General features: G+C 38.1%; 3 protein-coding genes across 4 annotated transcripts; all 3 read right to left on the bottom strand.

Annotated features, from left to right (window-relative positions):
• Positions 1–83,650: 83,650 nt before the first annotated feature.
• Positions 83,651–104,111, bottom strand: LOC118810849 (von Willebrand factor A domain-containing protein 7-like). The gene is given in 17 exon segments (XM_036574944.1): positions 83,651–84,847; positions 84,849–84,908; positions 85,227–85,523; positions 87,748–88,016; positions 88,106–88,198; positions 88,350–88,502; positions 88,927–89,059; positions 90,190–90,408; positions 90,802–90,918; positions 91,926–92,038; positions 94,200–94,369; positions 96,552–96,738; positions 97,645–97,767; positions 101,830–101,923; positions 103,348–103,620; positions 103,728–103,936; positions 104,053–104,111. Coding segments are annotated over 16 exon segments (2,925 nt in total). The 5' UTR covers positions 103,929–103,936; positions 104,053–104,111; the 3' UTR covers positions 83,651–84,424.
• A 5,703-nt stretch (positions 104,112–109,814) lies between these two features.
• On the bottom strand, positions 109,815–163,542 carry frem3 (Fras1 related extracellular matrix 3). Its single transcript, XM_036574943.1, has 24 exons — positions 158,260–163,542; positions 157,977–158,066; positions 137,173–137,319; positions 135,117–135,347; positions 134,827–134,952; positions 133,333–133,584; positions 127,681–127,830; positions 127,325–127,534; positions 126,578–126,775; positions 126,053–126,217; positions 124,611–124,793; positions 124,273–124,403; positions 122,162–122,320; positions 121,639–121,942; positions 120,826–120,957; positions 120,115–120,446; positions 118,329–118,521; positions 117,778–117,882; positions 116,111–116,238; positions 115,353–115,487; positions 113,943–114,069; positions 113,444–113,631; positions 113,109–113,255; positions 109,815–111,687 (listed from the first exon to the last, which is right to left on the bottom strand). The coding sequence occupies exons 1-24, from the start codon at positions 163,286–163,288 to the stop codon at positions 111,136–111,138; spliced, it is 9,414 nt and encodes a 3,137-aa protein (XP_036430836.1). The 5' UTR covers positions 163,289–163,542; the 3' UTR covers positions 109,815–111,135.
• Positions 163,543–174,559: 11,017 nt separating this feature from the next.
• si:dkey-27h10.2 (flocculation protein FLO11) lies at positions 174,560–213,350 on the bottom strand. Of its 2 annotated transcripts, none has more exons than XM_036574941.1 (11): positions 213,236–213,350; positions 212,859–213,029; positions 212,091–212,165; positions 207,254–207,379; positions 206,469–206,504; positions 206,267–206,346; positions 205,466–205,556; positions 205,286–205,375; positions 197,699–197,896; positions 197,398–197,489; positions 174,560–176,554 (listed from the first exon to the last, which is right to left on the bottom strand). In XM_036574941.1, exons 1-10 carry the CDS (start codon positions 213,270–213,272, stop codon positions 197,437–197,439), a joined length of 957 nt encoding a protein of 318 aa, XP_036430834.1. In that variant the 5' UTR covers positions 213,273–213,350; the 3' UTR covers positions 174,560–176,554; positions 197,398–197,436. The 2 variants fall into 2 exon arrangements, with proteins under 2 accessions (XP_036430834.1, XP_036430835.1); XM_036574942.1 differs by having other exon boundaries at positions 205,466–205,553.
• Positions 213,351–236,768: the final 23,418 nt, after the last annotated feature.

The following is a 236,768-nucleotide window of genomic DNA, read 5'->3' as shown; positions in this document are numbered from 1 at the left end:
TGTTTATCCGCACATATTTACAAATTTTGTGTTTCACACAAAATGTAACAATGGCAACAGACTTTATAGTTTTTTTTCAACAATTTATTTATTTTTAATAAGCATCTTCAAAAGATGGAGAAATGTTTCCTCCCTCTCTCGCGTATCCCTATCTCTCCTTTCCTGTAGTATGGCATCCGGGGAATTTTCGATTAACACTGCGTATTCAGACACCTAAACTATTCTCTCGTACTGTTTTCACGTACTATATAGTATGGAATTGTGCCATTTCAGACGCAACCGTTGTAAAATACAGGACATACACCTATAAGTGAACTCTGTATTACTGCACTGCGTCATGACGAATCCTTGTGCTGTTAATGGAATAAGCTTTGAATCAAATGCTGCTCGCATGGACCGCCGAGTGTAATGATGAAGTAAGAACCTGTTTTTGTTTAAACCGAGGGGCTTACAATTTATTCTCTTAGTTAATTAAATTAAATTAGACTATGCTGGTCCGATAGCTAACAGTAATAATTCCAACTCCATAATGAATATCACAGGCTTCATTTTAAATACTTACGGTGTGATTCACAGTAAAACTGCAATATAGTTTAAAGTATGTCACTTGAACGGCTTACACGCTTCAAATGTATATGTTTCAGTCAGAAAGCGCATCAAACCCAGGCTGAATTTGTGATTTTTTCATAGGGAAGGGTGTTCTGGCTTATTGCTTTAATATACCACTGTTATTATGAAAAATATAGAAAAATAAACATGTGTTTCCATTATGCATCTGTTACTCTTTTCAAAAATGTGCTATATACAACGGGCCCTTTTCACAAAGAGTTGTGATTACTTTCGGTTTAAGCATTAGCAGGGTAAAACGTACGTCCGCTCAATATAACTACTGCAGAAGCGATGACAAAATGTTATAGTAGTGTACTATAATGCTCAAACACTGAGCTACAACAGCTATATTTTAGTTTTCCTGCACTGTTGTGACAAACAGCAAGAATAAGAAGTGGATGGAAGCACTGATTTAACTTTAAACAGAGCTAAAATGTGTGGGGTAGCCTTGTTTTTACTGCAGTCTGCTGCAGCTGCTCACATCAAGCAGTATCTGTGTCTTTGTACAACATGCCAGCGATTTCTGTAATATTTCAACAGAAAGAAGAACTTTTATATGTAGCATAAACTTGATTGACTCTTGATGGAAGCTATTGCTAACTAGATTACCCGGCTAACATAAAGCAGCTTTCTGCATCACTAGTTAATTTTGTACTCATCTTTAAAAAGCTAATGCAGAAAATAAACTGTCAACGAAATAATTCTTACATGATCAGCTTGGTACAAACAGCTAACGTTAGCTGGCACATTATGTCAGAAACCTTACATGGCTATTTCCAGATCACAAACAGCTAGCTAGCTATGTCAGAAAATGGAAATCAAAATGTCACAGCATAACCGCAATGCTAAGATACAAGTTAGCTAGGAGTCGTGTTTTTGATTGAGCCGTGAAAGGTGGATGTTTTCCGAAGTACTTCTTCAAAAATTGCCATGAAACTAAAAGAATTATGCTATTTGGCAGGTCACTAACATAGCTAGCCAGCCAACTTTAAAGTTTGCTATTCATATGAAGTTGGTGCTCCTTAAACTGCTAATGGTAGACTAACGCAAGAGCACCGTATTCCGTACACCACTTCTGTATTTTCCACGTTTCAGTAGATATTTCGGAAGTACCCGAAGTCACACAGGCTATAATGATTATCATTATCAATTGTTTTAAAGAAAAAACTGTCCTTTGTCTAATCAGACTGGAGCGTCAGTATTTCAAACACCTCTTGGCAAACAAGCAACGGTATTTGGTACACCGCATCTTTTTCCACATGTGGTGATGTTTTTTTGCAGAACTTTGTCTCCGGTAAGTAAAATTACAGTTTGATACTACTTTTATATGTTGTACAATAAAATTACATCTTGTCCTCTTGTAGGGAAAAAAGTTGTATTTAATTTTTTTTCCTTCAGTTTAGTTAATAAGATAAGTGGATGTGTCATGTGTGCTCAAATTACCTCAGTTAGCTTCATGCTCTCAGAGAGTGAAATTTATTGTAATCACATGTCAAATATTAATAACAATTTTCAGTAAACATAGATTACTTGTAATTTAACGTTTTAAATGTTAACATGTTTTCCCAAAATAAATATTCATAAACATTAACTTAAAAACAAACTAAAAAAAACCACTAACTTTTAATATGACGTAACTGGGCTTAAAATCTTAAAACTATTTACAACAACATGAATTTAACTTGTATTGAGACTTAACAGCATTAAATGTTATAAACCTATGTATAAAATTAATTAATAATCAGCATTTATTATTTCATTCAATAACATTTGTACAAAGAACATTTGGGGCAGTACCAAGCACCCTGTGGCACCTCCTGAAGGTCCACACAAACATTGTGGAACCACAGCCGACAAGAGCTGCATTCAACCCATTCATCCACCTCTACATCAGAATCAGGTGGGACCACACTGTGGCAGAAGGCACACTGTCCACCTTCCATGTCTATGATGATGCTAGAACTGGGGCCTCCCTCCTGTGCCTTCTCAGTCCTACTTTTTTTTTCTCCCCAGTCATCTTTTCCTTCCTCACCCTCCTCTTTTTCTCTTTCTCTTTTTCTTTAGCCTGCTTCTGCTGCATCAGAGTGTAAAATTCATCACTTGTGATGACACGGGCAGGCACAGGCAGGTGACGATACACACCTCCACTGCGTTCAAACCGAGGAGGGACCAGAATATGGACCAAGCCAGGAGGAATCATCCCTGCTTCCACCAAGGGGTTTGAAGGAGGCATCTGGTGGCATGTTGGGCAAGGCAGCAGGGATGGACTAGCTGAGCTGGCCACTGGAGTGGCCGCTGAGGTTGCCCCTGCGGTGGCAGCTGATGTGGCCGCTGAGGTTGCCCCTGTGGTAGCAGCCAATGTGGCCGCTGGAGTGGCCGCTGAGGTTGTCCATGCGGTGGCAGCCGATATGGCCACTGAGGTTGCCCCCGTGGTGGCAGCCGATGTGGCTGCTGAGGTTGCCCCCATGGTGGCTGCAGGGCTTCCTGGAACAGTTTTAACCAGCTGGGTCTCATCAATTACCTGTGGACAAAGAGGGAATATACCAGCTTTCTTGAACCCACCCTGGATGTTCTCTGGTGTGGCAGCCTTTGGGTAGCAGTACTTTAGCACCTGTGAGAACTGTTTCTTCCCCACCACAATGTCACCCCGCACTAAACCCATGCTGGTGGCCAATTTTGTGACATGGTGCTTTAGGGGGCCAAAGACACAAAGACAATGTCCAGGGGTTGCAGAACGTGTGTTGTGTGTGCAGGGAGACACACAAGCTCAATGTTGTTTTCCCTGCAAAAAGTGATGGCCTCAAAAGACAAGTGGGTCTCGTGTTGGTCCATGACCACCACCAGGGGCCTCTCTGAAGGAGCATGTTTGACAAAGTGGCCCAGCCACTTCAGAAAGAGCTCAGAATCCATGTAGCCCTTATGTGAAGCTCCACATGCCCCTCCAGTGCATATGCCCCTCCAGTGCATATGCAGTGCTGGGGAGGCAGCGGGGGTAAATACTGAATGGAGGGATGCTCACCCCCGCTGCACTCACACAGCAGTGCACAGTGATGTGCTCCCTTGTTGTCTGTTGCTTACGATAAATATGCTACCTCCCCTTGGGGCAAAGGACCCTCTCTCTGGACCTTGGCTTGTCCCCAAACCCTGTCTCATCACAGTTAAAGAGAAGGTGTGGCTTCTCCTTCAGGCTATGCTGTACGTAGAGAGGTTCAAAGATGGCAAAAAACCCTCTATAGCCCCAGGGGTTGCCCCATGGACACGGCCTCGGTCCAGGGAGTCGGGTGTCCTCATGGACAGGTCTGAGTGACAAGTTCGAAACCTAAGCCACCAGCCTCGAAACCTAAGCCAACTAAGCCATGTTTTGCCATCCATAGGATGTAACGAACCAAGGCCTCCTCTTCATCGACCGTAATGGCGCGGTTAGGGTGGGGTGCCTGCACTACAGTCTTCAACTTTGTAGTTGTCCTGCAAAGTTGTATGGGAACCCCATATTTTTTGCAGTTGCCCTCAAACTGCTCCCTGCCTTCACCTCCTCTAATGCTCTCAAAAGGGTCTCCCTAGTATATAGCTTTTTCTGTCCTGACATGCTTGTGTTCCTTAAAAATAAAAAAATCATGTTACTCATTGTGTGGTGTTAATACTGTAACAGTTAAGTTAACTTACAAGGTAACAGTTAATGTTATATTCCTACAAAGCTGAAAAGTTTAATGTCAATTGGACTTATTTTCATTAATGAGTTGTCTATGGATGAAATTTCAAATAATAATAATAAGAATATAATGTTGTTATTATTATTATTATTATTATTATTATTATTATTATTATTATATGTATCTCATCCTAAATATCATATGTAACATTTTCACAATGATTAATAGTAAATTAAGTTATGATGATGATGATAATAATAATAATAATAATAATAATAATAATAATAAATTATTATTAATAATAGTAGTAGTAGTAGTAGTATTATAATCATAAAAAATATTATAATTATTATCATTATTATAGCTTGATTCAACATGAATTATTGTGAAAATATTACATATGATTTTAACTCTAAGTGCTAACACTAACGTTACAGGTAATATTAGTGTTAGCCTGTCAATAATCAACATGATTTAAATTGTTATGACGTGCAATGTCATTAGTATGTACACTGAATAAGGCTGCAGCACAAAAACTCTGGTGTGCAGTGAGCATGATGTGGGGCTGGAATTGTCTGGTTTTAAATGTAAGTTACAAACTCTGATAATTCAGCATTAAAATACTACAAGGTATGGTGTTACTTAGAGGTTTAACATTCATTCTTGGGTTAAAAGTGACATTAACAGGGGTAAAACATACATAACCTAAGTCTTTAAAATGTTCCCCACCCCTTAGCGTTCGCATCACTAACCCTTCCCCACCCGCCATTTGCACGGTATGCAGGTGGTTCCTCGCTACCTACCAGGAGTTGGAGCCAAAACACAACGTGGGTGGTCACACAAACAGTTTTTATGGAAAGAGGAATGAATGACAATGAGACCAGGTTATATGTAGCACATGACCTGGAAGTATTTTATTGTTTAAATCGCGGGAAAAGTTCAACTGTACGGAATACTGAAGTGTACAGGATACGGTGCTCTTACGTTAGCCAATTAGCGACTGTAGCCTGCTAGCCTACCATAATTGAAAAGAGAGTTTAAACGCGGTCTGTCAAATAGACTTCACATGTAAAAGTTCTGGTTTGCGTTTATGTTACAGAAGTCGCTGGCATGCTGTAAATGTGCCACAGAACCTGCTCCACGTTAGCCAGCTGGTGCCAGCAGCTAATGAAAACTAGCTTTCTTGTTTGGAAACACAGCTACAGTTAGAAATGGCTTCTAGCGTAGCTAGCTACATCTAAACAACGTCTACCAAATTCATACTACATATGGCTACAAGTTCGTCTTTCTTTTAAAAACAGAAATATTACAGAAATCGCTGGCATGTTGTACAAAGATAAAGAGACTTTGATGTGACGCAGCTGCAGTAAGCAGGGCTACATCACACATACAACATTTTAACTCTGTTTATATTTAAATCAGTGCTTCCATCCACTTCCTGTCCTCACTATTTGTCATGACAGTGCACGAAAACTAACATATGTCTGTTGTAGCTCAATATTTGAGCATTACTGTACGCTACCGGAGAACTTGCAGAGAGGAGAATTACCACTCTGCAATGTCTTCCGGTTTTCTCAAACGCTAGAGGGCGCTCCTGAGTGAGTCCAAAATGAATGGGTTGATATGGAGCATGTGAGCAAAATCATAGTTTATAAATGCTTAAATATTTCTAATGTAAAAGAATGCATTCGGTTCCACAGAACACGAACAGCATTAAACATTTTAACACCGCTGTTAGATTTTTAAGAGCTTTTAAACTCGTTATAGGAGTTCAAAAAAGCGCCTAATGTATGTTCATGACGTCAGTGAGAGTGAACAGCCAATGAGCTGCTCCGCTCGCCAATCAATCATCACCCTCTAGCAGTAATGACCACCTCCTGCTGCCCAAAACCGGTTTGCTGTAGAAAAAAGGAAATATATAGGTAAGATCTCTTTGTTTTTTTTTTAGCAAAATACATCCTTCTACTTTCTAAAATTAAAGGAAAGTTCTGGGAAAGTGATTAGAAACTATTTTAACTTCGTTTTTAGCCTTGAGCGCCATTTACTCCCATTCATTTAGGACTCACTCGCGGGCGCCCTCTGCTGTTTGGCAGTCATGTTTTTGATATAACGGGGAGAATAGGAAGTGGCCAGCTACCTCATAAACCGGCTCTGACGCTACTAAAACATTTTGTCATTGCTTCTGCAGTAGTTGTATGGAGCAGAAATTAGTTTTACCCTGCTAACGCTAAAACCGGAAGTAATTGCGACTCTTTGTGAAAAGGGCCCATTCTGTTCAGCTGGAAAGTACAGATATTTTTTTCGCCAGCAGATTTTGCTATATGTCAAGCAGCCGTAGAGTCTTCAGTGAATTCTATTAAACCGTTTGAGAAAAGCCAATGAAGAGCAATTTTGGCCAACATAAAAACATTTTTCTTACTTTTACAGGTGAATTGGTAAAGTAATGCATACACGTACTGGATTATATTTATTTCAATGCAGAAATAATGTTTAATTTGGTGCTGAGCACACTTATTTGCAGTAAACCTTTTTGGTTTTAAGAGTAAGGAGTTGTTTCTCAGGAGCGTTGTGTGATTCTGTTAATACTGTGGTGTCAGGCTCATCTGTACTGTTTAGGAATTAGAAAGGGGTACAAGTTGATTTTAGGCTATTTGGTCCATTTATTACACCTTCTTTTGCAGGGACTCTTATTCTGGAGGGCTGTACGTTCATAGACGAGTGCTAGTTTAGAACTGCATTCTCCACTTTTCTTTTGTATGCCGTTCTGAGTTTTTCAGTAAAGCTGAGTTCTGTACTCGATCTTCAACTTGTCTGAGTTCTTTGGAAACTTCAGAATATGAATATCTCTGTGAAATTAATTAGCAGTTCTGTCCATTTTACAGATGTTGGTACATGCAAGTGCTTATGTAAGCCTCATATGTCAAGAGACTGTAATGGATTTAATCTCAGTATTCTGAGTATTTGTGACTTTTGTTTCCACCATTTTGAGTAAAGATCAAACTCCTGCTGGGGTGATTGGGAGCAGCAGTGAACAGAAGCAGGTGGTGAGAGAGAAAAAAATATTTACAATTTCTGAAATTCATTTAAATGATATGAGGATTTTTCATGCAACATATTAACAGAAGAATTACAGGAAGAAATCTGCCTTATCAAGATGTATAGTAAATATATCCTGATGTAGTGGGAGCCACTTAATTTACCTATTTCCCACTTACACCATAAATACAACTTACTTTTAGCTTCATCTAAGGATGGGTTTTCCTGTAGCCAGTGATCAATTAATCAGATTGTGATAATTACACACACAACCAAACAAGTGAGAACTATTATAATGGGTCATATATTAGGAAAAAGGTAAATAGGCAGTAAATTCTAGATTCATAGGTATGCAGAGAGGAAATAGAGACATGAGATTCACCGGATGAACATACTGTAGTTAGAGAAAACTCAGTAATAGTTATTTAAAGGGGTTTGAGCAGTACACAGAATGGAACATAAACCTAGAGTAAAGACTGATTTAGGTAGCCTTACAACCTTGAAGCTTCAGGAGGAGAGCCACAGGCCTGTGTACTAGTAAGAAGAGTGTCCTTGGGTCACGGCATGATTCCCAGGGACGTCACCCCAGAAACACCACAAAGACCAACCTGAACAAATGAGCATGGTGAACCTCAGCTGGCTTATTCCGGCCTCCTGTGAGGGTCGCAGGCTCTTCCAGTTCTTCAGCAGTGGCTGGTGACGTCAGGCTACAGTTTCACACCGGGCTGCTCGAAAATTCTGTAATGGCTTGCAGGTCAGCGCTGGTTTACTACTGTCCGTAATTCTTAACCCATGCTCATTGATTTCGTAATGCCCCAATGAAGATCTATTAACTGACGTCTAAAACGTCAAATACAGGTTCTTACTTATCTGATGATAATCAAAATGAAAAGTGCCAACCAGAGCTCATCACGGGTAACTCAATGTCACAGTTACCATGAGTTAAACCAAAGGTTGTAAAATTTCCAAAAGAGTCTGCTTCAACATAAATCTTCAAATACTTTGAACCTCAAATTGTTAGTCAAAATGGGAAAGTCTGTCAGAACCCTGAAAACATAACACCAGTTTCTCAAAACTGATCACAGCCCTCTAACATATGAAAGTGATGTAGAAGATCAGATAGATGTTGCTCCAAATAATGATGAAAGAGAGAATGAACAAAATAATGTCCCTGAAAATAATGTCTAAGATGAAGGGAAGTAACATAATGTCCCACAAAATAAACACCAAAGAGTGTTGGTGTGGGGTATCTGTGTCTAAAAGAGATGTAGTCTTTTTTGGTGCTTTATTGTTGTTGAACCTAATTCCCCCTCAGATCTGGTTGGGGAAACCAGGGTGGATGTCCCTGTATGACTACTGTAAACCTCTACTTTTTCATCAATGAAAGTTCTGTCAGTTGCCAGACTTTGCCTTATATATGGTGATGAGAGCCACAAGAAGTGGAATAACGCCAGCATTGGAGTCCCAAACGCTAACGAGAGCCTGGGAAGCTCTCATTAAGGGCAGCATGAGCTCTGACCTGGGATTACTTGGATCGTGAAAAGCAGAAAATGCAACCAACTTCTAAGACTGAACTTCGGAAGTTTTAAAAAAAGTTCTGAGTCGCACCCATTCATGATTTTCTCACGCAGCCGAGACATCGCTAGAGTTAAAAAGAGTGATGCCTCAACCAAGTTAGCGCTGATGTAGCCTACTGGTTAAACTAGGCATGTACTTTTAAGATATCATAGTAAACCAACAGTCATAAGTGTAAAATGTGTAAGCAGTAATATAAGCGTTCCTTAAAAGATGGGAGCTACAGGCCTCAGTGCGACTGTCCCGACTGCACTGCCAGTACTTACACCACTGCTTATTACAAAGACTGAGTCATGATGCAAAATCATATGTACATTTTTTATTCGTGAATAAGTTGTAGTAGGAAAGTAAAATGAAATTACTAGATGATCGTATAAATTTAAGGGTACTAGATTAAGAATATTAAAATAAAAGAATAAATTTAAGAGTAATAAAAAGGTACTAAATTAAGGGTAAAACATAAGGGTATTAAATGAATGGTACTAAATTAAGGGCACTTAAAGAAGAGTACAAAATTGAGGGTTATAAGAGAACAAAATGAAAGGTAATAAATTAAGGGAAATAAAATAAGTGTATTTAAAAGCAGACTCTTCAAATAAAAAAACAAAAAAACAACAACAACAAAAAAACAACGGGTTGGTGGGGGTCACTGTAGCCAGGGAAATGCTGCAGTATGTCATGAAGAGAGGGTCTGCTTCGAGAACGCTCCTCCAGGCAGCTCCTCAACAGATCCTCACACTCTACAGAGACACAGACACACCATTAGTCGGAACTGTGTGTTTGTGTGAGAGATTTAAATTTTGCCTAAGAATATGTAAAAATATATTTGGCACATCGTTTATAATATACATTTCTACACTGTGTGAGTTAATATTGTATATAAAATAACAAAAATGTTAATATTGCAAGTGATTCTAAACTGATTCTAAATTGATTCTAAATTAAAGAGTTGTGTGTCTTCATTGATGACTGTATGTGAAAACACACACACACACACACACACACACACACACACACACAATGTAACCAGGTGTGCTTACACACATTAAACATTGTCCAGCTCAGGTCAGGTACTAGCAGTGGAGGCGTGGTCCCACCAGGCACAAGCAGTGTTCATGTGAGCTTCAATGGTGGGTGGCGGAGGGAGCAGAAGGCGCACTGTGGGCCGGTTTCGCCACGAGGAGCCGTGGCGGCAAGGACAGCATTGAGGGTACTGAAATCAGAGAACTAAATTAAGGTTGCTTAATTAATATTGTTAATTAAGAGTAACAAATTAAGGGTAATAAAATGAAGGTATTAAAAGAAGTTTCATCAAAATAAATCAGCAGGTTGGTGGGGGGTCACTGTAGCCAGGGGTGCTGCAGTATGTCTTGGAGAGAGGGTCTGCTTTGAGACCGCTTGTCCAAACAGCTCCTCAACAGATCCTCACACTCTGCAGAGACACAGAGACACCATTGGTCAGAACTGTGTGTTTGTATGAGAGAGAGACAGAGAGAGAGAATTTCTGGACACACAGTTAATTGGGTTCTTTGTGGGTGAAGGTACTTCTACTTGTGCATTTTTAATGTTCTGTTATATACAAAGATAATGTGACTTCACATTACAAGTTCAGAATCACTAACATGTTGTAAACTACATATTAAATGACATTTTATAGATGCTGTAGACGAGAGGGGGAAAAACCTAACGTGGGTTAAAAAAATTGACACCTGTAATACTTTAATTAAATTTTAGGAGTTTGTAACAAAGCACCATTTTCATACATGTAAATAACTCACAGCGAGAGCGAGTGAGACTAAAGTACAGCCTCCACACAGCAGGGTAAGTTGCAACACAGTGTCAGTAAGTAAACAATGAAAGGAGTCCATAACTTCTCAATAACAATAATTTTGTTTTTCACTGTTTTATATACAGAAATACAAAAAATGTACTGTAATTTCGAATTATGATGAATGGATAGGAATTTTATTATAACTTAATTCTCTGCTCTGTTCTTCATTCTGGACATATTTAACATTTCTACATTGTTTTACAGGCTCCTAGTGTCCTAATAATTATTTGAAACCAGTGAAGATGTACATGACAGGCATATTAGAATCATTCTGTACAACAAAATAGATTTTATATTATTGAAACATTGATTCTCAGACTTCTCAAGCATAGTGTAAATAATAAAATAGTATAAAATGGTTCTAATATGTAAGTCCTGTGTAGCTTCACTGATTTGAAATAATTAGTAGCAAAATGTAACTGAAGAAAGTGTGGATGTGTTCAGAATGATGAACAGAGCTGTAGATGATTTTAAAATGACTGAGAAAGCTGTAGAACATCTAGCATGAAGTCAAATTCATATCGACATTATTGCATATTTGAAAAGTGGTGAACAGAAAATTACGGTATATTACTTATTATTAAATAATTTCTTGTTCACATAATTCTTAAAATATGAAATAAAACATCTACACATATCTTTTAGTTAATAGTTTTTAAGATTTAAATTCATACTGTGTGGGTTCCTATAATGTATAAAATAATAAAAAATATTATTAAAAGTGATTTCAAGTTTTTAAATGGTTTTGTATCTTTGTAGATGGATGTATGTGAACACACACACAGACGTTTAGACAATAACTGCACAGTGAAGACTCTCTGCAGACGACTGTGTGTCCACACTCACCTTGGGAGAGTTGGTATTGTATGTCGGGCTCCTCACTAATTATTTCTTCGGAGGTGTAGAAGGGGAGCTGTCCAGTCAGCATGAAGAACAGCACAACTCCAATCTGCCACACTGTACAGGGCTCAGCCTGGTAGGACCTCTCCAGGAACCACTCAGGAGGAGTGTAATCAGGCGTTCCTTTAAAATACAACAATGACAGTGAGTGGACACGTGTGGACTTTACTATAAACACTACTGTTCAAAAATTCACAATCAACCTCTTCAGTAATACAGGAGCCATAAAGGCTTCACCGGAGTATATAAAGGTTAAGAATAAAAGGCTTCGTTAGAATTTATAAGAGTTTTTTGTAGTATATAAAATCAATTATATATAGTAAGTCTAATATGATAACCCTGTGTAGTTTTACGTTTCACATAATTAGTAGTAAGCTGTAAAAACGTTTAAAATTCTAATAATACCCGTCTAAAAGTGGTGATCAAAGCTCAAGGCAGATAAAGTGACAGAACATTGTTGTAAATAGAAAATGACAGCATATTATTTTCACCACTTTATTTTATCACAGAATACTTCAAATATTGAATAAATCAAAATCCTGTTGAAGAGACTAATATATAATGTTTAAATATATGTTGTATGATTTAGGTTGTTATTGTTTATAAAATAACAAATTACTAATACAAAAAATTGTAATTTTAAAAACTAGTGTATCTTGAAATTCATCAGCACTCCTCAACATTCAAACCTTTTAGTTGTTTAAACACAATTTTATATGCGGTTTAACAGGTCAGGAATGAAAACTGTCAAATCATTATGTAGAGAAAACCTGCTCTTCAAACCAAAGAAGGTAGTTTGATGAACATGAAGCTGAGTGTTAAAATAAAGTGTTGTCAGTGTTCACTGTGAATACATACCGTAATAGCTGGTGTAGGGGTCTTCCTGCAAGAAGTCGCCACAGCCGAAGTCCAGAATGCGCACGTGCAGACCCTCAGGGTCTGTCTGAATCAGAATGTTGTCTGGCTTAATGTCTCGGTGCAGGACCTCTTTAGAGTGAACGTCGATCATGCCCTCCACTAGCTGCCTCAGGATTACCTACAGTATTAAAGAGGATGGAGTTAATACAATAAAAGCAGCACATTCTTGTTAGAAGGTCATCAAAAAATTCATAGCTTGATTCAGTTCAATATGCTTGGATGCCAGACTTGCTTATGAGGTTTCTGACACTGTATAACAAACTGCTATCTGTAAAAATAGACGAAAAGTACAAACAGTAGGAGGAGCCATTGTGAATTTTGCCTGCAGTCTTGTTCACTTTCATAGATAACAGTATGTTACACAGTGTCAGAAACCACTTTGTATGTATGTAATGTTGGAGGCAGAATGGAAGTGCATGTTCTCATTATTAAAGTTCAAGATAACCAAAGCAATATAAACAAGTAGAAATAATACTGATATTTTTTAAATAATAATGCTGATATTTTTAAATTAAAGCCAGGCTCAGTAGGGAGTGTCTTTCAGGAGCATCGTCTCTCACCTTGGCTTCCTCTTCCAGTAGGTAACCTCCACTGTCATAGACGTAGTCTATCAGGTCCTTGGAGGGCACCGGCCGCTCCATCACCATCACCAGCTCGTCCTGCAGCTCGCACCAGTCCAGCAGCGCCACGGAAGCGCCTTGTGTCTGTCCGGTAACGGTCTCGCCTTCCCCCACCATTGACAACAGCACCACTTCCAGTGGGTATTCTTTCTGTTCTCCATCCACAATCTATAACAGAGCAATTATTGCACATAGTCCTCCTTCAGACCTCAACAAAACTTCTGTCTTGTAGATCCACCTTGCAGGTGTTCAGTTTGAGACTATTACAGTTTAGTGTGGAATTTCTTATCATGTTATGTAATATTCTGCAGGTCAGCACTGAATCCCTCAGTGGTTTCACAATATTGTTTCCTTGTGTCTACTGATGTGATATCAATACCCAGCATGCATTACTCAAATATGTCATACAGCCTTTGGGAATCTTCCCACAGCAATAAAAATATTTAAATAAATAAAGCTGTAATATTCGACTTCTTAGCAATATTGTCACATATATGAATTCCTTCTGCATTAACTCATATAACTCATACAGCCTGCCCACCAAAGTCCACCCCAATATATTAGTTTTCCAAACTTTCATCCCACCTTCAAGAAATGTCATCAGAAGGGAGTTTTCTAGTCTTTAAACCAAAAGATCTCACTCTCGAGACTATTGTGTTGCTCCTATAGTAGGTAAGCAGACATGTTCACAACCAGTGTGTGAAATACCCCCTGCTATTTGGGGGGTCCCTTGTTGACTTGCGACTCCAGCGTTAGCTGGCTGCTATCTCATTCGCCATAGTAACACTGGTTCTAGCTTTAATGGCCACAAAATGTTTGATTTAACAATTCTTCATTTGGAAAGGCAGTTTTAGTTTGGTAATGTGGTAGGTTTTTTGTGTGTGTGTGTGTGTGTGTGTGTACGCTCACCACATTGGTGTGTTGCACCTTGTTTTTGGGGATGTGTTTAATAGCCACCTGCAAGATAAAAAAGACTGGATTAAACACATTACCGTTATGTGGTGAATGCTTTTGAATCATTAACTAAACACTATTTTTACTGTCACAGTATTAAAGTGGTCTTTGTTTTCTTCTCTTAGTTTTGTTAAACAGGGTTAGTTTATCTCACAAGCAGCCACTCTATACAACAGCTGCAGAAGTTGTAGAAGTGTGTGTGTGTTAGTTACAGGTAGCAGGTCGTCTCTGCGGTAGCCGGCGTACACTGAGCCGTATCCTCCTTCACCCAGACGGTCCTGCTGGACATACTTGCGATCCAGCTCCTCTGCAGGGACAGTAGAGAGTTCACTGATCAACGGATGCACTGTGTGTGTATGTGTGTGTGTGTGTGTATGGTTCTAATGTCATGTTACACACCCCTCAATATTCCGTCATCGTCAATTTCTTCGTCCCCGCTGTCACTGTTGTCACTCTGTGACTCGTGGTCACTCTGTGACTCCTCAAGGTCACGATCTGTCTCGCTCTGTCCTTCGGACGAAACATCGTCACTGGACACAAACCGTGATGACTCACAAGAGCTCTGCTGCCCTTCCTCACCATCTGCAGTTGTTGTTAAAACTTGCTGCTCTTCTTTTTCTGTCTCCTCCACCTCCACTCTCTGTCTCTTTCTTTGGGACGGCCCGCTGCTGCTCTTCTTCCTCTTTCCTCTCGGGCCGAGGCAGGTGCAGTCATGACCGCTGTTGTTAGGTCTCTGGTCCACTTGGGGCTCGGTGTCGTCTGAATTTGCCCCTGCAGAGCAAAAAGATCTGAAAACCTGCCTTCACACATTATGGCTTCTACATTCAACACATATTAAACGCCCAAGAAAAACATTTAGGATTCAGTCATAGGCTGCACGGCTCCTTATTGGGCATTTAATGCACTGTTTGATTGTAAAAGCAATAGTTTTGTGACCTATGCAGTACACTATATACAGCAGAGGGGTAATTTGAGTTTTTAGCCCTAGCACTTCATGAGCTCTAGTTATGGCAAAACTGGCTCTTAACTTTAAAGCTTGAATCTGCCTTTTGGCTTTCTATCTCATTCTTGTATTAAAACTGCTTAAAATGAAGTTTTTACAATGCTTTTTTTTTTGGTTAAATTGTCTCACAGCTGTAAAACATGAGCACATTTAGGCTCCTGACTTATAACAGAGTAAAATCTGATTCATGACTCCTCATTTCTTAAATTTACCTCTTCATTATAAAGTTTAAACCACTGAAAATAAAATAAATATTTCAGAACTCTTCCATTCTTTAGTGAATCATCCAACTACATAAACATTGCTATGCTTCATCTTCTGTAATAAGTTTTTTAATTATTGTAGAAAGTTCATTACTGAGAATTTTTTAAAGTAATTATTGTGTGAGATAAAAACTCTTCAGGCAAAACTCACTCTTTGTTTTCCTGGAACGCAGAAAATACACAGACATGGTCCTTACAAAGGTGCTTCAACACGTAGAATCAAATTTCACAGGTGAAAGTCAGTCAAATAAGACACTGAATGAGAAAAGTGTTGTTAGATTCACTGCTGCTGTGTTCTATATGCAAATTTGGGAATGATGCTATAAAGGAATGGAATGATGTCATAATGGACATTGCAGAGGTTCTGGTTCTATGGTTGCCATGGAGAGAGCGACTAACCCAGCCAAGATCCATTCTAGTCCATGTAATTACTCAATAAAAAGCCTTAGGATTTAATAAACATGGGATTTTAAGAGGGTAACAGTAAAAATAGCTAGAAATGGATTCATTCAAACCAAAAAAAAATGGATCTCATTTTATAAACTATTCAAGAGGATTAGTTTCCACAGTAAAAAAAGTCAATCTTTAGATATTTTCAATGATCATGTTATGATGTGTTTAAACTGACTTGGACTTTAGATTAAAATCCTTTTGAGTGACTCTGTAACTTTATTATGTTTATTTTTATCAAAACAAAACATTGGCCTTTTCATTTTGGCACTAATAATCATAACACTATCAAAACGTTACCAAATAATTTAGTAGTGACAGTTTTTACTGACGCTGAGCAGAATTCACAAACACTAGCCATTACATGACTACACAATAAAAATAAAAGTGTTACTTTAACACCTACAGAGTTTAATTTAACTCCATTTCAGATAACATTTGGTCCCACAGAAGTGTTCAAGTTACTCTATAGACAGTGTCAACCTTTCAGAGTAAATTCTACTAAAAACAGTGTTGAAATTAACACCAAAAATGTGTAAAAATATTTAACACTGTGGTTTAATCACACTTTTCAGAGTTCATTTAACTCAAAACTAAAAAACTGTCACTCTTACGTGTAATTGTATTTAACCCTGATGCAGTTGCATTTAATGATTTTTTGTCTCTACAATGTTATTTTTAAATCTCAATTGCATGATACAGTGTTACTGAATTACTGTAATGTAATTACTGTCAAAAGCAAAATAACAACAAAATAGCAAACAAACACAATAACACAAGATGACAGTACCAGCATTTATTGTAAAGGTAATAACACTAACAAACATGAACAAAACATGACCAATCCTGCTGCCCATGCTCATCTTGCATCTATAATGGTGAGATCAATACATCAATGTCAAATGACAAATCACATGCTCACCAGAGAAAGCAATACGCGACAACAAATAGAGCTGTGTCATTCGTTCCATAGGACATTTGTATGTCAAAAGGCCTATGATAATGCAGGTTGTCAACATGAAAGAAAACAAAACCATGTTTTGACCTGGTCACTTCATATGCATGGAAATGTTCTTAAAAGCTACAGTAACTAAAGGCACAGTGAGCAGCAATAGTTTTCCATGTATTATCAGAACAGAATCAATCTGATAAAACAGAGGCATTTCAGATTCAACTTTGCCACAGATAACCAGGTGTGGGCGGTAAATAAACCCATGATATTTAGCCCAACGCACCTTCATAACCTGAGTGCTACTGGGCGCCTGCACTGCTATAGCAATTCCAGAACCTCCTTTTACCATGTTCAAAGACACCATTTTCCCTGGACCAATGTCTAAGCGACTAAAAGTTGCTGAAGATCGCCAACTGTACGCCATATGATTTTGATATTTTTTTGCCAATGTTTTGGTAATATTTTTAAATGATTTTAGTTGTTTTTTGAAAAAATTATGTTTGCCTTCATACCACAAACACCAACTATGAAGTACAGGTTCAATTGTCTGGATGCAGCAGGGATAATGGATAAGAAAATGGTGCCTTGGTAAAAGTTTTTTTTCTGGGGAAACAACTGCTTGAACAGTTTATGGTGTTCCACAATCAAATGCTTTAAATAAACACACAGACCTTGGGATAACATGGGAGAGAATATAATATTAACTATCTGAAGTAATAAAAGAAGTAGGTCCCAGTGTTGGTCAGTAGAAGTTACCAAATCTCCAAAGACAAGAGGAACATTCCTCAGTAGGCACCATGACTGAACTGCATTCAGTCCCAGATCATTAGATCCTTCACTTAAACACACAGCCGCTGGTCTATTGTTTCTCTCCATGAATCCATAATCAAAACTTTGTATTCTTAAATGTAATTCTCCTAATGTCACATGTTTTTCCTTCAAATACTCAAATAATAACTTCAATTCGTACTGGGCCACCCCTTCTAACACATCATGCATCACATCAACCGAGAAGTTCTCAGTTGTGTGAAAATACTGCAATGAGTTTAATAAACATGAACTTTTCACACCAAAAACGTAAGGAAGAGATGGATTCCTAATCATTTCTTGACAGTGAGCTGTGGGGATTTCTTTGGTGCGCAACACTATCTTGGAACAATCTTCAGAGAATTCTGTCTGAAAGTCATCTTTTTCTGCTAAACAAAACCTACAGCAGTACCTTGCGCTGAAAGACTCTACCAGACCAAACAAACTATGTAAAGCCAGATTATCACCAGTAACCTGTACCACACTGCCACGTACACGACCACCATATAAAGGAATCTCAATACCATCACTCTCCAACACTTCAATATCTCAAACAACAGGAGCAAGAATTTCACTAAAACCATACTGTTTAAGATCTTGAACATGAAATAAGGCACACAGGTGTATATTAGCACCCAATTTATTGCAACCTCAAAATCAGCACAGAACATCTGGATCTGTATAGTGTGCCTTTCTGTTGAGAACAGAGGGTGACTCTTTATTAAAGATCCATCACAGTCTTGAATTGCTGGTACCTGTGCTTTGCAACATTTCTGCAACATACTGACTTTTAAATGTTGACTGCAATGTAGAAAGAATTGGAACATACATGAATTTGTCTTGAACAACCACCTGATCATAAGTTCCAGTCTTTTTGTTTCGTCTTGTGTCAAATCTTGAGCCAATTACACATTCAACTGGTTCTACAGTTTCCCACTTGTCTGTTAAAAATTTTGATTGCTTGTATTCAGAATTTAAAACAGTGAAAGGATTCTCCAACTCCTCAAAACATTCTTCAACCTTCCTGCACATTTTGGTTTGTCTTTCATCACAAAACACATGCTTAATGACAGGTTCTTTAGCATGCTGATGAAGATCTTGGACAATATCCTCCATGGACATCACAACAGAATTCACTACACTTTGACCTACACCTGCTGCCTTTAGATCAGCAATTACAGACGCACAACTATTCACAATGTCTGGCAAAGACAGCTCTGACTCAGACGCTACATTTTCAGTTGACACTTCAACATGCGTGGCATTACAAGTACTGAGTTGATGAACTGTAACATGAGCAAAGTGAGTAGGGTCTGACTGCAGAACAGGAGGCAGCAGTTCCAGGGCCGCAGTTTCAGGACCGCAATTCCAGGACCCAATGTTTTCGCGGCAATGCTCCCTAGCGAAGTGGACATAAGGACCGCATTTAACACGTGGAAAAGATGGATGATGACAGTCGGAGTGTGAGTACAGAACGTGAATCAGGCTTTATGTAATTAACGTTAAAACGTTCTGGTGTTTTGAATTAGACAGCAAAGTTAACGTTAACTAGCAAACTATATAGGCAAGGCACTATACGCAGTTATCTGTTAGCTTATGATAGATTGCTTCAAAACCGTAGCGCCGTTTTGGCAAGCCTAGCTAGCCAGGTATCATATACTAATTATTACCGTAATGGTTATGATAATGAACTACCCAGCACATTAATTAGAACTCAAAAGACGATAAAAGAATGTCTGTATAATATATGTCTGTCCACTGCATTAAATCAGCGTAGCTTTTTGTCTTCATTGAAAATACTTAATACTTACTGTTCTACCATTTTAATTAAGTTCAGTAATCTTACTAATTACACTGTCCTGACTGTCTGTTTACCCCACTATACGTGGTGTTCATTCTTAATAGTCATTATGTCAAAAGGTGTTTACAGACCTATGTACAAAGACTTGCTGTCCTGTATTCTGTATTGGTATAACCGTATACATAAAAAATATTGTTAAAAAATGATCCTTTTTCCTTTGGTAGGCCATCATATATGGCCTAGCTGTGCTGAAGAATTCATCCTTGCAGCAGGCTGAGCAGGTCTTCCTCTGGGCTCCAGTTTATCAGCACAGGTAAGAGTAGAGAATGTAATTGTTTTTACATAATGCCATAAAATATTGGTCAATGCTTTAAATTAAAAAGTTGTAATGTCAATTAATTTTTAAAAGTTATTTCTGTTAAGCGAGCAGTAGTTATGTTGTCTTTTTACTATTTCAATGAAGTGGAGGAATTCAACAGAGTGATAGATAAACAATTGAAGAAAGAAGGGAGACCATTCCATTGGTTGGTACTGTTGTAACCTAATTCACAAAGTGGGGTTTGAGTGTTGAAATTGAAACATCAAATGTCAATAACATTAGGTTTTCTCGCATCTCTCTCTCTTGCAGGAGTCGTTGAGAAACCATCCCAGTTTTAAATGTCCCTTTTTAACCCGTTTGCTTTTTGTGTGTGTGTGTGTGATTGAGGGGGATTACATCTTACTTGTTGAATCTTATTGGTTGTTATTGTTGATAATATTAAATAAATATTATGGCACCAAAGCCTTTCTTGTGTCTCAAATATGTGGTTGAGATTTAGTGACTGTAAAAGCAATATGTGCATTTGATTGTATCTTTATTTTTACACAGTTACACAAAATGCAACTCTAGTAAACAAGTTTAATTCTGAGAAAGTAGTATTTGGATGGAATAAGCTTCTAAAACTGTAAGTTAGATAAAGTAGTAGTATTTGGGTGGAATAAGCTTCTAAAACTGTAAGTTAGATAAAGTAGCAGTATTTGGGTGGAATAAGCCTCTAAAACTGTAAGTTAGATAAAGTAGTAGTATTTGGGTGGAATAAGCTTCTAAAACTGTAAGTTAGATAAAGTAGCAGTATTTGGATGGAATAAGCCTCTAAAATTGTAAGTTAGATAAAGTAGTAGTATTTGGGTGGAATAAGCTTCTAAAACTGTAAGTTAGATAAAGTAGTAGTATTTGGATGGAATAAGCCTCTAAAATTGTAAGTTAGATAAAGTAGTAGTATTTGGGTGGAATAAGCTTTTAAAACTAAAAGTTAAAGTTGTAATATTCAGTAGTTAGGTAGACAGGAAGGAGCATTGGTCATCCACTTCGCTAGGGGGCAGTGTCGCAAAAACATATGGTCGTGGAATTGTGGTCCTGAAACTGCGGCCTCCTGTTCTGCAGGAATATAGTATAGAGCAAAGCAGACACGTTGTCTGGTTAGGTGCCAACTGCCATTCATGTAATTCACCCTGCACTTCTCATTATGCAGCTAGCTACTTAACCAGCTATCCCTATCTAAAATCGCTCCACCTTCTGTGAACATGGCAAATTTACTCATGGCTCAACAAAGTTGATGCTGGCTCATATTTCAAAGCCATGAGTTAAGCTATGTTAAACAAACCCATCATGCAGTCAGCGAACTAGCTAGCTAGCTACACTAACGTTACCCATTTACCTAGCTACCATACTAACGTTACCATTATGCAAGCCTCTATTGCTAATTTTGGTCACGTTAGCTATCGAGCTAACGTTGTTTCAAGTATTTAGTTACACATTCTGTGTAAATATGCAGTTTTCAGCTCAAACAGGAGAATCTAAATTCATCTAAATTATGATAGCCCGCTAAGTTATCTGAACTGTTGCCCAAGTTTTAATGTTAACTTGCAAGCAATCTAGCTAGCTCACTAGCAAGCTAACTTAGCTAGCTAGCTAACGGAAAGTTGTACCGCCACATTGGAGCTCGACAACATAAGACCTACACTGACCTCAATTAACATCAATACGACGCTAAAATTATGTCAAGTTGAATAAAAATTGCTGTTTACAACACAGTAAGGTTAACTTACTTGCCAGACAGTGTCAGCACTTTGAAGCAGTTTTCCAAAATGATCCATCAGCCAGCATAGACGACCATAGCACAGCATAGTGGCGCGTATTTATCACTCTGTAGAGTAGAATTTTCACTGCATGTCTGCAGAATTTTACACTTTCTTTCAACTCCACCATTAGAGCGCCTTTACTTTCCAGTGTTAAAAATGCTCACTGTGGGTTAAAATAAGTCAACTGTGAAATATTAACACCCAGTTTTATACTGTGTAAGAAGCACAGCTTTAAACAGTTGTACAAACATAAAATCATATTTTTTTTATTAAAAAAAGTTGACCAAACTGCCAGAGGTGCGGACATGAATCATGTGACTTGAACTAGAGTCCAACTTGAGTCACGAATTTGATGACTTTAGACTCGACTCGAGAAAATCAAGAAAGACTTGCAACTCGACTTTGACTTGAACACCAGTGACTCGGACTCTGGCTCAGACTTGAGCTTCATGACTCAGAAAGACTCAGAAAGATTCAAAGTGGAAGAAATGTGGAGAGCCTGACAGCTACATAGTCGATTATTTTTAATGTGTATGGATTCATTTCTGCTGTAAATTGAATAAACAGCAACCTCGTCAAATGTCTGTTACTGTGCTTATTCTCAGCTTATTTTATATCAGAAGTCAAGAGAAGTGTTAGAGCTCAAGTTCACCTCCATAAGCTGGAAACACGCGAAACATCAACAGCATCAATGCACCCTCGATCAGCATTTAAACTCTTACTGGAGAAACGCACCGATTTTAACAGCTTCTGCGGGTAAAACACGCAAAACATTCAACCCGAGGCTGAAGCTAACTTTTTATTCGCCAGCTTCATGTTGGAATTTGCCGTTCCACCTTAAATGGTGCAGCAGTTACATTTCGGTGCCTGAAAGCTGCAGCATTTAAGGTGGAACGGAAATTCAAATAAGAATCTGGCAAAAAGTCAACTTAAGCGTCGTACGTTCACCATCATTTTGCTCTTTTCTATAAACTTTGTTCAGCTGGGTCGTTTTGGTTTCTGTTGTCGTCTAAATTTTGTATTTTAGTTAAAGGGTAAAATAATAATAATAAAAACTTAATATACAGCCATACACTGCTAACGTACTGTTACCATTATTCAGTGTTGTGGCCTTAAATTAGCTGAAGAATGCAGACTGACTTGTGTAGGACTCGAAGATTAGGACTACTCACTTGGGACTCAACTTAAGTCTCGCCTGTTCTGACTCGGGACATGAATCGAGACTCGACATTTCCTTGTCGTGGGACTTGACTTGTGACCAGTATGAAGACTTGAGACTTACTTGCTATTTGCAACTTAGTGACTTGTTCCCACCTCTGCTAACTGCAGAAAATCTGTGTTTCAGTAGTGACAATTCTCAATGTTCCACACTGATTTACAGAAATTGGGACACATTTACTTCAAAAGAATGGGATCGAACTGCTCACCATGTGGCCATGAGGGACAGGGATACAGTCTCACTTCCTGCTCTAAAATGCAGGGGTGTGGCTAAAATTAGGCTCCACCTATGGACTAAAACTCTTTGTGTTTCAGTATTGATATGAAAACGTGGGACAGAATTTTCTAAATAAACTTTTTCTGTTTAAAATTTAAACTTAATTAATCTTTCAACTTCACTTTAAAAAATATATAAGTATTATTTTCACAAGTTGAAATTGGAGTTTTGGGGTTTGAGACAGCCACCTCCCATTAGACAGTACCCTATAAGTGATGATTTTGTATACAACCTCTCCAAAAAGGCTGGGACGCTGTGCAAAATGTAAATTAAAACAGAATGTAATGATGTGCAAATCATTTAAACACTATGTTACATTGAACATAGTACAAAGACAACATATAAAATTTTGAAACTGAGGAAATTTATTGTTTTTGTAAAAAATATATGCCCATTTTGAATTTGATGCCAGCAACAGGTTCTAAAAAAGTCCAGACAGGAGTATGTTTACCACTGGGTTGCATTACCTCTTCTTTTATGGACACTCTTGAGGCGTTTGGGAACTGAGGAGACCAAATTGCTGTAGTTTTGAAAGTAAAATGAAAAAAAAAAAATCTTTTCTTGGTTGTTAAAGGATTTCAGCTGTTCAACAATGTATGCTTTGTCATATTTTTCATTTCATATTGCGCCAAATGTTTTCAGTGGGTGACAGGTCTGGCCAGTTTAGCACCTGGACTCTTTAACTGCAGAGCCATGCTGTTTGGCATTGTCCTGCTGAAATGAACAAGGCCTTCCCTGAAAACCTCCAGTTTTTATGGATCCTGTTTGTATATGATTTATCTATGCATGATAGAGTTTTAACTTATGTTAAACATTCGAAGTGTTCCTGAGCCCATGCAGTGATTTCCACTATAGAATGTGTCTGTTTTTAACGCAGTGCCACCTGAGTGCCCGAAGATCACAGCCATCCAATATTGGTTTTCAGACTTGTCCTCTGCACACAGAGATTTATCCAGATTCTCTGAATCTTTTAATGATATTATGTACCTTAGATGATGAAATCTAAAGGTTATTTTCTATTTTATGTTGAGAAATGTTATTCCTGAATTTTTGCACTATTTACCAGCACAGTCTTTCACAGGGTGGTGAACTGCTGCCCATCTTCACTTCTGAAACACTCAGCCTCTCTGGTATGTTCTGCCAGTTATCAGCGTCCCAACCTTTTTGTAAACGTGTTCTAGATCACCTAGTGTATAGATCACCTAGCAATTCGAAGAATGATTAAAATGTACTTGCTCTGTTGTTGGTCTTCCTTAACAAATGCATGTAAGTCAATGAAACTGAGTCAGTTGTGTTCTTTCAATGAAATTAAGCAAGATATCAGATTTACTTCATAAGTGTTTGTTTGTCAGTGTCTCTCTCCTTTTTCTCCTGGCATCATCTATCTGCATATTCCTTTCCCTGTTTTACTCACTCTCTTTGTGCTGTCTTCCCCCCTGACCTACCTTTCCTTTGGTGTGCCTCTTCCTTATACTCCACACTTAACTACCCAGCCACAACGGGCCTCATTCACCAATATCTTTCACCACTATTCTTGAGAAAAGTCCTAAGTCTACATCAGACTCATGATGTGCTCTTAAACTGCAGACTTGATTTTTTTCTAATAATTAGTTTAGTGGTTGTAAGGTTACATATAGAAGTAAATTATTCTTATTTTTTTTTATTGCATTTTAATTCAAGTATCTAAAAAATGGACATACTTCATGTCCACATAATGAGTAAACCTAATGGAAGGACAGTTCATATATAGTGTGAAAAGTTCAAAATTGTTGAGTGAAACTCTGTGAATGAGAAAACAGCCCAGCAATGTATCTTTTAAACAGGATAATGTTTTCTAAGTAAGGATTGCTATTGAATACATACTTTTCTTCAAAATTCCCCAAGCATGGAAACATCAGGCTCAATCTTGTTCACTATTGGACAGTCACTGTAAAAAATCTGCAGCGTAGATATTTAGTGTCTATAGTTTATAGACAAGATTTAGCCTAATTTTGGCTACCATGGAGGTCACTCCTTAATCCACTTTTTCTATGACCACTGTGTTTCGAGATTACATCTAAAATATCCGGTTAGGGGACAGAAGCGTTGTTCGTTACTGTTTTTAGTGAAGTCAGAGAATGTGTGTTTACTTTTTAAGCTACTTTTTGTCCGATTAAATGTCTCTAAGACTCTGTGATAACATGCAGTTTTCAGCTGCCAGTACAGCTGAGTGAAAATGAAATTACAGCAAGAACAGCAATGTTACAAGCATAAAAAGCACAGAGCTTCAGCAGACGTGTGAGTGTGGCTTCATAATGACTCATTGTTAGTATTGAAATCTGCCCATAAAATTCAAGCAGATGATGAACTGCCAGTAAAAACATCAGTGTTTGCTCCTAACAGACTCACTTTAACTAATTTACACATTATATTCTCTGTATAACTGGATTCTGCCCTCACTGAGCAGGTCAACAGACATGTAACTGGCAAACAGGCTAATACTACAGTAATAAAACAGACGTCGAGTTCAAGACTTTAAATGAAGAGTTACTTAAAAAGTGAGGCATACAAAGTAAAGAATGTTCCTGGCATGTCTGTTAAAAGCTAAAAAAATGTCTGTATTTAAACTACAGCAGCTAGAGTGATGCTAACAGCTAGCTACCATGGTTAAAATACAAGGAGCATTATCGAAGCGCTCGATTAAAAACAGATTTCTATGTTGAAATGATTACATTGGCATTAATAATTGCTGTAGTCTATAAATAGGAATCCCTGACGACAGCATTTCTCTCATGTAGGTTCAGGTTTCTGTACACAGATCAATTAAGCTACAAACATCGGCACACAAGCATTCAAGCATCCCAACAATAAAGATTACTGATATTTTTATTCATTCCCACATTTCTATGTTAGGATGTTATAAGCATTTCACATATTGTTTGTTTTTACGCTTCACCAGAACCTCCATCCATAAGTCACACAAAGCATCATGGGCTGCAGGTATAGCATGCAGAACACACACATCCTCAGATGCACTACATCCACCCAGAGCCATGTAGAGAGAGAGTTGCGTCAACTCTGTTCACTCCAATGGACCACTTTTTCCCAGCAATGGCGGATCATGGAGCCTCTCAATAGTTCCCGGAAGTTAGCAGCAAATACTAGCAGCGCGGCCGAGTTGCAGCAGAATAGACCAGTTGTGATGCACTTTTAAAGGGTAAGACATTTAAAGAATCAGTTTGTATATAATAAACACATCTGAATTAAATTAACATGTATATTAAAGCATGTCAGTGGATTATCCCCAATTAAATTAGTAGATTTAGGGAACATTAACAGATAACAGATCAGGCTAGGATACTGAGTAAAGTTAGCAACCTATAATGTTAACCATAAACATCCTAGTAATTGTAAAATCCCTGCTCTTATCATTTTATCCACCATTGTTGAAGCTTAGAAAAAGGCTTCTAAACGTGATTTTTTAACGGGGTGGGTGGGAGTTAAATATTAGTTAAATATAACACTGGGGCAGAGCTTGTAGAGTTGTGGTAGAGGAGGTAAAATGAGAATATCATTATCCATTTTGGAGTACGAGCTAAGTTACACAATAAAACGAAAGCTATTTTCGTGATACATCACTATTGATATGGATTTAGAGAGCATATTGGAGACTTTAAAGAGTAAACAAATATAAGACTTATGGATTGAGTGTTTGCAGGCTGTGATTCTGTTGACTGTTATCTGTACATTATGTTGCGGTTTAGTTGATTTTGGATTAATGGCAAGAACCACGGGGGGATTCAACTCAGCCTAGAGACTCCCTACAATAAGACAGCACCCCCACCCTGCACCCTGAGTCTCAGCTCCCTGGGTTTTGCAATTCTTTACCTGTTCCTTATTTTTAATAAATAAAACATTAAGCTTCCCAGTGGTGTGGCTTTTCTTTGTGAAACGTATGTAATGTCACGTTGTTGTTGTAATCTTTTGTGATGGTCAGTAATTTACTAATTGCTCCTGCTGACTTGAGCCAGCAGTTTTTTCTTCTCTCCGTGTCAGTGGAGAAACCAAACATTTTCACTCCTTTCTCTGAGCGATTGAAGCATCTCCATGCAGCAGAGCAAACCATGGTGGGGACTATATGCAAGGACGACATGGAGAAAAGGCCACAGACAAACTGCCTGCCAGGCTATTCATGTTTGAGTTCGTTATGGCTTTATTTAATGAATCCATCGCAGTAAATATGTGCCAAGTAGTGACATGTAGTAAAAAGACAAGATACATAAAATATGTTTATATGTATACAAACAAATATAAATAGATGTGTTTATTAGGTCCTGTCCTGTCTGGATGTGATGTGTTTTAATCTATGCTTTTTAATAGCAGATTTTTGCATATGCAAGCCAAACAAATTTCTTTAGCTCCTTCTCCTTCTGTCCTTTTGGAAAGTCATAGAGTTTACAGACGTCATCAAGATTATCTCTGCCTTGGGATTACTGAAACAACCATTAATTAAAGATGTGTTAATGTTAGAAAATTAATCTGATCTCAATTTTGAAACATTCCCCTCCCTCTAAGTATATCAGTAAACATTAGGATATGACTCATCTTAACTAGCATACAAGTTTAAGAACATAATATCTATTATACTCAAAACTCCACGCAATAAACAACGACAACACACATTGAAACCATGTTCACATTAACCCAACATGTCAACAAGGCAGGTAAAGACAGCTGTTTAAACCTCAAATAGTAGCGAATTTGACTTTAAAAAATATCATATTGTTGTAACTACACACACACTTTGGTTTTCTATATAAATATTGTAAATCAGTGCATTTATTGACTGCTAAATACCAAAAGACGCAGTTCTGTCGCTGAGTGTTTACGGGTTTAAATTGCCCGCAAAGAACTTCCTGGAACTATCTGAAGTCTACGTGAATCACGTGACCATCAAGCACTTTGAACTTCCGTTGACGCGACTCTCTCTCTACACGGCTCTGCATCCACCCTCTTACCTTTTGTGTCCATGAGATTTGCATCAACAGTGACTGCATTTTAAAGACTAGCATAACGTCTGAGTTATTTATATCATCTATTATTGGCCACAGGGTATATTATCTGCTATGTTTTCTTACAAAGGAAAATCACTCTATGGCTCATTTGGTTGTGTATAGCGGGAAGCCGGTATCGTCATCATCGTCATGTATTACTAACCATCCTATCATTCACGGCCCCTGAGGGATGTTGATAGTGTTTCTGCTTGATGGAAAGAAAACCCTTCAGCCCCAGCAGCCCTTTTGTGGATAAAACTGGACAATCCCAGTTTGTAAAGACTCAAAAATTACACATCAGAAAATTTAATTTCCTTTGTAACAGATTCAAGAAACTGTTTGAGTGAAAATATACACCCTAACATGTTTATCTGCACATATTTACAAATTTTGTGTTTAACACAAAATGTAATAATGGCAAAAGACTTTATAGTTCATTTTCAACAATTTATTTATTTTTAATAAGCATCTCCAAAAGACGGAGAAACTTGTCCTCTCACTCTCGCGCATCCCTATCTCCCCCTTTTTTTTACGTACTATATAGTATGGAATTGTGCCATTTCGGACGCAGCCATTGTAAAATACAGGACATACACCTATAAGTGAACTCTGTATTACTGCGCCACGTCACTGAAAACTTATTTTCTTAGTTAATTAGCTACCTTAGATTAGACTATGCTGGTCTGATAGCTAACAGGCTAAAATATAGCTAAGACCCTAAACAACTCCATCATTAATATCACAGGCTTTAATTCAAGTACTTACGATGTAAAACTGCAATATAAGAGTTTAAAATATGTCACTTGAACGGCTCACACACTTCAAATGTCCGTATTTCAGTCAGAAGTCGTATCAAACCCAGGGTGAATTCGAAACGTCTTACATACTCTCTAAATAGTGTGCTAGCTATGGAGGTTTTGAAGTTCTAGCTTCTAGAGTCAAATAGTGCACTATTTGTCGAGTATGGATGTGGATGAATCCCAGAAGACTATTTTTAATGACTTATTGTTCAGCAATATTATGCGCTGTTGGGATACAGGAGCCAGTATTTAAATTCCTACTTAGTGCACTATGTAGGGAGCAGGGAGCCATTTGAGATTCAGCCCCAGCACGAGAAGAGGCGCACCGTTGGTTTGGTGCTGTGTAAGACTTGAGGTGGTAATTTGGTGACCAAAAAGTATTTATAAAGTGATTTTTTTGCATCAAACTGTGCTATGTTCATTATTATATGACAAAAAGGTAAAAAAAAAGTTTATGAAATGACCGCAGTAGACAGTGATGGGCGACCAAACCTTCTTCTGTGCATTCAGCAGTCTATGGTTGCTCGGCAACGATATCATACGCTAAAGGAACTAACGCTACATTTCTTGGTGGAATACTTGTTTATGTTGATCATTATTAATACGAACTTAAATAATTTTCTGAAAAAAAATGTGTTTTATCATATTTTATCATATTTTTTGTTGGCCGTTGTTTTAATAAAGCAATAAGCTATTTGAGGCCGTGCGTTACTGTGATTTTATTACAGGGAAGGGTGTTCTGGCTTATTGCTTTAATGTACCACTGTTATTATGAAAAATATATACCACCCTTAGAAAAATAAACATGTGTTTCAATTATACATCTGTTATTCTTTTCAACAATGTGTTATATACAACATTTTTAGTAATGGAAAAAGCATTTTGGAATGAAACTCTTCAACTGTTCAGCTGGAAATTACTTTTTCTGAAAATGATTTTTTTTCGCCAGTAGATGGCACTATTTTGCTATATGTCAAGCAGCCGTAGAATCTTGAGTGAATTCTATTAAACCGTTCAAGAAAAGCCAATGAAAAGCAAATTTGGGCCAACATAAAAACATTTTTCTTGGTTTTACAGGTGAATTGGTAAAGTAATGCATACACGTACTGGATTATATTTATTTCAATGCAGAAATAATGTTTAATTTGGTGCTGAGCACACTTATTTGCAGTAAACCTTTTTGGTTTTAAGAGTAAGGAGTTGTTGTTTCTCAGGAGCGTTGTGTGATACTGTGGTGTCAGGCTCGTCTGTACTGTTTAGAAATTAGAAAGGGGTACAAGTTGATTTTAGGCCATTTGGTCCATTTATTACACCTTCTTTTGCAGGGACTCTTATTCTGGAGGGCTGTACGTTCATAGACGAGTGCTAGTTTAGAACTGCATTCTCCACTTTTCTTTTGTATGCCGTTCTGAGTTTTTCAGTAAAGCTGAGTTCTGTACTCGATCTTCAACTTGTCTGAGTTCTTTGGAAACTCCAGAATATGAATATCTGATGTGAAATTAATTAGCAGTTCTGTCCATTTTACAGATGTTTGTAGAACAACAGAACCAGTATGTATTGGCTCCTCTTCATTTTCAGTGTGATACACTGACATATTTACTTACCCTGATTCTTTTGGTTATATTGTGTAAAAGTCATAAGATGATAATAAATTATTTTTTATATACCTATGAATTTTGTCCTGTTTTTGTATGAACCACATTGTTCTTATCACTCATAACTGTTCTTGTTAGGGCAAAAGAATCACTGTCATTTTGATAAGTAATGATTAACCCCTTGCCCTGCGATGGACTGGCGACCTGTCCAGGGTGTATCCTGCCTTCCGCCCAATGACCACTGGGATAGGCTCCAGCTCCCACTGCGACCCAGAAGGATAAGCGGCTTAGAAAATGTCTGTGTGTGTGTGTGTGTGTGCGTGATTAACCCCTACTATTTTGCTTGCTTTTAATCAGTCATAAAGTCAGAATAAATAACCACCTTACTTTAGGGGGCACAAACATGAATTCATCATAAATAATCAATAATGCTTTCTTCTATAATGAACTGAGACATGCTGTGCACAGTGTTGTATTGTCCTCACTCTGACACACCTCAGCCAGCACAACAGGAGCTTGTAAATTAGCAAATCAGTTCAATCAGGTGTACTAGATGAGGGAAAGCACAAAATTGTGCATAGTGTGGGGTCCCCAGGACTGGAGTTGGCAACCCCTGAATTCAGGATTCTTATGACTCTCATGCCTTCATCTAAGAAAAAGACACTGTCCATATCAATTATTTAATTTTTCAGTTCAGTGATAAATGTAGGATAATCCATTCCCTCATGAGGCACCGTGTGTCAACATGAGTTAAAAGTGTCATATTTTTAACATGAAGGATGAATTAAAACTATGAGGACTAGAGGCAAAAAGATATCAGTTTCATTTTATTAAATAAACAGACACTACGTAGGTAAACAGACAAGGTAACATAAGAAATGAAAAATAATAATCTCAACACCCGACAGATAAAGACACAAGTAAACACAAGGGCTACTTACACAGCAAAATGAAGCAGATGGGCAAGATGATGAGAGGATGGAGCTACAGAAAAACAACTACATTTGACAGACACAATAGACCAGAGCACTGTGTCTCAGGGGGATCTTGTGACAACAAAATGTCTAATTAACACTTTAATTTCTGATAAATTCAGATGTTGAAGAAAGTCTTTATTACCTTCATCTTCATTCATTAGTACATACATTAGTTAATGCTGAGTAATTTATTCATGTGGTTGTTAAGAAATGACTTATATAATTTGATCCTGATTAATGACTCATTACTTTCAGATTATTTATTCATTAGTGAATACCTTAATTACAGGCAGATCATCTACCCTTAATATAATGTGTTACTGTGTTTTTTAATGAGTCTTTTCTTAGAAAACATGATCCTGTTTAAAAGCTATATTACTGGTCTGTTTTGTCATTTACAGAGATTTACTGGAAGATTTTGAACTTTTCTCACTGTATATGAACTGACTAAGACCTTCCATTTAGTTTAGTCATCATGTGGACACGAAGAATGTTTATTTTTTGGATACTTGTATCCAAAAAAAAAATAGTGATTGAAAAATTGTTTCATCTCTGAATAGAAAGAACAGAGAAAAACAGTCTTTTTCATGCAAAAAGTATTACACTACAATGCAGCTTGATCTGTAGTCAGTTTATAAGACTCTGACGTAACTGTTCAGAATTTGAGGCTAGAGCTCAGACTCTGCACACAGACCTTCATGTTTGCGGGTATTCACAGAATTGGCCTCTGCTCTAAAGAAGGTACGTTCCTCAGACCATTTAGAACTCCAGAAGGTGGAATAATATAAAAAAAATCTCTTGCATTTTAAAATCTACATTTACCGCTTTTAGCCAACAGTTAAAGAATATCATCAACAATCATTTGCACATTCTACAAAGTGATGGTCAATCATCAGATCTTTTCAGACCCCCTCCCCCATGTCTTTTCTAGAGGGAAAAATGTAAGACACACATTGGTACATGCAAGTGCTTATGTAAGCCTCATATGTCAAGAGACTGTAATGGATTTAATCTCAGTATTCTGAGTATTTGTGACTTTTGTTTCCACCATTTTGAGTAAAGATCAAACTCCTGCTGGAGTGATTGGGAGCAGCAGTGAACAGAAGCAGGTGGTGAGAGAGAAAAAAATATTTACAATTTCTGAAATTCATTTAAATGATATGAGGATTTTTCATGCAACATATTAACAGAAGAATTACAGGAAGAAATCTGCCTTATCAAGATGTATAGTAAATGTATTCTGATGTAGTGGGAGCCACTTAATTTACCTATTTCCCACTTACACCATAAACACAACTTACTTTTAGCTTCATCTAAGGATGGGTTTTCCTGTAGCCAGTGATCAGTTAATCAGATTGTGATAATTACACACACAACCAAACAAGTGAGAACTATAATAATGGGTCATATATTAGGAAAAAGGTAAATAGGCAGTAAATTCTAGATTTATAGGTATGCAGAGAGGAAATAGAGACATGAGATTCACCGGATGAACATACTGTAGTTAGAGAAAACTCAGTAATAGTTATTTAAAGGGGTTTGAGCAGTACACAGAATGGAACATAAACCTAGTGTAAAGACTGATTTAGGTAGCCTTACAACCTTGAAGCTTCAGGAGGAGAGCCACGGGCCTGTGTACTAGTAAGACGAGGGTCCTTGGGTCACGGCAGAATTCCCAGGGATGTCACCCCAGAAACACCACAAAGACCAGCCTGAACAAATGAGCATGGTGAACCTGAGCTGGCTTATTCCGGCCTCCCGTGAGGGTCGCAGGCTCTTCCAGTTCTTCAGCAGTGGCTGGTGACGTCAGGCTACAGTTTCACACCGGGCTGCTGATCGAAAATTCTGTAATGGCTTGCAGGTCAGCGCTGGTTTACTACTGTCCGTAATTCTTAACCCATGCTCATTGATTTCGTAATGCCCCAATGAAGATCTATTAACTGACGTCTAAAACGTCAAATACAGGTTCTTACTTATCTGATGATAATCAAAATGAAAAAAGTGCCAACCAGAGCTCATCACAGGTAACTCAATGTGACAGTTACCATGAGTTAAACCAAAGGCTGTAAAATTTCCAAAAGAGTCTGCTTCAACACAAATCTTCAAATACTTTGAACCTCAAATTGTTAGTCAAAATGGGAAAGTCTGTCAGAACCCTGAAAACATAACACCAGTTTCTCAAAACTGATCACAGCCCTCTAACATATGAAAGTGATGTAGAAGATCAGATAGATGTTGCTCCAAATAATGATTAAAGAGAGAATGAACAAAATAATGTCCCTGAAAATAATGTCTAAGATGAAGGGAAGTAACATAATGTCCCACAAAATAAACACCAAAGAGTGAGTGTATAATAGAAGGGGTGGGCTGGGGTGGGGTATCTGTGTCTAAAAGAGATGTAGTCTCTGTAGTTTTGGTGCTTTATTGTTGTTGAACCTAATTCCCCCTCAGATCTGGTTGAGGAAACCAGGGTGGATGTCCCTGTATGACTACTGTAATGAAACAATGAAAGTTCTGTCAGTTGCCAGACTTTGCCTTATATATGGTGATGAGAGCCACAAGAAGTGGAATAACGCCAGCATTGGAGTCCCAAACGCTAACGAGAGCCTGGGAAGCTCTCATTAAGGGCAGCATGAGCTCTGACCTGGGATTACTTGGATCGTGAAAAGCAGAAAATGCAACCAACTTCTAAGACTGAACTTCGGAAGTTTTTTAAAAAGTTCTGAGTCGCACCCATTCATGATTTTCTCATGCAGCCAAGACATCGCTAGAGTTAAAAAGAGTGATGCCTCAACCAAGTTAGCGCTGATGTAGCCTACTGGTTAAACTAGGCATGTACTTTTAAGCTATCATAGTAAACCAACAGTCATAAGTGTAAAATGTGTAAGCAGTAATATAAGCATTCCTTAAAAGATGGGAGCTACAGGCCTCAGTGCGACTGTCCCGACTGCACTGCCAGTACTTACACCACTGCTTATTACAAAGACTGAGTCATGATGTAAAATCATATGTACATTTTTTATTCGTGAATAAGTTGTAGTAGGAAAGTAAAATGAAATTACTAGATTGATTGTACTAAATTTAAGGGTACTAGATTAAGAATATTAAAATAAAAGAATAAATTTAAGAGTAATAAAAAGGTACTAAATTAAGGGTAAAACATAAGGGTACTAAATTAATCGTCCTAAAATAAAAGTACTAAATGAAGAGAACCAAACTAAGGGTAATCAGGTAAAAGAGAAAACGTAAGGGTAATTAATTAGGGGAACTAAACTAAGGGTACTAAATGAATGGTCCCAAAATAAAAGTACTAAATTAAGGGCACTTAAAGAAGAGTACAAAATTGAGGGTAATAAGTTAAGAGAACAAAATGAAAGGTAATAAATTAAGGGAAATAAAATAAGGGTATTAAAAGCAGACTCTTCAAATAAAAAAAACAAAAAAACAACAACAACAAAAAAAAACAACGGGTTGGTGGGGGTCACTGTAGCCAGGGAAATGCTGCAGTATGTCGTGAAGAGAGGGTCTGCTTTGAGAACGCTCCTCCAGGCAGCTCCTCAACAGATCCTCACACTCTACTGAGACACAGACACACCATTAGTCGGAACTGTGTGTTTGTGTGAGAGATTTAAATTTTGCCTAAGAATATGTAAAAATATATTTGATACATCGTTTATAATATACATTTCTACACTGTGTGAGTTAATACTGTATATAAAATAACAAAAATGTTAATATTGTAAGTGATTCTAAACTGATTCTAAATTGATTCTAAATTAAAGAGTTGTGTGTCTTCATTGATGACTGTATGTGAAAACACACACAACACACACACACACAATGTATCCAGGCGTGCTTACACACATTAAACATTGTCCAGCTCAGGTCAGGTACTAGCAGTGGAGGCGTGGTCCCACCAGGCACAAGCAGTGTTCATGTGAGCTTCAATGGTGGGTGGCGGAGGGAGCGGAAGGCGCACTGTGGGCCGGTTTCGCCATGAGGAGCCGTGGCGGCAAGGACAGCATTGAGGGTACTGAAATCAGAGAACTAAATTAAGGTTGCTTAATTAATATTGTTAATTAAGAGTAACAAATTAAGGGTAATAAAATGAAGGTATTAAAAGAAGTTTCATCAAAATAAATCAGCAGGTTGGTGGGGGGTCACTGTAGCCAGGGGTGCTGCAGTATGTCTTGGAGAGAGGGTCTGCTTTGAGACCGCTTGTCCAAACAGCTCCTCAACAGATCCTCACACTCTGCAGAGACACAGAGACATGGTTGGTCAGAACTGTGTGTTTGTATGAGAGAGAGACAGAGAGAGAGAATTTCTGGACACACAGTTAATTGGTTCTTTGTGGGTGAAGGTACTTCTACTTGTGCATTTTTAATGTCCTGTTATATACAAAGATAATGTGACTTCACATTACAAGTTCAGAATCACTAACATGTTGTAAACTACATATTAAATGACATTTTATAGATGCTGTAGACGAGAGGGGGCAAAACCTAACGTGGGTTAAAAAAATTCACACCTGTAATATTTTAATTAAATTTTAGGAGTTTGTAACAAAGCACCATTTTGATACATGTAAATAACTCACAGCGAGAGCGAGTGAGACTAAAGTACAGACTCCACACAGCAGGGTAAGTTGCAACACAGTGTCAGTAAGTAAACAATGAGAGGAGTCCATAACTTCTCAATAACAATAATTTTGTCTTTCACTGTTTTATATACAGAAATACAAAAAATGTACTGTAATTTCGAATTATGATGAATGGATAGGAATTTTATTATAACTTAATTCTCTGCTCTGTTCTTCATTCTGGACATATTTAACATTTCTACATTGTTTTACAGCCTCCTAGTGTCCTAATAATTATTTGAAACCAGTGAAGATGTACATGACAGGCATATTAGAATCATTCTGTACAACAAAATGTTTATTTTTAATTTTATTAATTTTATTAGATTTTATATTATTGAAACATTTATTCTCAGACTTTTGAAGCATAGTGTAAATGTATAAAATGGTTCTAATATTTAAGTCCTGTGTAGCTTCACTGATTTGAAATAATTAGTAGCAAAATGTAACTGAAGAAAGTGTGGATGTGTCCAGAATGATGAACAGAGCTGTAGATGATTCTAAAATGACTGAGAAAGCTGTAGAACATCTAGTATGAATTCAAATTCACATCCAGATTAATGCATATTTGAAAAGTGGTGAACAGAAAATTACAGTATATTATTTATTATGAAATAATTTCTTGTTCACATAATTCTTAAAATATGAAATAAAACATCTAAACATATCTTTTAGTGAAGAGTTTATAAGATCTAAATTCACACTGTGTGAGTTCCTATAATGTATAAAATAATACAAAAATATTATTGCAAGTGATTTCAAATTTTTTAAATGGTTTTGTATCTTTGTAGATGGATGTATTTGAACACACACACATACGTTTAGACAATAACTGCACAGTGAAGACTCTGCAGATGACTATGTGTCCACACTCACCTTGGGAGAGTTGGTATTGTATGTCGGGCTCCTCGCTAATTATTTCTTCGGAGGTGTTGAAGGGGAGCTGTCCAGTCAGCATGACGAACAGCACAACTCCAATCTGCCACACTGTACACGGCTCAGCCTGGTAGGACCTCTCCAGGAACCACTCAGGAGGAGTGTAATCAGGCGTTCCCTTTAAAATACAACAATGACAGTGAGTGGACACGTGTGGACTTTACTATAAACACTACTGTTTCAAAATTCACAATCAACCTTTTCAGTAATACAGGAGCCATAAAGGCTTCACTGGAGTATATAAAGGTTCTTGGAGAATAAAAGGCTTCGTTAGAATTTATAAGAGTTTTTTGTAGTATATAAAATCAATTATATATAGTAAGTCTAATATGATAACGCTGTGTAGTTTTACGTTTCACATAATTAGTAGTAAGCTGTAAAAACGTTTAAAATTCTAATAATACCCGTCTAAAAGTGGTGATCAAAGCTCAAGGCAGATAAAGTGACAGAACATTGTTGTAAATAGAAGATGACAGCATATTATTTTCATCACTTTATTTTATCACAGAATACTTCAAATATTGAATAAATCAAAAATCCTGTTGAAGAGACTAATATATAATGTTTAAATATATGTTGTATGATTTAGGTTGTTATTGTTTATAAAATAACAAATTACTAATACAAAAAATTGTAATTTTAAAAACTAGTGTATCTTGAAATTCATCAGCACTCCTCAACATTCAAACCTTTTAGTTGTTTAAACACAATTTTATATGCGGTTTAACAGGTCAGGAATGAAAACTGTCAAATCATTATGTAGAGAAAACCTGCTCTTCAAACCAAAGAAGGTAGTTTGATGAACATGAAGCTGAGTGTTAAAATAAAGTGTTGTCAGTGTTCACTGTGAATACATACCGTAATAGCTAGTGTAGGGGTCTTCCTGCAAGAAGTCGCCACAGCCGAAGTCCAGAATGCGCACGTGCAGACCCTCAGGGTCCGTCTGTACCAGAATGTTGTCTGGCTTAATGTCTCGGTGCAGGACCTCTTTAGAGTGAATGTCAATCATGCCCTCCACTAGCTGCCTCAGGATTACCTACAGTATTAAAGAGGATGGAGTTAATACAATAAAAGCAGCACATTCTTGTTAGAAGGTCATCAAAAAATTCATAGCTTGATTCAGTTCGATATGCTTGGATGCCAGACTTGCTTATGAGGTTTCTGACACTGTATAACAAACTGCTATCTGTAAAAATAGACAAAAGTACAAACAGTAGGAGGAGCCATTGTGAATTTTGCCTGTAGTCTTGTTCACTTTCATAGATAACAGTATGTTACACAGTGTCAGAAACCACTTTGTATGTATGTAATGTTGGAGGCAGAATGGAAGTGCATGTTCTCATTATTAAAGTTCAAGATAACTGAAGCAATATAACTACAAATAGAAGTAATACTGATTTTTTAAAAATAATAATACTGATATTTTTAAATTAAAGCCAGGCTCAGTAGGGAGTGTCTTTCAGGAGCATCATCTCTCACCTTGGCTTCCTCTTCCAGTAGGTAACCTCCACTGTCATAGACGTAGTCTATCAGGTCCTTGGAGGGCACCGGCCGCTCCATCACCATCACCAGCTCGTCCTGCAGCTCGCACCAGTCCAGCAGCGCCACGGAAGCGCCTTGTGTCTGTCCGGTAACGGTCTCGCCTTCCCCCACCATTGACAACAGCACCACTTCCAGTGGGTATTCTTTCTGTTCTCCATCCACAATCTATAACAGAGCACATTATTGCACATAGTCCTCCTTCAGACCTCAACAAAACTTCTGTCTTGTAGATCCACCTTGCAGGTGTTCAGTTTGAGACTTTTACAGTTTAGTGTGGAATTTCTTATCATGTTATGTAATATTCTGCAGTTCAGCACTGAATCCCTCAGTGGTTTCACAATATTGTTTCCTTGTGTCTACTGATGTGATATCAATACCCAGCATGCATTACTCAAATATGTCATACAGCCTTTGGGAATCTTCCCACAGCAATAAAAATATTTAAATAATAAATAAAGCTGTAATATTTGACTTCTTAGCAATATTGTCACATATATGAATTCCTTCTGCATTAACTCATATAACTCATACAGCCTGCCCACCAAAGTCCACCCCAATATATTAGTTTTCCAAACTTTCATCCCACCTTCAAGAAATGTCATCAGAAGGGAGTTTTCTAGTCTTTAAACCAAAAGATCTCACTCTCGAGACTATTGTGTTGCTCCTATAGTAGGTAAGCAGACATGTTCACAACCAGTGTGTGAAATACCCCCTGCTATTTGGGGGATCCTCTGTTGACTTGCAACTCCAGCGCTAGCTGGCTGCTATCTCATTCGCCATAGTAACACTGGTTCTAGCTTTAATGGCCACAAAATGTTTGGTTTAACAATTCTTCATTTGGAGAGGCTGTTTTAGTTTGGTAATGTGGTAGTTTTTTTGTGTGTATGTGTGTGTGTGAGAGCTTACCACATTGGTGTGTTGCACCTTGTTTTTGGGGATGTGTTTAATAGCCACCTGCAAGATAAAAAAAGACCGGATTAAACACATTACCGTTATGTGGTGAATGCTTTTGAATCAGTACAATTTTTACTGTCACAGTATTAAAGTGGTCTTTGTTTTCTTCTCTTAGTTTTGTTAAGCAGGTTAGTTTATCTCACAAGCAGCCACTCTATACAACAGCTACAGTTGTAGAAGTGTGTGTGTGTTAGTTACAGGTAGCAGGTCGTCTCTGCGGTAGCCGGCGTACACTGAGCCGTATCCCCCTTCACCCAGACGGTCCTGTTGGACATACTTGCGATCCAGCTCCTCTGCAGGGACAGTAGAGAGTTCACTGATCAATGGATGCACTGTGTGTGTGTGTGTGTGTGTGTGTGCGCGCGTGCGTGTATGTGGTTCTAATGTCATTTTACACACCTCTCAATATTCTGTCATCAAGTTCTTCATCCCCACTGTCACTGTTGTCACTCTGTGACTCGTGGTCACTCTGTGACTCCTCGAGTTCACGATCTGTCTCGCTCTGTCCTTCGGACGAAACATCATCACTGGACACAAACCGTGATGACTCACAAGAGCTCTGCTGCCCTTCCTTTCCATCTGCAGTTGTTGTTAAAATCTGCTGCTCTTCTTTTTCTGTCTCCTCCGCCTCCACTCTCTGTCTCTTTCTTTGGGACGGCCCGCTGCTGCTCTTCTTCCTCTTTCCTCTCGGGCCGAGGCAGGTGCAGTCATGACCGCTGTTGTTAGGTCTCTGGTCCACTTGGGGCTCGGTGTCGTCTGAATTTGCCCCTGCAGAGCAAAAAGATCTGAAAACCTGCCTTCACACATTATGGCTTCTACATTCAAAACGTATTAAACGCCCAAGAAAAACATTTAGGATTCAGTCATAGGCTGCACGGCTCCTTACTGGGCATTTAATGCACTGTTTGATTGCGATGAAAACCAACAGTTTTGTGACCTATGCAGTACACTATATACAGTAAAGGGGCCATTTGAGTTTTAGCCCTAGCAGTCCATGAGCTCTAGTTATGGCAAAATTGGCTCTTAACTATAGAGCTTGAATCTGCCTTTTGCTTTCTATCTCGTTCTTGTATTAAAACTGCTTAAAATGAAGTTTTTACAATGCTTTTTTTTTGTTTGTCTCACAGCTATAAAACATGAGCACATTTAGGCTCCTGACTTATAACAGAATAAAATCTGATTCATGACTCATCATTTCTTAAATTTACCTCTTCATTATAAAGTTTAAACCACTTAAAATAAAATAAATATTTCAGAGCTCTTCCATTCTTTAGTGAATCATCCAACTACATAAACATTGCTATGCTTCCTCTTCTGTAATAAGTTTTTTAATTATTGTAGAAAGTTCATTACTGAGATTTTTTTTTTTAGTAATTATTGTCTGAGATAAAAACCCTTCAGGCAAAACTCACTCTTTGTTTTCCTGGAACGCAGAAAATACACAGACATGGTCCTTACAAAGGTGCTTCAACACGTAGAATCAATTTTCACAGGTGAAAGTCAGTCAAATAAGACACTGAATGAGAAAAGTGTTGTTAGATTCACTGCTGCTGTGTTCTATATGCAAATTTGGGAATGACGCTATAATGGAATGGAATGACGTCATAATGGACATTGCAGAGGATGGCTCCAGTTCTGGTTCTATGGTTGCCATGGAGAGAGCGACTAACCCAGCCAAGATCCATTCTAGTCCATGTAATTACTCAAAAAAAAGCCTTAGGATATAATAAACATGGGATTTTAAGAGGGTAGCAGTAAAAATAGCTAGAAATGGATTCATTCAAACCAAAGAAAAAAAAAATGGATCTCATTTTATAAACTATTCAAGAGGATTAGTTTCCACAGTAAAAAAAAGTCAATCTTTAGATATTTGTAATGATCATGTTATGATGTGTTTAAACTGACTTGGACTTTAGATTAAAATCCTTTTGAGTGACTCTGTAACTTTATTATGTTTATTTTTATCAAAACAAAACATTGACTTTTTCATTTTGGCACTAATAATCATAACACTATCAAAACGTTACCAAATAATTTAGTAGTGACAGTTTTTACTGATCCTGAGCAGAATTCAAAAACACTAGCCATTACATGACTACACAATAAAAATAAAAGTGTTACTTTAACACCTACAGAGTTTAATTTAACTCCACTTCAGATAAGATTTGGTCCCACAGAAGTGTTCAAGTTACTCTATAGACAGTGTCAACCTTTCAGAGTAAATTCTACTAAAAACAGTGTTGAAATTAACACCAAAGTGTGTAAAAATATTTAACACTGTGGTTTAATTACACTTTTCAGAGTTCATTTAACTCAAAACTAAAAAACTGTCACTCTTACGTGTAATTGTATTTAACCCTGATGCAGCTGCATTTAATGATTTTTTGTCTCTACAATGTTATTTTTAAATCTCAATTGCATGATACAGTGTTACTGAATTACTGTAATGTAATTACTGTCAAAAGCAAACAAACACAATAACAAGATGACAGTACCAGCATTTATTGTAAAGGTAATAACAAACATGAACAAAACGGCCAATCCTGCTGCCCATGCTCATCTTGCATCTATAATGGTGAGATCAATACATCAATGTCAAATGACAAATCACATGCTCACCAGAGAAAGCAATACGCGACAACAAATAGAGCTGTGTCATTCGGTCCATAGGACATTTGTATGTCAAAAGGCCTATGATAATGCAGGTTGTCAACATGAAAGAAAACAAAACGATGTTTTGACCTGGTCACTTCATATGCATGGAAATGTTCTTAAAAGCTACAGTAACTAAAGGCACAGTGAGCAGCAATAGTTTTCCATGTATTATCAGAACAGAATCAATCTGATAAAACAGAGGCATTTCAGATTCAACTTTGCCACAACCAGGTGTGGGCGGTAAATAAATCCATGATATTTAGCCCAACGCACCTTCATAACCTGAGTGCTACTGGGCACCTGCACTGCTATAGCAATTCCAGAACCTCCTTTTACCATGTTCAAAGACACCATTTTCCCTGGACCAATGTCTAAGCGACTAAAAGTTGCTGAAGATCGCCAACTGTACGCCATATGATTCTGATGTTTTTTGCCAATGTGTTGGTAATATTTTTAAATGATTTTAGTTGTTTTTTGACAAAATTATGTTTACCGCAAACACCAACTATGAAGTACAGGTCCAACTGTCTGGATGCAGCAGGGATAATGGATAAGAAAATGGTGCCTTGGTAAAAGTTTTTTTCTGGGGAAACAACTGCTTGAACAGTTTATGGTGTTCCACAATCAAATGCTTTAAATAAACACACAGACCTTGGGATAACATGGGAGAGAATATAATATTAACTATCTGAAAAAATAAAAGAAGTAGGTCCCAGTGTTGGTCAGCAGAAGTTACCAAATCTCCAAAGACAAGAGGAACATTCCTCAGTAGGCACCATGACTGAACTGCATTCAGTCCCAGATCATTAGATCCTTCACTTAAACACACAGCCACTGGTCTATTGTTTCTCTCCATGAATCCATAATCAAAACTTTGTATTCTTAAATGTAATTCTCCTAATGTCACATGTTTTTCCTTCAAATACTCAAATAATAACTTCAATTCGTACTGGGCCACCCCTTCTAACACATCATGCATCACATCAACCGAGAAGTTCTCAGTTGTGTGAAAATACTGCAATGAGTTTAATAAACATGAACTTTTCACACCAAAAACCTAAGGAAGAGATGGATTCCTAATCATTTCTTGACAGTGAGCTGTGGGGATTTCTTTGGTGCGCAACACTATCTTGGAACAATCTTCAGAGAATTCTGTCTGAAAGTCATCTTTTTCTGCTAAACAAAACCTACAGCAGTACCTTGTGCTGAAAGACTCTACCAGACCAAACAAACTATGTAAAGCCAGATTATCACCAGTAACTTGTACCACACTGCCACGTACACGACCACCATATAAAGGAATCTCAATACCATAACTCTCCAACACTTCAATATCTCAAACAACAGGAGCAAGAATTTCACTAAAATCATACTGTTTAAGATCTTGAACATGAAATAAGGCACACAGGTGTATATTAGCACCCAATTTATGAATACCTCACTTGGAACCCAGAGGGTTTGCAATCTCAAAATCAGCATAGAACATCTGGATCTGTATAGTGTGCCTTTCTGTTGAGAACAAAGGGTGACTCTTTATTAAAGATCCATCACAAATATCTCTGAGTCTTGAACTGCTGGTACCTGTGCTTTGGAACATTTCTGCAACATACTGACTTTTAAATGTTGACTGCAATGTAGAAAGAATTGGAACATACATGAATTTGTCTTGAACAACCACCTGATCATAAGCTCCAGTCTTTTTGTTTCGTCTTGTGTCAAATCTTGAGCCAATTACACATTCAACTGGTTCTACAGTTTCCCACTTGTCTGTTAAAAATTTTGATTGCTTGTATTCAGAATTTAAAACAGTGAAAGGATTCTCCAACTCCTCAAAACATTCTTCAACCTTCCTGCACATTTTGGTTTGTCTTTCATCACAAAACACATGCTTAATGACAGGTTCTTTAGCATGCTGATGAAGATCTTGGACAATATCCTCCATGGACATCACAACAGAATTCACTACACTTTGACCTACACCTGCTGCCTTTAGATCAGCAATTACAGACGCACAACTATTTACAATGTCTGGCAAAGACAGCTCTGACTTAGACGCTACATTTTCAGTTGACAATTCAACATTACAAGTATTGAGGGTATTCTAAGGATTTGAAAAAAATCACAATCTTCTACAGTATCCAGTGAACTGCTTACATGGTACTTGTTAAGATGCTTTCTAAAACCAGAAAAGCTACCAAAAGAACTTGAACACCCCACTTGACCACATTTAAGATGAAGTGTCCTCTCTGAACATGAATTACCTCAAGGTGCTTGACGAGGCTGTTTGGACTTCCACGGTCACTTTTGCACAGGAAACACCTCATAGTTTCACCTCAACAGTTCTTCATTAACGCACCATTCTTGCTCTTAACTCTGCAACTCTGGGAGTCTCCTTTGTTTCCCCCATGTCAATGTTGTAGATAGTTGTTTGCACAAAAGTGAAGATGTTGTTCAGGCAAAAACTGTATGACGTACCAAAGACGAAATGGGCCTTAAAGAGTTTGTCCAAAGCTCCCACTGAACCTGTCGCCTTGCATGGAAGTGCATGTTTGTCAATCACAACGACGTAGGAGTGAATGCTGCTCTTTGTAGATCCCAGGGGAAGAGGGTAGGGCTGACTGCTTTGGGTGATGCTATCTAGATGCTGCTGCACACTGAGCATGAGATGGAGGTGATGAAATATAGATTTCAGACAACTGTTCAACATACCTTTTGAAATCTGATGAACTGATCTACTGCTTGAGACGCAGATATCTTTCCTGGCCTCTTTTGGCCTTGTGCAGATAGTGGTAGCAGATGTAGCAGCAGCAAGATAGCAGACATGTCACTGTCCCAGCCTACTTAACAGTAAACAAACGTTAAGTTGACGTAATACCACAATTACATTCAACTGAGAACTTACACCATTACCAAAATGCATATTGTGCATCTACATAAAACAGTAATGACAAGATAAAACAGTACTCATACAATTCTCAACTTCAACAGCTGACTCAGCATTGCGCATCAAATCCAAGAGTTCTGTGGTGGGTACAAGTCCATGGCTTTCCTCCATCACCTTTCTTTTAAAAGTTGTTGGCCACCTCTCCAGGAATTTGTTCTTTGTGACCTTGCCAAACATAAGTCTGAAGTCTTGTTCTATCTTCAATGCAACAAACAGACATGACAAAGAAAAAAAAAAACACCATTCTCTTGAGTGATACCTGAGGCAGTATTGGGTATTTTGGTGGTGTAGTGATTTAAAATGAAATACCAGTCCTGATGTGTCCAGAAATTGTAGGAAGACCAAAAAGACATCTGCTGATTTGTCTGCATCATTGACCATTGCTTGGCGATAAATGAAGGTAGCTTTCATCTTCGCACGGACAGTGTCTTCATCAGCAGAGTATCTCAAAACAGCAATGGCTGCTTCCACGTCCTCGTCAGTTGGCACATCATCACTGGTGAAGGGTTGTCGTACATGGCCTGGCCCACCAACTTAAGACAAAAGACAATTTGATAGCCTCCTGTCTGCACAATTCACAGCTCACGATATCATTATTATATTAATCAGTAATATGTAACTGATAAGTGAACTTACCTGTGGGTGATTTGCTTCCTGAGGCACCTCTTTCCTCTGCAGTTTTTCTTTGTATGGTCTGCAATTGCCATGCCAAGTATCCAGACCCACTCTCTGGATCGTAGTAATGTTCCTACACAATTACATATAAACATATACAAATACATTATATAAACATTCCAAAGAGTGAATACGGGCATAATGTTGAAATGACACTTTTACTTACATATCCATGTTGTGAATATAGGTCTTCAGGATAAGGAAACAATGCAACTATCCCCTGTGCATACATCACCCTGACACTTTTCGGGGGGATGTCCTAGGGAAGGTATTTGAATTCAATGATGGTACAAGCATACTTATTTGGCATAAAACAACACACAATTAAAATAATTACTAACTGTAAAATACTAGCAATATTTCTTTGCATCCTAATCATATGCTTAATGCTTACCCATGTGTTTCCATCATCTCAGCAGCAAGGATGTTAATCATGTCTTCTGGTGGCATCTGTCAGAGTTTTTGTTTTTTTCATACTCTTGCATAATCCATTCACCACCAGGTTTTGATGTTAGGATTTTTTCAATCAACTTTAAGTGGAGTAAAATTATGCTTTCAGTGATTTTAAAAATCATATGTAAGAAGTAAAATTGAAAAAATTAGCTCAAGAACACTCCCCACCATATGAAACTACATTCAGATTAGGCTACTACCTACCGCTTTTGCCTCACAGTTTATTCAGCATGGCCTTTTAGGTTGGCTTCGTTCACCAGTAGCTACTTCTTCGTGAGCGTCACACACAGTTAAGTTCAGAGTGAAGGTGTCATCAGATCTTACAGAGGATGACGATGATTGAGGGGCACCAATGCATTATGAAATTTGTACAAAACAGAAACATTATATCACATAGAGCTGTTATATTTATGAGGATTTTTTAGAAAGCAAAGATGTAAAAACCACATGTTCAATCCATGTGAATAAAATCTTTAGTATTTTAAATGGTTTCATACTAACCCAACCTTTCAGCTTAATAATAGTCTGAATGATTACCAAGTTCTTCACTGCATAGAGTGACCCTGAAGGTTCCAGGTGACTCCTTTGCAATTTCTTCAAAAACCTCCGAGTCAACTTCTGTGTCAGACTGGTCATAAACCTTGATGTCCGGCTGTCTTCCTTCTTAAGGAGCACTGGTAAAAAAGCAAGTTGCAGAAATAATGTGTTCTGGTCATTTAGTGGAGCATGTCTACGGTATATCAGTTTAGGTCCACAACTTCACCTTGCAAGCATTAAACATATCCTATTCCAAAGTTTGGATTACTGTGCATTTCCTTCCCCAAACAATCAAGGCTCCACAATTATTTCAGTCAGCCTCATGTATTCACAAAATACTGATGAAAAATATGCAAGGCATAACCCATCTTAATTTGATTTTATAATGTTTTTTTTTGAAGATAGAAAACTCATAGCAAAAAACGATAGACTCAATTAATTCTCATGAGTTGGAAAATCATGGTAAACCAAACTTTGTAATACTGCTTTAAGCTAATGTACGCACCTTCTTTCAAGAAAGCATCGAATGACCGCTCAGACAGCTTAACATACTTTTGCTCTTCCCCAAACTGAACTCGCAGCAACATGCTGCATCTGTTTATTATTATTAACGCAATCAAACCAACTAAAGTTACCTCAGCTTTTCTCAGTACTGCTCTGCAAAGCAGAGACATCACAGTATTGTACAACGTTAGACAGTTTAGTGCTGGACGTCTAGAATAGGCTAAACTGGTTGAATGTCAGTTATTCTCTGAAGGTGCAATTTGGTGAACTGTAAACATGAGCGAAGCAGACACGTTGTCTGGTTAGGTGCCAACTGCCATTCATGTAATTCACCCTGCACTTCTCATAATGCAGCTAGCTACTTAACCAGCTATCCCTATCTAAAATCGCTCCACCTTCTGTGAACACGGCAAATTTACTCATGGCTCAACAAAGTTGATGCTGGCTCATATTTCAAAGCCATGAGTTAAGCTATGTTAAACAAACCCATCATACAGCCAGCGAACTAGCTAGCTAGCTACACTAACGTTACCCATTTACCTAGCTACCATACTAACATTACCATTATGCAAGCCTCTTTAGGGTTGAGACGCTAGCAACATAGCTAATCACGTTAGCTTAAAAATAGCTAAACATTCATCTTCCATGACCTGCCTTTTCCGTTCTCGCAACCTTTTTACTAGTACAGATTTCCTTAAAACAAACTATGGTTAACTCACATATTCTTCATTAAATATAACGTTAGCGATACTGAGGAAGTCACAATAGTAGCTAGCTAGCATGCTAAATGGGTGTAATGAAAGCCTCAGTTCAGGGTTGAGACGCTAGCTAACAACATAGCTAATAACGTTGGCTAAAATTTGTATATGGCTAATTTTGGTCACGTTAGCTATCGAGCTAACGTTGTTTCAAGTATTTAGTTACACATTCTGTGTAAATATGCAGTTTTCAGCTCAAACAGGAGAATCTAAATTCATCTAAATTATGATAGCCCGCTAAATTATCTGAACTGTTGCCCAAGTTTTAATGTTAACTTGCAAGCAATCTAGCTAGGTTAGCTCACTAGCTAGCTAACTTAGCTAGCTAGCTAACGGAAAGTTGTACCGCCACATTGGAGCTCGACAACATAAGACCTACACTGACCTCAATTAACATCAATACGACGCTAAAATTATGTCAAGTTGAATAAAAATTGCTGTTTACAACACAGTAAGGTTAATTTACTTGCCAGACAGTGTCAGCACTTTGAAGCAGTTTTCCAAAATGATCCATCAGCCAGCATAGACGACCATAGCACAGCATAGTGGCGCGTATTTATCACTCTGTAGAGTAGAATTTTCACTGCATGTCTGCAGAATTTTACACTTTCTTTCAACTCCACCATTAGAGCGCCTTTACTTTCCAGTGTTAAAAATGCTCACTGTGGGTTAAAATAAGTCAACTGTGAAACATTAACACCCAGTTTTTACTGTGTAAGAAGCACAGCTTTAAACAGTTGTACAAACATAAAATCATATTTTTTTATTAAAAAAAGTTGACCAAACTGCCAGAGGTGCGGACATGAATCATATGACTTGAACTAGAGTCCAACTTGAGTCACGAATTTGATGACTTTAGACTCGACTCGAGAAAATCAAGAAAGACTTGCAACTCGACTTTGACTTGAACACCAGTGACTCGGACTCTGGCTCAGATTTGAGCTTCATGACTCAGAAAGACTCAGAAAGATTCAAAGTGGAAGAAATGTGGAGAGCCTGACAGCTACATATTCGATTATTTTTAATGTGTATGGATTCATTTCTGCTGTAAATTGAATAAACAGCAACCTCGTCAAATGTCTGTTACTGTGCTTATTCTCAGCTTATTTTATATCAGAAGTCAAGAGAAGTGTTAGAGCTCAAGTTCACCTCCATAAGCTGGAAACACGCGAGACATCAACAGCATCAATGCACCCTCGATCAGCATTTAAACTCTTACTGGAGAAACGCACAGATTTTAACAGCTTCTGCAGGTAAAACACGCAAAACATTCAACCGATGGATGGAGAAAATGTGGCACCACAGGGACATCGCCATGGTCACAACAACCCAACAAAACACAAGAAGAAAATTTTATTAGGAAGGCTACTTAGATGTCTAAAACAATTTTTAAAAAGCGAGAAACATCTAGCAGGTACTAGCCACTCCTTACAACTGAAAACAATCCCCCCTTATTCTGCATACAGTGGTGTGAAAAAGTGTTTGCCCTCTTCCTGATTTCTTATTCTTTTGCATGTTTGTCACACTTAAATGTTTCAGATCACCAAACAAATTTAAATATTAGACAAAGATAACACAAGTAAACACAAAATGCAGTTTATAAATAAAGGTCTTTATTATTAAGGGAAAAAGAAATCCAAACCTACAGGGCCCTGTGTGAAAAACATAAATTAAAACATAACCATTAAAACATAAATGAACTGTGGTTTATCACTTCTTTGGAAATTGTAAAGATGTAAATCTGATTACTGCCTCACCTGTTCTCAAATCAAGAAATAACTTAAATAGGACCTGCCTGACAAAGTGAAGTACACTATAAGGTCCTAAAAAGCTAGACATAATGCTGTGATCCAAAGAAATTCAGGAACAAATGAGAAACAAAGTAATTGAGATCTATCAGTCTGGAAAATGTTATAAAGCCATTTCTAAAGCTTTGGGACTCCAGCGAACCACAGTGAGAGCCATTATCCACAAATGGCGAAAACATGGAACAGTGGTGAACGTTCCCAGGAGTGGCCGGCCAACCAAAATTACCCCAAGAGCGCAGCGACGACTCATCCTAGAGGTCACAAAAGACCACACAAAAACATCCAAAGAACTGCAGGCCTCACTTGCCTCAGTTAAGGTCATGGTTCATGACTCCACCATAAGAAAGAGACTGGAGTCTCTTAGAGTTCCAAAACGAAAACCACTGCTGAGCAAGAAGAACATAAATGCTCGTCTCAGTTTTGCCAGAAAACATCTTGATGATCCCCAAGACTTTTGGGAGAATGCTCTGTGGACTGAAGAGACAAAAGTTGAACTTTTTGGAAGGTATATGTCCCATTACATCTGGCGTAGAAGTAACACAGCATTTCAGAAAAGAAACATTATATCAACAGTAAAATATGGTGGTGGTAGTGTGATGGTCTGGGGCTGTTTTGCTGCTTCAGGACCTGGAAGACTTGCTGTGGTAAATGGAACCATGAATTCTGCTGTCTACCAAAAAAACCTGAAGGAGAATGTCAGTCTGTTCCATCTGTTCATGACCTCAAGCTGAAGCGCACTTCGGTTCTGCAGCAGGACAATGATCCAAAACACACCAGCAAGTCCACCTCTGAATGGCTTAAGAAAAACAAAATTAAGACTTGAGTGGCTTAGTCAAAGTCCTGACCTGAATCTGATTGAGATGCTGTGGAAAGATGAGTGGGCCAAAACTCCTCCGCAGTGCTGTAAAAGACTCATTGCCAGTTATCGCAAATGATTGATTGCAGTTGCTGCTGCTAAGGGTGGCCCAACTAGTTATTAGGTTTAGGGGGCAATCACTTTTTCACACAGGGCCCTGTAGGTGTAGATTTCTTTTTCCCTTAATAATAAAGATCTTCATTTATTAACTGCATTATGTGTTTACTTGTGTTATCTTTGTCTAATATTTAAATTTGTTTGGTGATCTGAAACATTTAAGTGTGACAAACATGCAAAAGAATAAGAAATCAGGAAGGGGCAAACACTTTTTCACACCACTGTATGTCTGGATTAAGGGGCAAAGCAGAAACATCAAAGCAATAAATCATCTGTTAAGACAAAAGTTTTTGGCCTGAATTGTAAAGAATACATTTGATGACAACAACAACAACACAGCTCATCAACTAAAGAACATGATGCCTGCTGTAAAGTGTGGTGCTGGGTGTTTTACGTTTAGGGGCTGCTGCTCTTCAGTTGAGTCAGGAACTCTAGTCAAGATAGGTGTCATACTGACAACCTCAAAATATCAAGATATACTGGCACAAAACCTGCTTGCCTCAGTCAAAAAGCTTAAGATAAAGAGCAATTTCCCATTCCAACATTACTGATAATGATCCAAAGCACTCATCCAAGTCCACCAAGGAATGTTTCAAAAAGGAAGATCAGTGTCTTAGAAAGGCCAAGTCAGAGTCCAGATTTCAACCCCATAGAAAACCTGTGAAATTTGCTAAATCAGTCTGTGTATGGATCACCTAGCAATTGGAAGAACCACTAAAACCAACAGAGCAATTTCATTTTTTTATCATCTTTTGCTCATTTTACTTAACAAATGCATGTAAGTCAGCTGAGTTCTTTCAATGAAATGAAGTGTGGTCAGATTTACTTCATAAGTTTCCCTTTGGGGGCAGCACGGTGCCGCAGTGGGTAGCACTGTCGCCTCACAGCAAGAAGGGCGTGGGTTAGATTCTCTGGCTGGGTGACCAGGGTCCTTTCTGTGAGGAGTTTGCATGTTCTCCCTGTATCTGAGTGGGTTTCCTCCCACAATCCAAAGACATGCAGTCAGGCCAACTCAATACGCTAAATAGCCCCCAGGTTTGAATGTATATGTCTGTCTGTCTACCCTGCGATGGACTGGCGACCTGTCCAGGGTGTTTCCTGCCTTCTGCCCAATGACTTCTGGGATAGGCTGCAGCTCCCCCCACGACCCAGAAGGATAAACGGTTTGGAAGATGTGTGTATGTGTGTGTGTGTGTGTGTGTTTGTTTGGTCAGTGTAATCTTGTGAGTAAAACTCTATGTCTCTCCTCTTTGTCTCCTGGCATCATCTATCTGCATATTCCTTTACCTGTTTTACTCACTCTCTTTGTGCTGTCTTTCCCCCACCATACCTTTCCTTTGGTGTGCCTCTTTCTTATACTCCACACTTAACTACCTAGCCACAACGGGCCTTATTTACCAATATCTCTCACCACTATTCTTGAGGAAGGTCCTAAGAAAAAGTCTACATCACATTCATGACGTGTTTGTTACATGCCCCAGGGTGTGTGAGGCGGGGCAACAGTTATGTTCCTGTGTGACAGTGTAACCCACCTATAAAGTGGCTTTATTTTATTGTTATTATTTCGTATTATATTATTATTGTCTCTTTTGTTTGTACAGATTCTCTCCACAAACTGTTTTGCAGTTCCTTAAGCTGAACCACAGCGCCCTCTCTAGGTCATGTGTTATGCAGTTTAGCGTCAAGAGAGTAGAAAGGTCCGATGGCTGCTCGTAAAGACTCACGTCCAGCACGATTATGTTCACTCTGTTCTTCAGCAGGCCTACTCATTGTGTCTGAAAATCGTATTATTCTTCATATTAGAGAGAGAGTCAGAGAGAGAGAGGAGCCATTTCGTCAAACTGCCACCGTCCATTGCACAACTGGATTTGCCTTCTGCTCCAGCGTGGTTCCTTACCTCCAAAGGGACTTCAGCTAGCATACACTTCCACAGTAAGACTGTTCGATACCACAAACTAATTGAGGACACAAATTCGAACTGAACAAACTTGGTCCATTCTAAACCAAGGAGCTTAAGCTGCAGCATGTGAATGGCCATTCATACAGCTGTTGTTTATATTCGTATTGCCACGTTTTGTGTGTAGTAGTACTGTTTGGTACATTGTTGGTAACAGGTTCAGGTTGACCTGTTATTATTGATCTTTTAATAATAACAACTTTGCACAATTCATTCTGTTGTCTTGTGTGCTATTGTGCAAATTAGGACTTTTCCCCATCAGCCGTCAAAGAAATACCAAAGCCAAAGTTATTTATTGTGTCTTTAATTTAATTTCTTTTGGTGAGTACGAACCCGGGACGCTGCCTAATTAACCAGTAGTGATCCTAGACCCTGAAGAATCATTTTCTAGTAGCTTGCTACCTATGGTTAATTATACTGGGTTACAACAGGATATAAAAGAAGGAGACGGTGAAACAGTGCGCTCGTTCAGGTTTTTTTGCCCACCGGGGGTGGGTCAACCCCGCGGGTATCCGCCCCTATTTCAGCCGTTCCTCAATGCCATTGGTTCGCGCTCAGTGAGCCAAGTATGGATCTGATTGGTTGTAAGACCGTTACGTCAGACATCTGAGGCGCGCTTGAAATCTGGAACCGAGTCGACAGAGGAGAAAGAAAAGCAGTTGTTAACAGAGACTTGAGGGCTGTATTCATAACTGCAATACTGAGAGAGAAAAGGTAAGTTTTGTTTAATTTAAAGTCCGTTGCTCTAAATGTCACGTGGTAAGAAACTTAGAAAATGTCTAATTACATTACATTACAGCTGTGTGCTAGTTAAGTCATATAAGCTACCTAACTAGCTGTGTAATGTGCGTTTTGTTTATAAATTAACAGTATTGCTGAATACTTGACTGCATTATCATATTTCTTTTTGTAGTATGACTCTTTGGCTCCAGTATACCCAAAATGCAAAATGTTTGAGTCTTAAATGCAGTTAGCAAGCAAACTTGTTTTGTAATACTCACAGAGCAGCAGCATTAGTTCGATATACCCTGATAGCAAGAGGATAGTGAAGGCAAACCTGGCGTGTTTTGGCAGCCCACCGGTGGTTCGAGGGTGGACCAGCAGTGGCAAACAGTCAGTGGGGTGCCGACCTTATCAAGCCAGCAGACAGATAAATGATATCTAGGTAGTTTAGTCTGAACATTAATGAAGATTGTTGTCTTAGACTGTAAACTGTAACTGCTGCCAAAAGAGGGTGTATTTTGGTTAACAGTCTTCAGATGGTAAACTGTAACTGCTGATTTTCTCCTCCATTTTCAAATTCTGCGTTCCAGATAAATACAGCCAAATGGTTAAACTTTTCAGAGAAGCATTAGATATAATGAAATGGTCACTCTTCTTAGAGCAGCATTAGATACAGTAAAGTGGACACTACTCTGAGAGCAGCATTAAATGCAGTAAAGTGGTCTCTACTCTCAGAGCAGCATTGAATACACTGAAGTGGTCTCTACTCTCAGAGCAGCCTTAGATATAGCGGACTCGTCAACATTCTCATAGCAGGATCACACAGTTGACTGGTCACTGTTCTCAGAGCAGCATTAGATACACTGAAATGGTCACTACTCTCAGAGCAGCATTAGATACAGAGAAACGGTCACTACTCTCAGAGCAGCATTAGATAAGTAAACTGGTCACTCCTCTTAGAGCAGCATTAGATACAGTAAAGTGGACACTACTCTGAGAGCAGCATTAAATACAGTAAAGTGGTCTCTACTCTCAGAGCAGCATTGAATACACTGAAGTGGTCTCTACTCTCAGAGCAGCCTTAGATATAGCGGACTCGTCAACATTCTCATAGCAGGATCACACAGTTGACTGGTCACTGTTCTCAGAGCAGCATTAGATACACAAATGGTTACTACTTTCAGAGCAGCATTAGATACACTGAAATGGTCACTACTTTCAGAGAAGCATTAGGTACTGAAGAGTGGTCACTAATCTCAGCAGCATTAAATACAGTTAAGTGGTCAGTACTTTCAGAGCAGCATTGGGTACAGAAGAGTGGCCACTTATGTCAGCAGCATTAAATACAGTGAAGTGGTCAGTACTCTCAGAGCAGGATCACACAGTTGACTAGTCACTACTCTCAGAGCAGCATTAGATACAGAGAAACGGTCACTACTCTCAGAGCAGCATTAGATAAGTAAACTGGTCACTACTCTCAGAGCAGCATTAGATACAGTAAACTGGTCACTACTCTCAGAGCAGCATTAGATACAGTAAACTGGTCTCTACTCTCAGAGCAGCCTTAGATACAGAGAAATGGTCACTGCTCTCAGAGCAGCATTAGATACACTGAAATGGTCACTACTTTCAGAGCAGCATTAGGTACAGAAGAGTGGTCACTAATTTCAGCAGCATTAAAGACAGTTAAGTGGTCAGTACTCTCAGCAGGATCACATAGCTGACTGGTCACTACTCTCAGAGCAGCATTGGATGCACAGAAGTGGTCACTACTCTCAGAGGAGCATTAGATACAGCGAAGTTGTTACTACTCTCTGAGCAGCATTAGATGCAGAGAAATGGTCACTACTCTCAGAGCAGCATTAGATACACTGAAATGGTCACTGCTCTCAGAGCAGCATTAGGTACGGAAGAGTGGTCACTAATCTCAGCAGCTTTAAATACAGTTAAGTGGTCAGTACTCTCAGAGCAGCATTAGGTACAGAAGAGTGGTCACTAATGTCAGCAGCATTAAATACAGTGAAGTGGTCACTATTCTCAGAGCAGCATTAGATACAGAGAAATGGTCACTACTCTCAGAGGAGCATTAGATACAGTAAACAGGTCAGTACTTTCAGAGCAGCATTAGATGCAGAGAAATGGTCATTACTCTCAGCAGCATTAGATGCAGAGAAATGGTCACTACTCTCAGAGCAGCATTACATACAGTAAACTGGTCACTACTCTCAGAGCAGCATTAGATAAGTAAACTGGTCACTACTTTCAGAGCAGCATTAGATGCAGAGAAATGGTCACTACTCTCAGAGCAGCATTAGATACAGAGAAATGGTCACTACTCTCAGAGCAGCATTAGATGCAGAGAACTGGTCACTACTCTCAGAGCAGCATTAGATACAGTAAACTGGTCACTACTTTCAGAGCAGCATTAGATGCAGAGAAATGGTCATTACTCTCAGAGCAGCATTAGATGCAGAGAAATGGTCACTACTCTCAGAACAGCATTAGATGCAGAGAAATGGTCACTACTCTCAGAGCAGCATTAGATACAGTAAACTGGTCACTACTCTCAGAGCAGCATTAGATGCAGAGAAATGGTCACTACTCTCAGAGCAGCATTAGATACAGTAAACTGGTCATTACTCTCAGAGCAGCATTAGATGCAGAGAAATGGTCACTACTCTCAGAGCAGCCTTAGATAAAGTGAAGTAGTCAGTACACTCAGAGCAGCATCAAATATAGTGAACTGGTCACTAATCTCATAGCAACATACAGTATGTACACTCACCTTGTTTCTACACTCACTGTCCATTTTATCAGCTCCACTGACCATATAGGAGCACTCTGTAGTTCTACAAGGAAGAGTATTAAATGAAGTGCCAAGGGGTGTAAATATAGTGAACTAGTTACTCTTCCCAGCAGAATTAGATGGCAAAAGAGCATTTGAGAAAACTGATATAAAAAGATGTTTATCTGGGAATAGAGATGAAACGATATTAAACATTTCATATCACGATTATCATGACCAGAATTATCACGATTATCGATATTATCGCGATATTGTTCAAAAGCGTTGAAAAGTAAAATAAATAAATAAATAAATAAACACAAACTGAAATTCGTTTCACCATTACTATTATTATTATTATTACTGTTGTAAATTATTATTATTATTACTGCTGTAATTATTATTATTATTATTATTATTATTATTATTAATTACAATAATTAGGGATTTCCCTGCATAGAGAATTAAATCTCCACCAACTCTGAGGTGGGTCTTAATGGAAAATTATTACTTCTAAGAAGTGCTGCACTCGGGGGATTTCTGTCCGAACTGCAACTGCAGCATTATTGTGCCGTTGTGGCGCTGTACCCCTAATCAATACAGTGCACCAGGAAAAACAGCCAAAATCACAGAAGAACTGCATTTCCACGCTGTGAGCTGCAGACAGTGTAGAACTCACACAGTGTGTCTTCACCTGTTGAGCTGCTTCTCTAAAAGCATTTTAAAACTAAAACATAACTTAAAATTAACATGCATCTGAGCTGCGGCAGAAACACTCCTAAAGTTTAATCTCTGAAACTCTGCTTTTCCCAAAAGCGGCACAGCGTTTACTCGCGCGAGGTCCCATCTCAAAGCACACTATCTTCCCTATGTAGTGCACTTCGTAGATCATGAAATAGCAAATCCTTCACCCAAAGAGTGCAGGAAATGTTTGACTAAGTCATCTATAATCAACATTAACAACAGGTTACTAATTCCCTATTTAAAACTCAACCGCTTGTTAATGATGATCGTGTTTGTTTGAACAGTAGCGCACTACGTAGGGGACACAGTGATTTGAGACAGTGTTATTCTCTTCTCAGAAAGTAAACACTGCAAGCGAGAAAGGGGAGCTGTGCAGATTGAACTTTTGCAGCGCCTCGTTCCAGAGCTTGTGTGACTGTTAATTCAGAGCTCATTTTGGAGACACTGCTCCACAGAAATATGTGTTAAAGGCTTTAGTTTCGATTCACAGTTGATTCACCGATTGTTTTTCTTTTTTTTTTTGATGCTAAAAGCTTCATTTTATATTATTAACGAACCATAAGCATAAGTTAAACCACACAGACCATGACATTCCTTCTATTCCTTCCTAAGTCCCCACAGACTTCTCCATTAAAGTTAACCTTGCATTCTCTAAAAAGTAGCGGGTGGTGGTCGCAAAGATGACTCGTAAGGTTTGATGTGTTGCCCCCTTTCGCCGCTATTTTCTTTCGGCCTGTTCTGCAGACAGGGTGGTCATCTTCAATTAACTCTCCTTCTGTATTCTTATAAAACCCAAAATATGATCAAACGTCAGACTTGGTCTTCTTAGAAGGCTGAAATATCTCCGAATCTCTGTCACTACATTCCGCCATGTTCTCTCTTCTCTCCCACAGAGCTGCGTCTGAGAGATGATTCTGCCTTTGTTTGACTCTGTAAAGCGAGTTTTTCACACTGCGGTAATCGACCGCAGTTTTAACGGTACTTTAAAGTTCAAACGGTACTACTAACCGTCATTAATTTTACCGCGGTTTACCGTGAAACCGGTTACCGTTTCATCTCTATCTGGGAAGTAATTGTTTGATTGTTCAGAGAAATGACTAACATAACCATAAGTACAAATAAACTTTTTTTCTGGTGTATTAATTTCCAACGCTCTCCTCAAGAAAGTCCAGTGTTTACAGTAACCATCCAGTAACTAGTTTATCTAGTCATTTCTTCATTAAAGGGTCCAATGCATGGAAAACTGAATTTTACTCACTGGTTTTAAAAACGTTTCAAATCGTGATTATGAATAAAATCAAGTGTGGAATTGAACAAATTCATGCAATGACTGGAGTGCGCAGATGAGTCAAAACCCAGACCATTGTTTTTCTAGCTGTATTCCTCTACTCAACATGTCAGTAACACATTGTGACTGCTGACTGCTATATTTATTTATTGGTATTTGTTGTTATGTTAATTGTTTTACTGGCACAAACACATTGTTGAGGTTTTTATAAAATGATTTTTGTGACTGCCTAAATCTTTGCACAGTTCTGTACTGAACCGGTCAGTACCTTCAGATCAGTGTTAGATATTATAGTGATAGTTACTAATCTGTGCGCAGCTTTAGATGTTCTAAGTGTTTGGTTTAGTAACTAGTCTCAGAACAGTATTGGCTATAATTTACTGATTACTACCATCACTCTTGCATTTGAGTAAACTCAAATGGTGTACTGTAACTGCTGGCAGTTGAGATGTACAGTACTGTGCAAAGATCTTAGCCAATCATGAAAACTACTTTTCTCCGCAGGAAGTGTAAGTGATCTATAGTTAATAAAGAATATGTATAAATATTAAGTCTAGCCCTGCTGATGTTGATCAGATCCTTCACGTTCTTTAATATTTTGATTATATATCTACAGGCAGAAGACAATCAAGGCTGTGTTTCCTCATTCAGCTGTGCTATCATGCTGGTTCCATGTGCTTCAGGTAAACATAATTAAATATAAGTTTGATTTAATATAATTTGTGATTCATTTTGGAAAAATTAAGTGTTTAATAATGTTGTAATTTATCAAAATACAGAATGTGGTATTAATGGTAATATGCAGTAAAACATATAGCACGGGAAAAGATGTTTTAGTAGCTCACAATGGGGTGAGAGAGTTTGTTGTATTTTGGTACTTGAGGAGGGTTATGGGTCAAGGTTCAGTGGGTACATATGATAAAATGCGTTTTTATGATGTCATGTTGTTGCAGGCTGTACACCGGTGGCTCATTAGGCATGATGGAGGTCACTTGAACACTTCAGCTAGAAACATGGTCATTAAAGGCATGGTGTCCTTGAAGCAATGCATGAGTGTAAGTGATATACAGTTAATAAAGAATATGTATAAATACTAAGTCTAACCCTGCTGATGTTGATCAGATCCTTCACGCTCTTGAATATTTTGATTATATATCTACAGGCAGAAGAGTTCCAGAAACTGTCAGAGGACCTGCTTGCAGGAATTGAAGCAGAAACACAAAGCACTCAAGTCAGCGAATACCTTCAAAACAACTGGCTGACAAATGCAGAAATGAGGTCAAATTTTGGTCGCTCATTTTACGACCACCAAAGTGAAATGAACAATGTGGTCGAGAGGTAAAATTATTTCAATTAGCCTTGCATACTTACATTAGACATTATAAATGTAATTAATATTTGTACACTGATTTTTCTTTTAATTTTTTTGTGTGCAGGGATGTAAGATTTTTCCTAGGACTGAAGTATGGTTTCTTCCGTGGCTATTCCAACAAAAGAGTTGATGATCTTCTCCATTTGCTGAACGACTAAGTTGTGCCATACTATCAGTAAGCATCAAATCTTTGAGCAAAACATTTATGTATATATATGTGTGTGTGTGTGTGTGTGTGTGTGTGTGTGTGTGTGTGTGTGTGTATATACCCACACACACACACTATATTTCCAAAAGTATTCACTTACCCATCCAAATCATTGAATTCAGATGTCCCAATCACTTCCATGGCCACAGGTGTATAAAACCAAAGCACCTAGGCATGCTGCTTCTACAAACATTTGTGAAAAAATGGGTCGCTCTCAGGAGCTCAGTGAATTCCAGCGTGGTACCGTGATAGGATGCCACCTGTGCAACAAGTCCAGTCGTGAAATTTCCTCACTACTAAATATTCCACAGTCAACTGTCAGTGGTATTATAACAAAGTGGAAGCGATTGGGAACGACAACAACTCAGCCATGAAGTGATAGACCATGTAAACTGCTGAGGCGCATAGTGTGCAGAGGTCGCCAACTTTCTGCTGAGTCAATCGCTACAGACCTCCAAACTCCATGTGGCCTTCAGATTATCTCAAGAACAGCATAGAGAACTTAATGGAATGGGTTTCCATGGCCGAGCAGCTGCATTCAAGCCTTACATCACCAAGCGCAATGCAAAGTGTCGAATGCAGTGGTGTAAAGCGCCGGCACTGGACTCTAGAGCAGTGGAGACGTGTTCTCTGGAGTGACGAATCACGCTTCTCCGTCTGGCAATCCGATGGATGAGTCTGGGTTTAGCGGTTGCCAGGAGACGGTACTTGTCTGACTGCATTGTGCCAAGTGTAAAGTTTGGTGGAGGGGGGATTTATGGTGTGGGGTTGTTTTTCAGGAGTTGGGCTCGGCCCCTTAGTTCCAGTGAAAGGAACTCTTAATGCTTCAGCAGACCAAGAGATTTTATTTTATTTTCATGCTCCCAACTTTGTGGGAACAGTTCGGGGATGGACCCTTCCTGTTCCAACGTGACTGTGCACCAGTGCACAATGCAAGGTCCATAAAGACATGGATGAGCGAGTTTGGTGTGGAAGAACTTGACTGGCCTGCACAGAGTCCTCACCTCAACCCGACAGGACACCTTTGGGATGAATTAGAGCTGAGACTGCGAGCCAGGCCTTCTCGTCCAACCTCAGTGTCTGACCTCACAAATGCGCTTCTGGAAGAATGGTCAACAATTCCCATAAACACACCCCTAAACCTTGTGGAAAGCCTTCCCAGAAGAGTTGAAGCTGTTATAGCTGCAAAGGGTGGGCCGACATCATATTAAAGCCTATGGATTTAGAATGGGATGTCACTGAAGTTTATATATATATATATATATATATATATATATATATATATATATATATATATATATATATATATGTAATATATAGTGTGTGTGTGTGTGTATATAATAGGGGTGGGAATCTCTAGGTATTCAGAGGGCTGCGATGCATCTTTTTTTTCTGTACATGATTTCTATTTTCTTACTGTCTGAGGACTTGGTAGTTTTAAAACAAAGTATTTGTAATGATCCATAATGCATTTATGTCCAATGTCTTTTATTAATAAAACAAATAGAAGTGATGTGGCAAGTGAACTAGAAGGCTCTCATTCACTGCTCTTGTTTGGAGACGCTGCTGCCACTCATCCATGATAAAATGCGCTGTTATGGTGAAATAAGATCCAGTGGTAATGGATGACCATGTGGCACATTAGCTGTCCTACCTGTTTTCTTTATAACTTTATAATTTTCTTTATAACTTTATAATCGTGATTTTATAACTTCGGTAGAGACGGAGAATTTTATATATATATATATATATATATATATATTTATATATAAATAAATGTCTATTCCATTGAAGGTTTTTTTGCATGTTTCACAAGAACAGGCACAACAAATCTCAATTTACCCAGTTTTTACAATAGCTCGGAAACAAGTTTAAACCTTTGGTGTTTTTATCAAAAAGGCATTTGGGAGATCTTCAGGCTGCTGGCAGAATAATTCCAAACTCTCTTCAGGATGTGTCCGAAGCTGCACAGAGGATGAAATCCAATGGACTTGGCCGAAGTGCGACCTACAACTCTGAAGGCCAGTTCAGTATTCCCTCAGAGACAATTCCTGGTCATATGTTTTATGTTAACTTGGTTTACATGACATGTGAATGTAAATATGCTTCCAGAGGTAATGTGTGTAAACATTTAGAGTTTGCAAAGATGATTTTAGCTGAAAATGCAATAGAGATCGAGGACATACACCAACGGGTAGCAGATGAACTCTGGGCTGCCCAAGATTACAGTGTGCATAATAACTCTGTTATAGTAGACAGTGGTACTCAGCTGGGCATTGTTAATATGGAGACAGAAAAATGCTCTTGCCTGACAAATAGCTTGGGAGAGATGCGTGCGCGCCTGAAGGTGTTCTGGAACGTAACACGAAACTCTCAGGATGAAGAGTCAAATTCACCTGAGCAATTGGGACCAAATAATTACACAAATTCAATGGCAATTCAGGCACACACCCTACAACAGCATCCATCAAAGTGGTGTATAAAGAAACTGGTTACTGATTTAAGCATATGGTGTAACGGCACAGACTATAAGCCATCACTTGAAATGTTTTCAGCTGTTAAGCATGCTCATCACATAATATTTGGGAAATACACTACAGTTTCAGGAAAAGAAAAATTGAGAGACTCCATCATTGCCGCAAATCTATTGAGTTGTCTAGAAAGAGGGCTTTGAATGTGCATAACTACCATCTTGCAAAGTCTGGTAAAAGTCTTCTTTACACCTGCCGTCCAGACTCGACCTTCAAAAAGAAACGAGCCAAGCCTCCCAGCAGCCGTGCAAAGTCAATGAGAGATGTCTATACAAAAGAGAGAGACTACTAACTAGCATTAATTGCTTATGGCAAATTATTTAATGGTGATATGTAAATATCTTCCTAGTATAAAATTTCAGTATGAAATGACAAGAAGTTGTGTTTTGTAATTGCTTGAGAGAAGGGGGAATAATGACTTCCAAGTGTGCTGCTCTTGTAAACATTTTAATTTTCAAAATAGGAACACAGTACACTGCCTTTGTCGTTGTTTATATTTACATGACAAACTCCTCTGGTTACTTCTGGAACAAAGCTAATGCAAGAAAAAAGTAAAATGTAAAATGAAAATGTATTAAAGAACTATTGAGCAGAAATGCCTTTATTAAAGAGTCATTCTGAATGTCTGAATGGTACTTCCTTGGAACTGCATGTCCTTATACACACTTATAACCCACTTACACACTTATAACCATTCAGAGCACATTAGCTTTCTAGTTGTTCTGTGAGCTGCCGTATTACGTGTCTCAAGTATGCCTCCAGGATTTGGACAGTGACCTCAAATGTCTTTGGACCCAGTCCATGAGTCACTATGTCATACCTACTCATAAATGGAGCTAAGGCCTTTGTAGTTTGTCCCAAGAACTCCCTGTGTGGGGAAAAGTAGAGTAATATATTAAAACCATGAGCTGGTAATAGCGCAAAAATGTAATATCACAATACTTCAAAAAGTTTACATGATATGTCTTTGCTGAAACAAACATAGTACCATGTTTTAAGATATTAAAAAATATGAATACATTGATTTGTTTTCAACATTTCACACACTGTGCTGCACTTAATTCAAATTAACAGGACCGATTCTGCTCTCTGTGTAATAAAGCATGGGACATGCTCCCATAACATTTATGACCTCCTTGTTTCTACACTCATTGTCCATTTTATCAGCTCCACTTACTATATAGGTGCACTTTGTAGTTCTACAATTACAGACTGTAGTCCATCTGTTTCTCTGCTTACTTTGTTAGTCCCCTTTTACCCTGTTCTTCAGTGGTCAGGACCCCCACAGAGCAGGTACTATTTGGGTGGTGGATCATTCTCAGCACTGCAGTAACACTGATGTGGTGGTGGTGTGTTAGTGTGTGTTGCGCTGGTCTGAGTGAATCAGACACAGCAGTGCTGCTGGAGACTACAGCCTGTAACTGTAGAACTACAAAGTGCACCTATATAGTAAGTGGAGCTGATAAAATGGACATGGTCATAATGTTATGCCTGATCGCTGTATATATTCTATATGCCCATGAAAACAATGATGTAATCATCATAATAATTAATACTCGTGTTACCAACCCTAACCATGAGTAAGGAAAAGAGTGCCCATTCACTGTTTGTTTCTGTGAACTGACACAGTAGGCACTAAAAATAAGTTTAACTTATTTAATTCAAATGTACAGTGCTGTGAAAAAGGAAAAAGTAACTGCCCCATCTTGACTTCCCCCATATTTGTCACACAACAGTTTAGGATCCTCATACAAAATGCAATATAAATCTCAAGTTTGTCATTTCAATTACTGAAGGAAAAGAGTTTTGCAACACCTATCATTTGTTTAAAAGTTTTAAGTGGTTAATTACTTTTTCCCCCCACACAGGGTCAGACAGTGTTACCACTTTTTTTGTTCAATAAGTGAAATGACCAGTTGATCAGACTGAATTTTGTGTTTGGTTAGGTTGCTTTTGTCTTATTAAATTGTTCGAGGAGCTGAAGCACAATTATACACATAAAAAAATAAATTGCACATAAATAGTAGAAATCATGAGGGGGCAAATGTATCATACAAACAGTGTCTAAAACATTAGACTTACACATTAGATATTATATTTGTAAGGAGAAAACTACGTTTCAAAACAGTTTTTCCCTCATTCGCATACCCTCATTTTAACTAAATGATGTTTACTTATGTCTGCTGTTGTTGAGTAGTAAATTGTTCTAATTGCTGTTATCTAAACTAGCTTTACTTTGTTCGAAATGACAAGTGCACCTAAACATTTTGATATTTAATGTTAATAATGGTAAAATGCTGCAAGTACCAACGCCCTGCAAGTACCTCTCCGCCATGGATTTTAAAAATGTTTTAGGCCAAAACCCTCAAATAATTATTGTATAACAATGGCTGAGGCATTAGGCAATGTATTGGTAACCGTTTTGTCTAAGAATTTTCTGTGAGAGAGCTTTTAGAGCTGGATGTCTGGTTACAGTCACTACCGCTGTGAACAATTCTTTCACATCAAACCACTCTGAATGTCTGTTTACATCTTAATCATTTAATTATGCAGAAAATTTTAATCTTTTAATCTGAGGGTCATTTTACTACAGTGACAATTACTGTATACAGTTTCATACACAAAACAAATTTTTACAAACCGTAAAGACTTTGCTCTCAGCAATTCCATTGTCTTGTCTTGGGAGGACCTCTGAGCTTTAGCAGCCGACTTGAAATCAATATGCCTACTAGCAAGCTTTCCTAGGTCCACTGCTAGGTCGTTTGTCCAAAATTACTGAAAAGTGGTTGTCTTGTTGCAAAATGTATCCTTATTTTAGTGCTAAACATTCAATATATCAACAAGCTAAAGTACAGTCAAAAATGTACATTAAAGGGGAATACCATTGATTTTTCAATCTCTCTATAATTCAGTAGTTAAAGAGTAACTACACTCCACTATTTTTGGCTAACTCCACCCCTGGTTCATCTGTGCAAAATGCTCAAAAATGGGAGGATGATGTTCAAGTTTGGAGGTGGGGCTGTGAGGGACACCGGGCGGGCTAGGCTGCTGTGTTTTTATAGTTAACATTAGTTACCAGAAAATATGGTGAGAGACAGAATCAAATGGCACTTTTGCAACTTTGAGGTCTTACAAAGCTGATGATTTTTCTCTACTACCATGCCCATCTTCGACGAGGGAAGGTGTTTCTGATCAGGCAGTTTGTCTTGAGCCTTAACAGTATCAGCCACTGACTCAAGCCACCAAATAGTTAACAGAGTGGCAGGAAAGTGATTAGCAGCAAGCGGTAGAGGAATCCTAACAGTAGGACATTCCCTAAAGCTGTGACAGCTTCTAATTATCTGTTCAGCAGATCCATATTCGATATAACAAAGAAAACAGTTCAAGAAAGACTGTACAGGCAAAAGGTTGACAAAATCAGTAACAATGGCCATCTAATGTTGGCCTTTCCTGAACCGTTTCGCTTTCCATAGTTCTAGTGTTGCCACTGATTTCTGTTCAGTGAGTCGCGCCCGAGAGTTTGAGTTGTGAAGGGAAATGTGAATAGGATGCAACATCGGCAGCTTTATGGAGACTTGCATGAAACCTCTTGCAAGAAATCGGTCCTTCAGTTTACCTACTCATACGTTAAACGTTATCAGTAAATGTGCTAATCATAACATCTTTATTACAAACTAAGCTTAGATTAACTGTGTTATTTCCAGTTGTTACAGACATCTGGAATATCAAAGCCTTCTGAGGCAGTGCTGGGGGTATTTAGCTTAGCACGTGAGTGTGGTTCTCTCCTCGCTCTCAGCTCCTATGCTTTCAGATTTATGAGTGTCGCACAAATAGGGCGTCATCAGGGGGCGGTAACATTGGTTGACTGATTTGCATATTGTGATGTGTAATCCGCGCCTATAGCAGAGTTGAACCAGAGGCACACTGCAGAGATGGAACTGACCACAATAAAAGTTATTTTTACAGTTTCAAGCAAGGGTCGTATTTTTTTCAGATTTCTAGAGCAGTGCAATTCTGCTGTTAAAAATATAAAAAAGTCTTAAGGTGTAGTTACTTTTTAAGATGTGAGCAAAGTCATTCAGAGTGGTTTGGTGTGAAGTGCTCCATTCTAGAGAAACTTACGTCAGGATTGTTCACATAGGAACCAGACTTCCACCTCTAAAAGCTCCCTCACAGAAAGTTTTTAGATGAAATGGTTATGAATTCACTGCCTGATGTCTGAGACATTGTTTTATGATAGTTTTGAGATTTTGGCCTTAAAATCCATACAAGGTGGATACATGCAGGGTGTTGTGAGGCAAAATAGTCCCATCAACATTCCACATACAAACGCAGAAGAGTTTCAGTGGTAGGTTTTGAATAATAAATAAAATGTATATGCTATATTTGCACTGTATACATTGTGATCCTTGGTTCCAATCACATCTGGCAAGTCAAATCAGAGTAGGGAAATTTCTGTACAATGAACCATTTCACATCAAAACACTCAATGACTTTTTTACATTTTAACAATTCTTTTTTTTTTTTTTTACTTTCTGTTAATTTTGAACACACAGAAGTGAGACAGGTCACGGGAGGAGGGATTATGCCTACAGCTGTCAGTTCCCTCTTCAGTGATTCCTTATTGGATTTCACAGTCCAAAGATAAGATATAAGCCCATTTAAGCACAGAAACTCTGGGGGACCAATGCGACGTTTAACTTCTTCCAAGTTGACATGATACCTATAAGTGACATGAAAAGATGAATTTAGTGGAACATGACAAATCATCAAAATGAGGATAGAATAAAAATTATTATACCTTCTTTTTTCTCTGAAATTACTTGACTTCAGAAGGGATTCCACCAGGAAGACTTTTTCTGCAGATGAAGTACCAACTGGTGCATCTCCATCTATACTGGACTAATTGTAAAATTTTATTAACAATAAGCTGAATCAGAATTAGGCCAACAAATACAATACCTTTGTCTGGGCAAAAATGCATTGTTCACTGTATCAGCAGTATGTTCGCAAATTAAAATCTATTAAAATAATATATAAAAAATATATTTGAAAATGTGTTTTTAAAAATTAGAGTTAAAAAACATACCTTAGCTTGTGGTTCCTGTGCAGTCCCTGGATGTTCAGCACCTTTCCCCACATCCTGACTGGAGGGGACCTGAGAAGAATCATCATGGTAAGAATTGTGAAAATAGGAAATGTATTCCCTATTTTATAACATACAGTCCTGCTCTTAGGGTATGCGGTTCTGAGGGTAGTGCACATTCAAATATGTTATCTTGCTCTGAGAGTAGTGCCCACTTCACTATATCTGATGCTGATCTGAGAGTAGTGCCCACTTCACTATATCTGATGCTGATCTGAGAGTAGCGCCCATGTCACTGTATCTAGTGCTGGTCTGAGAGTAATGATCACTTCACTGTATCTAATGCTGCTCTGAGAGTAGTGACCACGTCACTGTATCTGATGCTGTAACCATGTCACTGTATCTGATGCTGCTCTGAGAGTAGTAACCACATCACTGTATCTGATGCTGCTCTGAGAGTAATGACAACTTTACTGTATCTAAACCAACTGACAAACATTTAGGTTAATATCTGCATACTATATGCACACTCTGTTTTGCCCCCAGTTCACATGGTAATAGTTTATAATGTTTAACTGATGTCCATATGGAATAGTATTCCAGGATAATTAGGTGCATATGTGCATAACTTGGGCTTTAAATCATAAACTTGCATGTGAAGAACATACCTCAGCTTGTGGTTCCTGTGCAGTCCCTGGATGTCCAGCACCTTTCCCCACATCCTGACTGGGGGGGGCCTGAGGAAAATTATCATGGTAAGAATGGTGAAAATAGGAAATGTATCCTCTATAACACACAGTCTTGCTATGAAGATATCAGCAAGCTGCATTATCCTGCGCAGTTCTGAGTGTAACGACCAGTCAATTATCCTGCTCTAAGAGTACTGCCCACTTCATTATAGTAGAGATAATTTTACTGTATCTGATGCTGCTCTGAGAGTAGTAACCATTTTACTGTATCTGATGCTGCTCTGAGAGTAGTAACAACTTTACTGTATCTGATGCTGGTCTGAGAGTAGTAACAACTTTACTGTATCTGAACAGACTGATAAACATTTAGGTTAATATCTGCATACTATATGCACACTCTGTTTTGCCCTCAGTGCACATGCTAGTAGTTCATAATGTTTAACTGATGTCCATGTGGAATAGTATTCCAGGATAATTAGGTGCATATATGCATAACTTAGGCTTTAAATCATAAACTTGCATGTGAAGAACATACCTCAACTTGTGGTTCCTGTGCAGTCCCTGGATGTTCAGCACCTTTCCCCACATCCTGACTGGAGGGGACCTGAGAAAAATGATCATGGTAAGAACTGCGAAAATAGGAAATAGGATACCCGCGGGGTTGACCCGCCCCTGGGTTGCTGTTGAGGGCAAAAAACCCGAACGAGCAAACAGTGCCTTTGTGTTCAAGCTCCCAGTTGCATTTTTTTCTTTTATCGAATACAATCTTTAACTAAGGCTTTGGTCTTTCATTTGTCCTTTGTGTGATTTCACAGCTTAGCTCTTCATATAAAAGTACACAGAGACACCATGTATGAATACGCAATAGAAACTCATTCTAGTTCTTCACATAGAAGTACAGTTAGACATGTCTAATATTCATGTAAATAGTCAAAAATATGACAAATAATAATAATCATTACAATTAGCTTATCTACACACATACATGTATGTGTGAACTCTTACATTATCAATTACTCTAATATACAAATGCACTGATGCATTAAACAGACTTAAAGCTGTCTCAGTATAACTTCACATACACACTCTCAGCTTATTGTGGATCCTTAAGCTCTGTTCAGCATTCTGCTCACAATACTATTCCTATTGCATTAGCTCTGTTCTGCTGTGGCTGCACTACATTCATTGGACTCGACCAAAATACTGAACCCAAACAGATCTAAATGTAAAATCCAAAAGTAAACATCATCAAAATGACTAAAATTGCTTCTTTTTCCATAACCAGGCAAGCATTACATCAACGAAGGCAAACTTCCAGTATAAACTAGTTTACAGCTGCAAGTCAGTCAGTAAATGCTAACAGTGACTTTCTGAGGCTCACTGAACAAGGCCAAATGGCTAAATGCTAGAGGAGCTCAAAGCTTGTCTACAGGAGCCAACAGGCTAACGGCAGCAGAGGCTATGGCTTATTTATAACAGCCAACTGGCTAAAGCTAGCGGAGGTTAAAGCTAGTGGAGGCTATAGCTTATTTGTAAGAGCCAACAGGCTAAAGCTAGCGGAGGTTAAAGCTAGTGGAGGCTATAGCTTATTTGTAAGAGCCAACAGGCTAAAGCTAGCGGTGATTAAAGCTAGTGGAGGCAATAACTTATTTATAAGGGCAAACAGGCTAAAGCTAGCAGTAGTTAATGGTAGTGGAGGCTATAGTTTGCCCACACGAGCTAACAGGCTAAAGCTAGCGGAGCGACACTTTGTTTATAAGGGCAAACAGACTTGAGTTATTAGAGATTTTGGCTCTTACTCCTCTTTAGCGGTAGCGATATAATCTTTATAGTCTCTTAGGAATTACCAATTTATTCTCTTCAACAGTGCATGGAACAATCACAAACTATTAAAGGTTAAATGTTTTAAAACTTAAGAAAAAAGAACAAGTAGACAACGAGCGTCCGCCATTTTACAATACTTGGATGGCACGTAACTTACTTCACAAAATCATACCATCATTGGCACAAATTCAGTGTTTCTCACCATTAATCGAACTCTTCCCATCATAGGTCCTTATTAACTTATCATATAGTGCTTATGTGAACTTATTTCATTCCCCTACCTGTGTGACAGGATATATAAAGAAGGAGACGGTGAAACAGTGGAAATTGCATTTCAGAGTTTTTTCTGGCCTGCTTAAAGCCACGAACTGGCGCCTGCCACTGCTACAGCACCCCCTAATGGCAGGGATTATTCTTACCCATGCATTAACTCAGAGAAATGTTATGTCAAATAAAAGAAAACACATACACAGATATAAAAAATATTACCATGAATATGAATACACCTACAGGGTGTCACATGTTGCAGACTTGTTTGCATCTTTGTGCTCTTATGTGTGCGTAGATTCTGTCAGTAATAACTCATTACTTTCTGATTATTTATTCATTAGTAAATGGCTTAATTATAAACTCAATGTAGTGTGTTACTGTGGTTTTAATGACAGTCTGTTCTTAGACAACATGATCCTCCCTGTATAGAAAGGACACAGAGAAAAACAGTCTTCTTGCAAAAAGTATTACACTAAAATGCAGCTTGATCTGTAGTCAGTTTATAAGACTCCAAAATATATGTTCAGATTTTTTGAGCCTAGAGCTCAGACTCTGTACACTGATCTTCACATTTGTGGCTATTCACAGAATTGGCCTCTGCTCTAAAGAAGGTACATTCCTCAGACCATTTAGAACTCCAGAAGGTAGAAAAATAAAAATAATTTCTCTTGCATTTTAAAATCTACATTTACCGCTTTTAGCCAACAGTTTAAGAATATCATCAACAATCATTGAACATTCTACGAAGTGATGGTCAGTTATCAGATCTTTTCATAGACCCTCCCCGTGTCTTTTCTAGAGGGAAAAATGTAAGACACACATTGGTACATGCAACTGCATATGTGTGCCTCATATGTCAAGAGACTGTAATGGATTTAATCTCAGTGTTACGGAGGATTTTTCACCATTTTGAGAAAAGATCAAACTCCTGCTGGGGTGATTGGGAGCAGCAGTGAACTGAAGCAGGTGGTGAGAGAGAAAAAAATAATGATTAATTTCTGAAACTCATTTAAATGAATAGTGATTTTCTCATGAAACATACTAACAGAAGAATTACAGGCAAAAATCTGCCTTATCAAGATGTATAGTAAATGTATTCTGATGTAGTGGGAGCCACTTAATTCACCTTTTTCCCACTTACACCATAAACACAACTTACTTTTAGCTTCATCTCAGGTTAGGGTATTCCTGCAGCCAGTGATCAATTAATTGGATTGTGATAATTACACACACAACCAAACAGGTGACAACTATAATAAAAGTTCATTAATTAAGAAAAAGGTAAATAGGTACAAAATTCTAGATTTATAGGTATGCAGAGAGAAAATAGAGACATGAGATTCAACGGATGAATATACTGTAGTTTGCTGAAAGTCAGTAATAGCAGTTTGAGCAGTACAATGAATGGGATATAAATCTAGTGTAAAGACTGATCTAGGTTTGAATTAAAAGGGGGACAGAGTAACAGCACCGAAAACTGAATCATACAGCTGCAGGAGTGAGAGAGCCTTACAACCTTAAAGCTTGAGAAGGAGAGCCACGGGCCTGTGTACTAGTAAGACGAGTGTCCTTGGGTCACGGCAGGATTCCCAGGGAGGTCACCCCAGAAATATCACAAAGACTGGCCTGAACGAATGAGCACGGTGGACCTCAGCTGGCTTATTTCGGCCTCTCGTGAGGATGGCGGACTCTTCCAGTTCTTCAGCAGTGGCTGGTGACGTCAGGCTGCAGTTTCACACCAGGCTGCTGAAGGAAACTTCTGTAATGGCTTGCAGGTCAGCACTGGTTTACTACAGTCTGTAATTCTTAACCCATGCTCACTGAAGATCAGATAGATGTTGCTCCAAATAATGATGAAAGAGAGAATGAACAAAATAATGTCCCTGAAAATAATGTCCAAAAAGAAGGGAAGTAAAATAATTTAAAATGATTTATTGTTGTTCACCAAGACCAGCAAACGTTTCCATAAATTCTGTGATAATGCACTGAACCTAATTCCCCCTCGGATCTGGCTGGGGAAACCAGGGTGGATGCCCTTGTGTGACTACTGTAAACCTCTACTTTTACATCAATACAAGTCCTGTTAGTTGCCAGACTTTACCTTACTATATGGTGATGAGAGCCACAAAAGCTGGCATGACGGCAGCATCTGAGCCACAAATGCTAACGAGACCCATGGGAAGCTCTCATTAAGGGCAGCATCAGCTCTGACCTGGGATTACTTGGATCGTGAAAAGCAGAAAATGCAACAAACTTTCTAAGACTGAACTTGGAAGTGTTAAAAAAAGTTCTGAGTCGCACCCATTCATGATTTTCTCACGCAGCCAAGACATCGCTAGAGTTAAAAAGAGTGATGCCTCAACCAAGTTAGCGCTGACGTAGCCTACTGGTTAAACTAGGCATGTACTTTTAAGCTATCATAGTAAACCATAAGACATAAGTGTAAAATAGTGTAGGCAGCAACATAAGCATTCCTTAAAAAATGGGAGCTACAGGCCTCATTGCGACTGTCCCGACTGCACTGCCAGTATTTACACCACTGCTCATTATAAAGACTGAGTCATAATGTAAAATCATACGTACATTTTTTATTCGTGAAAAAGTTGTAGTAGGAAAGTAAAATGAAATTACTAGATTGATTGTACTAAATTGAAGGGTACTAGATTAAGAATATTAAAATAAAAGAATAAATTTAAGAGTAATAAAAAGGTACTAAATTAAGGGTAAAACATAAGGGTACTAAATTAATGGTCCTAAAATAAAAGTACTAAATGAAGAGAACCAAACTAAGGGTAATCAGTTAAAAGAGAAAACTTAAGGGTAATTAATTAAGGGCTAAAATAAAAGTACTAAATTAAGGGCGCTTAAAGAAGAGTACAAAATTAAGGGTAATAAGTTAAGAGAACAAAATTAAAGGTAATAAATTAAGGGAAATAAAATAAGGGTATTAAAAGCAGACTCTTCAAATAAAAAAAACAAAAAAACAACAACAACAAAATTAAAAAAAAGAAAAACAACGGGTTGGTGGGGGTCACTGTAGCCTAGGAAATGCTGCAGTATGTCGTGAAGAGAGGGTCTGCTTTGAGAACGCTCCTCCAGGCAGCTCCTCAACAGATCCTCACATTCTACAGAGACACAGACACACCATTAGTCGGAACTGTGTGTTTGTGTGAGAGATTTAAATTTTGCCTAAGAATATGTAAAAATATATTTGATACATTGTTTATAATATACATTTCTACACTGTGTGAGTTAATATTGTATATAAAATAACAAAAATGTTAATATTGCAAGTGATTCTAAACTGATTCTAAATTGATTCTAAATTAAAGAGTTGTGTGTCTTCATTGATGACTGTATGTGAAAACACACACACACACACACACACACACACACACACACACACACACACAATGTAACCAGGCGTGCTTACACACATTAAACATCGTCCAGCTCAGGTCAGGTACTAGCAGTGGAGGCGTGGTCCCACCAGGCACAAGCAGTGTTCATGTGAGCTTCAATGGTGGGTGGCGGTGGGAGCAGAAGGCGCACTGTTGGCTGGTTTCGCCATGCCCTGGAGGAGCCGTGGTGGCAAGGACGGCACTGAGGGTACTGAAATCAGAGAACTAAATTAAGGTTGCTTAATTAATATTACTAAATTAAGAGTAACAAATTAAGGGTAATGAAATAAAGGTATTAAAAGAAGTTTGATCAAAATAAATCCGCAGGTCCGTGGGGGTCACTGTAGCCAGGGGTGCTGCAGTATGTCTTGGAGAGAGGGTCTGCTTTGAGACCGCTTGTCCAAACAGCTCCTCAACAGATCCTCACACTCTGCAGAGACACAGAGACAAGGTTGGTAAGAACTGTGTGTTTGTATGAGAGAGAGACAGAGAGAGAGAATTTCTGGACACACAGTTAATCGGTTCTTTGTGGGTGAAGGTACTTCAACTTGAGAGGGGGCAAAACCTAACGTGGGTTAAAAAATTCGACCTATAATATTTTAATTAAATTTTAGGAGTTTGTAACAAAGCACCATTTTGATACATGTAAATAACTCACAGTGAGGGTGTGTCAGACTAAAGTACAGCCTCCACACAGCGGGGTAAGTTGCAACACAGTGTCAGTAAGTAAACAATGAGTCCATAACTTCTCAATAACAATAATTTTGTTTTTCAATGTTTTATATACAAAAATACAAAAAATGTACTGTAATTTTGATTTCGATGAATGGATAGGAATTTTATTATAACTTAATTCTCTGCTCTGTTCTTCATTCTGGACACATTTAACATTTCTACATTGTTTTACAGCCTCCTAGTGCCCTACTAATTATTTGAAACCAGTGAAGATGTACATGACAGGCATATTAGAATCATTCTGTACAACATAATAGATTTTATATTACTGAAACATTGATTCTCAGACTTTTGAAGAGTAGTGTAAATGTATAAAATGGTTCTAATATGTAAGTCCTGTGTAGCTTCACTGATTTGAAATAGTGGCAAACTGTAACTGAAGAAAGTGTGGATGTGTCCAGAATGATGAACAGAGCTGTAGATGATTCTAAAATGACTGAGAAAGCTGTAGAACATCTAGTATGAAGTCAAATTAACATCCAGATTACTGCATATTTCAAAGGTGGTGATCAAATCTCAGGCAGAAATGACTATAAACGAAATGTACAGTGTATTATTTATTATTAAATAATTTCTTGTTCACATAATTCTTAAAATATGAAATAAAACATCTAAACATATATTTTGGTGAATAGCTTATAAGATTTAAATTCACACTGTGTGAGTTCATATAATGTATAAAATAATAAAAAATGTTATTATTGCAAGTGATTTCAAGTTTTTAAATGGTTTTGTATCTTTGTAGATGGATGTATTTGAACACACGCACAGACGTTTAGACAATAACTGCACAGAGAAGACTCTCTGCAGACGACTGTGTGTCAACACTCACCTTGGGAGAGTTGGTATTGTATGTCAGGCTCCTCAGTAATTATTTCTTCGGAGGTGTTGAAGGGGAGCTGTCCAGTCAGCATGACGAACAGCACAACTCCAATCTGCCACACTGTGCACGGCTCGGCCTGGTAGGATCTATCCAGGAACCACTCAGGAGGAGTGTAATCAGGCGTCCCTTTAAAATACAACAATGACAGTGAGTGGACACGTGTGGACTTTACTATAAACACTACTGTTCAAAACTTCACAGTCAACCTTTTCAGTAATACAGGAGTTGGAGTATATAAAGGTTCTTGGAGAATAAAAGGCTTCGTTGGAGTACATAAGATTTGTTTGTACTATATAAAATCATAGTAAGTCTAATATAATTATGCTGTGTAGTTTTACGTTTCACATAATTAGTAGTAAGCTGTAAAAACGTTTAAAATTCTAATAATACCCATCTAAAAGTGGTGATCAAAGCTCAAGGCAGATAAAGTGACAGAACATTGTTGTAAATAGAAAATGACGGCATATTATTTTCATCACTTTATTTTATCACAGAATACTTCAAATATTGAATAAATCAAAAATCTTGTTGGAGACTAATATATAATGTTTAAATATATGTTGTATGATTTAGGATGTTATTGTTTATAAAATAACAAATTACTAATACAGGAAATGGAATTTTAAAAATGAGTGCATCTTGAAATTCATCAGCACTCCTCAACATTCAAACCTTTTAGTTGTTTAAACACAATTTTATATAAGATTTAACAGGTCAGAAAAGAAAACTGCCAAATCATTATGTAGACAAAACCTGCTCTTCAAACCAAAGAAGGTAGTTTGATGAACATGAAGCTGAGTGTTAAAATAAAGTTTTGTCAGTGTTGACTGTGAATCCATACCGTAATAGCTGGTGTAGGGGTCTTCCTGCAAGAAGTCGCCACAGCCGAAGTCCAGAATGCGCACATGCAGAGCCTCAGGGTCTGTCTGTATGAGAATGTTGTCTGGCTTAATGTCTCGGTGCAGGACCTCTTTAGAATGGATGTCAATCATGCCCTCCACTAGCTGCCTCAGGATTACCTACAGTATTAAAGAGGATGCAGTTAATACAATAAAAGCAGCACATTCTTGTTAGAAGGTCATCAAAAAATTCATAGCTTGGTTCAGTTCGATATGCTTGTACGCCAGACTTGCTTATGAGGTTTCTGACATTGTATAACACACTGCTATCTATAAAAATAGACAAAAGTACAAACAGTAGGAGGAGCCATCGTGAATTTTGCCTGTGCTTTTGTTCACTTTTATAGATAACAGTATGTTACACAGTGCCAGAAACCACTTAAGTGTAATGCTGGAGGCAGAATGGAAGTGCAGGTGTTCATTATTTAAATTTATGAAAACCAAAATAACTACAAATAGATATAATACTGATTTTTTTATTAGTGCATTTCCCCTTTAAGTGCCAATGTCACTTTGTTCAAACCACCATGTATTCCTGCACGATGTACTTCTGTACTATTTGTATTACCTGGTAAAACATATTGTACATATCACTTTTACATCAGATTTGAATACTTCAGTTCCTTTTTCTGTTCACTTGTGTGCTGATTAATGATAATAAAGAATCTTGAACCTTTCATGTACTTGTTAGCTACATTAGCCTCATAGCTGCAGTGCAGAGCTATGACTCTGTTTGGGGTTAAAGGGGAAAATTGTGTACATGTATCTTAAATCATCTCTCACCTTGGCTTCCTCTTCCAGTAGGTAACCTCCACTGTCATAGACGTAGTCTATCAGGTCCTTGGAGGGCACTGGCCGCTCCATCACGATCACCAGCTCGTCCTGCAGCTCGCACCAGTCCAGCAGCGCCACGGAAGCTCCTGGTGTCTGTCCGGTAACGGCCTCGCCTTCCCCCACCATCGACAACAGCACCACTTCCAGTGGGTATTTTTTCTGTTCTCCATTCACAATCTATAACAGAGCACGTTATTACACATAGTCCTCCTTCAGACCTCAACAAAACTTCTGTCTTGTAGATCCACCTTGCAGGTGTTCAGTTAGAGTTTACAGTTTACAGTTTAGTGTGGAATTTCTTATCATGTTATGTAATATTCTGCAGTTCAGCAATGAATCCCTTTCAGTTCAACAGAATTCACAATATTGTTTCGTGGAATCTATTGATGTGATATCACTACAATACCCAGCATGCATTATTCAAATATGTCATACAGTCTTTGGGAATCTTCCCACAGCAATAAAAATATTTAAATAATAAATAAAGCTGTGATATTTGAATTCTTAGCAATATTGTCACATATATGAATTCCTTCTGCATTAACTCATATAACTCATACAGCCTGCCCACCAAAGTCCACCCCAATACATTAGTTTTCACAACTTTCATCCCACCTTCAAGAAATGTCATCAGAAGGAAGTTTTCTAGTCTTTAAACCAAAAGATATCATATATAGTAGGTAAGCAGACATTTTTACAAGCAGTGTGTGAAATACCCCCTGCTGTTTTGGGGATCCCTTGTTGACTTGTGACTCACACACCATAATAACGCTGGTTCTAGATTTAATGCCCACAAAATGTTTGGTTTAACAATTCTTCATTTGGAAATGCCTTTTTTAGTTTGGTAATGTGGTAGTGTTTTTTTTTGTGTGTGTGTGTGTGTGTGTGTGTTTGTTTATGCTCACCATATTGGCGTATTGCACCTTGTTTTTGGGGATGTGTTTAATAGCCACCTGCAAGATAAAAAAGACGGGATTAAACACATTACCGTTACGTGGTGAATGCTTTTAAATCAGTAACTAAACACTATTTTTACTGTCACAGTATTAAAGTGGTCTTTGTTTTCTTCTCGTAGTTTTGTTAAACAGGGTTCGTTTATCTCACAAGCAGCCATTCTATACAACAGCTACAGTTGTAGAAGTTGTAGAAGTGTGTGTGTGTGTTAGTTACAGGTAGCAGGTCATCTCTGCGGTAGCCGGCGTACACTGAGCCGTATCCTCCTTCACCCAGACGGTCCTGCTGGACGTATTTGCAATCCAGCTCCTCTGCAGGGAGAGTAGAGTTTTCACTGATCAATGAATGCACTGTGTGTGCCTGTGTGTGTGTGTGTGTGTGTGTGTGTGTGTGTGTGTTTGTGTGTGGTTCTAATGTCATTTTACACACCTCTCAATATTCTGTCATTGTCAAGTTCGTCGTCCCCGCTGTCACTGTGGTCACTCTGTGACTCGTGGTCACTCTGTGACCCCTCAGGTTCACGATCTGTCTCGCTCTGTCCTTCGGACGAAACATTGTCACTGGACACAAACCGTGATGATTCACAAGAGCTCTGCTGCCCTTCCTCACCATCTGCAGTGGTTGTTAAAACCTGCTGCTGTTCTTTTTCTGTCTCTTCCACCTCCACTCTCTGTCTCTTTCTTTGGGACGGCCCGCTGCTGCTCTTCTTCCTCTTTCCTCTCGGGCCGAGGCAGGTGCAGTCAAGGCCGCTGTTGTTAGGTGTATGGTCCACTTGGGGCTCTGTGTCATCTGAATTTGCCCCTGCAGAGCAAAAAGGTCTGAAAACCTGCCTTCACACATTATGGCTTCTACATTCAGAATGTATTAAATGCAGTAAAACATTTAGGATTCAGTCATAGGCTGCACGGCTCCTTACTGGGCATTTAATTCACTGTTTGACTGTAAAAGCCTTTTTGACCTATGCAGTACACTATATACAGTAGAGGAGTAATTTGAGTTTTAGCCCTAGCACTTCATGAGCTCTAGTTATGGCAAAATTGTCTCTCAACTACAGAACCTGAATTTGCCTTTTTGGCTTCTCTCTCGTTCTTATATTAAAACTGTTTAAAACAAACTTTTTACAGTGCTTACTTTGTTTAAATTGTCTCACAGCTGTAAAACATGAGCACATTTAGGCTCCTGACAGAATAAAATCTGATTCATGACGTTCATACATTCATACGTTTTTTAATTATTGCAGAAAGTTTATTACTGAGAATTTCTAATTAATTACTATGTAAGATAAAAACCCTTCGGGCAAAACTCACTCTTTGTTTTCCTGGAACGCAGAAAATATGCAGACATGGTCCTTACAAAGGTGCTTTACCACGTAGAATCAAATTTCACAGGTGAAAGTCAGTCAAATAAGACACTGAATGAGAAAAGTGTTGTTAGATTCACTTCTGCTGTGTTCTATATGCAAATTTGGGAATGACATCATAATGTAATGGAATGATGTCATAAGGCAGAGAATGGCTGAATGGCTAGTTCTATGGTTGCCATGGAGAGAGCAATTAATCCAGGCAAGTTACATTCTAATTCATGTAGTTACTCAATAAAAAGCGTTAGGATTTAGTAACACTGACATTTTAAGAGGGTACACACACCAAACATTTATGTATCTCATTTTATAAACTATTCAAGAGAATACAGGAAATAACACACAGCAAATAAAAAAATCAATCTTTAGATATTTTCAATGATCATGTTATGATCTATTTAAGCTAACTTTGACTTTAGATTAAAATCCTTTTGAGTGACTCTGTACCTTTATTATGTTTATTTTATTAAAACAAAACATTGACCTTTCTGTTTTGGCACTAATAATCATAACACTACCAAAATGTTACCAAATGTTTCAGTAGTGAAAGTTTTGGCTCATGCTGAGCAGAATCACAAAGCACAGCTTTAAACAGTTGTACATAAAATCATAATATTTTTATTGCAACACAAAAAAGTTTACCTAACTGAGGTGTGGACCCGAGTCATATAACTTGGACTCAAGACTGACTCAAGTTATGAATTTGATGACTTTAATCTTGACTCGAGAAAATCAAGAAAGACTTGCGACGCGACTGTGACTTAAACACGAGTGACTCGGACTCTGGCTCAGACTTGAGCATCATGACCCAGAAAGACTCGGAAAGATTCAAAGTGGAAGAAAGGTGGAGAGTCTGACTGCAGATGGGACTCTACACAGTCGATTATTTTTCATGTGAATGAATTTGTTTCCTGCCGTAAATTGAATGAATAAATTGAATGAATTGAATTGAATAAACTTCTAATCATTCAAGTTGAACTAAGCATATCTTACCGAACTAAAGGTTGTGATATGTTTGCCAGATGGGTGTCTGTACAATATAAGTGATTTACATCTGTGTGTAATATGGATGTCTCACAGCACTAATTTAAAACCTATAAAAATCATTAAAATTCAACCAAGGCCAACCGTCTAAGTGTTGGCCCTATCATTAGCAGATCGCGAGTTTGATCCCTGGTGATGTAACAGCCGGGAGTCATAGACAGCATTTGGCAACAATTGGCCTAACAATAAAGCACCAAAAAGACTACATCTCTTTGAGAAACAGACACCCCACCCCACCTGCCCCGGTTTAATGTTTTAATATCACAACATGCCCAGTCAAGATCATAAAATTATACCTGATGAATTGTTATACAAATATTTTCTGACCATTTTATGACACTTTATTACAGGACTGAAATGTCTAAATTGGCTAATTATCTATCTTCTTTGCTAGATTATTAAATTATTAGGTAAAAACATCGGAAAACTACATGACATGCTATAGCGTGCTGTTCTGCATGCACACGCTCACAATGTAGAGTCAAGCAAAGCTTCCATTTGTTCACTCAAAGCTTATAGTGGTATGAAATTATATACTGTCCCAGATAGTAAGCATATATCAGTCCGCTGGCTTGATAAGGTCGGCACCTTATCTGACTGTTTTCCACTACTGGTCCACCCTCGGACCACCCAGATTATTGTCCAGCATACAAGTGCTAACTAGTTTTTAATCTCTCTGAACAAATTTTAAATGCAGAGGAACTTTAATTTTAGAAAATAAACTTAGACAAATAAAGAAACAACTGAGAGAAATAAATAATGACCAGGCCTAATATAAAATGATTTTATAGAAAATTGTGTTGCTGACACTGTGCTAGATTAAAATTATTCGCCAAACTAATTTACAAAGTATATCTAAAGAAAGAAAGAAATGAAAACTACATAAATTGGACTGTGAGTGGAAAATAAGCGATGAAAAGTGGAATTTCGTCTAATACTCTGCTTAGCCACCGGTGGGCCGCCCAGAAAACACTGAGCAAAATGCCAGTGGACTGCCAGCTTTGCCATCAGCAGGGCTGACAGTGGTCCACTATCCTCTTGCTATCAGGGGTGCTTTTCTCTGCACATCACAAAGATTTCAACAGTTATACAAAATCATACATAAAGTAAAGCTTACATTCTTGAATGTGAAAACGAGCAAAAAAACTTGTTCTGTGGCTGCTAGTAAAAGTGCTACAAACACTAGCAGCATGTACTTCACTAGATGACTGCACTTTAGCATATTCTTTACAACATGATCATTCTAAAAATAGCAATTAACACATCGGCATCTAGGCAGATCTAGAAAGTTTTACTAGGGGTGGCATGTTCATTATTTATATAGTGAAATTATCCGTATTACCACTGAGCAAACTACTAAAAAACACAAAACAACAGTTATAGTCTACATTATACGTTATATTACATATTAGATAGGCTGTATCGGAACCAAAATAATTATATATGCTAACCCAGTGGCATAGGCAGAACAAATCTTTTTGGGTAGGCCTGTGAAAAAGTGAGTAGGCTGCCTGGGGAGATATAAACACACAATGTCATTACATCAGGCTACAGCCTATTCAAGAGAGCAGCGTAGTTGTCATACCAATTCCTGCCAACTGTAGCCTGAATGTTCACATCACACTTCACTACAAAGCACGTGTCCACTCACCACAAACACACTCCTGCCTAATGAAGACTGAGACATTTGCTTTGATATTTTGACGTAGTTGTTTTAGCTTTTGCAGTAAAGGAGCATTTTAACTACCAAATTCACAGACCAGACATTTTGGGTAATGGGAAGACTCTGTCATGCTGTCATTTTTAATCATTGCCCAGGTGCATGTCTTGACCACACCTGGAGCTTTAAATTCCAAATACAGGAGACATCAGTGCACTGCTAAAAGTTTGATAGAACGATTGCTAAGTAGTGATTGGAGGATTGAGAAAATACAGAACAAGAACAAGTGAACATCAACTGATGAACAAATGCCATTTCAGTTTAGCTGTATGTTAGTCATTTAATGTGCTAGCTGATAAGTTAGCTAGATAGCTAATGAAACATGCCACTACTTATAAACTGCTATGGTGTTGATATGGAATTCAATCCAGTGTACATTAATACTTCTGTGAAACTTTACTCAGAATAGCTCCAGTTTTCGTCTACACTCACTCTAATCAAACAAGTGCTCTGCAGTGCTCAATTATCTACAGCCGGAAGTGGCTCATGTGTCACGTCTCAAATTCTTGCGTCTGATTGGCACATTGCGTGAACAAGCATTTAAATAACACATAATATTTGCTTTTTTTAAAATGGTCCTCATTCACCAATACCCTAGTTTTTTCTTGAATTTTTGAGAAAGGTCCTAAGAAAAAGTCGTCAGATTCATGTCGTGTTCTTACACTGCAGAATTTATGAAGAATGTAGATTCTGTTCTTATTTTGGGAACAAATTCCAAATAAGAAAACACTGGTGAATGTCAGAATCTTTGTTAAAACTGCACACTTGGGTTTTAAGAAGAAATGTATTTTCTAAGAACGGATGGTGAAAGAGGCTCAATGTTTTTATCCATTTTAAGAGTTTTAAGAGTAGCGCAATATGTTTAATTTTGCGGGCTGCAAAAGTAGGGTGGTGGGGAGGTTGGCAGGGGTCACTCTGTAGATCTGCCCCCGGTTATGTTACTCCTTCGACAATGAAAACTTCGCAGAATGTTGTTATTAATGCAATCTCACTGGTAAAGTGCGCCTATTGTTGCTGCTCGCTGAGCTATGCTACTTCTTAGTGTACTTCCTATTTAGCTAGCTAGCACAGTAGTTGACACTCTTCACCAGCTGCCGTAGATGTCTATGCCTGGTGCTGTAAAAGGTAGGCCTTTATCTGTCATGGCTTAACATGCATGCCTAATTGATAGTTCTGGGAATTAGGGATATTTTCTAATGACAGCTGGAATAAAGTAGACTGGATTGATGGTTGTCATCTTCACTAACAATATCTCGGTGAGAGCATACAGTTGCCCGAGCATAGTGCACTGACAGCTGACTGTTAAATGTTGTTTAATTACTGCAACAGATTTTATTCTATGGTACATACTATCAGTGCTATTTAATACAAAATCTTCTTGCAAAAACTAACCAATTTCACAAGTATATACCTTTTTTCCAAGTTCAACATGTATATATTTATTTGTTTATCATACCTATAGAGACATTCAACAATTTTATCCATGAGATTTTCTGGTATTTTAGTTCTTGACCATTGTTGCATGATGTCCAAATATGTGAACAGTCGGTTTTTGCAGGAAAAAAAAATCACAGATACAGAAAGGTATTTTTTTAATCATGTCCAATTGACACACACATATAAGCCATAATGTGGACAATGTAGACAAATTATGTAGACTTTCTATAAATATATGCCTGGATATTTATTATGTGCCGTATACTAAAACAGAAGAATCAGCTCAAAGAGGGCAATGAACATATACAGTATATGTATTACAAAACAGAAGGATTAGAAACAAAGATTATATTATGCAATACGTCACCACTTCCAGTTATATATTGATTTGTTAAATAACATGTAATAATATCAATAATTTGCTTAAAGATTAGAGAAAGGATAATGATCCCTTTTACCATACATTCCCTTGTAAGTCTGATTCAGTTGAAATAAAAAGAGTTTGCAGTTACATTTTGGTTATAATAGTAGTATAATTTTAACATATGAGTATCCAGTACCTTGAGGAAGTTATACGGTAAGTGTGAAAATTAATCTGTATTCCATTTATATTTATAATTGACCCTTAAATATTTCCATTACTCACTCCGCATAAAAGCATTATTATTGCATACATAAGCCTGTGATAATGGTATGAACTCTCACTGGAATCCAGGCTTTACTTACAGCTGCATGTACTGATAAAACAAGGTGGTTCCTACAGTTAGCCAAAAGAAAACAGGCAGAAACAGACAGCATTCTGCACCGTTAGTACTGGTGGTAGTGATGGTGGTGGTGGTATTGGTGGTGGCGATGGTGGTGGTGGTGGTGGTAGATGTAGCATTTGTACTCTCACTGGAATCCAGGCTTTACTTACAGCAGCATGTACTGATAAAACAAGGTGGTTCCTACAGTTAGCCAAAAGAAAACAGGCAGAAACAGACAGCATTCTGCACCGTTAGTATTGGTGGTGGCAATGGTGGTGGTGGTATTGGTGGTGGCGATGGTGGTGGTGGTGGTGGTGATGGTAGATGTAGCATTTGTGCTTTGTGGAACTGTAGCATTCAACGATCTGAAGCAGGTGCCAACATTTCCCGCTGCATCCACCACCACCAGTTCCACCTGTGGGAAACAGCAAGATGCGCTGTAGAACGCCCAAGTGACGTTCACACCTTTGTCCAGCACAGTGCTGGTGCTGAGGGTGCCGTTTCCTTGCCGTATGGTCACACTATGGATGCCTGATCCATTTCCATCAGTCACGTTAGCAGAGAGGTCCCAAGAGGAGAGCATACAGTTTGCCCAAGCAGTTAGCATTGACGCTAACTACCTTACACACTGGAGGGGTAATGTCTGTTACCTTAAAGAAGTAGAAAGACACCATGATGAGCTATATAGAGGTGCATATTAAATTGGCCTGAAATCATGTACATAACAACTAGCCTTCTATTTGATTGGTTCCAAATGGATAAAAGTTTACATCTTACATCAATCTTACATCAACACAATTGTTGCCAAAAGCAAGTAAAATGAAAATGCTCATTGTGTTGATTTAATTAATGTTAAACCAATGTGCACAAAAAATTTTAAAAGCTGTTTTTTTCAGCATAAATGACATTGAGAAATGACCCTCTCTTTGACAGCACACTGGAATATTAAATCAAATGCAAACAGTTACCGGAGCAACAACAGAAAGCCGCAACACTGCATAGTTGGAATCAGCTCCCCCAGGGGCTTCAGCTTCGATAGTCAAAGTGACGTCACTTCCTGAGGGGGTGTTTCTAGGAGCAGCCAGAGTTACTGTGCCATTTGCGCTGCCTCCACGCGCAAGAGTCAGAGATGAGGGAACATTGGTCATTACGAAACTGCGATCATTACTGACTCTGATATTAAAGACTCCTTCAGAGCCATTGGTTGCCACTGTGAAGGTCAGAGTGAAGTTTTTTCCTGGTACCAGTGTTCCATCAGCCTGCGTCTGAGGGTAAATACCATGACAGTTTAGTTGGACAGATGACTTTTGAGTTATACTGCTGTATTTCAAAACGGATGCTTTAAAAATGCCCACGTGATACTTATTTTCAGCAAGGCCTAATTGCTCTTGATAATTTTCTAAATGTGAATGGTCATTTTGAGCTCAATGAGTTTTGCAACTGGTGATTAATTGGTAGAGTAATTGATTTTCATGGAAAGTTAACGTTAAGCAGTATGAATAGAAGGTAATTACATATTGTGAGTACTCAGGACTAGTGCTGGGTGTCAGAATTCAATAGTTTTATGTTACTGACAGAATCCACTCTGTGTGGATACCGGTCATTTAATATCAAATTTCAACACATAGGTGATGTTTTTGGCATCTGTAAGGATGTTCCAAAATCTACACTGCTGATGCCATATGACATATATTTGTTAACTTCAGCATTTCTTAGTGTGCACTTTACCCATGTGCGATTTCTCACACTCATTTCTGGTTAAGGCCACACCCACATTTGCAATTTAAAAAATCTGTTGAAAAAAGGATTGCAAATGGCGTCCAAGTCAAGCTATCACTATTGGTATTGCAAACTTTAGAATGATACCCCGCCCTCAGGGATTAGGGCTGGAATAAATTATACACTTAATTTTTCTGTTTCAGTCATGAACAAGGACATCAGAATTTCTTTGGATTCAAGACAAATTATCAGAGGTAGAAAATACTTAAAATAACTGTACTTCATTACTATACTTGAGTATTATTTTGGAAGACTTGTACTTTTTCTTTCTTGTTCAAAAGTATTATCAAGTATTATTGCAATTGAATACTCATTTCTTTTCCTTAAATACACTTCCAAGAGAAAAAGAGACCCCCAGATGGTCTACATTTTTGCCCTATCCTTTGTTGTTAAAGTTGGACTAAATATCTGGATTGTCTGGAGGTCCTTGAGGCCATTGGCTTTCGTAAGGTAATAATTTTAGTAAGTTTATTAGTAAGTTTATTTTATGTAAACGTATGTTTTTATTTTTGTCCGATTTTCACAGTTTCAGTTTTTGAGTGTGACCTAAAGTTTGGTTTTAGATTCGGCCAAAAATTTTCATTTTTCTAAATCACTTAAGTTTTTTTTAAAAATGAAAACATCCAACCAAATTCACATGAAAGTAAAATGATACTGTCCACAACTATGCTATGCTGTCTTCGTGCAAGAACTAGTGACATACATTAGTCACTGCACTACACTTAACCAAACAAAGCAAAATGTTTTTACCGTTTTAGTTTATTCTGCACATTTTTACTACCTCCTCTCAAGCAAACTTTATAGTGTACTTTATAGTGTATATATATATATATATATATATATATATATATACATATATATATATATATATATATATATATATACACACACATTAAAACTACCTCGTTTTTACATGTATTGTTCATTTTATCAGCTTCACTTATCATATAGGAGCACTTTGTAGCTCTACAATTACAGATTTTAGTCTGTCTGCTCTCTGCGAACTTTATCAGTTCCCTTTTATCCTGTTAGTCAATGCTAACAACCCCCACAGGTATTATTTGGGTGGTAGATCATTCTCAGCACTGCAGTAACACTGATGTGGTGGTGGTGTGTTAGTGTGTGTTGCGCTGGTACAAGTAGATCAGACACAGCAGCACTGTTGGAGGTTTTAAACACCTCAGTGTCACTACTGGACTGAGAATAGTCCGCCAACCAAAAATATCCAGCTAACAGTGTCCTGTGGGCAGCATCCTGTGGCCGCTAATAAAGGACCAGAGAATGACCAACACAAACTGCAGCAACAGATGAGCTACTGTCTCTGACTTTACATATACAAAGTGGACCAACAAGGCAGGCATGTCTAATAGGAATGGACCGCTAGTGGACACATTGTTTAAAACTCTAGCAGCACTGCTCAGTCTGATCCACTCGTACCAGCACAACACACACTAACACACCACCACCACGTCAGTGTTACAGACGGACAGATGGACTACAGTCTGTAATTGTAGAACTACGAAGTGCACCTGTTTGGTAAGTGGAGCTGATAAAATGGACAACGAGTGTAGAAACAACTGAATAAGAATTTTTAATTGAATAAGATTTTGACACATCCCCAAATTTATGCTCACGTACAGTTTCTCTGTACTGTTTACATCTCTGCATATTATACAAAACTATGCTAGACTAAAGTTCAGTAAAACTCACAGTGATTGTCACATTTGATGCTTGGAGTTGAGTTGAGGACTGTCTGTAAAAGAGGCCATTTGAAGCCTTAGAGAAAATGCTCTTTCCAGCTACCCGGACAACAAACTCTCCTGCTGGGATGCTGTTGATGGTTGCCATGAACAGGCCAAGAGCAACCTCTTTCAGAGTCCCATTATAGGAGTTGGAACTTGATGCCTCAACTAGAGCTACCTCTGTAGGCCTCACACTGTCCCCACCCACCATGGAGACCAGCAGAGTGATATTGCTATCTGAAAGGAGGTCAAAAGATGAATGAATACACAGGGAAGCAATTTAATAACAGTAAACTCATTATCGTTATGGATGAATGTTCACTTACTAGCTGCGGGCCTGCTGTTCAACACAGCATAGCTCGGATGAGGCCCATCAGAAAGTTCTACGAAGTCGAACAGAAAGTCAACCGCACTTTGACCTGGACAGTGAGTAATAACAAATGATGTGAGACCAGCAGCATTTGAAATCAACTGTCAAAATGAATAAAATGCAAGCGCAGCAGACTCCATATCACTCATTTGTCTGTGCACACCTGAGCAAGAAAGATACATGAAGTGTAATAATTTTACCAAGTACTTTGACGGTGTAGGGCTGTGTTGAGTTAATGCTGATGAGCCACAGTCCTGCCTGGTCAGAGATAGTTAAACGCACCGTGTAGAAGTTACCAACCATCTCAATCAGCCCCAAAGCCCCACTTGATTTGTCACTGGTCTGCGAGACTCCTAGTTTAAATATTAGCATGGTTATGAAAACTTAGCATAAGAAGTAATGTGAATAGAATGATGAACGGAACTGTAGAAGATTCTGAAACGACAGAGAAAGCTGTGTAGCATTAAACATTAAGTTATAATAAAATGAATGACCAGAATGCATTATATAAGTGGAAATCAAATTTCAAGGCAGATAATTTGGTTTAATAACTTTTTGTTCACAGAATTGAAATATTCTTGAAAACATATAAAATGTGATTTTGGTGAATAGTTTGTATTGTTATCATGGTAAGCCATTCCAAACTAGATCAGTGGTGTATAAGTAGCGAAGTATTAAAGGAGACAGTTGAAATAAGGGAAAATATTGTGAGGTGAAAGGTTATGGGTGTCCAAATGTCATATGTTACAGTGTTTAGAAGTTGTTCAATCAAAGCACCTGAAGGACTAGTGATGGTGTAATATGGAGAGTTGCCCGTGATGTAAATGGTCAGGTTTTGCAAAGTGGAGTCCACAAAGAATGAGAAGGTTTCTGCTTTTGCTGGGTTTCTTACAGCCTGGAAAACAGTGACCTGAGGAAACAGAAATGGTGATGTCATTCATAATTCAGTGGTCATGCTGAACAGGGGTGTGACTAAGTCTGAGCTATAAATGTTCTGGGCTCTAGCCCTGAATATTTTTTCACTAGCTTTGGATCCTTTTCTAACATTAAAATAAGAATAACCTATTATATGGATAATAGAGGCAGGCATTGGCCAAAAGTTGACCCCATCTCTGAGACACATTAGAATCAAAGAATTGAATGACTCTGCATCACTAGCTGGGAGATGCTGTTGGAGCTCTGCATTCAACAGCACTTCTTATTTGAACAGAAGCAAGAGATATGGAAGTGCTGGCCCACTGCTGACACTGGCAAAATACATGTGAACAATACATGTGAAGTGACCCCTCGTAAAACGTGCTTATTTGACCCACATGTATGTGTGATACAGCAGTATGTTGGCCTAGGTAATATTTCTTTTACCTGGAAAAAAAGGGCAATGCAATTCACTATGCTGCATTAATAGGAACACTACTAAATAATCAAATTTGCAATTTATTTCAAATTTGGTTTAAAATGATTCATGACTGACTTAAAATTTTGTTTATTGAACATTATATACTCTGCGGTGGACTGGCAACCTGCCCAGGGTGTTTTCTGCCTTCTGCCCAATGACCTCTAGGATAGGCTTCAGCTCCCCCCAACGAATCAGAAGGAAAAGAGGCTTAGAAAATGTGTGTGTGTGTGTGTGTGTGTGAACATTATATACTAAGTTAACATTCCATCACTTGGATTCGGACAATGTCATTATCATCATTTCATGGCGGTATATGGGCTGGATTAAAGTTAAGTCCAGGCCATCACTCATTTGCTCCAAAAAGCTCATTGATGTCACAGTGTGTAACTGCTTGCTACTCGTGACTAGCTCGCATTTAGCTTCATAATTAGCTTCGTATTAGCGAACCTCGCATTAGCTTCGTTTCTCATCTAATTGATGAACACTGCAGTGCAGAAGTGCATGGTTTCATAAAAGTAATGGTTTTTCAAATTACTTAACAATTTTATCAAATATTATTGAATATTTGTTGCAGCCCTACTTTCATCCACTATTAACTTATTATTGTTATGCTATCCACTACTTTGGGGTACTTGTTAAATTACCAGAGAAGAGCTGGAGGTGTCCACTATGATGCTGGTGGCCTGTGGCAGTGTTGCTTTAGTGACCTCAATGGCCTGACCCCCAGAGGCCTGAGCCAAATCCTGGTAGACCTCATTCAATGGGTTGGAGAGTCGGCTGGCGAATTGCTGTTGGCCATCTCGTTGCCCATCATTGCTCCGGCGGCGCCGAGCACTCAGAGCATTGGTCAGCATGAAGGTCACCTTCACGTCAGGAGAGGACTTATTTATCGGACGAGTTATCACAAAGACTAGTCTAGGGTCGGTCAGAAAAGTCACATTACAATTAATCACGTTTTTCAACATGAAAATGGATTCACATGTATCACATTGTTTCAAATGTGACGTAAAGTGTGCAAAAACCACACATTAGAAAAGATAAATAATATGTTAGGTTTTATTTTTACAATATGTTAAATTTAGCAAGTAAACACAAATAGTGCACTAAAATTTGCAGAATAATACCAGAACTCAGTTTGTTCCCTGTAACTTGCTAACTTGCTTTCATTTAGGAAATCAACAAAATGTAATTTGACCAGGGGTGTTCAAACTTCTGCATATGACTGTATAAATATATGGAGATTCTTATATACTCACTACTGATTTTGTTCTCTCAATCAAAGCCAGCACAGTGCTCTTCAACCATGTGTCTTTCGCATCAGCGTCCGTGAAAACAAAAATCTCAGTCTGTGGTGGTGAGCCAGTGAGGGCCAGCTGGGATGCAATGCAGGAAGAATTCAAACATAAATATATTTATTTATTTGTAGTATTTTTTGGCATGGGCAGCTTAAAGGGGTTTTCAGCATGAAAAAATAAATAAATAAAAATATAAAACTTAATGACAAAGATATGACAACTTGGTGATCATTAACCAAATAAAAAAAAATCTAAATGATCCAAGTGCTAAAGGCTTAAAAGCTAAACTCAAATTCTCCTCTGTGGGTATTTCAGACCACTCTGTGATTGACAGTGGGGTTGATATGGCAACATGAACAACCCCACGGCACCAGGCTATTTGCTTTTTAAAGAGTTTGCTTTCTAGAAGAGGCCGGGCCTCAAATCTGTGAGATATTAGTTTAGAGGGGTAAAGTTATGTAATAGGAGTGGTAAGTGTTACTGGTCATGAATTATAAATAAGGGGGACTTTTAGGCATGACACTCAAAGTGCTAGCTAGCTCTCTCACTGGGAGTCAGTCAGACACAACGAAAGAGATTGGTTTGTGTCAGATCCAACAGAGGAAACACAAAGGTGGGAACCTCTTGATTGAAATGACCAAAACTATTCTTTATTAACGCAAGAGCCCATAACTAAAAGCATAAACAGGTTAATAAGTTGACAAACGCTTTAAGAGATCAATACATTCATCTCACACATTTCAAAGTATTTCATGTGAATTGACACTGTTGTGACATTCCCATTAACAACATGATATATAAGGAATGAAATTTTCCACTTGAAACTTTAGGAAAGATGATGTTAGTACTGGTTTTTGGAGAAATTGTATAACTGTATAAATTTGTCTTCATATAGTTAGGATGAGTGCTTTCTCACTACGTTGTAAACCTTCCTGTAATCTTTCAGGTTTGTGTCTTTTATAGACATTTCATCCATTTTTACACACATGGAATACAAAATATTTGTCAGTACAAGTGATAAAAAAAGCAAATTGCCAAAATCTGTAATTGAAACAACACCAGTGTAGACAATTACTGAACTATACCTGGAGGCCAGAGAGGCACATTTCAGGTCTGTCTCCTCCACCCTCGGCTGTGAGTGCATTGATTTTGCTTTTAAACACATCTGGGTCAGTTGTTCTTGTCAGTGGGCCAAAGTCTGAGGGAATAAAAAAGAAGATGGAAAAAATATGCATTATTTTCACCATTATCTCTATTTGCAGTCTATCTAACCAGGCTATTTCTTTATATTAATCATTTCAAGTCCAAAACTAAGTTTAGATAGCTGGTGAATCAATGCATTTTCACTTGAAAAATATGCATCTAATATTTAGCTATTGGAGCTAATGCTTTCTTTTAGAATCCCTGTAGGTCAAGGTATTAACCAGGGCTGTGTTTCACTGAAGCATCTGAACACAAAGATGCTTAAATGGTAGAGAGAGAACATCACACTGAGCACTCTCTCTACAGTTAAGATGATCTTATCACTAAGAAACCCAAGAAACTGGGCCCAGCTAAGTGTGTGGTGCTAATTCCGAAGTACTAGGTCATTATTTTGGGAAACATGATGGTGAGTTTCAATGCTGTCTAACAAGATGATCCTAAAATGCCCAACAGGTGCTGGGTGTGAATTCAGTAAATGTGAGATATAAACTCCACAGTATCTAATGACTTTAGATAAAAAGTAGCAGGTAGTTGCATAGGATAAAAAAGGTTGTACACAAAGTACAAAGAGTCTTATATAGTATGTGCCTGTTATTACCTACAAATGAACCTACAAAACTCAATCTGGGTTGTAATAGAAGCCAATCGTTGTCTAACCTTTTTGTTGAAATTTCATGTACTGTCCCAACTTTTTTGGAAAGGTTTGTTTATACATGTACATTACATTGAAACAGTGTATATTTGTACTTACCAGTGTTTATCAGTTTGCCTACCTTACTCCAAATATTTATGAGCTATTTATGTCTTGGTACCTACCATGAGTTTACCTATAACAGTTACACAGTGCTTTGGAGTTTATGCTACACAGGGCCAGCTCTGCCTATGAAGTCACATAAGGCCCCGTCAGGAAGCCCCCAACAACTTCTGAAATATTACTGTATTCGTGTCTTGCAGGTAGTGGAGCATGTCTCTTAATGGCTAATAATTTAACGCAAGAATGACGATAAATTGATGTGGATCAAATTTTAACACATTTTAGCATCATTCATAATTCCTGCATGTTTAACTGCCCATTTCTTTGACAGACTGCTCTTAAGCCCCGCCTGATTTTCTGGCCCTCCAATAACTGCTCAGCAATCATTTCTATCTGCCATTTGCTCAATCAAGTCTTTAGTTCAGCCAGCATGCCACATTTCAAATGTGAAACTTCAGATATATAAATATGAGTCTGATAAAATGTGGCTGACCACCACAGAGCAGGTACTGTTTGGGTGGTGATTCATTCTTAGCACTGCAGTTGCGCTGATGTGGTGGTGGTGTGTTAGTGTATGTTGCGCTGGTACAAGCGGATCAGACACAGCAGTGCTGCTGGAGTTTTTAAAGACTGTGTCCATTCACTGTCCACACCTACCTTAGATGTTAGTCATCCTCCAGTCCTACATCAGTGGTCATAGGACACTGCCCATGGGACCCTGTTGGCTGGATATTTTTGACAATTCTTAGTCCAGCAGTGATACTGAGGTGTTTAAAAACTCCAGCAGCACTGCTGTGTCTGATCCACTAATACCAGCGCAACACACACTAGCACACCACAAACAATACAGTGCTGAGAATAATACCTGCTCTGTGGTGGTCCTGAGGGGTATCTGACCACTGAAGAACAAGGTGAAAGGGGGCTAACAAAGTATGCAGAGGAACAGATGGACTACAATCTGTAACTATAGAACTATGAAGTGCTCCTATATGGTACGTGGAGCTGATAAAATTGACAATGAGTGTAGAAACAAGCAGGTGATTTTAATGAAGTGGCCAGTCGATGTATGAAGTGAGTAAAATGTTAGCTGGATCAGCAAGACATACTGTGTTGGGACGCAGGCCCCTGCATCGAGAATGCTGAGAAGGTTATCTGTAATTTAAACTGTAACATATTAGATCCCCAAAGAGCATTCAATCATCAACAGCACTCAAATTAGCCAGTTGTAAATTTCCATAATTTAGACAGTTTGTGGTAGTCATTATCAGTTAGCCTTTAATTTCACAGTAAATCAATTAGCAAGATGGGACTGTAAAAGTAAAGCATACCTATTCTAGCTACACAGCATGCAACATAAACTTGCATGCTGTGTGCGCTGCTTAAGGAATCAGAAGTATCTCACCTGGGTCATTAAAAGGTACCAGGATGTATTCTGAGGGTTGATTTGCTTTGCCTGCCTTACTGTCGATGATGGATGAAGTAACTCTCCTGACCTCAGCAATGTCATCAGACATGCTGCCCGTCGTGTCAATAACGAAACACAGCACTGAAGTCTGGGTCAGTCCCATCAATCTGAGTGACAAGCATCAGAAAACAGGCTGAAAATTCAGAATGAAATTTAGAGGTGCTCAAGACAAAATAGTGGAAATTTCACTAGATGTTCATATCAAACAAAAAAAAAAAAAAACATGTTTCTTCATTTTGTCAATTTTCATTTTTCTGCATTTGAGCAGCAGGTGTCCTTTGTTGTCTGAAAATTTCAAGGTGAAGGGACCAGTAGAAATGCTCCAAAATCACTTACAATAAATCCTCTTTACAATAACTTACATTTAAAGTCAAGAATATTCCCGTGTAAAGTTACTATTTTGGAGACACTTTTTTTGTAAACAGTGACAATATGCTTTATGTGTTTTATGTTTTAAGGTGTAATTCTCTCATTAGGGATAACTCCTTCGTAAGACCAGCACAAAGCTATTGTGATTGGCAGGCCAAAAAAATGACGCAAATTGTAGGCTAGTCCATCCTGTGGTTAAAACTACACAGTTTATTCCTTTACCAACAACAGCATGCTAGGCTCTTGTGGAATCTGGCCATCAGGCACAATGGACAATCTTTAGCAAGTACACTTAGTTGCCAGTTAATCAGGTACCTAATATTATATTGTGCCTTCTTTGGCCTTCATAACAGCATGAATTCACCTAAACCCTATAATATGTTGGATGCACTGTGCAATAATGTAGTGGAAATAACTGCATTCTGCATTTGCTGCTAATTGGATGGGAGCACAGTCTTGTTGTGAGTAGCCTTTTATGCCAAAGATGCTCAGTAGAGTTGAGATTGAGAGACTGTGCAGGCCACCGAACTAACTAAATCAAAAGGCGTTCAGACAGTGGAGCATATTGTGCAAAAAATCTGCATCTGTATAGCCCCGCATTCACAGTCTGGTTCTATATTATCTTCCCTCTTTTTTGACTGGTTACATCATGAAAAGTGACACATAAAGAGTGAAGCCTTTCCACTTAAGCTTAACATTTTCCAATGTTCCTGCAGTAGGATATTATGCCATTTTAGGCAAATACACTCTGCCATGTGAACACAGCCCAACGCTCAACATGACTCCCGCCATTCAATAAAAAAAAAAAAAAGATTCATTGCTAGTAGAACCTTGAAAAGGTTGTATTTGAAAAGCCCAGAACTGAAGCTAGAACAGCCATTCCTAGGCCCAATCCCATTTCTTCTTTTTATCCCTACCCCTCGTTTTCGAGTGTCACCCTAACCCCTTGGAACTGAGTTACAAGGGGTAGTGGTTGAAATCTTGCCCTACAAAATGGGACAACCCTCAAATAAAAAAAAAAAAAATAAATAAATTGCTTCATTATCAGGCTACTAGCGGTGCTCTGTAGGTGACCTGGCCTATCAGTGATAGTAGAGAAGGGGGGGTATAAGACAATTATTTATTATCGCCCACTGCTAATTCTTTGGTGATCTGAAGTTGAAGTCAGCTATTCACCAGGTTTTTGTTCGAATTTTCCCGTTCCACCTTAAATTGTGCAGCAGTTACATTCTGGCGCTTCAGGCGTCAATACTGCTGAACTATTTAAGGTGGAATGAGAAAGTTAGCTAGCTAGATACCGAGACATTAGCATGCTATTATCGATTTTTGTGTGCTTGTTATGAAGAAAACGATCATAACACATTGAAACTGTAGATAATACAGTGGTTATCATAATTTTTTAACTGAGATTTAACTGAGAACTGAGATGGGTTTCTGTGGTAGCTCGTGCAGCCATCTTGCCGGTTTTTCTTTTTTTCTCATAACACTTTGTTTGGAGTGTGCCTCTGAAAAAACTCTGTTTGGAGGGCCATGTAGCCCTAACACTTCACCCTGCCCCTCTATCTCAACAAAAATTTGGACACTCTAACGCTAGATGTGAATACGCAAAACAGAGGGCTAAGGGCTAAGTGGTAGGGGCAAGGGGTGAAATGGGATTGGGCCCTAGTGTCACCTGTCATGCCATATTCATAGTCACGAAGGTCATTGTTTTGCTCACTTCAATGCTCAGTTGAACACTAACAGATGCTAGAAATGCTAGTCTGTCTGATTTAAACATGCTGATATGATGTAAATATGATGTCTATGATGTATGGCTTGGCATGAACAATGTGTGTGAAAGTGTGGGATGCACCTTGTGCCTGATAAACCAACAATTTTTTTTAATGTTAAATATTTTTTTTTGAACCACTTCTCTGTTACCTAAGAAACTCAGACTCCCCCACTGCTGTGCTGATGTCCTCCAGTAGCTCTCTGGTAGCAGCAATGGCTACCTCCACTGCCTTTGTATGTAGAAAGCCATGCTCTGAGTCTACAGTATCCTTACTTATGCCGCCTTTTGGCTCTCTAAGACTTGTCAAATCAAAAGATCCTCCATGGCTGCACTTTCCTTGAAATAAAATATAAATGTATTACAAAGAGGGAAAACACACGTAACAAGCTTTTGAAGATAGAAAGGGGCTATTTAGATGTCTGACCGTTTTTTTTCTGACACATTTAAAAATGCTGGAGTAAAATTGGTGGACATGTTTGTCACCAAGGCCCTGGTTTACTAAGATCTCACACAAAGAGTACTTGTTTGTGTGTGCAACAAGGTAGATTTCCATATGATATTTTGCTCATTTGAAAGATGCAACCATCTGTAGATCCTATTAGTAGATCAGCTACGACATTTTTGTTTGTGTTTTTGTTGTTATTTTCACACATGCAAGCTTTTAGTAAATCAGGGCCTAAGTCTTATTTTCATTGTGATACACTCTTAAAAAAGATGGTTCTTCAAAGGTTCTTTAGTAAAGGGAATGGTTCTGTTTAGACCCATGAGTTCTAAACAGAACCATTTCATGCTTAAATGATTCTTTGTATGGTGAGTTGGTTCTTCAGACTGACTGAATATGTGTTGTATGTGCTTCTATATAGAAACGTTTTTTAAATTGTTTCTATATAGCACCAGAAATGGTTCTTCTTTTGTTACAAGCTTGACATCATAACAAAAGAAGAACCTTTTTTGGTGCTATATAGAACCATATATTACACATTTTCCACAAATCTGAAGAGCCAATTCACTAGGGGAAAAAACTATTTAAGCAACTATTTACTCATGGTTCTAAACAGAGCCATTCCCTTTACTAAAGAACCTTTGAAGAACCATCTTTTATATAATTAAGCTTAACTGTGATTTTAGTTTTAAGGATCATATAGAAAAATTATCTTTAAGATGTGAGAAGCATTTTTTATTATTTTAATTTACAATTATAACTGTCTTTATTAATGTATGGGAAAGTATTGCATGCAGTACCTGCTGGTTTACTGGAGTTGAACATGTCAAAGTATCCTGAGGTCAGTTTCTGCTTTTTGAGGATCTCGTCCAAAATGTTTCCTGTGCAGTTTTTTCCAGTACAACTCCTGCATGTTGCTGAATCTGTTTTATAAAGAGAGATTTGTTTCACTTTCAGTATGCCACATGGCCTATGATAAAACCACCCTACACAAACCTACATAATGTTTAATATCTTGGGCTGATCTTCTGGATATGTTAACTGTAGATTATCCTACACATTATTTGCAATGGAGAATTCTAAATGTGTGGAATATAGTCTAAGGGCTTCATTTAAGTCTGGAAAACTGGTCCGTAGTTGTGACTGACAGGATTAAGCTGTTTTGAGCTACTAGGAACGCTTTTATACTCATCTGATTTATTATGATTTATTCTAATGTATTAAAAAATCTTTCATTTAAAGCCCACGCACAGTATTTCTCATCTTGTTTTAGTTTAATTGGTGGTATAGTGTAGTGGATAACACCCTTGCCCTCCACACTGAAGACTGAGGTTTGACTCCCTGCCTGGGAAAGCACCTTATACCAGTTGTTCCCAACCCTGCTCCTGGAGGACTCCATGTGCCCTGCACATTTTTGTGGCTTCCTGCCAAAATACACTCACCTCAGGAAAGGCTTGTTAATTAGCTGACTAGTTGGGTCAGGTGTGTCGGAAGCAGGGAAGACACTACAATGTGCAGGGCAGGGGGTCCTCCAGTACCAGGGTTGAGAAAGACTGCCCTATGCAATACTCCTAACGCTGTATTTCAGACATGGTCCGCCAAATTTCAGTCATTCCATAACTCAGTTTTGTAAAGTTTTAGTATTTTTATACAGCAAAATGTGAGAACACAGAACAGTAGTGTTTTCAGTCTCATTCTCAAACCTTGTTTGGATCTTGTCTCGGTTTCGGGGTGAGGTGAACTCGTAAATTGTTCACAAGTCACGGCCCAGACGAACGACCACAAAAGCTTCCGTGGATTTGAGCGATCAGATTGTTTTTTCTGACTAACCTGATGAGAAGGCTGTTTTGGCAACTGCCACATGCTGAATGTCTGGCTGAAGAGAGTAAAACTGAGGAGTTCAGGCTCAATTCAACAGGTTTAGATACATTTTCACTATGTTTAATCTCCAAGTGATTTACAAGTGATGGTGTAAATTGTTAGGTTGTAAAGCTTCATTCAAAAACATCCCTGAGCACGCAGCACAGATTTTTGTAAATAATCAACTATATTATTTATATTTAACATTACATTTGGTTAAATGTGTACTGTAATAAATTTTCATAAAAAAGCTGCAGTACCTCCATGGCCCACAGGAGGGCCACAGCCCTTGACTTTGGGTGATGATTCTAAATAAGTTTTAGAGAAGAAAGGCGAATAACCTTACAGTTACATTGCAGAGTTTGACTAAGACTATAGTATAATAACAATCAATAATGTTTTAGGCTATATATTAATATATTATTTAGTGCTATATTTTCTAAAATGCATTATACTGTAAATATATATATATATACAGCTATTAATGATCCGTTCACCTCTCAAGTGGCCAGGACCAACCGACCTGTAATTACTGAACATAAAGCCGTATCATAAAGTTTTCTTTGAATTTTGTTAGAATAGGCCTTTATCCTTGTACTTTCCAAAATTAGGGAAAGATCCTGCATAGATGTCTAGAAACATGTTTAATTTTAGTTTATTTTTGGCATTTAGCTCCATTCATCCCCATTTTTTGAGGACTCACTCCATGGCACCCTCTAGTGTTTTTCTTGAAGGTTTGCCAGCTATGTGGCTTCATATTGATAACAGTGATAACATATTTTTGTGGAGAGCTTTTGTTAAAGTGTTTAATCCTGTTAGCAAAGTGCTAATTTCCTATATTTTTCATTATATGTTAACAGTAAGCTACAGACTGACATTTGAAGCTTGTACGACCTTACGTGTAACATATTTTCACTTCAGCTATCCAGTCTGTCCTTAGTTATTTAAGGCATCCAAGCTTAAATTCTAACATTAACCCTTAAAAGTCTGTTAGTTCTCTGCTGATTGTTGAAAAAAAGGTGTTCTTATGTAGGATTCAAACTATGTACTTCCAAGATAAGGAGTGCACAGACTTTGGTGGGAGTAGGGACTGAGGTGTTCCAAAATGGCATTTTTTGGGGGCCCGTCTGGATAAGTAATGTTAATGATGTTAACGATGGTAAAATAATGGTCAATCTAAAAAAAAAGTTTTCTGTGGGGATTATTTATCTTCAAACACCCTTGTTGTATCCCTCCACCATGAATGGATTGAAGTAATTGATTAAAATACATTTTAGATCAAACCTTTATCTCACAACTATCATAAAACAATGTTTTACACATCAGGCTGAGAATTCGTAACCATTCCATGTTACTACTAAACTAAAGTTAGCAAACATTGCTAATTTAAAACATTTGTTCATTTGTTCATATTCATCAAAGCTGCATTACAGGATTCTTGAAACATTGAATATAATTGAATATACTTTATAAATCCTATATTTATCCAGGTATTAGACAGTGTTATGAAGTGTACTGTCTGTTTTTAAGTGCTATTTTATGTAGCTCAGTGATGTGTATGGTGAAGTATGTACACAGCTTACTTAAGTACAATACGAGACTGTTAGACAATGAATACTTCTACTGTTTCTTTTAATTATCTCAGTATTTGTAATGTTCTTTTCTTTCACTTCTTTCAGTTTTACAAAGATAAATAAAAAGGAATTCAGAGAAAACAGAATCAATTACAGCCAACTTCTTTGATTTCTTAATGCCAATTTGAAGCTATGTTCAGTGTCTGCCAAACTCTGCTATGGAAACCTGAATGCACAGTGAAGCGAGAACAATATTTAAACACTTTACTCAACCAATGATTATATTTATCTAATAAAGTGAAATTTATTGCTGTTATTATTATTATTATTATTATTATTATTATTATTATTTTTATTATTATTATCCAGAAACAGTCAGAAAACTAAGCACTCTCTGGTCTTTGCAGCCACTTTGTTAAAGATGCTGGCAATTCGGCTGTAAATATCAAAACTGTCTCAACAGTCTTACAGAACTGTGACTTAATGATCATTAATCAATATCAGATTTGAAAAAGAAATCAAATGGAGTTAAAGTAGAGACGTTATAAGGGTGGAGACCAGTCACTGGTTGAAATATGAATAGGAAAGCCAGAACAACTCAAAAAAATGTTTTTTATGTGTTATTTGAGCCAAATGAAGCTGAAGTTAGCAGCTTCTTCACCAGCTGCTCGTTCAACTTTTCCATTTAATAAAACATATATAAAAAAATTTCTAATACTATAAAGTCACCATATAATATGACATATATGACATATATTTATTGCCAATTAAAAATGATATACCCCCCCTTGCTGTGAAATTTATAAACAAATGACATTGCTGATTTACAGAATTTCATAAAATTACGAACACAATCAAACTGTGCTGCTCTCCAGCCAAAAAGGTTTTGTACAGTGGAATATAAAGCCTTTAGAGCTCAAAAAGGACACTATTCATTTTGAATCAAATTGGGGCAGTGCATGTTCAGGTTCATGTTCTGTATTGTTGTTGTCTGAAGGCTCATTCAGTATTTAGTTTGTGCCATCCTTGAAAATAAACTGCACTGTTGTGTTTGACAAAGGCTGTCAATCAAGAGGTGGTCATAATTGGCCATATGTTGAGGGTCCCACCCACACATCAAAGTGGAAAATGTCAACAAAAAAGTGGAAAGTACAAAAGACTTATGTTAATGCCATTTTTAGGAAACTTTTGGAATGCCACTGAATTGTCTAATATAGTTTGGTGAAATCTTTGTTTTTGATAGAAATTTAAAAAAGACACTGTGCCGGACCTTTAAAATTATAATAGTTGTGATCTCATTGGAGGAATTGCACATCCTATAGTTTTTGGCATGTCTTTGAAATACACAATCCAACAAATTGACACTGACTGACAGTCTCAATCAACCAGAAATTCCGTGTCTTCCCACATCCTGTATCTTGTTTGGTTTGACTCTGACTAAAACAATAGCACACACAATTGAAATCTAGATCCAGAGGAGTGTAACAAGAAGAAAAGCCCTGCATAAACACACCCATATACCCGCACCACAGAAACAGACTTGTGTTTTACCAGCAATGTTGTCAATTGGGCTGCTTGGATTGATCAGGTTGGAAAAAGGTCTTCTGTTTCCCAGTTCTATCCAGTTACTATGACTGTAGAAATCCTTTGTGACAGACATGTAGCGATGTGAGAAATAATGTGTTGAAGATGTTAAGATGTGAAAATATCATTTAACCCCTTAAATGCCCAGGGTGCTGCTCCTCAGAAATATAACTCAAACAGTATGATTTTTTTTTGTTTTGATTTTATTGTTTTGCAAGTAGTTACTTAAAAATAAGCCTTGAGATGTAATAAGCCTGGGATTGAAAGGGGTTAGATTGCTAATTTATCCTTAACACTTTATTACACACATTAGTAGAGCAATGATTTCAATATGTTCACTTTTCTTGCATAAAATGCATCTGAGAACTGAAATCAATCATTTTTTTTAAACAATAAATGTTCAGGTCCTTTTAGGGTATGTTGCCTTGAGGCAACATTGTGCAACAATTGAAAGAAATTATATTGAGTGTTATATAGTTTATATAGGACTTTTTATCTCAATATTTGGAATGAAACTGAGTACACTATTGTTGATCTTTAAATACAATAAATACAAAACATCCCAGAATAACAGAAAAAAGAAATAGTTCAATTACATGCTATTTCCTGAAAAATTACTAAAACTATGCTAAAACCTAAAAAAAGAGTAAGGTAATTTTAAAATTACAGTAATTGGTGTTCATTTTCAAAACAAAACTAATGGTACTAATGAAAACATACTGGATGCAGACTGCTACATGACAAAATTCACTGAAAGGTGCCTCTAGCCTTTAAAATTGAATACATGTTAAATAATTAAAATACTTTAGAGTTAGATCTGCAAAATGAACAAAAATATATGATTCTATATAAAAGATCATTTTAAATGAAAAACTAGATAGTGACCACTTCAACTGCATAAATGGCATCTCACCTGCTACTGGCTAAATCCATTTCACTGTCACACAATGTTGCTTAAACATTGCCCATTTTCCTCACTTCACAATGACATTATACATTTTTAATGAAGATGAGAAGCTTAATAGTGAAGAGAACAGTTTCAGGTCATCTCCCGAAGACCATTTTTAAACCTGTTTTGGGCTGGTGCTGCCTGTGAATGATGCATTTACTGTACCAGACAATCTCCCTTAGAAAATTCTGATACACATTAATTAGAGTGTCATTTTTTTTAATATTTAGTATCATAGAAATAATTGTTATTTTATGAAAAATTTCAGCAATTTTTCTAAGGGAGATTGTCTGGTACAGTAAATGCATCATTCACAGGCAGCACCAGCCCAAAACAGGTTTAAAAATGGTCTTTGGGAGATGACCTGAAACTGTTCCCTTCACTATTAAGCTTCTCATCTTCATTAAAAATGTATAATGTCATTGTGAAGTGAGGAAAATGGGCTTGTTGCCTTTAAGCAACATTAGGCAATACAGAGTTAAATTTAAACGGTAATAGATTTTATCTCAGTTTTCTACTGTAACCTGTTGCCATACCTGTAAAGTGTGCAGGACTTCACCGAGCTTTGCTCTGGCAGCTTCATAGCTCTGCTGCTTGACACTAGCCTTAACAATTCTCACTCCTGAGGTGATCAGATCCCGTCCACGCAAAAAGCTCTCATCATCAAAGTGGTATTTAGGATTCGAGACATGGTGTACGTCCACCCAGGCATTTCTTCCATTGATTTTCTCAATGCTCCTTTTGAAAGCTTTGGCTGAAGCAGCTGAGGAGCAAACTGCTGCCAGTGACTCTTCTGTCAGTATGTTTGGCTGTAATAAATAAAGTCATTTAGGCAGACATGCCATAAATTATATCTTATAATTTCATGAAATTACTTGAAATACCAGTAAGAAAAGTTTGATATCTTCTTTCTCACCGTCTCAAAATTCCTTCCCTTACGGAGAGCTTGTGATTTACAGAGATCGAATGTTGTCTCTAAAATTGCAACACGTGTTATGGCTTCGTGGGTCACGGACCTAAATGAGAAAAATTTAAAGGCCAGAGTCCAACTTTGGATGAGGAAGACCATCAGCAAGAAGCTGATAGATGTTCTGACCGGCAGACCCATGGTCACCATCAACCAATCTGTGAGGAGAGAAACATTGCATTGGTGTAATAAATAGTACCTTCGAAAAAGATAATACTTTAATTACTTATAGTACTAGAATGCCAGACTTTGCCTGCTAATGAGAAAATCATACCTTGAAGCGTTAGTCTTCAGATCACTGCTGTGGACTTCCCTGTTTAACCTTGTGCAACCTTATATAAACGAAGTCAAGGAGTGGCAGACAGGACAATGAAAACCGGCCCCCTGAGACATTTAGTTGTTTGAGGAAGGAAGTAGGTAGACCTCTTGAATGGTCTGGTCATTTAAAAACTAAATAACACTTTCTTTAACAAGTGTTCGGTAATTATTTTGAGTAACATAATGGTAAGTTCCAAGGTAAGTTCCACTGTCTAAATAACCTATACTGAAATTCCCAATATATTCTAGATATTAACTGGCTAAGTATGTAGTACAAACTCTACAGCACTGTGTAATTATTTTGGGTAAAATGTACAGGATTGTTTTCTGATGTAAAAAGATTCTGCATTAACAAAGTACGAAAAGTCTTACATAGTATGTACCTGTTTATCAAGAAACAAAACTGGATCTGGGCTATAAAAGAAAGCAAAAACTATTTTTGTGGTTTTATAATCTACCTCATACACTGCCTTTTTCTTTGTGCTGTCATTTTATACCATATAACTACCCAATACTTGCAGGTGTTTCTGATTTACTTTCCTGCTTAAATGTGTGACATTACAGTAAAAATTTCCTTTATCTGCATAATATCTAGAATATGTCAGTCATTTCAGTGTAATTTATCATCATTTTACCCAAAGTAGTTAAATAGCACTTTGAAGACTAAAGCCTGAACTTACTCAGTTAATATCTAGAACATGTTAGTCATTTGAGTGTAATTTAGTTGTACTGTTTTCATACTTATCATCAATTTACCCAAAATAGTTAAACAGCACTTTGAAAGATTGTACTTTACACTTATTCAGTTAATATCTAGAACCTGTTTGGCATTCAGTGTCATTTAGTTATACTGTTTTCGTACTTTTCACCATTTTATCCAAAATAGTTAAACATTTTGAAGATTGTACCCTACACTGTACTTATTCAGTTAATATCTAGAACCCATTTATCATTTCAGTGTAATTTAGTTATGCTAACTTGGAACATAATCATTTTACCCAAATAATTAAACAGAACTTTAAAAATTGTAACCTACACTTATTTAGTTAATATCTAGAAACTGTAAGTCCACTTCAGTGTAATTTATAATGTCCTGGTACTCATCATCATTTTACCCAAAAATAATTACACAGAACTTTGAAGATTGTACCCTATGCTTACTCAGTTAATATCTAGAACCTGTTAGTCAATTCAGTTTAATTTATTTATACTGTCTTGTTACTTCTCATCATTTTACTCAAAATAAATACGCAGCACTTTGAAGACTATACCCTGTCCTTACTCACTTGATATCTAGAACCTATTAGTCATTTCAGTTTAATTTATTTATACTTTTCTGGTACTTGTCATCATTTTACCCAAAATAATTACACAGCACTTTGAAGACCGACTGTACCCTGCACTTACTCAGTTAATATCTAGAACCAGTTCTAGATATTAAGTGTAATTTAAACTGTTTCAGAACTTACCATCATGTTACCCAAAATAATGATCTACTACCTCACACTTACCTTGTTATTATCTAAAATTTAGGGGACTGTAAAACAACTTGTTCCAAAAAAAATGTGTACATACAATTTTCCTGAGGTAAAAATCCATCCAATTATGTTAGGATACTATAAATTTGGCAAACACAAAATCTTCAGTAGAACATAAAAGAAATTACACTATGATAATGATAAAGTCACTGTGTAACTGTATATTTTATTAGATAAATATCATGTATAAACCTGTTGTTTCAGGTGTACAATGTAAAGTAAAAAACAGTTTGGTTTTTTATGTATTTGTGAGGTTTGTGAATTATATTAAGATTTGCTAATAACCCAGACAAAATAGACTTGTAAACCTTGAATCTTCAGGTATTTGACCACTGCCCAGGTAGCAAGATGTAATTGATTCAACGCTGAAGTATGGTCAACAATGTTGATCAATGGTCATCATTGAAAATTCAACATTGGATCAATATTGTTGTTTAGTTTGTTTTTTTGTCTAGTTTTTATTTTGTCTTTTTGAAGCTAAATTTTCTGGGAAAGCAATGTATTACATGTGTCTGTGCATGGTCTTTCAGGTGTGCATGATAGGCAATATGATGTTTTTGTTCATCTGAGTTTCTCACTTGTAAAAAAGAGATAGCTCTTCTTGGTCAAAACAGTTTATCCAAGGGAACACACTGATACTGTTATGGAATTCTATTTGAATAGGGACATATACTATTGAGTTTGTATATGGACATTCAGACTAAGTACATTTAAATAGGGATTTGGCTTTGCCATTTTGGGTTTCTGAGTAAATAGGTGTGTGATGCCTATTATTTATAGAACAAAAGGCTATTGGACATACAGTTCCAGTTATTTCTGTTCAAACAGACTTTACTGACGTAGAAGTAAAAGCACTCTTGAAGGCAACTGAACAGGAGTTTAGAAGAGTTTAATGTTAAAATATTCGCTTGAAAAGTAAACGTGTGCTACAGGTTCTTGGCAAAATAGTTGTTTTCTTTCAATTAATCATTGAAAATCATCAAATAATCATTATATATATTCAGAGATTTTACTGTAAATTCTATACTTTATTTAAATTTTTTGCATATTTGTATTACTCCATCCATCATGCAATTTTGACACCATGTAAACAGCTACTGGCATTTCAAATTATGTAAACCCCCCCAAAAAACAAATCAGATTTGGAATTGAAGTTATAAGAATGTATGAAATGAGCTGACTTACAATAAAACGTACCTGAAATATATGTAACCAAATATTTTCTCTTCTTTGCAATTCACTACCAGTCTTCTTGGATTACATGTCACTTGTATATAAACCTCATTCTTATGACAGTACCAAAGAGGTCAAACGAGCCATTTGTTATTAAATTACATTAATTCACTGATTTAACAGTCACGCATGATTAATGCTGCAAAGCTGTTGGGCTTATATAACCAGTGTGTGCAGTAACAAGCCAACCAGACAACTGTAAAGACCTTAAGAACACAAATAACTGCTACTCCCAGTCTGAACAACAGCTCTTCTGCTTAGCTATGGAGATAATGGTCAGTTGTGAGGGAACTCTTTAGTTAAGGGTTAACTGCCAAATTTATAAAAATGTACCTCCCAAAGTTTCATTATACAACATAACCTCTGTATTGTGCAGTGAGGAACCCTCAAGGCTTCTAGGCTTCTAATGATCTCTAGGAACTAAAAATATAATAGCTAGTTTTTGTTTAAATAATTAGTCATGCTTGTTGTATTTAAACTCTGCAATTATTGATTTAATTGTTCAGCTCTGTCTGGAAGCAAAGGAAACACCCAATCAGGATTTTTATCCAGGGCTTTTACTGAAAGTATCACCATAAAACTGCAACAAATGAGGTCAAATATATTTAACATCAGATACAAGCTTAAAATAAAATGCATGGGATGTCTGTTATGAGATTCAGATGTCAGTGTGTAATTTACAGCCAAAAATGTGCACCAGCATTAGCTTAGTGCTAACATATTGTTACAACGCCTTTTACAAAAAACGTTGGGACACTGTGCAAAATTTAAAAAGTGCACAATGCAATGATGTGGTTATTTAAACCCTATATTTAATTGAAAATTGCACAAAGACAACATGTCAAATGTTGAAACTAAGAAAGTTTTTTGAAAAATATATGCCCATTTTGAATTTGATGTCGGCAACACATTTCAAAAAAAGTTGGGACAGGGGCATGTTTACTACTGTGTTGCATCACCTCTTCTTTTAACAACACTCTGTACACATTGCACAAAAGGGTTTTAAGGGTACCTTTATTTTTTAAGGGTTAGCTGCCTTCTGTTCTATATCTATCAAAGTTACTGTCTTTTCTGTCCAAAATGTGTAGGTTGCTGACATCATAGAAGTTGCTTATATCTTTTAGATGTAGATAGACTGCTGAGTCCTGACCTGAGAAGTTGTTGGGTCATGCATTTAAAAAGTATAGTTATTTTTTGGGGGTGATACATTCAGTTATTGCTAGGTCTGAAATACACAAGAATGGGTTATTGACACTCCAGCCATAGGACACAACCATGTTCCATCTGCTCTGCTTCTCCACTAAACCTATATTTCTGTTGTTTCTGCTAGACCTTTCTGGTGTTTCGAGAAAGGCTTTTAAGACTTCTCTTAGATGTTTTACTCTGTTTTTCTCTGTTTGTGTTGATGGCAAATTTACAGTCAGGTGGTTTAAAGTTGTAATTGGCCTTAGCTTGTTTTTCAGCAGGCGGAGAGAATCAAATAGCTAGTACTTACTGGAATCTGCAGACATACCTCCACATACAAGTTTTCACCTTCTTCTATGAACACTAAGTTTGTTATCATGCTGTGTGAACTTGATAAAGCTGTCTATGTAGCTGAATTGGAATTATTATTATGTTGTTATTTGGAACAAAAAAGAGTAACAGTTGTCAAATTAAAGACAGAAGACCTTTTAAAAATGTTTGAACAGCCACAGTCAATTTACATGTGAACATATCCTGCACAGGAACAAGCTTAAAAATGTGCCATTTGTCTGTAAATTTTAGTTCACAATTTGATTTCTTTGCTGAGTTTAACAAATTGGGGGAAAAAACTCACAAAAATATGAAAAATGCCACTCCTTTTGCACAGGCCATGCTTTAGCAATTATTTTTTTTTAAGTTAAATTCTGCAAATAAATAGTAATTGTGCATTAAAATGTGTTCTCTGTAGAGGATTTTCACTTATTTCAACCTATCTACACTTAGAAAATCAACACAACATGGCACTTGACTATGATTGCATATGACTGTATTGTATAAAAGCTCTGCTAGATCCAATTTTGCAAGACACACTTATTTGTGGGCCTGTGTGTTTGTAATTGCTACATTTACTACATTTAGTAACTTCTTAGTAATACATTTCATTACATCTCATGGCTGTCCTACACTCTTAAAAAAGATGGTTCTTCAAGGGTTCTTTGATAAAGTGAAACTGTTCTATTTATTACAGTGAGTTCTATATAAAACCATTTCATGCTTAAAAGATTCATTGCGTGGTGAAATGTTCTTCAGATTGACGGAGTATGTGTTGTATAAGGTTCTATATAACTGTAATTGACCTATGTAGATGTTCTATATAGCACCTTTTTGAAACTGTAGCACCAAAAAGCGTTCTTCTATTGTTACAAGCTTGACTTCATAACAATAGAAGAACACTTTCTGGTACTATATAGAACAATTTTCATAAAAGTTCTATATGGAATCATATACAACAACACTCTATCACTCTGAAGAACCATTTCACCATGCAAAGAACCAAGCATGAAACAGTTCTATACAGAACTCATGGTTCTAAATAGAACCGTCCCCTTTACTAATGAACCCTTGAAGAACCATCTTTTTTGTTAAGAGTGTAACAAAACCTTGTATCTCCTACAAGGGTAACTTTATAACTTAAATGTAATGTAATGAGATTTTATTAATTTTGGACCATTTCCGTTGGTCCATTTATCATGAAATGTTCACACGGTGCAAAAAGCATCTGCTGTGTTCAAATGGTGTAAAAGAAAGTTTAAAAATGGATTTATGAGGTTTTGACAGCAATGATATTGAAATTTAAAGTTTACCTCCAGATTCTAACTGATTTTGCACTGAATTATTAGAGCAAACATACAAGTTTGAGAACATATTTTAACATACTTTGCTTACTGTGCTGGCAACAAGGAAACTGTGACTGCTGTGAAGCTGGTATTTGGCAGTGTAACTTTAATACATTAAACAATAAATTGAAAGTGGCATCATCAAATTAAAACCATGTACATGATTATTAATGTGAGCACCTTAATATGGACATATAATCAGCATATTATAAGCCTTTGATGAATTTTTAACCAATTATGCAATTTGAAAGAAAAAAAATCACCACATGTAACAATTATGTAACAATCACAACCTGTGGTTCACAGCTTTTCAAGTTCTATCAGGATGTAATAATACCAATAATACCTTCTGTTGGCATTGTTCTGTTTGGTGGTGTATATATAAGCACTCACATACATACACAAGATAATTATTATACACAGTTATGTGTAATTCTGAAGCATATTTGAACACATCCTGACAAATGTATAAAAATCTGAATACTTATGCATTAGAAATGACTCAAATGAAACATCACTGTCCCTTTTTATAGCACCATAAAAATGGTCTGTCGACATGGGAACACCAGTGTGCGCTACTGTACACAGCAGTGTGTCATGAATATAAAAATACATACATTTATTACATAAATGTTTCAATAAGCCAGCTTTTCTACATCTATTTTTATCGCAAAAACGTTTCTGGCACACATTCAAAACAGAAAAGTTTACAAGTTGAACTTAAAACAAAGATTCTACGGTAAACTTATTTTATTGCCAACAGCTGAATCTCAGAATTTTGACTGAGATCAGGTCAAAAGACGGCTGACCTATGCTACCTGCCTAAGTTAACACTGAGTCGTCTTATGTGTTTTAGTAGAAGTAGATGGTAGTTGCTTTAGATTTTAAATCAAAGTTTCAAAGTGAGACTGATGTTGAAAATTTATATTGAGAGTGACATCATGTTATTTCTGTGTCATTTTCTACAAGCCACACAATGTGCACCAGCACTTAAGAACTAAAAAAATGTTATTTAACATCAGCAACTAGGATAAATTAACATCAAAGCACAGATTTGCTCATCATATCAGCTCTATGAGGCTTGGAACACTTTCTTTGAGAGACTTTGGAAGCAATGTCCTTTTGTTCTGAAATCTGCTGCATGTGTGGAAGTCCTCAGTGCTTGTTGAGGATGAAGCTAGGAGTTTATAAGAACAGTATAGAAGTGGAAAGCAAAGTCATTTGGGAAGTGAATGAACCTTAAATGTGATCCAAAGCTGAATTTCTCCCTGTTTCTGTTTCGTCGCCACTGCTTCTTCGTTCTAAGACGTCCTCTCCGCCAGCTGTTGTGCTCATAGGGAGGAAGGCATCATCATGACAAGTAGGTATGAACGTGTTTGTGGACAGGGAAGGCCTCAGTGTCGATGTCTAAACTTCTGAACTGTCTCCACTGTGTCTTGTGCTCGTGGTTTGTCTGCTGTTGCTGCCGCTGTAGGCTGAGCAGGAGGAGGTGGAGTATGGTGGATACTCTTTCTCTTTCTTCTTACGCCGGAGCAAGAGAGCAACCAGAACCACCACAAGGCACACCAGCAGGATCAGCCCAGACACTCCCAGCAGTGTGGGCATGCCTGCTGGTAGAGCTGAGTCAGAGCCAGGCTCTTTACCTGAGCTCCCCTCCACCAGGGGACGCTCCAGGTAGGTCTCACGGCCCCACGGCTGCCGCTGGCTCACTCTGAGCCGGTCAGAGCGATCCAGGGCGATGTGCTGGATGTTGGTGCCACGGTTGTTCTCCACACCAATTTCCAGAGCTTCTGGGTCAGGCACAGCTCGGCGGTGGCGGGTCAGGGCACCAGACTCGGGCAGAACAGATGAAATGCCATGGTGGTACTCCAGGCTTCTCTTACCGATGCCACGGTTGGCATTCTCTTTAGAGCGGACAGTGTAAATAGTGTGGATGAACCACTCCCGACCAGCTGCGACCTGAAAAAATAAAATATGCTTTTATTTTATCTGCTGTCTCCTCAATTTTATATCTTGTTCATTATTTTCAGAGATAAATTTATAATTTATGTACTTGTATCCATCAGAAAAGTTATGACAACCAGCTTTAACAACCATGTTTATTAACTGAAACTCCAAATTACCTTGTAATTAAAGTACAGAAATATGCTAATAATTTATATTCATTTCATTTCTTTTCTTAATGTAGGTCTGTATTTAGCATTTTATTTAGGTTAGCATTTTATTGCATTTTCAATGACAGCTAATGCTCAACCAGGCTTGCTGGATGTTTTAGATGGACAGATCATGGTAGGTTTTGAACACTTCTTGTTTCTTTCCACTATTTAAGTACAGTTTTTACTCTTGATTTTGGAATTTTCAGTGTATCTATAACCTCTCACAGACATTTTTGGTGTGTTGGATGGTCTGTTGGAGATCCCTGCATTGGACTGGTGTCCCAACATTTGTTTGAAATAAAGTGGAGGGTTAGGTGAATATTTTCTAGCTTTCTATTGCTTATTTGGGCTCAAAGTATTGCTTGATAAGTGATAGTACAGCAGTTTTGTACTTTTAATGTGGTAAGGCACGATTTCCAAAATACATGAACACCTTAAATACTTTTAAATAACAAATGATGATAGAAGTGTCCCAGAATTACTGCTTATAGCTGATCATCCAAGATATTTTGCTTCTTATGTTTTGCACTGGAGATAAATACACTTGCTTATGTGGTTTCTGACACTGTATGACATACAATATGTATGACATACTGTTATCTATAAGAAAAGTACAAAAGTGTCACATAGCTTAAACTGTAGTATCAGCCGTCTTGAAGCCTGCACTTATTCTTACTCTTGTTTTTTAACATAGATAATATGCAATTGAGTCACTGAAACCACATAACTATTTCTGCATAAGTAAGTCTGGTTGAGATTACTTAACAAATTTACAAGGTTTGAGGTGATGACTTAGGCATGCAGTGTGCACAGTGCTAAGAAGTGGGATATAAGCTTCCATTGCTTATTCACTACATATTAGTTGTGTGTATTATTTCTTTGCTAACGCTTGGTTAAAAAACCTTAACAACAGTGCCAATCCTGACATGTAAGGACTACTGGGACTATATGACTAAGTAGCAAAATCAGTAAACCACAATCCCAATTCTGAATTTGGAACAGAAAGTGAAATGCTGAAATAGGCACACATGTAAAGAATGGCCCAAAATTGACATCTCAAGAGGCTAGTTTAATCCTTGCCTGCCAAGAATGATACTGTCATTAGGGCAATTGAATGCTTAACCAAGTATTAGAGAAGAAAAGACGCATGCGATGCATTTTTTGTCCAGTGAGTTTATCAGAGCTTCACTGGTAAGCAGAGTGTATTTAAGGTATGTCTCTGACCTGGAAGAGTGGGGAGGAGGACAGTGTGAACCCGTCTGACCCCGGCTGTCGGATCAGAGTAAGGGCTCCTGGAGTGTCCATTGCGAGTTTGGCATCAAATCTCACATCTCCAAAGGCAGTAGCCTGGGTCTCAGGCTGAGCTTTGTCCTAGATGGCAAACATAGTCACATAAAACACAATGTTAACACAGCTGATGAATGCCAGTGAGGTAGAATTGATCCTTTTGGACCATTTTTATTGGCCCATTCAGTTCTAATCATAGAGTTTATACCAAAAGTTATGGAGAAAACAGTGGCAATTTGTGGGATCCAAGTTTAGAGAAAAAAATGGCATACCAGGATCTTGAACCTGTACAGCAGTGAGGGGGCATCTGCCAGGCAGCCATACTCTTTATTGGTGGGGTTATACTTTGGCACATATCCATCAGTGCCTGTGCAAAGGAAGACCTTCTCTATACTGCAGGAGAATGAATCTCCCAGGTTCTGCACCGGATCCACCATTACACGGCCATAGATAGTAGAACCTGCATAACAACCAAGACAAACCATACTGTGCTTGACAGTTGCTCATGATAGCATCACCAGTGTTAGACTGACATACATCATAAGGCCGAGGTCACTGTAGTAGCACCACTCTCTCAAAAAATAAAGAAAGAAAAAGAGAAAGAAACAACAAGGTAGATGTACATTTTACTGTTATGTAAGAGTTACAGTCCAGCATCACACAAACTCTGAATATTTCTGTGCATTATTTTTTTGATATGTGAGTACTGCATTAGACAGCAGTACATCAGAAACCATTTATCCTCAGTTAATTTCAGTTCAGCTGTCTTACCCTCAGTGAAAGCGGTATCTGTGCCCTCTCCAAAGCTCATGGAGCCATCAGACAACCACAGCTCTTTCTTAGACAGCAGGAACATCTGTGTGTTGAGACTGAACTCTGCTGCCACAGGGTCACTCACCTGAGAGAAAAACAGAGCGATATCATGGCTTCATATAACTCACTCACTGCTTTCATCTTATTCTAAACTAGTTGCTATTAAAGCTGATCAAAGTTGGCCACACAGTGAACTGCAAATCAGACGAATTTCAGGCGCAAATCAGGTGCATTCTGGCTGCATGTTATGTGTGAAACTAGTGCATGAGCCTAAATGTGTAGTTTATTGGTCATCCTCATGGAAAAATGCTCTTCTCTGCCCCCCACTTACGCATTCAAAGGACAGCCACTCAGAACAGCGTGGGATATTGAAAATGCAGCTAATTATGTTACACTCAATTTACTAAAGTTTGAGCAACTAGCAGTGGCTAGTTTCATGTAAACCAGGCATAAGTGACTTTATCATGGAAACAAATTTTTTTCTTTTTTTTTTTTTTTTTAAAAATAAGAGTTTAATATGGTTTGTAAACACTGTTAAAGTTTCAAAGTTTTTACTCTCCCAAATCCATACAGTCCGTACATGCCAACTGAGCAGCAAAAACAACCTGTTTTTATTTCAGTGTTTTTAGTGATGTCACTAAAACAGCACATTTAAGCATCTCCGCCTTTTGAGCCTACAGCAATTTAGACCCTCCCATTCCGGTTTAAGCTATTGTTTTTCAGTCTGGACTGCTTTTTGAATAAGGTGTAATACAAGGCGGCCAATCAGAAGAGAGATCCTTTAGACATGTATGTCTTCAAGGCACAGTCTGTTTAATTGTAGAGGATAAAGAGAGGTTGGAAAATAGCGAAGTAAAAGTTCTGAAGTATTGTTGCCACATATTGCAGTTGCATCAAGGCACATTCTGAACATAATATATACAGTCGTTTGCAAAAGGCACCCCTTTTAATGCACAATTACTGTTTATTTGCTGAATTTAGCATACTGAGGAAAAAATAAAAATAAAATGTGGCCAGTGCAAAACTTACAGCACATTTTAGATTTTATGTTTTTCAGTATGTTAAATATAGCAAATAAATAGAAATTGTGCATTGAAGTTAGCAGAAAATTTTCAATTTGTGTGCTCCCTGTAGATGTGTTATTTTACCTATTTTCACTTAGAAAATCAACAAAACATGACCAAACATTTACATATATGACTGTATGCTCTTCTGATCTACATCGCATAACATGCAGTGCATTTAATTCTAAAGTAAATAATGTTTGAAAACTTTAACCAAATAATTTTAGATACGGTTGTAGAGTCCTCTCTGAAAAACGAAACAAAAAATCTGTAGCTGTGTGCGAGTGGTGGGGCTGAGTCTGACCTGCTGGAAACGGATGTCCATGTCGAAGGTAAGTGGCTCCCTGGGGTGGCACACAGGTGGAATACTGAATTCTCCATTAGGAGAGGCACTGCAGGGAATCAGCTTCACTGTGTAGGTGCCAGAGTAGTCCCTAACCTACACACACCCCCACACACAGAAATAAACCATATCCTCAAATCAGTTTCATTAGGTGGCTTATTTTTAACAGCAAAAACAAACAAACAAAAACTAACCAGTTCATTTATTGAAATGACTATTAATTGGACCAGAACTATGACTGAACATTTATTATAAAGAACATGAAAACTGAAACATGGCAAGGTTTCAGAATACAAAATTCTGTCCTGGAAGTTTTCTATCATACTAAAACATGGACTGAAAGTTTCACATGCAATACATATGGCTCTTAATGTAAGAACCAGATTTGAAAGCTATAAATAATTTGTTCATGTTTGCATTGTCAGCACATAGTGGAGTCTAAGCTATATGACAGTGGTCACCAAACTTCCTCCTGGAGATCTACTTTCCTGAAGAGTTTAGTTTCATGCTGCCCATCAAGGGCTTCTGAAGACATTAAGTAGCTGTATCAAGTGTGACTGATTGTGATTAGAACTAGACTCTGCAGGAAGTTAGATCTCCAGGACCAGGGTTGGTGACCAGTGAAATATGGTAGTTGGTAGGTCAAAAAGAAATAAAAAAAAATCAATAGAAATGATTTATAAATGAAAATGGCAAACTGGCTTGCATGGATTACTCACAGCAAAGTCCGAGACAAAACTCCATTGCTGCATTGGCTGATTGTATGTGGGCTCAGTTCGGATCAGAGTGAGAGTGAAGGTTAGTCCAGGATGATCTGCCGACATCACCATGGATGACAGGCTGCTTCCTGTAGAAACGATAAGTCACTTTGTCAGAGTGACATTTTAAATCGAAACGAGGATTTGTTTCAAACCTTCAAGCAAATGGACAGGACCATGATTTAGCCCTTATTTTAAATATTAACTGTTTTTTTTTTTTTATGAAAATGTAATTCAATAAACATTAATGTTGGGGTACTACTTCCTGGAAAGGTAATCTCACTACTCATTGCTCAACATCTATGTTACTCAGCAAAAAACCTATACAAATCTGTACCAATTAGAAAGAACAAGGAAAATCCAATTCATGACTTTATTGAAAAAGAACCAGCCAATTACATTAAACATCATTTAAAAAACTTGTCACTATCCCGGCTTTTAATGAATAGCTCATGCTATTTTAAAGAAAAAGCTTAAAGAGTTGCCCCAGAGCTGGGCTTCTCTCTTCCACAGGACATAATTTGTTATCCATTAGTTTCACATCAGCATGAATAGATACTTCAACAGATTGCTCATGGAGTTCAAAACAGTGGAAAGTTTTTGCCCACACTCACTATCATATTTACAGTCAAAGTTGTGCAGTCAGCTTTTGCAGGTATCACACATTCACAATTTAGGTACAAGGATAATCTATATAGAGGAAATATATGCTTTAAAAGCACTGCATGTAATTAAACCTTCCAAGCCAATTCTGGGTGTATTTTGAAGCTCTGAAAAAAATCTGGAGCATACACATGCTTATTTCAGGCAAATACTATATAAAGGTACTGGCATGGTCTTCATATGCACTTTTTATAGGTGTCTATAGGGGGTACTAGAAGCTTTTATTCTCAGCTCTGCAATCTGCTACAGGATGTTGTGCACTTTGAAAAGGAAGATATACTGCATTCTCATTCCCATTGGCTACCAAAGCGATGACATCAATAAAGTGAAACGCAAGATTTCATTGGCTTGTGCTGAAGTGATGAATAAATTGAAAATCAATGAAAATGTATGTGATAAATCACTGAAAGTTATCCACACTTTGCAGAGAAATAATTGAACACTCATCTTTTCTGCTGAAGTCTCAAGAATCTGGAGTATTTTCTTTTTAAAATATTAGCAATAATGCAATACATTTCTTCCTTACAGGAAAAGGCAATCACATTACTGTAAAGTGTTACTTTGTACTACGTTACCCCCAACACTGATAAACATTAACACATTTTCAGATTCCACAGGCACCAAAATGTGAATGTAAAGTCCAAAAGCTTGTTTTTAATGAAAAGATTGAGTCTTTAAAGTCCTAGCACAAAACACACTACTTGCTAGCATCACTTGGGAGCAAATTCATCACATACATCCACCAACATTCAGTCACCACTAGGTGGGAATATGGGACTGAGTGGATTGAATAACCCTGTTCCTGCCACACAGGAAGGTCATAGTCATTAGGTTGCAGGCCGGATATAGCAGCTAAAATAAATCTGGGACATGCAACTCAATAGGAGTCATAGAGGGGGCCTGTCAACATGACCCACTGGACACCTTCCTGTATACATGTGCGTATCAGTGTTAATGATCCTTACCTGGGTGAGACATGACAAACTGCCCCCTGAATCGTGCCTCTGTCTTGAAGTTGACAACCAGACGACCCTCTTCATTGATCCTCATACTGGTAGGATACATGGCACCTATGGAGATTTAATAGCACATAAAAAAGTTATAATATATAATATATACAATAATATATTGTTGGTAATATGTTCCTAAATGTAAATAGAATATATTGGAATTATTTACAGTAACTATATTGCATTTTATGATGGTACAGTATGCGGTCTTATAGCTAAGACATATATGGGAACATGTATTGAATACTTGTAAGGCAATTACTGCCATCTGTATTACAGCTCAAAGTAATACCATCATGAACATTCAGGTCATATATAGAAGTGCTGACAAGGTTTGAGAGCCTTATGGGAGCCATCACTATATGCATCATATGCTGTCCTCGTATACTTTTATTTCTTCATGCATATCTATATACAGATCAGCATCTGATCATTTATCATCATAGATGATGTTAAACCACTCTTGAGACAACCACAAGACTGGTCTGTTATTAGAGATAGACTACCTTGCAGTTCAGCCTCGGGTGGGCTACCAATACCATCCTGCCACAAGATGGCGGTATCGTATACAAACGTAAGACGCAGCTCAGACTGCAGGTCGAAGTGCTGCCAGCCACCAACAGCAACGGGAGAGTGGAACACATAGGACACGTAGAGAGGCACACGCAGAGTAACGTAGGACTGGACCAAGTTCAGCACCTGCACACATAAATAAAAATGTACCATAGCAAATAGTGTTACTAGTACTAATAATAGTTCCCAATTCTGGTTCTGGAGTTCCACTGCACTGTTTAGTGTTTTTCCTGCTGTAGCAGTGGTAGTGAGCCATTGAGTCAGATGTGTTGTGAGCAAAAACACTCTAAAATGTGCAGAGCAGATATTACAGGACTAAATAGCTGACATGTGAGTTACACCAGAGAAAACAAACATGATGCAATCTTATAGCCAGTCAGAACTGGATATGTCTACATCTGACCAAAAGCTGTAAAAAAAGAAGAACACTTAAAGGCACAGTGTGTAAAATTTAGTGGCATCTAGAAGTGAAATTGCAGGTTATTGTTACAGAGCCATCTAATTCAAGCTGCCGCTTCAATGCAAAACTGCAAAAGGCACTTTCTAGAGCCGGTATTTGGTTTGTCCATTCTGGGCTACTGGCAGTGAAACATGATTGCCTCTGTTGGAAGAGGACTTGCTCCCTATGTAGATATGAAGAGCTCATTCTAAACCAATGAAAACACAATAATTTGTAACTACAGGTTATTATACACTAATGAAAACAGTTTTGTATACTACATTCCATTTCTGCTAAATATTCCCCTGAATCTTAAAGACTGCACCTTTAACTTGTACTTTCACTTACTGGCCACTTTATTAGAAACACCCACCTTACAGGTCCACTATATAGGTGTATAGATTGATGCAATGAAATTTATGTGTTTTAGGAAGAGGCTTTAATCTTAGTGGTGCATTTACATGTTGGTGGTAGATGGAGGATGGCAAACCAGATATTCCATTTTATTTAACGGAGCAGCAATGGACAATTCAGCCTTGGCGGAATGATAAACACCAGCGGCAACATTCCGCTGACCACAGCGTTCAATTTTCTTAACACACTACTAGAAACATTAGCATGTGTTCAAAACATTTTGAGGACAAACTAGTGGATAACACCATTGCCCACTCACAGGGAGAAACACCGGCAATTATATCACCATATCAATGTTTGCATACTGTTGGCTGTGTACTGTTGCCAATTCTGATGGTTTTTCAATGCCAACATGTAAATGCAGTTTAAGGCATGGAGTTTGATTGGGTATGAAGGACTCAATAAGGGTCATATATTATTATTTGTGTTTTTATATGGTTTCTTAGTATTTCACAGTGTGCGCTGTGAGGCATGGAAACTCTTTCTCTCTTGGGCCACAGTCTCCTCTTTTACTGATGGTGTGCTGTTTGACACTGTTATAAGCTAAAACTTAGCTACTGTTCTCTCTCTAGCTCTTTCTCTCCTGCTTTCTCCCCTGATACAACAGTGTTGCTGGGGTTCTTGCACACAGCAATGTCACTGCTAGGCTGAAAGTGGTCCACTACCCAAAAATATCCTGCCAAGAGCGGCTCTGTGGTCAGAAATTGACCATTGATAAAGGGCTAGAAGATGGTTTACACAAATTGTGCATCAACTGTACATCAGCAAGGTAAAGCTACAAGGTAGGGGTTTCAAATAAAGTGGCTTTAACATGTTAACTTTTCTTACAGTAACCAATAAATCACCTCATTCCCCACAGCCCTCACCTGTCCATCTGTGCCAATGGATCCGCCGCACTCATTGAGCAGCTCGGACATGTCGTAGTAGCTGCTGAACTCCCACAGGCAGGCCTCCAGGTTGAGGTTACGGTAGAAGCGCAGGGAGTTGGCACTGCGCATGACCAAGCTGTACTGGTATGGCAACGTCTCTCCAATTATCTCTGGGTTCTTGGTGGCGTCTGTAATGAAGCCGTGGCCTGTCTGGATCTCATTGAAGTCCAGCAGATTGGAGCAACGATGATTCCCCACCCGTGTGCCATCCGGACTCAGAGTCAGCTCAAAGTTCGAGAGAGGACGTGTAGAGATGACGGGCAGCATGCCTGAATAAAGCAGACACAGGACCAGTGCATGAGCAAGATTGCAGCAGGACTGACTGCCCAGGTCATCTTTGTAGGGGAGTACAGCTCTAGCTCTGGAAGGCCACAGCCTTGCACAATGTTTTTTCTACTGTATTGCACCTGATTCAGCTGAGCTACTTATAAAAATGTTGAGTAGAGAAGTGAAAAGAGTAGTTGTATTGCCAGACCTTTTATTCTTTACTGTATGTTGAAGTAAATTATGCTAATCTAATCTGCTAAGTAAGACTCTACAAATGGGAGAAAGTGGTTACTAAGGCATCAGTTCCTTAACACACACCACTTGTCCTATTTCCTTTTTGTTTTTTTAACATATATATGGTTGTGAAAGGATGACACTCACCATCCATGTGAGGCATGGTAATGGTCAATTTGATGAGGTTGGGGTAGTCAGGGTCATCTGAGCCAGTGTAGCGGATTTTTGCTGAGAATGGCTCAGCACCAACAGTACCAGGAATGCGGGGCTGGCAAAGACCTACAGAAAAACACAAAAGGAGATTGAAGTTTTTGTCTCTGTGATGCTTACTTATTAAGCTATATTCACCTACTTCTGTAATATGAGTAAATTGTGAGTTGCTGAGGATAAGAGCATCTGCCAATGATAAATATAAACCTAAATGTGATACTTTTGATCAATTCCAATTTTTTGCTCAGATCAGATCTTTTGGCATTAACAGTTCATATTTGTGTTTGTCAGTGACTCATATCTGTCATTGTGTGAGAACTAACTATATCTCATTAACCTCGTGTGTGATCCATGTCCACTGGATGATACATATGTGTAGTAAAGTTGATTTCCAATCTGACTATTCTTTTTCTTTTTCTTTTTTATCAGGTATGCATGTCAAGACTATATAGGAAAGTGGATGAAACTGAGTTTAGAAAGATCAGATTTTTGTGTTCACATAGCTCCGGAAAAACATCTGATCTGCACTGGCCTTTATAAAGTGATAGGTGATAGGGCTGCAATGATTAGTTGAGAAAACTGGAAAGTAAAAGTTGAAACAAAGTTGAAAATGTGTTGACTTCAAAACAAAAACAAAAGTGTTGTAAAATATCCATATGATAATTTGCAGTACACTAGTGTAGGGGGCAAAATGGCTTCTATTGTTTCTTCTTTTAGAAACTGTAAGTTGCCACCCAAATGGAGCCTCACCCTCATCTCGGCCGATGGTCACGATGGGAGAGCTGAGTTCCAGCCCTGCATCACCATTGGCATTGAAGGCCCTGGCGGCGCACTGTACACGTGAGCCTGCCTGGAAGTAGATGGAGTCCAACGTGATGGATTTGGTGTTGGTGAAGAAGGTGTTGGTGTCCACTTCGCGCATGGGGCTGGTGACGCCGTCCGGCCCACTGGGGGCACTAACAAGCCAGCGGTACTGAGTCAGAGTGTCATTAATGTTCTCCACTGCACAGATGGAGCCTGTCTTGTCAAACTCTGAATATTTGGGGTTGCAGGCCTGAGGGAATGTAAGATTTCATTCTTGGTCAAACTGATCTTGCTTATTTGAGAAAAGGCTTCATTAGATTTGTATAGTTTGCTCTTCAGACACAGTTTAAAAAATAATAAGGGCAAGAGGAAGTGCAATGTAGCAGTGCTCAGACAGAAAAAAAGCAGAATATAAGTCATACATACTATATGTGTTAGTGTGTATATGTGTGTGTGTGTATATACTCACCGTCACACACACTACAGGGTATCCTGTTGGGGGATGGGGGTGCTCCTTTGTCCGAGCTGTATCATCATACATGAGCAGAGACACTACCTGAGGCACCGCGGGGAAGGTGACGTCAGCTACACTGTCCATCTCCTCAATGTACACTATAGCTTTGTTCATCTGAAGACAACAAGGAGAGGAAAACAGCTGACAATCAGCAATGTTTCAAAAATGCAACACAATTAACAACCACAGAAAGCTTTGCTATGAAAGCTAAAGCATTGAAAAAGCTGATTTAGGTTGATGTCAGTGTTAAATTCTAAAACACACTTATCAAGATTAAATATATATATATATATATATATATATATATATTTTGATGACTCAAATCAGATCTTTTGAGATGACTGTCCGCACTGTTATTTGCAAGTGATCAGATCAGATTTGTGTGTCCAGACATCACAAACCTATATGCGTGGGTTACTGTGGTAATGATGTAGGTGTCAGTAACTAAGTAGCTATGCTAGTGATGCAGCTTTCAAATGCAGCAGCAGGAGAGACGGAGGTGCACCATCTTGCCCTCCAAACTACTCAAAATTCTCAGAGATAAGAATGAATCTTTGGCACTCTCCTTGAATCCCAGCACTTCCGTCACTCTTGATTTGACATTATCGTTGTTTGTCGTATTGCAAGTGATGCAAAAGACACTTCAGCTGCTTTTCCACTGCATGGTATGTCTCGTCTATACTCGACTCTACTCACTTTTGGTGTCAGCTACTTTGTTTTCCACTGCAGATACAGTACCCCCTCAATGTAGATGGTCATCATAGCGATGCCACTTGAAACTGCTGTGTCATGAACTAGACAAACTTTGTTCAGAAGAGGCTGATGGCAGCAAGACAAAAGACCATGGGAAAAAAAGGAGAGTTTGGGAAATACTACATCTGAGTTTAGACTATGGTTCTGGTTGCTTAAACACACGTTAGCATGTGTTTATTGATCCTCTCCAACCATTTAGTAGTCTGCAGCATTTTTACATCAAATCGGCTCAGCTCTCTTGAAACCTCAACAGAGGTAATACCAAAAATAGTACCCAGTACCAGGTGCTAGATACCACGTTTGCCAAATAGAAAACCAAAAAAGGTGGGCATAGTTGAAAGATGAATCATGCAGTGGACAAGCTGCTTTTGAAATCCAATTCGAGCAGCCAGTGTGAACAGACTGAATCTGATTCCCATTTTGAACTACCTCCAAATGTAGTTTGGATCTGATTTGCAAAAATTGAATTTTGTGTGTTTTTTTGTTGTCAATCTGGATACAATCTGGATATGCCCAAATATTGATTTGGGCTGGCCTTCTGAACAAGCCCATAGTCCATCTTGAAAGCATAACATTTTAAACCAGAAACCATTATAACCATTTATAACATCATTATATAATCTAAACTCGGCTTTAAATTCATTAGGTTTAGTGGAATTTTTACTATACGTTGTGTAAAGTTTGTCCATCTTTGTGACAGTTGCTACAAATGAACGCTTTTATAGATGAAGCATGGATATGCCATTTCAATTCAACTGGTAGAAACTCTAGAAGCATGAGGAAGAACACTGAGAGGAACCAAAACTCTAAAGGAGAACCTCCCTAAGAGCATGATGAAGAACTATTAAGAGGAACCAAGACCCAAAAGGAGAACCTCCCTATAAGCACAAAAAAGGAATGCTGAGAGGATGCAAGAGACGAAGCAAACAGGAAACCCATCCTTCTCTTATTAAAGAGTGATAAAATAGATGTATCAGTGAAGAAAGTGATATAACTGCACATTACTACTTTAAATGTTACTTTGAAGAGCGCTGAGCTGACGGCTGTATGCAGCCATATGCACTCTGAGAGTGCAGCTCTGTTTATAGGTCAGTGAGTCCTCGGAGACACATTCATATTACACGCAACACAGAGGGAGACACTGGCCGCCTCTACAGGAGACAGAGACTGACCCCCGCTGACAGAGGCAGCTGCTGTGTGGCTATTTTAGCAAGTGAGGTAAAGGCATGTTACTCTGTGAGTGTGTGTATATGTGTCTGTATGTGTATGTTGTTGTGTCAGTGGAGATATTTATACAGTCGATGACCTCTAACCTGTGTCTCGGCCACCATGTATTCGTCAGGCTTTAGATGGACAGTAAAGGCCTCACGGATTTCCCTCTGTCCGTCATACAGAACCTGAACCTCCACTACGTGCTCCGTCTCTCCTTCTTTAAACTCCACATCTGTTGGGTTGAAATTAAGGTTAGGGTTAAGTTTAGGATTAGATTTAGATTTTGGATTGAAGTTAGGGTTAGAGTTAGAATTGGGATTAGATTTAGGAGAATCTATCACAATTTAAAATTCTGTTGCATTTTATAGACTTTCCACTTTCACTCCGTCAGTATTGGATTTGTAGTTTTGAGCCAGTGCATATAATCCGGTCTGCTGACCTTGAGACAGGGGGTTGTAGTCCTCTCCAGACGTGGCAGAGCCGTCTTTGGTGTGAACTCTCACCACGGAGACCTTGGAAGTGTCACCTAGGCGGAGGACGGGGATCTTCACTACGGCAATCTCCCCGGCAACCTGAGGCTCCCTCACGCTGTACTTAATCTCTGAGAATCTGATGATAGCCTCTGGAGGAGGGGAACACAAAAGGCTTGGGTTAAGTTTAGAGACAACGCCAAACTGTAGATATTAAACTATTATATGCAGTGTAGTCTGTCAGTTAGTCTAGAAGCATAAATGGTATATATATTTTACAACTTTATTGTATATATTTTCTCTCAGTTAGATAAAGTCAGCCACAGTCATACAAAGAGATTCCTGTCTCTATGAATGTTGAAAGACTAAAACTCCAAACAGAACGCTATAGTAATGTTACAGAAACATTGAATGAGTACTTTGTAGTGCTTGGCTCAAATAACAAAAAATGTCTTTTTTCAGCTTGTTCTGGCTACTGCACGTGTGCATGTCTCCACAAACAACAAAGGCTTTTTCCACTTGTGTCTTTTCCAGCAAGCTGATTGGCTCTTTTTTTTTACTGAAGGGCAGGACTTTCCCCCTTAAACAGACACCATGTTGAGTGTTACTCGCATTTTTCAACCAGTGAACTGTCTCCCCCTCCTTTATAATGTCTCTGGTTTAGATGTCTTTAGCTGTGTCCCAATTCAGGGGCTGCGTCTTTCAGAGGCTGCATTTGACAGCGGCGTGACTAGGCTTTCCCATTTCAAACGCTCCTTCATATGCGGCCGAGAAATGTGTCCTTCTTTTCCGTGGCAACGAAGGATCGAACAGGTGGATCCTTCGCCAGCCAACATATCCTGAGGTTCATTGCGTGCTGGCAAGGATCCAAGAACATGGCATAATCAGCAGAGGAGCGTATGGTGGCTGAAGAGTACAATTTTAAATATAAGTATTGCGAGTAGCTAACAACACAAATGTTAAAAAAAATTATCAGTAGTCGGCAGTGAAGTATCTCCTGCTCCAACAAATGAGAAAATAAAACAAAAATCTAACCTTTTCTGGCTCTGTCTTTAAAGAACGGTGTTTTCTGATGCAACAGTAAGGGCGGAAACAGCGGTGCTGTGACGCGAACAGAAAATCCGCTGTAGGGCAGACTGTCTTATTTCGGTTCAGCCTTCGAAGGACACGCATCCTTTGAAGGATGCAGCCCGTGAATTGGGACACACTATATATGATGATTATTAAGACACGTGCTTCAATAAAAGAAAGAATGAAAGAAAGAAAGAAACAAACAAATGTACTTCCTACTAAAATTCCACACTAAAAAAGAAAGGAAATGAAGAAATGAAGATTTCTGTGGAGGAGCTTGTCTTGGTCTTTTGTAGTTTTACGTGTTTTGTTTTAGCACACACTGCATTTGTGAACTCACTGTCTTTTTTGTCAGTGATGGTGACCAGAGCTTCCTTCTGCTCCCCCAGTGCAGCACCATATGGAGACTTGCTCTTGGGTGTTCCCAAAACCAGTCGGAAATCCTCATCCTCCTCATGAATAGAGTCATCCACCAAGGTCACCACACACGGCTTCTCATTTTCACCTGTGGACAAACACACAGGCAAAGTGTGAATTGTAAGAACTTATAAGGACAATTAGGTCATTGCTGTCAACAGAAATCTTCATAACTCTAACTTTTTATTATTCCATCTACCCCTAACATTGTGTGAACATTTCAGAGCAAATGGACCACTAGTAGCCCCCTTTTTTCATTTCTATAAGCTTCATTAATAGATGTTAAGAACATCTTGTAAAACTTTTCTTGGAGATAAACTTTTTATAACAACAGGAATTATGTTTACTTATCTACTTATTTGTTTTTGCACAATATATAAAGGTATGAATGGGTGCATGAATGAACGAATGAAGAATCAGATGGATGAATGATCAGAGACTTGCTGACCTGGCAGGAAGGTGATGATGGAGGCGTCAGTGTTGGGCCGCTCGTTGTAGTCCATCATGACCTGGGCGGAGCCTTGACGAGTATAACAGCGAACGGTGGATTTCTGGCTGATGTCACCGCTGCGGTACACCATGGCCTTCACCTGTCCATCAGCCTCGTCCACCTTGTACTCCGCATCCCTGAACTGCACTCTTGGAACTGAGAATACAGAACTATGAATTAAATACAGTGCTGATATAAAACATCACATCTTATGTCCTGCTCATTGAACAGCAAAACACTGTGACTCAAATCAATTTTCTAACTAGTTAAAGTCAGTAAGAGTTAGCAAATGCTCAAATTAACACAACTCTCTCCTTATGATTAGCCAGGACATGTTTGGTGTCTGAAGTTTGCATCAAATTTGGATTTTTATAGATACAGTATCTCATACAGTGTTAAAAACCACATAAGCAAGTGTATTTGAGATTACTAAACAACTGTACACAGGTTTGAGGCAACTGCTGATGATTTAGCAAGCAGTTTGCACAACGCTAATTGGTTGGTATAAGCCTCTATTACTTGTTAGCTACTTTTGCCTCGTAGCTCTAGGGCAAAACTACTCAAACTTCAGACACCAAACATGTCTGATCATTTTGGGTAAAATTGTGTTCATTGTATTTTATTTTTTTCAGAACTATCCCTTTATTTTTCAGCTGTCCACTCTTTAACAGGATCGGATCATCTAGCTGAGGCTGGTGGACTCACGGTCAGTAACGGTGTCGTTGATGGTGATGACGGTTTTGCTGGGCTCTCCCAGCACAGCGTTCATAGGCATGCGTAACACCAGCTCAAACTTCTCTGGCCCTTCCAGCTCTGGACGGCCCAGGTCATCCAGGATGGTCACACGGAATGTCTGCATGGTGACGCCAGGTGCAAAGTCCAAGTTACGACTGATGCCCACGTAATCCAGACCCGCTGGAGACAGAGAAAAAATCCATTCAGATGCAATCTATTTACTAAAGAGATCTCAAATTATAAATATGTTCTTTTCACACCTTTATCATTTCACTTCTTATAGTATAAAGTGCAAATCTTTCCTCCTGCAGTACTAGACTTTTTACCTTCTGCTGAGACGGGCTCACTTTTCCGCGAGCGTACAGTGACGGTGGCTGTTTTGGAGAGGTCAGTGCCTGTCCTCCACACTCTCACCTCCACATAGCCCGCACTCTCATCCACTGTGTACTCAGTCTCTCCGAAATACAGGGATGGCTCTGTAAGGCACAAAGTTTTCCATCAATAATGGTCATCACCATCATTCATCAGCTTAAAACCCAATGCAAAACAGAATAATGTATAAATTTCTACTTAAATTTACATTTAGATCAATATGTACATTTCACTGGCAGATTGTTCTTACTTCAGACTTTTATTCACCAAATATCTGCATTTCCTTTCTTAGTAACAGCACATACAATTTGTCATCTAAGCCATTTGTGTACTGTTACTTATTGTTTAGAAATGTTGCCATTATTTTTGAATTTCAAACGATGATGTTATTACTTAGCTTTACAAAACTGCCTTAGCAAGACAATCATCATTACATAGTAAAACATTTGAACACGACTCATTGCAATGATTATTAGTTCTAACCACACAATCTGAAAAACATACATAATAAGATACTCATTAAACAAACATCTATGACAGTCATTCACAACTTAATTCTGTATTAACGTGCCTTTGCTTGCATGGACCCTAGAGCCTACTGAGTGATGGGACCAGAAATCAGTGCATGAAGTAAATAGCTTGAAACAGTACATAATGTACAGTATATAAGAAACTGGTTTTGTTTAAACCTATTTTTTAGAACTAGTCTGATCAGCTCAGTGGACAGCTAACAGGCAACTGGCTCCCCTGTTAATATTCAGTGTTAAGCTCTGAACTGAACTCTGTAAAACTGCAACAAACAAAGTGCATAATATGTTACAAGCTTCTTATGTCTTACAAGCTTCAAATCATCATGTTTTTGGTCTGCCGTAAGAAGTAGCAAAGCTAGTGTGGGAAAATAAATGCGTGGCACTGCTTCCACCATTAAATGCTGATGTAATACAGGAAATCACCTAGAGGCGCTAGCAGAAATTAGCATTATGGCTCTGGTATTTCATAAAGATGCTACTTTTAAGGTGAAAGTTTTAGCCTACACTACAAAAATTACATTTGTTGGTGGAGGAATTGTATATCATGTTATTCTATAAACAATTTAATATATTATCATGACTATTGATAATACATTGAATTGTTTATAGAAAATTTGAGTATTTCATTTTATTAATGCAATAAGCCACTCAAGTCCACGAGTAAAGGGTTTTAACCCTTATCACACCTTACCTATGATAAACTCACTGTAAAGTACAGCCTCTTTGGGTGTATTGCTTCAGTTTAAGACAATGTTTCTAGGCTTTTTTGCTTTACTGCTTTGCTTCTCACTGAGTGCAGTATACAGTCCTTTCCCATCAGTCACTAGGAATGTCCAGGTGAGTCAGGCCCATGTCTGACCCATTAGTGCCTCTGACAGACTCCTTGTGTCATCACCCCATAAGAGCACAGGAAACTACTGTCGCTGCCTACATCCTGCCCCAAGAGACAGTCTAGACAGCTCTGGCCGATAAAGCTAGCCAAGACACTCTATATTATGTGCATGTGAAAGTAGAGCAAAGGAGGGCAGAAGTAGAGGGGAGTTGGGGGGGCATAAAGGGGTTTAGACTGGGAAACACACTGCTCCCACAAATGTCCTATAGAAGACAGTCCGAATATATGCAACAATAAGATCCCAGCTTTGGCTTAAGTCCAATCAAACTTTCCACACCCCCCGTTCTACCCTTACCACACACACACTGAGTTCTTAGACCCACCAAGAAGTCTGGCCAGAGCTGTGGTCCACATTGTGTGTGTGAATTCTTCTCTGTCACGTTAGACTTGTGGAGTGCAGAAATGTACATACATTATTTAGCCATAAATCTCTCTCAGGGTTGGGTTCACCCTCATTTGTCTTTCAGTGGAAGGACATTCAAAAGGAGAGAGGAGAGACCACCATTGAAAGAGGGGGATGTGGCTTTTAATCATGACTAAACTGCAGAACGACACCAGCAATGACCCAGTATCGCGAAAAGACAAAACTCCAAATATAAATGCTGATTGTAGATTCAAAAGAGAAGGTGGCCAGATATGTTTTCATATAATTGCTGTAACAAAAAAAGAAAAAGAAACTAGGTCTGTTAACTGTTAAAATAATTGCATTATTTTGTGCAATTAATCATGTTTGCCTCCCTTTTTTCTATTTAAAAAGCAAAGCATTTTGTGACAGCTACATAATTATGTCATAAATGAACGTATTTATTAATAAATATCAATTCAATAAGATTATTTTTTATCATGTTAACGCAGAGTTCACATGAATCTGAACATGTAAATCATGTTATTCCATAAACTGAACATCATCGACGTCCAGTGACTGCATGTTGAGTGTACATATCATACATATCTTATAGTTGCTGTCAGAACAAAACCTTGTATCCGTATTTTTGTCATTTTTTTAACATCATTTGAAAATGCCAGCAGCTGTTTACAGTGCCACAATTTCATGATGAATGGAGCAATAGAAATGCTATGAAATTACATAGAAAAAAATGTGGTTCCATTAACTCCTTTTCCTTCTCTAGTAAGGTTGCAATTTTGAAGATACAAGGTTTTGTTGCAACAATTAACAACAGTTCCAGTTAACAGTCAGCAGTCAACTGTTCTTTCTGCTTTTTACTTGGTTATTGCTTTTGTTTGTTTTATTTGTTTGCAGGTTGTTGATTTATTTGTAGTCCTCCCACAGGCACTGTCCAGTGTAGTCTCCTAAAGGTGTCCTCTAGGCTAATGTCACTGATATTTGGGTTATTTAAAGAATCAGTGGCATTTTGCTTACTTAAAAAACTCAACATACTTCGGTGATAAACAAATTCACACTGTGGTAGCAGCTGGAAATTACTTTGGTTTTTATCAAGGCAGTCATCAATGGAACTTAAAATCTGTACCTGAATGAGAGGGCTACAGTCACAATGTATTAGCAACATACAACATACAGCAGCTAAGCTTCAAGATGGAACTACATACTACATGCAAAACCTTGATTACCCCATAATATACCAGGTTTATTGCATGGCTTTTTATTCAGTAACTATTATTCTGTAAATGCATTAATCAGTAATGTAATTAAGTGTGTAATGATGGTTTGGATCTGCTGGTAGGTGCTGGCAATTTAAGATGTTTCTTACATCTTAAAATACCATTTCAGACACATAAGGTTTTCTTATTGTAACAACTTATCTGTTTTACTGACCAAATCTTTTATGCACAAATGTTCCAAATCCCTCTTAAATGATCAATAACTAAAATTAAATTAAGGAAAAGATAATAAATTAAAAAATTTCAAGGTACCAAATCTAGATTTGAGAAAACAGGCTTATAAAGTATAGTCCCATTTATTTACTTTGCCCAGCCCTATAGCTTTTAGCTAACACACACAAAAGGACTATTATTAGTTTCAGTCTCTACTTGTATGGACATGAGTCCATAAGCACTTTGATCTGGCCTTGCAGAGCTTTGTCGACTGTTATGGGCCCTCTTGGACTCTATTGAACTGCATCCTCTTGTTTTAGCCTATCATGTTACCAGACTTCCAAAGATGGCTTTAACATGGTGACAGAAGAAAAACTAGCATTCATTGAGAGCATTTAGTGCTTTCAAACACTGAAGGACAAACGATGGACAAATGAACAAAAACAAGTGAGCAACTAGGCAGAAACATGAAGCACAAACAAAACAAATGGAGACGATGGGGTCATGAAAGGACTTGTTGGTGTGTAAAGGTGGCCCAAAAAGAATTAGGCACGTACAGGCATCAAAGAGACAGCAAAGTGCAGATCAGCAACACGTGGTATGCAGTCCGGTTGGTGACAATATTTACACAAAAGTGCCAGGGCATAGAGAAGCTGGCCCTACTTGTAGAAGATAAGTGATAGAAGGTATTTTAAAGGTCATAACATAACACCGACTTTCTTTTAATCAAAATAATCTCAGTGCAGATTTAATCCTAAATGCTGTCTTAATCTTAAAGAGCACACTAACACACAACAGCCCAAACAAGCTCTTAGTTAGCTCGAGAAACCGCACTAAAAAAATGGACCGAAACATCTGTGGATTTTTTTTTTCAGATTTTTTTTTTCAGATGTGAAGCAAGAGTGGAGCTTGATTTTCTCCTCTCTCTCAAAGATGAGAGTTTTAAGTGCTGTTTATCTGATGGTGGCCTGCTATGTCTTGCACTGTTAAGAGTTCCATTTTCTTTATAACTTTTAATTGTTTGCATTCCAGTTTTGAAAACTGATGTTTTTTCACCTATTTTCCTTTTACTTTCCCATTTCTTACATCTAATCTCCTCAGAAATATCACCTGAAAATGGATAACTCATACTTCATGGCCAGTTTGACTGGAAATTTATTGTATGGAGGGAGGTCTGTTATTCTTGCACAGTACTGTATCTAACACAAATAGATCTACAAATTGCTCTAATGGTGTAAAAGAGTCAAAACATTCAACTGACAATAAAATAATAAAACCGAGGTATGCTTTGATGGTTTGATGCAAAATATGCACAACAACGGTACAGATCAGAATCTCTGTCTAAAACAATCACAAACAACTTTCCCATTGCAAGAAACATATACCAGCTGAGTTACCAACTTCTGATTATCTACCTAGGCTTCTAGACTTCTTCTGAGGTTTGAGTTTGATAGTCTGACCAAAGTTTTCTGACCTCTCTTTTATCTGTCCATTAGTTCCCCATCTAGCACAAGTTTACTCTCTCATTACAGACATTTATATAGGACTAACTAGATCAACTGATCTATAACTCTATGACTGAGTAGGAGTAGGAGAGAAGAACAGAAGCACTGCTAAAGAGAAGTTCTGTGTGTTACCGGATATCGCCATGTTTTTGGGCTGAGTTCAGAGAGCTTTTCCCTGTATAATACTGACATGAACTGAATCAGAATCTAATGTCTCTTGTTACCATTCTAGACTCCACATCATTAAATGACTGGAAGGGTGGAAAGCAGCCACATCCTGAATAACTCAGATCTTACATCAAAGGCTTGTGCCTTTCTTTTTTCTTTCTATAGCTCAGCAGCAAAAACAAAAGCTTTCATTCAAACACAATATCAGTAATCAAGGATCACGTGTTCTTTTTCTGCATCACAAGAAAGTCAACTTTCCTCTGCTGGTGCAGGTGAAAATAATGAAAGGGCCGTTTTTTCTAAAACAGGCTCTCGTAACTTAATACACTATAATGATATAGTAACTAATATTCATAGTCCAGCTCATAATTATTCATTATGAGTCCTCAGATCTCAAATTCATCTTAAATGTCATTTAGATTTGACTTAGTTTGAATATTTTTCTGTTATTATTTTTTAAAAGACACTGAATTCAAATATGTGACCAGAGGAACTATTTGCGTGGAATAAGTGGAATATACAATAAAAAACTGAACACAAATATTTTTGTTTTGAGGATTCTTACATTTGAGAACAGCCGAAGACTTTTATTTTGGCATACTTTATCCAATATTATTATACCTGATTATAATTGAGTCTTACTAAATTCAAACATGTGCCCTAAGGGTCATCATGGACAGATATATTACTCTGTATTGAACTATATGTACAACTCACCATCATCGCTGTCTGCCAGGATGACTACCTTAGCGCTGGGGAAGCTGGCCCCCACCTGGCCTCCCATGGGCATACTGAGTGACACGTTAAAGCTCTCCTCCTCCTCATACAGTGAGTCATCGATGATGATGATCCTACATGGCTTCTCCCGCTCATCCTTGTCAAAGCGCAAGACGCTGGTGTGGTCCTCAGGCCGAGTGATGTAGTCTGAGTAAGAGAGCACCGTGCTGGGGATGGTGCCGGTGGCAGTTCCTGAACAAGAAGTGATATAAAAGAACCCTTAACCTTGAAGTTCAGGCTTATTATTCAGTTATTTATTTATTTATTTTTTTTATCTATTTGTGATGGTTAGGTACATGCAAGGTGTTGTAAGGCAAAATAGTCCCCAAATATTTTGTTTTTAACACTTTTTTCACTTAATTTATTCTTTTTTTTATTATTTTTTTCTTTTTAACCTACTTTACCACTATCAGTTGCATATAAAAACTCAGATGACCTGTGTGGGTTCACTGGTGGTGCTGGATAGTGAATAAAATAACTAGACTGTATTACACTTATATTACTACGTTGTGACCCCTGGTTCCTATCACCACCACTATAGAAATTCAAGCCAGCACATTTCTCTTCAGTGAACCATTTCACATGAAATCACTCTGAATGACATCTTAATGTCAGAATTATTCACCTTTAAGCACACTCCCATCCAAAATTGCAAAACATTAAGCTTTTGCTGGTCATAGATTGACAGGTAAATCGGTAAAGTAACTAAATATGGAGAACTTTTGCCTTTGATTTCTTCAAATGGTAAAGTCTTGAGGGTAAACTTGCAGACAGCTCTTTAAAGAAAGAGTCAATCATGTTCCACTCAGCATTGGTGGCTTCAAACAGTTGGAAAACATTGCCAAGCTAGTTGGTGCTTAATATGAGACCAAATATTCTCTATAAAGTTTAAATCTGATCAGGCCAAAAACATCAGTAAAAACCATTAGTATTTTGGGCTAAGCCCATTTTTATGTCAGAGAATGTTTACAGTTAAAAGAGCATCATTTTCTTGAAAAAAACATGACATTAACATCTGTAATTCTGTAATTAATTAACTAATTCAATTTTATCTTGCTGTATTGCTAACTTTAATCTGTTAAATCCTAACCCTGGGCTTTACTTCTAACCTCAGTCTCCTCAGAGAGTAGCTAATTGGAGTATCTGTAGATAATCCATAAAGGACTGTGCAAGTAACATTTAAATCAATGACCAAATCTTCTTTAGAAAGGCATAAGATGTGAAAACGCACAGCTCAAAAATCTGCATAAATATGGAATTCATCAAGCAGTTTGTATACCACACTCTGTGTTGTCCTTAAGATCACTGAGCCTACTGCTTGTGTAATGATCTCTTACGTAGGTTTGGGAACATTTCAGCCACTTAAAGCTGAAATTTTCTGGAGAAGGTTAAAACCTGACCCATACTTTAGGCCCCTGCTGGGTTAGAACTGACCTTGCTGTGTGTAACAGATGACCATAAGCTCCTGGCTGATATCTCCAGACCTGCGCACGGGAACCAGCAGCTCACCAATGTCCTCCTCTATCAGATACTCAGCCTGAGGGAAGAACACAGTGGACTCTGCAAAAGATAAAAATAAACGCATTAGCACAGACCACATCCGCTGATAAACAAAACATTTTATGTACAACAATCAATCTGTGTGTGTGTATTTTCCTGGTCTTCAGATCATGGCTAACATGATGACCATTGTCCTTAGCTTCAGCTGGGTTGTTCATTCTCACCATCGCCAGGGTCCACAATCTCCACAGTGGCTTTGTCTGGGTACTCAAGGACCGCCATCACTGGTTCAGACAGCTGAATCTCGAAGGTTTCTGAGGTTTCAAACTCCTGGTCAGTGAAGATCTTGACTCTCCAGGTGGCCGTTGTCTGGCCTGGGTTAAACTGGACCTGCTTCTGGGCTTTTCCACGGAAGTCCTTGTCCTTCTTAGCAGTGCCATCTTTAGTGGCAATGCCTGGGAGAAATCAAATACAACAGGTAGAGTAACAGTTGTAACTGCAGCTTTACGCTACAGTGTAAAAGTAGAAAATGCTGTAAAATTTACATTAAGCTACTGGTAGCCTACTTTCCAGTAACAATTGTTTGTAGCAGGTTCTTGTGTATCTCCACTCAACAGTGGACATTTTTACCGATAAAGAGTACAAAGAGTAAAACAACAGTGAACTAGACAAAAAAATTCAGAATGAGCAAAAAAATTCATTTGATTTCAAAATGATTTATTTGACTTGTAAATCCTTACAGAACAATGCAGTAAATTGTAAATGGTGTAAGTGAGCATAAAGTTTATTATGTCATTTTACAAGTGGTCAATATAACCTCCTCCAGTTGCACGGACAACATGAACGCGATAGTCAAATTCATCCCATACTCAATTGAGCATGTCGGGTGTCACTGTGCTCATGGCTCTTTCAATGCGATTTTGGAGATCATCCAGTGTTGTTGGGAGTGGTGGCACATAAACAGAATCCTTAACGTACCCCCCCCAAAAAAAATCACACAGCGTGAGATCTGTTGATGCTGGTGACCTTTTTCTTGGAACTGTTGGTACCAACGACGAATGATCTGAGCTGTTGGAGGTTCACTGCTATACTGACAGCCAGAAACTCTGTGACCCCCCTCTTTCAATTGGTATGTGATTGGTTCCTAGGCGCCTAATGGTTGTAAAAGTATGGCGCTTTGAAATCGGATGAATCTTTTTGAATCACCCTGTATTATCAAAATACCCAGTGCATAGTGGCGGCTAAACTCTACAGATAGTATTTCTATATAACAACTTACAACAACACCCTGATTCACTGACTCTGCCTCTTACACATGGACCATCAAAGCCACTAATGTACATGGTAGATGATGCCACTTTTCTATCATGTGTAATGCACTAAAATCTTGTACATAATATTTACACATGACATTGCTTTGTGTATTGTATTAAGTTCTGCAATGGTTTGTTTTTACAGGAACATAAACTGTTATGAATGCACATAAGCTCACAGAATTCATAGCACAATCAAGTAACATACTGTAATTTAAGAGAAGAGTGTATTATTGTATATTTTATCGTAATTACTGTAAAATTACAGCAGTTTTACAGTGTATGCGAAGAGAGGTGTTGGAGAAAAAAGAACTGAAATTCATCTAAATTACATGTATAATTACGTAGGTACAAAACAACAAAGATACTGAAGCAAGTGTAAAGTATATGTTTATAAGCTTCAGATCTTTATAATAAGACATGTTAGAGTGATGTTGGGGTCAGTTGGCTTTCTTAAAGGTAGATTTGTATTGCTATGCTTTGAATTTCTGCAAGACAACTCTTTTGTCAAAGGTCCCCAAGAAGAATTTCATGCTTGTCAAGTCATAAAAGCTGAGGTATAATGTAGGACTCAATAACTCACTGTTACAAGGCTACAAAAATAACAGCTTTACAAGAGACAACCTGGAACATCCAAAAATATATTAAACTGAATATGGAAGTGTGCATTACACACATTGTAATAAACATAGCTACTGTCTGTCTCTTGCCATATTCCTTCAGAATTTGAGCCTCACTTTCCTCTGCATTCTTGATTGTGAAAATGAGCTTTATTCTACACACTTAAGGCAAGGAAGTTTTTTAAACGGGAAGTTTTGGGACTCTTAGTATATCTTATCAGATATAATTAGCTTGAGAATGTTTGCTTTAAGTAAACAGCTTTTTTCAATTCTGAACCAACCTTTCTGATTTGGTTACTAAAGGATTTAAGTGAAAACATTGCAACTTATTTTTGGTCAATGCTTACTGACGAAGGATGTTTCTCCAAGATAGCCCCTGCGTTTGAGCGTCACCTCCAGGAACTTTGCATCCTCATCCACCAGGTAGTACTCCTTCTCCAGAGAGATCCAGGCCCAGTTCAAGCGGAACGGCTGCGGCTTCAGCTTGTTGCCCCCTGTATGAATAGTAAGCCACAAATTAGGAAATAGACTGGCAGCCTTTTTGCCTCATTTGGAGAAGACTGCAGCAGTGTTGGGGCAGGTGCTCAAAAAAATTCCATTACAGATAATTGATTAATTGAGAAACAACAAAAAAATATTGACAATCTTGTTTTGTGAAGAGAAAAAACATCTAGTGCCTTGTTTTTAATTATTTAATTACATGATTACATTTAAGTAGTACACTGTAAAAAAAAATCTGTAAAAAAATATTTTTAATGTTTTAACTTAAAAAGGTCAGTAACCTGGTTGCCCTTTGAGTTAATTGAACTTCAAATAATAAGTTAACAGAATATAAAACACAATTTATTGTTATGTTAACTTACTATTAGATGTTGAATGAACTCAAACTTTTAAGGCAACTAGGTTGCTCACTTCTTAAAGTTAAAACAGCAAATCATATTTTACTAAATCTTGCAGCTTTTAAATTTAAAAAGTAGAGGTAGAGTAAGAGTAGAGTAAGTGGGGTTAACTTGAGTTCAACTGAGAATAATAATTTAAGTTTTGCATTTGTTAACATATTATTTGGTATACAGTGAACTCAACATTTCAAGTTAACCTGGTCACTTACTTTTTAAGTTTAAAAGTTTTTTTTATTTATTTATTTTTTTTTTTTAGCAAAAATGTTCCACCAAGGTTTAACCATTCTAAGTCCAGATATATTACTATACATGTATAGGAAGACAACAGTAATATGTCTGGACTTAGAATGGCTAAACCTTGATGGGACATTTCACCTCTACTTTTGATCTTTCCCTCTCTTCACGCCAGAACCTTCACGCTCATTACTTCAATAAGTTCAATGAATCAAGCTCTTGTCGTGCTGCTCCCATTACAGGGGTAGGCTTACTGTGTGTGAGAGCCACATATTCAGTTCAGGAGGTCAAGTCTTGGAGGGTGGCGGGTTGTTGCTAGGGTTCCTATGCCTTTAATGGCTAGATAGGCCCTCATGCTGTGGAGGGCAATGAGTGTCCTTTTAGTTTTTTGCTCATTCTGAGTTAAAAGGGGCTGCATGTCTAGCCAGGTGTCAGGTTAGAGCCACAGGTCCCGACAGCCGGGGTTCAGGGTGGGAGTGATGGGGTGACAGGGCAGAACGACACACAGAGAAGGTTCAGTTACTACTGTGATCCTCAACCATGACAGAAGCAGCAGCAGGGGACCAGGGGAAGTTAGATGACCTCTCGTCTGGGGCTTTCCCTCCCCACCACAGCTTCATTACAACCATCCATTTAGTCACTGATATCTCACAAGTGTGGTCCACTCAGATTTAGGTTCAAACCCAGATTAACCCTCAAACCCTAGGCTCATTGTTCAGATATTAATCTGAAGACTTATTATACACCCTTACACATAATGAATTCTAAAGAAATAGCATAAATGAATACTAAATATAAAAGTTCTTCATACTCAAACATCTTATTTTCAAAAATTAATCAAAAGGTTAATTGAAAGGTTCTTTAGGAAAAAGTGGTTCTTCTATGGCATTGCTCAAAATCACTCTGTTTAGCACCTTGTTTTTAAGAGTGTTCAGTAACTATTATGAAGTATTCAGTAACTACTGTTAAATTACATGTAGACTGTATCAATTTAGAGCTGTTGAAGTTTGGGTCCACCTGAAGCCTGAAAGGTTAAAAATTCTTTGTTCAAAGACAAACTTCCATAGAACACTTGGTTCAATTTGGTTGAATCTTTGCCAATCGCATGCTCTCAATAATGAAATATAATGAAGAGGAAGCAAGTGGACAAATTCATGTTCAATAGCAAAAATGCTATTAATATGCTATTTCCAACGAAAATCATGTGGGTTTTTTTGTTCTTGCTGGCTAGATAGGACCTCATACTGTGGATTAACATGTGATTATTTTGCAGACTTATCAATATTTTTCACAGCCCAAATTCTAAAGCACAACTAAAAAAGACAAACAACAAAGCTGAGCTTTCATACAACCTTTTATTGTTAACCTTTTAAGTGGCAGCAGGTCCAAACTTCTATAACTTAAGAATAACTCAGCTATTTTGTGTTTTGTCCATGTAGTTAATGAATAACAAGCCTAGGATTTTAAGGAGGTGAAAAAGTAGTCATGACAAATATAAGGTTGCCAGCTTACACAGAACTAGATTCATAGTCACCATATCACTACAGTGGCAGCTCTAAAACATAACTGTAGGGGTTGTGAGTGTAACTGGACACTGTCTGGGCAAATGTGATGCACAAAAAAGGTGTTTTTATTTATTTATGTATTTTAAGATCCTTCCATCAAAATAGTTACACTCTCAAAAAAAGTATAAAACTGTCACATGAGTGTACATCTTCAGTACCTTAGGGAACAAAATTGCTCCTCATTCAATTGCAATTATATTTTTTTAAGTTACATTGACTCCATACACAAAGACTCCATACAAGTATTGACTCCAGGCTTTTTATTATTATTTTTCTATTTAAACCTTAGGCTGTGAAAAGATACAACTACCCATTTAAGGGACATATTTGAACCTTAAATCCATTGTTTACCTTTGAAACTATTTACATAGTTTGTACTTTGATGAACAAAAATGTACTTGTACAGTATCTTTATATCTTCCATTTGACAATGGAAAATATAAGTGTATCAATGTAAAAACTAATTAAAAGAAAGAAAGAATGTCATTGCACTACATCAGTTCAAGTTTAAAGGCAAAATTTGAGTGGATTAGTGAATGCATCTCCAATATAGGAACTAAATCATTTAGGATCTTAAAGCAGACATGGCTTATAAAGCATGCCGCAGAGGTATGATCCAATTTCTAAACTGACCAAAGTGGACATATGATCTTTAATGACTTTGAACCGATCCTTTATCCCATTCCGCCTTTAAGCTGTGCTACCTCATGACTCCTATTATCCCTAGAAAATCGTTTAGGGCCATTCCCCCGACATTGGCTGTCCTGAGGCTCTCAAGTCAGGATTATCCAAGGACTTACTGCAGAAGACAGCCTGAAGTCTTTTGGATTTTCAGCAGTGACAGGCTGAGGACCCTCTAAGGCAAACTAGGGCATGATCAGCATTAGTCAACAGTTTGAAGAGACCAAACTGATCTTTTTCAGCTTGTGAGAACATATTAAAGACTAAGGGTCATTCTGAGTAATACAATATTATGTGTAAGCGTTTGGGACAGTTAGCATGCTACCATTTATTTTATCCAATTGCTACCATGCACTTTTAAAAAAAGGAACCACAGAGTGTTCTTCGAGCGATGCTATAGAAGAAACTTTACATTATGTGGAGGTGCTTTAAACTTCAAACAGGTTCTTCACACTCACATGTCTCATTTACAAATATGGCTCTCCAAAGAACAATCCATTGAAAGTTTTTTAAGGAAAATAAATGGTTCTTCAATGGCATTTGCATCATTGCCCACATATTTTTCTATCTCCCTTCAAAGATAGTTGTTTCTACCCTTCAAAGTAACACTTTTGTTTACAATTCCTCAAGTTCTAAGTATAACAAGGTCAGTATGAGGTCTGTGTTGAGTTGCATGATGATAAATTTCAAGCGAGTTCAACAAAATTGCTCCGAATTGTCCGATTTACTTTTTTGCTTAATGACAAAAGATTACATTTAAGTTTAGTTTGTGTTTGTTTATACTTACCACTTTGTTACTCCAAATAATTATGCAATTATGAGATATTTTACTAGATCCTTCATTAGCTTAGTAGCCAGAAACTGTTTCAGTGTAATACACATAATTAGCCAAATATTATCTAGAACCTGTCATGGAATTTAACATGTTGAAAAAAGTACCTACTACTTGGTAAAGATTCTAACCTGGTTGTACCTAGTTGATATAAATAACTTAAGGAAGTTTAAAAGAAAGCACTACTCTCTTAATACCATGGAAGACACTTTGATGAACTTGAAGTTAGGCATTGAAGCACTGCATACCTGTACTTTGCAAGTATTTGTTCTTAACTGAATAGTAGCAGTGAGAAAAATTAAAATTTCAAAAGAGGACAACATGTCCCCAAAATATTGATTGGCAATATAAGCAAGACAATCCAGGCAAATCAGTTTCAAACCTTATGATATCAAACTTATGCCTTCTGCAAAACTGCTGAGACCTCTCAGCATGAGCTGCTGCACTGTGCCCTTTAAACTTTGGCTCTTTACCTTCTGGATATCTTTGAGATATTTGTGCAGACATGGGGGTAGGCAAATAAACAGTGGGTATCTATCACCTAACATATGGCACATCTCCATACAATGCAGACAATCCACCTGCATTCCATTCACCTTTTCCCTCTCAGGGTGTTCAGCTATGTGAGTCTGAAGAAAGAAGAGTATGGATATAGGAGAGAAGAATAGGATGGGGCCTACTTCCTGACACCTCTATCAAAACACAGAGCCGAGAGGGCTTATGGAGACAAAACAACTCCTAATGGCATTCGCCATGGCTGAAAACTAAACGCAAGATTGCCATGATATGCAGAAGTGGATGTCCCGCGGTTTGGCCTTCCCCATCAATCCTTCCAGTTCCCACCTCCCCCACTCGAGGGTTAGGAAGCTTCTCAGTATGGAACGAGAGCCTTATACTTGAGACAGCTCAGGTATCTGACAGCTCAAGCTAAAAATATAGGAAACATCTATCATATACATCTCTGCCTGCTCTGCATTCCAACAGGGTGGTTTAACGCACTTTTGCAATTATCATACAAGATGAGAGAGCATCCAAAACAAGCTAGAACGCTGAAGTCTTAAGCTTCGACATAAGTGTGAATTCTGTGTGCCTCTTAGCACCTCTTAATCTTAGAGATGCAAATCAACCATGCAGTAACAGCTTTCTACCAGTTAGTAACACATAACATTGGCTAATTAGGTAAATTGCACAAATCTCTACACTTGACTTCAGTGCATCAACAGGAACAAGCATATTGCGCTATTGTAACAAAACCTCATCTTTCCAAAATGATAACTTTATGGGAGATCTAAAAAACATTCTTAACTCTAAGAAACATTTACACTTTAAAATCCAAGACTTCTTACAGGCTTATTTTCCAGTAATTACAGTATTTATGACACAAACCAATGTTCTTGTGTAGTAGTAAGTTTGGACCTTGGCTATTTAGAATTTTTCTGTAATCCTCGGTGCAGATTTTCCCAAAATGTCTTTAAGTATGCAGAACCCTTTATAAACATTTTCATTTCAAAAAGTTTAGCATGTTCTAGATTTTTTTTCACTTTTTATATATAATTAAATTGTCAAAATGTAAACAAAGTATTGCAATACATGTAGGAGGAGAGGTACGTACAGAGCATCGCAAGGAAAAATTGCCCCCAAAGAAAGATATTTTTTTCACATTTGTGACTAGTTACAATTTAACATTTCATTTGAAACCTCTCTGAATGATTTTTTTCACATCTCAAACACAGAATTATGAAGAAAATTTTGAAAAATCAGTGGAATTCCCCATTGAGTTATAGAAGTATAGTACAAGTTTGGATCTTGGCTGGTTCAGGGGTTAAAGAGGAATTCCACTCATTTCTCAGAAAGTCTGCATAATTAAATTGTTAAGATGTCAAAAAATCATTCAGTATGATTTGATGTGAAATGCTTACAAAGTCAAAATTGTTCACAGTGGTGGTGATAGGAACCAGACGTCTAAAGACTTTAATGCCACTAAAAGCTCCCTCACAGAAAGTTAATACATTTTCAATACAATGCCTTATGCCCAATACATTGTTTGATGGCCGTTTTGGAAGGTTTCAGCCTAAAGAATCTATGTTAAAAAACTATTTGTGATGGGCAGGTACATGCAGGGCATTGTAAAACAAAATAGTCCCCAAATAAAACAGATAAAGACACGTGTAGCTAACTGGGGCTGGAGGTTAGGGAACCAGCCCTGTGACTGGCTGGTTGCCGGTTCGATCCCCTGAGCTGACAGTACATGACTGAAGTGACCTTGAGCAAGGCACCTAACCCCCAACTGCTCCCTGTGCGCTGCGGATAGGGCTGCCCACTACTCTGGGCAAGTGTGCTCACTGCCCCCTAGTGTGTGTGTGTGTGTGTTTACTAGTGTGTTTATGTGGTGTTTCACTGCATGGATGGGTTAAATGCAGAGGTGAAATTTCCCCATTGTGGGACTAATAAAGGTCACTTACTTATAGGTTCACTAGTGGTCATAACACTAAAGGGATACAAATATGCTGCCTGATGCATAATATTAGATTTTTCCCTAAAACATTTTTTTCAAAAAACTGTATTGGCACAGCGGTACAAGCAGGGTGTTGTAAGGCGAATAGGCTCCAAAGAAAACTTTTTGTTTTCATAGTTACAACTATTCATCATTGACAATAACACATAAAAACCCAGAAGACGTGTAAGTACCCTGGTGGTTTTGGATACTAAATAACATGCCTATATTTGTGTCATAGATATTGCGACCTCTGGTTCCTGCTGTAGCATTATTCCTGTTCCGGCACCACTGTAAAGAAATCTTTCTCTCCATGATTTCACATCAAGCCACTCTGAATAACATTGTTGTTTCTCAACAAATTAACTATTCGGAATTTTCTTAAAGGTGGAATTCCCTTTTGACATCACAAAATGTAACAAAACACCTGTCATTTTCGAAAAACCATAAAAATCTAAAATGCTTATTAAGTATTGAAGTGACAGTGACAGTATTGTCTGCAAAGAAAAGAAAAACAGAGTCCTACCAGCTGAACATACAATAAGGGCAAAGTATAGCAAAGTAGTTTCTTCTACAGAAGAGAACCTCTTTTGGGCAGCCTGCCCAGTTTGAGTATGAGTTGATATTGAGCTTAGTGAGTGTGTACCAGAGGATTATCAAATGAACGGCGCTCTGACAAAAAGCTCTCTTTCAGCCTAGCATCCGGCAGTCAGCCTCAGTGGCACTGTTGCATTCCTCTGGCCCTGGATAACGCCACTTTGTCTGCAAGATTATAGAAAAAAGATCCACTGCTACATAAGACAGAATCTCTCTGTACCATAAAGAACATGTATATGGCAGCGATAGCTAACTGAAATACAAAACACTGAAGATCAAATCAACCCACAAGGCAGAAAGTAAATGAAATGAAGGAGAAGGGGTAAAACTGCAAAAAGATCAGTTGTATGTCATATGTGGCAAGTCATATGACATCTGCCAAAGGCTTATAAATCAAGACTAAAAGAGCTACAAGGATTATTTGAATGATGTTAATATCTGGCCTATATTTAAGCATTCAGCACCTGATCCACGAGGTGTTAAAAAACAGGGTTGGATTACCAATGTGGATTTAAAAATAAGAGCCGTTGAAAAAACACACACTGCTATCCTCAGCAATCTGACAGTATACAAACATATACAGTAGTCCACGCACTGTATTTTGGTAAAAGCAAAAAAGATGCAAGCATCGGATCAGAGGCTTCTGAATATTTACTGAATTTAAAGAGAAAGTCCACCAATTTTTCACAATTTCTACTAAACAAGGTCATTCACAGCGATATAAAATGTTCCATTCTAGAGAAACTTGACAAGTCAGAATTGTTCACAGTGGTGGTGATAGGAACCAAACGTCTGAAGAATTTAATGCCTCTCAAAGCTCACAGATTCAAACAGAATCAAATTACGTTACATGGCTATGAACACACTATGAACAATTATACTCAATTATATTCAGGTTTTTCAAAATTGTTCACAGCGGTGATGGTAGGAATCATCTGAAGCATTTAATGCTTCTAAAAGCTAGCTTAGAGAAGGCTATTATATCAAACTGTTAAGAATATGCTGCCTGATGGCCGAGACATTGTTGAACAGTAGTTATGAGACAGGATTTTAACCTAAAAGTATTTTAAACGGTACATTCAAGGTGTAATAAGGCAAAATAGTCCCTAAAGAAACATTTTTTTCCCTTTTTTTAACTGATCAATTCACTTTAAGGGGAAATTATTGTTATTATTATTATTTTTATTTGTTTTTTATTATTATTACAAGTAGTAGTAATTATATCATTAGTATTATTATTTTAATTAGTATTATAATAATAATAATAATAAATAATAATAATATATACTATTATACCACTCAATGTTTACATCACAACCACTAAAATATGATTAGAAAGTTTGAAAAATCAGTGTATGGCCCAGTTTCAATTACTTTCCAATCCAATGTGGCATTATTGCCAGTGTGGTCTTAGCTGTACTTAGCTGTAAGAGCTGACACTGACTTTGTGCTACTGTTTTACAGCCCCTATGAATGACAGGTGGTGTTTGACTGTAGCTCGTAGGCCAGGGCCATGGAGGTCGCCTCTCTCCTCCGACTGGGCACTTCAAACCCACATTTGGCAGAGCTTACCCTTTCTTCCCTTTTTTTCTCACACTACACACACTTCCGCTGGTTTGGAGATTCCAAGGCGTAGAGACTGACAGCTGTAACCTCTCTCGCATCCTCTCCCCTCCCTCGTTCTTTCCTTTTGTTAGCTTTTGTTTCTGCACAGAAGCAACAACTGAGGAGGACAGCAGGCACTGTCTGGGTGGGCTGAAACTCACTGTCACAGGGTTCTTTCAAATTGTTAAAAGGAGATTTGTATCTGGGATGAACAATGTCCTAATGGTTGCTTAAGATTTGTGTTTTTCTTTACGTACCATGACTAACAAGAATGAGATTGTAGTGCACTTTCACACCAGAGTATGCTGTATCTAAAATATGAAGGCTTTAGTGAGTTAAAGGAGCAATAAAAAAGCTACCTTCCCACCTTCCCAACAAGGCGTCAATAGCTCACTGGTAGTCTCAGTGAATGCACCCAAGAGTCTGCGAAGGTTCCTGGGTCTCCTGAGGTATTTATGAGTGCAATAATGTACAGAAAGAATGCAAGGCTAAGTAACGGCCACATTCCCAATGACCCAGGCCACACCAGCCTTTAATAAAAAAACTACAGGAATAGAAGTCAGAACGGCTAACATCTGATTTACGAACAACTTTACTGCGGTCTTTACAACTAACATTTAGACTGGTTGACAGCTACAGTAGGTCAGATTACCTTGACATTCCAACCTGACAATAATGATTCTCCTAGGATGAAATGTTTTATTGGTAGTGTACCCCAAATTGCAACTGCAATGAACTGCTTAATAAATTAGCCTCCATGATTTATGCTAATCTTTCAAATTAGCATGCTATAAACTGAAGTATGGCGGTCATTTTTCACAATCTTATGGACCCAAGGAGATGTCTGGCCTCTTTCCAGATGTGCCATCCTTAAATAACTTTGATAATATTTGAGCACATGTGCTGGGTTGTGACGTTAGCACGGCCTGCTCTGTGCTAATTTAGCACTGCCATAATTAATCGTCCTCTAAAAGAGATTTGCCAAGATTCTCTGGATGGCTGCCTGTGGACACCTAAGATTGAGGGCATAATGGAGTCGTCATAAACCTTTAACTCGTTATTTACTCAACATAGGCTTATTTAGCATCATATTCATGTTTTTTTTTTGCTAAGTTACATGTGTAGTAGTATAATACATCCTTGTTAATGAGAATGTTGTTGCATCCACAGCTTCCTTTTCAACAATGCATTTTTTATGATAATACAATGCAAGTGTCTCAGAAGTGGACAATATATCAGAAGTACAGTATTATGAATACAGGATCTTTTGGTTCTGAGGAGTTCAGAGGGGTTTACACAATGCTAATTCAATAGTGATGACAGATGGTCAGCATATCAGATCTGCATAGCAAGAGGGCCCGCAGTGATACTCAAGCTATTGTAATGACGACCAGCCTACAGTGACCCTTTTGAAAACCTTTGGTGGCAGAAATCTACAGATTCTTCACTAAGAGTGACCTCTTAGCCCACATTTGATTGGCTAAAGGGGAGCCAGAGGCCTGGGAGGCACCAACTGAGGAGGTCAACATTCACTGCCTGTAGCATGATGCAAGGGTAAGCAAGAGTGCCTGTTTAAGTACAGTGCTAAGTATATCCGTTCAGAGTGACGAGGCGGGTGATAGCTCCCCCCTCATTTCTCTTTCCATTTATACTCATCATAGCACACAGGGCCATGTTAGGTATTCCACACATGGACATGTGCATACAGTAGTCATCATTTCACGCTTAATTCAAAGCAATATTTACAGACGGCATTAAAGCAGAACACATACTACTGTTCAAAAGTTTGGAATAACATTTCATATTACTATTTTTTGTTATTTTAGACAAAATAATCTAGACAATGAAATGTATTTTTATCATCATATGTATTTATTTCTTGAAAATATTCATTTTAAACTTATATACAGAAGGGAACCCTCAGGACCTTCTAGGCTGTCAGAGAAAGCCTGAGAAATAAAAAAAAAAACATGTCTAGGTAGACATAGTCAATTAAGCTCTCCCATTAGTTAGGACTTTGTGAGCTGGACTAATGTGTCACTAAAATAATTAGGAAATGACAATGGAATCAACAAATCATGTTTTAATATACAATGGGGACCAATTTTATGCAAAAAAACATCACTTTTGTGGTTGTAGTTTTTTTGAAAATTCTAGATATATCACTGACTATGAAAACGAGCTGTAGTCCACCCAGGTTTCATTCTGTTGTTAGAAATGGAAAACAGTGGCAGCTCTGTGTCAGGCTCTGAAAGAGTCATTGTAAAGCTGCTACAAGTGAAAAAAGTGAATGTCTGTTCAAACTTCAAGCAAAACGTGGAATGTGTTTTGCCAGCTTTATATGTTTGTGTTTAATCTAGAATGGCCAAAAAGTGCTTCCATTAACTGCTATTTGCTTAAAGCTATTATACTACTAGAATTCCATTGGGGTGCAAATAGAAATCACCATGTCTGTAGAGAGTTTTTAGCTATGTCTAGTTTTGGCATTTATGACCTGAACCAAAGGCCTAGCAGTAACATGGTTCGCCACTTTATATATGTTGTCCTTATGAAGTCACTGAAAGGACATGGTGTAATTTTTCTTTAGGTAAAAATCAAGTGAGCACAAAATATTATTGTGTACAATATCCTGATAGTAGCATGTGAGTACATGATTGTATGTGGTGCACACTAGATTTTTACCTAAAAAAATCACACCATGTCCTTTCAGTGGCTTAGTAAAAATGCCATAACTTGATGTAACTTTTTTCTTGTTTTTTTTTTTTTTAAAACACCATCCGTCCTTCATAATTAGTAAAAAAAATCTTACAATGAACGGACAAATAGAAATGATTTAAAATGACCAAAATATTATTTTATGTACTAAAATATTAGAATGTTGTTATTTAACAAATAGAATGTTGTTATTTAACATACATTTATCATACAACATTTTTCTTTCTCCTGTAGTAAATAATACACCATAGTATACAAAGTATACCTCCTATTTAGTTATCCATTCACTTACATTGAAAAACATCACTTTTGAATTTAACAGTGTTATCTTAAAATCAAGAAACTCATAAGCTGACACTTAGCTCTCTTTCCAGGTCCTTTCCAGAAATTTCAAAGAAAGAATATCATCAGCATTAGCTGTCCGTCACTTCCATGCCCTACACTACTGAATCTATGTGAGTGATCTGACCGCCAGGCCTTGGGGTGATGGATGACGGGGTGACAGGCCAGCCGCGCCCGCATTGACATCAGTCACCTGAGGCATCAGTGCTGGAGCTCCTATTGCCACACGGTCTAGGGGGTCTGCCTGGAAATGGCCAAAAGCAGCCTAACGGTGTCAGGAAACTTACAGAGTATCAAAAGGATGTGCAGACAGTGAGAGAAAGTGAGAAGGAGAGAGACGGAATGGGAGCCTGAAGGGAAGACAGAGACACCATATCCAACAGAGAATAAGATGGTATGAGAGGCAGAGAGATAGTGAGAAAAAAGCAACAAGAGAGAGACCTTGGTGCTCAGGAAACTGCCTTGCCTTTTGGAGGAGATAAGAATAACCCCAAAGTCATACATCAAGTTCCCCACCACACTCACAAAAACCCCCCATAAATCTGCACTTTGACACGAGAGCTGAAGAGGAAGTTCCAGTACTCAACAGTCACTGGCACCAGCGAACAGTAAATCCTAAGGCAGCCGCTGACATGAGTGAGTGGTCAGATCACAAAACAAAGTTAGGAACTGTGCTGCTCCAAGACAGTTAATGACCTATTTCACGCTTGTAAAAGCCAACAGCAGTATCTTGGGGTGTTTAGGTCAACACTGCATGGATCAACATCTAGAATATTTGCGCTGATGAATGCTCTAACTCCAGCATTAACACTGCTCAACTACTGTTTACTGTTTGAGTTTACAGCTCATGATTCTTATGATTCTTATCAATCTCATGATTAGTTAAATAGCTTGTGAGTTTAATCAAGTGTACTAGGTACACTTGTGTGGTGTGGTGTAGATACTGAATGTCTCTCTCAGAAAAGGAACTGCTGCTCTTTCCAATGACTTCCATTCAAACTAGAGCTAAAATGATTTGTCCAAACTTAATGGGACCCAAATATATACATCTGATGTATTTGGGTTCAGATATCATTTCTCAAATATTCGTCAGCCTCGAGGTCCATGAGCCAGCATGAGCACAACACAAGTTTACCAGATTAAAAATGTTGGAGATGTTGCTCGATGATAAAGCCATTTATGAATACATTCATTATAGTGGAATTTAATATCAAATAGCTGATCTATAAACTAATTTTATCTATCAGTGATCTGATGATGGATGGAGAATTAGATTAAAGTCAGGTTTGAACAGAATTTTGTCAGGCTGAAGTCTAGTTTCAACAGAATTCTGATGGGCTACAGTGAGATCAAGACAGAATTTTGAGTTCAGACAGAATATTTTTGGGCTACATTTTAATTTAGAGAGAATTTGTTAGACTGTTAGAATGTTAGACTACAGTAGGGTTCAGACAGAGTTTTTTCAAGTTATACTCAGGTTCTTAAAGAATTTTGTCACGCTATATTTGCGTTCAGACAGAATTTTGTTGCACTTTAGTTGAGTTTAGACAGAACTTTGTTTGGCTACATTTAGGATTAGACAGAATTTTGTTGGGTAACATTTTGGTTCAGACAGAATTTGGTTATGTTACAGTCAAGTTCAGACAGAATGCTGTCAAACTACATTTGGGTTTTAAGAAGATTTTTTTTGGGCTGACAAGTTCAAGCTGAATTCTATTGAGCTCCTCTATATTTGGGTAATTTCATCACACTATATTTGAGTTCAGACACACTTTTATAAGGCTACAGTTGGTTTGGGACAGAATTTTGTTGAACTCCAGTTGGTTTTAGACAGATTATTTTTGGGCTATAGTCAGCTTTAAACATAGTTTTGTTGAACTACAGTCAGGTTTTGACAGAATTTTGTCAAGCTACCTTTGAGCTCAGATTCAAGAAGTGTTCTTAGATCACATTAAAGTTTGGAACACAACTTTCAGGCAGTTTTGATATTACTAACACACTAATACTAATACAATCAACCTCCTGATAAACTTGGCTGACTGATTGCCTCTTTATACTGAAGCAAAATCTGCCTTTAGTCTGAGGCAAAGTGAAGCCCCAGGGCACACAGGGTTATCAACTCATCTAGAATTGGGTTAAGATTACAGGTTTGGTGCACAGGAGGCTTTGAAAAGAGATCGGTAAGCAGATTGACTCTTTCCTGAGTGCTGTGTGCTGCATCTTTCACTCTCAGACAAGATTATAGTGGCTGGAGGAGACACACATGTCTGAAGAAATGCATGCCTGCTTCTACCAAAAGTGATCAAATGACATTTTTTGTCATCTACTTTTACTTGAAATGGGTATTTAAAGTGTGGTATGTCTAGTATAGTCTAACATTTCATCTCAGGATTGAGAGTGTGGCAATCATTTCTACACAGTGTATATTTTGGTCCAATTTCACCATTGTAAAAAGAATGAAATTACATAATTTGTTTTGATATTAACTTTTACTTTTTTTTCCGCACAGCAAGATAAATTTAGTTCTAGGTTTCCGAGACTGCCTTGGTTACAGCTGAAATGAACCGGACTAGCTTTCCAAGCCTGGATGTGTTTGGCAACATATCATTGTCTAGGATGCAAGTTCCCAAACCTTAAATTTCTACAGTCCATAACAAAGTGAAGAAATCATGTGACCTATACCCCCACTCCTTTAGTATATTTCACTCCTTTCCTCAAGAGAGAACTGTGATCAGTGTGATAGCAGTTCAACAATACAGACAGTCATTTAAAACATATTACATATCTAATGGAAATAATGGGAAAGTGAACTTGCGTGTCTCAGCATAGTCTAAGTGAGGTTTTGCTGTGCACCTTAATTCCACTATTATTGATATTGATGTAGACGTGATGGACCAGGTTAACCTGAGGTTAATTTATCATTGATAATAACCACAGGTGTTCTTGTCTGTAGATGATAAGATTCAGTGACAGTGAGGAGATCAGTTACAAATTCACCTTCTTGTTCTCATAAAAAGGATTTATACAACACATGCTAACACACCACCACCACGTCAGTGTTACTGCAATACTGAGAATGATCCACCACCCAAATAGTATGGGCTCTGTAAGTGTCCATGGGGTCCTGACCACTGAAGAACAGGGTAAAAGGGGGCTAACAAAGTATGCAGAGAAACAGATGGACTACAGTCCGTAATTGTAGAACTACAAAGTGCACCTATATAGTAAGCGGAGCTGATAAAATGGACAATGAGCATAGAAACAAGGAGGTGGTCATAATGTTATGCCTGATCGGTGTAGTCATAGTAAAAGAGATCAGCATGTGGAACTGAAGCTTTCTGTGTGCTATCATGTTTTCTATCACTATGTAAAAGAAGCTCCATGCTGGCTTTGATGTTGCTGTATATGGCATTCAGATCACAAAGTGCTTATTATTGATTTGTTTCTCCTGACATATGAAAATAGTTCTGTCCTTGTGTTTTCTTCATAAAAGATGTGATGTAAACTAGATAAAAATCTACAAATTTATCAAATAATGAGCATGATGTAAAATCAAATGAATGAGACCACAGTGATAAGTTATGAAGGGAGAGAAGTAGATTAAAAGGTAGAAATAGCTAGACAATTGAGGGTTAATCTCAGTGGCTATTATTTCTGTGAGGTGGTATTCACTCTGCATTCCTTCATATGTGCTACCAAAATAAAGCACCCTCACAACTTTCTCTTCACATTCTATCCTCACCTGCCCTTAAGGACTGTACACTGTTACATGCAAAATTGCATCCTCCATAACACATGAGCTGCTGTGCGTGGGTGAACCAGCATATTTCTCTAAGGCTCTGGTGTATATGTATACATTTTGGGGTGGGGCTTGCGCTTGCAGGGTTCTATACATGCTATGTATCTGATTTCATGGACAAACAGGTGCGGCCACACAGGCCAGAGGAAAGACGTCCCAGAGGAAGCGATTCACTCAAAGTGTTTGTGTTTATGATGGGGGGAGGATTATATGCTCAGACCACTTAAGAGAGTGTGAGCTTGAGGGGGCAAACACACACACACACACACACACACACACACACATACAGGTAGCGCTACTGATAGCAATTACCCTTCAGGCAGCTGACTCTGCTGTTTATCTAGACTTTACTTCCAAAATAACTAAAACTTCTATTGATTGTTTGTTTAGCAATCCATGAATTATTTGGATTAACTGGGGTAGTAAATAAGGGAAAGGATCATGTTTGTACCCTTTCATAAGTTAACATTTTAAAATAGAAAAAAGTCCATGCAACTTAATTTAAATATAACTGCAAAAGAATATGGTACAATTATGTTGAAGACACATCCTTGAATGTACCAGCCCAGTGGCAGTGTTTGTACCCTGAAAGGTACAGTTTTGTCTGAGATTGTGTGTGGGACAGTTTTTCAGATAGTTACAGTCATGTAACCAATTGCACCAGCTGAATGAAAGTTTGATCACAAGTTACTCCAAACCATAAACTGATAGGAACTTATTTAAATCTAATGATGTTTAGAATTGCACCACAGCAGGGCTGGACTGGCAATAAAATTCAACCTTGGACTTTTAGACTTTTCAGCCTGCTACAACCACTGTGTAATTCACCCCCTCCCTGACCATGACCCCCAAAAACCTCGTCAAGAAGTCCTGCTGTAGCACGTATTTAGATAGCGCTCTACATAAACTCTAGGTGGGATATTTTGATAGCCACATACCATTTGTACCAGGTGGATTCCATTCATTTTAAACAGGGCTACAATAGAAACAACCATGCATTTCTCACTTTCTCACTCCCTCAGTAAGAAACACTCACATCCTCAGGCCCACACACATAGTGGCCCACCAGGAATTGTCCTGGTCTTCCCAATGGCCAGTCCATTCCTGCACCACAAACACTTAAGGTGCATTTTAACTACTAATGTGAAAAGATATGGTAGATTAAATCACTGTTGCACAGAATTATGCTTTCACTGTCTGCAGTAATACTGTCTAATATAAACAGAAAATAGTACACGGTAAGGTAGCTTATTACAGTGTATATTCGGTGTAATATTACAATATTACATATGCAAAAGTTTGAAGCTTGTCACATTTGATGTTTTGTTAGGTTTCTAAGTTAAAGTAAGTTAACACACCCTTTCCAGAGAAAAAGCTTAAATTTGACATTTTTCTGCAAATGTAGAGCAGTATAACATATCAGGAAATAATAAAATGTGCCATAACTTTTGCACAGACCATGTTTTATTTTTTAAACTCAGCAAATAAACAGTAGTTATGCAGTAAAATTGCAGAAGTGTGCTCTCTGTGATGTCAACTTTTTTTACTAGAAATTCAACAAAACATACACATTTAGTTCAGGTGAAAGTATATCTTGAATTAGACACTGATGAACATTTTGAGTATTTTCATGGTCTAGTACTTATAGCCTAGCATAAAATTGTCTAGCATAAAAACATTTAACCCATTTAAAGTTTAAAGTAATTGAAAAAGATCAGTGTGTAATTATATTGTACTTTATTTACAGCACTGATTTTTTAACAGAGGCTTCCTTTCCTTATATAGAGCAGGGTAAAAAGTTACTAAACAGGCAGAAAAATTTTGTATATCAAGTTACAAACAATATAAATATATCCATAAACATACAACAATGTTTTAAGGTCCAACTGTGCATCTTCAATAAGTTTTTCCCGGAGAAAATGTACATATTTGTATCTTCTCATAACCTAATGTTTTAAAACAGAACAGTAAAATAAAAAGGCTGGAGACCTTATATAAATATTGAACTTCTATAAAAAGAAATTTCAGTGGAATATGGTACAGTTATGATCCCTAACTAAAGGCACTAATGACGTACCCCTGACAGTACCACCCCAGTGACATGAGGGGTACGGCCCCAATAACAGTTTGGTCCCTTTTATAGAGTGTAGCTGCAAGTAATCTGCACTTGAATTAGAATTTTTCAGGTCTCAAATTAACAACCATATGAGCATTTTTATGTACCTGCTAATGGGTAGGTGTAAATTGTATAACTTCAACCTATGTCTAAACTATGTTAACATTTTAGTAGCTCATAAAGTTGTAACACAGGGGCTTTTTATGTTCAGACTAGGCTACTTAAGTCCAGCTGGTGCAACTGGCTACTGGACTATAAGGATTTTCAATAGTGAATCCCTACTGATAATGAGATGTAGGCCAGGATTTTTAAAAGTGGCCTATACTGTTTCTTTTCTGGCTCTGAAACCTGCCATGCCCTCAACCAGGCTGTCAGAGGCTCTAACCATAGATAACTCTGCCTGGCTCCTAAACGAGCAGTTGCTTCCAGCTGATGGGTTGCCAGAGGTGCTGAATGCCAGCCACACACACACATGCACACATACACACAACACAGTCACCAGAGCATTCCCTTCTTGGTAAAGGATAAGATGGAATTCAACAGGAAGATTGTCATCAATGATCTTGCAGTGCTTGGTCTTTCTTAAGCTCTACACTATGTATACTCTACTGGAAAACAGGACTGAAGTCATTATCATTAAAATGAATAAATAAAATTCTGATGAGAAAAATATAGATGTAACTTATTCTACATAAATTGTAATAAAGTGCCAGAGCAGGTTCTTTGTGTCATGCCAGAGACAGATGATTTTTTGTTCCCTAGGGAACGTTTTGATGTAATGTACAGATCCTAGGAAATTGATAAAGAGCTTTCAAGATCTTTAAAAGGCTCTTCACTCTAACATGTAACTATGTCATGTACAAAGATTCTTCTTTAGGGTGTTAAAAAGGCTCTTCTGTGGCTCTGTTCAAGGCACTTTTTCTTAAGAGTGTATATTAGCCTCATACTACAGGTATAATTAATAAGTAAATAATAAACCAAACATTCAATATACTTACAACTGAACATCAGCCAAAGATGAAAGAGCATTTTCCCAAAATAACCACATTCTTCCATTAATTTCAAAGAGACATTCTCAGACACATCAATTAACCATGTGCTGTTATTTACTGACCGCCAAAGCTCTGGCTACCTGCTCAGACATGTCCACCCAGAAACAGACCTTCAGCCTAATCAGATAATTATTTCCCTTTCTTCTCCCTCTTTCAGGTGTGTGTAGAGTAGGGGGCAGGGAGTGGGGGGCATGAGAGGTTAAGTCTTCCAGATCATTTACAGCAAGACCTCTGTGTCCAGCTATTGTGTCCACACATGCTTGGGAGATACAGAGAGTGACCAAACACACCTTGAACACACACACATGCACATTCCTGCATCTGGTTCTGAGGAGCTGACCGGTATCCCCAAACAGCAGCATGACAAGCACAAGCCCACATAGCTATAAGATCCTTTTGTCTCCTCTTTTGTCTCACATAAAGGTTCCATTCTCTTCCTGAATAAACACACAAAGCCAAATACCCGAACCACAGGGGCAGCCAGGTCCTTCAAGTGTACTAAAAGTGTCATGAGAATATCTTGAAACTACAGTGCGGTGCATACCTTAGTATGCAAATGTTTAAAGATCCCCAGTCAAATGTTTTGTTAATTTTCTACATGAAAATAATTTAAAACAACCTTCACAGAGAACACACCTCTGCACATTGTAATGCACAGTTACTGTTTATTTCCTGAATTCAACATTTTGGGTTAAAAATAAGACATAAAATGTGGCCTGTGTAAAAGTTATGACACTTTCTATTTTTTTTATTTTTTTCAAAATCATTACACTCATCAAATAAACAGAAATTATTCACTGCATTTGCAGAAAAATGGACATGTTAACTTATTTTCACTTAAAAAATCAATAAAACGTAATTTGGTGAGGGCACCCAAACTTTTACATATGCATGTGCGTATGTAATTGGACAGTGACACAATTTTTGCCTGGACTGAACTTCTATCATACAAAGCTATATAAGATAAAATAGCTCAACTTGCCAGTTTACATTGTTCTCCATGTAGTTACAGAATAATAAGCATGTAATAAGTTCAGATATTTTAAAGGGGGTGAACTGAGACAATGACCGATGTATAAACTGTTAAATGTAAATACTCTTGAAGCTGGCGTTTTGCATTTTAATCTCATAGTAAAAGCTTTATTTTAAATGATAAAAAAGAACTGTGCCAATGTCTAAGTATTTATGGACTGCACTTCACATTAAAAGCCTTTTACTACATTTCTTTGAATTATCTGGTATGATCTGGAAGCTCAATTATGAAAGAAACAATTATGAAGTCACAGGTTGTTAAAACGTGCTGGTAGCAGGCTATTAGGATGGCATGGGAATGTGTTAGGCATATGAAAATATATGTGACTACCATGATCTTGTTCTTCTGATGATGCTCAATACAGCATAAATATAGCCCAAACTTTGCAGTGTGGATTGCATTTCAAAACCTCAGAATGCATGTACCATTTACAGCTGAAGTTAAAATAGCAAAGCCTCCCACCTGTTACATTTTGTTACTTTGCTTTTGGAATATCCTGAACTCCCCGTGTACTCTGTGCTAAGTGTGTAAATTCGTGTTTCACAGTAAAGGAAAAGAGAAGTAGTGGATTTAAGATAATATAGTGCAATCACTTATCAGTGGAAACCCGATGAAAACATAGAGGTTAACCAAACACAGAGGCCTTCCTTATTTTAATAGACATTAATGAATATGAAGCAAATATCTTCACTGTTTTTATCAATATGTCTAATCACAACTTATTTGACATTTGTTATAGTTAAAATGATATAATGCAGTAACTGAAGGGAACTTCTAATAGAAAGCAGCAGAAGTCAGACTTATTTTACAGCAGGGAAAACTTTAGTTACCACACTAGAGGGAAAATTCTATGTCATAAAATGACAAAAAAGGCAAGGAAGGTTTTCTGGCTTTTGTCATTGTTGGGTATGCTGCTGCTTTCAAGGAAAAGTAGGCACACAGTGGTGTCCTTCTGTAATACTGTAATATAATGCTATTCTCTCTTGCCAAGTTCAGAATTTGAGTCAAGAACAATGCTTTGTGATATAACTAGTCTCTTTGCTGATACAGAAGCTTACTAAAACTTTCAGCAAAAATTAATAATCAACTGAATACCCTTTCATTTTAATGCTAGCATTAATACTAACTTAAGTGTAACATGATAGCTTAAATTAATGAGAGAGGCAGAAGAAAAAAAGTGGTCTTACCATTGTCTTCTACTGTGAAGTAAAAGATATCACTTGTGGCATTGGATCCATCAAGCAAAACATAGCAGATCTTCATATCATCAATATCGCCTGGCAAAAAACAATGATGAGTGAAATTATTATATTTTAAAGAAGTTCCTATTCTACTGTGTGCAGCAAGTTGTGGTCTTCACATTAAACCCTCTGTGGCTTAGAGAACATTATTTCGGTTTCTTTTGAGAAATGAAACTAAGAAGAGAAATCTTTAGAATGAGATACTACGGGTAGAAGTGTTATGACTTACTTTGTGAGAAGGTCTTGATGCTGTTGTTTCCCAGGGCAGTGTTTATGATGAAACCATGCAGAGGGGCCTCAGACACCGAAAACTTCAAAACTTTGTTTGGGCTATCCCTGTCCTCAGCCTTTAGCGCTTTACTGGTAATTAGGAATCCAAGATGCCCAGTATGAAGGACCCTCAGGGTGGGTGCAGCTTTGTTGACCACGATTTGAGGTACACCATTGTCGACTGTGTTGATGAGGATGGTCATCGTCTGTGGCTTACGTGTCTCAAAGACCGTATCGGGGAACACGTAAAAGTCTATGTGAGTTCCATCAGTAACCGTAAAGGAGAAGCTATCCTCATTGGTCTCTGTGCTATCATGTTTGTAACTAATTAGGTTCTCATTTAAGTCTTGCTTGGTGAATGTTGTAATGGCCTGAGTGCCATTGAACAGCAGCTGACCATGCACTGGCACCTGTGTGACCACAAAGCGCAGTAGACTATCTGGACTGTCACGATCCTCCACAGTCAGCTCAAAAGGTGTGATCAGTTTGGTTTCACCCTCTCCCACCACTAGTTTGTTGATGGTCAGGACTGGCTTCTTGTTGTCCACATCAGTGATGGACACGCGGAAGGTGCGGAATACTGGATTGTAGCCATCGGTCACCTCAAACTCAAAGCTGTCCATCTTCACTTCGTCATCAGAGGTGTGGATATAGTAGATTTTGTTTCCAGCCAGTTGCAACTGGGTAAAGGTGGAGATGGGTACACCAGGAAGGTCAGTGCACTCTAGATGACCCCTGCTAGGGGCACGTGTAATGCTAAAACTGAGGTATTCATCAGGGCTGTTAATATCAGTTGTGCTAAGAAGGTCTGTGGTCAAGGTCACTTTACCTCCTTCTTTGAGGGTCACTCCTTTGTTAATGACATCAGGGAAGACCATATCAATGCTTCCAATGTTGATATAGAAGTAACGATCAATGAGTGGGTTGATGCCATCTGTGACATCAAACTTCAGCAGATCGCGGACGCCCTCCTGGCCTGTGTGCACGTACTGTATCAGTTGTTTATCAATTTCATCTTGTGTAAAATTCATTCCAATGCTGATGTTGCCAATAACATCTCCATGTTTGGTGATTCGCTGGATGTAGCCTTGACCTGGACCAAAGCGAATAATGTAAGTAAGCGCTTTGTCTTCAGAGTCCAGATCGGTGGCTTTTAAGACTCTGTTGCTTATTACTTTGGTTTCTCCAATTTCGACCTCTAGTCCATCATTGATAGCCATTCTTGGGGTCTCGTCATCAACAGGAATAACCATTATCAGAACTTTCTCTTCGACAGTATGTTTCCCATCAGTGAGTCTAATTTCAAAGCTATCTTCCTTGGTTTCTGAGTCATCATGTTCATAGACAATATTAGATGCTTCTTTGATCTGCTCCAAGGAGAATTTCACTACAGGGACAGTCCCAGTGGTCAACTGTTGGACAATGTTGCCATGTTTGGGGTTCTTAATGATCTCAAACTCTAATTCATCACCTGGAATGTCTGCATCTGCAGCATTTAAAATGGGAGTGTCTATTACTAAGCTCATGCCCTCCATGACAACAAACTCGCGAATGAAAATTTCTGGTTTCTCATCATTGGCTGGGATGATGACAACGGGGAAAAAATGCTTCTCTGAGAAGTTAATTCCATCAGAGCAGCGGAAGGTGAACCTGTCTTCCACTGGCTCTACACCTTTATGAATGCTCTGGACATAGTAGATGTGACTAAGACTAACATCTTTAATGCTAAAGGCAGTGATGGCAGTGCCTGCTCTTGACTTCTCTGACCCAGGAGCTGGAGAAATGTTCTCCACATACCCAGATGTTGACTGAACTATAATTGTGCAGAGTATATCATCATTATCAGTGTCAATATCTTCAGCTTTGATGTGCTCCAGTGTAATAACATTCTTTTCCCCTTCTACTACCACAAATTGCTCCACAACACTAACAACAGGGGCAATACTGTCCACAGGAAGGATGGTGACATGTACACGAACTCCTTGGACTTTGTTGCCCCCTACCACCCACTCATCTGACATGTCAGATATGGTGAGGTTGAAGGAATCATGCTCCTTAATAGGGCCAATCTCACCACTTGTGTGGGCATAGACAACTACTCCATTGATGATATCTTGTTGAGTAAAGCGTTCGGCAGGAGCACCGTTCACCAGGATTTCCCCTAGTCTCGGAGGCTCTTCCACTATAAAAGTGAGCATGAGATCGTCTGTGTCCTCGTCCCGACCTTGGATCACATTGCTCGTGATCTCTGTGGCTCCATTCTCAAGCACATCAATGGAAGCCCCTAAAAGACCGGCTGGTAGCATAATGGTTGGTGTCTCATCATCAACTGGCTTTATGCTAATCTTAATAACTATAGGAACTTCATGGAAGCCATCACTAACATCAATTTTTATAACATCACTGAGCGATTCCTCACCACCATGGATATAGGTCAGCCGGCCACTCTCAATATCTTCTAAGATAAATGTTTCCCCATTGGACATGTCAATTCCTAAATACTGCAGCTGGCCATACCTGGGGATTTGGATCACTTTAAAGATGATATTCTCATCTTCTGTGTCCTGATCAGAGGCATCCAGTTCATTCTTTGTTATTATGTAAGTACTTCTCTCCAGTACAGTAAAACCAGTATTGGTGATAACAGGAGGCTTATTGTCCACAGGCTGTAAAAATATAGTAAATAAACCATCTACTGAGTTACCAGCTGTGTCCTCTACAGTGAAAGTGAACTGGACCACTTTTGGAGTGATGCCCAGTTCCTGGTCAGGGGGCTTGTATGCTACTTTATGGTGATTGACCTGGGCTTGAGTGAACTCACTAATGACAGTGTCAGGGCTGTCTGTTAGTACAATGGCTCCAAGGGCCACTGGGTTGTTCTCGTCTGTATCTGTGGGGAGCTTGATGATGGTATATTTGAGATCCCTGTCATCACAGTCCAAGTCTGTGTAGCGTAGGAACTTCTTTTTAAAGTATGTCAGCTCATATTCTTGAACTGTCATGTGCAGAGTGGTGCCAGGGTACAGGGTTGGGGGTACGTCATCAACTGGATGAATTTTAATAGTGAATGTGTGTTCTCCTGACTGATTTGGAGGGTCATTGTCATCCTGGACTCTGAACACAAACTGGTCAATGACGGTGGTGGTGCTGTGGGGTCCTTTGTGGCGGTAAAACAGTTTCCCATCCAGGATATCCTGCTGGAACCATTCTGTCACCACCTGTTCAAACATTTCATCTGTTGCACTAAACTTCCAAGTGGAGGCATCTGCAGGGGGCTCCACTTGTCTAAGCAGCAGCTCACCAATGGCTGAATAGGGTTCTTCTAAAATGAACTTAATGGTTGAGTCTTCTGAATCAATATCAGTAGCACTCAGGATAAATGGAGAGATTTGCATCATTTCATTCTTAAACAGCACAATGCCAGTATTAGCATTAATAATAGGGGGCTCATCATCAGTGGGGGCAATTGTGATGGGGAACAAAAACTCCACTTCATTTGTGCCATCTGTCATTCTAAATATAATGTTGTCACTGTAAGTATCACTTCCATCATGCTGGTATACCACAGTGCCAGCATCCAGATCGGCCGGTGTGAAAAACTTTTGACGAGACCCCAACACTGTCAGCTCACCATGTTTCAAGCCATCAATTACAGTGATCTTCACATCTTCAAGGTTATCCTCATCACTGATTTCTAAATTCTGGGAAGTAGACAATGGCCTTGACTGACCCTCAAACAGTAACTGACCTGTGTTCTTGGTTGCCACTGGAGCTAAAGTGTTCATTGGCTTCACCACAATCATAAACGCAAATGTATCAGATACAGCCCCATCAGTATCAACTATCTCAAATTCAATCTGGAAAATCCTCTCTATTTCTGAATCTTCAGACGGGGGCTTATAGGCAATTTTCAGGTCTTTGATATCTCTCTGACGAAAAGAGGTTATGGGTAAATTCTGATCATCTGTGCTGATGATATAACCCTGCTGATAGCCCAGTGGAGAAGTTATGTTAAAGATTAAGTCATCAGAATCTGATTCCACATCTTCAGCTGCAAGCATATCAGGAGTTATGGCTGTCATCACAAACTGATCAACCTCCATCATCATCATAGCTATAAAGCTGGCTTTTGGAGGTGTGTTTTCTGCCCCTTCTTTAATTCTAACCATGATCTGGAAGTGCTCCTGTTGAATAGTATTGCCCTCATTATCCTGCACTTCCACTAACATTGGTATATAATCTCTGTTAGGAGATTTGGTGGTAGCAGTGTGTAGATATCGAATGCCTTTCTTGAGAAACTCATCACAGTCAATCATCTGGCCATTAACAGAGTTATCTGAAAGAGTTCCATACCTGGGGAGACCACCCGCACTAACCAGTGTGGTGACCTTGCAAGTAGTGGCACCATCCTCGAAAGCAAACTCCAGGCCCTTTTTGTCAATGGGGTTGCTTTGACCGTTCAGCTTTTCCACAACAAGGGGCATGTTACGGGTAAGGATCTCCAGCTGCTGGAAGACCACTTCCACTTCTAGCATGAAAGGGATGATCACAGTGTCTGTGTGGGAGTCATACCTCAGCTGCAGCTTCACATGGTCCTTGCTGGGACTCCTCGAGCCAAAGTGAGTGTATTTCACCTCCTCTGCTCCGAAAGCACAGGGGAATTTTTTGGGGGTCAGCATTCCAGGTCTCTGCGCCAGTGGGTCGTTGTCTAGTACCGTGATGTGGCAACGGTCTCCTGGCTGCACCTCAGTGACAAGGTCATTGATAGGGTCCAGATAAACAGAGCGTCCGAAGGGAACTCTAATCCCATTGTGGGCCACCAAGATTGTTTCAGGATTAGGTCCAGTTTGGCGCCTGTATAGGAAAGCTGGGTCAAAAGGATCTGCCTCTGCTGTGTAGAAGCAACAGCCTAATGAAAACAGCACAAGGAGGCACTTCAGAAGTGTCTGTGCTGCACACAGTCTTGTCCTTTGCAGACAACCAGCCATATCCACAGCTAGTTGCACTGCAGTCTTGAAAGCTTATTGCAAAAACAAAGGCGATTTGCTCTCCAAGATGTTAAGAAACAATGTCTCCCCTCTTTAATCACTTCAAACTTGGTCTGTGCTTTCCCAGTGGTGTCCCTCTTTCTCTCTGTCTCCCTCCCCCTCTGCACTTAGCCACACACACAGCACAAGTGCAGTGCTCCTGCTGAAGCAATGCAGGTAATACTTAACTAGAAAGACACTGACAGTGCAAGACTCCACCCTCAGACTGACCTCTCCCACAGCTAATTTAAGGCAGCAGATTGGACAGCCCCCCTCAGTGCTGCACTGACCCAACCCCCCGGCCAACTCTCATTCTCTAGATGCCCAAGGCAGGGATTTGAAAGGACTTTCATTGGGAACTTTTAGGTTTTTACTTAAGCAGAATTGGTAATTTTGCTAACCTTGAAGTAACTTTGAAGTTTCTACTGAAGTCTAGAATAGAATCATGAATCATTTAAAAACATTATTACCATTACTTTAATGTAGAGTAAAAATGCAAATTATTTTGCACTTGCCCCTGTGCTATATAAAAGCAACAGAACATTTTCAGTGTCTTTACACTTAGCTTAATATAAGTACACTACTCTCAGTTTATAAATTACCACCTGTTCTGTTGCTGATGTGTGTTTTTTTTTACAAGCCATGCTAATTAAATACCACCAACTCCACAGTTCACTGCAGCAAACAAAAAGTTTAAATACCACAAATCTATGTGACAAATCTAATAATTTTCCTCATTAGATAAATAATCATAACAGTTTGTGAGTGAATATCCAAGCATAGGCTCCAAATATTTTTAGTGATTTTAAATAATCTACTAAAGCAAATATACCATATAACAGATAACTGGCAGATCATTTTGCTTTGGTTATTTATTTGTCAACATACCATTTACAGTGAATGCTAAATTTATCACTGCTTAAGCCAGCTAGGGTCACGGTAGCAGTTGTGAGAGCAGATATGGCACTGCACTGGTCCCCCATGCGGAACCTTGTAGGTGGTGGGCCCACATGGTCCCTCCACGTTGCCTGGTCAGGCTGAGCCCGGCGGGTTATGTTGGCTGCCCGGCCACCAGACGCTTGCAAAGCATTTTCCCCCAGACAACTTAGCTCTGAAGATCCCTAGACCACACAAGCCCTTCCACCACAACAAGGCCCAGATCCAGGAATGAGGATGCTAAATTAAAAAAAATAACTTGATGTTTTAAAAGTTTCAAATCACTTGTTATTTTACACGAGACAAACTTATACAGTATAGATTAAAATATTAGACACCAGGTATTTTCACCTGCCTATTTTATTCAATATTTCAAGTTTTTAGAGAACAGAAAGGCATTTTTTATGTCAATTTATAGTAATTTCTTAATAAGTTGTCTACTAGAAGAGTTAATCATCACGTTTCAAATTTGAGATGTTTGAGATATTATTACCTATTAAGTTTATTATAACTTCATTCTCAACCAGGATTTTTTAAACATCTATCTGATGCAACTGAGAAACTAAGTTTAAGCATTAAATTAGATAATTCGTTTCTAGCAGCTTTTGGACCAAGAAGAAGAACGTCTGTTTTATCTGAGTTGCGTAGGAGAAAGTTACTTGACATCTAGTCTTTTAAGTCTTTTATACAGTCCTCAATCTTGTTAAGTTGAAGTTTATCATCTGGTTTGGTTGATATACATAACTGTGTGTCATTGGCATAGCAGTGGAAGTTGATGCCATGTTTACTGATAATGGTACCCAGTGGTAGCATATGTATTGTGAATAATATAGGTCCTAAAACAGAGCCTTGTGGAACACCATACTTTACTTTTGCAAGAACAGATGATTCGCTGTTTACATTTACAAACTGATAGTGATCAATCAGGTTAGATCTGAACCAGGAAAGAGCTATTCCTGTTACCCCTACAAGGTTTTCTAGTCTATCTAGTAAGATAGAGTGGTCTATCGTATAAAATGCTACACTAAGATCAAGGAGGACTAGCAAAGATACATTTTTATTGGTCAGAGAATAATAAGAGATCATTTACAATTTTCACTAATGTTGTCTCTGTTCTATGATGTGGCCTAAAACCAGACTGAATTTTTTCATGTATATGATTTCTATGCAAATAGGAACTTAATTGTTTTACCACAATTTTTTCCAAGATCTTTGATATAAAGGGAAGATTCGAGATAGGTCTATAATTTGATCGCAGGGATCAAGGTTAGCTTTCTTAATCAAAGGGTCTAATTACTGCTAGTTTAGAGATTTTGGAATAAAGCCAAGGCTAAGAGAGGAGTTTATTATTGACAGAATAGACTTGGTTATTTCTGGCAAAATTAATAATTGTCCTGACATGCCTAACATTTTTTCACTTTTTTAAAGTTTCCTGCAAATGGAATCTGTAAAGTTATAGAGTAGTAGAATCTTAACTCTATAATTTTACTCATCTACCTGCAGAACTTTTAAACATTTGTGAATATGTGCTGCATATAGGGTAAGCTTTTTGTAGTATATACAAACATCTGAGAAAATAATATGTAAAGCCTTTTCTGGGCAGTAGGTAAGAAAAAAAAAACACCAAACATTAGAATAAATACAAATAAATAAATAAACAATATATTGGATTTGATGTGAGTGTGTTAGCTGATGGAATTTAACAAATCTGTGCAATGGCAAACACCTGAGGCTCTTTTGACTGAGGCACTGTTTAACATTCTGCACAGACCACAACTCAGCGGTTCTCAAGTCAGGTCCATTCTTACACACCTGGTTCCTTTCATGAAGGACTTCACCATAATTAGCTGAATAGTTGAATCAGGTGTATTAGCGCAGTAAAAACACTAAAGTGTGCAGTAATGTGGACCTCCTGGGGTGTGTGTTAAGAATGCTGGGCTATGTGTTTTTTACATGCCTGGTCTTGGGAGGTCACTCAGGGGGGACAAATCGGCACCAGCCACTCTCAGGCACAGTGCACTAGCGGCAACTGCTTAGACAGGTGGACGAGGGGTCCGAACCTCGGTGGCATGAAAAACTGTCACCTTATGATATCTTTATTCAGTGGTTACTGAAGAGAAGGATTTTTTAAATGTACAGTTTATATCTATCAACTTATTTCTATCTGCTTTGACAGGGACACTTTTTGGGCCCATGAATATAAATATGTTCAAACAGTTCAATATTACTGAAAAGCAGTAGCAAATCCTACATAAGAAAACACTGGTGACAAGTGGGTTTTAAGAAGAAATTCCTTCTTAAGAATGGTTGGTGAATGAGGCCCATTGCCTGTTTACTGTAAAGCTAAACTACATCTGTGCTGGAGTTTAGCATGTACAGGATGATGATGTATAAACCTGCACAGTTAGAGGACACTGAAACAGCAATCAGTACTGTTTTATTGCACAAAAAATCTCTTTTCAATTTTTAAAAAATTGTGTTACTAATCAAACTATAACAAAAAATATTATATTTGAAAATGAAATTAAGGCCTTTATCGATTTATGTTTTAATGATTCCACTCCATTTTAATTAGCTATGATGAAAGACAAGTGCAAAAAAGAGTGGTAAAGGCAAAATTATGAGTACACTATGACATTGAGTGGGCTTTAAGAGTTTCATTGCCTCATTCAGTCTATATGCTTTTACACATAGCTTGGCTGCCTGTAATCCAGTTTGGGCTACTTTTTGAGTACCATATGTGTCAAAACAGAGGACAAACCAATAATTTTAACATTATTTTAACATATAATTTTAACAATCACCATGTGATTGGATGAGTGAGTTCCTGTTGTCTGTGAAAGACATAAAACAATTTAGTATTTTTGTCATCTGAAAAATCACATTTAGTATGCAAGACATCATCAGTCATACGTGATGTATCAACATTTCCCCAGTTTCAGTTTCTATATGAACTGTATCTGAATCATTCTACCAAAATGGATCAGAGTCAAAGTCAGAGTTAAAACACATTTCAGACGTTTAACTGAGTTGGATTTTAAACCACTTTGTCACTATCAATACAATAATAAACTCCAAATCTTTTCCAAATGTTTCAGTGGTGACAATTTTAGCTAATTTTGAGTATAACTCAGAAATGCTAGCCAGTACATGACTAGCAAACACAGCTTTGAATAATTGTACAAATATGTAATCAAAATGTTTTTCATTAAAACACCAAAACATTTACTTTTTTGCAGAAATTATGTGTTTCAGTAGTGACAGTTCTTACTGTTACAAACTGATTTCAGACTTTGGGATATATTTATTTCAAAACAGTGGAATCTGATCGCTTACCATGTGGTCATTAGGGACAGGGATGCAGTCTCATTCCTGCTATAAAATGCAGGGGTGTGGCTAAAAAAGACTCTAAGACACAAAAACATGGGACAGCATTTTATTATTTAATTTGAAAATTAAATCTTTTATATCTTAGCACTTCATTTTAAAATAAATCAAATAGATCTTTTTAGAAACAACACTGAAAAATGCAAAAAAAAAATGTAAGTTAAATTTTTACAAGTTGAAATTTAGGGGATAGGGTTTGGGAAAGCCACCTCCTAATAGAAAGAGCCCTAAATGATGATTGGTCTATCTAAGGTCCGAATACTTCATTGTTTTGCATATGTTTTTTTGTAGGACCGCCGTTTGAACTAATTCAGTAATTTAGTAGGGCTTTTCATATGCACTATCAAACGTTATTTTAAGTGATATTTTTCATTGATGCATTATCAAGCATGTGGCAACAGCACATGTTTGACCAGGTTTAGGAATCAAAGTAAGCCCAGCAAACCTGATGTCCTGTTGCCTTTTTTTAACAAAATACCTCTCATACAATTTTATTCCTAGAAAGTCCAAATATATCCTTTGCGGTTGCTGTCACCAGGGATGAGATTTAAATACGTGCAGTGGCTAAAGATGGAAATCCCCCATTGCTGTCAGGACACAGATGAGTTTATCCCATAACGTGACACATGATCTAGGATATCAATACAAGCCCCCAGCATCCAGTGCAAGGAGAAGGACAAGTATCCATCCATCAGTGCAGAAAAAGATGGGAAAAAGCTGTGAGAGCCTTTTTAAAAAGATTTAACACAGTAGTCTCCTTCCGTTCTCCAACTCTGATATGATGACATTGACCCGGCATGACCTCAGCTCTGTGAGAATTGGGCTAGATAGTTGAGATTACAAGCTGTCATGCTGTGTATGGAAATCTCATGGCCACATCAAGATAAAAATACACCCCTTCCATTTATGGAGCAGTGTTTCAGATGGACATGGCAAGCGATGCAGGACTCACAAAAGTATCTGATTGGAACACTACTAATATTTTTGTTTTGGATGTTGTTTTCTCATTATTAGGCATATTTCTAAAAATAATTACTATTGAATATTTAAGGACACATTTTGAATACCTTAATTTGAGAATTCTGTATTGAACTCATGCTTTTCAGAGACTTAATTAGTTATCAGTTATCAATTATAAGCATTGTCTTGTTCTTCATCTACTATAGGTTACTAAAATGTCCAGAGGAAGTCTTTCTTTTGTTATGATTCTCAACTATTGTCACACTCTGCACCATTCATTCTCTGGAGAAAGGACTGAGTGTAAATCATCCAGAGAGTAATTCTAAACATAAGTGAACAATGCAGAGCGTGGAACATTATCATATGATGCTTTCAGTAACGGGGACAGAAATAAAGGGTACTCTGTTTATTTTGGTGCATGTTTGGGACTACTCCATACCGTTCTTAGCAACACTTGTGACAAACCCTCTGTTAGCATACTCAGAATGTTCAGAACGCCACAGGAGCTCAGTGCACCCCTTTCTATTTTGTTACTTTGCTAAAATAACCTTTGGTGTACTCCTTACGAATGACCGGTCAAGCGCCTAACGTTGACGCATAGGCCTACAGCTAACTCACTTAACTGCAGAAACAAAGCAAGCTGGCCTTTTGATATCAGGTTTAACATTTATGACAGTTAGGATACATATGCATTAAAAATAATATCTTTATTTGTAGAGCACTTTTAGTATTGGTCACTCAAAGTGCTTTACAGACAAGTTTAAAGTTTAAAGTTTAACAGCAATAGAAGAGATTAAAGTTAAGTTTGATTTTGTTCTATTATAGTTAATGTTTGGTAACAGCAATGTAAGAAAAATGTAAAAGTATTCATTTAAATCTAATGAAGTAGACATAGATCAAATCGACAAGATAAATATAAAAAGAGAGGTCTAAATTTTATTAAAAGCTAAATTAAACAGATACATTTTCACCAAATGTGAGCACTGAGCTTTACTATTTAATAAAAGGTGGAATTGAATTCCATAGTTTGTAAGCATAATAACGGAAAAAGGCCTCTCCACGTTTTCTGTATTTTACAGAAAAGTATTTGCAGAAGGCCGGAATCTGCAGATCTAAGATCAACATAAACAGAGAGACATTCTGTGAGGTTTGCAGTTGACAACTAGCAAAATAACTTTAAAATTTATCCTAAAAGATACAGGTAGCCAAGGCAGTTCCTTCTAAATGGGAGTGATATATGATCTCTCTTTTTTGTTTTTGTTAGGATGCGTGCTGCTGCATGTTGTGCAAGTTGTAGAGGAAGTATTGTTTTCTTAGGAAGTCCAGTAAGAAAAGCATTACAGTAATCAATTCTGCTTGTAATAAATGCATGAACACGTTTCTCTATGTTACTCTGAGATAGAAATGGCCAAACTTTAGCGATATTTCTCAAATGACAAAATGGAACTTTACTGACTGTTGGATAAAACAGAACTCAGAATCTAAGGGTTTCTTTGAGTTTGAATACTACAGATCTGATTTCAGTTTTCTTGATTTAGTTGTAGAGAATTTTGCGCCATCCACTGAGAAATATCTCACACACAGCTGGTAAGCTTGTCAACAGAGTCTTGATTTTCAGAAGGGATGGAAATGTATAACTGCATGTCACCAGCATAGCTATGAACATTGATATGATGTTTCATGATGACATTACCTAAAGGTAACACATGAAAGGAGAAAAGCAAAGGCCCTAAAACCAAACCTTGTGGGACTCCACATGTTAACATTTTTTGATTAATGATTTCCCAGTAAAACTAAGAACTGTCTATTCATTAAGAGGCCGATCCAGTTTTTAAGATGGTTAGTTAAGTATTTGTCAACACTTCAACAAGTTCAAATGTGACTATGTTATGGTTTACTTTTCGCTTCTGTTTGCTGTAGAATGGTTTTAAACAGTGACTGGTCCTGGCTTATCTATACTCACATAGCAAGATGTTATCTCTATGTCAATGTTTCTACCCAAACTATTCTTTTTAATGGCCACTGAGAATCATTAATCTTTCCTCAAAGCCAACAACACTGGGGGTGGAGCAGAAGACACAGGGTTAATAGGGCTTAAGGGTCTTCTTCAAAGTCATGATGCACTCAACACAACATAGCAGAAATAGTCTGGAGATGCAAGTGTAAGACCTGTTCACTCCTAGTCTTATTTTTATGGGCAAAAATCTTACAACACATGCATATTAATGACGTCCTTCACATTTAGGTCCAAAACTGAGAGACTGCAATGATGAGTATAATTTTTAAACAGAACCAGCTCAATTTTCTGCATTGTAAAGATGCATTAAAAATCAGGCTGACCAGTCAGAGCTCTGTTGTTATAGCTGCTGTCCAAACAAATGGTGGCAGAGCAGGTTGGTATTGTGTAGTGAAAAACACCTCTGCCCTGTAGGTTGAAGTTTGGTATGAGTGGATCAGTCACAGCAGTACTGCTTTTTTAAACTCCTTAGTGTTACTGCTGGTCTGAGAACAGTCCACCAACCAAAAATATCCAGCCAACAGCATCCTGTGGGTACTGATGAAGAACTAGAGTATGACTAATAGCCACAAATGAGCTACTGTCTCTGACTTTACATCTACAAAGGTGGACCAATAAGGTAGGAGTGTCTAGTAGATTGGACAGTGACAGTGGATACAGGGTTTAAAAAATCCACTCGTACTAGTGCAACATACACTAACATGCTATCAGTGTTGCTGCAGTGCTGAGAATGATCCACTACCCAAATCAGACCTGCTCTCTGGTGGTCCTGTGAGGGTCCATTGAAGAACAGGGTGAAAGGGGGCTAACAAACTATGCAGAGTCTGTAATTGTGGAACTACACAGTGCATCTATATGGTAAGTGGAGCTGATAAAATGGACAATGACTGTAGAAACAAGGGGGTCACTTTAATGTTATGGCTGATTGATGTAGTTGCAGTGCTTAAAAGAAAAACAATAAATTCATCCTCATTACTACTTGAGAAATTAGTTTTCCCTTCCTCTTCTGCCTTCTCTTGAGTTTTCAGAGTGTTCTTCTACTAAAGGTTGCCAATTTGGTGTGATTTGGTGGTACAAAATGCAACAATTTATTTTTTGCCCAGAAAGGTACTTTTAAATCAGCCTTTATGCTTATGTTTCAGTAAAATGCCTTTAGGCTGGCAGCATTTAGTACAAGCTCTGTTACAGCAAATCTACAAGCCTTTTGAAGACTACAATGAAGTATAAAACACTGAATCTCTTCCATGGATCTTTTCCTATGGGAGTCAAATGTTATGAAAGCTTATCATGCAATATAGAAATAGCATATTCCTGTGTCACCTGTGAAATACTCTTCCTATGCAAAAAAGGAACTTCCCCAAGTCATTCTCAGCATTCCTATCAGCACCCATAGCCTTATCGCACTTGAACATCTCTCAACCTTACATATGACATATAGCTGTGTTGAAGTATGGCTGCCTCCAGCTGCACAGAGCAGTTGTGGATATGTGTCACTGTCTAACAGGGTGATAAGAGGCAAACTGCTAACTCCGCTCAACTCCTCTAACCCCCCGGCCACACCACTGCCCTGAAGGGTGCTAATAAACAACTCATTATTATATCAGTACCATCATGGCTGATCACGGCTATTGTCTCTTCACATCTTGCACTCGAGTGAACAAGTATGTCAAGATTCCTGAAAGTCACGTCTGCCATTAAACACACGTGCCTCAGTAACTTTTACAAATATCATCAGTCCATTCAGTCCAAAATGCCTCTTGATGATCCTGTTATGGAGTTTTTCTCATGCTAAATGAAGATGATACTGCAAGAGCACAGAACCGTGGTTAACAATGGTCGCTTTAATATTGCATAAATAATGGCTGCTCTTAATATTGTATACACTGATTGCAAGTCAAATGGTTGTCAGTATAGCTTATTATGATTACAGGCTGAATTATACTTTTGTGTCTACATATCCGCGAACATTAGCAACATCATATTTGTTCTAATATGTTACATTTAGCAAATAAACAGAAATTGTGCATTAAAATGTGCTAAATCAACAAAACGTCAGCCACCCAAACTTTCACAAATGACTGTATTTGCACATAATGTGAATGGCAGAAGGCAGTGTCCAAACCATAATGATCAGAAAACAAAGAGGAATGTCTCATGTTTTTCCTCTCTATCTAAGAATTAATCATGTTAATGCTTCAAGGCTGAACATGGCTATTTCTGCTGTTTGATCTGTCATGATTTCACATTGCTGTTGTTGCATTTATTAGATCTGTAAAGAATGTGGCCATTTAAAAATGTGTACATTTTTATTTAGTTTCCCTCACAAAAAAGCAAACTCATGAGTAGGAATATGTCACACCTCAGTTGTGCTTTATTGTTAGTCTGATTAAACAGGCCAATAAGAAGTGCTTACAGATCTGAACTGTCATAAAAAAATAAAGGAAGTCTTGTGCATCTTTTTACAGTGATAGACAACACAGTAGCGCACAGAAAACTCTGACAAGATGCTCAGTTTAATTAAAGTTCATACTATTAACACATCGTTTTTGTAACATTTTGAACATGGGTCTTATAAATGTTTATGATGTCTCACCTCTTTTGCTTATTGTCAGACTGCACACTTGATTTTGCGCTAGTTCTAGTTCAGATTGAGTATCATTTGGATCCTGTTCTTCCTCAAACACTACCAGTGAGTCCACAGATTCGCACAATGTGTAGCTGAAATTTTGGAAGTGTACACATTGTGGCCTTCACAAGCCCATTGACATGTATCTTAGACATGAACCAACTTTACTAGGAAGTAACTCCAGTATCATCTTGGTCACTAAAGTAAAGATGCTTTTTTTTCAGCTCATGGTCTGTCAATTGCATCCGCATGTGAACTCCACACCTGGCTATGATCACTGGTAAATATTCTTGTACAGATAGCCGTGTGAGGGTTAACGCCCTTAAATAATGTCATCCCAATTGTCCAGTAAGAGTTATTAGTTTAAGTACGGTATGAAAACCTGAACTCACCAGCAGGCCCTCAGCATTTAGGGCATAGTTCAACCATCTATGCTATTGCTAACAATAAAAACCAGTAAGTAAGAAAGTAATGGCATGGTGGTTGTTCATAGTAATTTATCATTAGCCACATTAGCAGTTAAGATTTAGATGGGTGGAGCTAGTCGTTCATCTGAGTAAAACTTCTAAACCAGGTTCTGTTGAATGTCAGTCCAGGGCAAGGCTTTACTGCCCTGAAAGTCTCAGCAACGTCACCAACACCTCAGCCCACACCTCTCGCCACCTCAGAATAACTCTCCCCCAGTAAGGAGAGCAACACTTTCTTTTTGCTTTCGCACGCTGCAGCATCCCGACCATCCGCCACTGTAAATATACACACTGTATAAATAGAGGATCCTGGGATACTTTACCCCTGTGGATCAAGAGCGGAGAGAGCAGGGAGAAGGGCGGCATTCCTGTCCCTTTCCACTGGCACCACTCTCTCGGTGCTGTGGTCATCTCTACATTCCTCTGCTACTTCCACCCCTCCTCTCCCTGTGCGCCCCTCTACCTCAGCTAGCCACAAGAGCCATGTGGAGAGCCAGTGGTTTACTGGTGTTTCAAACAGAACCCAATGTACTGCATGTTGGCGTCTTCTGTGTTATCATCATCTGCCTCAAAGGCATAGAAACAAGCACTCAATATAACAACTGAATCGGATCCAACTTCACTATAAAGATAGACTCTTTCATTTAGTGCATGAAGTTTTCATTTCATTTGGGCCATAGCACGTCATTTACATTTTAATGCATGTTAATGTGACCAAATTTCATTCCAAGGACCATGTCTGTTGGACTATTTTTCACAAATTGTTCAAATCAGAAGGGAACTCTCAGGACTGTCTAGGCCTTCAGAGAAGACCTAATCATTTCCAGGAGAAACATATGTGTATTTTTAGCTCATTTTTATTTAATGAAACTTTTGAACTTGTTGAATTTAAACTGTAAGCATTACAATAATACATGCATTTTAACAACCATTTGCAATTTTCATTTTTTTAGTAATACAGGTAGGTGATACACAGATAGATGTATTTTATGATCCAAAAGGGGAAATATACTTAACCACAAATCCATATGAAAAGGAAATATATGTACATATATATGCTTCAAAATATGTCAACAATAGTGTACAATATATTTACATGTATTTCTGACATACATGTAAATATTAAAAATTGACACCATTACATATGTATTTTTACACATATATACTATATATTTTTAGATGAATAGTATATCCTAAATATGTTCCTAAATATTGACATTCAGTATATGTATATGCATATATATATTTCTTCCATTCATCTTTACAAGTATCAAGCCTTAATATAACCGTAAGGCTTGCTCATGGTCAAGAGCACGTAAAATAGTGCTGCTCCTACAGAGCACACACTGTACAAAGAGTAACTGCAAGGTCGAGTAGAAGCTTCCCACACTGCATGAGCAAGTGGAGATGCCTCACAAAGAAAATGGAGAGAGCTCTTACTGTCTAAACCACTTCCTATGAGCCATAAAGCATGGAGGCGTTTTTATGACCACTCACCTCACTGCAAACTGCCCAACAGCAGTAGGAACAATTTAATAAAAGCTGCAGCCTTGGCGACCATAGTACTAGTACCATATTGTACTGTGCAGTACAGTATTAAACGAAAAATGCAACCAACTTCTAAGACTGAACTTTAGGGGTGTAGAAAAAAAATCCCTGCAGGTTTTATTTAAAAACTAAAAGCAGGCCTCCCAAAAAGAAAGCTAGACACACTAGATAATGAAAGAAATGATTTACAGTTTTTACAGACTTTTGAATGGTACTGTATATCTTGAAAATAAGCACAAAGTTATACAGAAAAATACAGAAAGATCATCTTAATCATAGTCATCACAATGAAAATATGAAACATCAAAATGAAATATAAAATTATAGAAAAAAGATTAATTTTACTTACAAGTGCCAGGAGCAACAAAATGTCCTAGATCTTTAATACTTCATCGGAATGGACAATGTACTGTATACTCTTTATTATTAGACTATAGTCTAATCTACACTATTTTAATGTATTTATCAAAAAAAAAAAATCCACATAGAAAGTCAACACACAAAACAATTAGCAATGAGAATTAAAGAGTACCACAGGCTTATCACGTCAAACTCTCAAGCAGACACTGCCAAACCAAGGGAGCAACCGTTAGTCTCGGGTTTAGAGATACCATAATAAGGATGATTATTAAGGCATTATATCCTTTTTACAATAAGCAAAAAAAATATGCCATTATATATACAGGCATGTTAGACTCATAACAATCAACAATCTAAACTGTAATCAGTGTAAACAGTATGAATCAATGGAAAAACAGGTCCACATTTTAAACTATGTAATTAATCCGGTGCACTTCTTTAACATAAATCCATAGTTTAGAATTCATAATAATACCGCCATATGCAAAAGCTTATATTTAGTTCATATATACATATATTGTCCAATAAGTTCAAGTTACCAAATAAATAAAAAATGTGCATTAAATTAAAATTTGCAGAAAAATGCCATTCCGTGGAGGCTGTGTTAACTTTTTCACTTCAACAACATATGTAATTTGACCAAAAGTGTTCAAACCTTTGCATATGACAGTACATAGAGACATGTTAGACTCATACAGTGAACGTTAACTATGACTTTTGATGTGTTTTGTCCTCCCTAAACTGCATCTGAAATGAAAGTAATATTTATAGCATATCTTAAAGCTGTTTTGATGAAAATAATAGGTTGGTAAAAGAGCTTGGTAAAAGACATATATTTTTGACAAAATATATATTTCTTCTGTGTTCTTTGTCCGTTAAGCAGGCTCATGTTTCCAGTTATGTGGGTTAGTCGTTTTCTCCTCAGTCTGTAAAACAAAAAGTAAAAAATACGTTTGATTGAAATCATATATTTAAAACTGACATTTTAGCTTGTATAGAAAAGGAATTTCTTTGGTATCTCTTTCTCAAAACAAGCTTCCAGTACAGTTTTTCCTGGGCACAACTTTAGAGCATGTTATAATGCATTTATTGCATGTCCAACAAATGAAATATGACGAGCCAAATGTCGACGCAGTCCTTCAGAGCAAACATTAATCTCCAAAATAATCAGTCATTTTTCCCCTCGAGTTTTAAAAGCATTCGTAACTCCATCCTCGGTATTACCTTTAGTTTCCGGCAAAAAAAAAATTTTGACATGACATTTGACCTCTGCACATTACCACCTGTTTTTGACAAGAATACAAATGAATTATGATGTTGTGATTTATGGAAAACCATCAGAGTCTCATTGGTTAGCATCCTCCTATAGCAATAAATCAATTTAAAATGACAAATTTGGCTTCTTTATGCTTTTGTTAAAAGTAACTAACAAATTCAGCTGTTTAAGAATATGAATATCAGCTCTCCAAATCAAATGAAGATAATACTCATTTGCCATTGGTTATAATTGAACCTTACCACTACATATAAGGTGGCCAAGATAAGCAAAACTGCACAGTAAACTAAGCTAGAAGCAGAGATAAAAATCTATGGACTCCCCCCACCCCCTTGACCTGGGAAAGGAGAGAGCGGACCGCTGAAAGGCTAGGCATTCCTTGGGAGATTTATCAAGGTGGGAGAAACCTGTGGGACTAATCCAAGAGCCACGTTCAAAAAAAAACATCTCTTACCTCCAACTCAGCTCATACTATGAAGATCGAGTTTCATGGCTTGGTTTCATTAGGCTCAGGAAGTGGAACCTTTAAATAAGGGGATTCTCCAAATGAATCTGAGATTATACTTTATATACTGTGATCCAAGAGAGTGGACTCACCAAATTAATATCAGTTTGGAATGGAACATATATATATATATATATATATATATATATATATATATATATAGATATATATATATATATATATATTTCAGTAGAAAATGTCAAAAACTTTTCAATTTCAAACCGTGTTTAAATATTTTTAAATGTCTAGTCTGTTACCTTTGGGTTTCACAGAATGCCAGAGCCTTGTATGAGGCTGGGCCACTGCATTGGCCTCCCTATTGGCAATACCACATAATGCTATGCCAAGCCAGTGGTCTTCACCAGACTTTGACATATGGCAGTTTTGCTCAAACTTAAGCTTAAATATATTACACTTTGCTACAATAAAACATGAAAGTCAGTGCCTTAATGTGAGTGCATTGCGAAGTTGCAAAGGACATGTCTGAGAAGGCCAACGAAAAGAACCTTCATTATATTAAATGTAAGCTTCATTATGTAACAGCTGCTTAAGAATTAGACAAATAGGCTGAAAATGAAAGGTTTAAACCCAAAATATCTTGTACCCAGTTGTCTGTATCACTAACTGTAAACTGTATCTATTTTGATTAATATTATATTCAAAATAATCCTAAATTCACCAAACTTATTAGGTTTTATTTTCACCTCCCACCATGCCAGCCAGAGCATCCTGGTGAAGCCTCACTGTTCCTCCCTAGCCAGGCAGAAGTGATTTCTGAGCTCCTCTTGTCAGTTCTGGGCTGTGGAATGTGGCTGTGATGGGCAAGGCTGATACGGGCAGGTGGAGGCGTCCGTCTTTCAACGCCCGTCTGATCACAGCTTGCCCTGCAATGCCGCTCACAGTAGGACATGCCCTCTGAGGGCCACTTAGAGAGAGGATGGGCTACAGGTTTGGGCTTTTCGTCTCTCTTTCTGACACAAGCAGTCGTATGCAAACATTTGAAAACCCCTGGGCAGATAACATGTTTTGTTGATTTTGTAAAAGAGAAAACATGTTAATATATTCTTTTCAGAAAACACACCTAAATATGGCATTTTTGGCAATTTTAGTGCACAATTTCTATTTATTTCCATCCAGCTGAGTTCAACTTATTACAAAAAAGAAAACATAAAATATAAAATCTGACATAACTTGTGCACAGGCGACTTTTTATGTTTTCTTCTTATCCAATATGATGATTTCTCTACAATGATGAACAGAACTGTATATGATTCTGTAATGAGACATACAGCATCAAGAATTTTATTTTAATCTGTAGAAGGTTTTACAGGTTAAAATACCATAGACACTCAATATGACTAGTGATTCCAAACTTTTGAACAGTGGTGTATATACTGCATGGGTGTCAACCTCTTTGTATTCACAGCCTCCAAACTGTATAAATTCATTGATACTTGTGTAGTAGTTTAAGCAGTTAAAGTAAGTTCCACTCCATATGCCACAATGTCAATGTCTTTTTATAATCTGATCAGTCTGATTATTCCAATATTTTTTTTAATTCTGGAAAATGCTCTGACATCTTGGCTCATTTCTCACATTTTGTTGATGTACAGTGTGCACTTATTTCTTGGTCCGTTTCTTACATTTGTGCACAGACAGCAACAAAAGAATTTCTGGTCACAACAAAAGAATTTCATTTAAATGAGAATGCCTACCCTTCCACCTGCAGTCTGTTCAGACTACTTGTTTATAAATATCATTTATAATTTATAATCAATCATTGTGAAATTGATGCCTGCAACATTCCAAAAAAGTTGAGCAGATTAAATAAAAAAAATTGATTTAAAAGGTAGGAAAGTTGTATTTAAAAAAAAAAAAATCATGCTTATATATAAAAGGAGCATCCAGAAAAGGCCTAGCCATTTATGAGCAAGAATGGGTTGAGGTCTACTACTTCTCAAAAAAATGTGTAAGCGCGTAATCCAACAGCATTGCCTGACTAGTGATGAAGTCCATTTCACCCTCTACTCTGCACTACTACTGTTCATCACTGCATGCACAAATCCAAGACTGCGCTAATGTCAACAATGTCCAGAAACACTGCCAACTTCTCTGGGCTTGCTGAGTTGGACTGTTGCAAGTGGCAATGTGTACTGAGGTCTGAGATTGTCTGTGAACATAACGGACATAGTGCTCCCTAAACCAAAGAAGAAAAGTACCATCCAGATTGTTACCAGTTTAAAGTTCAAAAGTCAGGGTCTGTCATGGTGTAGGGGTGTATTAGTACAGCTGCTTAATCAGAGAGTGTGGGCTCAAGAGTGACCTGCCAGCAGTCTAGACTTGTCTCCTATTGAAAACAAGTGGCACATTAAAAATTGTAAAATACAATAATAAAGGCCTCGTCTAATTGCATAGCTGAAGACTTACACAATGGTAGATAAAGAACTCCAGATCAGCTGGTGTGTTCAGCTCTCAAACGGTTAAGTGTTGTTAAAAGTAAAGGTGATGTAGCACAGTTTTAACACAATTTTAAATGTAATACAGGTCAAACAGAATGTATTGCTTTTTGTTTATCTTACCATTTCAAATACTGTCCCAAATTGCTGGAGGTTTGTACGTATAAAAACAAAGAACGTGAAAAACAAACATAACAGAATTACTGGCCAGCATTCATAAGGAAGACTGTATTAGACTAGATTTCCTGTTCCCAGCCTTATAGGGCCTTCACCTTACATACCTTCACCTTCAACTGCAACAAAACCTTTTATATGGGTATAAAAGAAGTACAGGCTGCTATAGCATGATACTAGATGTAGATATCATATCAAAGGAGGAATAATTTGAAACATCAAGGAGAACAGTCACCATTAATTGCAAATTGATGCAAAAGGTATCTTGTTTTCTCTTCTTTACGTTACATCTGTTTCCACACAACAGCTAGAAGTAACGATTGTACTTAAAATATACTAGAACATTTAGGCTTTGTGGTCATGGTGGGGGGCCGTTTGTCTTTGGAAGCAAAGACCATGGCTGTTGTGAACAGGTGGAGCTCACAAAACCACAGACAGGGACAGAGACAACCACAGACAGGGACACAGAGAGAGAGAGAGAGAGAGAGAGAGAGAGAGAGAGAGAGAGAGAGAGAGAGAGAGAGATTGACCTTGGAAAAGAGTCATCAAAAAGCTTGGATGGGCCTTATTTGATGGACTCATATAATCCTGCCCTGTGGGGACCCTTGCCCCATAAACAAAACCTCTTTCAGCTCTGCAGGCTACAGGAGGAGCTTCAGCGACAGGCTAAAATAAATCATTTTTATGCTTCTAATAAATGTATGTCAGTAGAGGTTGCTGATTCTACAATAAATAAACTTTTTTAGTTTACAGAAATGTGCAAAATCAGCAATAATATATACAATCAGTTGAGAAAGGCTGTGTAATGTTCTTTTTCATTTCTACCTGGCACATCACGTGTGTGTGTCTGTCAATTACAAATCAATGGCAAACAGTTTTGCTGGTATGGTTGGTGTTCAACAGGCTGAGAATATAATACAAATGTGTGACAGCTTTCGCCTCTAGGAAAAAGAAGAAAGGTTCAGGGGTCTAGCACTTACAAATCCATCAGTGTGTGTGTGTGTGTGTGTGGTGTGTGTGTGTGGTGTGTGTGTGTGTGTGTAAATGTAAAGAGTACCCTTCAAGCCCTTCAGGTGGTCATCTCCTGTCATCCAACATACTTAAATGAGAAGACTTTGAAATCTCAGCCAACGTACACAGAGCAGAGAGCATTCACTGCAGATGATAGAAGGGGATGCGTGCGTGTGCGTGTGTGCGTGCGTGTGTGTGTGTTTGTGTGTGAGTGTGGGTATATGGCCAAAACAAGTCCACAACATTATGCAATCAGCTGGAGGACAGCACATCACTACATATTCAAACTAAGGCAATCCCTGTACTCTTTACTTGATTTTGATTTGTACAGTATACTAAAGTTCGTACACCCCCCTATCCCCAGGTCAAATGACATGTTTTGTTGATGTTCTATGTGAAAATAGGTTGAGTGAGCTGAGTTATTCATTGAGTGGATAGCAACACAAACACACACACACACTATCTAAGCCACTTATCCTCTTTGGTCATGGGTGCTGGAGCCTATTCCAGTGGTCACTGGGCAGAAGGCAAGACACACCTTGGACAGGTTACTAGCCCTTCACAGGGCAGACACACAGACACTTACATTCACACCTACGGCAAATTTAGCATCTCCACTTTGCCTGACTGCATGTCTTTGGACTGTGGAAGGGAACCCACACAGACACGGGGAGAACATTCAAACTCCACACAGAAAAGACCCTGGTCATCGAACCCAGGCCATGTTTGCTGTGGGGCGAGAGTGCTACCCACTGCACCACTGACACAAACATAACTTATGAAAAATCATCTTCATGGATCCTTCATATTTCACTGCTGCAACTGTCAAACCCATCCCTTAGTTTGTTAAATCACATTTTACTGGCTACCAGCAACTAGCTGGCTACTAGAGATGAAAGGTTGACCACAAAAATCAGTGACTTCATCAGTTTAGTTCCAACAAAGAAGCCAAAAACCGAAATAGATGGCATTGTGTCCAAATAGGCAATGTGCTCTAGAGATCATTTTCAGTAGGACTAACAAAAAGGTATTTTATTTCCTATGCCTATTAACATTACAAAATATGGAAAGTAAAGATTGGTTTCCACTGCTTCTACGACAATGTGGTACCTGCCCAAAATGCATTAGCATGTAGCACTTATCAATTTAATTTTACAGATCATGCAGTAATTTAATTTAGAATATTGAAATTAATTCCAGGCCATGCCACTAGTAGTAGGGATGCATGATCAGAATCAGTCAAGATGACGATCATCTGATTTTTGCTCCAAACACTTTACAGCAATTGGGCAATTTATTACTTTTCTCTGATGCAATTTTATGACATAAATCATGATTTGGGCACTGTTGTGCTCTATTTGAATGCTGCTGCTACACCTGTACCGAAATGTTGTAAAATAATTATACATGAATGGTAAAATATAGTAAGCATGTGCTGCTGCGAGTGACCCTGTAAAGCTTGAAATAATCATTTAAAGGCAGAGGTGTTAGGTCAGCATTCACAGGAGTTTTTCAGACCATGTCATGTGTTTCTCCAAGTTAACGTTCCACGCACAGGCTCAGAAGAAAGGTCTGGCTCAATGTTCTCAATGGTCTCAAATGCAGAACCAACATTAGAATGATGAATATATGATGACAATCTGAGATAATTCACTTTCATACTCGGAAGGTCAACATGTTTGCAATTACCAGATTCAGGTTGGGGGGTCAAAGCACAAACAATACTACAAAATGTTCTTCTGCATGTTGCATGCAATTGCAATTGCACATTTCCACCAGAGAGCTCTCCAAATCCCCAAAACTTACATAGTGTTGCTTTATATAGGCAACAGATTTTTTTAGTTATATTGTTACTCATATTGTGACTTTGGCTAATAGGATAGTGAAAATTAGCTAGTGTGTTTCATGTGTTCATTTAGTCCACACAAAAAAAAATAGAAAAGCTAATAAAATTCAGGCATCACCCATAGGCTGATTTAGCTGTAAAGAAATTAGAAGAGGCCATAAACATTCATGATCCACTCACCCTGCTACTTTCAGCTTTCTGTTAGTACTGTATAATTGGACTAGTAAAACCGTCCACGCTGTGGAGACTTGCTCTGTATTCATCACTGGAATGTGCCATTTCACTCTCAGGATGGCTAAGGGTCTGAGACTGTCTCTCATGGTCAGTCTGTTTCCTCTAATTAGGACTGCTGAACTTTGACCCTTGACACAAAGTTCCCATCAAGGCGCCTGAGGACAAGTGAAGATGCTCCAGCAGGAAGCAGACGTACCATGCGTAAAGATGTCAACAGGTAGATAATAACACTTCAGTGAAAAAATCTAAATCACTCTTACTGCTCACAGAGCCATTTGAAACCTTACTGCACTTATAAACAAGCAAAAAACACCTCAGATCTATACTGAAAAATGCTAGTATCTTAGAAAAAAATTGACATAAAAATATTGAAAAACTCATGATAATGATCAAATCCAGTTCTCAGAGGGGCTAATCACTGGACTGTAATTTAGCATTTTCTTCATTTTTACACACTTGATTCAATGAAGAGTTTCAGTACTACCCATGAGTAAACATGAAATGCACCAATTTTTCAAAATTGCTACATATTTCAATCATATTGCTGCTGTCAGAACAAAACCTTGTATCTCCATTTTTGTCGTTTTTGAGTTTTTGACACAGTTTGAAAATGCCTGTTGCCCTTTACATTGTGGGTAAATTTCATGATGAAGGGACCAAAAGAAATGGCCCAAAATGACTTGGATAAAAATTCTGGTTCCATTGACTTACATTAAAAGTAAAGTATGTTTTTTGCTTCTCCTGTAAAGTTATAATTTTGGAGATACAAGGTTTTGTTCCAACAGCGGCGACATAGTCATTCAGAGTGCTCTGATGTGAAATGCTCATTTCAATGTCATTAACTTAAAAAATCTGAAATGTTCACAGTGGTGGTGATAGTAACTAGACATCCCCAGCATGTAATATGCCTCTTAAAATCTCCCTCATAAAAACTTATTACATGAAATGAGACATTGTTTTATGATAGTTCTGAGATATGGTTTTGGCCCAAAATGTATTTTTTAAATACATTCATGGTTGAGAGGTACAAAGTAAGTCAAAATAATCCTCAAAGACAACATTTTTTGGGGGGTCCGCCACTATTTTACCATCATCAACATTACATATAAAAGCTCAGAAAAATATGTGTACATTTGCTGGTTTTGGATAGTAAATAAAAATGGCTATGACTGTGTTGTAGACATCACAACCCCTGGTTCCTATAACCACCACTCTAAAGAAATCCAATTCAGTAAAGTTCTCTACAATATACCTTTTCACATCAAACCATTTTGAATAACTTTGTTTACATTTACATGATATTGGTTTAACTGCATAAAGCTGTAACCCTCTAGGTTAGGCTTTAAGTAACTGTAGAAGGTCCCCTCATGGTTTTCTTAAAACCAGTAAAAACTACCTCTTAAAGAAACCACATGGCCATGACCTAACTTTTCAGGTGGTCATGAAAACTGTCTGTGTGAAGCTACCTGAGCTGGAGAACTGCAGACCTGTTTCTGTTGACCCCATTAGCAAAAGGTCTTGCTTATCTCACCAAGGGAACTCTTGGCCAAACAGTAGCCTTTCAGCACAATGTGCAGGTCACTCGCAATAAGAATGCAGTTATTTGGGGCTCCTGAGTGGATAAGAGGGTTGTGTCGAATTGCCAGGATCTAACATTGAATCCTGACAATGCCACAGATACCTATGGCTGGAAGTCCAAGACAGCACAACTGGCTCTGCTCACTGCTCACAGTGGAAGGCTTGCCTAGGTTAGGGGTGTCAAACTCAGGTCCTGGATAGCCACAGCTTTGCAAAGATTATGAGCACTCATGAAGGCCTCAGTTCAGTCAGTTGTACTGAATGAGGTAGAATGATAAACTCTGTGTTGTCGCCCTCTCCTCGTGCTGACCAATTGGGTATATGCATCTGTTGCGTCATCTATACAGAACTGAGTGGAAAGTGCTTTTCTCAGCCAAAACATACCAGACTCAATTTTTATTCAGGAACAGCTCTGTAAGCTTTACATTTTACTCCTAAAGGTTTTATTTGTAACATATGCTTTTGAACTGTCTCTACTGGTTAGACTTAAAATAAGCATAAAATGAGCATAATTCATGATTTTAACCATTTAAAATGCCAGGGCCCACCGGCAGGCCCAAAATACCAGGGCCCACCGGCAGGCCCAAAATAAATATTTACACACTTCTATAACCTAAGGATAGCTCAGCCAGTTTGCATTGAAGTATGTAGTTACTGAATGATCAGCCTTAGTATGTAAAATCCCTTAAGCTTGGCATTTTAAGGGGTTAATCACCACTGGCTGTGTCTTGTTCAGGTGATGGGCCTTTTAAATTATGTCTAGGATTTCATTTGTACTTTCTAACTGATAGATTGTATGGGTTTAAGTCACTCTCTAAAACCCTACCCTCACCCTTACCCCCCATGGTTGGGATGCTGCTGGTCAACCAGCATGACCTTGCTAGGTGACCAGCTAAACCAACACCAGACCAGCATAAATCAGCTTAGACCAGCTTGGAATTCAACAAGTTAGCTGCACAGTTTTTTTTTTTTGGTCATTTTTATAGTTCACAGTAATCACTGTCCTCTAAGCCACAAGTTTAACACAAGTTATAATTAAGACCTTGAAGGTTTGTGTGAATTGAGATAAGTTTTGGATATGTATTTACAGAAAAGATTTGGGTGACTACTGACTTCTAGTGTTTGTTAGCAATGTTAGCCTCGTAACTCCAGCACTAAACTCAAGAAGCAAAATTTGGACACCAAACATGACTTAGCTGATTGACTACATCTGAGGTAAGTTGTATACATTTGATTTTTCACTGAGTCAAATAACAATTTAAACTCTCAGTGTTAACACATACTAAGGCTTATTACTCAGTAACTACAGCAAACTGGTTGAGCCATTCATAGGTTATAGAAGTGTATAACAAAACTTTGGGCCCTGGCCATGTAAGGGGTTAAAAATTTGAAGTTTTTGTGACCTAGTCCCGTCACTTGTGGGTCTTCCTCCTCTTCCCGCCTTCCACAAGCAGCTAAAATATACTGTTACTATGGGGTGTTAAGTTAGTAACTGCCATTAAAAACAAATGTGTAGAGGCTACCTAAAAATATGAAACAGCGCACTGAAAAAGGGCATCAAAGAAAAGACAAGGGCTAAAGGCAGGACATGAGGAGCTCTGGCACACACACAGGAAGTTCAAACACCCTACATTCATTTGCTATGGATTAATTATCACCTCTTTCAAGTGACCCAGTTGTAAACTCACCGCTCGAGTCCTTACAGATTTAGCCTTTCTAAAAGCACTCCACGTTTTCATGGTGGCCAGTTAAAGGTGGGTAAAAAAAGCTCTTGAGAAAGGACAGCTGGGAAAGAGAAAGTATATAGGGCCATACGGTCGGAGAAAATGAAAACTATATGACAATAACCCATATTAGAGCTATCCATATTGTCTGGCTACTTTTTTATTTGCTTCATTTTATTTTTGTTTTCCATTTTGTTATTTCCTTGATAACCAACAAAAAACTTCTCAAATGCAATAAATCTGCATGGACAATTGTATTTTTGTATTGTGATGCACAATACATGACACAGGTGGTGTTAGTGGCACTTAGAGAGCAAACGGCGTGTATGAAAAAGGCTCTCAGTGTTTTCTGCCTCCCAACCATGGAGGAATATGAGCCAGCAGGTCTGCTGGTCCTATCGCATTACCCCAAACCACACGCTCGCTCTGCAAAAATAGCAGTGAACAAAGAAGGTGTGAAGATTTACGGGGAAATCAGCAGGGCTGATGGACACTCTCATGGTGAATTAAAGAGGAGAGGTTGTACTGGTATGTTTGGGTGGCAGGACACTCTGATCCGGGTGTGGTCCTGCAGCCAACTGCGCATCATAGCAACCCCACAAACACACACGCATGGATGCATGCATGCACTACACCACATCAACTCACACTAAAGGTGAGGAAGGACGTAAGAGATGGTAGCTGTCTTTAGGCAAGCTGTTTGGGAAGACATCTTCAAGCAAGCTGGATGTGAGCGCGAGTCTCAAGCATTTAGTAGAGAATTTTATCATTGTCATTGTATGAAACTGAAGTGCTACACACCATGTACAGCTGACCTATCTGGGCAAAAAATCTAACAGCTAAAGAATTCAGCAAAGGTAGCTATTCTGCTACCTAGCATACTATCCAACCTACCTGCTGGTCAATCATTTCAAGTTGTTTTACCTTCCTTTGAACACCCCATTTACTGTAAGAGGAGCATCATTCTATCCATCAAACAGAACCTGATGCTGTTGCAAGTTGCTTTGGGAATGTCATTGAAGTACTGATTGCAGATGACTGTAGCAAAACTGATAGGCAAACGAAAACATGTAAATGACAGTTTTATTTATTTATTGAGTTTGGCGATAAATGAATAAAAACTGTCATTTTTACTTCATTTTTGCATTTTAGTATTGAGGTTATTTTATTAGTTTGTTTGTGTTTTTGTCACATGTGAAACTTCACAAGTCTTTAGTCTTTTTTTTCCAATTTTCTCCCTAATTTAGTCATATCCAATTCCACCTACTAGTTAGGACTAATAAAAATGAAATAATATTAAGTAAACTGTATGCATAGCATTAGATTAAAAAGTCACTCTTGTAATTGGCTCCTGCCTTTGGAGTTACTAAACATAAACAAACATTTAAACTCAGCCTATGAAACATCTGGAAGCACTTTGCATTAAGAAAAGAAAATGTTTCATGAACCTAATTGTTATTCCTTTTAATGTGCTGTTTTATTTGTATTTGCATATTCATTTGTCTTCCAGATTATGAACAGTCCTGCTTGTACCATACTACAGGGTGAAGTTCACTTCATCATCAGACTCAGACCTGAAACCTAATGAAACACAACCGCTGCCACGCTGGCAACACCAAAGGCTGCATGAATCCTACCAAAACACACCTGCTTGATGTTACCACAGAGACGTATGTATTAGTGGCTCAGCTTTGGTAAATAATGTTTTACTATAATTACACTCTGCTTCTGTAGTCTAGATACAAAAGCTAATCCAACTTGATGCTGCGAAAAGCTCAGCAGTATGAAGGGGCGCTGTATATAGCTGGTGCATCATGAAATTCTTCAGAAACCTATTTTAGACTGTTTAATGAATATGTAAACGACCAGGGTTATAAATGAGGCTCGAACTTGAAGATCCACTAAATGACAGTCAGGCATGCTAGCTTAGAGGCCTCATCTATTTACCCAGAGCACAGTTTCTATAGCAGAAGCACCCAAAGCATTAAACTACAGCATTGTGAAAAAGTCAGAGACCACCCTTTCATTCATTTAATTTGCATTAAATACGTCATTCATTTTCAGTTTCAGATAAAATGGAAAATATATATTTAACATAAAATTACACAGAATATAAAATCTATCAGTATTTAACTTGTCCACTTTTGTGCACCCTTTTACCACTTTAACCCATCCTTCTAATCTTAGCCCCTCACAGGTGGACAATGTCGCATATGACATCAAACAGTGTTGTACATGAATAAATCTCAGGAGCGCCGCATTCTAAAAGCTTTTATTTTGCCTGGAAGCATAGCGTTGTGCTGTCAACAACTCAGGAACATGGCCTCTGTTTGGTCGACAAGCCAGGAACACAGTCTCTAAATGGTTATCAGACTCAACCAATGTCATCATCGGACAGCTAACAGCCATGCTAACAACAACAGTAACTCTTTTCAATGCAGAGAAATGGATGGATAGTCACAGAAATCATTCAGTGCTGGATTTGTCATTATGGACTTTTTTTTAAATCTCCAAGAAGACTTTGCAGTTCAAGGTTGCATTACAAAGCTTCTGAAAGGGATACAGTCACACTGGAGCTCTAATTGGAAGGGCATAACACCGCCCTTCTAGGAAAAAGAAAAGTAAGTCTCTAGCATACAGAGTTCCCAAGATAATTTTTTTATGGTACAATGTCCTTTGATTTGTATGCGACTCTGTCAGCATGAGGGTTAAAACTAACCTGTTATAGGTGTGTGCTCCATCTAGAAGCTTTTCCCAAAGACCTCACTAACAATATGTTTGCCTTACATTCACACAAGCAACTACACAAATGCACCTTAGCTGCCTTGCAAATTCATCCTTCCACTGTGAGAAGACAACTAAATGCAATGGGTCAGAAACGATGTGTAGCTGTCAAGAAGCCCTTACTGAGAAAAGAAAACAGACACAACATACTAAAAGATTAGAACACCAAAATTGGAGATAAGAGATGTGGTTTAAAGCTTTATGTACTGGTGAGTCTAAATTTGAGATCTTTGGAAGAAACACAAGGCAGAATGTAAGCTGCCAAAGGAATGAAAGACTCTTCAACCCGTGTCTACAACCATCAGTCAAGCATGTTTGGAGATGTTTAACAACATGTTTAAAGGCATCATGAGTGCTAATAAGTGGAAATAAACTGTAATACATCACGCAATACCCTCTGGAAAACATGTGGTTAAGAAGAAAATAATTCCAATAGCCCCAAGCACACCGCTGAGAAGATCAAGAAATACTTATCAAACAAAGAAGCCCAGAGCCCAGACATCAACATCATTGAAAGAATGTGTTTGCGATCACTTGGATTATAAGAAGCAGAAAATGGACATTTCAAAATATTAAACAAATCTTTACACTTACACAAAAGTCATTATGAGAAAATACTTATTAAAAATGATCAAATTCTTTTCATTTGACCTCTGAGTGGTTAGTAGTCATGACCCTTATGGAGAAAGAATTTACTCACAAGCCCCCCCAGCTGGACTTAGAAAAGCAGAACACTCATACCACCTGCTTTATGCGGGGCTACATCTGGCCAGGTGAAACAGTCAAGCCCCTTTACCACATCAAAACCCAGCCAGGAAGAACACACACTCACATACACTAGGCATACACATACAATACTTATACACACCTGTGGTCACACAGCCTTAGACACACCTTAGACACACACACTCAGAATTATTAGCTCCACACCAGAGCATGCAGGGTAATCCCCTCCAGGTCTGGGCCAGTGGGAGACAGACAGCAGTCATAAATCCAGAAGTCCAGACTTGTCTGCTTTGTTTGAGCTGTTGGGGGAAATTGGTCTCTTTGGATCTTAGTGTATAGTGTGGCTCTCTAGATTCCTCTGCAAAATAGTATCAATGCTGCATTATCTTGGCTAGCCATGTCTCAATCATGGTCCAATGACAAATTTAGTTTACACGAAATTTCCACTTACCCCAGATGTAGCCAGTCAGCCAAGACATGCTTGGTGTCCATATTTTGTTTCTTTAGCTTCGCACTGGAGCTACAAGCTAAACATTGCTTAAAAAAACCCACTTGAAAACAATAGTCACTGAAATCTTTTCCGTAGATACATCCTAAAACTTCCACTCAAACTGCATCCAGGTCTTTATTAAGGTTGTGCAGATTTGTCGATGTGGTTTAGGACAAAGTATGACATATTGTGAACTAGAAAAATGGACAAAACTTCACTGTGTAGCCAAATGCTGGATTCTGCCATGTTAGACAATGTTGTGGTGTTGTGTCAAAGTCTGCGTCCCCCAAGGAATCCAGCTTAAATATATTTCCTCAGTTCAAATATTCAACATCAAACAGTTTTTTCTAAAAGGATTGGCTGCCTGCTGCTCTGGACGCAGTTTGAGGGATGTATAAATGGAAGATTTGGGTGACTATTAACTTAGTGTTTGTAAGCAACATTAGGCTTGTATCTCTCGTACTAAACTAAAGAAGCAAAATTTGGACAACAAACATGTTTTGGCTGAATGACTGGATGGAAAATTGTATAAATATAATTTTTTGCTAAACTTCCTTTATTTGGATGGTACCTTTATTCATGCCATCATTTCCAGTCCTGGGCATTAAGTAGCCCTGTCCTGCACTTCATTAGTGCTTGACTGCTAGAATGAACTCGTTTCACTCCAGAAGAGCTTGTTAATAAGCTTATGAATTGACTGAGGTGTTTTCGGATGAGCCAGAACACCATATAAAGTGCAGGGCTCCTCGAGGATCAGGGCACATAAAATTAAACAACTTCACTGGCTCACACAATATTTTTTTTAGTGGGTTTAACCTCAACCTCAAACTCATCTGGTGGGCAAAGGGTCATGTGCCATTAATTGAAACCTAAACCTCACCCTTATTCTAACCCTAACTCTGGTCTACATCCTAACCTTAACATTAACCCTAACACATTCAGCTGTAATTTCAGCAAATAGTTTGTTAACAATTTGAACATCTATGGATAACCTACAGCAGACCACAGTGCATTATATATATATATATATATATATATATATATATATATATATATATATATATATATATATATATATATATATGTAGTGAGAAACTGTGCTTTAGCTAATGCTAAAGCTTCACTGTTGACATTCTCAGGGACACAGTATGCAAAGGAACATGCTACATTGTCAGAGCAAATACAATAAAGTTTTGGGTTCCATTATTGTTCAGGTTCCATTATGTTATTATTTAAATATCAAATGAATAGTTGTTAATAATTCATTAAGTATTACATAAATAATTTCATTATAATATTAAAAAAATGATTAATTATGTTGCACGCACTTGCAACATAATGCATGCCTAGTTGTATGCAAGTCTGAACGCCCCTGGTCAAATTACATGTTTTGTTGATTTTACAAAATTAAATATGTAATTCTTCTGCATATTTTAGTGAACAGTTTCTTTTGTAAACATTTTGGGAAAAAAATAAACATAAAATGTAAACTTTTTCACAGGTCATATTCATGTCGATATGTTAAATTCAACAAATAAACAGTAATTGTGCATGTAAACATGCAGTGTGTGTCCTCTGCGGAGCATGTGTGAGCTTATTTACTATTAGCAAATTAACAATACATGTAATTTGGCCCAGGGTGCCCACACTTTTGCATATAGCTCACAAACCACTACGTTGTTTGCCGTCTTTTTCTCACTATAATTTGGGACACAACAGTGTCCAACTCAGTAGTGACAGAGATTAAGTGCTATATTTTCCAGTGGAATCATCAGAGCTTTACATAAATGCTACATAATTGAATGGATAATCTTCCCTCTCTCTGCTGGATCCCATAAAGGCCCCTGTCTAACCATGTATAGATGTGTGTCCTGTCTTTGAACTTGCATATCTATTTACAGACCAACCAACTGTTGTCTTCCCTTTAAAATAAAACACTACTGCCTAATGACAAGCTTTGTCTCTCTTTTTTGGGTAAAACCATCACCACAGGGAGAATGAGGCTGTGACCTGCAAACGCTGTCTGTCATTATATCCAAAATATTTATGAGGCCCACCAACCCTCGTTAGAAACCTGGAAATGGTTCATCCGACACTGATTGGAAAGCACATGATATACTCCAGTACTGGAAGGTAATAGCCCAGGTAACACTCTCACAGGCTTAGGCTAATGATTCTGGTCTAAGATATGTCACAACTCTGATTATAAACAGCAGCAGTTCGTCTGGGTTTATCTTTCCAGCCCACCAGTTAAAACAAAACCAGGTGGGACAAATGATGGGCTTCAGACCTTTTTTTATTTTTTTCTAGGAAAACTTGCTTTTTTTCTTTCACAAGATGGGCATTTAGACTTTCTTTAGTGTTTTCTCAGATCATCTTCAGTGTGGCTGCATTGGCCTGACATTACCAGCGGCGCACTGTGATTAGTAGAGCTAGGCCTTCAGTTCAGGCAATAAATGTCAAAACTCGGTCACAATTTGGAAAAAGCATGTCTACAAAAATTCAAATATCTGCTCGTGCCCCTAAAAATCTTTAGTATTAGTAGTAGTACAAGTATTTTGTTAGCATTAAGCTAGGAGTGATACACGTGAAACATTTTGGCTGCTGTAGATTAAACATGGACATTTGAAGCTTGTAAAAGACATTCTGTGCTTTATTTTAGCTTAAAATAGATGTTTTCTATTTCTAAAAACTTAACTAAATCCTGGTTAGACTACTATTTGCATTGCAGTCGCTGACATATCTAGAACTTCCAGAAGGCCTTGAGCAATGTTTTTCTCACAGAATCGGCCCCATTGAACACCTTTCAATGTTGGACGATGAAGTCAGGCACTTTGAAACTTTTGATGCAGCACAAGGTTGTGACATCAACATTAATTTGACATTTCACATCCTATGAATTGAATGAAATTGTGTATTACTTTCATCAAATATTCACTAAAATTTCATAGTGATCATACTATACAGTTCAAGAATACTGCAGCAATATTTAATATACAAGTAGGTATTAATTAGCTTGATTGATTGCTTAGATTTCACATCACATAAGAAATTTATGACTTTGAAAAATATTGAATGTCATCTGATAACTCTTGAGTAGGCTTAACATAGTTTCATAAGTTGTTTATTCTGTGATTAAATGTTAATTTAATGGTGTTTATTGATGTTTATATTGTGTATGTGTTTATGTGTATATATTTCTTTCTTATATATTTTTGTATTTAAGGACTACAAGGAGGCTACTCACCTAAGATTTTCACTCACTTTCACATCTGTGTAACTGTGATGTGACAACAAACGTGATTTGATTTGAAAAAAAAAAAAAAGTTCATATCAGGAAGTGTTTTTGATTCATTACATTATGTATTTGTTACTCCTTAATGTTTCAAAATTATTATTTAATTTCAACGAATTGTTACTGCACTCTTTGTGTATATGTGTAGCTCCTGTAAAGTGTTACTACATTTTATTTATGCTTGGTTTCAATAAAGTAGGCTAAATGCAGTAGGTGCCAGCTATTTAATAAACATCAACTATATCACACCTTTTTGGTTTGGAGAATATAGGTCATTTTGGGGTGCAAAAATATCCTACAATTCTACACTTTGATTCTGGACACCTAAATGTGCTTGTGTTTTAGTCAAATAATAATATATATATATAAAACAATAAAAACTCCACCCTTCAACAAGCAAACATATTAATGTGCTATTACTACAACACACTACTATTACACTACTATTCAGTTCTAACTTCTGGAGACCATATGGATAGTCTTTCTACACAATTTCTATTTTTTTCCTCAAAGTTAGTCAAAGTCTTTGGCAGAAGTGAATTCCTGAACCCTAGCTACATCTCAAAATGCAGTTCCCCTTGGGAGTTTGAAACCTAAAACCAAATCAATAATGCCACAGCAAGAGGTAAACATGGAGCTCGCAGTTTGTGTATGCATATATGTGTGTTGCACAGAATAACCTATGTGTGCTATATTTCACCGTGAGAGGTGATAGTATATGAGCTGGTATAAAATGAGATATCGAGCCAGGCTGAGATATAAAGTTACACGGCTGCTGTATATATGGGATTATAAATAACTGTGATAAAGTGATATGTTGAACTGGCTCATTCCATGTGCAATTTCTAACAGTTAAAACATTTTACAATTTTTTGTATGGATTTCCTCTTAAATTTTGTTAGCTTATTTCTCAGTGGGAGGCCTCGCTTAACCACAGCCTAAGTAATAAAGTACTTCATGTTAGCAAATGGAAAGATCAACTTTGGCTCTACTCATAGAAATCTCCAACAGTGTTCCTTACACAAGCATATATATGCAAAAAGCACAAAAACACACATCCAGACATATCCAAGCACACATACACACACCAACTCATGCAGCTGAGGGTAAAACTCAACCTCTGTTTCCTCCAGAACGGCGCCACAGGGGGTATTAGCAGCCTTGCCTGTGGGATCTGTGTGTCATGGCTGACAGATGAAAGCAGAGAGCCTATTCCTTCTCAAAGCTAGAACTGTGGCCTAAGCTTGACCCCTCACCGGACTTAACTATAGCCTGATAGCCTTACCTGGATTCTGTTTCAGCTACTGCAAATTATAATGGGTGTCCATCAAGACTTCATGCCATCTTTGAGAAGGTGGATATAATTATCCAGGACATGTTAACAAAGGTTTAGATTATTTGTTATTACTTAAACACACCTGATATCCAGGCAGAATAGTTAAAAAAAGTTCCCTAATTGCCAATAACTGCCCAGTATCACTAGCAGTAGTAGTGGTTCATCAGAATCTGTATTTAGTCATCAGTACTTTTATTTTGAGTAACACACTTAAGTGTGTTACTCATCTGTTGCAGCTACCATCACTGAAGCAAGGGAATATGTTGGCTGTGTAGGTTTTAAGACTAGGATTATAGTTTAGACTTGTCCAGTTTATGGCCTAACAATTAGGGCTCTTTTTGGCCTTAAAGGCATGGTCATTCTAAACTAACCGACTGAATTACTCCACTTTTTTGTGCAGGCCCCTTAGTGATCATTCTTCTGGTGGAATGAAAATTGACTCAGGTTTTTAATTAATAAAATGAAATAAAATAACTCTAAACTGCCACTTAACTAGGACACTGTTGGCTTTTTGTGTGTGACATGATGTGACTATGTTGAACTGCTAATGAGCAATGAGGGGTGAAATGGGATGAATATACTAAATTTTATACTTAAGAATTTGTCTTCCTACTCATAATTTTGTTAAGGAATCTCATTTTTATCTATTTTGCAGCATGTTGTATGTTTGTATTATGTTGCACAGACATATTGTGCTTATCTGTGTTAAATAATCAATTGCTTAACCATTGGTGAAACCATGAGTATTGCATACTTCAAGAGTGTGGAATCTCTTTTGCAAGCTAGGATTTAAGTCATGTACATGGACCCAAGATCTAACAGTATATCAAGAAAAACTGTACTTCAAACATCTCTTTCACTTGAAGATAGAGGTGAGCATGTTACACTGTGGTTCTCCACAGTGTGCTTTAACCCCTACAGATGGTTTTTCAGAAGTATCAGGACTTGAGTGATATTTTTCAGTACGTTTTCCTCAGCTGGTTATAAGAGGTGGCCCTATCTGCTGAAAAGGTGGTGATAAGGCCCTCTCATCAGCTGGGAAGAGCCATGACAGTCCCCTGGGAAGTGAAGAGGCATGGGGAGCTCGAGGCAGCCCCAAAGCCTTCACCTGCCCATGCACAGGTGAGCTGCTAACATGCTGTCACTAATAACTCTCTGACAGAGAAATCCCCAGCTGAGCTAGCCCTCTCAAGGACCTGATGACATGAGGGCCAGCCTGAGTGTGCTTGATTGAGTGCTGACTGTGGTGTGATGACACTGTGCAGTCTTAGCTATCATGTGTTCAGTAAAGTTCTGTGACTTTAACCTGCTTTCTGAGCCTGTCCAGTAATTTTTGGAGACACGCTGATGATGCATAACTCATTTACATTTTGCAAACAAAGACATACAGTAATCTAATAATTCATGATCAGTATATTTATAAAATTAACTACAGTATGAGAGAATTTAAACTGTAGTTTTGGGGAAATTGCCTAAAATGAACATTAATTTTGCATTGCTTATGAGTTATATTTCATGTTTTGTGCTTATTAGTTACATTTTTTATTTTACATTTGACAAGAGTACTGGCTAGTTAGCTAGGAAGCCATTTGAAACCACAGTCTGAGGCAACATAGTTAGCTAGCATGCTAAGTGACCATTGCTAAATGACCATTGTAAATAAAATGATGTTTTATGATAACAAAAAGCAAAATGCATACATTTTCTGAAAAATATGTCTGGATACTTTTGGACTATCCAGTTAGCCCTTCAAATTAGTGAATTCAGCTACGTCAGGAGGCATCTATTGCTGACACAAGCGTTCAACTGTGCACACGATCTCCATACAAAAGCATTGCTGGTAGAATGGGACACTCTGGAGCAGCTGCACATGAGCCTCAGATCATCATGCCCAATGCCAAGTGTCAGCTACAGGGATATAAGTGGAACCACATTCTCTGGAGTGATGGAGCACCATTGGTTTCCTTTGGGGTGAGTGTTGTGTGTTCCAGAACTAATCAGCCAACATCAGTGCCTGACCTCACTAATGCTCTTGTGGCTGAATGCAATCAAATTCTCACAGCAAAGTAAAGCCTTCGCAGAAGAGAAGAGACAGGTACAAACTCCCTATTAATATCCTTGATTACTGAAGAAATGCTGGATGAGCAACCCACTTTTGGTCATATCGTACAATTTTGAGGATGAGTTTACCATGATGCCACTATGTTGTGTATGCTGTATTTATAGTGAGCGATTAGCAGGAAGGTAATACAACAGTTCTGCACATGCAAATAAACTACTGACCTGATCCATAGTGATTACTTAGAAATGTGCATGTAAAGATGTAGAACTCACCACTGCATAAAACTAGAGAAGAAGTGGATTTGGCTTGACCTAAATCTCATCATCAAGGCAGATCTCGGTGAAGTCACCACTAAAACCATACACTATTAGAGAGAAAGCAAAGAAAGCAGGAACACTGCAGTCAAATAACTGAACTTTGCTTGTTGTTGAGATTTCAGACTTGAAATATCATAGAGTGGTTCTAAAAACCAAATCACCATTTGTGTGATTTTTGCATGGCAATTACTGGGTTCAAAATAGGATTAACTTATAGTAATAAGTTAATAGGAACAGGATTCAGTTTTCCACCCACTCTTTGCTTGTGCTCGGTTGTTGCTGTTGTTTTCATTAAGTGGCATATCCAGAGACTCCACTGAGGTCTTGGTAGAGATAGCTGGATCTCCATCACTCAGATCCACAACAGTCAGCTCGCTGGGTTTCTCACTTAGTGGTAGAGTAGCCTGGGTGCCAGTTGAGTTCTCCTTTTCTTGTTGATTGGCTTCGGTCGTTGCTGTAGGGGAGATCATATTTTAACACACAAGGGCAAGACAAAAACTCCATATAAGGAATATTAATCTTAATTAATGTCCACTCTATACGTGTTTTTGTGCTAACAATAGCACTAGTAACATATGCTGTATATAAATAACATATTAATAGATGCCTGTTAAATTGGAACTCTCACATTATATTAATTTTAGGCCTTGAACAGGTTCTCAAAAAGAACCCTTTGTGGGACCTTTTGTTGAAAATTTTAATGCGGCATTAACATGTTAGCATTAAAAAAGGCACTGTTCTATCTTTTACTGTAGAGTTGGTGTAAAACACCATAAACATTGTCATGATAATAGCATGGAAATCGGTGATCATTAGGTAGAGTTTGGCAGACACTCTTATAAAGGCAAATAAAGGCACAAGGATGCAAGAAAATGCCTGTGGCTTTATCCAGCATTATAAGATTATTCTCATTGTAATCAGGGGACCTTTTTTTAAGCAGTTTATATGGAGGCCTTTGATGGCCTAGGCCCCCTTACTTGGAAGCCAAGCCCCCATAAAAGCAAGAAAAGAAAATGGTGTTTGTAGCTAAAACCTTACTTAACTATGTACAGAGGAAGACTGAGCTAAACTGAGTTTGTACTTGAGTTGCATGAGACAAGCAGGTAAAAATGTGAAGCACAAACGATTACCATAACTACAGCTATAGCCAACATTCATTTGTATAAGGATAACACTTTAAGCTTCTCCAAACATAAAACAAACACAACACAAAGGTAATGTTCTCCTTCTCCTCCCTCTCCAAACTGCGAATGCATTTTGGGATCCATTCATTAGAACCAAATTCATTAATTGATCCATTACACACGACGCAATTTAACTATGTAATCACTCAGGGGTGCAGCAGCATCTCCTAACTGGAAAGTAACCCCTCGCTCCGTGAAGACCATTACAGCTGCTTTCAGACACCAGACACCAGTGTTTTCTCCTCTTATTCTCTTTTTTCAGCCCATTGCCACTTACTCACTTCCACCATAATTGTTAATACTACCACTGAAACAGCTTAGCGTGAATCAGGTGTGTGATTAGTGACCACAGTGAAACCTGCAGGGTTTGTTGAGGAGATGCAGCTGGTCCAGGTGGGAAAAAAGAGACACCCCATTATTACACAGCACGCTATGAAAGACCGCAGCTTCTGAGTCATGACTCAACCTAACCACATCACTGTTACTCAGTCATGCGGCAAGTGTGCTACACGCCTTTCTCTCTTTTAGTATCGTTCTTCCATGGTGTGCTTTCTGGCTCCTGAGGTTCACACTCTAATCTACAGAGGCAGTACCAAAGAGCTTGAACGACTGTCATTAGCTGCAACACAACTAATAATTTGTCTTAGTCCGAACCGTCTGAGAAAGTCCTGCAGATGTCATAGGGAGCTACAGGAAGATTAAGGAGAAAGCACTAAGTAAAAGGGGAAATGTCTTAAAGTACCGCAAGTATAACAATTGTACATAATGATTGTTCATGCGTTAAATTGGACCAGTGAGCCTAGCTGTAGCGTGAGGCATGCCATCGGCTACTCTGCTTTGCATTATACATCTAACCAGTGCAAAATACATGACATGTGTATATCATTGGTAGCGGAACAAAACCTTTATTTCCATTTTTGTCATTTAAAATTTTTTTTTACATAATTTGAAATTGCCAGCTGCCATTTCATGACAAATGCACTAACAGACATGGTCCATACAATTACACATAGCAATATACTGCTTTTATTTTATTATACTGATACTAAAAACTTGATACCAATCTGAAATTTCTTCTTAAAAAATCACTAGGCTTTAAATTTAGCTATTTTAATTGAAGCACTTCGCTTAAGCATTTAAACAGAGGCAGATGCAGTGATTCTGGGTCTCTAGGCAAAAGGCAAGAATGGTGCCCACTAAATAAACATTTTTAAATTAGTTGAGGCTCTGGGCTCCTACTACACTGCAAAAAATATCTTGTCAAATGAAAACATCTTACGTGTAGTGGATACATCTAATATTTCTCATTTGGAGATGTTGTGAGGGTATTCTTGTAAGATTATCTATCTCTACTTATCTGCCAATATGGCAAGATAATTTGCTACAGTGTGACGCACAGTAAAGCATGCTGGAATTCATTTAAGTGAGGTAGTCACATACATCTAAAAATAGGTTGTCATTGTGAAACTACTCAAACGCTCTATTACCCTACAGGAAGAAATGCACTGCTAACAACATCACATCACACAATGTTGACATTTCTTACAAGACTGGATTAGATTCATTCTTTTTTTTTGGCCCAATACGGATACCCATTAATATCAACCTGCCATTGTTAAACGCTAATAAAATGGTTTTAAGTTGTGGTGAGCCTCTGGCAATGCACTGCACTCTGGAAAATTTAAATATCAAAAGCTTTCTGGCCTCAGAAATGGCATGGACATTAAATAGTGATAGTTTTAAAAATATATAAGCTGTGTAATAAAATAGAGATTTGGTATAGTGAATTGCTTTAAATTGCTTTAAATTTAATTGCTTTAAATTACCACCAGTTTTCTAGGTTCAAAACACATAAATCACCAGGTATAAGTAGCTTTCCTTCCCAATTTTGTATGACTTGCACTCAGGGCTGCCCATAAGGAAAAACGGGATAGCGTTCAGGGCCTCTGCCATGAGAGGGGGCCCAAGAGGCTGAGCATTGTGGCTCAGCATTGTGTTTAGTTCAAACTGCAGTCTCATTGCTAAAAAAAAACAGCAGTATTCAGACCTTACATATTCAGAAGGATCATATTATGATTTATTTAATCTCAACATATTAAGTGAGATAGTAATAAGCTAAATACATACGTAAACACATAGTAATAAGCAAAATGGGGTGAACTCCCCCAAAGGTGGGAAATACAGAGGGGTCTGGGATGCTCTAATTAACTCTTGGACCCCCTGAATGTCTTAAAATCAAAATTCTGAGGGTTCCCTGAAAATTTTGATATACATTATGATGTTATGCTGTCCATTAAGGAAAAACTGACACTCAGTTAGAATGTGAGAGCGCATTACCAAACTAGAATAGAGCATTTCCACAAGAAAAACTGTTAAACCAAACATTTTGTTGCCGTTTAAAGCTAGCATTAGTGATGCTATGGTCAGTCAGCAGCCAGGCAATGTTGGATTAACCAGCCAACCTGGGACCCCTCAAATATCAGGGACTATTTTAAAATTTTGCCACTGTGGTTTAAGCGATTCATCCTTCTCTTCTTGTTCTGCCAATTTTCACAATCATGCAAGTACACATTAAATCCTTCCTGTTGTTTCATGATGTGTTAACTTGCTAAATAAATTAGTTCATTGCACCTCAACATTTAAGTAGCCTAGATTATTTGCCATTATTTGTACTGATCAGTCAGTTTGCAGAGCCAGATAAACTGGCATTACCCCACCTAACCATGAAAAACTAGGCTACTTTAAAAAAAAAGCACTTTCTTATGGTGGTGTACTGCTTTTTACATATTATTTAGTGTGGCAGTATGCAGTTTGGGACGCGGCCAGCCGCTGGTTACCTGGCGTTGCAGTGTTTTTTTGACAACTTTGAGCATAGTTAATGTTAACATTTGCTAACCCAAATCCTACTAGTATATTACCGCAACATGAGGTTATACATAAGCCGTTTTCATAGCTACAATTAGCCGCCATTGCTGTTTGTTGTGCTCTCATTACTGACCTCAAGTTTAAAGCTGGTGAAAGCTAACCGTACTACCAAACCAGGAGCTGTGAGGAGACGATAGCTGAGGCCAGTGAAGCTGGTGACTGAAGGCACCTAAACTCAAGCAGTAACAAAGGCTAAACGAAGGCCCAGTACCACCCAAGACACAACATAGCATGAAATGGGAAGGTTTTGTGATTTGCTGGCTAACGGTGCTACCCTCAGTGTCGTGCTTTTTTATCGCCCGCGGTATAAATTCTGGGTGGGACAAATTAAGCTGTTTCCAATGTCCCACCGGTTCCTACGCCAATGTATAAATGTACACCGGTTCATACACCAATGGCTAAATGAACACACCTTTACCAGAAAAGTGTCACTGTTAGACTGAGAATTGCCCACCAACCAACAATACCCAGCCAACAGTCTCCTGTGGGCAGCGTTCTGTGGCCACTAATGACGGACTAGAGAATGGCTCACACAAACTGTGCAGCAACAGATGAGCTACTGTCTCTGACTTTACATCTACAAGGTGGACCAACAAGCTAGAAATGTCTAATAGAGTGGACAGCAAGTGGACGCAGTGTTTAAAAACTCCAGCAGCACTGCTGTGTCTGATCCACTTGTACCAGTATAACACACCACCACCACGTCAGTGTCACTGCAGTGCTGAGAATGATCCACCCCCTAAGTAATACCTGGTCTGTGGTGGTCTTGTGCAGGTCCAGAGCATTGAAAAGCATAATAAAAGGGGGCTAACAAAGTATGCAGAGAAGTTTAGAACTACAAAGTGAACCTATGGTAAGTGGAGCTGATAAAATTGACAAAGAGTGTACATTCAAGGAGGTGTACTTAGTAAAGTGGCTGGTTGGTGTATACAATTTAATGCTTAAGTTGAATTCCTCCTGTTCTATCTACAAGTTTGTTTGTTCACTTTTTTCACCTACAACAAAACCATGTTCAAATCCCTTTGTGATTAACCTGAAAGAAACAGGATGAAAAGAAATGACTCGGATTAGGGGGTTTCAAAGGCTGCAGTGCTCTTCAAAAGTTATATGGTCGACAGTGTGCCAATGTGTGTCTTTTTCACAGATCATTCAATGTGGAAACTGACACAAACCTCCTTTCTCAAGTTCCCTAATAGCAAAACAACTATGAAGTGTGTCATTTCCTGAGCATGAGGTAGTTGTTTCGTGCAGCAGATATCTCACCCACAGATAAAAGTTGTGAACTGGAGCTAAACCATGTTTGTGACTAAAAGATCACATTCCTGTTTAGCAAACTTGAACACATTGTCTTTTCACTCTTTTTAGCAAATTAGCTCCCCTTTTACAGCAGTACTTTCAATCACCTTTAACACTCTTCTAAGTGTAAATCTAAAAAAACAATCTATTGAGGTTTCCCTAGATCTGGCTTTCATTTTTTTTTTCATTTTTGCAGGACAGAAGACAAAACAGAAGATATGCAAAACCGACTAATTGCCCCAAAGCTGCTAAAACTGACCACTTCCTCAAAATAATGAAAGTCTTGCACAGTGCAATGTGTCCGCAGAAGGAACACTAAGTTCCAAGGTGTATCAGCATGTGTGAATTTGATTTGAAGCAAGTGAAGTTTGTGGACTTTCACAGAGCCTGTAATACAGCTTGTTTCTGCATTCTTTAAGACGTTGAATCATACAGTGTTTTCCACTGTCTTACACAATGTGAGTGATCGTTATCTTTCACCTCTAACTCACTAATTATAAGTCTTGCTTTAAAAATGCCTCAAAACAGACTTTTAAACCAGTGTTGTACAAACATCATTTTAAAAAGCTTTTCAGTTTAAAAATATTCAGTTAGGAATCAGGGGGGAAAAGCAATTTATAGATGCCAGTCACTCAGCACTCTGCCTTTGTCTTAGGTTTCCACCTAGTGGAAGCCATGTGTATTGCAGCCATTTCTAAAAGTCTCTTTGGCCTTGTTCTGTTTTATCTCCATCTGCTATAGGCCATGTCTTTGTTGTAGCATACTTTTGTATAGCGGTTTCAGTCTTAGTTTCAGAATGTACATGTATATATACAGTTATACGTATAGTTTCAGGGTAGTTACAGAATCATTTACAGTAGATACTAAAAAATAAGTCTCAAGATTAATAACTGAACAATAAGCCTGCACTTTAGGAGCTTAAGGCTTGAGCTCATCATGTAATTTAGTGCTGGCAGGAGAAAAACAATAAATTGTTAACCTTAATGTTGTGCATTAAAGGAAAGTCCTATATAGAAGCAAATACTGGCCTAATTACAATAATGTGCTTCTACAAGTTTCCACTACAGAATATTCTTCTTAACACGTAACCTCTGTGTGTGTTAGAGGAATGTAAATGACTGTCATTTGATCTATTTTAAAATGAAGAAATATAGATGAAATGGATGAGCTAAGTTCAAAACCAACTTCCTTCTGTTTTTCTTGGTTAAGAGGAAGTACAATAATGCATCAGTAAACGGAACTGTAAACAGATATTGCAAAGCCTGGCATGCAAATGGAATTCAGTACTATTCTTAAATCCTGAAACTCAGTGTTAATGTAGAGGAGGGGTCTACACAGCATCTGGGCCCAAAGGGTTTACAACATTATTCTTCTGTTAATTAATACTACAAGCTTAGTGAACTCAAAACTTCAAGTTAACCTGGTTACTTACTGTTTAAGTTTAAAAGCTGCATAATGTTTACAGTGCTAAAATATGGTGACATTAATTGCAATTGCAGAGTTTGTGGATGCTCCCAGATAAAACTTAGTACTGAGAAAACTTCAGCAGATACCATCTTGAGTCAGTAGACACTTCATTACTTTTGGGAATGTCCAGTAGTAGCAAGTGTGGAAACTATGAAACTGAAATTATATCTGAACTATTACATATCAGGTTACTAATGTGTCTAGCTTTTCTATTATCATGTGATGACTTTGCTATCGAGCTGAGTCTCGAAAAAAAAATGTCTGATTCAGTATGAAGTAATATCACAGTAAAGAGAATCAAGACAGCATCATTTGCTGTTGTTGATAACAGTTTAGACGTTAGTTGTTTTATGGAGGTATCAGTGAATTTATACAGGTCGGAAACTGTGAATATAAGGGTTAGTTTGAAGCCTATGGAATTGCAGAGCAAAATTATATACTATACTATACTATAATATATACATTATTAAGATTACACCACTGTTTAAATGCTTGGAAATAATCTGTTCGATAATACACAACCACACTGGTTACAGATGAATGTATAAAATGATTTAAATAGGCTCATCCTGTGCAAATAATTAGAAGGATGCGTAACGTTAAGAATCATGTTACAATAGAATTCATATGTAAAATGTATCATATTTCAAAAGTGGACATCAAATCTCAAGGCAGATAACTTGACCAAAAAATGAATGTAAAAAGATAATTACAGTATACTATTTATCATTTAATAACTTGTTTTTGAATTAGAATAAAACATCTAAAACTATTTTTGGTGAATAGTTTGTAATATTTAAATCTACATTGAATAAGTTATTGTACATAAATTGACAAACATTGTTGATGAATGCAAACCTTTGAACTGTAGTGTACCTGTAGTGTACTTTTGAACTGTAGTGTACATAAAGTCCACTCTATGACTTATTTTTTGTGGAGAAGTGTGGATATGTTGAAATACTGCCACACACCTTTCTCTCCTTCCTGCTTCTCTGCTCCATCTGCTGGTGGGGCACTGTTAGCTGGCACGCTGGATTCAGCAGCACTGAAGGTTTGCATGTCTGTGGATGCAGGAACATATTATATTATCTGTAATATACAGTGTCCATATTTGAAACGTTTTAAAGCTATGAGGGAGTGTGTTTAAGCACCTTTAGGCGGGCTGGCCTCAAACACTTCAGGCTCCACTGCACTAAGTGGAATCTGAGCATCTTCATTTTTGCTATGTTCTAGAGAGAACTTCTGAAAGAGATGTATATATGAGAGAATGTTATACTATGATAGCACAAAGATACCTTGATTTAGATATTCTTTCCTCAGCCATACTTGTTCCAATAACTTCTTTTACATTACAAACCAAACCAGAAAAAAGTATGAGGTGCTGGATGTGGCTGTGGTTTAAACCAGAAATTAGCATGAGCTTCTGAAGTGAGTGTGGCTTCAACCAGAAATGAGTATGAGGTGCTGTAGGTGGGTGTGACTTAAACCAGAAATTAGCATAAAAGGCTGTGGGTGAGGTTTAAACCAGAAATGACAAGACTGAGTATGAGGTGCTGGTAGTGGGTGTGGCTAAAAAAGGAAATGAGTATAAGGTGATGGATGTGAGAGTATTTCCTGACCGCAACGGACTGTAAACTAATCAGTGTTGATGTTAATAAGATGCATACAGAATACAGTTTCCCAATCAGCAGTCTAGATTTTGGAATGAGTGTGCTTATTAGCTCACAGCCACTAAAACATACTATTTAAGTACTGAAATCTGCTATTGAACTCAGGACTCTGTAAGTTTAAAGTAATCTGATCAGTATCTTAAAGGTACTGAATTTCAATAAAGCTCTATTCACAAGAATATATTACTGTTTGACTTACAGATGCTATATGTCACAATTTATTTCACAACTTTCTATGTGAAAAAGCATTTTGATTTTTGAAGGTGTTTAATAGGTTCTTACTCGGGATTTGTTCTGAACACAGCAATAAACGATGGCACCAATAAGACACAAGATGATGATGATGAAGATGATGATGTATGCTGAAACACAAAAAAGGAAAAAATATGCGCAGTCCATCTTCAGTTCTGCTACAAATTTATACTGTTTCTAGTGTAAATTAATGTATGAGTTATTTATAAGTTATAAAGTGATGTGGCCTTACTTATTTTGTTGCCTGTGGCGGGGCTGTGAGTAGTTTCTGTGTAAACAACATGCATGCGAAAAATAAATGGTAGACACAAAACAGAGAAGCGTCTCAAAGACCCTGTAAAAGACCCTGTAAAATATATATATAGAATGATCTACCACCCAAATAATACATGCTTTGTGGGGGCTCTGTGGGGGTCCTGACCATTGAAGAACAGGGTGTTCATAATAGTGTTCATAATGAAGCACTATGAAGTTATAATGAAGTTATAATAAAACTGAAATACAGAATGACTTTAATTCAAAAGTGATGAAAGCTTGAGGCTGATAAGTAATCAGGAAATTACTATAAATCAATAATTACAGTATGTTATATATACAGCATATTTAAGCTAGTCTGTAGCTCAGAGAATTACAGTCTACACTGTGTAAGTTATTACAGCAGTGATTAACAAGACAAGGGATTCAAAACCTTTAAACACTAGTGTATTAAAGATTTCTGCTGTGGACAAAAAGATATGTCACTTACTATCAAACTCAGGGTTTTTGCTACTGACTGTAGCTGTGGATCTGAGAAACAGTGTAAAAACACTATGGAGCTTCCACTCTGATTTGTACTGTACTGACAGTAAAGTTTCATCTGGTTATTTTGTTATATTATGTTATATGTTTTTGACTTGACTTAAAATAGTTTTCACTTGGTGCTTTTGGCAAGAAATCCACACTTGTCAATTTAATAGCATGCTTTTGGTCTTAATTTTCATGATATAATACATTAGCATGTACTACATGACTACATACTTGGGCTCGTAAACTGTCCCATAGTCTGCTGAGTTGTTGCTGGTTTTGAAGGTGAGTGGGGTTCTTCTGTCACAGTCTCGATATCAGGTGAATTGGAATTGTTAATTCCTGGTTCAGTCGTGTTATCTGTTGAAAAATCATGTTTAAATGTCATGAATAATTATACTACTTGACATAAGGTCTTATTTTAGTTCTGGTGAAAACAGATTGTGAAACACGTACAACAAAAAATGAAAGGTAAAAGCCAAACTGAGGTTAAAACTGACCTTTTTAACCAGGTTAGTTCATGTCTTTGATCACATTAAGCACAGTTAATCATATCATGTCATTTAAAGAATGAGGTTCTTGTTTTCCTGTAATGTTTGATGTTCATGTAGTAACTGCCTGCCTCATCTCCTGCATTATGATTACATCACAAGTTATTGAGGTAAAAAATAATATTAACCACTCTCATCACCCCCACCTATCATCAAGCAAAAAACTCAAATGGCTGAGACACTCAGAAACACTCGAAAATATATGGAAGGACAAGGCCTTATAATTTCACATTCACATTGACTTAATAACAAATTAAGTTATCAAGTTATGATATTTTCTAATTTGGAAATTTAATGGCAACAGTATCGTTTTTGTTCAAACTTTTCCCACAACCAGGGATTCTCCATTTTCTCCCAGAATGTATGCAATTTCTGGATCATTGAGGTGATTCTAGTATAGAGGAATAAGCAACTGTGGGGGCTGCTCTCTTTGTTTTAACCCCTTTTTACAGTACATATACAAAAACTAATTTCCGTCTGTTTTGGACATCCCTCAATTGTTTACACTATGCAGGGCGGAAAGATTAATTGTTTTTATATTGAAATCGCAATCTAAAAGAAATCAATTCTATATAGATCCATGAACACTCAAAGAACCCTTTGCATGCTTAAATAGTTCTTCAGATTGATAGAGAATGTGCTGTATATTGTTTCACATAGAGCCTTTTTGAAAAGGGTTCTATATAGCACCAGAAAGCGTTTTTCTGGTATTACAATGTCAAGCTTGTAACAATAAAAGAACCCTGTTTGCTGCTACGTACCACATACAACACATTTTCCATCAGTATGAAGAACCATTTCACCAAGCAAAGAACCATTTAATCATGCAAAAGGTTCTCTGAGGGCTCATTTTTCTATACAGAAGCATCTTCTTTACTAAAGAACCCTTGAAGAATCGCCTTTTTTAGGTGTGAATGTTGATGGGTTGCAAGGTTTAAGTAGGGAAATTTAACCTAATCACATAGAGCTTTTTCTCCTTTTTGATGGATTTGATGAATCAGAAGCAACCAACCATGCATGTGCTGTGACATCACAACCACAAATAACTGACAGGCTGGTGCACTGTGTTCGGCTTTCAAGCTTCAAGACAAAAAACAAGTATGCACTAAGTCTTCAACAAGTCTTCTTGGCCAAAAAAGGCCTATACATCAATTTATAGAAAACATTCGCAATTTAATTAGCAATATTGGTCAGAAAAAACAAAATTAGATATTTTGCTGAAATTGTTCAGCCCTAGCACTATGCATTTTTTTCAGTAACACTGATTAAATATATTTTTAAAAATGTTTAATAAAAATGCTTAACAAAACTGGAAGCTTAAATACTATTTTTTGTTGCTGCAGTTGAACACAATTTTTTGATATCAAGAAAGCTGCACTTGTGCTGTTTGCTTAATGTCGGCATGGCCGTCTTTGTGGACTGGCCATGGTAGAGGATTCTGACTCCTCCTATCTCCTCATTGCTCACTAACAGCTCAACACAGTCACATTTCACAACCAACAGTGTCCTACACTCTTAAAAATATGAATCTTCAAAGGCTCTTTAGTAAAGATAACGGCTTTATACATCACCAAATGGGTTCTTGTATTGTTATGAGCTTGACATTGCAACAGTGGCAGAATATCATACCCTTTTTGGTGCTATATAGAACCTTTTTTGAAAGGATTCCTTATAGAACCATACACAACACATTCTCCATCAACCTGAGCAATCATTTCACCCTGCAAAGAGCAATTTAAGCATTCAAATGGCTCTTTAATTGTTCATAGTTCGATACAGAACCATTGTCTTTACTAAAGAACCCTTGAAGAGCCATCTTTTTTTATAGTGTAGTTAACCTGATGACATTTTATATTCAATATTTTTTGTGTAATTACATTTAAAAATATCAAGCCACTAAAGGTTTCTAAAGGCTTTTTTTGAAAAAGCTGGTGTTTCTGATGCTGAGATGAAGGTTAAGGCTGGGTGAAGAGGGTCACAACAGCATTTGTGCTCTATAGACAGGGGAAACTGGGGCGGTTGCAACACGGGATGGTTGCAGCAAGTCTTATTCCACCAATCAGAAACAGGCTAGAGTGAAGGCACTCATACTGCACATGCTCAATCTGACCCTCCCCCCAACAGGAAGACAGAAAACACTTTCAACATCAAAACTTGTTTCGGAGGAATGAGGGTAATTTTTAATTAGCTGTATTTTTGTCATACATGCTTTTGTATGAATTAATAAAAAAAAACTACTTAGTTAAGATCACTGTTTTGTTGACTTCTAAGTGACATTGTTAGCATAAGTCAGGGTCAGTGTGTCTAGCACATGATGTTCTGTGATGGGTGATAGGATGGGGACAGATGCAACACGTTGTTGCATCTGTCCTGAAGCTAAGCAGCCACATCAAAACACATTTTCAGTTCAAATAAGGCATAATCTTTATTTAGTTTTATTGCATGTGATGGAGAAAACTGGCATACATATTATAAGACCATGAGAGGCTAATGATAAACAAAATAATTCCCAAAATAACTTGTTTATGTTTTCCTATACATGTGTGTGCATTTGTGTGTGTGGGGGGGGGGCTTATTATTATTTTTTTTTTCCATAGGCTATGCCAAGAGTGACGAAGAGGGTTACTAACAGAGGGGTCCCCCTCAATATTTTGGAATGAGCCTCAAATATAATCAGGGCGAGGGCAGGACAGTCAGGGCAGTGATAAATATTACTGATAATACTAATAAGACAATGCATATTTTCAGAATACTATGCTTATTGAGACAAAAAAATAATTAATTAGTGAAATTTACTGTATTTTTAACATGTTTGCAACTGTTCCCAGGCTGGGGTCAGTTGCAAAATCTGACTTCTTCCATTCAAATCAATATTGTGAATGTCATTGTAAGCATCTTTAAATGGTATCTGTAATTAGCTAATAGAAGTTTCAAATGTAAAAATTTGGTTGGTCTAGTCTCTGAGGAACTGAGAGCAATGCATGAAGTGCTGCAACCATCCTCAGTCCCCCCCACTACACCCCACGATGACAGGAATACCTACTTGTCTTGTGGGGGGAACTGACAGTTCAAAAGTGCTACGCCAAATGTCGGTCAGTGCTCCTCCTCTTCCTTAACCGATCAACGCTAACCAGACCGTAGAATACGATCACAGATGTGGTTTTCTATCTGAACATCTGTGAAACTGCTCTGTGCACGTCTTGGCTAGTTGCTCTATTATAGCCGAGCAGATAATGAGCTTAATTAACTCAATGACAATTTGAATGTCATAAATACATAGAACAGACCAGCCAAGGGATGAGACAATTACCTCTTTTAATGATATATTCTGCAATATAAAACTTCAATTCCAATATCTGTGCACAATATTATTATGGTGCTATGGTCTCCCTGCAAAATATGTTTACTTAACCATTGTAGTTGAAATTTTATTAATAAATTCCTGAGGTGAAATGATTTCAATGACGGTGAAACATTTTCACTATTATTAACAATGTCATGATATAACCATGCTTATTTTGGTCACTGATATCATAAACCTTTTTAGTACTCTCTGTGGAGAAAGAGGGGATTAAGAGCCTATTTTTTGGCAGTGCATTTTGAAGAGCTTTGTTGTTTGTTGTTTTGGACTATAACCACTCCCAAAGCATTTTGTGCCTTATTAGGTAGTAGCTTCTTGTCTTGTGCTTGGTGGGGAAGTTGGAGAAGAAATCTCAGTTATTTTCTGCAACTACTACTACAACTAACTTTTTTGTGGTTTAGTGAAAAATAGTATGGTTTTATGTGCGTACAACTGTTCAAAGTTGTGTTCGCTAGTCATGTACTAGCTAGCATTTTTGCCCAAAATTAGCTAAAACTGTCACTACTGAAACATTCATTACTGAAACATTTGGTACAGTTCAGTAGTGTTATAATTGTTTTGGCAGCCACAAAACAGAATGATCAATCATTTATTATTAATAAAATCAACATTATTAAAATATAGGGTCATTCAAAGCAAATTAATTTCAGTCTGAAATCCAAGTCAATTAAAAGTCCAAAATGTGTTTTGAACTCTGACTTTGAACCAGTTTGGTAGAATGATCCAAACAGTCAAACACAACAAATCTATCTAGCTGTAGTACTGTTTATCAATTACACCATGAACTTCAGCTGTTACTTGCGTTTATACCAGTCATTAAGCCTACAAAGATGGCAGAAACCAAATATCTGTTGGAGACCACTGCAAAAACTTCAAATGGTGACATACTATTTAGTATGGTAACATGCTGTTTGGGTTGCAGCAATAAAGATAGGCTGCTCACGTCAATGGCTATTTTCATTATATCCTTTACAAATAACAGCTAATAATTGTAAAATCTTCTTTTAGAATAAGTGTGATCTGTATCTCCTAGAATGCACAATTTTTTGCAGCAATCTGTTGTATTGATGTAATTTTTATATGACATAAACTTAAGAATAAGCATTGTTTTCCATGTAACTACTGAATTAGTTGTAATCAGTGAAACTAAGTTACTTACCTGGCACTGTCTTGTTGGTTGCGGTTGTGGTAACAAAACTAGGTGAAGCAGTATTGTTGGTGGATGTGTTGTTTTCTGGAGAATAATTGAACAGATGGGTGGAAAATGCATTAACATTATTAAAAATGCCTCTTTTGCCACAATTTTAATGTAATTAGCTGCTAAAGGCATCATGAGCACTCGTGGAATGTATTTATTAACAGCAGATGCCTGTTCTTGATGTAAATGACCAGCGTCCACACCCATTAACTGCCACTGCACTTAAGGCGGAATTTTTCAAATTAAAAAAAAAAAACAAAAACTTTATACCTAAATGGTTAGAACAAAACAAAATCAATCAGGGTGGTTTGAAGTGAAATGTTCCATTCAATCAGAATTATTCACAGTGGTGATGATGGGAACCAAAGAGTTTAATGCCTCTCACAGAAAATTGTTACATGAAATAGTTACAAGTGCACGGCCTAATGACTAGGACATTGGTTTATGGTAGTTTTTAGAGAATATTTTGGACTAAAATGTGTTTTTTACATACATTCATAGGTGAGAGGTACATGTATGGCAAAACAGTTCTCAAAGAAAACTGACATATAAAAATTGGTCATTTTTGATAGGTAATAAAATAGTTATATTTGCATTGTAGACCCCTGGTTCCTATCATCTAGGCACTTGAGTTGGTCGAAAAATCGATGGAGATTTAATCACACAAGTAGCACAACCATTTAGACCTTCAACATAACCAGTAAAGCAGCAAAAATCACCATATTTTACCATGTGCTGATGTAGGACTGCTTGAGATGGGGCTATCAGTGACTTTTGTGGTCGAACTGCTGATCTCTGTATGGTTTTCTTTATCTCCTAACTGAGTGGAAGCATTACTATAAGCTGGTGCGTTGGTGTGTTCTGTAGTTTGGCTAACAACAGCTGTAACCAACAAGGCACCTGGATGGCATCAAACAGAGAAGTCACAGAACAGATGAAAAGACGCTGCAAAATATCTGCTATGCAATAATAACACAAAATAGATTATGTGAAATTTGATTAATGTATAGCTAAATACACAGTTATGTTATTAATCCAATTGTCATAGTAATGTCACAGTTATGAGAACCTTCAATATAGGAATATTATGTGCTTAAAATACATACCTATAACTGTAAGAACAGCGGCAGTTATTTTCTCCATCCTGTTCAGGCTCAGGTTGCTGAGAGTGTATGTGTCTGTGCGAGAGGGAGTATGTGCGTGCTGGTTTTTGTGCACTGATGTCCGATGAGCTAATAACCACAAAGCCTCCTGCACAGGATGTAAAAATCGTTGCTCAAATGGTGTAAAAAAGGAAGTCACAAATTGTTTTTTCCATTTCTTTTTAAAGCAAATGTTGTTTGAGTTCAGTGTAATTAATGAAGTCATGATATTTTTTGCCATAGAAGCCAGAATTCCACTGAATGTAAGCAGTGACATCAACTTAACCAATCCACTCTCCTTAAATATGCTGCACATGTGGGTTGTACAACCTGTACTATGTTGTTTCAAACAGACAGAAGGCCTGCATCCTGTGCAAGTTGTACAATGCCTACATTTTTTTCATATTCAGGTGTTTACATACATTATTTCATTTCATCTGGAGACTACACTCTTCAAAAGGAGATGTACACTTTCACAGCACATAAGTTTCCATTAGATCAGGGGTGTCCAGTCTCATCTGCAAAAGGCTAACTAAGCAAAAGCATTCCTGATTCCACTTGTTTAATCAGCTAGTATCCATGTGAGCTCCTGCTTTGTTGAAATGACAACCTGTAGTCACACCCTTAACTTCACTGATACAGCATCGTCACATTTCAACTCTTTTTAGCATGTCCGGCTCACCACTAGGGCACTATGTTACATAAATGGCCACTCACAGCACAAGGAGAGGAAGGGACAGGGAACAATAGGCTTTTCATTCATAACATGCTGGCCCTTGGCTAGGTTATCCTCAGTGAGCTAATTAGCTAGCAATGAAAAACACAGGTTTATCCATTCAGACTCTTTGTTCTTCAAACATGCATGAGTGAGACTCTAATGTGCCTGAATGAACCTGCATGGTTGAGCGTAAAGCTTAGGCTTTCTTGCTAAGCTAACGCTAGTTTCTAGCAAACATGGTCAAACATGGAGGAATAGTTAAGGTGACCAGATGTCTGAAATTAAAACCAGGGACAGTTCCATTTCAGCGGTCAATATATCATTTAAAAATCCAGTTTTTTTGTCTATGATATAAAAAAGGGGGACAGTTGCAGTTTCATGTGTTTTGACTATGTTGTACAGTTGCAGTTTCATGTGTTTTGACTATGTTGTACTGTAAAACTCTATCTGTACCAAGCGGTTAAGGATGATGATGATGGTGTACTGTAATAAACTATGCTGAAGGCCAACTAATAAAATGGGGTACTAACAAAGTAACTTTGTAAACCGTGTTAGAAAATCATACAGTAGCCTAAGTGAAGAAGAGTGAGGCTATGCTAACCTATATGGCTACAGAAAAAACACCCATGCCTATAGCCCACTAGCCAGATCCTAAACACACCCCTGGGCTGGCTTGAGAGACAGAGACGGCTGCTATCAACATGTCATATATCATATAAAGATAGCTGAAAAAATTATGCAGTTTGAAAAAATGATGCACTATTTGTAGATGGCCTACATTCAGTTAGGTTGTAGGCCTATATAAATCAGCCTACCTATCACCTGGTAGTACGATTCAAGTCCCGTAACCCCACCCCTGCTTTTAATTCCTGGATTACCTTGTGTTATAAAACGTTTGTGGTGATGTTGTGGACTTACGTGATGCTAGCTTTTGGTTGATTTTTCCACAGCAGTATTCTCTAAAACTAGGCAAGCAAATGGTAGATGTGGTTAGTAGATAGGAGCAGCCAGCCCCCTCTGTTGGCCGAAACGAGATGTCTGCCAATCTGCTGTGCTGCCAGGTCCTTTTTAGGACTTTCCGGTGTGCTTTTAATGCACAGTTAAAAATGGGGACAGCCCCAGCTGGGGACAGGCCAGCGAAAATGGGGACTGTCCCTTGAAAACAGGGATTTCTGGTCACACTAGCAAAAGTTGCTTAAGCTAACAAGTCCACTCACAAATACATTGGTTTCCTCACTCAGTTTTGAGTCTATATGCTTAAAACTCAGTGAGGCTTCAGTGAGTTGGAATGAACCTGTGCTGAAACTGTGACATGCTAAGGTACTTGGTACTACAACAGTGCCAGGCACTGGCAAGAGGCAGCAAGAGGCAAGCTTCTGAACCACTGGGGTAGAGGAGAGCTGCAGGAAGAGGCATGGGTCCTGCAAACGCCTCATGTTCAACCTCATTGGCACTGCCATGGGACTGAGGCAATGGGTGGTCAGGCACTGGTGTTGCACATAACAAGAGCCAGATGATGCTGGATTGGGGCTTGAGCACTGGCTTTATGCTGGATCATGTTGGACCCTGGCACATCTTATTAGCATGTTTTAGCATAGCTCATTTGCATTTTGCATATATATATATATATATATATATATATATATATGTATACACACACACATATATATATATATATATATATATATATATATATGCATGTGAGTGGAAGCAGCAGTTATTTCCTGATAACGGGCTCAGTAAGCCTGCCTTACAACTTTGAGGCCAAGTCATGGCACTATGTACTGCAACATTTAACCACATGGTGTCACTGTAGGTAAGAGGAAAGCAGGAACACGTTCAAAAGAAAATCACATCAATCAGTGAAAGCTGGATGGAATTAAATTCTAAGGTTCATCCTCCCGTCTGAGCTCATTGCACAAACACATTGCGCAGTTTAATAACAAGATAGATCTAATTTATGAACGTCATTTATACTTTAGGATGGAGCTGTTTTGCCAATTTCTGCAGTATTTTTACAAAATAAATACAAATGTAATTGCATGTCCCAGTTGAGCTTTAGAAATGTAAATATAAACCTTGTGTGCTGATGACAGATGACCGAAAATCATTTTGATTTTATACAGACGTCTAGTTTCAAACTCCCCTTCCAGAGCTGTTTTCATGCAGTGGACGTTAACAGGACATTTAAAAGGCTTAAAAGTTTAAACATGGCACAGAAAGCTGTGTGCGTGTATGTGTGCGTGTAAAGGAGGGGGTTGTGTGTCCTTTTATTACTGTTTATTTCCTCGTGGCAGAGATACTCACTGGCAGGATTAGTGGTCACTGCCACCCAGTCAGCAGTGTGACTGAGACATGGCCTTCAGCAGGTCCAGGTCCAGCAGGCCTAACAGCAGCTGAGGCTGTGGCTCTTTCTCTCTGTGGGTCTGACGGCGCAGCTCGCCCAGGAGGCCCTCTAATCAAGATTCAAGACTCGAGATTCTTTACAGCCACACGATGTTGGTGGTATCTGAATTCAATACAGCTGTGTGGTGTGTAGGTCCACAATAAACAATAAACAATATGGTGAGCAATTAAGTATGAGGCGCAAAACAGGAAGACATTAGAAACACCACTTACATTATATAAGTGATTTAAGAGATGGAGAGGTGTAACACAATAAAGACAGTAGTCTACTGCTGGTTGTGCGGAGTATAGTATTCGCAAACATAATAGCGCAAACTGAAACAAACAATAGCAATAAGTATGGGACATAACGTAACAGGTATATAACAGGAATATTTATATTTATAATAGAACATGCTTCTAGTCACTTCATTGTATTGTAATAGCAAGCTCATCTGCATATTTCATCAATGATCTGACAGACATTTTGTGAGAATCACTATAATTTTGTACCATTTCAATCATGAGTTTTTGATTACTTTTAAAGCATATTGTCACCGTTCAACAAATTTATATCTGTAAACTTTTATCCATTTTTATTTTGTACATCATTTGAGCACAGCAACTGTCCTTTGCATTGTGTGAAAATTTAATGAGGAATGGACCAATAGAACAGCTCCAAAATCACTTGGAATAAAATATAAAATCCCACTACATTGACCTGCATTAAAAGTTATAAATGTTCTTGCCTTCTCCTGTTAAGTTTTATACATATGTATGTCAGAATAAGAAGAATCTCTCCAAAGCGGTACCTTTACAAAGAAGGAGAACATTCTCGTATATATATATATATATATATATATATATATATATAATATATATATTAATATATTCATTACTTTTGACTATACAAATTCAGATGTTCACAAACTGTATTTGGCTGTTCTACTTTGTCTACAATAAATTTGTCAGTGTAACATAGTCTCTTGTCTGTATATATTTTGTAAGCCTGTATATATTATATTCTGTATTTCAGGCAGAAACCTTGTCTGGTTTAAAGACCTGTAGAACTGGATTGAATAAACTGTGTTTTTCATCCATTTGCCAGACCTTTCTAGAAAATATTACAACTAGCCCCTCAGACTGTTATAATTAACCCCACCTGAGGGGTGAGTTGTAAGAACTTTACTCACAGCACTTTCAGTTTAATTGTTCTAGCAGGAGCTTATATTTTCAACATACAAGTTTAAAAAAAACATGTAATATACTTAGGTATATTTTTAGGTATATTTAACTATTTATTTGAAGCTTTTTAAGTATTTAGAGAAAACTGCAAAGTGTTCAGTTGCCCATACTCCCCTATGCACCAGACACTGAAGGAGAAAAGGCCATACCACAGCCCACCACATCTGAGCAGGGGGCGCTAAAGCTAGCTAGCCAGCCAGGCAGGGCCATAGTGGATGAGCTAATCGCTCGGCTCTGAGGTGTTGGGAGAACAGAGAGGGAGAGAGAGAGAGAAAGGGAGAGAAGAGAGAGAGAGAGAGAGAGAGAGAGAGAGAGAGAGAGAGAGAGAGAGAGAGAGAGAGGAGACCACCCACCCGGCGGATTCAGGATTCAGGAGGCCCAGACGCCGCAGCAGCTCCATTCTGTGACCCTCTGTGCCGCCCCAAGCTCCAAGCTGGACCCTTCGCAATTGAGCCCCCACCCCAACACCCCCTACTCCACCAACCCACCCACCCACCTCCCTCAAGCTAACAGGGAGAATGGAGGAAGAGTGGGGTGGGGGTGGTAAACAGCCTACTTGCTCTCTCTCTCTCCTTCATAGCACAATGCGAGGGAATGCAGTCAGGCACTGGAGCACTTTTAGAGAGGCCAAACGCTGCAAAGGCCTCAATGCAACATCTGTGAAGGCACGTAGCCCACGGGGGAAAATGCTATTCTGTTGTGAATAACATTGACAAACCTGTGTTTTTGGACTGGTACGGCTTTCCTCCCTCCACTTTCTCTCTCTTTTTTTTTACATTCTTGCCTTGGCACACAAAGGCATACAGTATATGAATGGGTTTATAAGGGTGAGAAGTGATTTTATGTGTTTCATTGTCTTTGGGGGGCGGGGTAGGTTTCTCCATATGCTTTCCACATTCACGTCCTTATAAACGAATAAACGAATTTGAAGCTGGTGAAGAAATTTTAATGATTTTCACGGAACTGGAAATATGAAGTAAACATTCCTCACAGAGTGAGACAGAGAGGAAAAAAACTGGCATAAGTAACAAAGACAGCACAGTGATACACTGTGTGTAGTTTGTGGTCTCAAACAGAGGGGGCCTTTTTTCATTTGTAACTCCCGCCCTCCCCAATATCTGTTTCAAATATTTATAATGATTGCTCCAATCTTGAATGCATTTATTTATTTTTTTCCCTCAAAACAACAACAGCTCATATGACCTCTTTTAATGCATGCAGATTTATTTATTATTTTGATGAATGCCTTTAAAACGATGTTCTGGCAGCATGGAAGCATTAACCCGAGAACTGTCTTAGCGTGTTAGAAGTGCTGCTTTGATGAGCATAAGAAATTAATAAAAAACGCTGTTCTCTATAAAATCTCACTCTTGTGACCCCTCAGAGAACTCCATTGACCTTTTCACCATCACCTCCCCTTTAAAAAACGTCTGAAACCCAAAGCCTCTGCTAGAAAAGATTGGAGCAGTCCAATGTTGGTGAACTCCAAAATGGTCTACACTCACCCTTAGCCTTTTTTCTTTAATCTATTTCCTGCCCTCAACCCAATATCTTGTGTGATTACTCTCCAATAACATCATTTCCTTTTAGGGGGTCACAAAGAGGAAATGGCGGTCACCTTAGATGTTATGATCTCCAAGGCCACAAGCAGAAACACTGGACCTGAATCAGACCAACATACTAGTGCATCTAGTCAGTATATCCTTGAGGTCCCCTGAGTAGTGGTGGGCTTCAGGCCTGCCATTGAATGGCCACTTCAGGCACAAGCTGAGCTTGGTAATCGCTGGGGTTTGAACTTACAAGACTTCTAATGCCAAAAGGTCAAGCACTGGTGGCATTCATCCCTGTGGCCTGCGGCCTCCCCATTCTTCCACGGCCTCGCTTTTCTTCTCCCCCTCTCTATACAGGCTTCCGTAGGCCTGCGCTTGACAGCACACTGCTCTAGCCGGTGCCTGGAATAAATCATCATTCATGCTGTTTCCATTGCTCCTACATATATCCGACGGTTGAGGGTTTACCACTGAAGCGGTGCAGTGTGAGAGAGAGAGCTTCATTTGCAGGTCAGTTGTTTGGGGAATTATAAATCTGCTGCTGTGTAGTCAGTGTTTTCCTTGCTAATGATGCATCTCGGCTCAAGAATGGAAAGCTCATTGTTGAATCTGCTGCTGAAAGCTGACCAATGATCAAGTAATTCACAACTCTCTCGCAGAGACCAAACCCAAAGTAACCACTGAGATAAGTGGTTTGCTGCACAGTTTAACATATTTGTTAGCTCAAATCAGCACTTTTGCCGCAAAAACATGCCACAAAGACGTGGTGTGTTTATGAGCAGTGCTTTCACAAAACCACCACGTAGCAAACAGCATTCAGTGAACGGCCAAGGAGAAAATAACTACCCACTGACCACATAGATATATGAACCTATATGGTTCCCATCTATTTAGAAACAGTGACTTCTAGTATTACACTTTTGCTTGACCCAGTGGCATTACCACATGGAAAAATGCAGCAGAAGATTACACCATACACATTAAGCACGGCTGTGTTTAAATTCAGCTTTGCTCCTGTTATATCTTAAGCTGTCCTGCTTCCCCCCCGAGATAATACCTTTGTGATATATCTGACTCTGTGGGTGAGCGCAGCCTCTCGGACCACCATGACATTCGTTTGTAATTTGTGTGGGTGAAAGGTGAGAGGAATGGACCCGGGGCTGCCTGCCAAGCGCTAACGGCCTGTGGCTGCACGCGCCCAGCCAGGGCCCTTCTTGATCAATGGCATCCCACGCTGCAGCACCCTGTGTGGTGGGTGGTAAACGCACACTGTCGGCTGTTTTGCGATGCCTGCCTCTTTACGTCACCCCGCAGAGCCCCGGGAACGTAGACACAGGGAGACGAGCACCCGGAGCGACTGAGATATTTAGCTTACGTCACCGCAGGATGAGACACAGCAGACAGGACTGTTGTGGAAGTGTGGTAGTGGTGCCAAGGAGACGCTGGTCAGGTGCAAAGAACATGTTCGGCTCCCACCAGGCCAAAAAACTAGTTTGATCTGCAGTGCTGTGCAAAAGTTAGAGAGCACTCATCATTTACTTAATTTCCAGCCAAAGTCCAGTCATAACAGCTATTGAGTATGAATTTTTATTGTGAGGAAACAAGCAGAAAACATATTTTACAGAGAATGTCACAGAAGCCTTAACAACTAAATGTAATATCACATTTTGTAGTTTGTCCACCCTTTTATTACAGCTTTAATTTTGGAAAGCTTTGGATTCTTGACACCTACACATCCTTTCAGACATACAGAGTTGTCTTCTCACAACAAAAGAATGGAGAGAAAGGGATAAAAAGCTTGTACTGTTTATCCGATGGGCAGTTTTGGTGGTCTACTGGGTTTTGCATGGTTTGTAGAAGTCTCATTTTCTCTATATCTTTTAATAATTTTTTTAACTCCGGTTTTGGAACTTTCCCTTTCATTATGCAAGTGGATTATCTTATATCTAATCTCCTCAGAAATATGTCCTGAACAATGAACTACTTAATGGTCATTTTTGATCATTTGCAAATTACTGTAGGTTGGTTCAATGTCATTTGTTCAGTGTTCAGTGTTATTCATTGCATTGTGAAACCAGTGTTGAAAACAGAATTAGTGTTAATCTCTCAAACTCTCAGCACCAGTCTTGAAGTGCCACAATTCATTTTTATTATTTTTAGAACTACGTGCCATACTTTAGTTTTGCAGTAGTTACTGGATAGTAAACTTCACAAATATGCTGCTTTCGACTAAAGCTCATAACTTGGAATTTCTGGATTCAAATGCCCCATCATCTGGGAAGTCAGGAAAGTGACCACAACTCCAAAGTTAGCATTAGGCATCTTACCAACGTGGCTGCTCACACTATCAGTACTTATAAAGTAAAATCTCTCTACTTTTAAATGGCATTATAGTAGAGTTTGCTTTAGATCATACATAGAAACAAGGTAGTTGGTTAAATCTATAAAACTGACCATGAAGTTTGATGTTTTGAGAGGCTAAATACATCATGAGGTTATAAGCCACATCATTAATGTTAGCTGACTAGCTTGTTGCTGACAATATTTACAATCATGGAGACATCTATTTTTTTCTCACTTTGTGGCTCTGATATGCAGAGGTCAAAAACTATGTAATTCGCTCTGATCTCCCACTTCACTGTGTTGCATTAAGTTGAATGCAGCATTAATAACTCAATAATAAGGCTAAAGTTTCTGAAATCAAATTACTCTTGGGAAAACAAATTGATGGGCATAATTCTGCATTGATGCCTCTTTCAGACTTTCCACTTTGGCACAACTTTGCAAACTTTTGCAAAATATCAGAGCCAAAAGAATGTCCAGAAATGTCCAATTTATTACTCTATATCAGGCATGTCAAACTGGGGACCTTCCAGGCCAAAGTGCTACAGAGATTAACCCCCATCTAATGCTCTAATTTCAGTTTTCAGAGCTAAATCAGGTGTGTTTCATGAGGAAGCGTGCTGAAATCTGCAGTGTTTTGGCCCACCATGACCTGGAGCTTGACACATGTGCTCTATATGCAACCAGCAAAGACAGCAATGGTGGAAGATGGTGGAAGAAAAAAAAAAATTAATTGTGGCTCACTTGCTAGCACAATAGTTTCACAGGGAAAGAACTACCTTTCTCAGTCAAGACCTGCAAAGTAGCAGTGCTCTTAAATGTGGGATCTTATCCCACCAGAGGGTCCGTCAGAACTAAACTTGTGAACTGACTTCAATAAATTATCCAAAGATTGAGCCTATAGCTGACCTTTATTGAAAACAGCTGTGTGTGAAACATCTGATTTATGGCTATTTTTAAAAAATATTTAGTACATTGAGCATTCAGTGGGTTACAATTACTTCCCACAGTTGTGCTATGTGAGTCAAGAATTGATGTGAACAGGTATCACAGTGTTCCAGCGCCTCTACCACTAATACAAGTGCAGGAGTGCAAATATATCAAGCTCTAACTTCTGCCCTTTCACTCTACTCTGTGTCAGACTTGGTTGTACTCTGTTACACCATGCACACATGGCACACCAGATAGCTATGCTTGATTGCTATGTCCAATTGGGGTCACTAAGCCATTCAGCTCCAATGACTGATTTTAGTTTTGTTTTTCCCCCCAGCAGCGTTTCTCGGCAGGTCTTTTCCCTAATTATCGTCGTGAATACTGATCCTTTGAGAAGAAAGGGTCTGGTTATGGGATCAGGGTATTGGCCCAGGGGAGTGGGGCGCTTTACTGTAACGGATTAGGCCTGAAAAGGTCAGGGTAAGACCTCCGCGGAGAGTTCATCTGCTTTTGAAGGTGTAACCTCAGGCTTTCAGAGAAAGGTCAGTTTCTTTGTTGGATGTTAACATTAAAGGAAATCTTCACCCGAACATGCTAACATTACTGAAAGTGAGTGAAAACTAGTAGGGCGCAATTAGCATTGTGCAAGTGAGATCATGCTAAATGCTTCCACTAGCTTTATTCATTGAGTGCCATATTAGCATTTTGGCTGTCCATTCATCAGAGACAGGAATGAATCAGGGCTTTTGTTAGCTCTAAAAGGCAGCGCACCTGGGTAAGAGCAGGAACACACACAAACACACACACAGATAGAAGTCCACAGGAGGTATGCAGATGTTGTACTTTTGGTCTTTCGGCGCGAGGTAGGTCTTGGACTCAAACGATAGCTCACTGCATATGGCACTAATACTGAAAACTGACATCATTTCCAGTCTGAAATATGTGTGGCCTAAAGAGGGAGACAGCCGTATTGGTCAAATGGATGCATCCCGCTCTCTCCTGAACTTCAAGGCTGCAAGCCCTGTCGTCAAAGCGTGTCGTCAAATGTGTTTCACATTTCAGGGGTTTGTTACACTACCGTATGTGTGTCAATACGTGATTGATTTTGTTTGTGTCAACAGTGCAAAGACCACTGGGGTTTGGGTCGATTCCGGGTTTTTCCTTCGGACATTTGTGCCTGATTTTCCATCTGATTGTGAGCGTAGATGTATCCTGTGGGATTTATTTAGAATTCCTCAAAGACGATGGTTAGTGGCCACGTTTGTCTTGTGTGTGAGCAGAGCTGGTGGTTAAACTGTGGATGTGATGTATGGCCAGTGTGTGTGTGTGTGTTATGATTAAATCCACTAATGACTGATTCCCCATCATCAATGCAGGCTTCGACCGTAATTAGTGAGTAGTCCAAAGGTCTGGGTGCTTGTTGCACTCTCTGCTTGTTTCCCTCTACCAGCCCACCAAACCACCCAGACTGAGCTTATAAATCATGGCGGCACATCCAGAGTGCCACCACCAGCATTTGGGATAGAAGAATCCCTGATGGATCCCGGGCAGAAGAATGTCCTGCATGCAAACTCACACCACTCTCGAACCTTATAAAACTTGTTTATCTCATTCTGAGCCCGTCCATAAAAAGATTTTATGTGAAAGTCACCCAGATCAGCATTATTTTCTTGATTAGCCCAACCACCCCCACCCCCAAAAACATGCCTTTGACTAGAAAAGGCAGTCTAAATGAGATGATGTGTCATATACTGTAAAATAAATGACACGGAATTCCCAGCATCGTGTCACAACATTCCCAAACCTGCTAATGACCGCTGGATGTTGTGCGTGTGGGGAGGGGGTCAGGGGGCGGTGTCCACAGCTGCGTCACCGCTCCCCCGGAACGCTTTGATCTCTCCGATAAGTGCCATACCTAATCAGGTTAAAGCAGCACATGGCACGGAGGAAGGAAATTCCACTCATAATGGTAACATATCTGTTCTGCTCTTATGTGTCGCATTCCTCCAGCTAATTAGGAGTAAATACCTGACCCGAGGAGCGTCCGTATTAGCCCCCGCCAGTGTGGTCCATCTGCTCCTTCTTTTTTCCCCCAATGCTAATTTGTAACACAGATGACACAAAACATAAGGAAGCTCCCCATGTCTCTTGGTCTCTCTTACACTCCTCGTCCAGAATTTGGGGACACCTTGCCTTTCAAAATATTTTTAATACAAATGAGCTTGTTTTCTTTGTTGGTTTACAATTACTTAACACATGGGGTCTAATGGCATTTTCTTGATTTTTGCACATCTTCCTAAATTTGCCTTTAAAGGCACTAGCATATAACATGATGCCTACGTTTCACATCAAAATGCTCCATAATCTTCGTTATCAAAACTGCTGCAGCAACTTCAGTGGTTGTAAACTCAGATGTCGATTAAATGAAGAATGAAGGGTTTCCGGCATGATAGGTTAGTCCTTAGCGATTTCCTGAGTGTCCATTGGTCAGTTTCACATACAACGCAGACAGACATACAAGTCCACCAATTACACATGGTGAAAGGCAGTTGATGCATATCTCAGTCCCTCTTCACAGCCTCATAATTCTGGATGTGAGTCACGCAAGCTGTCATGAAATAAGATGTCAAGATAGCATCGAAAGGACAGACTCTAAAGATTCAGGAAATGTTCAAACCGTATTTCTGTGCAAAGACAGACAAACATACATAACAACATTGAATTTGATGCACAGGCGCATTTGTGGAGGGTTAAACCTAATCTCAAGACTCTTAAAAAAAAGCATAAACATGTATTATTCAGTAAATACTGTCAATTATTTTGTAACTATAATATAAGTTATGTAGTTATGAGACTGAGGAACACGGTGTAAATTATTTAAAATGCTTGTATGATACTACAGTGGAGTGTTAAACATCCAGCACAGTTTGACTGAAACAAACAAGATAGTAACATAGTAAAACTGATCTGAGAACAGTCTGAGTGTGATCCTGATATTGAACTGTTTTAGACCCTCCTGTGAATGTGGCCCACAAAAACAATATTTGGCTTTCATATGGTGACATCTTAAAAAAGGTAAGATTCTTATTTTGACCAGCTGACCTAATGAACAGATTAATGGACATTCTTGCTAGCTATATTACATTTGCTAGGTTAGCTTTTGTTTGCCGTTAGTTTTCTTGCAGTAAGTTTCTCTGATGTGAACAAAGAGAAGGAGACCATTGGGAAACACAGTGTTCTTGAAGCTGTGTAGGTGGGACAACCCACATCAGCTTCGAGATTGGTGAGGATACTGCTTACATAGATACTGCCCAAAGATTAGGACAGGGTGTTCATTAGACATACATTGTGCATATATACTGTATACCCACAAGAACAAGACTAACCTGCTTAGAAAGAAAACACTGATTTAGGTTTCCTGCGGCTTTAACGGGTTAACCCCTTGCTGTGATGTCAGCACTCATCAAACCCTTCAGGTGTTTAAACCACCTTTAGGCCAAAATGTGTTTCAAAATGTGTTTCTATCAATAGTTTAGAAAGGAAAATTGTAAATTATTAATTTGTTGCCTTCATACCAGGGAAAACACTTTGATAAACATGAAACCTTTGACAGGCTGTGTATTTTTAATATTTCATGTGTCGTTTATTTATCTCACGCGGCACTTTTCAGAAGCATCAACCCTGACCATTACAGCTGGTCTATCTGTTATGTTGCAGCTCTAATTATCTCTGCCGGTGACCTGCAGGGTCAGCCCAGCATGTGGCTCTCTGTGCTGCTTTTGTTCTCTCACGCCTCCATCTCCATGCTTTCTTCGGGCCCGCTGACTCGGAACCGAGCGCTCTGTCAGCCTTGGCCTGTGCCTGCTCATCTACAAGACTCATGTTTTGGTGGGGCTCTGTGAACTCCACCATCACTACTTCCATAACCAGCACCACCTCAAATCTCACTAGGACTGCAGAATAAATTGCATGTTAATGTTTGTTATAATTTTGACCTTTGATATACAGATATAACACAAGGTTGCAATATTCAAATAAGCCCTCAAACAGATCACACAACTTATTGTGCGCTGTAGGCTCCTGTGAGTGTTTTGACTGACCAAAGGATCCACGTTTTCCAAACTTCCATGCCTGGGAGCCCAAAATGGTTGTCCTTCTCCCCCTATCACTCAGCACAATGCCACCCAATGCAGACATCTGTTATTTGACATAAAAAAAATAGGCAGTTAGTGTTCTCCTCCAAGCGCGTTGAGTTCTCCAATGACACTGTGTAAGGGTAAGTTTGAATAGATGTGGTGGCACTTCACATGACTCAAAGGAACACATGCTAGCTTGGTATCATCATCTAATATGGAAGCCCTAGCTAATGAGTCAAATCGGGCATGACTAAAGTTTTTTTTTAGTTTAAATAATGCAGGCCACATCACCACCTCACGACAAAGATTCACAGATGTAAGAATGCAACAGTATTTATAATATTTATATCACAACCAGTGGAGTATATGTTACAATGCGAATGAAAACATATGATAAAACAGCTGGACAGCACATATTAACAGCATCAAGCACACCAACATAGAGATCAACTGAGCCCTAACACAGCCAGTCTGTTCAAAAACACAATCAGTGCAGCATTCAATAAATGTAGTATATGAATAATATACAAAGTCTACCTAGGTAATAATTTTGATAAGGAAACCATGTATAGTTTTACTACAGCGTGTTTGGCCAATGGAAAGTCATGGTGCTGCAGGAATGTCCACCCATCCAGTCTCCATAGTGATGACCATACATACACAGATGCCATGTTATCTGTTGTTCATAATCTGAGGCGATACATCTGCGTGTCCGCCATGTTGTAGCAGTCAAGATCTGCTTCTAAACAAATAGATTTGTACTGAGATATGATTTAATTTACTTATTATTCAGCTGTTTTTTTTTACCTAATTTGTTCAGTTATAATCCTCAGGAATTTCTGCATGTTGTTGATTATTTAAACATATGATTTACATGGCGCTATATTTGTAATGCCCTTTGGTTTCCAACAGGGGGCTATACAAGACCTGTCAAAATTTAAATAAGGACGCTGACACAACAAAATAAGTAATATTTAGATTTACATTCATCTAATGCTTACAGGCAGTGATGGGATCTTTGTCCAGCAGAAAGACAGCAGATCAAATAACAATCAACATGTTGATCTAGACTTTAAAAACCTGAACATTGATGTTAAACTAGCCATCAAAAATGCATACTAGATGTAAATACAAATGTACTTACAGTTAAATGGTAGAGGTCAATTAGAGTGTTATAGAAAATTATCACAAAGAGCAAAGCAGATTTCTTTGTAGCAGCATTTCCTTGCTGCGTATACATGGTGTGCTAAAAATGAATAAAAATAATACATAGGTGTCTAGGTTGCATGGATTGCTCCTGGTTGCTTTTATTTCTATTTCATTACTGTGAACATGCTGGTTAGCTGTTAGCAGCAGGAAAAGTATTTGGTTTGCACCAAATGACACAAGTTTAGCATGAGCTCTGGTAGAAACACAAGTCTCACACACCAGCAAATTCACAAATGAGTGAATAACTTTTAATCTTAATGCACATAAAATGGCAATAAACTTCCCAAAACACACTAGGAAGGTGCTAATTTAATGTGAATAGTACATACAGATCAAGGTATGCTGTACCGACAATGTACATTGTTACTCAGCACTAGCAGCGTAAATAAAAATGTATAACTATTTCACATCAAATAAAGATTCCCTGTATGGGAATTGCATTAAATAAGCTTATTCACAAACCCAGAGGAAAAATAATTATGCCAACAATCATGCCAACATGTCTTCTCTGTGCACCAACCACAAAGCCATATCTATACACAAACATCGCTCTAACATGAGTGTCGATTGCTGTGTTCTATGGTAAATACTCCTATCCCACTTTCTGAGTGCAATGTTGTTGAAATAGTATCATTTTGGAGGATACTTTTCTTAAACTGCCGCTCTGTGATTATACCAAATGCAGTCCGGGCAGCAATGTTGACCTTCCCAAAATGGCAGCGCTGTTGATGTCCTTGACCCAACTCAGCATCTATGTATTTTCATGATAGGTAATAAATATGGTGTTCTGCTTTCAATTTACTTTGGTTACAAACCTTGGTTGCATTTATTTGGATATGTATTATATTCAGTGTAACTGATTTTATTTGATGATTCATTTATTTCGGAAAATGGGTTCAGTTTAAAATGTCCACTCTAATTTAGCACGTCAGATAATGCAACTCGAATATGAGGTAGCATAATAACAGTGCTACTGATGCACCGATGGCCAGCTAGCTAGCCGGCTAATGTCAGCCAATCAGTGTGAGCAAGGTGTCTAATCTTTATTGGTTGATTATTAAAATGCATAAATTGTAAGGCCATTTTATGGTGTATTTCAATGTGAAAATGTACCAGAAGCAAAAAAAAACACTGATTAGTGCCCTTCAGCACAGATAGAGGCCACCATGACAGCCCAGCCAGTTTCACAGACATAAATCAAACAAAAGTTAAATTATTTAGTAGAAAAATTGTTAGATATTTCAATATGGCTGTTTCTTCTTTTTTGCATGGTAATTGGTACGACAGCGGCCCAGCACGAAACACCCCTGATGATAAAATGTAGCAAACATCGCAATCACATATTCAGCAAAAGAATCATAACATGGCATTGTGTTCATTTTGTGCAGTCGCAACCCACCACCCCACCTCTCACATGCAGTAGTTTCAATCACAACAACCTGGGTAGCAACAGGGGGGAATGAAAACTTAGCTTTGATCCATTTTTCCTTTTTTTTCAATATCGTGGTGTGTGTTCCAGCAATCATTCCAGAATCAATATTTCAGACTCTTTGTTCTCAATGCCTCTTCAAACAATGGCAGATGATCACTGAGTGCCACCCAGAGGGCTGCTGCTTACCAAGGCCTGCTAAATATGACAAGAAATTGTTTTTTAATGAGTTATAATTACGGTATCATTTCACGAAGGAAGTGTCATTATACCTTCTTTTCCTCGTAATCTCTCTGCGCGGTTGAAGTTGTCAATGATCCATACAAAAGGAGGACATTCCAGCGTAGTTCTCTGGCTCTCTGGTTTCAGCGCACTTCCTTAAGTGTGCTGTCAGGACACAGTAAGTGACTAGGCTCAAGGCAATGTGCTTTCAACAGTTCACAGGCGGCACGTAACTGACACTTACAGATGTTTCCGTGATGTAAAAATACCTTGCACAATTCGGCGCATTTGCGAACGCCCATTCCTTGTGTCTACGCCAGAACAGAGCAATAAACAGTAAATGACTGTCCAGTAATTTTCAGTGCAATTCCATTAAGCGCGATGGAGCTGGATTGATTCTCAGCTTAGTCATCTGACGCAAGTAAGCAGCCCAGTCCGTACCACACACAGAGAGAGAGGAAGTGGCGCGCCTCGATACACTTGCAGTGGTTTACATTGCGACAGAGAGGCCAATGCATCGAACAGAGCTAATGATTCTGACCTGTGTGCACAAGTGGATATCAACCTCCCCACGTCTGTCCAACTGGACGCTGGTCAAAAGCAACACTATTTGAGGCTTGGCAGGCAGCTCAAAGAGTGCAACTGTGAGCCACAGTGGGTAGCAGGAATGGATGGGAGGGAGTCTGAGGCGAGCTGAAGTCACCACAGAATGATTTGCTACCCTGTGTTTACCAAGCAGTCATAATTTATGGGGCATTCCCTGAGCCAGCTGGATCCAAATCCTGTCCACAAGGACCCCCAGCAAGTTCGTATTTGTGTCCCGTTTCAGTGTCCACACCTGAATCAGGTATTCAAAGGCTGTTGATTGCTAATGACCTGGCCCATGTTTGTTGGCAGAAGGTCCTTTAGGGTTGGACTGGGAACGACTTTCCAGGATTAGTCGGATAAATTGGGCCAGAATGATCCAGAACTGCGCTCTGGCACCCTCTAGGTAAAGAGGAAACAATTCAACCACCTATCACCTCCAGAATTCTATATTTTTACATGCCATGTGACTTGAACTGAACCATTAATCATATTCACTGTTACTGTATCACAGACAATGGATCAGCCACATGATGAAAATTAATATCAACGTATAATCAAGGTTTCAGATGGTTTGGTATATATCACAGTATAGCGTATTCATCAGAGGGGAACCCCCAGGTCTTCCTAAGGCCTAATCATTACATTAAAATAAATAAGTAAGTACAAGGTAAAGTATATGTTAATGTCACAAGCTTCAAGTAACACATAAATTGTCTTTTAGAAGCTTCGAAAAAATGTTCTTGCAAATTAACTTAGTGTTAACAAACTACTAGAATCCCATAAAGGTGCTAACAGCATTATCCTAGAAGAGAATTTTTAGCCTATGTTTTACCATTTATATGCTAAATGGAAAGTCTAGCTCAAACAGTCATGATTCACAACTGGATTTATGTATATCATTTCAAATAAAACCATTTTGGATGGCATAGTATTCTGGGATGTCACTTCACTTTTAATAAGAACCATATTTAACAACTGAAGTAATTCTAAAATATTTTTATTGGGCGAATTAGTAAAAACAGAAATCTAATCACTTTTAATGATATGTGTGGTGATCTTAGATTTAACGCAGCCCAAGTTTGTTTATCAGATTACACATAAACGGAGTAAGTTAACTTGTGGCTTGGTGGTAAGCTAGTAAGTCAGCATTTCTGCAGCCTAGCTACCTACAGTAGCTACAGAAGCCAACTTTATCAAAGTTAGGAAGAGTTTATCACTTTCCAAATTCCAGTTTTTCCTGTTTACTGCTGCTGAGCAATGGCCAGTAAAAGAGCAGGTGTTGGTGGACCGTAGCACTCTAGCTTTTGAAGTGTACAATATATGAGTCCCCTCTACCCTCAGTCATCACAGTTTCTGACTACAGTACTCCTGTTGACCAGATAACCTCCAGCCAAAAATTGCTCTGGGGTCAGAAACTGACCATCGATGAAGGCTACAGGATGGCTGACACAACAGATGGACTGCAGTCGCAAACTGTACACCAGAAAGGTGAATCTACAAGATAGAGGTTATAAAGTGGATGATAGGCATATATCACTTCATAAAAGTGCTGGAATATTCAATTTTCTTTTTAAACTTGGCTAGTACAGATATGTACGTTTACTAGCACACAAGCAGTTAGCATCAATGAATAATCCTGCTTAAAAAGCATGTAATAAATCAATCAAATATTTCTTATCGAACAAAGATAATGAATGTAGCTCAATAACAAAATCATTTCAGCCTATAGTTTTAGCCTGGATTGCCAGAACCTGAATGTGGGTGATATAATAGGGAAAGATTCTGAAGCTCACAACAAACCGCATGTCTAATAGCTGACTCTTGGATGAATGCTGCTGTGCCTCTGTCTATTAGCCAGCCCATGTTTACTTGGAGATGGTAGTTAACTGATCAGAAAACCATATTTATTCCGCTGTGGTAACCCAAAGCACTTTTCTAAGCCTCTGAAGCGTTTTGCAACCAAAAACAGGCACTAAATGACATAGGCGGCATGGGATAAGGCTATTTAAAGACTCTGCGTCTGTTTTCTTTGGATTTAGTTTCTTTTTGAGGAGATGGGAAGTATCTTCAATCTGCCTAACCATTAGTTCCATGCAGTGGTGCCAGCAGTTTGATTTAGAAAATATGAAAATATTGTATTTCATGTCAATTTAGGCAATACATGACTTTTCATTTTGCATTTAACTTTATATATGATAACACAACTTTTTTATAGTTAATTTTAGGCTTTGACTAAAAGCATTATGAAATATATACAGAGGCAGAGAAGCTGGTCTTTCTAGCTGTTTCTATTTTTAATATGTGCTGACCACAACAATTAAGATTTATGAAACATTATTTCCAAGCTGCCCATTTTTTCTTTAGTGCTAAAAATGGAAAGACAGCTAAAGTTAGGGCCTAAAAAGATACCTCTAAAAATCAATAGGTATACACTATGAATTTAAGATAATGTAGTGGCTTTGCAGATTACAGGCTGTGGGCTAACTTTAATGGTGATGGAGGCATGTGATTATGTACTGACCACCCAGTGCTGCTGGACAGAGGCAGTGGGAGTGCTAGCATGAAGAGACATGTGGGGAATGAAGCCTGCAGGGCTGTGATGTGTGACTGCAGATAGCCCTGCCAGAGTGCGGGTCAAGCAGCCTGCTGGCTGGACAACACCTCCTCCATTCATCCTACACATACAGGCCTGTCCAAAGCTCGCACGGATCAGTGACCAGAGCCTAGATAATCGTTATGGGGGTCAGACTTGGTAAGAAGGTCAGTTAGTGAGTGTATGATGGAGAGGATAGTTTAGAAGGGAACCATGAGTGCGAGTGTGTGTGCGCATACGATGCACATCAAAAGTTTGGGGATACATTTTTAAAGCAATTGAGCATGTTTTGTTTTACACTTTAAAACAACATTTTACAAACTAAGAGATTTATTGTCAGTAAATCAATATGATACATGTTTTACTAAATTTTGTGACAATGTTTACTGTCCATTTTCAAAGCAATTGATTTGTAGTGTGTGCTATTTTCAATAGTTTGGAAAAGAAAAACTGTCAAATCATTATTTAGAGAAATTTTGCTCTTCGTACCAACAGAGGTGGAGAAAGTACAGAGAAATTATGCTTAAGTGGAAGTTGGGGTAGTGTGTCATAATCTTAGTTAAAAGTGGAAATATGAAGCAGAAAATATACTTGAGTGAAAGTAAAGAAGTACAGGCATTTAAACATACTCAAGTACATAAAAGTTAAACAGATAAATGTAAAGATTTCTTTGTCTGGAGGTGTGTGACATGGTGGTGTGTGGTGTGGTGCGGAGTAATGGATGGTACTACTAAGACGAAATAATGTAGTTAATGGGCAGTTTTATTTTCCCCTCATATGAATTTGGTTGGATGTTGTAAGAAAATGTATAAAATGTATCCATTAAAACTTCAAATGAGTTTGAGTGAAGTGAGTGCAAAGTATTATAATTGAGAAAGTGTTTCATTTTTAATAATACTTATATACAGTGGAAATCTTCTTACTTAAGTATAGTAATGAAGTACAATTACTCAAGTAATTAGTTGCTACTTAAGTATACCTTCTAAGTACAATTATTTAATTAATTTCCACCACTGCCAAAGAAGGCTAAGTATTGTAGCTAAAAAAAATCAGCAAAAGCTGCTTTATGACATTGAAACATTTGGAGGTATCTTACTTATTAAAGAGCAACAGCGAGAAAATTTCAAAAAGAAAATATATAAAAATATTTAAGTTTCCCCCAAACTTTTAACGGCCAGCGTATGTGATTCTGTATTTTTGTCTGGATGTGTATACATTGTATCTGGCATTGTATAGAATGACTGTGTGTGTGTGGTGTGTGTGTGTGTGTGTTCTCCTCAGGGAGATAAGCGGTCCAGGTGGTCTGTGGTGGATGGGAACAGTCCAACTGCCCATGGCCTACCTGTGAAACTCCCCCCTCAGACTGACAGTCTCCACACTGGGGGGAAACCCAACACTTCAGCACTTCACACCCACAGCCTGCAGCTGGCCCCCCGCCCTCACAGGTCAGGCTATCTTTACACCCGCTGTGCTCTGTCTGCTTCTATTGACCACCACTGCTACCTCTCCAGATGGAAAACCTACAAAGTGATCAGATACACATATACACATTAATTCTGCATGCATTGCAATGTACATAGTACAGATGAGTCAAAAGTCAGGAACCACTCGAATATCTGATAGAACTACATGTAACAGGATAGGCCATTACCGTAATGCACAATGATCATGTTAAGATCGACCTAACAATAAGCATCTTATAAATATTTAGGTGTATATCTGCTGCATAGCCTAGGTCATAGTCATAGTCCTATATATATAACTTATATGTACTTGTAACTGCACACAAAAAACCCACTGCACATCTTTAATGTTATTCATATTTAGTGAATATTTTATATATTGCCTACATTTTTGGCTTGTTTCTTTTTGTTTACTTTTATTTATATGAGCATTTACACTTACGTTCAAAAGTTTGTTTTCAATCATATAACCAGTTTAGTTGTGATACATGTTTAAAATGATACTACTCTTTAACTTTGTAATTTTCTATTACTGGAAATCTATAAAGTTGTAGTAGGAAGCTGGGAAAAATGAAGAAACACTACATAAGTCCAGAATAATGAACAGATGATCTCCATGTAGATATCTTGTCAAGAAATTACTATAAATAGATAAATAGAGTATATTATTTATCATTTACTCATGGCCTTAACTAGTACGAGGACACTGAGCTGCAAACTCCAGTGGTTTCAGAAGGTTTTATTTCTGATATGAGATTCAGTGTGGAAACAGCCCCAATAATGCAGTGACCTACTACCAAGAGAAGCTTGTATCCCACGAATATCCAATCAGCAGTGACATGATGGGTTCTCAGCTGACCTCAGAACAGCTGTGGTTGCCCATAGTCTTGATGATCCCACTATGTTTAATTTGAGCAAGACACTACACTACCCAGAGTGATTTTGACTTCTTGGTATGTACAGGTATGCAACGCACATAATATAGGTTAATAAATGACATTGGTATTATATAAATGTAAGTGTTTATGATGGCATTTGACAGATTATACTTGTAAAAGCCAAACTCCATAATTTGTTTTTATTTAAACTAAATCAGCTAAATTATCTAAATCACAATGCTACATTCTAGCTGCAGTAGCTGCTCAGTTTAGGCAACAAGCTCTATAGTCTCTCATAGCATGAGAAAGTTCACTGTACAGTAGCTGGGATTTGATAGAGAAAGCCTTTTAACATATTTTTGAGTGTTTGTGGTGCAATAATGGGGGGCAGTCATGGGCTGGAGGTTAGGGAAACAGCCCTGTGACCGGAAGGTCCCTGGTTTGATCCCCTGAGCTGATAGTACATGACTGAAGTGCCCTTGAGCAAGGCACCTAACCCCCAACTGCTCCCCAGGCACCGCAGATAGGGCTGCCCACTGCTCCGGGCAAGGGTGCTCACTGCCCCCTAGTCAGTCTATGGAACTTTAAGCAGTTTATGGAAGAATGGAGGGATGGGAAATTAACAAATGAAAGGAAAAGGTTCATAATTAAATTTATGGATTGGTTAAAAAGTGACCAATGAATTGGTAAAAAATGTAAGGGAGGTTATAAATTGGTGTAAAACACTTATTCTGCAATAAGTTTATTGACTGTGAAGGAGGTCATTTTTCTGCAAAATAGATTTTGATCCTAGTTCTGGCCCTGCATTTAATATCTTCTCAATGTTCCTAAAAATATTAAAATCATGTTAAATAGCCTTCTGTTGTCTAGATTATGGGATGTTCATCCCCATAACAGTAATTATTAACATGAGTAACATGACAAATGATTCCAGATTTTTAAACTGTACTTTTAAACTGTTGACACCTGCAAGATAAACTCCTTGTACATCTGGCACTGAATCAGATTCTCTTTTTGTGTCTTGAGGTTAACAAAACTCACCCCATACTGTGTATCTTTACCCACCCTGCTCTGTCCCACCCGCGGGCGTTTGTGGGTGTTGTAGGAGAATCACTTTAATGGCGGTAATCTGATACAGTCCCATAGAGTGACAGAGCATCTCTATATCAGAGGCATTGCAGGAAGTAAGGGGTGTAATAAGGGGCTTGTCATTTTTCATCAGTGTTCCAGGGCAAGTATGATCCAGGCCAGAGTGGAGCAGGCATGCAGCTGACACACACTACATCACAGGGGTCAGAAAGGGGGGAGAGAAGAGGGACTGTGATTACCAGTGGAAACTGATCAGGAATTCTTGAAACCAGGGCTTCTCAGAGTAAGGGCCTCTGAAGGTAAAAGCTATCGGCTTCATCCATTCATCTTCATTTCGCAAGAGACGGCCTTTGTTCTTTTTCACTTCCTTCCGTCAGAAAGCATTTTGAGGTAGGAGCCAGAAAAAGTCAAGGATTAACCACACACACACACACACAAGAGTAAAGAGGAAGGACACCACCATCTCTCTACATCACATACACACACACACACACCACACCACATACATACATACATACACACACACGTATATATATATATATTCATGATGAATGGACCAAAAGAAATGGCCCAAAATAACTTGGAAAGGTCTGGTTCCGCTAAGTAAGTATGTTAGAGTAAAGTATGTTTTTCCTTCTCCTGTTATCATTTTGGATGTGTATATATATATATATATATATATATATATATATATATATATATATATATATATACAT

This window comes from Colossoma macropomum, unplaced genomic scaffold (assembly GCF_904425465.1).
Source record: "Colossoma macropomum unplaced genomic scaffold, Colossoma_macropomum, whole genome shotgun sequence".
NCBI classification, from domain to species: Eukaryota; Metazoa; Chordata; class Actinopteri; order Characiformes; family Serrasalmidae; genus Colossoma; species Colossoma macropomum.
This window is presented reverse-complemented; position numbering and strand designations above follow the sequence as displayed.

Excerpts from the sequence above, each read along its gene's own strand:
- si:dkey-27h10.2 (XM_036574941.1), bottom strand. The coding sequence starts at position 213,272 with ATGGAGAAAATAACTGCCGCTGTTCTTACAGTTATAG. Across the intron at positions 205,557-206,266 it reads GTGTTCAGAACAAATCCCGA|AAGTTCTCTCTAGAACATAG; the intron begins GTAAGAACCTAT and ends CATCTCTTTCAG. Across the intron at positions 205,376-205,465 it reads TGAGGCCAGCCCGCCTAAAG|ACATGCAAACCTTCAGTGCT; the intron begins GTGCTTAAACAC and ends CTGCATCCACAG.
- frem3 (XM_036574943.1), bottom strand. The coding sequence starts at position 163,288 with ATGGCTGGTTGTCTGCAAAGGACAAGACTGTGTGCAGCACAGACACTT. Across the intron at positions 126,776-127,324 it reads CAACGACACCGTTACTGACC|TTCCAAGAGTGCAGTTCAGG; the intron begins GTGAGTCCACCA and ends CTGTATTCTCAG. Across the intron at positions 118,522-120,114 it reads CCATTGGCACAGATGGACAG|GTGCTGAACTTGGTCCAGTC; the intron begins GTGAGGGCTGTG and ends TTATGTGTGCAG.